This window comes from Gossypium raimondii, chromosome 6 (genome assembly GCF_025698545.1).
Source record: "Gossypium raimondii isolate GPD5lz chromosome 6, ASM2569854v1, whole genome shotgun sequence".
Classification (NCBI taxonomy): domain Eukaryota; kingdom Viridiplantae; phylum Streptophyta; class Magnoliopsida; order Malvales; family Malvaceae; genus Gossypium; species Gossypium raimondii.
In genome coordinates, this window is record NC_068570.1 from 59,236,157 (window position 1) to 59,495,293 (window position 259,137).

Consider the following 259,137-nt stretch of genomic DNA (forward strand, 5'->3'; position numbering starts at 1 on the left):
TTTTAATACGGGCAAGCTGGGTCAAATTTTAGTATTTTCATTCGGATTAAGTTTGGGTAAAATTTTAAGCCCATTTTTAGGCTGAGCTCGAGCCTAAATTTTTTACTTGACCTGGCCTGAACCCAACTCGACCTATAGGCAATTCTATTTTAGAGCATTTAATAGCATTTATTGAAACAAAGGAGGTTGAAGTTATGGAATCAATTCACGAGGAAAAAGAAAACAGTTTAGCATTAAAAGTAATAATCAAATCAAAAATCAAGTCAACAACAACAAACTTTGCCATAAAAAGAATCGAATTGATTATCGATTGATAAAGTCTAAAAATAGTAGAGGTATTTATGGATCAGATTAGATTCGATTTAAGAATAATTTTATTATTGTCTAAGCTCGGCTTAACTCGAAATATGTGCCTAAAACTTTATTCAAACTCGTTCGTATTTATAAATGAATAACTCAAACTCATTTTAAGCTCACTCATATTATTTTTAAATTAAAAACAATATTTTTAATATTTTTAATTTAATATTTAATAATTTTATTTTCTACTTATTAAAATCATATATATAAACGACTTAAATATATCTACATTACAACATTAAATATTACCATACACATATATATATTGTTATATATATTTAGATTTATTTTTGTGTTATAAATGACATAATATTTAAAAACTAAACAATATATTATATTATAAATTTAGGAAACAGATTAGGTCGAGCTTGGACTTTGAATGCTTAAGTTCGAGCTAAATTTATATCTTAAACAGACCTATTTATTTTTTTCAAACCCTTTTTCTGGGCATAATATTGTTGTTCAAACCCTTTTAAATTTTAAACAAACTTTTGGGCTTAAACGAATAACTCAATCCATAAACAAATCTATTTTAATCTACAATCAAATCTAATAAGTACGGAATTGCAATTTCCGAATCATTAGGGATGAAATTAAAATTGCAAATTAATCCAAATTCCAAATTCAATTTTATAAAATGCTTTTGTTACAAAAATATTTTATTTAAAAGGACTTGCGTTGTTATCAAATCTTCAATTGAAACCTAATCATAGACTTGTGTAAGCTTGGCAGCACTGGATAACTGCCCCCGGCCCGGGAACAATTTCAACCACATTAACGAGCTGCTAGTTAGAGTTGTTCTTAGTTGGTCTTGGTGCGTGGGTTTACCCTAGAACAACCACTTTTTCTTTTATCGTACGCCCTCACTTTCTCATCCAATCGAGCCTCGCCACCTACGCAAGTGAGCGCAGCCCATTTTTAGCACTAAAAGTCTAAATCGCCAAATAAAAAGGTCTAATTCTGATTTTAGTCCCTCTATCATGCTGAAAATTTGAGATTAGTCATTACTTTTATAATATGCTCAACATGATCAGATTGATAGCAATGTTAATTTCTATCATTAAATAGATTAGGTGAATTTTGTTTATGTTATTTGTTCATATGATCAATCATGATCAATCAATAATAAATTTATATATTGTCTATTAGGCTTGTAATGATTGATTTCAGTTGTATATGTTCAATTTACATCGAAGTTTTAAAAAACAGATCGGTGGTCGAACTAAATTGACAATAGATTTTCGGTTCAATCAGTTCAAAATTAAAACATTTTAATGGGGTAGATATCAAATTTACGCATGAACTCCGGTTCAACGTGAAATTTGATACATAAACTTTTATTTGGTGTAATCATGCACATGAAACTTAAATTGTGATTCATATGTGCACATTAAACTTCGATTTTATTCAATCGTATATATTTAAATAAATGAATACATACATTTATTTTCATATTGGATTAATAATAATTGTTTGTGTATTCAATATATCAATGTAAAGTGGTGTTAATTTGATAATGTTGTTAGTAATTTGTGAAAAATGAATCAAATTGAAATTTTATTTATAAATCCGCACAAAATAAAAGTTAACGATAGTTTTAATATTTATCTAAATTTTAAAAATTTAAGAAAATTCTTTAAAATTTAAGAAAATTCTTTAATATTTAAAAATATTTAATAAATAATTAGGAAAATTTATTAAAAACATTAATGGATAAAAAATATACAAACATCCATTTTGTAAATTATAAAAATTAAATTAAAAATTAAATCTAATTTAAATATAATTCAACCAATTCTGTACCAGTTCAATGTACCTCTAGTTTATTGATACTAATTGGACCGCCAATTTCTGGTTCAACTAGTTTAATTAGTTGGTCCGATCGATTTCCAACAATTATATATACATCGGTTAATAATTCTATAAAAATAACTAATAATGTTTTGGAGCTTTGAGATCCTAAATTCGAATTCCACCCAAAATTTCTGAACCCTTTTAAATGTGTAAATTAAAGTAGGGAGGTTAGTCTCTAGTTTCAACATAATTAAAGGGGCTAACCTCGTCATTATAGTTCAACTAGTTAAATCAGTTGGTCCAATTGATTTCCAACAATTATATATACATCGGTTGATAATTCTATAAAAATAACTGATAAGGCTTTGGAAATTTGAGATCCTAAATTCGAGTTCCACCCAAAGTTCTCGAATCTTTCTAAGTGTGCAAATTAAAGTAGGGCGGTTAGTCTCTAGTTTCAACATAATTAAAGTGACTAACCTCATAATTATGGTTCAACTAGTTCAATCAGTCGGTCCAATTGATTTCCAACAACAATAAAGCTTTGGAACTTTGGGATCCTAAATTCGAGTTCCACCCAAAGTTCTCAAATCCTTCTAAGTGTGCAAATTAAAGTAGGGAGGTTAGTCACTAGTTTCAACATAATTAAAGGGACTAACCTCACAATTATACCACAAAAAAATTTTAATTAAAATATTCCTCAAATTCTCCGCCCATTTTCATTTTCTTTATAACTCCTATAAATCTCATAACTCATTTAACGTTTCCATTTCTTTGGAATTTATTTATTTTTTCCAAATTTTTTTTCGCGGGTGCAAATCGAAATCCCAAATGGCTGCTACCTTCCATGGAGTTGGAGCTACCGTTGCAGCTTTATCATCATCATCATCATCATCATCACCATCGAATTCTTTCGGTTCCAAGAAACTCCTTTCTTCTCCTTCTAGATCCTTCTCCGGTTCGATTCACTTGAAATTTTTCTCCGATTTTTCTTTTTCTTTTTTTTTTTCAATTCAATTCATTTTTAAATGGAAATTTGATTTGATGCAGTGCGGAAACGAGCGAGCTTCACAATGGTCAGATCTGAAGGAAGTATGAACTTCGATCTTAATTCCAAAGGTCGAAGAGCTCAACAATTGATTGCTAATGCAGTTGCAGTAATGATTTTCTTTTCTTTTTCTTTAATTTATGTTTTGAAATTTAATTATTTTTATGCTAAATTTGATTGTATTTTTGTTTATTTCTTTTAGACTAAAGCTGATAGCTCTCCAGCTTCGTCATCTTCGAAACCAGGGTATGAGTATGATTTTGTTTTTTAATTTAACTTTCGTAGTTTACATTACGCCTTTTAAGAAAGTTAAAAGCTAGTGATTAAGTATACTAATATCTCATGTAAATTTGAAGGATGTAAATCTTAGTACTATATTATTAGCATTGATTGTCAAAATTTTGTTAATCTTTTTTCTTATTTGGAATTTAATGTATTTAGGCTTTCTATGAGGGTTAATATAACCTTTAGTCTGAACTTGGCAATTCTTTTTTGTCCGTTTTGGTCCTTGAACCTGGCAATTAAGTCCATTTTAGTCTCTGAACTTAAACAAATGTAAAAACTTGATGATGTAACATAATCTCAGAGTGTCATGTTATCAAATTTTGATCGAATCCAAGTTTAAGGATCAAAATAGACTTAGTTTCCAAGTTTAGGTACTAAAGTGGACCCAAAAGAATACAGATACCACGGTGGACCTGATTGCCAAGTTTAGGGGCTAAAAGTTATATTAACCCTTTCTAATAAGATTTATCCATTGGTTTCTTCTATTTAAATATTGCTTTTTTTTTCTTCTTTTGTTTAATCTCATAGTCCTGCTTGCATGCTTAACAAAGGTTTCATCCTCATTGTTGTGTAAGGTTCATGCATTTGATATTTTGATGCCATTCATCTCTTTGTAATATAAGATGCGGTCTTTTTTTTTTTTTTTTTTGCAAATAAATTTATTATCTTGTTCTGTTATAGCCAGCTGAGTTTCCATTTGGATGTGTAGTGGAAGGCAGTCACGCGATACTGGAGTGCCTAAGGGATCATTTAGGCACTCCAGCATGGTTGCAATCTATGTTACTCGGACTTTGGTATAAGTGTTGGGTCTAAGTATATATCTGACATGGGTATGGTTAGTCTTTCTTAAGGTTTTCCATGTATTTAGAGGATCTTTGGAGATCATATCCACATAACCAAGTGTTGGACACAGATGCTTCAAGGAAAATGAAGAGTCCGAGCAACATAGGTTGCAATACCCTCCCATTGCACCTCTAAAGGGTGCTCTAGACTTCTAAAATGCCTTTGTTTCAACAAGCATTGTTCTTTTCTGTTGCAATCCTGAAAATTCTAGTGGGATGAGTCGTCTCAGTCCTTATATTGTCATCGACCAGATGCCATGGACCTGTGTGTCAAATGTCGAATAAAAAAGGCGTCATTTGAATGTCAGGTGTATGCATGCATGTATATATATATGTCTATGTTTTTGCACGATGAAATGGACTGATGTTGCATAGTCAAAATTTGCTATTCGTACTTGTTATCATCATCAAGTCTCTATATCATGTCTGCATCACTCATCAGTAACATATTTACCTAGATCTATGTTGTATCACCAGGCATGAGCTTTTACTTTTCGAAGCTCTACGAGAGGGTTTGGAAGAAGAAATGGAAAGGGATCCCCGTGTATGCGTCATGGGTGAAGATGTCGGTCACTATGGAGGCTCATACAAAGTGACCAAAGGATTGGCTACCAAGTTTGGGGACCTCAGGGTTCTCGACACCCCTATTGCAGAGAACTCGTTCACTGGCATGGGGATCGGAGCTGCTATGACTGGTCTAAGACCGGTTGTTGAGGGCATGAACATGGGTTTTCTCCTCCTTGCTTTTAATCAAATCTCCAACAACTGTGGTATGCTTCATTATACATCTGGCGGCCAGTTCACCATACCGATAGTCATTCGCGGTCCTGGTGGTGTTGGACGTCAACTAGGGGCCGAGCACTCTCAACGTCTTGAGTCGTATTTCCAGTCAATCCCTGGAATCCAAATGGTTGCATGTTCAACCCCTTACAATGCCAAGGGCTTAATGAAGGCTGCAATCAGAAGCGAGAACCCCGTTATACTTTTCGAGCACGTTTTGTTGTACAACCTCAAGGAGAGAATTCCAGATGAGGATTACATCTGCAATCTCGAAGAAGCCGAGATGGTAAGACCCGGAGAACATGTTACTATTCTAACCTATTCAAGGATGAGATATCACGTGATGCAGGCAGCGAAAACTTTGGTGAACAAGGGTTATGATCCTGAAGTAATCGACATTAGGTCTTTGAAACCATTCGATCTTTACACCATCGGGAACTCGGTGAAGAAAACACACCGTGTTCTTATCGTGGAGGAATGCATGCGGACCGGTGGTATTGGTGCTAGCTTGATCGCTGCCATCACTGAGAATTTCAACGATTATTTGGATGCTCCTATTATGTGCTTATCTTCACAGGACGTGCCTACACCCTACGCCGGAACATTGGAGGAATGGACCGTTGTTCAGCCGGCCCAGATTGTGGCGGCTGTCGAGCAACTCTGTCAGTAGTAGCTGAAACAGTGATTGCACAGGTGACGTTTCTGTTACCCTTAGACTAGTTCTCATGCAAACTCTGTTGCCGATATATACTTTCCGGTTCATTACCAACATTGTGTCCGTTAAAACTTGATAAATATTTACCGAGTCAAGGCCTGTTGTTTGTTTGATCTGGTTCTTCCTTGACTGAAAAAGCCAAAATAGGATCCTGGTTAAGCAATAGTTTACAGGTAGAATACTGAAAAAAATTAACTCACGGGATAAAATGTGTTTTCCATTTCGTCTATTTTTTTCCCTTTTGGTATGAATATTTGGAAAATTGTGGATGTTAGTATTTGGGTTGAAATATTGTTTTGTCTGATATTCAAATTTGTCTACACTGATCAATCCATTTTTGATATTTGAATATGCTATTCACTATTAAAAAAAAAAAAAAAAACCTACTAAAGTGAATTGATGCAAATATCCCACATTTAAAACATAGGTCAAATTATGCGAACACTACATTCTATTTTCAATTTTGAACTTTCAAAATTTTAGTCCATTCATTATTTTCTTCCTCCATATAATATATTATTGTACGAGTAATTCCAAGTCAACTTATCATATCCATATATTACTCATAAAAGATTTATTTAATAAATTTAACGATTATAGTTTACATTAAAATTAAAATTTCGAAATCCACAAAATACGATGTCTGGAAACATTTAATTTTACACATAATACATAACTATTAATAAAATTTAACCAAATTTCAAATTTTTAAAAAATCACATGATCTTATGTTTTAATTTGCTTGTCATCCATCTATTTTTTATGAGTGATTTTCTATATGCGTTTAAGAAATAAATTCAATTATTTGTTTATATAGCAATAAATAAGCATAAAAATGAGGATAAAAGAGTCTAGAAATTTTCTTTACAATTACAATCTCAATTACTACAAATTACTGTACATGGGTCTAACAATGGGATTTTGAAAGAAAATCAAAGTTTATGCCAAGTAATTGTATATTTGTGGATTGTTCTTGTCTCGTTCCAGGTACTCCCTGTCGATGAGAGACTCGATTCTTTTCTTCAAATCGGCCGGTTTTATCGGAAACTTAAGCTGTTCAACGACCCGAAAACTTATTCTCAATATACGTCAAAATGCAACTTAGAGAGGAAAAAGAAAACGTATTATCCATTTGATCATCAACTGCAATGATCTAATTATCGTACAAGACTAGTATCATTCTCAATCAGTTCGGGTCAAAATTTGACAGGTTTATACACAATGCAAACAGTGAATGTACCCGAGAGGGCCCTCTATTATAGGGACTTGACCAAATTAGTCCCTCAGATCAATTTAATCCTTGTACTATTAAAAAGAATCAAATAAGACCAAATTGAAATAGAGTTAACATTTACTGTTCAACAGAGTTAATATTTTTACAGTTTTCATGGTTTCCGTAAATGAAATCTTTCCTTTGGAAGGAATTGAACTGCATTTGAAAAAATAAATTAAAAATAATTTTCAAGACATTTTTTATATCGTAAATGTTAGCTCCGTTGCAATTTGAACTTATTTGATTTTTTTTAAATAGTATGGGGATTAAATTGATCTATTTAATAATAGAGGGACTAATTTGATCCAGTCCCTATAATATAGGAGGTACCTTAACCCAATGCAAACAATAAGAATACACTTACCTGTTGGAAGAGTTCGGTTATCAAAAGGGTGTGGCTCAACACTTTCCTTGTCTTCATTATCCGAACAATAGCAGCATCGACCTGTGATAAAATTGAGCAGTAAAGCATATTTTTTATTAAGCTTGTTCATGCGAGGTATCTTTCCGTTCGTTTTATTTGTATTAGTGGATACGCGAGACAATGCAAGTGTAAAGCAAATCCGAACCTGATATTGACGGTCTTGAAATACTCTTTCGGTAGTGCTTGTGTTTTCCTCCACTGTCTCTTTCATCTGGATTGCATTTACCTGTGTTCCAAAAGGAAACGTTAGTGTGATCCCTTAGACCTATCAATTCTGACTCGAACATGAAAACCCGATTAGATTAATTCAACCTGATACAACCTCATTTGACCATAAAAAGTTAATAACCTAAACTTGAAATGACCTAAATCTGAAATGACCCAAAATTTTTAAACACAAGTCAACCCGACCTACCAATTGAGAGGTCTACTTGGAAGTCAGTTCAATTAAATAGAAAAGAGATAAGCTTGACAAGAATTTAGTTGATCTAAAAAAGTATTCACTTACCATGGTTTGATTTGTCAAAAAAACATTACTAGCGCATGTACCTTTATACGATAGAGAGGAGCAGAAAATCCTTCATTGAAAACGAAAGAATCATCATCTTCCACCTCCCTCCCTTTCGGCAACTGCAGCACATGAAAGCAAACCGAGATAATGTCACCAACTATACCAGCCCAAACACCAAGTTAAAATGGTAAGTGCAATAATTAAATTGGCATACCTTTTGCAGGACTCGTACTTTACCGCATGCAAGGGATTGCAAGGTCCTTCTCAATTCCTTATCCTCTATGGCAGTAGAGTCCTTAATGTCTTGAAAGCTAAGCTTCTCAGCATCGTTGAACAACATCAGAACTACAGTCTAGAGAGTAAACAGCAACAATAAATTGAGAAAACTGGTAGAAATGTCTGCTTGTACAGAACATTAGAACAGGGAAACAAAAGTCAATGAGAACCAAGGTGCTGACCTGAAATAAGGAAACTGCGAGCTCCTTTTTACCTTTGGTAAAATCGGCTTTCAACACACAATGACCTAACGAGTTTTGCCACATTAACCGCCTCCCACTGTACTTGCTTAAGTAGAACTCCTTAAAGATGTCCTGTTACACCAACTAGAATATGGTGTTAGATAACTTCTCGATAGAAGAACTTACCAGTGTTTATAACAGTGAACATTTCATCCTAAAACCTGCAGCAAACCTGATAGACGTTCAACTCGTGAGGAAGCCGAACAACCATAGGTGGATATGTTGGCCAATACCTGTGCAGCTCAACAGCCAGAGTAGAATTAAATATCTCAACAATAAACTAATCGATTATGCCACTATGACTTAATGGAGATAACGGTGAAATAAGATTTACCCGGTTGTTAAGACGTGGACACTCATCTCGATTCCAGATGGAAGTTTCGTCCTGGCCTGTGATGATTGCTTGAATGATTCATTTATCTCCTTTGATAGTTCAATATCCTGCATAAAAATCACAAGGCAAGATCAATTGCATTAAAGTTGCATTCGTATTAAATCTCATATTACTAAATTTCCTCAAGCCAAAAGTATAAGTAAAATGATTTGACTGTATACACATTCTGGTCATAAGAATCCAGTCACATGGTTGTTAGTCAGATCCTAGGTTGACCAATACAAGAGAAGGTAATCCAAGAAATGAAAGATAAATTTAACTCCCAGAATCCTTTTCTCTTCTCTTCCCCCGTGATTTTATTACATTAATATATTTACCAGCATAATCCATCCTCACCAAGGTTTTCAAAACCAAACCGGTGGTCAAACCAGTCAGACCACTGGTTCCCAGTTCGACCAATTCAATTGTATAAATTATCAAAAAATATTAAAAATAGAGAAAACCAGTTCAACTGGTTCCAGTGGTTGGACTGGCCGGTTCTGAAAACAGTGAACCTCATGGCACAATAATTTTTTTACATAATGATTAGTTCATTGCATACTCTTTGCAAGGATTAATCATAATCGATCCGACTCCTTTATGAGTTATAGCACTCCAGGGGCCAATACCGCCAATGGCTAACATTTTCTTAATGGTTATAATTGGATCACCATGTTTGCAATGGTCAATTGCTCAAGTTCACGAGACATTTTATTAGAAATTCCGGTGGCAATATTTATTGGATACATTTCTTTGACAAAATTTATAAAAGATATAGAGGCAGACCTTGAACATTCCTTCAAGTTTGTTCGTAAACTGGCTGCCACACTCAGTCTTCAGCTGCAGCATCATAATAATATAACAAGTTAATACAATCTTTAAAACGTGTCATTTAATGCAAAAAGAAGAAGATACTGACCTTAGAAATCATGGATTTCTCTGCATCAATAGAAGCACTCTTTCCTAGCAGCAGCCTCTTTGCAAGATCCTTCTTATAGAATGCTTCGAATACGTCCTTGCCCTTAGTTACCAACAAAAACATCGTTCACATCTCTAGCATTAACTTGTACGACAAGAAAATTAAGAAATACACACAAAGAGGACAGTTATCTGAGGCCAAAGGTATATTTAATGGTTTTTATAGTGAAAACATGGACCCTACCTGGATGAACCTGAATAAAACCAAAACTTTATCAAGTGTACCCTCTAATTCCTCTTCAGAAGTACCCTTATTACCAGCACGAAGCTTTTCATCCAGAAACTTGGCGATCAGTTCTGCGGGTTGGTTCTATTAAACATAATGCAGAATTAAACCATCAGTTGAGTCAAGTGTGAAAAATATGGTAATCTAAATTAGGAATATTGCTGAACTGATTAAAACTTAATAAGAAGACTGCAGTTCAAAAGTAAAATAATCTCCAAGTGCTAACCTGACGAATGTTAATTAGATGCTCAAATGCATCCCTAATGTGGTTGCAAAATCCCTCATTCTTCGAAAAGCTTTCTTCCCATATTGAGTCAAGTGAAGCCTTAAATTCTAACAATGAAGGCACCATGTCCTTGTCTTTCTCTTCATCCATGACAATGCCCTGCCCAGTTCTCCGAATATATGAACTCACGGCCTGCCTTAGTGGTTCAAGAGAATTGACCCTTGAAAACAGTGAGTACATCCTCTGAAGGTCCTCAATACGGTGTCCATCCATAAGCATCATAAATCCCTATATCAATCAGAGAAATTATAACTATTAAAAGATACATATCCAAGCTGGCATACAAAGTGCACAAACAGCTGACGATTCATATTCATACCTTATCAAGAATGGCATGTATATGACGTTCAAGGAGTTGCCTTTCCACTGTTGCTATTAGTGGCTTTCTTGTAAGATCACCCAGGTAGAGTAAGCATCTTTCATGTTCTTCATGTAACCTAGTCTGCAAGAATATAATCAAAATCTTAACAAAGATAATTTACACAAAATCTTAAGTGGGATAATCACGTATATTCCAAATAAAAATGGAATAATATGGTAGATTAACATTCTTATAAGAAGGATGAACGTGTATGCTTCAAAATACAAGCACTAGTCACTACTAATTGAGAACATAAAATATTAAAAGCACCTCAACATGCTTCAGGTAATCTGGAACATCATATTGTTGCATGTATTTTGTTCCTTCAGCCGCATAAAACTCAGACGTGCACTCTAGGAATGGCTTCTCAAAGCTTCCTGAGTAAATGCCTAAGGCGGTGAACATCTGCAAAAGATGGTTAATGAGTGTTCTGTCGACAGCTTCTCCTAACCTGCATAATCAAAAACAGACACGGTGGATTCCAGGATGCTAACTATAAACACTAAGATGAGAATTTATCATCGCACATCATTCTTGAACCTAGACGGTGAATATGTGGATGGAAACTCTTGGGGTATAGATGATTAAAATGAGTCAGAAAGAACAAAAATAATAATAGGCAAGTAGGCTAGAATTAAATTGATCTTAATTATCCCGTGTAAAGAAACTTTTTTCTTCAACAGAAACCATGCTATCACAATGACATTAGAACAAGAATGTATGAGTCAATTCAAGTTGACCAATACTCATCATGTTGCAGTTTGCCTTTTTTAACTTTTACCTCTCCACTTGTACTTGCGCACAGGAAATTCAACACGGCGTCAAGTTGGTTGGTCTGAAGGCATCAAAAATAAGTTAACCATAGTATATATTTTTGTATACTTTCATCCAGTAGTATTGTTAGTTATGTACTATCACCAAAGCCAACACGATAGCAACCAACAGTATAGCTTTTTTCCAATTTATTATACCTATTCATCAATTACATGAAGAGAAGCATAGTTTCATCCATAACAATCGCAATACTCAATGATACACAATCCATTACAGCATTCATCTAAAACTATTATGCATATTTTGCATAGGTTATATTTTGAAACCAAAAATCCTAGAATAAAAAGATTTTGTATATTTCAACTTAAAATTCATAAGAATTACCTCTCACTCTCAATCATTCTTAAAAGGCCAGTAACAGTTTTGTGATCAACTTCAGGAGCTAGAGAAAGATGTTTTCGGAAGAGCTGCAAGCCCATGTCCCATAATGAACGTACATTTGGGGTTTGCTTAACATATGTTCTGTCAAGATACAAGGCTATACTACGAATCATCAACATTTGATCACAAAGATCTTGCCAACATTTCTCAACGAGTGATAAGAAAACAACCAGATCTGGGCTTTGCCCTACCAAAGATCTTAGTGCAGCAGATATATGTTCTTCACACTCTTTTTCAATTCGCTGATAAAGGCTTCCTCCCAACTTGTGCAGGCAAAGATTATTGACATCCTAAAGGAAGCACGATCGATTACCAAGACATAATATCGATCAAATTACAAATGGCTTTCATAATCAAAACAGACAGAATCAAGAAATAAGAGAGGTTTACCTGATAAAGCTTCTCCAAGTCACAAGAATCTGGCTGCTTCAAAAATATAGCATTAATGGCTGACTTCAGCTTTGCCCATGTCTCCTCCTCAAAATTTGTAGGCATTGTCGGTTTTGCTACACAGAAACAACAAAAGTCAGAAACCTTTCTGAATACATGTTCTACACATTTTGCATTTTAGTAATGCTCTTCTAGCTTTCTACCATTAGTTCATGCAAACAACATAGTTTTAGAGATATAATATGATTCACAAATACAAAAAAGAAACCAAAAAAACTTAGTTCAACACAAGCGAATAACCTTACTAATAACAGGTTGAATCACCTGCTAACTAAACACTATAGCTGTTTAGAAAGATTAAGTAGCTGCTTGTACTTATGCAAGCACACATCATAGATGCAGAGGAGAATCCAAGGGCAGGCAGTGGCCTTGCCACCCCCCCCCCAAATGTTTTTTCTGCCTTCACCGCTGCATAGATGCTTACAAAAAAGGGTTTAGAAGAGGACATATATGGATTTTCTAAAAACTGACGGCCTCTAGCACAGTATTTGAATTACATTTTCTTTGATAAATTAACAGAAAATGTCAATAAAAAAAGCAAAAGAGTGTAGGTGTAGAGCTTTTAATGTAAAGTTGCATTAGCAGACCTACATCACAAAGGCAAGAAAACGAAGAATGTTCCGTAGCCATTCGTTCTGAAGCCATGTAAATGAACGAGAACCTTAGGACCCTCAATTTGTTTAGCACAAATAGTGTTCCTCTTAAAAACCGATATCAATTTCAAATTACCATAAAATGATTGTAAGTAATGCCCAGATAAAACTGAAAAAGGTAACACTTCTTAGGATCAGCTAACAGATCTCTATATCAACTTTTATTTAAAACTATATAGGAAGTCATGGAAAGTACTTGGTTTCATTTACACGGTTTAAACAGAACAATCCATAAAAAAATATTAAATAATTCAATGCCTATTAAATATTAGTTAGTGTTAGCCCAGTAAAACAGTGAAAAACGAACTATGCAAATAAATTAACCAGTGAAAAGATCCTATAATCAAACAAAGCTCCAAGTTTCTGAATATCATCACCTTTAATCCCTAATTTATCATTCCAAAAACGACCCAACAACCAAAACCACTCAATTTCTAAGATCAAACACTCAAATAAACTAGAACAAGCAATTTAATAAATACCCAGAAAATAAATTTCACGAAGACAAAAAAAAAAAGAAGAGATCGAAACCAAAAAAAGATTACATAAAGAAAGAAAAACCTTTAACGAATTTGATGACGAGCTTTTTGGCGGGTTGAGGCGGGGTTGCTTTTTTACGAGAGAGATTAGCGGTGGCGGGAGAACGAGGAACACCGGACTTAGAATCATCGCCGAGGGACATAGATGAAGGGTCGAAAACGACGTCGTTACCGTCTTGATGGTGGTGATGAAGGCCGTTTTTGTTTGGGTCTATAGAACCAGCCACCGAATGAGACTTTGCTTTCGTCATTGATGATTTGCAGATGATGAAGAAGAAGAAGCAGCAATGGCGTTTTGGGGATTAACGATCAGCGTTGCTTAAGAGAGCGTTTTGTGAAAGGAGATTGAAAGACATGGAAGTGATGATCAAAGAGATCGTCGTAAGAATATTTCCAGCTACTTTTACTTATTTATTTTCCTTTACCTTGATTTCTCTTACAGTGCCATTTAGGAAAAATAATTTTAATTATGCTATTAATCCTTGTAATTTACAAAATTGTATTTAAATCTACAATGGTACACATAGTATAAGACTGGTATTGAATTTAACCAAATAAATTTAATTACTAATATTTAGGTTAGGACTAATGCTTCAAATTTTGAAAAGTATAGGGTCTAAAATTGATCAAATTAAAGTATAAGAACTAAATCCATAATTTTCGTAAGGTATAAGGGTTAATAGCAAATTTAACAAAAAATTGTTTTAAAAACCTAACCTTTTCAATTTAATCAATTCGACCGCAAATCGATTCGTCCGTCAATCTAACAATAATTAAACAAAAGATAAAAATACATAAAAATATTTTAAAATATTATAAAATGGACAGTTTGGTTCAACTCAACAACATTGAAAATAAAAGTAAATCTTTTAGAAAGGTGTTAAACACGTAAAATTTTACCCTAATTTAAAATTCAACTTATTAATTTAGATTCAAACTTGATTTGATTTGATTTTATTATAAAAAACAATAATTTAAACTCGAATTGAATTAAACATGAAAATATCTGAACTGGAACAACATAAACTCAAATGACGAGAGCTCGAAACAATACAAATACCAAAAAAAAAAATATTGCACCCAAAATAACTTCTTATTGTATTGAAATTTATATAAGATTATATTTTAAATAAATAATATGAATACGACTTAAAATATACAATAAATGCGATTTAAAAACAATGGTGGCGGTGAGATTAGATACTGTAGCGATACTGTAATGTGAGACAAAAAAAAAGCTAAAGCGTTGCGCTAGATGTAAACGCCCATCCAAAAGGACTCTTAGTGATTGATGTATAAGTGTACGAGTATGATATGTGGTTAGCTTTTACTATTAGTCCATTTAATATGTCTAAGTTATGTATTTACTATTTAGTCCTTACACTTTAATTTGGTCATTTTTAATTCTTATATTTTTTGAATTTTAAAATTTTAGTTTTTACCAAATAATACTTGGTATATTCATTAAATTTTGTTGAGTGTTTTTGTGTGTGTCCTCTTTACGGAAGTCAATTTTCTATTTATATGGCACAGTTCCATGATTTGATATACTAGGATTAGGTAGGCCCCCATGCAGGTCAACATATATTTTACTATAGAGTCAATACGTGTATACTACTACAGAGTCACTTTGTAGCTCTTCTTCGACCAGATGGGAGACAAATGGTTACAATATTCACCTCTACCCGATTCTTAGGCCGACCCAGTTCTCATACCAACCCACAACCTGAACAGTATGTCCAGCTCGCTGATATATAGTTTGCCACCATGCAATTCGCCTGCATGGGTTCGTAGCATCGTGTAGGCGAACCCCTACTCAGGAAACATATGTTGACCTGCATGGGAGCCTACCTAATCCTAGTACATCAAATCATGGAATCGTGCCATATAATTAGGAAATTGGCTTCCATGAGGAGAACACACACAAAAACATTCAACAAATTTCATTATTTTAAAAAATTTATGCAAAAAGTATATCATTACATGTGTAATGTCATATCAATTAGCTGTCTTCACATCTAGCCACAAAAAAGCCAATTAATGGAATTAATAGTTGTTATTAGTGTCAAAAATTGAAATTTCGAAAAATACTGGGCTAAGAATGATTAATTTGGAAAACATTTACTAAATCCAAAACTTATACATAATATAGTATTGATACCATAATTTAACCAAGCAAATTTATTTTTTATCGTTCAAGTTAGGACCAAATTTTTAAAATTCGAAAAGCACCAACACTAAAAGCAGTGGCGAAACTAGGGGGCTGGCAGGGGCCCCGACCCTACTAAAATGAAAAATTTTCATATGGCCCCTTTAAAATTTCTAAAATTTTAAATTAGTAAAGGTAAAATTGCACTTTGGCGCCCCTGAAAATATAAAAATTTGATCTAATCCTTTAAAAATTATAAAGATATAGTCTATTAAAATGGTGGAATTTTATTTTTTCTATCATAAAAATTATAATTTAATTTCAGCCCCTTAAAAGATTTTCTATTTTCGCCCTTGACTAAAAGCCACCAAATTTAACTTATAACATATTAAGTCCGACTTGATCCAATCTCGATTTTTTTTTTTCATTATCAAGAAAACGTTAAACTTAAAGGATAAGATTTTGAAAAAAAAATCATCTTTTTTATTGAACAAATTTGGGGATGCCAAATTTTATTTTTGGTTTTTACATTTTAATCCTATGGGTTGGGGTAGGCATTTAACTCTTCTATCCGGGCCGGACCCATGGCAATGGCGACCCAATTTTTGCAAACAATTTTCGCTTAATGTTTTAAAAAACCTAAACAAAAGAGATTTGTCATTGGGCTTATAGATTTTGGGTTAAATTCTAAAGTGCAATTTAATTCTTCACATTTTATGTTAGTTTAAATAGGTAAAATTTGGGTAACGGTACCATGAAAGCTCCTTACTAAAAATTAAATTGCTTTTTGTCTCGTTTTTTTTCCAGAAAATGGGTAAATTAGTTTTGGTATGTTATATCAAAGAGTAAACTGGTATTTTTTGTTAAAAATTTTATCCATTTTTATTGGTAAAAATTGATGTGACTAATAGAATAATCAGATAGTCACACATAACGTGCCATGTGTATCTCATTCTAACGTATAATGACCAATTTGTTCTTTGATATAATGTACAAGGACTAATTTACTCTTTTACGAGTAGACAGGTCGAGCTCTAACAAAAGTGTAGACTTGTTTGATAGACACGGGGCTCAGTCCGCCCGTATTAAATCAATATTATTTTTATTTATATTTTAAATTAATATTAAATCACTAAATAAAATGTAATTATTATTTTTACTTAGGGTCTGTTTGATTGAAGGAATTGATTTTCCGGAAAATCATTTCCAACTTTTCCAGCGTTTGATTGGCGGAAAACATTTTCCATTTGGAAAATGAACTCTAAAACAAGGGAAAATGGGTTACATTTTAGGGAAAATGTCTTACCTTTTCAATTTCCGTAAAACATTTTCCGTGCTCTCCTCTCTATCGCCTCCTTCATTCCTTCCTTTATTTCCGGTAGAAAATTACTTCTGTTTATCGATTTTCCAAGAACTTGTTTTTTAATTATTCAATACTTGTTTTTTAACACAATTACAAATAATTTATTTGATATTAATTTTTTCAATTTATAACGATTAATATTGTAGCTTAATAATTGAGTATTATTATAAATAAATCATTGCAATATATGTAAAAATAATTTAAAATATAAAATTTATTAATACATATCAATATATGTAAAAACAATTTTTGAAAAATATTTCGAAATCGCCAAAGCAGTAGAAAATATTTTACATGATTCAATCAAACACCGAAAATATTTTCCAAGAAATCATTTTACGAAAAGTAAAACATTTTCCCAAAATCATTTTACAGAAAATATTTTACTGGCAATCAAACAGACCCTTAATATCATTAACGCCCCAACTACTCTCCATAACATGTATGTAATTAAAATTCGATGTTAGAATCAATTTAAATATTAGTGTCAGAGTTGTGTAACCCGATCTCGTTTGATCCGGCCTTAAAAGTTTGAGGTGCAACTCACTTATTAAAGAAATAAAATAGAAAGGCAAAATAGGGGATCTGTGGGGGCGAAGGACAGAGGGCTATATATAAATTTGAAAACCTTAAGAGTCTTAGAAGCTGACACATAGTTTCTTATTTCTTTTAGGTTTACGTACGTCTTATCCCTTTTTTTTTTTGTAAATTTAGAAAATTAATTAAATTTTAATTTTGGTCCCTCTGTTATGCCTAAATTTAAAATTTAATTGCCACACTTTAATTTCTAATGTAATTCAATCTCTATATTTTTATACTATTATTAATTAGTCTAAATAGTTAATATCATTAAATTTTCGATCAAACTATTACGCGTTTATATATAATTTGAATGCCCTAAGGGTCTTCTTGTGAATAAGTAGCTTTCTATTTCTTTTAGGTTTGCCTTGCTACATTTTATTTGAATAATAAGACAATGATCAAACTTCGCTTTTAGCCTTATATTATCTTGAAACTTGGGATTTAATCTATATATTTTATTTATCGACATAATTTGATCTTTCTACGTTTATAATGTCATTAGTTAGTCTAAATATATAATATTGTTAACTATTTTAATAAAATTGTTGGCGTCAATTTTTTTAGGAACAATATTCCAATAAAAAATTATTTTATCATGAATAGTTCGAATGAATTTTTAAGAGAAAAATCCATATAAACATTTTCGATGTTAAGAGAATTAGAAAGCCTAAAAATTTATTTGTGTTAAAAAATAATAAGAATAAGTTTATTGGTTCAGTGATAAAGCTTTAGTTTGCCTTTAGGTCCAAAGTTTAAAACCCCTTTTGTGCATTCAACTAAAATATTTTATTTTCCTATTTTTACCCCATGAAAGTGCCAATTTTCAAAATAGCCTAGCCGAAACTATTTTTTTAATTTAGTCTTTATTTTAAAATAGTCCTAATTTTACATAAAATTTTAAAACCTATTTCAATTAGGGAAAAATAGTCTTATAAATAGGAACCCTTTTCAAACTCTAAAATTTTTATCTAGCAAAAAAAAAAATCTCAACTTCTTCATTTTCTCCACCGTTACCAAATCAATCTTCAAACAAAAGAATTCAAAGTTTTCAAAATCGTCTCTCTCCTCCCGAGTAGATCCTCAAACTCTTCATTTGATTAAGGTTTTTTGTGTTTTCAAAATCAGATGTGGGATCTAAATTTAAATCATTATGTTTGATTCATTGAAGTATTAAGAAGAAAGTAGTGTGTAACGAACACCACCATGCATGTGAACCCCCATGTGAACCCATGTAGGTGAACCCCCATATGCGACCCCCTCGCATGCGAACGCCCTGCATGCGAGCCTACATGCAAACCTTTATGGATTTAGTATGCAAACCCCATATTTTTAATATGCAATCCCTATATGTACGAACCCTGTATATGCGGACCCTACATGTGCGAACTCTACATATGCGAACCTTATAGGTACGAACCCTACATGTGCGAATCTTGTAGGTGCGAACCCATATGTATGAACCCTGTAGGTGCGAACCCATATTTACGAACCCTATAGGTGTGAACCCTGTATGTGGGAACTTTATAAGTGCGAACCCTTCGTGTGAACCTGTTTTATATGTGTTAGTCGAACTAGGCATGTTAATTCGTATAAAGATATTGTATATGTGAAACTGTTTTTAATTTCCATAAATTAATTGTATATGTGAAATTGATGAGAATGAATGCATGAATACATGCCATTAAATGTTAGTATGAAATATTGAATGTAGGATCAATTGATGATAAATAGCATAATATACTAATCCCCGGGAAATCCGGGATCGTTAGTTATTGATATGTGTTTTGGTGTGTCGAGCGATACTTGAGGGTGGATAGAGTGGATGGGTGGGAACTTAAAATTAAAATTGCATTGCATCATGAACAAAACCGATACATGCATTGATTTACTATATGTTCCTTATGTTATGTTTAATTTGTATTATGCTATAAATTAAATTTTATATTGTTTGAATGATTATATATAATGGTTTAAAATTAGACTTACACTGAGCTGTCATAAGTTCACTTCCCCTTTCTTTACCTCTCAAGTAGCGCAAAGAATTAGGTCTTAGAATGGCATCGTAGGAACCTCGGATTAGCAGCTTATTTTTCTTCATATTTAAAAGTTTCCATTAAAGTTTCTCCGTAATTGTTTTGTTTTTGAGTTATAATTATTAACTATTCTTGCTTTTATATATTAGATTTGGGATTGTTTAGCTTATTTATATTAAGCATGTTACTTAATTATTACTTTGATATTTGCATGCTATTCGGTTTAGAAAACTATTATTTTAAACATTTTCCGCTGCTTTACAGAATACTTAAAGTTTCGATAAACCTTTTTTTGAAAACATTAACCGTTGTCAAAACGCCACAATAATAATATCATAATTAAATTTCCAAGAAAAGCCGACTTAATGAATGAATGTTTTACTAAAAACAAAAGAGCGTTTTCCTTACATATCAACACAGGTAAAAAAAGTGGCTTTACAGGATCACTTTAGCCATCGAATATAACACCTTAGAATCAGCCGAAACTCCTAGGTCGGGTCGGGGGTGTTACAAAGTGATTTTTTTTTTAAATTTTAAAATGTTACATCAATAAATTTAATAGAAGAATTTCAACCATATTAACAATTGAATCTAAAATTTTAAATTATATTCTCTAATTTAATATAAACAAATAATCAACTGAATGCGAAATAAGAGAATCGTAACAGATAATAATAAAAGAGGAATACTATAGAAAGTTTCTACGCAGAATAAAGTTCAATGAACCTAACAGCCGAAAGAAAAATAAAATACTAATAAAATTTGGATGAGAATGACAAGCAATACTACTTTTCATATCCAAACCCACTAACTATACTCTATATCCCATAATTTATTCACTTTTTTATATTTTATACCATATTATATTTTGAGACTAAATCTAAAATAAAATCCCCAAAAATAAAAGTATGGAAAATAATTATACTCTTTTGACTTTGAAGCAGTCTTTTTTTATATAATATTTGTTGTTTTTTAAATAAAATATTTTTTTAGTTTTTTCTTCGATTACATCGGTGTTCGGTTGATTTGTGATATGTACAGGGGCGAAATTAGGGGAGCTGGCAGAGGCTCGACCCCTTTCAAATGTAAAATTTTAAATTAATGAAGGTAAAATTATACTTTGCCCTCCCTAAAAATATAAAAATTTGATTTAATCATTTAAAAATTATAAATGTATAGGCTATTAAAATGGTGAAATTGTATTTTTGCCATCGTAAAATTTATAATTTAATTTTATCCCCCTAAAAAAATTTATTGGTTTCGCCCCAGCATATGTATATATATATTTTAGATTTATCAAAATGTAAAAGACATAAATGCCCTCAAAATAATATTTGTTGCTTTGTAAAATGAATGGGCTTTTGATAGTTCTGCAACTGAGTTGGGACTCGGTTAATAGGTGACACCAACTTAGTCATGCACTTAAAAAATAATATTTATTCATTTTACAGAGTAATATATATTACTAAGAGAGGATTTTATTTTTTTATGTTTTATATAAAATTTAGAAAAACACACACATTTTATGGGAAGAGGCTATTTTGTTGTTTTATTTTATATAAAATTTAGAAAAATGTATATATATGATTAGTGGCAAAATTAGGGGGTTGGCAGGGGCCCCGACCCCTAAATAATTTTTTTTCTTATGGCTCTTTAAAATTTTTTAAATTTAAAATTAGTAAAGGTAAAATTGCACTTTGTTCTCCTGAAAATATAAAAAATTGATTTAGTCCTTTAAAATTATAAAGATATAGTATATTAAAATGGTGAAATTGTATTTTTCTATCATAAAAATTAAAATTTAATTTTGACCCCAAAAAATTTTTCTAATTTCACCTTGTATATGATGAGATTTGAACCTAAAATATTATGATGCTCAATATCTCAACTTTACTACTCTAATTTCCAACCAAAGTTCTATTTATTTTTATATATATATTTTAAATATATTTATTATATAAAATATTTCACCCACGTGGTAAATGTAAAAGGGTATCATTTAAAAGGTAGCTTTCAACCAATAATAATATGTCCAAACCTTTGCTTTAACAAAACTAGGGGTGTGGGAATCCTACTAGGGATATGGGAAAGGTAAGCATTTATGTTATCTAATATATATATATATATTATTTAAGACTTAATATAACATTTGGTATTTGAATTTGTCATTTTTTTAATTTGGTACTTAAACTTATTAAATGTTATATAAATTACCCAAAACTTTAACGATGTTACAAACTTTTCTGTTGTGCCACAAAATATTGTCAGAATTAGTGGAAATTCGTGTTAAAAAATTAGGCATTGAGTTATGCTTAACGAATTAATATTGAGTAAGAAAACAAAAGTTTTAAAAATCTAAAACATAAGGAATTTATTTTTAAATTAGTAAAATAAATAAAAAGAAAAGTGATTGAAAATTTAAAACACAAAAGTGAAATATCATGTCATTGCCACATGTCGATCATACGTTGATGATTTTTACTACATCGTAAAAATATAACATTGTTAGTGTATTTGAGTAATTTGTAAAACGTTTGACAAGTTCAAGTACCAAATCAGACAAAAAAAGAGAGAGTCAAGTTCGAGTACCAAATTGGACCTAGAAAAAGATTAAGTACTAAATTAAGAAAAAGTGTCAAGTTCATGTACCGAATTAGGAAAAAGTGTCAAGTTAAGGCACCAAATTAGACCAAAGAAAAGTTTAGATACCAAATTAAGAAAAACTATTAAGTTCAAGTATCGGTTGTTATATTGAGCATTTATTTAAAGTTTAAATACAAACTATTTAACATGGGTTCAAGTTCAAGCGAGCTTCGGTGTATTTCTTCGTCGATTAAGGATTTGAAAGATTATGAGTAAAAATAGACACTGTATCAAAAAAATTCCGACTCTTCAAACAAAATCTATTTTGCAATAAAAAAATTTCATTCTCCATAATGGGTTTTATAAAATATTAGTTTACAAAATATAAAATTAGCATATTTATATTTATATTTAATATATTATCAGTATATAAATTTATATATTGGTAAGAAATTATATGACGGTACCCATTGAAAATTTTAATTTTCTATATTTTGTTTTAAATAAATTTTAATGAGTTGTCAACATATGAAATAAATGAATTTAAATAAATATTGGTAAAATTCTCTTTGGCCCCTCATTAATTTTATAGCCTAATTATCTCCATCACCTTTGTATTAATTATTCATAAAAGAAAAATAAAATTGAACAAATAAAAAAGGTAAACCGTTATAATATTTAGGTATAATGATAAATTTAGCCCTCAACAGTTACATTTTTATAAATTAGACCATTAGCTTTTAAAAGAGTCAAATTGAATTTCTTTAACTAAACTGTTGATTAAAGCATTAAATTTTTAATGATATTGGCGTGACAACCTATTTGGTAGTCCGTATGTACTTCATGTTGGCATAAAACTATTTATCTTATATGTAATGTTAACAAATAATTCAAAATTTATAAAATATTCAAAAATTAAAAATTAAAAATTAAAAAAGTTGGCATGAGATACACTTGATTATCATGATTAAAAATTTAACATTTTAGTAGTATTTTAGTAGTATTTTTGAAAAGTTGATGGTCAAATTTGACTATTTTTAAAAAGGTTGAGTGCCAAATTTAGTTAAAAATAATAATAAGGACCAAGTTGACAAAAGATGTAAATATTAAAGACTAAATTTGTCATTATACCTAATATTTAAAACAAACTTTGCAATTTACTTTTTTAATGTTTGAAAATATGATGTTTTTCTTTTGTAATATTAAATAATTCCATACCGTTTTAATTATTTTTAATTATATTATAATTTGTTAACATTTAAAACTTTAATTAAAATCCACTGTGAACTCTTGTGTCAAATTTAATTTTAGACCTAAATTAAAGGTTTTTTGGGATTAAAAACCCTAGAACAAAATTTTGAATTAATCATTGTTATAGAATACCTCACAACTAGAAATCCGACCCGACCTTGTGGCCCAGAATTCAACCCCTAATTGGCACCCTCGCAATCTCGCGAGGAGGACATCAATGTGTATCGTGAGGTGAAATATCATTCCCTTGCGAGGAAGACACGCAAACACACCTCCAGGGGAGAATCCAGGGGGTTGGCAGGGGCCCCGACCCCCTTAAAATGAAAAATTTTCTATTGAGGCCCTTTAAAATTTTAAAATTTTAAATTAGTAAAGGTAAAATTGCACTTTGGCCCCCTAAAAATGATAAAATTTTGATTTAATCCTTTAAAAATTATAAAATATAACATATTCAAATGTTGAAATTGCATCTTTACTATCATAAAAATTACAATTTAATTTCGCTCCCCTAAAAAAATTTTCTGGCTTCGCCTCTACACACCTCGTGATAGGGGTGTGCAAAACTCGGGTAAAACCGAAAAAATTCGGTTAACCGGTCGGTTAACCGAATTTTTTCGGTCGGGGGTCGGTTAATTATTTTTTAATTTTTCGGTTAACGGTTAATTCGGTTCAAAACCGGTCGGTTAACCGAATTTTTTCGGTTTAACCGAAAAAATTAATAAATAAAATTATAATATATAAATAGGCCCACTATTCACCTAAACTCAATCCAAACCCAAGTATTCAACCCAACCCAATTACCCAACCCAACCTAATCATAAAAATTACAAATAATTTAATAAATAAAAATAAAATTCTAAAACTAAAACTAAAACTAAAGTCTAAAAGTCTAAAAATAATTTAATTATGTAGTGATTCAATTCGGTTAATTCGAGTAATTCGGTTAATTCGGCTAATCCAGTTAATTCGGGTAATTTGGTTAATTCGGTTAATTTTTAACCAAAAATAAAAAAATTATAATTTTCGGTTAATTCGGTTAACCGACCGAATTAACCGAAAAAATTTCGGTTCGGTTAATTTTTTTTGAAAAAATTTTGGTTCGGTTAACGGTTAAAAATTTTGAAAGGTCGGTTAATTCGGTTAATGTTATTTCGGGTCGGTTAACCGAATGAACACCCCTACCTGGTGACCCGTAATCCGACCTCTAACTTACACCCTTGCGATCTCGCGAGATGGACATTAATGTGTATCACGAGGTGAAATATTAGCCCCTCACGAGGAAGACATGCGAACGCACCTCACCACCCTACGAGGCAAGACACACAAGCACATATAATGATACTTGGGTATGAATCCTATTAGAAAGACACATCTATGATATGCGTCAAACCTAAAGGAGGTATATGAATGCACCTAACTACCTCCCTAACATGTCACATCAACAGAACCATGTCTCATAAACAAATAAAAAACGGCGAGAGACCCACAACAAGCATAAAAAATCTAAATTAAATTATTTTTTAAAAAAAATAATATCAATCAACCTCCAACAAAATGTGGGTATGTAAAATTAGGAGAAGGTACATGCATCCCAAGGATTATGATGAAAAATAACATAATGATTTATGAGAAATTTACACACAAATGAAAACAACTGAAATTATCTGTTCAAAAACAAAGAAAAAACTATACAAACCATAGTCTACGGTGGGATTTAAATCATTCACGTGCATGTGCATTATAAACTTTTTTTTTTCCGATTTTTTAAAATATTAATTACATATATTAAAAAAATACAACGAATTTTTCGTTCGAATATTTCAGTTGAATTTTAATTTTAAAATCATTATTATTAAGAATTTTTTTTATCTAAGGGTCTCTTTAGATGGACAATGTCGTCATTGTTATTTTTACGCTAACTGCAAATAAACGCGTTGCTCATCCAAAGAGGCTCTAAATATCATCTCGATACGAACATAATTATTTTTAGACCATAAAACAGATACGTACTCTTAAAGTTGTTGGAGTAATTGATAGAAGAGAATTGACATGTGTAACATGATTTCGAATTTAGACAAGAGAATCAATCTCCACCCATTATTAAGTCATATCAATAAATGAAGTTTGTTTTATAGTTGTGAAGTCAATGGTTAAAAGGAAAAAAGTTAAAAATATTTAATTTTTTTGTCTCAATTTAGTCTTTTTAGTTAAACACCGGAGTTATACTTCAATGTTCATTTGGTACTCGAGAATTTTTATCCTAATTAAGTATCTAATTTTTTTACTAGAGTATACGGATTAAATATTCATTGGGACACATGATGCCATTTGGTTTGAATATAAATTTGAACAATAAAGTCGAACACAGTGTCAAATTGAGATAAATAAAAAACTTAGGTACCAAATAGTATATTAACCCCAAAAGAAAAGAAAACTCTATCTTTTCGGAAAAAGAAAACCCATTTTTAATTTTTTATTAAAAAGAAGCATATATCTAAATACCATCTTTTAAGAGTAATTGTATGAATCAGTTGAATCAAACATCGAATTTATAAAAAAAACCCCTATTTCGTAAACCTGAAATCAATTGTTTTATATAAATATTTCATTTTTGATACTATACATTATGTATGTACACTCAAACATTTGTTGACCTTCGTTTTAAGTAAAGAACAATTAGACAAAAGGTGAAAATGATGCATCAATGGCATGCTAAAAGTAATAAAAAGAAGAAGAAAAAAGGGCTTTATGTTCTTATTTCATTGCCAACAAATTATTATGGCCTACATCCTCCTTTAACGATGCATATTTTTTTCCTTTTGGATGTGATCTTTTAATAGTAAATTTTGCTTCAAATAGCAAAATGATTGATCCTAAAAAGGAGGATGGAAGTGGGGGTGGGGGGATTTTCAGAAACCTACAATATTTCAAAAGAGTTTAATTTATATTAGGATGATTATTGATGTTTTTTCGACGGTGGAATTTGTTTGGAGATAACAATTGAAATAAGATCGATTGGCCTTGGAGATTAGATGTTCCTACATGATAAACGCGAGCTTTGACATCATTGGAGCTTATGCTTTGGGTACACTAAGGCTCAGTTTGAATGGACGGTGCGTTTATTTTCGATAAGGTTAAAAATAATGGTGACAGTGAGATTAGTTATTGTAGCTGTGAGGTAAAAGATTCCACCGCACCACAACTACCGCCCATCCAAGTGAGGCCTAAGTCAACAAAAAGCAAAGTTGGAATAGGAGAGCAAGATGACTTAAGATGACGAAGCGATAGAGAGTGTTGTATTGTAGGTAGATGGAATGAGAGTTGTACCTATGCATTCATACAATGCATTCATTTTGGGGAGTGCAATTTGACCATTTACTATCTTATAATCCTGTAAAATTTAAAGGGATAAAAGTGTTATTTTTCAAGAAAACACAATTAGTACAATTAGTAATTCATACGGCCTATTTTTCAATTTATTTATCCATTGGTTCATAACTTAACATGCATTGTATGTAAAGTTGTAATGAGTTAGCAAAAGGACAGATTGGACCATATAATATGGGCTAAAATAACATGTAATCAAATTCCTACTCTTTGTCTGTTAATGTCATTGTTATTTAATTATGGAGTCGAACCACTAAAAGTGACATACGGGCACCTGCTAAATATCTCTCAGGGGTGACCCAAAGCTTCATTGGCGATTAAACTATATTAGGATGGTTTTAAAAAATCATTTTTCTTGTAACCGAATAAAAATATATCATTTCATATGTTTTAGAAAATGCTTAATAGATACCATGCACTATCTAACACTAGATCAATTCTCTTTAACAATATTTTAACTTAATTATCCTAATTTTTGTGTCAATTATTAAATAAAATGAACTAGTAATATGGTAAAGCAAAACTTACCGCTTAAGATTTAGTATTCGTGGTTAATATTATAATTTAGAGTTTTAAGGTTTATGGGTTATAATTGAGGTCAAAGTTAGAATATAATTTATGATTTCAAGGATGGGTAAGATTTAGCGTTTGCATATTTGATCTTGTTAATTAGAGTTAAAAAAGCTAATGAGAGTTTTTTGGTGTTCATAGATACATTATACGGTAATTATTCCATACATTATTAGTGGAATAAAAGAACTCTACAAGTGGGTCTGGGATGTTTTCATGTGTCCTTTTTTGTTTTTCATTTTCGATATTACAAGGATATATGGCAACATCGTAAACCCTCTTGTGGAGTTTTTTATTCCACTAGCAGTGTATAGAATAATTATCCTATATTATATTATGGGGAGGGATCCACTTACACCAGTGTAAAACTACTCTAGTTTTACACAATTTAATAAATTTTTGTACGATTAATATTTTAATAATTCAACTGTTATGTTTTATATTTTATTCAAGTTTGGAGTAAATTAAAATTTTCTAACTATTTGTTTTATATTGATCTATCGTAAGTTGGTACGTCAAAATAGGCCCTACATTACACTGGAGGAGCTTATTCTCAAGTAATTTAAATGTATTTCCTTTACTTTTGTTGATTTTTAACTTTTTTTAATAAATGGTTTTGTTAGTTTTATGCCCTTTTGATACCCAAATTGGCCAAATGGCCATGGGGGCCTAACGATATGATTGAGTTGGTGTAAGAAGTTGACAATGGCCCAAACTTGAAGAAATCATCATTTAGAGGGGGGTATCACGGCACTGAAGCATGGAAGTTGTGATACCTTGATAGTGCTGAAGTGAAGAAAATTGAAGTCAACTTCAATGATATCACGATATCAAGAATGGGTATCGCGACACTGAGATCCCCAAGACTCCCAATTTCAGTTCTGTCTTGAGTATTGCGATACTGCTACCCGACGAGGAGAAAATTGACTATAAGGGTAGTTTTTGTCCAACACCAATCAAAATACAACATACATGGGCATTTTGGTCCAAAATTTTTGGTTGTAATAAGATGTTAAAAGCCACTTTTGGCTAAGAACTAATGAGGCTGTTCACTTTTACTTTTCTTTCATCTTTTTAGCTTTCTAGTTGTCTTCTTCTTCATATTTTTAGGATTTAGTTTTTAGTTGTGTTAGTTGGTAGTTAGTTTTTACTATAGTTTTGTCCTAATTGTTGTTTAGCACTCAAACTTTCTTTTTGTTTTCATTTTAATCCATAACATTTAATATAACTCAGCTCTATTTCTTTTTCTTAGTTAAAAAATTTGATCTTTGATAGTATTTGTGACCTCTATTGTTGCCAACATTCTCTCCTCCAAGCAACCATCAAGAAATCATTAAGCTTTCTTAAACCATACTTTTGTGCTTAATCTAATGTATGCTTTGATTGTTTATCTAACTATTGTTTGTATGGGAATGATGTTAGGTAACTAAGTTTATGGTGATTGGTTGATGGAAATGTTGTTTGGTTAGTTTTTGGTATAGGAACTAAATTGTAAAAACTAGACTAAATTGAATAACTTTCAAATTTTAGAATTGACGCCTCTAAGGGAACATATAGATAGGTGAGAACGAGAGGAGATCCTATTGAGCATCAATTTTCTTAGCTCGAGTTAGTTTGGTGAGGTCGAGAGATAAATCAGACTAAATCGTCCAATTTGGTAAAATGGTGACCGAGAGGTAAAATTGAGCCAATTAGAAGTTTAAACCTTTTAGATCCCTAATCCAAAGGTTAATCAACAACATGGAATTCAACCGACCACTTGTGTTTCTTGAATTGTTAATTGTGCAATTTTGCTTATTTTACAATTTGGTCCTCATTAGTGTTAAGTAGTTACTGAGCTTAATTAACCCTAATCATGAATTGTCGTAATATAGAACTTAATGAGTAGTTAGATGGACTTCCTGGTTGCATACTTTTCAATTAGGAATCACTTTGTCCTCAAACTCTATTGGGTTTGATCCTAGGAATACTCGAGTGTTCCATTGTAACACTAAAAATATTACAACTCGACCTGTCACGCTTGCAGTATACTGCTCTATTATTGATTGTTATTATGTTGATTCTCAACCCCAGTGCATGCACGTCCAGGCACAGTTATATATAAAAACTTTCAACCATTAAATATATATTAATATATACAATATTTTAGATCAATATGATAGAGATATCGAATCGATTCAAAATTTTACATGCATGATAAGTACAAATATTATAATAAATTCAACAGTTGGGTTTGAAAGAACTAAATTAATATTTACAAGCATAATCAAGCAATGTCAAAAGCAGTGCTAAGAGCAGTGTCAACTGCTTTAGGCACTGGTGATGAACAAGGTAGAAAAACAATGAGCACACAATATGTTTACGCAGTTTGATTTCCCTATGTCTGTAATGTCTTACCTAGAGAAATAATCTCCTATCTAAGTAACTCGTACACCAAGTAATTACAACCTTTAACACTCACCACATTAGAAACCTCACTTATGCACCTAAGAGCTAGATCACTCTCCTTTAGGAGAAAACTTAGGACAAAAATCAAGTAACACACTTGATTTTGCACACCATGAACTCATAAGAGACGTTCCTCAATGAACAAGAATAAGTGCTTTCGAATTAGTACATCACATATACAAGTCTCCTCAATTTATAAGGAATCAAGACTTGCTAATTTAATAGATCAGTGACAATCAATCTTCCCCAATAAACAACAGGATAATCTGCAAAGAAAGTATCTTCAATGAGTCCAGGATAAGTCTTCAAGTATTCAGGATATGCTTCCGAGTTTACCCGATCAGATCCAATCTCTTCAAAACAGGGAAGTCGATGTCATTGATCCGATCCAAACCAATCTTTAGGATATGTTGCCATAAACAGTTTAGATACCATAGATGGGCTTGCAAACATCCAAATTATTAGCAAAGATCAAAGCCAAATGATTCTGTTACCAAAATTTGCCAACACAAAACATGGCAAGTTTCTGAGTTGAGCAGTGCCGGACACCAATAGACATGCTCAAAAATTACTTCAAGAAGATTGTTAAAATATTAATTGAACAAAAAATTATTAAAGTGTGTAAACTACTCTAATTTTACACCAGTGTAAGTGGATTCCTCGCCTTATATTGTTCATGACACTCAAACGCATAATATGCCTAAAGATGACTTTTTAAATTCAGTCTAATCTAAATTAAACAGATTATAAAATGAATGCCTAAAAATATATATTTTTTAAAGATTATCTTAATGAATGCCTAAGAAATTTATTTAGATTTGCATTGTCACCTCTAGTACTAGAAATAAGCATCACATGTATTAAGGCACTAAAAAGGTTACTAAAGAATGGCGTTGAAAATTGAACACCTTTTGTTTCCAAAAGTCCAAGGAAAAAATGATCCATGATATATACAACCATGATGGGAAAACAATGTCAAGCACTCATTTTTTTTATAGTAAATTCTTATTCTTAATTATTAAAAAATAATCATACAGTTGTGTTTTGAAAATAAAAATATCTTTTAATAGAAAAATAATTATTTAAAGCTAACAAGAAAGTTTTTAGATTCCATGAGTAAGAACAGATGATTGAAAAATGTCCTGTAGAGGTATAGTAAGATACTAAAAAAATGAATATTAAAAAAACGCATGTTAGTTTTTTAAGGTTGCTTGTGGAATAAAAAAAGTACACTGTCAATATACCAAATACTCACCTATTTTTAAAAAAAATATATTTTGATACATTGCCAGTGGAGTTTTTAGACTCCGCAAGTAAAGCTAGAGGGTTGACAAGTGTCTTATAAAGATATAATAATATATTTTTAAATTTTTTTTTAAAGAGACACGTGGTAATTTTTTATCGATGTATCAAATCGATCCTTAAAAATTATTTTAGAAAATGAAATATTTATTTTAATAAATAAAATTATAGTATCATATTTATTTTAATAATTTTTAAAATCATTAATTAATTTATTTATATCGTGTTTTCTACCATATATGAACTTTATAGTACCCTGTTGTAAAATACAAACCCTAATAAATATCACCTTTTCTAAAAAAACCTATTAAAATATTTTATATTTCAAAAATAAATTTGGGTCTAGATTTTTATAAAACTATCCATATCTAACTCTTCTTTTGACTCTTTAAAGAAAATTATTTTAAAATTTTTCCATTCACACTAGAATTTTGAGTCCCTCTCTAGATTCTAGAGGAAAACGGTCCTTTTTTTTAAAAGAAGGAGATGAAACTCTGTACTTCCTATCTCTTTTTTGAGAAAACCTTTTCCTCTAGAATCTAGAGAGAGGAACTGACCAACTAAAACCGATATTTATTAAATTAATTAATAAAAGAGAGATTTAGCATAAATTTCCATTTACCATAAATTAGAAAAAAATATTATAAAATTAATTTTGTAGAATGGTTACTTTAATAGTTAAATTATAATATCCAAGATTCTTAAACTAATTTATTTTGCCCTAACTATTCTATGCCATAATTAATTGATTAATTAATTAATGTCTTTTAGCAAATAAAAGGCTTGCAAGGATGGCAGTTGTTTAACTAATGTTTGAAAAGAACAATGTCCCAAAGAAAATGATAAAATAAATTAATATTTAATAAAACTGTCTCTATCTAAAATAATATTCTTACCTAAACCTTGAGAATTTGAGGATATTAAACTAATATTCCTTGGAATTTAATAAAAAAGGGATTGTTCCATTAAATATGCCCATTGAAACCACTAGTAGATTTTTTTTTTTAAATTACACCGAATATTATTAAACTATTAGTAAGTTTATGTTTTGGTTATTCAACTTTAAAAAGTTATAAAACGATCACTGAACTATTCAAAACAAAATGTTTAAGCCACTGGGCTATTAAGTTTTTTTTTTTAAAAAAGAGTTCGGTTAGCGAGCTCCAAGCGACGATTGGTACGGTAGATCAATACCCATCGATGAGTAAAAGAATATATTTTAAATTCAAGTCAATCTGACGGTCAGTGTCGGAGATCGGAGATCGGAGAAGAAAGTTGTTTGGATTTTGGTTCATAGATTCATAATGTTCAAAGCTATTTCATGAAAAAACTGACGATTGTGAACAGAGAAAGCTATACAACAACCATTTTAACAACCCGGTGACTTGAATAACAACTTTCAAATTTGAATCGAGATAAAAATTGACTCCACTTGATTGTAATTGAATACAGCATGCTTAGATGGTCAAAACAAACTCTTGATGAAAGTGATTTAGCTTCATCCTTTTGGCTACATTATTTCCTTTTCAGAATCCTCACTGACATATTTGTAAAATTTGTTTGAAAGACACATTTGTATTTTGACATTTCAATGTTGGGTGCAATGTGTGTATATATATATATATATATAGTGTTGAATGACTTTCCAAAAAGAAACAACTAGTTTCAACATATTGTTTGTGGACAATCTTTGTAATAAAAGAGGTTTGAAACTACAAGTACTTTACCTAACACCATTAGTATGATCTTTTATGAACTCGAAATTTATCCATATTGATTTAGACAATAATTTTTTAATCGGTTGTGGAACGTCTCATAAAAAAAATTATCACGCTCGTCAAAATTTTAAAATTTTAATTAGGTCCCTCAAAGTTTTTAGAGATTCTAATTAAACTCTTTGGAAGTTTTGAAAATTTTAATTAAACCCTTTAAAATTTTTAGAAATTCTCATTAAACTCTCTCTCTCTCTTTTTTTTGAAGATTTCAGTTAGACCTCCCAAAACTTAATCGCGTGTTTTGTCATAGGGTTTGAACTCGGGATTTGATATCAACAAATATTTAAACAACACAAGTCATTTGTTACTACATTGGTAGCTAGTTGACTACCATTCAATTTTTTAAAAATATTAGTACAAATAAATCTAAATTTCGCATTTCAACATATGTTAAAAATATAAGCTTGAAATATACGATAAATCCCAATATTTTTTTTTGTAAATTTGGAATTTAGTTTCTTTTCTTTTAGATTTTAAAATTCAGGTCCAATTGTTAACACCGTAAAATTATTTTGTTAAATTTAGGTTCAATACAACGCTAGTTTTTAGTTACATTGCTTGCTACCAAGTGATTCTTTTTAAAATTTCAAAATGTCACACCAACCAATTTTACAAAAAAAAAAAACAACAACAACATTATTAACAGTTGGATTTGAAGTTTGAAATCTGAAAAATAAAGAGATTAAATTCTGGAAATAAAAGTATAATAGCTAAATTCCAAATTTGTGTTAAATTTGGGTTTATTACAACGTCATTCGTTAGTTACATTGCTACCAATTGAGTACTTTTTTTATTTCAAAATATCACACCAATCAATTCAACAACAAAAAACTAATTATGTTAACAATTGGATTTGAAGTTTGAAATCCGAAAAGTGAAGAGACTGAATTTCGAAAATAAAAGTATAAGGACTAAATTCCAAATTTTAAAGAATACAAGGATTTATAGCATATTTGAACCAAAATATAATTAATAAAGTTTGCATTGATAGTAGAGAAGGCTAGATATTTGTCACATTTAATATAGAAAAATAAAAATAAAAAAGAAAACCAAAAGACCTATTTGCTTATCACCTATGGCAAGTAGAGTCAACCTTTTGACTACTTTTTTTTTCTTTTAAACTTTGACAAAATTAAAGCTAAGAAGGAAGAGGGGTTCATTCAATGGCTTGCACTTGGTGTGTTTTTTTCTCAAACAACCCAAGCCTATAGTCAGCCAACCTTGACTTATATGCTGAAGTCTTGTATTCCCACCATGTGAACTCTTTGTATAAGCTTTCTTCTTGTTTTCCCATTAGTGAAGTTAAAGGTACTATCTTTTCACTTAAAGGTGGTCCTCCAAAGTATATCATTGAAACCCTTGATTTGTGTGAATTTGCCAATACTCTATGCCTCACACTTTTGAACCTCCCATTTGTCATCACCTGAAAAAAAAAAAAACCCATAAATTATTAATTGAGTAGATTACATCTGGCAAGATTTAAACCCAAAAATTTATATGTACAAGATTTGGGTATTATTTGAAAATCTAAAAAGAGATTAATTGTTAGTAAAATTTGAAACTTGATTCTATTCTAAATTGAGTCCAACCATATCAAGTTCCTTACCATTCTATCCAACAAGTATTGGTATAGTAAAAAAAAGATTAACAATAGTACTTAAATATCACCTACTAAATGGATTATTAATAAGACTCGAACTTTGGTTCTATTTCATATGTTAAACAGGATGAAAGTTCTCTCAATATTTCTTTCTTCGTTTACAAAACTCAAAACAAACAAGACTTTATCTAAAAGGCACCAAAATTTTCACCACTTGGTCCAATTGTGTCAATAAGATTAACACGTCAAACCTTGGTTCTATTCCAAGATAAGTCATAGGATGAAATCTTTCTCGACACTTATTTTCTCCATTCGCATGACTCAAAACTAACACTTCTTTTAAAAGGTACCGAGTTTCACACCGCTCTCGTCCCAACAAGCACCGATTTCGATAAAAAAATTCAAAAAGAATGACATCATCAATATTATGTGTACCTGCAAAGCATCACCAACATTGATGAAAAAGGAAGTTTCATCAGGTGGGACAGAAACCCAAACCCCATCTTTCAGACAAATTTGCAAACCAGATGTGCTGTTGGATCTTAAGACAGAGATTATTTGAGGGTCAGTGTGTTCCCCAAACCCAACCAAATCTCTGCCACTCAATGCCTGTAATTCAGGGCATGGTGGATAATGGTTTAGCCTAAAGCATGAATCACTATTCTCATCCTTTAACAGCTTGCTCAATGTATCCCTTGGTTCAATTTTCAGACCATCTGCTATTAGTTCCAATACTTCAAATGCCATTACCTTCACTGCTTCAATATACTCCTTTACAGCTGACCTGCGTCATCCATCAAAATAGTAAAAAGAATTAGTCATTTTTTAAAAAAGGTAAAATTTCAGGTTTGGTCCCTCTACTATGCTCAAATTAAAAAATTAGTCTTCTAATTTAATAGCCTATTGTTATGATATTACTGGTCATCGAAATAGTTGACAGTGTCAACTCTTTGGACTAATAAAAAAGCTAAATTATATCAAGTATAAAGATAAATCTCAAACTTAAGTATAGTAGAGGACCAAAATCAAAATTTGACCAAAACTTTTGCTTTTTATATTTATTTTATAATATTAGAAGAGAAAAGAAATCTACATTAGCAATTTAATAGTAGGAACTATTTGGACTAAATAATGGTATTATAGAAATAGAAAGACTAGGTTATACAAAGTATAAAGATAAAACTCAAATTTAAGTATGGTCGAGGGACCAGAATCAAAATTTTACCAAAAATTCGCACTTGTAGAAGTATTTTATAATATTAAAAGGGGAAAAATCTATTTTAGCAATTTAATTGAAATTGAAATGGTTAACCGTATGAATTATTTCGATGGATATTATAAAATAGAAAAATTAAATTAAATTAAAATATAATATAATAAAGGGACTAAATTTAAAATTTGACCAAAACTTTTGCTTATAAGGGAAAATTCTAAAAATAGTTAAATGTGTAGACTATTTCAACAAATTAATGACATTATAAGAAAAGCTAAATTATACCAAATATGAAGATAAAAACTCAAATTTAAGAACAGTAGAGGATCGAAATTGAAATTTGACCGAAAACTTTTGCTTCTATAAAAAAATATTTTACCAGAAAATTTCTGGGTTTTCCCGGAAAACAGTGAGGGTTTTAAGAGAAGTGACTTGAGGATTGGTATTGAGAAGAAGATATTCAATCCAACCAACATCACCATTGCTTCCAATCCTTTTGCTACCATAACCAAAAGGATCTGGTGGACCAGCTTTATCTTTTTCGGATTGAGGAAGATTAAAAAACTCCAAAGCTTGAGTTTCCAGTTTAGCTATAAACTCCATTGGAACACTGTGATTCACCACCTTGAAGAACCCATATTCTTCACAAGCTTTCATTATGTGAGTTTTCGATTCGGGGTCTTTCAAGTTTATCGACGGTATAGAGTCGAGAACGGTGGCGGGTTTACGTGTTTCGATCGATGAACAATGGTTCAACGTCGAAAGATTGGATTGAACCACCATGGTGGCGTTTGAAAAGAGAGCACGAGAAATAACACAAGAGAAAGTTGTGGATGGAGTGTGTTTTGGGAGGGCATTTGGAAGGGGTATTTAAATGGGAAAAAGAGATGGTGGTGAGTGGTGACGGTTTTGGTAATGCACAAACAGGGAAAAAGAGGGGGCTAAAGGCGTTACTAACTATAGTGTGTAGCCATTTGGCGTTACGTGGGTTTTTTTTATTTTATATTTTTCAATGTATCTATCGAAACGAGTCCAACAATCAATTTTTCGTACTCTGTAGACCTATTAAAGGGATAGATGCTGGTAACGAGTTTTAAAGCTACTTCATACTCAGGACGAAGATCAAACCCAACCACTGATTAAGGTAAGAGTGACCATTGCTATCTCATCCAACTCCAGTGATTCTTTGTGAAAATTTTTGGTAACTATGAGAATTGAAATTGTGAATTTTGAATATTTTATTGAAATTAAATAAAAAAGTTAAATTTTGTTATTAGTCCCTATACTATGCATTAATTATAGATTTAATCTTTGAACATTTCGAATTGATCAACTTAAGTCTAAATTTTAAAATATAATCATGACCCAAATGGTAGTCTGTTAAATCTGTTCAATTAAAATCTAATTTTGGTCATGTACTATGTGTAAAGTTGTAGATTTAGTCTATGCTCTCTAATTCGATCATATTCTTATATTTTATGCTTTTCAAATTTCATTTTTTATGCAAATGACAACCGTTATTCCATTATCTAGCTTTCTTGTAAGTAATATGTGGAAATAACAAACTATCATGACATTACGAGTGTGATAATATGTTTGTTGCATAAGATCTTGGTAATAGCATAACTTAATGAATTAATAGCTACTATTTGGTTAGAACTGTAATTTCAAATTTTAAAAAGTACAATGACTGAAAGTGACCAAATCAAAGTATAATGATTAAATCCACAACTTAAGTATAATATATATACTATTAGAACAATTTAACCAAAAAGAAAATGTCGTTATAAGGAAAAAGTAACCTTTTAGTCCCTGAATTTGTTAACTTTTTTTCATTTTGGTCCCTAACCTTTTTTTTTTGTCTACATTAGTCCCAAAACTTAGCACCTTTTCTCAACTTGATCTCTAAACATAGATTTCGTTAAATATGATGACGTGACACTCTAATATTGTGCCTTGTCATCACTTGAAACTATTATAAAAATTTTCTTTTATAATTTACTGTATTTTTTTAGATTATATGCTTTTTAATTTTTAGGTGATGACGTAGCACAATCTAAGAATGTCATATCATCACAACTTAATAAAATCAAAGTTTAGGGACCAAATTAAGAAAAGTTATCAAGTTTTAGGACTAATGTAGATAATAAAATTATAGGACCAAATTGAAAAAGTTACCAATTTCAGAGACTAAATATTGTTTTATCCCAAATAGCAATGACAATATATATTTATACAAATGAAAAATATATATTAAACATTGTTAACTGATTATGATTAACTAACAAGTATTGGGAGTACCGGTAAGGCACACTACACTCTCAATGAGAGAATGCAAGTTTGAACCCAGAAGATGGCATTGTTGGAAGAGCAGCCATTAACCCCAAACATATATCGACATCAATTGTATCTATGCCTATGCTTGCAAAAGTCGACATCAATTGTTTATTTCGTCGGTATTAAAACGGGTTACTTTTTCCTAAAACTGCACCCAACAATTGGTGGAATAACGAGAGCATATCAATTACATTATCTCTTGTTACTAGTTATTCATCGATTGGAAGGTCCCTTACTAGTTATCTCCGGTCTCCATCTTTCAACTAAGGTGGCAAGCAAGTCCAACACGATTTTGAAGAGGGCATTCTAGATATTGTTATGAAATCAGTCCTCCGTAAGTGGTTTTCGATACACGGATATGATTTTTCAAATTTAAGATCATGTTGGGATCGAACTGTTCGATTTTTTTCCATTAAAAATAATAAAAGAATAATATTTGTTTACTAGAGTCTACATAGAATTTCATAGCTAATAACAACAAAATTAAGTTACATGAGGTGGTAATTTTTCTTAGTTCATGGCTCGAGGAGCTATGTGTTCATGCTTGAACTAAATGCGACCATTTTACCTACAAGTTGAAGTTGAAATGGAAAAGTAGATAATTTAGAGTTTTTATAGGGCATGGTGTCGACTGTCAAGGCATCCTTGAATTAAATTGGAGAAGGCTTCATCATGGGTTGGGCTATTGAAGGCCTATTTAAAAAATAAGAGGGTTTGGGTAAAAAAATGAGGCTCATTTACGGGCCAGGCTCGAGTAAGTTTTTTTAGCCCAGGCCCAGCTCAAATTTTTTAAAAAAAATTGCTTTTTGCTATTGTTTTATCATTGTTTAGTATCGTTTCGCTATTGTATTATTACTATTTTGTTGTTGTTTGGATATTGTATAACTCTTATTTTATTGTTAATTTTACTACTATTTTAGATGCATTTGCTTGTTAAATTGCACTTATCTTAGCGTTATTTAAGTATAAATAATTTTTAAATTTATTTTTAATTTGTTGGGAAATATTTATTTTAATGTTTTTAGTGTATCTGATGTGTTATATTTTTTAAATTTGTTTTTATATAAAAAATTTAATACAAGTGGATTAGGCTCGAGTTTTAACATTTTTATTTGGGTTGAGTTTGGACAAAATTTTAGGCTCATTTTGGGGTTGGGTCAAACCCGAATCTCGAAAACTGACATAAAATTCTATTGAAGCTCGGCCCAAACCCAACCTGGCCCATGATGACCTCTAAATTGGGGGGACTGGCATGGACAATAAATTCTCGAATCAATGTCATTGTTGATCTTTGATACCTAAGTTAAATACAATGAGAGCTCGACACGAAATATTTACTTTTTAGTGTTCCAAAGATCAAGAAGCATGAAATCTATGAAGAATCAGAACCAATCAGATCTTGACACTCATGGATATCGAAACGTTCATTGAAAAATAGATTTTAAAAAATAATCTCAAAACACACTTATTTTAAGAATTAGTTTTAAAAACAACATAATTTTGTAATAAATAAAACCATAATATGTTCAATAAAGAAATAAAACTATAATAATTCAAAGATTAAAATATGTCATAAGTTCCTGTATTCTTTATAACTTTAGAATTTAGTCCTTATATTTTTACTTTTAGGAATTTAGTCTCTTTACTTTTCATTTTCTAGTTACATTGCTATCAAGTGATATATATTTTTTATTTCAAAATGTTACACCAACAAATTTAATAAAAAATTTAACATTGTTAATAATTGGGCTTGAACTTTGAAATTTGAAAAGTTAAGGGACTAAATTTTGGAAATAAAAGTATAAGGACTAAATTCTAAATTTGTGAAGAGTACGAAAATATGAAATATTTGAACTTATTTCGAAATTATATAAACTGAAATTATTAATTATTATCCCGAACAAAATCAAATCAAACATTATTATTCAATCCATATTTTCCATGCATTTAGCAAATGAAATCAAATCAATAATATTTTAAAATTACTAATTTAGTCGTCCAACTTTATTATTATTATTTTTGGTTTTAATCACTTGATTATGAAGAATCACAATTTAACCAATAATATATTCTTTTAAAAATTCTCACTTAATTATTGAAGGATAACGATGGATGACTTAGTAATTGATGTATCATATTTCATGATCACATGATTTTGATAGATCATCTTATATGCATGTGTTAAATTGATACATGATTTTGAAAGATCATCTCATATGCATGTGTCAAATTGATAATCGAAATATATTCGGACCAAAATCAAAACAAATCTAAACTAGGCCCACACGTTATGGAATTTAAATTAGAATGAAATTTGGATTTGGAATCCCCACATTATATGTATCATGGTGGGACTCGAATATAAACACTTAAGATTCCAGCACCTATTGTCAACATTGTCGATACATTGTTGACCTTAAAAGAAATGCATAATGATAAATTTAGCTTTCAATGTTTGCATCTTTTGTTCATTTGACCCTTATTTTTTTTAAATTTAAATTTGGCCATTAACCTTTTGAAAAGTGTCAAATCATTTTTTAACGAAAATGATGACTAAAACATTAATTTTTTTAATGATATTGGCATAACAGTCCACATGTACTTTATGCTAACATGACACTATTTGTCATATATGCCACGTCGACAAACAATTTAAAAATATAAAATATTGATATATATAAAATATTCATAAAATTTAAAAATATTAGTTTTAAGTACATGCGGATTGCCTTGACTGCTATGTTTAAAAATTTAACATTTTAGTTACTATTTCCATTTAAAAGCAACAATTCGACTTTTTTAAAAGTTGATTATCAAATTTGACTTTTTAAAAACCCAAAACCCAATTCAAATAAATAATAAAAGCCGATTAACAAATATTGTAAACATTAAGTGCTAAATTTATTTTTATGTCAAACTAAAATTTGTGGGATCATTTACATAAACAATGTGAAAATTATTTTCTAATAAAATAAAAAAATAGAAATTAAATAATTAAAAATGAAATTAAATAAACATATATTTGTGGTCAAACAAAGATAAAGACAGGTATTTCTTGGAATATCGTTACTAATTATTGAAAGAGGTGAGGTTAATGATCATTAGCGACGAAATAATAAGACTGACGTTTCTAAGAAATTAAAACTTTGAAAGATATGGTGTAACACCCTTAACCCGTATCCGATGCCGGAACAGTGTTACGGAGCATTCCCGGACTTATAGATCAAACAATCAACATTTCGTTTTCATAACACATTCATTTTAGAAACCAATCAAATTCATTCATATAGTCCCTAATATGAGCCCTCGAGGCTCCAAATAGACATTAAAAGTGGTTTGGGACTAAACCGAGTACTCAAGAAATTTTTTCAAAGTGCAGGGGACACATGCCCATGTGGCCAGGCCGTGTGGGAATTCGAAATGGGGATACATGGCCGTGTCTCAGCCTGTGTCCGTACCAGTGTAACTCACTGACTTGGGTCGTACGGCCAGACCACTTGCCCATGTGCTAGGTCGTGTACCCTTCAAAATGGCCTCACACTCCCGTGTGTCAGACCGTGTGAAAACTGGAGGGTAAACTGACTTGTGCCACATGGCCAAGCCACACGCCCGTGTGCTAGGCCGTGTGAAGCTACTGACTTGATTTTTATTAAAGTATCAGGGGACACACGGTCGTGTCACCTGGCCGTGTGTCACGCACGGCTGAGACACACACCCATGTCTCTTCCCGTGTGGACAAAAATAGGTCATTTTTCAAGCCATATTTCTTACCCAATTTGGTACCAACCTAAACACAACAATTTGCATATAACCATGACATATTTAGACATCCAAAACCAACCAATATCAAGTTTATAACATGTAATACCCACTCATACAACCTGATATCCATAAGCACATCCGTTGATCACTTTAAAACATACCAAATAAACTTCCAAAATCTACCTAAATGGTTAAACACTTAATTGAGACATTGTGCCTAAAACTTAGCATGCATACCACATCTCAATCTCAACCATTTAGTACCCAAAATATCAATTCACAAACAAGGCATTCACATAGCAACTATACGCCACATATCATAAGGCCATTTACACATATTTACATAACAAAACATACACCATTTTCAAGCCAAATCAATTGGCTAAATACACAACAAAACATATAGACTACCATTAGCCAAAATGACTTATACATGCCATTTAACCAAAACATAAAGTCCAAAGTACCAAAATAAGCGTTTGATAGTGTGATGCAATCTCCGACAACTTCCAATCCGAACGAGCTTCCAAATCACTATAAAACACGAAAAATAAAACAGAGTAATCAATTAAGCTTAGTAAGTTCGTATAACTCAAATACAACTTACCATTCATCCACAATTTAGATAAGCAAAATTAAGACGTAAATTAACTCCATTTGGCCCAAAGCCTAACACATAATCCACAATCATGTTAGTCTTGTATTTATGTATCAAATATAAATCACTTCCCGTATTTCACATGAATACCTGTATTGGTTCGTATCGAACTCAAATAATCCTCGTAATAACACTGTGCCCGTTGAACCATTTGGAATACTATCAGATATTCAGGTATCTCGCACACTATGTGCTAACACGTGGTCAAAACCGCCACTATCTCATATCTCATATCGATGCTTACACAAGCTGTCAGTCAAGATATAGCTACACCGTGCTGCTCACACAAGCTGTAAAGTAATCGCAACACATGCTGAAAACTCAGCCATCGGTAGGACGTACAAGACCAGCACCCAAAACACGGAAACCCCTAATGACATGTCATTTGTATCTTATCTATTCCTAAGGTTCAATCGGGATCCTTACGTGGTCGAAACTTCGTCAAATATTTCTATGGAGTCGTATCATCACAATTATAATAAATCATTTAAAACACATTTAATTTAATTCTTATTAACATATGAACTTACCTCGAATTAGTACGGAGTAAATCGACCGATCAATCCACTACTTTATCTTCGCATTGATCTAATTCTGAACGTGGCTTTTCTTGATATAAATAATCAAATTTAGCTAATTAAATTATCAATCCATTCAATTTAATCCAAAATTCATGTTATGGAAAAATTATCATTTTACCCCTATACTTTTGACCTTTTTACAAATTAGTCCTTAGGCTCGTAAAAATGAAATTCACGAAATTTCACCACACCCAAACCTAGCCGAAAATCATATATGCTCATATCAGCCCATACATTTCACAATTTCTCACATTTAACACACAATTTACACATTTCTCAATTTAACCCCTAATTGACAATTTCATTAAAACTCACTTAACAGAAGTTATTTAATTAACAACAAGGATTCATTTTCTTACATTAAACTTCAAGAAAAACTAAAATTATCTGATGGAAAAACCCTATACTTTCAATCATTTTTCAAATTGGTCCCCTAGTTAGCTAGGTTAAGCAACAACAATCCCGAAAACATAAAAATCATTAAAAACGAACACCAAAATCACTTACATGCAAGGGAAACAATGGATGAAACTTTAAGCTCCAAAAATGGTGTTTCTTGCTGAAATTTTTGGTGAAAATGAAAGAGAAGGATGGCCAATTTGTGTTATTTTATTTAATTTAGCTTTTATTACCAAATTACCATTTTACCCTTACCTAACTTTAAAAATTACTCAATTACCAAGCCATGCTCATCCAATATCACCTTTAATGGTCTAATTATCACATAAGGACCACTTTAAAGTTCTATAGCTATTTAACACCTTTAGCTATTAGAACACAACTTTCGCACTTTATGCAATTTAGTCCTTTTTCACAAATTAAGCATACAAACGGTAAAATTTCTTAACGAAATATTTATAATATCATATTATAATGCTATAGATATTAAATTAATATTAAAATAAATTTTTGAATTCAGATTTGTGGTCCTGAAACCAGTATTTCGATTTCACTGAAAACGGGTTGTTACATATGGTTCATTATCTGTCACATTAATAAAGACAATGTGGTGGAATTGGGAATTAAAAAATGGTTTAAGCTTTAAAAAGTATGAAAAATGAAGGAATGTTAAATGGGTCCATTCTTTTCGGATAAGTTTTCGAAGTGTTGTTTGTCGGGCATATGATTGGTCCATTTATAATTGAAGGTATTGTCCACATGTCGGGGTTTGGTCACTTGTAGCCCAAGTGGTATCGTGGTTGTAGGTAAAGGCCTTATAAGGTTCTGGTTGGTGGTTTGAGTCCCTCCTAGCTCAGGTAGCTCTATTATTATTCACACGTCATATACTAATAAATCTTTTGTGTCTTATAGGTACTACCAACCGAGGCACACTAGGCTATGCGAACCAGGCATGAGAATAATACCATTGGTTGTTAAGGGATCAACCGACTGCCCAACGGACAACATTTTGAGTTTAATTCTGAATTTCATCCCCTCTATCTATTTTAAATTACTAGAACTTGATCCTTATACTTTACAAAAACTGAAAAAATAGTCCAATTAGGCAACACAGTTGAACATTGTCATTAAATTGATGACATAGGAATCAATAGTTCAATAATTTAAGCTCAACAATTTAATGCAATGAATTAGCAAAATCAACAATTCAATTTCATGTGTTCACTAGCAATTGGATTAAATTCTTATTTCGTAAAGTAAGAGGATCAAATTATAAAAAGTTAAAGTATATAGACTAACTTCCTAGTTTTCTTATATTAGAAGGATGAAATTCAAAGTTAAACCAAAAATAAAAGGTATAATGATAAATTGATTATGGATCCATTTTATTTTGATTATTATTATCCCTTTACTATTCTTAGCCTTGTACTAGATGACCCTTTTAATTTCTTTTTATAATTAAAATATCATTTATATCTATTTTATGATTCATAAAAACTCGAGATTCATGGTCACTTCTCCTAATAATATCATATCCTAAGTTATAAACCTATTAATTTGATGCACTAATAATAAATTTTCCTTTTGTCATAAAAAAGAAGGAAAAAGACATAAATGCAAGAACTATAAACTTAGGGGTGCAATTGATAAACTAAAAAAAGGCTATATTTTAGTATTTTTAACTTCTAATAGGGTCAAAAATATAATTTTTATTGAATAAAGAAATTAAAAAGGATTAAAAGGCTGAAATTTGAGCTCAATTCAAAATTTAAAACTTAGTTCGAGCTTAATCTAAGTTTCATTTTTAACGTACGAGATCACTTTATATAAAAATTGAATTAATTGAGCTTGATGAATTAAACTCGTTTATTTAATAAAAAATAATTTAAATTTGGCATGAATGGAACATGTTACTCGATCCACATGTGATGATGACACATTGCTAATCCAAATGTTACAGAGCTAGACCTTCTGTCTCGCTAACTACACGGCGTTAGGTGATTTTTTTGCTCCGAATCTGCCTAAGTTAGCCTAACTCTCGCAAAATTGAGAATTTTCGTAAAAGTTCTCTAAGACGCCAAAGATCTAGCGGAATCACACTTGAAGTTAAATTATTAAAATATTTTTTTTATTTATATTAACTATTTTAAATGTATTTAAAATTTTGAATTAATTAAATTTAAAATTTAGAAATTCTCATTAAACATTTTAATCTCTTTCATGTACTAGAAATTACAAGAATATTAAAATGAATAAATAAATTATAAATATAGTTATTTGGTAAGAAATCTTGTATCATAAAGTTACAAAAAGAAAAAGAATAAAAAAGAAAAAGAAAGGGCTAATCTCATGAGAAGGGTAAGGAATATTTTAGGTTTTCCCTTAAGCTTAAGTTGATTCCAAGAATGTATATTAGTTTTTCATTGCTTGGGATTCTCTAAATCAATAAATTGTTTATTTTAAAAATATATATGTTTATGATAAAGTCTTCATCCGATTCTAATCTTGTTCGAGTTAGAGATGGTGTTTAATTAAAACCCTCCTCCAATAAGAATGACTCTAAGATTTGAACTCAGTCCAAATGTCTCGAAAAAAAGTCCACTGCCATTTCTCCAACCATTTATTGATATACACCGTCGATATTTAATTTACTACTAGTGAAAAAAAGTTAATAAAAATTTATTTTATACACTAGCAATGAAATTTAAAAAGACCACAAACAAGGTTAAATGGGTGACACTTACCGCTTCGGTAAAATAATACAAAAATATATATTTTTTAAAAAGACATATATTGTAAGTAAAAGTACTATAGAGGTCCTTGTACCAGGAGTCGAATTGCATTTTGCCTAGTCTATTAAAAAAATAGGCGAATTAGTCCCTATATATTAGATCAAACAGTAAAGTGATCATTCTATTAAAACTTTTATCCATTTTTACGGTTAAAAACTGGTTTCTTTATATCAGCATGAGGTACACGTGGCACGCCACATATCATTGTTTGGTTATTCTGTTAGCCATGCCAATTTGAACCAATCAGTTTACTTTTTGATATAATATATAATGATTAATTTGCCCATCTTTTAAGTAGAGGAGGCAAAATGCGATCTAACACTCAGTACAAGGAACTCCATCAATTTTACCATGGTACACAATACATCTCTCTACGTATGTATGCATATTGTGTTTCCCCTTCATGCAAGCTAGAAATCAAGATAATTTGACCACCTTATATGGCCACTTCATTTTCATAATCCTCTTCAACATTTCATTAAGCTTTGACATTAGAGGGATTTTATTCTATAACTAAGAAAAGAAAAAAAAAAAAACCCATTATTTTCCCTAGTTAAGGTCTGGTATGGTGAACTCGGCTAAGAAGATGAACATGGAAGAAAGCAAGTATAGAACAATAGCTATTGTAGCAACGACACCTCTCATCATCATCGGAGGAATTTGCATTGGGTGGAAATATGTGAGCCGTGCATGGAACAATAAAAAAACCGATCATCGGCGGCAGCAAAAGATACCGAGATCCATTTCCATGGCGGCCATCCATGGCGGAAAGCTAGCTTTGGACAGATTGGTTAATTATGGCAAGCAGCAATCAACAACACAAAGTGGTGATGATGTAGAACAGCTAAAGACTCTTCTTGAAAATGAACAACCCCATTACAAGGAACTTCAGGTTCTTTTTCTTCTTTTTTCTGTTTTTTTTTAATGATACAATTAAAAATATTATATATTTGAGATTGCCATGTGATTTAGAATGGTTGATTTTGATATGAACTTGAAAGCTAACTCGATTTCATCATAAAAATTCAGGGTCAAAGCTAAAATATTGTTTAGAGGGGTAAGAATGAAATAATAAATTGGGGGGCAAACTATAAATTTACAATTATATTAATTTGTAACTGCATGAATTTTAAAAGGACTAAAAAGATAATTTTACTGGGAAATGCCATTGCCTGCCCCCTTGTCTTCACCTTTTGTCCTGTCGAACTTAAGCCCGAAATGACTAGAATCTAGGATCTAGAATGACTTGTAGTCGAAATGAATCAAACAGGTAAAACCCCAAATAGGGATGAAGTTGTAAAATTTTTGCTAGGCCAAATTTGTATAATAAATTTTGAGAAAGCTTAATGCAATTTTATCAATTTTACAATTTTTCTAGGGTTTAATCTATAATATTTTCATTTTCAAAGGGCTAGAATCGAAATTTAAAAATTTACGAGAGCCAAATTTAAAATTTTGTTATTTTAAAAGGGCTAAAGAATTTTTTTTTCTATTTTGCAAGGGCCAAACCCGTTTCTTGCTCCTCTTAATATCTCCCCTAACTCAAATGACCTACACTCAAATGTCAAACCTAAAATGACTTGATCCGAAAAACTTAAAATAAACCAAACAAGTAACCTCAAAAAACCCAAACTTAAATGTCAATCTTAAAATAAATCCAACTCGAAAAATCATATGGATGATAATATCAGGTTATGATTTTTTTTTGACACAATGATATATAGGAGGATAATGCATTTTAATGCACTCGAACCTACGTCTTCCTGCATTAACAACAATACTTATACTAATTGAGTTTAAATGTGATTTTTCTTGTTTGGTTTCAAAAGCAAGTTCTTGGAAGACTAGAGATGAACAGAAGAGAAGATGAAGCAATAAAAATATTGAAAAAAGCAATGAAGAAGAAAAAGGCACAAATGAAGCCCAATTCAAATGAAGCTAATGAGATTGGATTTTTGCTTGCTGAATTGTACATCTACAAGGTTTGTTCCTTATAATTTTTTGGTTCTTTATGAGCCGGGTCAGATGCTACCTTCATTCTAACAAAAATTTAAGCTTAGGCTCGATTTCAGCAAAATTCATTTCACTATTAAAAAATTAATAAAATATTTAAAATATATTTTTATTTATAATTAAATTTATTTTTTTAAAAATATATTTTTTATTATTTAAATTAAATTCGAGTTAAACTAAAACAGAAACTCTTGTCAAAGCCCGGCCCAAATTGGGTTGAGCCTACAAGGCATCAACCTGCTTGACCCATGAACAAGTCTACCTTTAATTTTAATTTATAATTATTGCAAATTTAGATAGTTAGGGATATTCAATTTTTTTTTTTATAAATTCAGATGTTATTTATCTGAATATCTTAATTATTATCCTTATCGGTGTTATTGGAATCGGACAGGATTGATTAGTCAAACCGGTTGGACCGAAAATCGATCGACATATTAGTTTAGACAAAAGGGTTGAATCAGTCTCTAAACGAATAGTTCATAACTAGAAAAGAAAAATCAGAAATCGGGACAAAAAACTGTCGGTTGAACCGAATAGTTAAACCAATTGAATTGAAAATCTATAACTTGACTAGTTTAACCATTAGTTCAGTTTTTAAAACATTAATCGGTAGTAGATTCAGATCCATGAACTAAATCTACTTTATTTTTATCGATAATAGATTCAGATATTCATTATCGAAATTTGGTATATATATTTTTTGGATAATAGATTCGGATTCAAATATTTAAATCTATTTTTTTGCCTTTATCTTAGATCCGTTTCTTTGCAGGGAGATGTTCAAAAGGCTTCGAAGTGCTTAGCAAAAGTAGAGGCTTCTGATGCAAAATTCTCTCTTTATAAGGTAACATTGCAAATCAATTTATTTATTATTTTTTCAGAGGGTGAGTACTGTATGGGCATATTTACATTTTGGTCCCTTTGTTATGCTTAATTTTGGAATTTAGTCTTTATACTTTGATGTGGTATAATTTAATCATCTACTTTTATAATGTTATAACTTATAAGTTAATCTAAATAGTAAATAACGTTACTGTTGCTGTTAAATGTTGATGTGAATTTTTTTCTTTAAAAACATTCCTTTCATCGCAAAAAAAAAGAAAGAAAATCATGTCAACGTGATGAGTTGAAGAGTGTTTTTAAGAAGAAGAAATCAATATCAATATTTAATTGGAATACTTTTATAACGAGGCTTTTGAGATCTTGATGTCCCATGTTCGATTTTCGCATTGTGTAAATCATGTGCGAGTTATTTTCAAATTTATTCAAGTTTAAAATCTCACCTTATGTGGTAAGGGTGTAGATGTGTAGATAGGGGACAGCAGTGGACTTGGCCCCTCAAAAATAGTAAAATTTTCTTTTAGTCCCTAGAAAAATTATAAAATTATAACTCAAAATATGATGAAATTACACTTTTGCCTCTTAAAATAAATTTTTGACTTCGCTCCTAATGCGTGGGTCCTCTTTAGAGCTATTCTAGTTTAGCTCCAGATATATTCCAATTACCGGTCTAAGGGTGTTCTGTCGAGCTTTGTTCTGATTATGGTTAGTTCGAATATGTATTGTAATTGTACTTGTAAACCTCAAAGAAAAAGTTCAGACACAAAATCACAAATTTTAACATAGTAGGCGGACCAAAACCGAAATTTGACCAAAAAAAATTAGTTGCAAAACATATTACTTTTTCAGGCTATTATTTCCATGATGGATCAAAAGGAACAAGAAGCCATTCAACATTGGGAAACCTTTAAAGAAATTCAAAACCAGACAATCCCATCAAGTTTCAATGAAGAAGAATTCACTGAGTTCAAGAATGCAGTCTATCTACTCAAACAAGACATTGATGCTGCTGCAACACAACTCAAAAAGCAATAAATCTACCAAAGCTTCATTGATGTATGTATATGTAGTTTGTTTATTCTTATAGTAAATTGGAGGGGTGTGGGAAAGGAAATCTTATAAAGAAAATAGTGCTTTGTATTCCTTAATTATTTCTTTGAGTGCATATGTCTCTATCATCTCAAACAAATTTTAAGTGTTCGGCGTTGTTTTGATGCTTCGTAACGAGGGGTCGGCTGCTTCGAGAGAAGTTTTTAAAGTGTTTTTCGTCAAGATGTCAATCGGTCTCACAATAATCAAAAGTATTATTCCGATATCAGAGTTTTGTCCTTGGCATTTGCGAAGAACCATGTATGATTCACGTGAGCTCTTGCAGGTCGTATCTCCATCAACTAAGGTACCCCTGTGAACCGTACATGACTCTTCATGGAGGTCGAGGACAAAACACTGACACAGAGATAATACCTTCTACTATTGAGGGACAAATTGACTGCCCGACAAATGACTCTTCGAAGACTTCGTCCAAAGGAGCCAACCCCTTCAACTATTCACACACATGTTCTTTTTACTAATGTTGTAAGAACTCGTGATCAAACTGATCAAACCATTAAATTTTTGTTCAACCTATTTGATTCTAACTTGAAGAATTTATCCCTCTGCTTATTTGATTTGAAAATTAAAATTCAATTAATAATGTATTAAGTGACTTCAAATTTCATTATAGAAATTAAATCGGCATAATGTCAAATTAGCCCTCAACATTTACATCTTTTATCAATTTGACATTTATTATTATTTTAGTTAAATTTGGTTCTCAACCTTTTAAAAGAGTCGAATTTGATATCAACCTTTCAAAAGAGTCAAATTGTTGTGTTTTTTAACAAAATTATTGACTAAAATGTTAAATTTTAATCATTGCAACATTGTGGCAATCCAAATGGACTCCATGCTATTTTTTTAATTTTATGAATTATATATATTTTTATTTTTTATAAATTTTAAATCATTTGTTAACATGACATATAAGACAAATAATGTCATATTAGCATGAGCTATAGATGGACTGTCATGCAAGTTGCCAGGCAAACATCATTAAGAAATTAATGTTTTAATAATTATTTCCATTAGAAAAAAAGTGATTTGACTATTTATGGAAAGTTGATGGCCAATTTTAGCAAAAAAAATGGAACTAAATTGACAAAAGATATAAACATAGAGGGCTAAATTGGCATTATGCCAATTAAATTTATAGAAACAAAATCAGAAAGATTAAATTCCAAAAATTCAAAGAATACAAGGACTTAACTAAAATTAAACCAAAACGTTTTAACACTTTCTAGCGCGAACTCAGTCCCCCGCCAAAAATAAAATTTTCCATTGCTTCCTCACAATTTCCGTTTATTTCTTTATTTTAAATTTTGCCCGTTAAAATTCCTGATTTAAAACTGATAAATTTAGAAAGAAAAAAAAGGACAAAATTAGATCAGAGTTTTTCGATCATGTCGAAATCGCTTCCTTATTCTGTGAAAGATGTTCACTATGATAATGCCAAGTTCCGTCACCGATCTTTCTTTAAGGTATTATGATCTCTCTTTCCCTTCATTTTTTTTTCCTTTTTTCTTTTTGGATTTGTTTCTTAATTTCTCGTTTTCCTTATTGCTTTTCATTTTCCTGAATTGTACTTTTTTATTTTTTCATTTGATGAACTGGAAATTTGTTTCGTTTTAAGTTAGAAATTGCTTTAAGAGGAAGTTAATGGCTAAATTATTAGGTTATTGTTAACGATCTGCATATTGATGTGATTTTCATGTGAACGTGATTATATTTATGGAAGCGATCAGTGTGAAAGAGATGAGATTAAAAAAAAAAAAAGATTAGCAAGGAATTTAGCGCGCTGAAAATGAAGAGACAATGGATAGTAAAAAGAATTTGAATATCTGATACTATCGATCAAATTTTTTATCGAGATATCTGAATCTGATTTGGTTTTGGTTCGAACGGTGTCGGATATTTGAATTTGCTTTTTTTTTTTTTGTATGGATAATGGATTTGGATATTTGAATCCTATATGGATTTACATATTTACGTGTTTAATTTGAATTTATTATCTATTCTTATATGTTGTATTCCAGGTGATCACTCAAACATTGTTTACTAGTGATATGAAGCGTGAATGTGTAAGTTGTAGTACAGGGAAGTTTTTAGGATTATTTATGATATTTGGCTTAGCATGTCTAATGTTGACACATGCAAGTAAAACACCTTCTGTTACTGATGGACTATCAAAAGTTCTTGGGACAAATGAAGAACAAAAGGTAGTTACTGATGTTGGTCTAAGGTTTAAAAAACTTTTGAGAAGAGCTCCAAGGCTTCCTCCTCGGTTATCAGGGAATGAAAAAGTTAGTTCTGGTATATTTACTGGTAAACCGAATGATCATGATGAAGAAAAATGGAAAGCTAGACAACGAAACGTAAAGGAGGCTTTTACCCATGCATGGTCTGGCTATAAAAAGTTTGCGATGGGTTACGATGAGCTTTTGCCACTGAGCATGCAGGGATTTGATGGGCTAGGAGGTCTAGGTGCTACTGTTGTAGATTCTCTTGATACTGCCATGATAATGGGTCTTGAGGAAGTTGTTTCTGAAGCGGGATCATGGATTGAGTCAAATCTTTTAGACAGGATTAGCCAGAAAGGGGATGTTAATTTATTTGAAACCACAATACGGGTCTTAGGTGGTCTGTTGAGTGCTTATCATTTGAGTGGGGGGGATCAAGATATGAACTTAGCAAATACGGGACCAAAACCTACCATTTATCTAGAGATTGCAAAAAATTTGGCTGATCGTCTGCTATCTGCTTTTACTTCTAGTCCAACTCCCATTCCTTACAGTGATGTTTTGCTAAAAAATTCCTCAGCTCATCCAGCCAGTAATCTACTGAGTAGTACATCAGAAGTTTCCACTTTACAGCTTGAGTTCAATTACCTCAGTGCAATTTCTGGTGATCCGAAGTATAAAACAGAAGGGATGAAGGTTTTCGCGCATTTCAAAACTCTTCCAAAGGTGGAAGGACTAGTTCCTATCTATATCAGGTATGTTTCTTTTGCATCAAATATTTCGTAATTCCCAAGTCGTTACTTAAAACAGCAATGTCATTCTTTATGTCTTACTAGATTTGTAGCCTGCCAAGTTTAGGTTGACAGAAATTTTCTTTTGCTAAGATAACTGATTTTTGTCATTTAAACACAGAGGAAAACAATGTGATAACCTGGTTTTTCATTATGTCATTGCTGTTACCTTTTTTGGATGCTCTAAACATGCAGGATTGCTTTGACATCTGGCTGTCACATATTTTTGTTTTTAATTAATGTACTTAACTATGCGAAAACAAATTGCCTTAAGTGATGAAATGAGCTGTGATTAAATGGACAAAGGAAAACAATGAAGACAGCGAATTACTTAGAGACATTGCATACCCATCAACCCCCCCCCCCCCAAACAGTTTTTCAGGCTAAATGTGTTCAATTTATCATTTCACATGTAGAATAATTCTTTCTTAGTTGTGAATGATTTGCGAGAATGTGTAGGAAATGGCTGGCTTGATATTTTCCCGTGTTATGGTTGCCTTATCCCTTTATGACTTCCACAAATGTGAACAACGAAAATCTTTAATGGTTGTTCAAATATAAATCTGACTTATTCTTGTATGTAAAGGTACCATTCTCTTTGGACTAAATGATTCGAGGTTAATTCCATTTATCATACATTCATATCATTTTTATACTTATCATCATTGTGTTCTGTCATCATAATATTTATTTAAAGTTATCTAGGCCTGATATTGTCTTAATTTGGAATGCAGATCATTCTGGTGAGCATTTATTTATTTTCTCTTTGATAATCTTGTTATGAAATGCAGTCCTCATTCTGGTGAATTTATTGGACAAGAAATTAGACTCGGATCTCGAGGTGATAGCTATTATGAGTACCTAATCAAAGTGTGGCTTCAGCTAAGATCTATTCAAGACGGTAATTTCACATATCTGTATGATATGTATGAGGAGGCAATGAGGGGTGTTAGGCACTTGCTTGTTCAAAAAACGATACCAAATGAATTGGTTTTTGTGGGGGAATTGCCTGGTGGATCCAAAGGTTCTTTCAGTCCAAAAATGGATCACCTGGTATGTAGTGCTTTCTCCACCCTTGAGTTTCTAGGAATACCTTGATAATTGGAAATATTTGGCGTCTGTTTTTTTTTTTTAAAAGGTGAAAGATGTCAAATTTAGTCTCATACTGCCATCCTACTGTCTAAAGCATTAGAACATTTTCAAGAATAAGCTTCTGCATTATGTGCTTCTAGGACATATGTCTATAGGCTTGTACAGTTGAGAATGTGAGTACACTTTCTTTTTTTTTTAATTTGAAGAATCGTTATAGTTGTGTTCAGCAAATTAGGACTTTGGTCTCTACATATCCGATATTGTGAAATTCATATTTGATGTTCTTTTTATTTCTTTTCTCTATTCCTCTTATCTGTTCCCAGAACAGCCCAATGTCCTCTAATATTTATTTCTGAGAATTTTTCTTTCAGATACTTTAATGTGCCTTCTAAGTTCTGCTTCAACGAAGTTTCCTTTTGATAACATTTTCATATACCACTCGATAATATTCAGCAGAATCAAATAGAAATTTAATTGCTGTGTGCTGCCTGATACCCTCTTTCAATTTTCTTTTGGGCAATTTAAATGAGCTAGAGGAAACAGAAATATAGGCTGAAAAAACCGATGTTCTTTATCCGAACTTTATTAGGTGGTTATAATCCTTGTGACAAGTTTTTGCTCTTCCTCGAAAATAAATTTGCCAGTTGCTTACTTAAACAAGCTTAACTGGTATCTTAGATGCATAAAAGTGAAGCCCGTTCTTTGGATCTATCCTATGGGATCAACAAGAGGTCGCCTTGGTCCATTCCATAACCTTTATTTACCAGTGAGGTCAAACTTTGATCCTGTTTCCTTGGCACAAAAACGTGTTGGCTTTACCATCAAAACTAGGCTATTAGCTCACTCTGCCAAAGCAGTAGTTTTCTGTATATCAGACTTTATTTCTTTTCAAAAAAAAAAATGCTGAATAATGTCAGGAAGTAGGCTATTGGCCAATACCTTCGAAGGAGTATTCTGTAGAATAACAGTTTGGTTCCATTTAGACCAAACAAGCTGAATAGTGCAAAAGAGTTAGTGATTGGAAGAGTTCCTCCCACCACAGTGTTTCTAATCATTATAGCTCTAGTTATTCACTTAAGTGAATTTATAAGTTATATTTTCGTGTTAATCATTGACTCCAATGAAAGCCTCTCTGTTGTCGGATCCTGAAGAACACCCCTCATTGATGTGAAGTATTTTTACTGCACTTGCCAGGTGTGTTTTTTGCCTGGTACTCTCGCACTTGGTGCCACTAAAGGCATCACAAAGGAGAAAGCCATGAAGGACAACCTTCTTACAATTGAAGACTTCGAAAACTTGAAACTCGCAGAAGATTTAGCCAAGACATGTTTCGAGATGTATTCAGTAACTTCCACTGGTCTGGCTCCTGAAATTGCATACTTTCATACTAAGGTTAGATGATTTTGGTTAACCTGTTTGTGAAAATCAGTATAGGATCAAATTAATTTGCATGTGCACCGAAATGGTTCATATTTGCTTATTCATCTATCTATGGCTGCTCCGGTTTTAACAGGACTTTTATGAAGATGGTCTTGGTGGCGGAAATCAGAGTTCAGAATATGTAAATGACATAATAATTAAGTTCAATGATCGTCACAATTTGTTGCGTCCTGAAACTGTTGAATCCTTGTTTGTACTGTATCGTATCACTCAAGATCCAAAGTATGCTCTTTTAGTTCTTTAGTTTCTAGTCTCTCTTTCCCAGTCCGAGTGCGTGTAAACTCTTTTTTTTTTTTTTACTTAATATCATGCACTGCAGATATCGGGAATGGGGTTGGCAGATCTTTCAGTCATTCGAGAAATACACAAAGGTGGATTCCGGTGGATACACTTCTTTAAACGATGTCACCACACTTCCTCCTCAAAGAAGAGATAAGATGGAGACCTTTTTCCTCGGTGAAACTTTGAAGTATTTGTACTTACTCTTTGGGGATAGCTCTGTTATACCACTCGATAAATTTGTTTTTAACACGGAAGCTCACCCTTTCCCGATTAAAGATGCTATCTATTTAGAGGGAGGCAGTAACATGATGAAGGGAATCATGTAAGAGCTTTAATGTCTCTTGACATGGCCACTGAATACACTGCCCTTTGACATGGTTTAGTATAGTTTTTTCTTGTTCCAAAAGCAGTCCATGCCTACTTGACCAGGTTCCCGGTTTATCTAGGCTGTGGTTTAACTTACATGTTTTGTTGTTGATCTACACTTAGACCGGCATTTACGAGACCCACCTAATCATGACCTGATTTTAACGTTTATATCTTCTGATTGACATTTTTTGGGGTTATATGTGGCTGGGGTTTGCCCACCAATCTATCGAGTGAACTATGATCATAGGTAATTGACTTAGTGTAATTGTAATTTCGAGCCCCAAATCAATTGATTCTTTTATTTGTTCATTATCATTGGCATTGCCTGCATCTTTTCACGACTGTCCTTTTTATTATAAAAAGGGTCCCGTTGAAACAGATTACGACCATCTCAAACGACATGTACATCATCTATTTCTGTATTCTCAGCTTTAACAACTTCTGTAAATGCGTAGACTCCCAACTTTTCCCCTGCAGTTTCATGTGGTCATGGAATAAGGAATGGATAAAGCAAAAGCAGGTAATTGTACTAAAAGTGGTTTTCTGGTATTTTTTCAGGTATTCGAAGTCGATTTATAATTGTTTTTCCCATATGTTCAGGTATATTTTCCAGTGCACATTTCTGGTCGGATTTACCAGCCACTCTGAGCCAGCTCTTGTCTTCAATCAGTCCGAAGCAACTCTAACCGTCTCCCTCTTTTGCACCAAAAAAGGAGTTGACTGTGACCAGGTAAGTCTTTTGACCTCTGTAGGACTTATAGCATATTCACAAAGAATTGTATGAAATTAGAATTCCAGGTCATTTGGTATTCTCAATTGGATTATACTGAAATTCAAGAGAAAAAAGTTGACTTGGCATTAAACTATTGAGATGAGATACAAATGGCATGACATCTTAATTTGATACAATCCCTTCTTATCATATATCACATATATATGTTTAATATAATAAGGTATATTGGTTATATTTGCACCAAGTAGCTCGCTCTGAAATTATTTATTTATTTATTTATTTATTTAATATTTTGAAGTCACATGTCTAGTGAATTTATAAAAATATAAATAATAATATTTTAAAAATTGTAAATTAAATATTTATTAAATTATTACGATTACAATCTGAACTTTAATCCGAAATAGATATGATTCAAACTCGGAACAGTTTTATTTTAAAATGAATAGAACCAGAAGTGACCAAAACTTGAAATATTTGAATTTTAAATTTGAACGATTTGAACTTAAAATCAAGGTTTTTAGAACTGGATTGATGGTCGAACTAGTCAGGTCATCGATTTGTCGGTCCAAATGGTTCAACCGGTCTAGTTGGTCCAATTGGCTCAATTGATGCTTTCGTCTGCTTAGATTAAATAAATCATTAAAAATTCATAAAAAAAATATCCAGGTCAACCGGTTTTTAGCCTAGTCTAGTTGGTCCATACCGGTTCTCGATTCAATTGGTTTAACACTTTTCTTCTTCAGATCAATTCCTTGACCAATTCGATCCAATTCAAATAACCATACCTTAAATGATCTGAACTTAAAACGATCTAACTTTAAAATAATGTAAATCTAAAAATAATTTAAATCCAAAATTAATTCGATAAAATACCTCTAAAATTTTAAAAATTTAAATTAATTCAATACAAAACGGGTTCGTTTCCTTTGATATACTTTTATTTAATTTTTATGAATGTCACGATTGGATGAAACTGTCGATTCTTTGAATTTAAGGATTCGATTCATTAAATAAGTGATAGATAAGCATGAAATGAAAGTTGTCATTTTATATTTGATTGGATAAGTCTTTACTTTTGGGTACACATTTAAAATATTTTGTAAAATTAGGAGACAACAATTATTTACATTAAAATTTAAATCGAATAATTTTTTAAATTATTGATATTATATCATTTAGACCCTTTCGTTATTAAACGGTTAAACAATATCATAAATTTTATATAGCTAAATTTATTTAAAATGAATAGAATGTTGCATATAACTTTTAAATTAAAATTATTGTAAATTATGTCACGTGCGACCTAATGTTTTGCTTAATAAGGAAATTAATGATTTTAGTAACGAAAGGATATCATTGATATAATCTTGATAATTTAGGAATGTAATTAAAACCAATTCAGAATGAAAATAATAGTTTGAAGATGTTTAATGCAATTAACTGTTAGTATATACTAAATATGTAAATGAGTTGCCATTGCAGGTTAACTTGATATTTATTCAACTGGATAATAACTAAAATATTATTATTTTAAAAATTATTTTAATTTGAGGATACTTTTATTATTTGTTTATTTTATATAGGAAATAGATAATTATATATATAATATGATTTGAAGTCAACACTATAAATTTTAACATCTTTAATTTATTTTAATTTTAATTTTTCATTTCGGATAGCAAGTGTGGCATAATTTATTATAATTTAAAATATTATTTTACTGAAAATTATAAAATCCAAAGGGATTAAAAATAGGGTAAATTGCATGTAAGGTCACTAAACTATTAATAAATTTACGTTTTGGTTACTCAACTTTAAAAAGTTACAAAATGGTCTTTAGACTATTCAAAAGTTTTCATTTAAGTTATTGGGTTGTTAAAATTGTTGTTGTGTAGCCTTCTTTGTTGTGTAGCCTCCTCTTCTCTTCTATAATTTAGTTTTTTTTTCATGAAATAGCTTTAGATGTCGCTAATATGTGAAACTAAAATTCAAATAGCTTTTTTCTCAAATACTGATCATCAGATCGATTTGAATTTAAGATATGTTCTTCTACTCATTGATGGGTATTGATCCACTATACCAATCGTTGCTTGGAACTCACTAGCCAGACTTTAAATAAAAAACTTAATAGCCCAATGATTTAAATAAAAACTTTTGAATAGTTAATGACTAAAATGAAAACTTTTGAATAATTCTGTGATCATTTTGTAACATTTTGAAGTTAAGTGACCAAAATGTAAAGTTACAAATAGTTTAGTAACTTTAGGTGTAATTTACCAAAAAATTTGACGGAAAATACTCTTTCGTTTATAAATGGGTCACTGGACAGAAAAAACCAGAGAGGTAGAAGGGCGGGAGGGTTTTGATTTTTCCCTTCGTTTAATCAAAACTTTCCTTTTACCTCTTCCCCCCCTTTCTCTACAAGATGGACCTCCACGTGGAGCCTACGTCCGCCACCGCCGACTCCATCCCGCCTTCTCCGCCGCACGATCCTCTCGATTCCGTTCCCATCGGGTCACCTGAAGACGATATTCTGTCTCCGCCGTCCGATGATGATATTGACCACGATCACGGTCACGAAAATGAAGATGATCACGGCCAGGAGGATCAGGTTCAGAATCATGAGATCTCCTCGGCGGTTGATGTACTTACTGATGATCTCAAAAAGAAGATCATTAAGCAGGCAAGCGTGCCCCCCAAAAAATATTTTTTCTCTTTCTCTCGTGTTGTTTGACATTTTAAGCCCTAGAAATTGTTCTGGTTGATCTTTATTTATGTTTATGTTTGATTTTGTAGGCGGAATATTATTTTAGCGATGAAAATCTGCCTACTGATAATTACATGATGGGACTAATTAAGAAGAACAAAGAAGGTTTTGGTAAGTGATTAGAACTCTGCTTGGTATTTAGTTTTTTTTTTTTTAATGTAGCTTGCTTGTACTTTTTAAGTATTATGTTTTAACTTATCACTTTGATTAGTTTAGTTATGTGGAAACAAGTGGTTACCTATTGAATCATCAGGGAAATGGAATTTTTTGGCCAAAATGATAAAAGGAGTTTAAATCAGATTCAGCAATCGGGTAGAAGATTTAAGAAAACGAATTTGGACTTGGATTGGGAGGATGAATTTGAGAAATAAAAACTACGCATAGGTATATTGAATCCACCGATTAGTTAATATTGGTCATGTTTATTGTTGTGTTTGAAACATGAGAACCTTATCTTTTGAGTTTTTTTCCCTCAAACAATGAAACGGGTAGTTGGTAATAGAATTGCTGTACATGCAACATGGAAGGGGCTGGCTTGCTAGCTGTGTCCGCTTTTCCCTTCCTTCTATTAATCTTAGCATTATTTGAACCAGAAGAGGCCGTGTCTTTTCATTGGCTTATATCTTTCTCTCTTGTTTTCCCTTCCATATTTTTTTGAATTCTAGTATATATTTATATTTATATTTATATATATGCACTTTGAAAATTCATTGAAGAAAGCAAAACTGAGCAGAAGAGTATTTCATTGGGTGGAATAAGTTGCATGGCATGATGGCAACCAGTGAATTAGTTAGATTGGTGTCTATTGCATAGATGGATCTATGACACTCTTTTCCTTATCATGTGATATATGCAAAAGGGAGTGTTGATATTCTTGTTGTCTTTTTCATAAAGATAAGTATAAAGATTTTAAGCTTTCATTGTGTTCTTGTTTTGTTATACTTGTCTAAATTGAGACCTTCTTAATTGATTAATTATTATTAGAAGGTACCCATCACTTTTTCAGATAAAAATATCTATTCTTATTACCTTGATATCTTGTTATTGACTTGCGTATGGCTTTTTGTCTTCCTTGCAGTTCCTATTTCAGTTATTTCTTCATTTAGGAAAACGAAAAGACTCACCAGGAATTATCCATCAATAGTTGCTGCTCTCAAAGAGTCATCTTTACTTGTATGTTTCTAGATGCTCGCTCCTTAGAAATATTGCCCTTTTTTGTACAGATCAACTGATATATGGCCCTAAATTGTATATGTTATAAGGATTTGATACGCTACAATAAAATAATTTAGAATTTTTTGTTTCGTCCTTCCCTCTGGTATGCTATTTCTATTTTCATGGAAAGTTTGAAACCCTCTCAGGTTGTGAGTTCTGATGGGAAGAAGGTAAAGCGTCGGAATCCTCTTCCGTTCATTGAAGTTAGGGATCCAAAGGTATTTCTCTTATGGAACATAATGGCTTCAGTCGCATATTTTACTCTTAATTTTGTGGCATCTAATTTGTGGACCGTAGTTATTCACCGTTTTGGTAGAAAATCTTCCAGAGGATCATTCGGTAGAGAATATTAAGAGGATATTTGGTGAAGTGGGAAGGTATATTTTCATTTTTAAATAAAGAAAATATTCTCATTCTTTCTTCTTTCCGTTGTTTGAGGATTATCCTTGTCTAAATTATTGTTTCTTCCGAATTTTCAGGATAAAGAAAATATCAGTTCGTGATCCTCATGCTGTTGAAGAGACAAAGAAAACTGGTAGGGCCGATATATTGATCAGTAGTAAGGTATGGAACTGGTTTCTAATTTGGCTGATACTATTTTGTTTAGTTAGGAATTTTGTGTCCTTTCTCTGTCATTCTCTTCTCTCTTTTTCGTTTTAATAACCTAACTACTTATATATGATCAATGAACATTTTAAGTTTTTTTATTTTTTGAGTTGCTTCTTATAAATCAGTTGGCATTTTACAATGCATTGTTATCGTGGGTATTGATTAGGTTTTATCTTTAAATTTTATCTATATTAATAATAAAATGTTGACTAGAGTTCGGTATCATGAGTCAAGTGACACTAACTCAGTAATATAGGAAGGCTATTTATGTGCATTAATTTTATAATTCTTTTATTTGAAAATTTACATATTTTTATTAAAATTCTACCCACTTTTGTCAATGACTTTTTTCAAGATAACTACTATTTATATTACTTCTTGAAAAAAAATACCCACATGGTGGGTGTATATATGTATCTAGGGGCATTTAAGACATAAATTTTGATAAATAATTACCCTAAAATAACCATTTACTTTAAAAATCCTACTTTATTTTTTAATTATAATTAAGTTTAAAAAGTATTATGATTTAAAAAACTTGTCTTTTTTATGGCAAGATATGGTTTTATTAGTAAGAGCTATTTACATTTATACGTATATAACCTTGTTTATGGTCTGTTTAATTGGCCGGTTTCTGGATCTAGTTACACGCACTGGTGGAGTATGAGACTATTGAGGCTGCTGAAAAAGCTGTAAGTGTCAAAGAAGTCTTCAGTCTTTGTAACTGATGTCTTGCTTGATTATTCGATTAATTGATTCGGAGCACTTCTCCGGTGGTTTCATAAGGTGGCTACTTTGAACGATGAACACGACTGGAGAAATGGCATGCATGTTAAGCTTCTTGAGCGAAAGGTAATGGTCCATATTTCTTGAACAACTTCTCTACCAAGGAATAAGCTAGTATTGATATTATTTCCATGTTTTAGGGTAAGCATGGACAGCGAAAGCAAGCTTGGAGGGGACCTGCTCATGAAAAAAACATCAATGCTCAGGTATCTGATCAAACTGGAACCGAGGAGAAAAATGCTTCAAGTGAGTATCATGAAGATATACCAGATGATGAGGTATGCATGCTACATGTTCTTTCTTTTTCATGCTCAGTACTATTTTATCTACTTGATTGCAAGAATTAGTCTCGTGTAAAACATGCGCTCATGCGAATTCCGATATACTTGCACTAAACATTTAGAAGTAAATGAAGGTAGATTTCGTTTTTTTCTTCCTCGTTCTTGGATGTGCCATAATCGAATATTTCATACAACTCTTCAAGAAGAGAGTGTAGTAATCAAAGGTGCAACTTTGCTTCTACATTTTAGGATGGGGAGCATTTGTCCAAAGAGAAAAATGGGGTTCGACCTAGAAACAGAGGACGAGGGAGGAGACAGAAAAATCGTGGTACCAATGGACACGGTATTACAAAACCGGCATTATCTTTTTCGTGTTTCCTTCTTTCCCTATTCGATTCTGTTTCGTAATATGCTTACATCATACAGGCCATGGAACTACATCCTCATGCCATGCCGTAGAACCATCGAAGCCACCACCGGGACCTAGAATGCCTGATGGAACACGGGGATTCACAATGGGACGTGGACGGTCTCTCATTTCTAAACCAAGTTAATGATGTGGTATTTTGATTATCATGCATATGGTTTCAAAGGCCAAGTATGAAAAACAAAAACCCAAATGGATTTATCTGTGTTTTATAAATGGTGATGGTGTTATCTTTTCTTTTGAACACAGTATTTAGAACAATGATGAAAATACGAACCTAAAAATTGGTCTGTTGGTATATTTATATGTTTATAACAAAGAATGATTTAGATTTGGTGGTGAAAATATTTTAAGAAAATATAAATTAATAGTGACCGCAGCCGGAATAGAGATGTATCAATTTTATTAAATTCTTGAACTTTGTATCTTAGTTCTGCTAGACCCATTAAGAAAAAATTACCAAAAGCCATTTTTGAGAATTTAATAAAATTGATAAATGTCAGAGATCACTAAAACTAAAAACATAACCAAAACTATAAAAGATATCGATAAAAGGAAATCACCAAACCAAACTACGGATAAAATCACGGTAATATAAGTTGAAATAAAAATTCCCAAATCTAATGATTTCGATCCCAAAATAAATTAAAAAATCGATTAATAAATAATAATTTGTTTTAGATTGCCCAAATTAAAGAAATTCTTTTCGCCAATATCCCATTATATCAAAAGGAAATTGGGTTAATTCAATATTAATTTGGTATTTGAGATTTTCGCTTTAATTTTCAATTTGGTGTCTCAGGTTTTGATTTGATACTTTAGTTTTCTTTGTCCCATTTAAGTCGATTAATTTAGTATTAAATGTTCAATCTGGTGTTTGAAATTTCTTTCAATTAATTACCTATGTTTTTAGGTTAATATACTATTTAGTACTTTATTTTTTGTCCCAAACTGGTACTTAAGTTTATCTTCAAGGTTTAGCTTGGTACATGAGTTCTTCCAAATTGGTATCTAAATTTTTTTTATCTCAATTTGGTATCTAAGTTTAGCTTCGATGTTTAATTTAGTACTTGAGTTTTTTTTTTTGCAAGTTGTTTTTTACTATAGCACACGTGTTGAATATTCATAATGTGGTTTGGTCTAGATAACATATTGAATATTAAAGGCAAACACAGGTATCAAATTGAACACTGAAGCTAAATTCAGGTACCAAATGTTTTATTAACCCTAAACAAATTCTAACATCCAGTTCTTGATAACAACGATCTATATTATTTATTTTCATTTTCAAATAAATATATTTGACCACCGCTTTGTCAGCCGCTTCGGATTATCACCGCCGGCGGTAACAACTCAGAACCCTTGCCGCCGAAAAGAAGCAAAAAAAAATGACCGAAGATGGGAAAAATAGAGGAGGCGTCACCCCCAATTTGAACCCTCAAAGCCAATATCAATACGGCACGTTTCAAGGCGTAGCCAATTACTACCACCCTCATTTCCCTCAACAGCCGCCTCCTCAGCCCTTTGTCGGCTTACCTCACGCCATCCCTCCGCCGGGCTGCGCCGCCAACCCCTATGTCCATGGCTACCAGACCGTTACAGGTATTGGTTGCTTTTTTTTTTTTTCTTATTTATAATCTGTCTTTGAACCCTAACCGTCTGAAATTGAGTTGATTGATTGTTAAAAGTGAATTGGGTTTTTGAATCTCTGTTTGAATTTGATGTTATTTGAAGGTTTTCCAGTTGAAGAACCCGTGCCCTTGAGGCAACCTCGCCTACCTGTTTGTGGACTTGGAATGGGATGGTTATTGTAAGTTATTGGATTGATTTGTTTTTTTCTTGGTGTTTTTTGAATCTGTTAGTGTTTTAACAATAATGTGAAACTAGGTTTTGAGCATAAATTCTTTTGGACATTTAAATTTATCTTTTCCTTGTGCATAATTCGTACGGCATCTGGTAGATGAACAGGTTGATGCAACTATGTCTGTTGATACAAATTTTAGGTTGAGAGTTTAGATATGGGGGGAGAGTCGTCAAGCCGAGCAGTCTTAGAAGTCTGGTGAAAAAAAGGGGAGAAGCTTCTAGTTTCTCCCAGGAGGGTAAATGAGACACTAGTGCTTGCAAGCTACTCAAGTTTGACTCGAAAAAATTCGAATTCGATTTGTTAATTATCAAGCCGAGCTTGAGCTCTAGCAGCTGGAGCTATCAATCGAGTGAAATTTGAGCTTAGTAATATTCGGCTCGAATGGCTCGCGAGCCTTATTGAGTTTTTCATATTTTATATTGTTAAATTACGTTGTTGCCCTTAATATATATTATTAACTCTAAGCTTGATTATTGAGCCGAACCTGAGCTTGAGAATAAAAATTGGTAAACTAGCTTAATCGAGTTCAATCTCGAGCTCGAGCTTAAAAATAGATATTCGATTGAGCTCGAGCCGAGTATCGAGCTCCAAATTTTGAGTTGAGCTTGAGATTGACAGTATTAGAGCTCGGCTCGACTCAATTACACCCCTTTCTCCGAGAAGATGAGTTCTCCGTGGAAGGCCCGAGAACCCCATTTTTGGGACCTCACAAAATCTTCTTGGAGAAACTACAAGCTTCTCCCCTTTTTCACCGTACTTCTGATAACACTCGGCTTTATGGCTCTCTACCCTTCCAGGGTGAACCATCTCCAAACTCTCAACCCAAAACTTGTATCAACAATGTCTTTTTTTTTTCCATTATTAATTGCTTATGTTATTATATCAAGTAATAAACCTGTGTTGTATCCCACATTTGTAAGCTAATAAGCTGTGAATGCCTCAGATATTGATGCCTTCAGGTCTGTGTATAGGTGATTTGGTTCAGAAATGATCGTTCCTAACTTCCTTGTATAGCTACTTTTTCATTAGTTATAGCATATTAAAAAGGCATAGCTCATTCTAATGCATGGAGTTGACAGAGTGGAATTTATTACCTGGTTGAGTTGTGTAAGTCATCAAATGTAAATAACAACATCATGCAAATCAACCTCTACGAAGTTTCGGGTGTCAATGTAATATCTAGGGTAACAATATATCTTAATTTAAGGTGCACTATGTTGCTGCAATATCTTCCATGGAATATAGCTCTTAAGAAAGAAAGAAAGAAGAGGGTAAAAGTATCATGGAGGCTCTTGTACTAGGAGTTGGATTGCATTTTGATCCCTCTATTAAAAAAATGAGCAAATTAGTCCCTAGACGTAAATCAAAGAGTTAATTGGTCCTTTTGTTAAAAATTTAATCCATTTTTATTATTAAAAACTGGTCCCTGTACATCAACATGAGGTACATGTGGCACACCATGTGTCATTGTTTGGTTATTTTGTCAGCTATGTCAGTTTTTAATAGTAGAAATGAATGAAATTTTTAATAGAAATGATTAGTTTGCTCTTTGATCTAATGTACAGGGACTAATTTGTCCATTTTTTAGTAGAGAGGGAAAAATGCAATCTAACACCTAATACAAGGGCCTTTATGGTATTTTTATTGAAAGAAGAGCAATAATTCAGCATTTTCTTTTTTCGTTTGCCTAAATTTGTTCCGTCTTTCTGTGTCTAACATCAAAGGTTTTCTTGCCATAACTATTTTTGGATAGGTTTTTTCTTGGCTTCTTCTTTGGTGGTATTCCCTGGTATGTTGGAACTTTTATTCTACTGTGTGTCCAAGTGGATTATAGAGAAAAAGCAGGATACCTTGCATGTGCTATTGCTGTAAGTTTTTCATTTTCTTTCTTATTTGCATATGGTTTCTTTGAATGCCTTTCATGTCTTGCTCTGTTATCTATCGTTCTGGATATCGATACTAATCCGTCTGCATTTTGCAAAAAAAAAAAAAAAACATTCAGAAACTCGTAAGGAAGTAAATGACCTCTTACTATTCAGTTCGAGTAAACCATCTACGTAATACTTATTACTTTGAAGTTATACATAGTAGTAGTTCTATTGAAGTTATCCTGAAACCAGCAATTGTTATGTTGCTTTAGACTCGGGGCTGAGTGACTAATACAATACCAGTATCAGTATGAGCTAAATTATTAGTAAGTTTACGTTTTGGTCATTCAACTTCAAAAGGTAACATAATGGTTATTAAATTATTCAAAAATTTTCATTTAAATAACGGGCTGTTAAAATCATTGTTGTATGGGCTTCTTTGTTTGTACCACTTGCACCAACCGGCAGCTTTCCTTCCCATTTTCTTCTACAGTTTAGGTTTTTTTTTTAAATAACTTTGAACATCACGAATCTGCAAATCAAAATCCAAACAATTTTATTCTCCGATCTCCAACATTGACTGTCAAGTCGGCTTGGATCTAAGGTATGTTCTTTTACTCGTCGATGGGTACTGATATATCGTACCGATTGTTGAATCTTTATTTGAAACTCACTAGCTGAACTTAAAAAAAAAAAAAAAACTTAACAGCCCAGTGATTTAAATAAAATTTTTTAAATAAGTCAGTAACTTAAATGAAAACTTTTGAAAAGTTCAATAACCATATTGTAACTTTTTGAAGTTGAATTATCAAAACGTAAATTTACTAATAATTTAGTGATTTTAGGTGTAGTTTACCATTAAATTTTAACATTTGGAATTATATACCACGTGCGTATGTATGAAATGTGTCGAACACATATTTCAAAGAAAATGAAGAGGGAGTAACATAGACCAAATGCATGGTTGATATGCTTACTACCCTTTGAAACTGATTACCATTTTGTGCCTGCATCACAAATCTGGATTGCTCATTCTTGCTTTGCACCTCAATATGTTGCTTTAATATTTCTTTAATATTTTCTAAATTCTTTTCCTTTTTGGTGCTGTCCCGTTCTAATTCTACAGTCCGTTATCGCTATGATCGCCATTACCTTTGGTTTGACAAAGGGAGGAACTCATGCCTGGTGAGGTATGGACTATGAAATTAAGAAGTTGGCTGTACATTATTTTTTTCAGAATCACGGAAGCATTGGTGCTTGTAATTTGGTAAAAAAATAATTGTTCAGAACTCTTGTTCTTTACATTAAAGAGAACCCCCCATAATCATTTATTGGGTATATATGTATGTATATACATATAGTTGTATTTTCTTTTGAATTGCTGAAAGTATAATGAATGGCAGTAGTTTCTTCTGCCTAATAACTTGGAAGTCCTGGAATCTATCATTGCTTGAATTAGATTTTTTTTGAATATATATTTCATGTCAGGTTTATGATTCATGAAGAGTAAACCTTTCGAGCTTTATGATTGCCCTTTCCAATAATATTATTTTCTCCTAGGAGTGCAATCCAAGTAAATGATAAATTTACGATTTAACATTTTTTTTCTGCCAATGAGACTTTGGTGAGACATTGGTTGGCAGTGTTAGTAAGATTGAGACCTTGAGACCTTGAATGTTCAGGTTCGAGTTCTGGTGTATGAAAATTATATGTGAACTTCTTGGTTTAATTATTAAGTTTAGAGTTAATTACACTAAACATTTAAACTATGACCTTTATTCTAAATTGCTTTTCGAATTTTAAAATATTTCAATTACATCTTTAAATTTTCAATATTATATCAATAAAGTGTTATTACTAAAATCATTAATTTAACCTATAAATGAAAATTTTGAAGAAAAATGAATATTGTAAAAATAGATATAAATATTTTGGTTTTGAGGTTTTCAAAGCTTTTACAAAAATTATCGTTTTTTTTTTCCTTTTGGTTTCACATGTCAATAATTGAAGGGCTAGTTTGAAGATCTAAGTAGAATGTTTAGAAGTATGGGGATCAAATTAGACTGTGGGTCATAGTTTAGGGAAGTTTGGTGCAATTAACTCTTTAAGTTTGAGTGTAGTGCCTGCATAGAAAATCTGCAGAAATTTATGGCATGGTTATCTGGTACCACAGTTTCAACAGCTTGATCCCTTGAATCATTTCATTTTTACCCAAAATCCAGGTACAACTCATTTTTTATTTTTGGCTAAAACTAAGATAAAAAAGCTGAAACCTACATCATGAAGCTCCTGTCAGTGTGTGTAATCTGTTGATCAGCAGCCGCCATTTTCAATGATTCAGCAATGCTTCTTACTTCTGCAACCATGGCTATGACATCATTAAGCTTGTTCACTGCTGATCCCACACCCTGCATTCCCCCCCAAAACAATTTTTTACCAATTATTTCACTAATTTTTTTATATTATCAGATTAATAATGTCTCACTACAAATCTTAAAAAGAATTGCATACCACGCCAGCTGCCCCTGCTGTAATTGCCATTGGAGCAGTAACTGCACTAAGTCCAGATGAACACATTACTGGTATCTTCACTGCCCTTGATATTGAATATGCTGCTGCTAATGTTGGTGTTGCCTAATTGTTCCAAAACAATAAAATCAATATGACCTCCTACAAATCTTTTTATTATTATCCCGGTTCGAATCAATTAAGGGGTTAGTATTCACACACTTGCACAACATTACGTCCAAAGAAAGCTAGGTCAAATAAAGGTTTACCTATTGCTTTCTCGAAAGCTTGAACTCGAATGAACAGTCTTTAACCACTAGACTAATCATGGGAGTCCATAGTTTACATTTGTTGACAGTGCTTATACTCTAGTTAAGTGTGTGCTCCTATCTGGATTTAGTACAATGTTATCTAACCCGGGCCGGCTAGACCAAAAACCAATCGGTGTATTGGTCTAAACAAAGGGATTAGATCGGTTTTAGAACAAGGGTTGAACCGCAAACCATGAATCGGTTGAACCGGGTTCTTCTATGTTTTTATCTCAATTTTGTTTCCTTCCCCATTTTTATTCATTCTTTTAGAATTTTTCTTTTTAAGATTTTTGGACTGGTTGAACCGATTAGACCAAGAGCTAGTGATCTGACCAGCTCGACCACAAGTCCAGTTCCAAAAACATTAATAAAAAGTAATCCGTTATTTGCTCTGTAAAACAGATTCGGATATCGTCCATTACCATCCTTTCAATAGGATTGCATCCAATATCCACATCGGTCATACTCTCATATATAAATACGAGAATATAATCCTCTAAAGACCCCACGTCAAACACATACCCAAATCCAGATACTTACACCTAAACCAGAGTAACACACTTAAAAAACCATTTACCTTCTCAATCAAGCCAAGGACACCAGATTTTGAGGGAGTGGAACATTTTCCTCCTTCAGTTTGGATAACATCAACACCTTCTTTTTCCAGCATCTCTGCAAGCTTGACCTGTTTGGGGAGGTGGAAAATGTTAAAAGCTCAAAGATCCATTAAAAAATGTCGGTCGTAACAGCTAAAGCTTTTTATGGATGCTTTAGGGTTTAAAACCTGGTCAGGGAGGCTAAGTGTGTGAGGCACTGTAACTGATAGTGTTATAGAAGGAAGATTGCTCCTTGTTTCCTTTGTTAGCTTTAGTATCTGCAGAAACATGATCAAACACAAATTGGAATCTGATATTGCTCCACTAGTCAAAACATTTCCCAGTATGTATTTAATAGGGATATACCTTTATAATTTTTAAAAAAACTAAATTTAAATCTTATCATTTTCTGGAGGGCCAAATTGCAAATCTACCATTATTAATTTATAATTTTATAAAGTTTAAAGGGTAAAAATGCAAATTTCCCCCTCCCACCACCCACATGTGTAAATATGACACTCTGAACACGATGGAATTTGAATTTAAGAAAAACCCTCAACGGATTGGAATTGTCCCTGGTCAAGGTTGCCTCCCAACTATGTGGAGAGCCTGAATGCCTAAGGCTGCTTAAAGAGGCAGTAGGTCCAATAGAGTGCAAGCCTGATGCCTTTTCAGGCAGCCTTAGGCACTCGAGCCCTCCATAGAGTCGAGAAGACAAAACCTTGATCATAAACAATGTCGCGGATGTGTTGAGAGATCGACCGACCCTGAATGAACGACACTTCAAAAATTTTTCTCAAAAGAGGCGGAAATCCTTCAACAAAGACCTCAAAATTCCAAAGCCTATTTCTCACCAACCACCCAAGGCTATGTTCACATAATTTTGCTTACAATTATTCATTTCGATTCGTATTTAAACATAAATATACACTCAAACCCGAGTTCAAGTAACATACAGTAACTCCGAGTTACTAGCATATTTTGATATACCTGCTCTGGGGAGAAAATAACACCAGCCTCATAGAAGGAATCATAATTCCCAATCTCAACCTGCAATTTTCACAAACTTAATTAACATAATTACAAGATTGGACCTTATTATTAGTTCTGGCTTTCAGATCAAACCATCAAAGCTCCAGCTTCAACTGCTGCAGAAAATGCTGCTGGATCAACTGATGAAACACAAACCTGTAATAGCAATAGTTTAGTATTGCTTTAGAAGAGTATTCTTTTGAAGTTTGATTAAAGATTGCATGGGCTTAGAATTGCTATAAAAAAATAATGCGAAAAATAAAAATTTAATTTAAAAATATCCAAACTCGTTAATTTTATGATATATGAAATATTAATTTTTAATCTCAATTTCAAAACGGAACAAATCGACCCCTAAAAAAAAAAACAGACCAACTAAGGACAATTAATCACGACATTAATGTCTTAATTCTAAAAAACCAACAAATTTAACCTCTCATTATTTACACATTTACATGCGGGCTAAACTTGTTAAATCAAAATAAAATTGTCAGAATGTGTAAACTTTAAGTACTAAATTTGTTATTATACCAATTAAAATGATATCTTTATCTCCTCATGTATTTATTATTAGCATGATGTCGTGTTATTATTATTTTAGTAAAAACAAATATTCGCTTAGATTATAATACAAATATAACGAGAATTATTGTTAAAATTATGATATATGAAATATAAATTTTAAATACATTTTAAGCAATTATGAATTATTAGTAACACGTTTATAATTTGACACCCGAATTGACTTTTGAAAAGCCAAAAACTAAAATTTTCAGTCTTTTGATTTGACTAAATAAGTCATTTTGAAAAACTAACTTGACTCGAAAATTTATTTGTTTCGCGTTATTTTTAACTTGAAACATATTTTTCAACCTCGATGTTAAACACACCCTTAGTATCATAAAATAAAATAAAATTGTAAATACATTTGGGTATATATTCATAAAAATCGAGTTAAAATCGAAGCAAGCAAAAAATTCGTCCCGTCCCGTCTCGTTGCCATCCTGACTTCTGATCTAGCCTGTATGAATTGTTTTACTTGTACTTAGAGGTGAAGTTAAGAATTTTGTGTCGGGAGCTGAGATAATTTAAAAAAAAAAATTAGTGTTAAAATGACTTAAAATGAACTGCTAACTTTTTTTAAGGGTCAAAAATGAAAATTTTCCATTTAATTAAGGACTAAAATGAATTAAATTGAATTATGGTATAGTGAACTTTGTTTTGAAGTTTGGGAAATTACAAATATGGATTAAGTATTTCCTTTATATATGCTAGATTTTATCACACACTCGATGTCGGCAAAAGAAAATTTTTAATCATTGAATAAGTATTCAACCGTTGGATTTATAATTTATAATATGAAAAGATAAAAGTGTGATCATAATAATATTAATTATAATTTAAAATAAATAATATTTTTATAATTTCATAATTGAATTGATAACCCGTGCTTAAAATATGTGAGAGAGAGAGAGAAAGAGAGGTTAAGAAAATCATACAGGAAGAGAAGTTAAGCCAATGGCAAGCCTCACTAAATCTGGGTCACAAGCTATGTCCACATGAGTTGCTCCACCCTGAATTAAAAATCACACTTTTCAAATAATAATAAATGAAATAAATTAGTGTTTAAATTTAATTTTTTTTTCTATCTTGATCCATTATTTTTTTTTGTCCAAATTTGGCATTCTCGTCTCTAAATTTGGATTTTATTATCACTTAAAACATTTTTAAAAATAAAAAATTAAATTTTATATAAAATTTTGGCTAAGTAAGAGTCTTGACCCCAAAATGGTAAATACCCATTTAATCTCTTCAAAATTTGTAAAATTATAAGTTAATATAATGATAAAATTGCACTTTAATCCCTTAAAATTTATAGTTCATTGTTGACTCCTTAAAAACAACTTTTAAAACTTTAGGAAAATTTTTAAGGATATATTTGGATAATTTAAATAAAATTTTATATATTTTTTAAAATTTATTATTTTAAAAAATGAAAAATAGTTCATTTTGTCATTCTTATATTTTAAGGGCTAATTAAATTTAATTTCAAAAGATACAAACCTAACATACAAATAAACCAAAAGTTTAAAAGCATTTAATTGAGTCCCACTATTTTTTTCATCCAATCTAGAAAAGATAATTACTTCATCTGGTACCTAAACATTTTAGGTAATCACGTTTTAATCTAGTGTTGCCAATAACAACTGCGACACCCAAAAAATTATTATTTTTTAAAACTAATCAATGATTGGACCATTATTAGGACGGTGCCACCGATGGCAACGGTGACACCAAAATTCACTGTTTAAAATAGGCCATTTTCGTACATAATTGTACAAATGATTTGGTTACTTCTAAAAAAACGGACATAACCACGTCCGCTATCTTAATAGAATTCAAGTTCAGGGATAAAATTTAAAAAATTTGTCAAGTTAAGAGAGTAATGTGATAAAGAATAAAAACTAACCTTATCTGCAGCAGTAACAACAGAAGCCACATTCTCTCTATCAAAATTCTGCAAACCTGAGATAATCTACACACACAAAACGTTAAAAATCAAAACAACAAAGCAGAATCGAAAATCCACAAAGAAAACTGGGTTTGAAAAAAAAAAACCTTGAGAGCTCTTCTTTCATGGAAATCATTCAACACAGCTTGTTTTGAAGATGATAAAAGAGCCTTGGTATTAACTCTTACACAAGCTGTTCTCCTGAGATTTTGATTGGGTTTTGAAGGTAAAAGTTTACCCAAAAATGGGTTTAAGCATTGATTGAAAGAAGTGTTGGAAGATGAAGCTGAAATCGCCATGCAAATTGACGAAGAATTCATGTTTTTTCTTTTTCAAAGCTTTGGGTTTAAAGTTTTTGGAAAGGTGAACCAGAAAGGGATAAGAAATGGTGGCAGAGATATTTTTAGTTCCTAACTCTAGAGAATTCTTGGGTTATACCTAGACCTGTCCATGGCCCGGCCCGGCCTGATTTGATGACCCGCTAGAAATATGGGTTTGGGTAAAAATATGGGTCCGAAATATATGGCCGAAAATTTTTTTCAGGCCCGGCCCGGCCCATGGACAGGTCTAGTTATACCCCCTTGGCCCTCAATTATATAATTATACTCGATTTTATTTTAGGATAAATTATACTAGTAGTTACTTAACTATTACTATTTTGATCACTTAATTACGAAAAATTATAAAATAGTCACCAAACTATATGAATTTTTCTTTTTTAGTCACCAGTAGTTAAGTTACTAGCGTTCAGATAACTTAGCAACGTTTAAAATTGGCATAATAACAACTTTAACTCTCAACATTTATACATTGCGTAATTTGATTTTATTTTTTCTTACAGATTTTAAAAGATGACGGTGCAATATCCCTGACGAGGCAAAAAAAAATGACGGTGGGGGAGTGGGAGAGAATGACGGAAAATGAAAGTCCCGTTACGTCTGTAACAGAAAATAGTTAATGGTGACTGATTTGTTATTTTTTAAAAGTTGAATGACTGAGTTAAAAGTTGAGCGACTGCTCTGTTATTGATATCAAAGTTAAGTGACTATTGGTATACTTTACCCTTAAAAAACGAATATAACTTAAGGTAAACTACATCAGAAGTCACCCTAAAATAAAATTGTTCTTATTTTAGTCACTCTAATTGTTTTTGTCAATTCAGTCACTGTCGTTATAATAATTTCTCAAAATGGTCACTCAGCCGTTGCCTTAAGCTGACTGGACTTGCCACATCAGTATTTTTATATCCTGTTATAAAAATTATAAAATGAAAAATTGTTTTTTTAGTCCTAAAAATTACAAAATTTTTAACTTAGCACCCTCCTGTCAGCAAACAACTGACCGTCCATTTCTAATCGTCATCAACATCACCAACATCACCGGCCGGCGTCCAGGTCATCGTCCGATTGGCGAACTTAGCAAAACTAAGACCGACTGCAATTAATTTGCATGAATCTCGCCGACAAATGACTACAGTTGATGCAATTGTTGAAGTTAAAATTCGATAAAGAAACATAAAAAAACTGACCATTGATCGAGAACTTGGGGTTGATTCTGGTCATCAATTTCCATCGCCGCTGCTTCATTAAGCTTCGCCATAACACCTTCAACAGCAACAACAAAAAGAAACAAAAATATTATTTTTATATAAAAACAAATTTAAAAAATATAATGCATCAAATAATATTAAAAAAGTCTTTATACTTAAATAATATTAAGATATTTACAATTTAACAAACAAATCTCTCTAAAATAGTATCAAAATTAAAAATAAAATAAGAATTATACAATATCCAAATAATAATAGTAGCAAAAAAAAAAATTAGGCAGATTCGGATCGGACCCCTAGCCAAAAAGTTTTATTCAAGGCCTAACCTATTTAGAAAATGGGTTTTTTTTATCCAAGTCAATTTTTTGGACCTATATTTAAATTATTGCCACTTTTAGGTAGACTTTTAGACCTGAGTGAGTGGCCTAACTAGATTTGATTATGGGTCGAGCCACCCGGTTCAGTCCAAAGTCCTGCCTGAAAAGTGAGAGAGTTTGGGCAAAAATATAAGCTCAAAAAATGAGTTCGGACAAAAAAACGAGGCTTGTTTTCTAAATGGGCTGGGTCTCGGGTAAGCTTTTTTTTTTGTCCAGACTCGGCCTGATTTTGCAAAAAGAAAAACTGTTACTTTTCATGCTGTTTTCATTGTTTCTGTTATTGTTTTGTCACTGTTTTGGTGTTGTTTCGCTGTTATATCGCTAGTATTTTGTTGTTATTGTTTGACTATTGTATAACTATTATTTTATTATTAATTTTGCTAATATTTTAGAGATATTTTCTTGCAAAGTTACACTTATCTTAATATTGTTTAAGTATAAATAATTTTTTTAATTTATTGAAAAACATTTATTTTAATGTTCTTAGTGTATTTGATGTATTATATTTTAAATTTTATTTTTATATAAATATAATAATATAAAAAATGTAATACGGGTTTAACATTTTTAATTGGGTCAGACTTGAACAAAATTTTAAACTTATTTTTCAACCCAAGCCTAAAATCGGACCTAAAATTCTATTGAGGGTCAGCCCGATCCATGATTAGGTATATATAAAATTTATAAATAATTTAAGTGGAGTATAAAAAATAAAATAAAATAAAAAACCCAGACCAAACATACCATCAAAATAAAACCACAGAAAGTGGAACCAAATTGAACGGATAACCTTATATTTTTACACTTTACCCCGTTGGCCGTACCGTCTCACAAAAGAAGAAAAAATTCAATTCTTCACTTTGACCCATTTCCCCGTTCCCCACAAAAAGCCACCACTTGACACCCCCACACCGGCGGAGAGGATCGATGGTATCGCGATGGAGCAACCACAAAAATTGGGCGGCAATGAGAATCGGTGTTTCGTTTTGAACATCACCAATTACAATGGAATTTGGCAAGGACAAAACCCTTTCGTCGAAGCTCTCCCTATCTTCATCACTCAACTCGCTGCCATCTTAATCGTCACTCGCTTCTTTTACCACCTTTTCAAACCCTTACATCAACCTCGTATCGTTTCTGATATTCTTGTAAGCTCCCTTGTTTCCATATGTTTCAAAATTCATGCATATATATATTTCTCAAAATTTCAAACCATATTTTGATGTTTTTGCAGGGTGGAATATTGTTAGGTCCATCTGCATTAGGGAAGATAGTGTACTTCTCAGATTTGTTTCCGAAAAGAAATGTTGTTACAGTGGAAACCTTGGCATACATGGCCCTTTTTCTTCACATGTTCTTAGTTGGCTTAGAGCTCGATTTAACTGCCGTTGGTCGGATAAGCAAAAAGGCCAAAATCCTCACTATATCTGGCCTTCTCTTTCCCTTCGTCGTTGGGGTTGCCTTTTTTTATTCATGGCTTGAATCCTTCGATCAATATCGGATTCAAGTTCACAATATTGGATGTGGTTTTCTATGGGCTGCCTCGTTAACCGTCACGAGTTTCCCGGCGATTGGCCGGATTCTATGTGACCTCAAGCTACTCAACTCCGAAATCGGTCGACTGACGATGCCAATCGCCCTCATCAGCGACTTGGGTTCGTGGATTCTTGTCGTTATTTTGATCCCATTTTGTGATAACCCTGCTAATGCACTATATGTCATCCTTGTGACAATAGTCTACGTAGTGGCCTCTTTTTACCTCATTCGTCCATTCCTCGGATGGATGGTTCATTTCACATCCGATGGCAACAACAACTATAGTGATTGCTACTTGTGTTTCGCCCTCGTCGGAGTTGTCTTAAGCGCGTTCACGACCGACATTACCGGCACTCACCCCATCGTCGGATCGTTCGTCTTTGGGCTTATCATGCCCAATGATATCGCGCTCGTCTTGATGGACCGATTTGGTTACTTCATCTCGGGGCTTCTAATGCCCGTTTTTTTCTCCGTCGCCGGGCTCCGAGTCGACATCTTCAAGATAACAAAGTGGAGCCTCGTGTTTGTAGTTGTACCATTGCTTTTCACCGTTAAGATCCTTAGTTTCCTACCGATTTCACTTTTCACCAACATTCACTCTAAAGATAGCTTTGCTCTTGGCTTACTCATGACCACCAAGGGGATATGGGCCATTCTTGTTTGTATCACTGCTTTGGACAAAGGGGTACTTTCTTTTCTCTCTTTTTCTCCTTTTACCCTAATCAAATTCGGGGACTACGTTTTTTGTCAAAAAACTTATAATATGGTCATTGAACTATTTGAAATATTTTATTTAAGTTACTGGATTGTTAAAATTGTTGTTGTATGATATTCTTCATCCGCATCAACTACACCAATTGAAACTTCTCATTCTTTTTCTCTTCTATAGTTCGTTTTTTTTTCTTAAAACAATTTTGAACGTCACGAATCTGCCAACTAAATTCCAAATAGCTTTCTATCAACACTGATCGTCAGATCTACTTAGATCTAAGATATGTTTTTCTACTTGCCGATGAGTATCGATCTATTGTACCAGTCGTTAAATTGTTACTTGAAGATAGCTAGTCGAGCTTTTAAAGAAAAAAAAACTTAACAGTCTAGTGACTTGAATAAAATTTTTTGAATAATTCAGTGATTTAAATGAAAATTTTTGAATAATTTAATGATCATTTTGTAACTTTTTAAAGTTGAGTGGCCAAAATATAAACTACTAACAGTTTAGTGATCTTGGATGTAATTTACCCTATTTTAATTTATAATGTATTAGATAGTCCAAATTGGTAACATTCTAGTTTAATCATAAATTATTAACTATTACTGTTAGAATGTGACTGGCATTACATTGTTGTCAATGTAGGAATATGAGAGTTTAAGTGTGCTAAAATGTATTATCCTTTTATTTATGAGTTATAGGAAATATAGCAAAATTCTCAGGAAGCCCATCATTTTTTTAAAATTTTAATTAAATCCTTCAAAAATTTTGGAAATTCTTGTTGATCCTCTCAAAATTTTTGAAAATTTTAATTAGACCCCTAAAAGAATTGGAAATTCCAGTTAGACCTGCCAAATTTTTTAAAAAAATATTTAGGTCCCTCCAAAACTTAATGCCACATTCCAGATCAAATTATGACAAATTAAAATATATGATTAAATCCCAAATGTGAAGATGGATAAGTTTAAAAATATTCATATAATTTTTTTTTTCTTATTTATTTAGGTTTTGCATGCTGGTGACTATGCTGTGACAGTTATTTCAATTTTGTTAATGAACAGCATTATTGCTCCCACCATTGCTACCCTTTACAAGAGGACCAATCTGTTCATAAAATACAATAGCAGGACCATTCAAGAAGCTAGGAACAAAACCGAACTTCGAATCCTCGTATGCATCCATTCATATTGCAACGTACCAGGGATCTTAAAGCTCCTCGAAATATCGCACGGTTCCCGACACAATCAATTGACAGTGTTCGCGCTCCACCTCGTCGATCTCGCCGACCAGCCATCATCCGTGCTCATAGTGCACGACTCGCACAGCCCCCGGTTTGAAGAAACGAAAGCAAATGGTGCGCACCATGACTACGATAGCTCCGAGACGGACCAAATAGTCACCGCATTCAATGAATTCGAGAAAACGAACGACAACGTAAGTGTCCAATCGTTAACAACGCTGTCGCCTTTCACGGCAATGCATGGGGATATTTGTAGCTTAGCTGAAGACAAGTTCGTGGCACTCTTGATATTGCCGTTTCATAAGCATGCTACGACAGAACAGAGCCTCGAAGAGATTATCTCTTCATTTCCTAACATAAACCAAAATGTGCTTGACAATGCCCCATGTTCGGTCGGAATCTTCATTGACCGTGGGTTCGAAGTGACCAACGGTTCGGATCCTGACTACGGGGTACATGAAATAGCAATGGTGTTCATCGGCGGAGTCGACGATTGTGAAGCTTTATCTTATGCATGGAGGATGGCGAGGAAGCCCGGTGTTCTCTTAACTGTTATACGATTATTAGAAACCGATTCCCGCGATCAAAGGAAATCAAATGAACTCGACGACGATTGCATAAATGATTTCCGAATACAAACATCCAACGATGATTTCATTATATACGAAGAAAAGATTGTAAATGATGGGGAAGAACTTATTGAGGCACTAAAAGAAATGGAGAATAAATTTGAGCTATTCATTGTAGGGAGACGAGACGGGCTAGACTCGCCGATAACATCCGAGTTACTTGACAGGATTGACTATCTGGAGCTCGGTATCATCGGCGACTTGTTGGCGGCATCGGATTCCGATACGAGCTCCATCCTAGTGGTGCAACAATTCGTTAATTTGATCGATAACAAAGTGATTGAAGATTTGATCGGGACACAATGGTTGTCAATGGACCGGACTGCAATGAACTTCGGGAGCCGGCGATTGTTGATGGCGACTAGCAATACGTTATGGATGTACTCGGAACAGAAACTGAAAGAGATGCATCATGTTGATGAAGGTGACGTTGACGACGGCGACGGCGTCAATCCCTAGTATACTAGAAAATTAGGATAGTTTTAGCTATTCAAAACAGTGAGATTATGTCTTTAGTTCTTTGTTTTCCTTCTTCCATTTTTTTTAAAATGTAATTTTTTTTTTGTTTACATTTTACTTAATATAATCAAAAGCATTTTTTTATATGAAATATTATTTTAAAATGTAAAATTTATATATAAAATATTATTTTCCACTTACCTAATTCGAGTCTCACTATATGTAAATTATGCGTATAATTATTATATTTTCTTAAATATCAATAAAATTTCTAAATTATAAATTATAAATTAAACAGATCTTATGGAATTAACCATAAATTAAGGAGATCTTATGCAATTAATCAGTAACCTCAATCAAGAATTTCTAAATGATAAAATGAAACAACATCAGTCCCTCAAAATATTTGTAAATTATTATTAAGCTCTTCAAAAGTTTTAATAAATTTAATTAAATTCCTTCTCTTTTTTTTTTTGGTAAATGCTCATTAAGCTTCCAATTTTATTTAAAGAAAATTAAACTTACCAAAATTTTAAAAATTATAATTAAATCCTTGAAAATTTTAAAATTTTATTTAAACCCCAGAACTTAATATCAAAATTCGTTGCAATATGTACTCTTTTTTTTTTTTTGAAGACGAAGTGGAAAATTTCTTTGGAGAAGTTGAAATTAAATTATATTTTTTTATAAGAAAGCAATTTTACCATTATATTATTTAATATCTTTAAAAAATTTTAATAAAATTAAATAAAATTATCATTTTAAAGGGCAAAATTGCAATTTTACCATATACTGTCTTATAATTTTATATATTTTAGAGGAAAAGAATGCAATTTTCCCTTTTTGTCGGCAAGGCACATGCCAACCCTTGGGGGGGGGGGGGAGAGGAAATTAATAAGAGAGGAAATTAATAAGAGAAGAAACTCATGCATTAACTTTAAATAAAAGGTAGAATATGCTCCAACCTCTGGAATTTTTTATATATTTAGAATATAGTCCTTTTACATTTATTTTTTAATTTTTAGTCCCTTTATTTTATACATTTTAAAATGTAAGTTCAATTGATTTTTTTGAAAGAAAAATTCAATTGTTGATATCACTGAAATTATTCTATTAAATTCATAAATTCAATTTTTTAAAAATAAATTCAATGGTTAATACTATCAAAATTCTTCCATTAAATCCGGGTTTATTACAATATTTTTTGTTTCAACATAATTTTAACGATATCAACAATTGAATCTAAATTTTTAAATCTCAAATAGACTAACTTCTCAACAACAAAAGGAAAAGGATTAAATTACAAAACTACAAAGAGTAAAAGAACTTAAAACATAATTCAACCTAAATAAAACTTCCCCAAATAAAGAGTGAAAAATTACCAAATAAGTTATCTTTCTTCCCTACATTTCCAGTTTCCCACCACCTTTCAAACAAGTTCTAAAACAAGCTTCAACAATGGCAACAAAACCCTAATTTCGTCTCCATGAAATCACTTTTCTCTCAGAACCCATCTGAACCCAAAAGAAAATGTCAAAAAAGAACCCAGAGATAGATACATGTACATACAGAATCTATCAAATTTGACATCCACAACAAAGATAGAAGAAACAGAGAGTAGAAACCAAGAAAATCGCTTCGAAGATGGAAGCAATTTTGAAAAGCAAATCGTCAATGAAAGAAAAGTGATGAATGTGTAGTCTCTTCCACTTGAAAGCTGACCCTAAAACGTGCTTCCACTTCCATGATTCTTTCTTGAGTAGCCTTTTGAATATTGCCCATATCTTTGTTCTTCCCATTATGGTTTTTTTTTTTTCAAAACATTTTGTGGGATTTTTTAAAAAAAATCTTTGGTTGAAGAAGAAGAGGGATTAAGGGGTGGTTTATATATATATATATATATATATATATATATATATGCAGATGGCGTTATAGCTTGATAAATTTTAGACGAACAACTAAACCGCGTTTTGATGAATCAAGAATTTAATAAAAATGTATAATTTCAAATTTATCCCCTAATGTTTACCTTTTTATCATTTTAGCTTTAATTCTACCTTTAAAGTTTAATCAAATTACTTTTGACTGAAATATTGAAATTTTAACGGCTTTGATACTCTAACCTATGTGGCAATCTGTGTATATATTCATAAAAATTTAAGAATAATTATCCACTTCAGCATTAAAGTACATATAGATTGTCATACAAGCTATCACGTCAATGCAGCTAAAATTTTTGCAGTTCGATAATTTTTCCGTCCAAAGAAAATCAATTTAACTAAGTTTTAAAGGTTAAGGCCAAAGTCATCCAAAAAAAGAAGAACTAGAGTCAAAATGATAAAAGAAAATGTAAACATTAAGGACAAAATTAATCGGATTATGTCATACTCACGATAGTGAAAAAAATTATATTTATAATAATCAATTAAAGTATAGATGGAATGGTAAAGGTTTAGTATAACCTTTTAGATATTTTATTTAATTTTATTTTTACTTAAAATTTTATATAAAAATTATAATATTATTCATTGTTGTTTACTAAATTTTAAATTTTATAAAAGTAGAAATTTTAATTGCATATTTTTAACCTAAAATGAATGGACAACATTTTCCCCTTAAACAAAGGGATCACTTTTATTAAAAGTGGAGATTAATTATTTAAATTAGGTTTATGTCAATTAATTTTGATGGTAATTAATGTTAATCAATTAATAAACAAATCAATCACTTGTTTTGTGATTGGGGCACAATTGTAAAAGCTTAGGGACTTATTAAGTATTATCCCATGGGAATAAAGCCTTTTTTTAAAAACCTAAATTTCTAGATTCCCCATTACTTGGTGGGTTTAAATATATATAATTTGCAAAGATTTGGGAATAATCTCTTTTCTTTTGTTTCCTTTTGTTTCCTTTTTTTTTACCATAAATATTCTCCAATTTATTTATTTTATATAAAAAATATTCACATTGGTCTAAAATATATATAAAAAATCTTAGGTATCAAAATATTTATGAAAAAAATAATGTGAACACGATATAAATATATGAATTTTTATTTGAATATAACAAAAAGTTATCGAAATATGTATATGGAGAAATTAATTTTAATAATAAGTTTTTTTAGGGTGCTTCAATACTCATGAATGTCGAGTTCAAGTTCTCTAACGGATGTTACATAGTAACATGTATAGTTTGTTGTTTAATCATTTGTTGATAAAATGACATCACCTTGACACCTACGGATATCGAAGTTATTTTAATTACTTTTTCAAGATTCCCTTAAAGAATCTTGTACGAATGAATTTGACATAATATAGTAAGACTTCCATTCTGTGGGTGTCAAGTTCAGACCTTTTTGCTACAAAAAGAACTCGATATTTATGGATGTCAAGGTCATGCTATTTCTATAGGCCGTTTTAGCATGTGTGGTTTTTTTTTTTTTTGCCATAAATAGTGTTATGAAAATTGTCATTAATTTTTTGTTACTATTCAACATTCATTAAATAACTCGACACACATGGATATCGAGATATCTCTAAAAAAATTACTATTTGGATTAACTTTTCATATACAACTTTTTTCTATATTCAAAATAAAAAATATTAAATATCTGAATGTATTAAGATATATATAATGTGAATTATTAATGATATCGTTTACTCATGATACTAGTGTGTGTATATATATTATTTAAGCCCTTATCGAGTTGGTGTTATTAGTCAACCAAGCATCGACTCGATTAGGAAAAATATAAAATGTCCTTCCGTAATTAAAGTAAATTATATTATTCAAGGGTATTTTAGTCATTTAAAAGTCAATAAAATGCATTTGATTGGATTTGAACATGTGTTATTTACGTCAATAAAACATTAACTTCATCAACGAACCAAAGTTTAATTTCAATATAATATGTACATTTTAATTATATTATGCATATTTTATTATCTACATCAATTGTATATATCGATAATATTGTTGGTTGAGTCGATGTCACAAGTCAACTCGACACTAACTCAAGATTAATGACAACATCACAATAAAAATTGTAATGCATTTAATATTCTTAATATGATGTGTTTACGGGTTTAAATTTCATTTCACTCACAATTTAATCTATTTTTTATTTTAATATCGTATATATTTCATATATTATTATCAATTAGTTTCAAATCATAAATTTCATTATTTATTGTATGTTATTTTTAAAATAATTTCGTGTTCTAAATACATAACTTCCACACAAATATGTGCGTAAGGAAATTTATAATATATATGATATGTCATCATCTAGTCTGTTGTTTATGCATAAAATTATATATTATCAACGGATCAAATATAAAACTTTTGATATCTGTTGAGTATTTTGTGAGCCTATCCTTCATAGAGATCAATTTTCCCATTTATGAGACATTGTCCCTAGATGTGACATATTAGGTAGGCCTTAATACATGTCAACACGTATTTTATTCTAGGGTCAACGTCCCTTCTAAGTATGAGTTCGCATCATGATGATGCGAACTCATAAGAGCGAATTGTACCATTTGACTACTGAAGTAAAGAGGATTAGGTCGACCCTGATCGGGTAACGGGTCGTTAATGACGAACACCATAACAATATCAAAATGGAAAATAGTAAGAAAATTTGTAAGTCCAATGAACCATAAGATAAGTTATAGAAACTAGAGAGTAAAAAGGAAACAACACCAGATTATGAAATTAAAACCCAAATTTGCTTTGGGAAATTCAGACAGATAACCGAAAGAACATGAAATCTTCCGACAAACATTAAGAAACTCCATTGTAGTGTTTTTTTTTTTTTTTTCACTGCACTGTGAAACAAGGGTAGGAACAGTTCCCATAACCTGCCAAAAAAAAAAAAAAAAACCCCTCAAAAATCCAATCTCAAAACAGGTTATATATAGATCAACTTCTTTTGAAAAAGTCTTTGAAGTATTGTCCGTTTGGAATTGACTTACCCTTTAACGGGGTGATATTATTAAATCAAGTGGTATTATTTTCCCTTAAAGATTACTTATACGTTATAAGTTTGGGGTTCAAACCTTATCAAATGGTCACCATTTTTCCGATAGATGTCTTTGTGGTATATATAGTTCATTCTGATGAGGTGTTCTCGTTTTGTGAACACGTGCTTTAAGTGGTCTCTTCAGGCACTCAAGCTATTCATAAAATCAGGAGAGAAAATCCAAACTCGACTTAGGACAATACTAACCTGTTGAGCAGAGGGGAGCAAGCAATGACCTTGGTCCCCCTTTGTCAAATGGTAGAATTGCTATATAAGATCCTCCAATAAGTAAAACAATAAATTTAAGCATTTTAAGCCTTTAGTAAAAAGGAAAATTTCAAAATTTGGCCCCTCCAATATAAGTATTTATAGCTTTGACCCTAAAAATTTTATAATTTTATTTTGACTCCCCTAAACAAAAATTCCTAACTTCACCCCTATCGTTCATTTACTCCAAACTGACAACATGAAGACTTCTCCGAAAAAATCAACCTTCTCTAAAAAAAGTAAGTATATATATTCAAATAAAGCAGCTAAAACAGGGTAATGTAATTTACTTGGATCACTTGAGACAATCAGGCTGGTTTCCCTGAAATTACAGTTCGATTTCTTCCGCCCGGTGATCTGGTAGTAAAGATTCATGGCGTACGATGCATGGTTAATGAGTGTTGCTGGATAATAGCAAACGCCGCCGGAATGAGTGGCGTTGCAATCCACCAGGTTACAGGCAAAGTTTATGTTCAACTGTAGTAGCTCATCACTTGTTCCTGGCTTTGCCACACACCAAGTTTCCTACACTCCCCCATTAGCACACCATCAGATCCCAAGTTTATATGACCCATCCACCTACCGAGTACTCTCATTTTCCCCGCACAAATCGCGTAACATTGCGCTCATGATTTAGTATTGTCCTTTTTGGATATCCAATTATTGATTCTTCTCGAGCCTCGATGTATTGGAGATATCCAAAGAAAATAATACCGGATTGTGAACTCGACATGGTTCAAGAAATGAGAGTACTTTGTGAGGTGGGGACATGATTATAAATTTAGTCTTTAATATTTATATTTTTTTGTTAATTTAGACTTTATTTATTTTTAATTAAATTTAGCCTCAACTTTTTTAAAAAGAATTAAATATGAAAATTAATCTTTCAAAAAGGTTGAATTATTTTTTAATGAAAATATTGACTAAGACATTATATTTTTAAACATGGTAATTTGCATGACAATTCACGTGTATTTCATGCTATTTTTTAAAATTTTATATATTATTTATATTTATATTTTTATGATTTTGTATTTTATATTTTTAAATATTTAATAAATTTTAAATTATTTATTGGTAAAACAAATAGTATCATGTCAACATGAAGTACACGTAGATACTACATAGGTTGCCACGCCTTAAAAAATCAATGTTTTAGTCAGCATTTTTATTAAAAATATTATTTGACTTTTTAAAAGATTAAGGGCCAAATTTAGCCCTAAATTGACAAAATATGTAAATGTTAAGGGCTAAATTTATCATTATGCCTATAACTTTTAGTCCACTTTGGTACTTGTATTTTTTTTTCTCTTTGGTACTTGAACTTAGTAATTAGGTCTATTTTGTTCTTCGAACTTGATAAATGTAAAAGTCTAATAACGTGATACTCTAATATTATGCCGCATCATTATCTAAAAATTAAAATATATATATTTAAAATTTCAAATAACGATGTGACACTTTAATATTGTATCATGTCATCAAATAGGGATAGAATTCAAGTTCATGATCTAAATAAACTAAGTTACCAAATTTAGATACTATATTTATTAAAATGGACCTAATTGTGAGATTTAAAAACTAAAAGTTATATTAACCCTTGAAACTTTCTTTTATAACATTACCGATGGTTCTTCGTCTGCTAGACCTCCACCTGTAAAAGGGTTTACCAACACCATCTTAGATTAAGCAGATTAATTGTAGCAAAGATGGGTAAATTACACTTTTAGTTAGTAAACTATTGGTAAGTTTTTATTTTGGTCATTTAATTAAAAAAGTTACAATTTAGTCACTAAACTATTCAAAAGTTTTCATTTAAGTCATTGGGCTATTAAAATTGATATTATATGGTTTTCGCTGGTCGCATTGCATGCACCAATCGAAAACTCTCTTTTCCTTTCTCAATTCGATTTTGTTTTCATGAAACAACTTTAGATGTTATAAATCCGCAAACCAAAATTCAAACAGCTTTTTTCTCTAATCTCCGACACTGGCCATCAGATTGACTTAATTTTAAGGTATATTTTTCTACTCAAACACGGATACTAATCCACAGTACCAATCGTCGCTTAGAGCTTACTAGCGGAACTCTTTTTCAAAAAACTTAATGGCCCAATGACTTAAATAAAAACTTTCAAAAAGTTCAATAATCAAAATAAAAACTTACCCATAATTTAGTGACTAATGATGTAGTTAACCCTAAAAAGATTATACTCTTGTACCCTTGTTCAAATTTACATTGGACTAGATTTGTCAAATGGGTGGGAGGATTAGTTTTGGATCGGGTTTGCCCTTCAACTCATCTTTGGTTTAAGTCATGCCGAGTTTGAATCATTTTTGGATTCAGGTTAGGTGGGTTCAATTGTTGACCTTTTACGGTTAATTAAATTAGTATGGGTTCAAATTTAAATTAGTCAGATTAGATTTTTGCAATTGAGATAGAACTAACATGTCAATGTTTAGCAAAGGTAAATTGTGATGGGAGACAGGAGGGCCTTGATCCCAAAATTTTTAAAAATTCTCATTAAGCCCCTAATTTAAAAAAAATTAATTAACCTCCTAATTTTTTGAAAACTCTCATTAAACCGCTAATTTTTTTAAAAATTTTAATTAGATCCCTAATTTATCGCCAAGATTCGCCACTAGTCAAATATAAGTGTTAAACACAATACCAAATAGGATAAAAAAAATTACTAAAAATGGCGGCTAATGATAAGTAACATACCACTATGAAAACTGCAGTTACCATAACCTGCAAAAACATAAAACAAAGAACCATAAATTCACTTAGGCATTTAAACAAACAGGTAACAGACACTCTAATTAAGTACTGGGAATCGCACACTTACTTGGATCAATCAACGAAACCAAACCCGAGTTTATAAAATTACAATCAGCAAGGTGCCTGCCATTGGCTTGATAATACAAATTCATAGCAAACGAAGCATGGTGCATTCGAGAATTTGGTTCAAAGCAAGGACCCTTAGGGTTTATAGAGCCACAATCTAATTGACTGCAAATGTATTCAATGTTGGCAGCCAGTGCCGAATTGCTAGCTAATGGATTTGCAATGCACCAAGTTTTCTGCAAATAATCATGGGATTGTGATTAAAAAAAAATGAAGTTTTTAAGTAGGTTAATATAGGGGTGAAAATATCTAATAGGTCCCTTTATTATAAGGACCAGATCAAATTAGTCCCTTTATTATAGAACTGTTCATGAGTCGAGCTATCTATCCCAAATTTTAGAGGGTTTAAGTGAAAATATTAGACCCGAAAAATTGGGTTTGAGCGAAAAAACTAGGCCAGTTTAAAGTACGGGTCGGGCTTGGACTCGAACATTTAAAGCCTAAGCTCGGCCCTACCTGTTTTCTATTTTTATAATATATTATATTATGTTTTATATATTATATAATTTATAACACATAAAAACTAAATCTATGGTAATACATAATACTATAATGTAAATATTAAAAAAATGTTAAAATACCTATATATAAAATTTTAATAAATGAAAAAAATTATATAAAATTATTAAATATTAAATTTAAAATAATATAGATATTTTTTTAAAAAAAATTCAAAAATTAATATGGGTGGGGCTAAATTTGGCTTGGGTTAGCCATTTACAAATATGGACAAGCTTGGATAAAATTTTAGTCCATATTTCGGGTTGGGTTTAGGCAAGCATAAAATGCATTAATACTATGCTTAAGCTCGGTCCGGCTCATGAACACCTATAATCTATTATTAAATAGATAATTTAGTCTTTGTTTTGTTAAAAATAATCAAATAAGGCTTAATTTCAACAGAGTTAATATTTATTGTTTAAAAAGAATGTTATTCTGCTATTCCGTGATTAGAGGTAAGTGCGTTTAGCTTATAGGTGTTATTTATTGTTTAGCTCTCTTTTTGTCCCACACTACAATATTTACTCTAATCACCACCGCTATTTTTATCCTAACCGGAGATAAACGCATCGCCCATCCAAACTAAATCTTGGTTCCGTACTTAAAAAGTTAATCATTAAATCTTTTGACTTTTTAATTTAAAAAATCATAATCCAATCATTAGTATTGTTAGTATTTTTTGTGTCAAAATTTACCAACTTGATAAGTTGATTTGACTATTCTCATATGACTTGGAGCGTAATTGATAGAGAACATACATGCCAAATTAGTAAATTTTGACCGTAAATTCTAATGATATTAATAACTAGATTTGAATTTTAAATAATAAAAAAGCAAGAGGATTTTAACCTTTTTAAATGTAAAAATACAACGATTAAATCTCGCATTTTATTAAAATACAAGAACTAATGACGTTTTAAGTAAAATCTAACTAAAATGTTGAAGTAAATGTATTAGATTGAATTAGTTACCCGTTCATTAGGTATCGTTTGAGAACTTCCTGCATAAATAAAATGTATATGGATCAGATCAAACTGAAGTTTAACTTAAAAAAATTGGGTCACAAGTGAAATAAATAAAATACTATACTAAACTTATGATGTATATGCATGTGTCACGTATCGTGTTAGTCGTATAAATATAAGCACAACATAAATTATTAAATGTGTTAACATTTTAAATATAAATATTGTTATATCATACAGGGTTAACATTTTAAATGTGTTAACCCTAAAAAACCTTACCTCTTGAACATGGTGGTCATACCTTCAAGGACGGAACTAGAATTTTTTGAAAGGTATAATATATAATTTTATCATTATATTAGCTTATAACTCTACGATTTTGGGAGAGATTAAATTACAATTTTATCATTTCTTTTAACTACAAGGTACGAGGTAAGCCTAAAATCGTTAAATTTATCTTATATCTTCTTTCATTCTATATTATTATAGGTATAATTGTTTATTTGGCCTCCAATTTTACAAAAAAAAATTGTAGTCCTCCAATTAAATTTTCACCTTTTTTTAGTTCTTAAACTTACGTTTTTTTGTCAAATCACCCCAAAATAAATGAAAAAACTAACTTTTTCACTTTGCTGATGTGGCATACACGTGAATTACCACGCAGATAACACGTAAGCATTTAATTAATTTTTTAAAAATTTAAAATATATAAAAATTGTTTTTAAAAAATTAAAAATTATTAAAATTACAAAAAAAATATTTTAAATTTTTTAAAAAATTAATTAAAAGTTGACATGTCATCCATGTGTAAGCCACGTTAGCAAAGTTAACAAACGTTAATTTTTCCATCCATTTTGGGATGATTTGACAAAACAAAAGCAAGTTTAAGGGCTAAAAGAAACGAATAATTAAAATAACTTTTTTTATAAAGTTGAAGGGCCAAAAAAGTTCGTTGTTCCATTATTATATGCTTAACATTCTTTATTGGTTTAAGCATCGGAACACAAATTAAGACACCCTTTGTTATATATCAGGTTCGTGTTTTTTGTTTAATTGTGTTCGAAATTATCGAGAATAATAAAAGCATATAAACAAAAATAGAATTACTAAATGTTCAAATATGTCATAAATCCTTATACTCATTGTAAATTTAAAATTTAGTCTATGTACTTTTATTTTTAAGAATTTAGTCCTCTACTTTTCAAATTTCGAATTTAGGTCCAATTGCTAAGATTATTTTATTAAATTCAGGTTTATTACAAAATCATTTTTTTAGTTACATTGCTACCAAGTGATTATTTTTTATTATTTCAGATTTAACAGTGTTAATAATTGGATATAAATTATGAAATCTAAAAATAGAGAGACTAAATTTCTAGAAATAAAAGTACTAAAACTAAATTTTAAATTATAAAGAATACAAGGACCTACGGCATATTTTAACCAATATTAAAAGGTAAAAGGAATCAGCAAAACTTACCTGAGTACAACAAAGAAAACATAACAAAGAGGGAGAAAATGGGAGTGGAACCAATTGGTTTAGCCATTTTGGTGCAAAGTGGAATAATATTTGTAAGAGAAAACAAAGTTTTGATTTTTATAACAGAGCTTTTGAATGTTTATAGTTTTTTTTTTAGTCCCCAAAGTTGGTTTTTAAAGCATTTTCATCCTCTTAAAAGCATTAAATAAATAAATATACAAAATTGTGTAACTATACAAAATCATTTGCCAACAAATTGAATGGGTTAGGTGATATGTTCAATGTTCATGTTTATGTGCCCACTTAAAATGCATGCATTTCTTTTTTGTCTTAAAAAAATCGAGTTTCGAGGCGGGGTGAGTCGATTTTTTAATTAAAAGTTTCGATGTCAAGTCGGGTTGAGATTAAAAAAATTTATTTGACCCCATTTTGCAAAAATACCCCTCTTTTTTAATTTTATAATGGATCCATTTTTAAAAAAAATTAATCTTATAACTATGTTTTATGTTTTTTTAAATTATAATTTCATTATTTTATAAGAGTTTCTACCATATATTTAAATTTTATAAATATTATTTTGTATATTTTGTTGTAATTTCGTAATTTTATAATATATATTTGGTTTAATTTCGAAAAAAAATTAATATTTTGTAAAACATTATCTAAAATTTTTAGGTAGGATGGGTGGGATCAAGAAAGTTATTTTTGGGTTGGGTCAAAGTCGAGGATGAATTTTAAAAAATCAAATCAAATCGAGTTTAGAGCGGGATTAGGGCAAACAAAAAACTACCCCTCCTCGTTGTCATATGTAATCGAATTTGTCACAAGCAATGTGATAATATGTTCATTATAAATTTTGCCATTAACATTTATATTTGTTGTCAATTTGGTCATATTTATTTATTTTAGTTAAATTTGATCATTAACTTTTCAAAAAGTGTCAAATCGCTTTCTTTAACGAAAATGTTGACTAAAATATTAATTCTTTCAACGATGTTCGGGTTACAACCTGTGTGGTAGTCCACATGCACTTCATGATGATATTATGTCATATCAACAAATAATTTAAAATTTTTAAAAATATTAAAAAATTAAAAAATTCGTAAAAATTAAAAAAAAACATGAAATACATATGGATTGCCATGCAGATAATCATGTTTTGAAAATTTAACGTTTTAGTTAGTATTTCTATTAAAAAATTATCATTTGGACTGTCTTTTAAAGATTGATAGTTAAATTCGACTATTTTTTAAAGGTTTAGAGATAAATTTAGATAAAAGAATAATAATGGTCAAATTGAAAAAAATGTAAGCATGAATGGCTAAATTTGCCATTATGCCAAAGAGAAAGAAAAGGTTATCTGTTGTAAGTAGATATTGATTGGGCTGCCTAATACTCACAGGTGGCATAATCTCATTGGTGTAATAAACAACACTTAACCTTGAGATCAACATATATTGGATTAATGGTCTCTAAAGATGCCACGTGGGCATTTTAAATAAAATTTCTAAAATGATAACCAACCAATAAGATTTCACCTATCGATATTTGTAAGATAAAAAGTACCCTTTTCACAAAAATCTATATAAACACCACAATCAAACATTCAAATATATATATATATATATATATATAACTACAACAGCAACCATGGCACTTTCTTCCCTGTCCTTCGCCGGAAAAGCCATGAAGTTCTCTCCGTCCACTCTCGGGATCAATGCCAGTGGTTGTGTTTCCATGAGAAAAACCACTAAGCCAGTTGCCTCTTGCAGCTCGTGGTACGAATTGGACAGGGTTTTGTACTTAGATTCACTCTAGACCTGATCATGGGTCAGGTTAAGCTAGGCCAATATTAAATTTTAAGTCTGTTTTTTAAGTTTGGGCTTGGTTCCAAATAAAAAATTATTAAATTCGAGCTCGATTCGGCCTGTACGTATTAAAAATTTTATATTTTCTTATAAAAAATAAATTTAAAAAATTATAATATATCAAACGACTAAAAATATTAAAATAAATGTTTCTCAATAAATTAAAAATACATTAAAAAAGTTTTATATTTAAATAATATTAGAATAGTTACAACTAATCAAGCAAATGTCTTTAAAATAGTAGAAAAATTAACAATAAAACAAAATTTATACAATATCTAAGCAATAATAATAAAATAGTAGCAATATGTTAGAAAATGACAACAAAACAACAACAGAAAAAAAATTAAACAGATTTAAGCCAGGTCTGAGCCAAAAAAATCTTATTTGATGCCAACTCATTTAGAAAACAAGCCTTATTTTTTTTTCTAAATTTATTTTTTGAGCTTATATCATTTTTCGAATAGATCTTGGAGCATAAGCCGATGAGTTGACCCATGGTTAGAGCTAGTCCACTCTCTAGGAAACCAAAGTTTTACTTCGACTGAGCGTTCCTGGAGTTTACGGTTGGGACACAATTGGACTATCCGCTGACCCAGAGACCTTTGCTAGAAACCGTGAGCTGGAAATCATCCATTGTCAATGGGAGATGTTATGAGCTTTGGGGTGCATATTCCCCGAGCTCCTATCACGAAACGGAAGCCGTGTGGTTCAAAATCGGTTCCCAAATCTTCAGCGAAGGTGGCTTTGAGTATTTGGGCAACCCAAGCTTGATCCATGCTCCAAGCATCTTAGCCATTGGGGCTTGCCAAGTTATCTGAATGGGTGCTGTCGAGGGTTACCGCATTGTTGGTGGACCGCTCGATGAAGTAACTGACCCGTTGTACCCTGGTAATAATTTTGACCCGTTAGTTCTTGCAAATGACTTGGAGGCATTCGCTGAACTTAAGGTGAAAGAGATTAAGAACGGGAGATTGGCTATGTTTTCGATGTTCAGGTTCTTCGTTTAAGCAATCATGACCGGAAGGAACCGAGGGACTGTTAGGGAACTTGGCTGACCCTGCAGACAACAATGCTTGGGCCTATGCCACCAACTTTGTTCCCGGAAAGCGAGGTTAAAGAAAATAAAGAGGTGGTTTTATACCTTCTTATGTTTTCTTTGTTGGTTAGTGACGTAAAATATGATGCAAATCAATGGACATTTTAAAAAAACAACATAGATATTTTAATTTGAATAATTAAAAAAATAATTATGCTTATTATTTAGATTAATTAGGTTGAACTTATGAAAATTAAAATACTAATTTGAAAGATCAATTACTTTTAAGTCTTACAATCAAAACTATAACAATCTCTTCTATCATTTGATTAGTTTGATCGATCTATTCAGTTAAAATCGAATTAATTGATCAAGCTTATATTTTAACTAACTACCTAACCAAATAGACTTAATAAGCTAATATTGATTGATTAAATTAACTTTCAATTTTTTCCTTCCAATTGGTTTGATTAAATAAATATTAAAATTTATAAAAAACTAAAAAATTAGTTTAACAAGCTTTACTTCCAAGTATAATAAATAAAACACAAATAGGAGATAGTTTGAGTTTTGATTAAAATTTTATATATCATAAATATATTATTTAAAATTTTAAATTGTTTGATATAATTATGAAAATTAATAATTGATAACCGATAAACATAATCTATTTTAACCACCTACAAAACCAAATTAATCATCCTAATCAACTTGACTAAAATTATCAATCAAATTGAACGAAACGATTTTTGCTATATACGAATTAAATCCCAAATTTAAACATAAAAATCACAACAAAAATTTGACCAAAATAAAATGATAAAAAGAATAATTAACTGAAAATTTTAATTAAAGGGTTAGATTCCCTAATATATCTTCTCAACCATCTATAATGTATATGGTATTAGAGGATTAACACAAAATGTTACACTGATTATATTATATATTACCTAAAGGCTTTTTTTTCTTATCAACAACATGAACGGTGTGAATTGATATCACAATGAAAAAAAAATCATCTGTTAGCAGTAAAAATATATATATGGATGAACTCACTTGTTATCGGGATTTATGGATATTCGGCTTTGCTCGAACAAAAAGAAAGAGTTTGGGACTGAACCTTACGTGCGACTTGTGGCTGCCCTTGCTCTGGCAACGGATTTCGCGTACAGCTCCTCGTATTGTGATGCTGAAGAACTCCAGCTGAAATCTATGTTCATGTTCTTTTGGACAAGTTGTTGCCAAGTCTCGCTGTCGTTATTGTAGAGATTAAATGCACGATCCAATGCACCATTTAGTCCCTGTCGGGTTTGTGCCGAAGTATGAGAGAGAAAAATTAGTGATATCGGAAAGTGAAACAAACTTGGAATTGTGGTTAATTACATTTCAACAATTCTGTAACTAAAATTACCTGTTCATCAGGAGTTGCAAATGTAAAACCGTTTCGATATTGGTAAGGTATTGTGTCGTCATCAACATCGAAAACGCTGCAGAAGAAAATTATAAAAGAATAAGCTCACAACTTTTTAGACAAGTACCATACATGTTAAGGAAAAGCAGTTCACCTGTCATTTAGACCACCAGTTTTTCTGACAATTGGAACGGAACCATATCTCATTGCTATCATCTGGTATGAGAACAAAAAAATGGGAAACTTAAAACAGAGGCTCTGATGTTTTATATGAATTTCCATTTAATGGTTCGGTTTAGTTTCTCATTCAAACAAAGATTACTAAAGCTGAAGGTTGGATCATACCTGTGTAAGGCCACAAGGCTCGAAAATAGATGGAATTATGAACATGTCAGATGCTGCATAAATGTAACGAGAAAGAGACTCGTCATATTTTAATATTAACCGGATGTGTTCATGATCTTGAAATTGGTTTGCGATACCTTCGAACTCCCTCTGCAAAAGAATCAAATATAAAATACATAAAGGATCTCACCCTACTAACGGTTTCAAACACAGAAATACAGCACGGTAAAAGAAATGAACTTAAAACGAAAGAACTACTTCGGAGGTCAACCATTGTTGTTCAATGCATAAAATGAAGCCTAAATGGAGGTTTTACTGCTCTTAGTGCTTTCTCTTATGCAGTATTCATATGATTAACAGGTTTTGTTCCAGTTTCGTTATAACGGTAACGGAGTTGCATGAATTGTTTGCTGGTTTTTCTTTTCAAGGACTCATTTAGCTTCTAAAAAATATTTAAAAGAGGGAAAGTATTTTCCTTCCCTGTTGGTCAATGATAACAAAAGTACAACCTATATTGCTCGGACTCTTCATTTTTCATGAAGTACCCATGTCTGACACACGGATATGGAGATATGACCTCTGAGGATCACACCCGAGTCCCAAATAACAAAGAGTACAACCAACAAATGCAATAAGAAACTCTTCTTCGAAAACTGTTTAAAGGAAACTTAATAGAGCAGAAGGATAAGATGGCAGCCTTAACCTTCAGAAGGGTAAAAAAAAAAAACGAAACTAATTTGTTCGATTTGAAATCGAGAACCTTATTTACTTTCCAGTCATTACATTTACATAGAACAGCAGTAGAGATTTACCTGAATGTGGGGAACTGGACTTGAACCAAGAAGCACAAACTGACCACCCATCTCCAACGTTCGATAAATGGCATGTCTAATTAGATGCACACCCTTTTGTGGCACCAATCTTGTTATGCAGCCCACCTATTCAATAATAAATAAAAGACCATAGTTAGAATTCACACGGTACATTGTCTAATAAAGACGAGTTGGTTGAGGGGGAAAAAAAGAACTTGTGATGCCATGTTATCAAAACCAAAGGTGACAACCGGTTCATAGTGTACACTCAAAAGCTTGCGTAGAGAAGATATAAAAAACATATCAGAATGTTAATAAAACTCAATAAACTCCTAATAGGCAGTCGGATTACAGTGTTCTTATTGGATGAGGATATAAAGGCCATTTCATGCTACAGTTTCATTCTCAAAATTGATTAATCTATTTTTCAGTTGTTCTCGAAATTAATTAAATTCTTAAAAAGTTGTCAGCGGAAAGCCTGACCATATAATCTTATTCGAGTTACTGCAAAAATATGGTATTCCACAAATCAACTTAACATAACTGTACAAGGTTCTAATTAGGATATCATTGAAATCTTACAAAAAAGGACCTTAGAAATAAAATTACCAGAGGCTGAGAATCATCGGCAGAAGAAAGTCTTAGATGCCTTCTCATGGCAGCTTTATTTTCTGCTTTTCCTTGCAGATCGTTAGCAGTATACTGCACTTTGAGAAAAATATCGGTGGCAGGATCCCAAGCATCAGTATCGATCCCATTTAAGATCCCCATGAACTTTTTTGAGTGAAAATTAAGTGTAGAATGGAGGCCTTTTCCTCCCTTTAAAAAAACAGAAAGAAAAAGAGCATAATTTTTAGTTAAACCTCGCAACTAAGAAAACAAACCAAGTTGTTGAAAGAAGGGTAAACTACACCCAAGATCATTAAACTATTCAAAAGTTTTCATTTAAATCATTGAACTATCCGAAAGTTTTTATTTAATTCAACGTGCTGTTAAGTTTTTTTTTTAAAGTCAGGCTAGCAAGCTCCAAACAGTGATTCAATGATCGGTATGGTGGATCAATATCCATTGACGAATAGCAAAACATACCTTAGATTCAATTCAATATGATGATTAATTTTGGAGATCAAAGAAGAAAGCTATTTGGGTCTTAGTTCACAGATTCGTGACGTTCCAGGTTGTTTCATAAAAAAATTTGAACTATATAAAAGAGAAGGCGAAAGAGAGCTACCGATTGGTGCAGGTGGTGCAAATAAAGAAGGCCATACAGCAGCGATTTTATAAGCCAGTGACTTCAATGAAAACTTTCAAATAATTTAGTAACCAATTTGTAACTTTTTGAAGTTTAATAGCCAAAACATAAAGTTACTAATAGTTAAATAACCTTGAATGTCGTTTACCCTTGAAAGAAAGCTACAAAAATATCCATACCTCAGCAGTTCGGACCTCTTGTGCATAAGTTGGTGATACTGTTGTTACTATGTTAGAGAACACAATTGCACCCTGAAAAGAAGGGAAATTAGAAAAAGAATAGAAAGAAACTTTACATTAAAAAAAAAAAAATTGCAGCACCTTAATAGGATTGACCCTATCATGTGCCGAGTTATCCTGCATTCTATCAGGTCTGTGTAGCTGCTGGACATCCAAACCGCATGATGCCAATTCTGAAGCAGGTGCAGCCCCTTGGTACTCGAAATTGTGGCAAGTAAAACATATTCGAGCTGAATTCAAACCTTTTGGAAAATACAAGTCCCAGTAAAGTGGTGCCTGAGATAGAAAGAAAAAAGCTTCAGTGATATGGAAAAATGAATCAGGTGACAAAAGAAACAAGAGTTTAAATGTCATACAACAAAAGCTGTCTGCCAATCATGGCAATGAATTATGTCGGGTTTCTTTCCAACTTGAAGAAGCAACTCGAGTGCTGCACGACTGAAAAATGAAAAACGTTTGAAATCATCTTGCTCTCCGTAATATTGTCCTCTCCAAAAGAACTTGCTGGGATGATGTGGCTCGATAAAATAAACAGGAAGACCTGTGAATTAAATTCCACGTTCAGAACGCAAAGATAATAACATGCAAGCGGAAGGGAAAGGAAAAAAATTCTCACCTTCAACAGTACCAGTCCAAACTTTATTTTGAAATAGTTTGCCATCGAAATACGAGTATACTGTCGCATCTAAGACCTGTTCAAAAATTTAAATCATCATAAACACAGATACTTAGTGCTTCTCAAATCTCCAATATGCTAACATACCCTTAAGTCACGAATACGATCATATTGCATACAATCATATTTTGGAAGAACAATCTCCACAAGGTGCCCTTTCTTCTGCAATGCTTTACCAAGACCAGTCACAACATCTCCCAAGCCACCAACCTGATAAAAAATAATTGAATTAAATATACATACACACACATATATATAAAAACAAAAAAGAAAAGAACAATTAATCCTCCAAACAAACATGTAAAAATACACAAGAAGAATAATACTAGAAAATTTAAGAACAAAAATAACAAACCAATTATTGCATATCCATTTTTCAATATAAGAATTTTGGTGATTACTGTGAAAAATAGATTTTAATATTCACTAATCAAAGAGGTGGATTGGAAAAAAAATGGAAAAGATAATGCAGAGATAAAATAAAATCACCATTGAGACATTCCTGATTACATAAAACAGCAAGCTATCCAGCCATGCAGGTCCAAACACGACCACAAAAATATATTCCCAAGCACCAAAGTATCAAGATTCCTTACAGCGGAAGGTACATGGACATTGATGGTTAACACTATCAGCTACTTTCAAGCAAATTGAAGCCATATATTGTGTTTATGCAAAATTCCAGCATACTTCCCAATAAGCTTGTTCGCTTGGTAATAAGGGCAAAAGGTGGAAGCTACAAAATTACTGTGTTTGAAATCCTTGTGGTTGAACTTCTCAGCTTGCTATGGCACATTAAATTGAAACTTTAAGCTTGTTTAATCTAGGTAAACAATAGGCCAAGGAGATCAAATAGAACTGCTAAAGAGGACTGATCTGTAGTAAGGAAAGTGGTAAACTCGTTTCATATGAAATAAGCAGATTAACCTGTAAATGAAAGATGTCAGCTTCTTTGAATTTTAAAAGGTCTCACTTGTTTTCAGTCTTTCCACAAGAACCCAAGCCATAAAGAACAGCTTTAAATTAACCTAGACATTAATTTAGTGCTTTCTACTTGCGCTCCAAAAGGAAAGAACAATAGTACTCTTTGTGAGCTTTATAAAGTGCAATCTTTAGTGAAGATAGTGCAATTCTGTCCGTTATGATTAAATAAGAAACCACTAGAATAATAACTAGGAATGCACACCAATCACTACAGCAGCAAGTATAACCATAGGAAAAAGCACTGGTGAACATGGAAAAAACACACAGGACAGGATAAGAACATTAGCCAGCAAACCTAGCAAGGCAAAGATTACAGAGAACATGAAATGAAAAATGTTAAGATGTTCCTCTAACTTATATGTTCTTATACTAAAAGTGAAAAAATGCAAGGCATCAGAACCGCAAAAATATCAAATGGTTGCACAACACCTTGAAAAAAATTAACAATCTAATAAACTACATGTGTGGTTTTCCTTTTCTACAATCAAAGAAGAAGAACACAATTTTCAAAGGGAATATGACATCAGGGATAGAGAAGGGTTAAGTGCACCAACTTGAAAAAAAGACTAAAAAGGATAGACCCCTTATCATGTTCATTCATTAAAAATTAGCCAAGAGAGCAGCAAATATAAGGGGCTAACACATACCTTAGCAACTGGTGCCATCTCAGCAGCAATATGAATGACATGCAACCCTGGACTAAAGATCAACAAAATGGAAAAGTTTAAAAGGGGAAAACAGGCAGTAATGTAGTAAAATTGACTGGTTAAATAAGCACCTAGCTTGTGATGATATCAGCTGGAGAAATGTAGATATAACTTCATCCTCTGTCTTTTCTTTGCAAATCACATATGCATCACAAATGCGTCGATCCCTCTTCCACACCATTTCTCTCAACGGCACTGCCTCACTGTTTAATATTTTATTCTCAAGCACCCAACCATCAATAGTAAGCAATAAACAGCTCCAAAATTCCCAAGGCATATCATCAACTGGTTCGTCCAATGCCCTTTTCTTGCTTTCCTCTTTCAAACTATTAAGGGTGTCCCGAAATTCCTTTATAGATTCTTGATATAATTGAACATACGAATATATCTCTTCATCAGACTTTTGAAGACGCTCCTCTAGTAGTTTTATCTTTTGCTGCATAAGTTCATTATATTGTTGGGTTTTCTCAGATGAGGCTTTAAAGATAGTAGCCGCTTCAAGAGATTCTTCCAATTTATCAACCTTCTTCCGAAGATCCTGGTTTTGCTGTAACACTAAAATGGCTTGGTCGGCCTGTTTAGTTGCCTTATCCAGCAAGAGTTGTAAATTTTCTACCTTTGCCCATAGGTCCTTGCATTCAGTCTTTAGAGTAGAAATATTTGAAGACTCTTGCTGAGAAACTGACAGTTTAGATTCCAGCTCCTTCACGGAGGACTCTAGAAAAGAGCTTTCATTTTCCAGTGTTACTATGCGTTTATCAGTGTTCTTCAAATTGCTAAGCATTGACTTAAGCGCTTGGATATCATATTTTAGGGCTAGATTTTCTGTCCTCAATGAATCAACTTCCTTGCTAAGAGAATGAATGTGACCATCACGTGCTAAAAGTGCCCCTTCGTTGGAAATTTTGCTTCGATTCTCATACAATTCAAGCTCACTTTTTCCAGAACCACCCCTATTAATCAATTCATTTTGCAAATTCTCTAACTGATCTTCTAATAGTTCTGCATGCACCTTTTCTTGAGAAGCAAATTTAATCTGTGCATCAGCTTCAGCCAATCTTTTTTCCAAATTGTTAATTTCACCTTTCAATGTCTCCTTCTCACTGAGAATCTTATGAAGATCTTCTAGTGCATGAACCCGAGCTTGATTGAGAAGAAGGATATCTACATATTTAGAAACATTAGTATACAAACATTTGATATACCTCTCTTAACAGAAACTAGCATTCCAATAAGATTACTATATAAAAATATCTACAAGAATTCTCTAATAGCAATGTATCCTACTTCTCTCCGCATTTTTTATCATGCCTATCAGGTCGTCTGGTTGAACACTTGAGAGCAGCTCTGCACCAACTCCGTTTATGGCCTGCAAAAAGCAAAGAAGGATTATCAGTATTTAAAATTTAAGCCTTCAGTAGAAGTGCATGAGCATGTTTATCTAATAGTTCAATAAATAATTGTTTCTCCCAAGCCTTGATATGCCCATAAATCTAGCCTAAAAGAAAATTATTATTTTTATCAAAACAACATGATAATCAAACAAAGAATTCAAACCACTTCTTGAACAGTAAGATTAAACGATGCATCTTAAAAGCCAAAAGAAACATCCATAATGCCAATTTTCTATTCAAAAAGCTTACAAAAATACTAATTAACAAACTTCAACAAAGATATAATTATTCCATATTGTATATCAGACACACAAAAAGTAAGCAGTGTAAACGTATTTCTACTCTTCCCACTTCACCACCATCCGGTAAATGTTCACAAAGATATACAAATCAAATTGAAATATCTATATGGCATATAGGGAAGAAAGGGGGAAAACCAGAACTTGGTAAATGAATGTACCGAAGCTTTTGCTACAGCAGACTGTGCAGGGCTGTCCGTTATCTGCTCATCGGCATGCTTTACATCTCTGTTAGTTTCAATGGCAGAGGCAAATTGAGTACCCAAATTCTTTTCATCAGTATGCTCTGCATCTCCCCTAGCGTCAACATCGTCTTCAAAAGTTTTTTCACGATTAACACTAGGCTCCATATCTCCATTATTTGGGACAGAATGTTCAGGATCAAATTCATCATCGCTATTTGGCTGCAACTTTGCACTTGGTCGAATCCGTTCAAAAGGAGGCTTCTTCCCTTGTCTTCTATTATATGAACTGCACATATATCAATAGAAGCATCAAAACAACTGGATCATATATCAGTAGGAACACAAAATATAAAAATTCTTCTTTCAAGTTATTGATAATATATTTATATGATGTAAAATCGACATTGAGTTATTCATGAAATATCAAATTATAACAGTCAATTATTACAAGCTCATTTACTAACATTATTACAAAAAAACGTTTCTTTCTTTCCTTCTTTCTTTCTTGCCATCTAAATAAATAGAAAAGAGTAACCATTTGACATTCTCATAAATATTAAGCACTGATCCGCCATTAATATGCATTGCAAAATCAAAATTCTAGCTAAGAATGTCTAGGTTTGACTGAATTAAGGCCAAAAAAGCTTCTTCTAAGACAAACAATATCGCGACATTCACATAAATGTTAAAAGAGTACTAATCCGCAATTAATATGCATTGCGAAATCAAATTCTAACAAAGAAATATCTAGATTTAACTAAATTAAAGCCAAAAAGAAAAAGCGTCTCCTCAATAAAAAATAAAAATAAAACCGACCATTTTCGAAAGCTGTGAAGAAAAAAAAAGAGCACCTGAGATTCCGTCGCTGTATTTTACAACAAACAGGAAGTAAACGACGACGAGAAGGCAAAAACAATGATACGTTCTTCTTCCAACAATCAACATCATTTCCATAATTACCTTCACTCAAACCGTTAAATCCATAGCTGAAAAAACAAATCGAACACCTCGCAGCCATTGTTTTTTCATCAAAATTTTTTTTTTTGGCTCGTTTGAAACGCAAGAAAAACCGCCAGAAAACGCGAGAAAATAATAAGAAAAAGAAATGCTTTCGAAGGAATTCAAAAAGAACTTCTAAAGCGTGGATTCAAAAAAAGAGGGTAAAATATAGTAAAAGAATCACCGTTTACTTTGGATCAACGTCAAGTTAGATTTCTCGAACTGTAAGCTTAGCATAATTCAAAATTATAAAAAAAAAATTGAAAAAAAGAAGAAATGAATAAATATTTATATATTACGAGTGGACCGTGGAGTCTTCTCGTTGCAATCTGAGATTTAATGATAAAAATAAATTAAATGAACTAAGATTTTATGTTTTCCTTTTTTTTTTTTGTGTGTGTGTTTTAGACACTAATCCGAATCCGACGGACGATGATATCGACAATATGTTTTACGATTTTTTATGTGATGAACGGTGATGGGGGATGTATTAGGACGGGAAATTTTGGTGTGAGCGAATTGAAATTAATTATTGGGTAAATTACAGAACAAGTCACTCATCTATAAAAAGTTACAAAATGATCATCTAACTATTTAATTTTGTCTTTTTTGGTCACCAGTTGATAGTAGACCTGTTCATGGACCGGACTACTCGCCCGAAATTTGAGAGGGTTTGGGTAAAAACATTAGGCTCAAAAAATGGGCTTAGGCAAAAAAATTAAGCTCGTTTAAAATATGGGGCGAGCTCGAACTTGAACATTCAAGGCCCGAGTCCGACCCGTTTTTAAGTTTATAATACTTTATATTATGTAATTTAGAACACATTAAAAAATAAATCTATACTAATATATAATATTACTCTAATGCAAACATTAAACTAATGTAAAGATGATCATATAAAAATGTGTAAAAATATCAAATATTAAAATAATACAATATAAATATATATTTTTTGGATTTAAAAACTAATAATATGGGTGTGCTTAAAATGGGCTTGGGTTAATCTTTTGCAAATATGAGCGGGTTTGGGTAAAATTTTAAACTCGTATTTCGAGTCGAGTTTAGACAAGCATATAGTAGGTTAATATCATGCTTAGGCCTGATCTGGCTCGGCCCATGAACACCTTTACCAGTTGGCTAACATAAAAATAAAAACACCCTATTAAAGTTTCATTTTGTCTCCCCTAAGAGCGATCCTTCCTTATTTGTAAGACATGGTTCTCTTGATGTGACATCCTAGGAAGGTAACTAGATGCCATGCATATAACTCAGGACGACATGCCCCCCTTTAAGTTTGACACATATCCTATACATGTCTTTCTGACAGGGCTCACATCTAAGTATTATTAGAAGTGGCCACCTAACCCACCTCGCGAGGTGTGCTTTCAAGTCCTCCTATAACATGTAAGTAGTCGCGTATCGCATCTCATAAGGCCAAGAGCATGCCTCGCACAAGTTGCAAAGGATCCCCTGTCGATAACACCTTGCAAGATTGCGGAGCATTCCATATTAATTTCGCGAGATAGTAAGGGTGTCTGTTAAAAGTCAAGTTCTAGGTTGCAAGGTCGGATTGCGATTGGACTATGAGGAGTTCTATAATACACCCAAAAAATCTAAGATTATTAAGTAATAAAAAAGATAAAATTAAATAATTCAAGGACCATTATGTAATTTTTAAAATAATTAAAAAATTAAAATATATATATATATATAACAAGTGACTATTAATGTAATTTACGCTACATTGAGTGGCATATAAGAAGCTTAAGAACTTTTAGGAGAAAATGACGGGATTTAAATAATTACTTAAAAATTAATTTCATATTGGGTTTTGAGGAAACCAAGGAATAAATGTTTAAAAATAAATTTGACCAAAGATTGAAGTGTCGAGACTTTCACTTCCCTTAGTCTTGATTGTTTTGACGTAGACACGTGGATAAGTTCAAGTTTTTTTTTTATTCGTTTTAAATTTTTTTAATTAATTTTAATTTTTTAATTATTTCGTGTTTAAATTATTTTTTAGATCGAGTTTTTTTAAGGTTTGGATTTTAGTCACTTGAATTTAAGTTTGACTTTTGAAGTCAGGTTATTATGCGTCCGTATTAATTTTAGATTATTTGTGTGAATCATTTGGATTTTAGATTGTTTTAGTTTAGATCACATAAAATACAAACCAATTTAGGCTTAAGACGATTCGAGTTGAATATAATTTATATTTAAGTCAATTCAATTCATATTGAATGGATTTAAATCATTGACTTTTATAGTCAAACCAAGTTGGATCAAAGTCAAGTTTTTAATTTGAATATTTTATATTTTAATAATTAAATATGAATTAATGTAAAATAAATATTAAATATGTTATGAATATCGTGATTAATATAAAGTTTTAATTTACTTTAAATTCTAATAGTTATTAGAATTAGATCTCTACTTCTTTTATACTTCTTATGCCTATAAATAGAGACTCGATGAAGCATTGAAATCATTTCTCTTGATCAATAAAACACATTCTCTATTACTTTAATATTTTCTTTATTCTTTATATTCTCTATCTCTCTTTGTTTTATAACACGTTATTAGCACGATGATTTTCTATTTTTTCAAAATCTTTCAAAGTCGTCCCCAAATCCAATTCCTCTTTCATCTTAAGTTTTCATCCTTACAACTTTATTTTTAGGATGTTGAAAGATTCAATCTCATAATGGATCATGGTGATGACAATGATGTTAAAGATCTTAAGCTATATTTTACTATATTTTATTTATTATATCATGTTTATTATAATTGGAGACTAATCATGACAAGATTAATAGATAAATTTTGATTTGAAATCTCACGCATGTTTGTGATGGTGATTATGAAATAAATAATTTATTGGGATGTTTATAAGTTCGTCCTACTAGATTTGTTGCATTCTCCGAGTGAATGTAAACATAAAGAAAATAAAAGATATACTCATGGACCACTAAAAGTGGGAACATAGTAATAAATAAGAGAACAATGAGAGTTCTATAAAATAACTTTTCAAATAGTAAAGATAACTTATGTTACGAATGTGATATAAAAGATTATTAGCCACATATGTAGCATATGCCCAAATATTTTGTTTCATTAATATTCTTTAAGGAAGAATATGAGAATGTAGTAATAAATTTTATCATTATAGATAGAAAATATTTATCTTATTTGGTACTAAAACAAACAAATATTATTCCAATATTTGATAGTACAAAATTAGTTGAAAGTTCCGAAGAGTTAATATATTAATATCTAAAAACAAAAAATTGCTATTCTGAAGCTTAACATTGCATATAATTATTTAGAAATTATATTTATTAACTTAGTAGCATTATAGAATTCATATTGATTTAGACATTTTAAGTAAGTATCACAATATTGCTTATATGTGAATACAAAATAAAAAACGATAAAATTATTAATTGTCAAAATTTATATTTACATTATTAGTACAATTGAAAAACATGATTAAGTAAACCAGAAGTTTACTAATACAAATACATTTACTACTTGGCGTGACCAATTAGATTATTCTGGATCATATGATGCGAAAATTAATTAAGAATTCATATTGATGGCTGTCGATTCCACCAATATAAACCTACACCTAATTTGCAATTTAAGCAATATAGGGAATAGGGTCGATCCCTCAGAGACTGGGTTTACTGCAAATTATTTCTCTCTTTACCAGATTTATGTCGGGGTAGTTGTCCTGCCCAAGAAATTTGGGGGGAGGATAAAATCGAAAACCTGGAACCTGAAATAGACAGGGAAAAAATGCGTGAAAAAGTAAAGGCTGAAAATAAAATAATAAAAACAGTTGAATAAATCTGAAGAAAATTTAATTAAACTAAACTCAGCTTTAGGCACGGGTTTTTCCTCCTCTTTGAACCAATCCTTGAAATTAGATGAACTATTCTTTTCCAATAAGCTAGTTATAGCTACCAAGAACGTATCGGACACCAACTTTTCCTTGTGTAAATTAGTTATGGAACGTCCTATAACTAACCCTTACTGATCGAACAACCAACGAAACGTTCGTGATTTAGAACTCTGGTAGCTTTGCGTTCTAGAAGAGCCTAGCTCGAACCAATGCCCTCAACCGCATGAGACATTTAAATTCGGTTACTACTTCCCTTGACGGAACCAAACAACAATCCTCACTTGGCACTCCAATGTGTTCACAAAAAACCAATTAGACAATCGATCCTTTCGAAATTCTAACTGTATGTCTAACCACACTAACTCAAACGACGTCTTTTTTGACTTAGTGTTGATTTGACTTTGTGAGTTGACAAAATCATACTCTTAATATAGAGAAATAATAAGTACTGGAATTTAGGAGTTAAATTGCTCGGGTTCGTAACTCACAGGTCCTGACGAGGCTAACTCTGACCTAAAGCTGAAAATAGATTTAGTTAACTAAGGTTTGGGGCATATTGGAGTTGGATAAATTAAATAAGGTAAAAATGGGTAAAAAGAATGGGTGACGTGATTAAGTATGGGGGCTGGAATTTTGGTAGTGTACTACTGGAAATGAAAAGGAAGTTTGAAAAAGAAATTGTAAATGGTTTAAGTTGGTGACAAACTAGAAATTAATAAATTGAAAGAAAAAGAAACCAAAAACAACAAATAGCTTCGTGAGAATGAATGAGGAATTGCATTCCAAAGATGAAAACTTGATTAATAACTTGATGAATAAATGAACAATGTAGCCCCCTATTTATACTAGTGGCTTTGCTAAATTAAGAGCCACTAGCCATAGAAAATCAAGGAAATAAAATATTCCATGATAAAAAAAATCCCTACATAATCTCCCACTAAGTCAACAAAAATTTCAGCTAATTATATCTTGAAAAAATTCTGCTTTAGCCCTCCTCCTTTTCTTATTTCTTCTATCTAGCTCAATTGTTTCATTTTTCTTCTATTTAGCCCCAAATTGCACCCCTGCACAAAATTCAACATAAATATGGAAAAATCAGTGGTGCATTCTGGTAAATTAATCAATTTAATTACATAAAATATGTAATTTTAATATTTAATCAAATCCCCCTACTTATTTAATGCTAGTCCTCGAGCATTATGCATGTATCTGCAAAAGGAAACATTTTCTCCATAATAGGACTTGACCCCATGGTTTGCACAATTCAATAATTTAGTCTTCACATATAATCATCCCAAATAACTTAGCCTAAGAAATAAGAAAAACTTACCACTCATTTTATTATTTTTGTACTTAGGACATTTTCAAAACTTTTTACGCGAGACATGATGACAACCCAAGCACCATGTTCCGGTTACTCGATTCAGACGTCTTTAAGCGGGTTATTTCGCCCTACTCATGATAACTTGTTAGCGGAGTGAGTGCAATGAAATTTGGACAGCCACACGAACCTTTTTACGCAAGATGTGATGACAACCCAAGCACCACATTCCGGTTACTCGGACCGTTGTACAACCCCAATTTTCACTATTAACATTCGTATTAGAGGAGTATTATTTATTATTTGTTCTTTTCTTTTCTTTTTTCTCTTTTTTTTTTGAGAATGAATAAGCTATTGAAAAGTTTATACATAAATATCTAAATAGCTAAATATGTCAAACCATAAGTGGACCATCCTAATTTATCAAGGAAATTATTTACCTTCCACGTGAAACGTACAAAAAGACAATAACGTATAAGCAAATTTGAACCAATTTATGTTTCCCTCCCCCTACTTATTTTATATTGTCCCAGTGAAATTTAAGGAATAAAAAGCAAAGATAAGTAGGAAAAAGAGAGAAAAAAGAAACTCCCCATGTATTTTAACGTCGTGGAGGGTGTTCTCGTAGGTGTGTGAGAACGTCCGTCACTAAAGTGCGTAAAGATTAGAGTCCTTCCTCGATTCGGGTTAACCAAAATTCGACAGAAGTTGGAGGCTCCGTTTCGTGCTAGTGTCTTCGTCGGAATACTTGATGCGACCGGTCCATTCTCGTACCTGGAGGAACAAAATAAAAAGAAGAATGGGTACCGGTAAGTAACCCCATATAATCCAAACAGTACTTATCTAAAGAGTCCGTTTTGTATGCCAAATTCAAAGAACTAAAATTAATAGTTGATGGATTCAAATTGGAGGCTAAACGTTTGATGTAAGTACCCAAAATTAGTGGCCGATTCGATCTCAAAACATGGTGAAACTGAATAGCAAACCAATGGCCTAAATTCACCTTCCTACCCAAATGCATGCACCATAGAAAGAATAATTCAGTCTTAGTTAAAGAGGCGGATGCATCATTTCGTCCGGAAAAATTAAAAGCAAGGAATCTATGTTTGTATCTAAGTGTAGGACTATGAATTCCTATGTTTTTACAATGCTTCGGGTCGTAGGATATCTGTCGCATTTCAGTTAACAATGCTAAAGCTTCATTAGCATCAAAGTCAGGTGGTCTGTCGAGATATGATTCATAATAGTCGTCAGTTGCTAAATAGTCGTCACTAACGAATCCCAAAGCAACATTAAACACAGAAATAGACAGATTATAATGCACACCTAGTAAGTGAAAATTGACAGCACGAGGCGTGTCTACAGTGTTAACAGAGCGGTTGAAGTAAAATGTGGAATAAAATTCAAAAACCAACTCATAATATGCAGGTTCATCAATGGCAGCAAAATCAGTCCACCCAATAGCATTAAAATATTGATTAACAAATTCTTCAATTTCTAAAGAATATAGTGAGAATGAGTCTACGTGCTTACATATCAGAAGAGGGCGATGTTGGATTTGTTCGAATTGTGCTTGATGTGTCGGGTTCGTGAATGTTAGATTCCTGTGAAATCTGTTCTCCGGGGGCATGAATCTTCTTCCTTGTCGAAACTGACCGCGCTCACGTGGGTGAAAGTCAGTATCGTGGTGGTCCGTTTCATCTTCGTAATTTTCGTCATCGTCTGCCGTCGAAATTGATGAACCGGCCAACGGTGGCTGTTGGTAACCTCAGGTTCGTCTTTGCGTCGAATATAGTTCAGCATCATCGTTCGGGTCGCGGAGTTCTTCTCGAAGGCCCCGGTTGTGTTGGTTGCTGCGCATGAAAGCTTGGTCGAGGAGAAGGTCGATCTTGGTTGTCGGATGAGTTCGGTGGTTCAACCAGGCTATTTGGAGGATGTTTATCCGAAATAGGTGGCTCATGGAGCGGGTAGACGATGACAATCAGGGTTGGGTTGCGATTCTTCCTAGGACGGCGCGGTTACGATGACGGAAAGGGAAGAGACTTGTCGGAGTCGATGGTGACGAAAGGTGGGGCGGTGAACCAATTTTGTCGTCGGTTTATTGTGGATGGCAGTTCTTACACTGCGTGATCACGGGTGCGGACCATGGTGGGGCGGTTAGTTTGAAAAAAAGAGGTGGTGAGTGATGGTTTTGAAGATGGTAAAGGAAGGAACTTAGTAAAGAAAAAAAATAGTAGGATTCAAAAAAGGGGTTTTAGTTTATGGCCAGTCAAATGGGGGGTAATTGGGGTATTTGATTGGTGAAAGTGTTTTATTTGTTTGAGGAGAGTGGTAGTGGAGTTTTAATTTTCTAGGTGAAAAAGTATGATTTGATGGGTGAAAGGTTTTTTTCTTTTGAAAAGAGGTAGACGGTTAGGAAAAGAGGGAAGGGTTAAAATGGGGGTATGGGGTTGTAGTTTTCTAGGTGAAAAGATGGATGTGATAGGTGAAAGTTTAATATTTGACGGGTGAAAGGTTATGTTTAAAATGGGGGTATGGGGTTGACAGTTGGGGGTGGGTTTTATTTTTGATTTTTGATTTTTGATTTTTTTTATTTTTTTATTGGGAATGGTGGTTTGAGTGTTTTTTTCTTTATTTTTTTGGGGTTGGGTTTTTTTTTTTGGTTTGAATTTGGGTAGGTATGATAAGTTTGGGTTTTGGTTAATGGGTTAGTTTTGGTATTGGATTGGTTTAAATGGTGGTTAGGTGAAGTGGGTCTTGGCTGAAATAAAGAGAATTTTGTGGGCTAATATGGGGAATTTAATTTTGTCTTGAAATGTTTCTCTGTAAAAATAAAATTAAAATATTAAAATTAAAATGTGTATTTTTTTATTTCTTGAATTTATTAGCTAAGCTATAAACTCAAGAAATAAATTATTTAAAAATCAAGATTACAAGATTTAGTAAAATAGTCGTAATAAATGCACCAAGTAAGTTCCCAGGAAAGAGAGGTGAGTCACAATGGACATTCTTAAGTATCAAATCTTTCCTTCGACAGAACTGACCCTCGACATGCATTTTCATTTTCCGTTTTACCAAAAATTTTATTTACATAAAGGAAAAAATTTGGGTTGCCTCCCAACAACGCTTTGTTTAACGTCGTTAGCTCGACGACCTGTTATTCAAGTTCTGGGTTCCTCGAGAACAATCTCCTCAACTGTGTGCATTTGAAAATTCTCGTAAAAGGGTTTCAGTCGTTGACATTCACCTTAAAGCACTTCCGGGTTTCTTCGCTTTGAATTTCCACTGCACCATTCGACAAATAAATTAGTTATAATGAATAGACCTATCCATTTGGATCGAAGCTTACCAGTGAAAATTTTTAAAGTAGAGTTGTTGTAACACCTCGACCCTTGTCCGTCGTTGGATTAGAGTTACGAGGCATTACCGATCAAAATTCAACTCAAAATTTTTTTTAACTCAACCACAAAATTTTATTCCATATATATATATATATATTATCACATAACCAATTTTAAATCAAAAATGCATCTTTAATCAAGTTTCATATACTAACCATGTTTCAACAATTCATCCACATCATTATCATTTACCTAATCAAAATTTAATATCATAAATCAAACATTTATCCAAACATTTATTTCATTTCAATATACTAACTATACTACATATTACAAACATAGGTAATCTACCCTGTTTGGACAGCTCTTATACATCAAAAATTGAGCAGCATATATATATAAAATTGGACAGCATTTTTTTTTCACCAAAAATTAGGCAGCATACATATACCAATTTGGACAGCACTTATACACAAAATTTAACAGCATGTGTATACAAAATTGGACAGCATTGATTCACCAAAAATTAGGCAGCATACATATACCAATTTGGACAGCACTTATACACAAAATTTAACAGCATGTATATACAAAATTGAACAGCATTGATTCACCAAAAATTAGGCAGCATACATACACCAATTTGGACAGCACTTATACACAAAATTAACAGCATGTGTATACAAAATTGGACAGCATTTTTACATCAAAAATTTGGACAGCATATATATGACAATTTGAGCAGCATAAATACATCAATTGGGCAGCATTTAAGCATAAAAATTACATGAACATATACCACATTTTAAACCATTAAAGCATATGCATTAATACCAAATTCAAACCAAAAGAGATAAGCCATTTTCGCATGGCTTTTAAAATACATATGCACATTGGTTCCAAAATCAATATTTTAACTATGCTATACATGCCATATATTTGAGAACGATTTAGCAAAATACCAAAAGAAAATATCGATAGTGTGACGAGCTTAGCTGACGATTCCCGAACACGTAGCGAACACCGAAATCTATACATCAAAACAATTATCCAACACATTGTAAGCTAATTTAGCTTTGTAAGTTATAAGCAAAATAAACTCTACTATTTAAACCGATATCTCAAATAATATTCAACCAATTCATACTACTAAATCATCTTACCTTTAGCTTACCATATCATAAGATAATTATTTACTTATTACTATGATTTAACTAAAATCAATATAATTATACATCCATAAACATTTCTTCAAATTTAAACACAAGACCAAATACATTATGCATTTCCTCATCATGTAATATAAAGAATCATATTATATATATATATGATTCCAAATATAATCACCACATAGGTTTAATACCTATAAATTTAACCTTAAATAAAACCATAATGGCTATTACTCAAAAATTCCAAGTGTTTACTCATTTTACTAATTATGATTTCTCAATAAGACAAATACTCAATGCTAATAGTTATTCGAAAATATTTACGAAAATATTTAATAAGTTCGCACACTTAGTGCTCAATAATCAAACTTGAACACTTAGTGCTTTACCATTAAACTCGCACACTTGGTGCTTTACAATTAAACTCGCACACTTAGTGTCGAAAGTCAACAATTCAATACATCTTATTTCAATAATTTTATCACTAAATGTATATATATACCATTCAATTCAGCATAATTACATAGATACTAAGCTGATTTTTAAAACGATACAATTATATATATGCTTAATAACTTACCTCAGATGTCGTCGACTAATTGATCGGCTACTCAACTACTTTCGATTTCCCCCGATCTAAATCCGATTTCTTGGTTTCTTGATCTAAACATATTCAAATAAACTCATTTTAACATATTTTCATTCAATTTAGTCTAGTAACACATAGATGGGCAAATTACATTTTTAACCCTAATCTTTCACATTTTCACAATTTAGTCCTTATTAAACAAAACACAAAATACACAAAATTTGGCCACACTCCCTAAGGGCCGAATCTTCCTAGTACCCATATAAGTCCATACATTTCATTTATTTCACATTTGAGTCCTTCAAATATTTATTTTTATAATTTAGCCCTAATTACTCAAAATCACCAAAAACTTCAATACAAAACATATTAACCTTTAACATATCTTTCATTTTTCATCAACAACTATCAAAAAGCTCAAGCACTCATCAATGGCAAAACACATAATCATCATCAATTCACAAAATTTAAGCATGGGTTTTAAAGAACACAAAGCAACGATCTCAAAAACGTAAAAATTATCAAAAAACGAACAAAAGACTAACCTTAATCTAGCTCAACAATGGCCGAACCCTAGCCAAGCTTTTATCTTTTATTCTTTCTCTAGTTTCGAAAGTGGGAAAAGATGATATGATAATGGCTTTGTTATTATCATTATTATTATTATAACATATATTATAATATTATCATTTTTAACTTTTATTTTTAATGTATAAAAAAAACATATATTAAAACAACATGCCGTCCACTACCTTATAATTTTGGCTAAATTTCAACATAAGACCTCCAAATTATAAAGACAACAACAATTAAGCACTTTCTTATTTAACCATCAATTTTTCATTTTACGCGATTAAGCCCCCCTTTTTTTTATTAAATTGACACTCAAACAACAAAATTAATTCACGAAACTTTCACACATGTAAATTCACACAAAATAAACACAGAATAAAATATTAAAATATTTTTCAGACTCATATGTGTGGTCCCGAAACCACTGTTCCAATTTAGGCCAAAATTGGGTTGTTACAGTTGTATAGAAGAACTTTTTGTCCTATTGAAAACTGTTTCCTAGTGATTAGCTTGTCATGAAACACATTCATCTTTTCTTTGTAAACTTGAGCATTTTCATATGCATCGTTTCTAATTTCCTCGAGTTCCTGGATGTCTAACTTTCAAGACTTCCCTGCAGACTTCATCTCCATATTACACTGCTTAACTGTCCAAAATACTTTGTGCTCTAATTCGACCGGGATATAGCACGATTTACCAAAAACGAGTCGATAAGGTGACATGCTTATTGGTCCCTTGTAAGCTGTCCTATAAGCCCAAAGTGCGTCATTTAGTCTCAAGCTCTAATCCTTTTTGTTAGGTCTAACAGTCTTCTCCAAGATGGACTTGATTTCTCGATTCGACACTTCAGCTTGCCCATTTGTTTGTGGATAGTAAGCAATGGCAATTCGTTGAGTCACTCCATATTTCTCCATAAGTGCACTTATGAGCTTATTGCAAAAATGAGTTCCTCTGTCGCTGATTAATGCTCGTGGAGTGCCATACCTGGAAAATATAGAACTTTTAAGAAAGTCAACCATAGTCTTAGCATTATCATTGCGAGTGGCTTTCACCTCTATCCACTTAGAAACGTAATCAACAACTAATAGTATATAAAAATTACCGAAAGAATAAACGAAATGACCCATAAAATCGATGCCCCACACATCGAAAATTTTACAAATATGAATAGGAGTAAAGGGCATCTCATTTCGACGACTAAGATTGCCAACTTTTTGGCATCTTTTACAGGTTTTGCAGAATAAAAAGACATCACGAAAGATGTTTGGCCAAAATAGTCCACACTCAAGAATTTTATATGCAGTGCGTTTAGGTCCAAAGTGTCATCCACATGCATAAGAATGACAAAAAGTTAAGATAGACTGTACCTCTGTTTCTGCTACACACCATCGAATTACCTGATCGGAGCAATGCTTCCAGAGGTAAAGATTGTCCCAAATGTAATACCGAACATCTTTTTTTATCTTATCTTTTTTAGACCTTGGTAATTCCGAAGGAACAGTTCCTGTAATTATATAATTTACTAAGTCTGCGTACCAAAGATGAAGCGCATTTGCTGAAAATAAGTTTTCGTCTGAGAAGTTATCTTTTAATGGTGTATCATCTACTGGAATCGGTAATCGACTCAGATGGTCAGCTACCAATTTTTCACATCCCTTTTTATCCCGAATTTTAAAATCGAATTCTTGTAGAAGCAGAATCCATCTAATCAGTAGAGGTTTTTCCTCCTTCTTCCCTATTAAATATTTCAAAGCTGCATGATCAAAAAGGATAATCAATTTAGTTCCCAACAGGAATATCTAAATTTGTCTAAAGCAAACACAACAGCTAATAATTCTTTCTCAATAGTTGTGTAATTACTTTGGGCAGCATCCAAAGTCTTCGAAGCATAATAGATAACATAAGGCTTTTTGCCTATTCTTTGGCCAAGTACAGCTCCCACACTTCGATCACTTGCGTCACATATGATTTTGAATGGGAAGTTCCAATTTGGTGGTTGCACTATGGGAGCGGAGACCAATTTCTACTTCAGCGCGTCAAATGCGTCTTTACAAGTTTGGTCAAATTCAAATTCTTTATCTTTTTGTAACAGACTGTAAAGCGGTTGCGCGATTTTCGAGAAGTTTTCCATGAATCGTCTGTAAAATCCTGCATGGCCAAAAAACGAACGAACTTCCCTCACAGATATGGGGTAAGGTAATGAGTTAATAATATATGTTTTTGCTTTATCGACCTCAATACCTTCTGAGGAAACTATATGACCCAAAATTAATCCTTTGTTAACCATGAAGTGGCATTTTTCATAATTTAAAACAAGATTAAATTCTAGACATCTTTGTAATATCTTAGCAAGATTATCAAAACATTTGTTAAAAGAGTTACCGTACACCGTGAAGTCATCTATGAAGACTTCACTTATTCTCTCGACATAATCGGAGAATATGCTCACCATGCATATCTGGAAAGTGGCCAGAGCATTACAGAGTCCAAACGGCATTCGTCTATACACAAACATTCCAAAGGGGCACGTGAAAGTTGTTTTGTCTTGATCCTCAAGAGCCACTGGAATTTGGAAAAATCCTAAGTACCCATCGAGACAACAATAATGGGTCTTACCAGCTAATCGCTCGAGTATTTGATCAATGAAAAGAAGTGGAAAATGGTCTTTCCGAGTAGCTGCATTCAACTTTCTGTAATCGATGCAAACCCTCTATCCATTCTGGACTCGGGTAGAGACCAGCTCTCCTGACGAGTTTTTTACCATTGTTACGCCAATTTTCTTGGGTACGACATGAACCGGGCTAACCCAATCACTTTTAGAGATCAGGTATATCATTCCAGCATCTAACAGTTTCTGGATTTCCTTCTTTACTACCTCCATCATGGATGGATTAAGGCACTTCTGAGCAACTCTCTTTGGTTTCGTGTTATCTTCAATGGAAATTCTATGCATACAAGTGGATGAACTTAGCCTTTTTATGTCGGTTATTGTCCAACCAATAGCTTCCTTATAATCTCTCAGAACTCGAACTAGACTTTCCTCATCGTCTTTGATTAGTTTGTTTGACACTATCACCGATAAAGTATCTTTCTCTCCCAAGAAGACGTACTTAAGGTGGTTTGGTAATGCTTTAAGCTCCAAGGTTGGTGGCTGTAAAACCGAAGGTAATATTTTAGTTTGAGAAGGTAATAATTCAAATTGGTTACCTCAATTTGTCAACGATGTTTGCGTCTCCAAGTGTTTGACAATTTCTCTCAACGAATCTTTTATAATTGCTAATTCCTCGAGATTATTTAAAACACTCATGTCAATGCTTCTGTAAAGGATAGTTTCTAACTCATCAAATTCATGATATTCAAAATAAGATTGAGTTAAACAATCCATAATATCAATGCTAGAAATATTTGATAGTGAGTTAGGATGACTCATAGCTTCGTAGACATTGAATTTCACGATTTCGCCATCAAACTCCATTGTCAGTATTCTGCTCTGAACGTCAATTTTTGCACTTGCGGTACTTAGGAACGACCTTCTAAGCAAAATGTCAGACGAATTAGTTGAGTTGTCGTATTCCATATTAATAATGTAGAAATTTGCAGGGAAAACTAATTCGTTAACTTTAACAAGGACGTCTTCAAACAACCCTTCGGGATAGACGACTGACCTATCCGCCAACTGGATTATTACTCCTGTCTCTTTTAAAGGACCCGCGTTAATCAACTTATAAATAGGATAAGGCATAACATTAATGGAAGCCCTTAAATCACACATGGCTTTCTTAATGCCTACATTACTTATCTCACAGGAAATAGCAAACATACATTGGTCATTGTATTTGGGCAGAAATTTTTTTTGCAATACTGCAGAGACATTTTCTCCTACATTTACTCTTTCGTTACCTATTAACCTCCTCTTGCTAGTACACAATTCCTTGAAAATTTTCGCATAGCGAGGGATTTGTTTAATAGCGTCGAGTAAAGGGATATTTACCTCCACCTTCCTGAATGTTTTGAGGATTTCTTTTTCCTCATTCTCTTTCTTTTCCATTGTGAGCCTCCCTGGAAAAAGAGGTGGCATCACAACTGGTTTTTGAATTTCTGATTTCGGTCTGGCTTTTGGATCAAAGATCTAATTTTCTCGTTTCTTGTCTTGCTCATGACTTTTGTCTGGAACTGTTTCCAAAATTTTTCCGCTACGAAGAGTTATTGCACTTGCATTCTGTCGAGGATTCGGCTCTGTCTGGGAAGGTAATTTACCTTAAGACTCCAAACGATTAACTACCATCAAGAGTTTACTAACTTGATTAGTTAACTCTTGAATTGATGTCTTTGTCCTCTGTTGATATTTTGCAACATCGATGGTAAGTCTTTCCATAACAGCTTCTAGAGATGTGTTCGGTTTGGGTTGTTGTTGTGGCGATGGAGGAGGTCTTGGTTGGTATGATGGATTATACCGGTGATTAGCTCCATAATTCAAGTTGGGATGATCCTTCCATCTGGGATTGTAGGTGTTGGAGAAAGGATCATAGCGTCTTTCTGGAGGTCCTGGAAAACCTTTGATAGCATCAACATCTGCTATTGAATTGTCGTTAAGGATTGGGCATAAATCCGTTGGATGTTCAGACGTAGTACATATTCCACACAGTTGGGTCAGATTCTTCTTTTCTGTAAGCATGGATTGAACAATATTAGTAAGCTTATCCAATTTATCTTCTAAAGATGAAACGTTTACCCCATTAACCCGCTTTGTGGGTTCTGAATTTGGCCGATACTATTGATAATTTACTGCCATTGTGGATATCAATTCTCTTGCCCTTTGAGGAGTCATATTTACAAGTGCCCCTCCACTAGATCATATTCATTTTCATAGGAAGCAAACCCTAGTAAAAATACTGAAGAAGTGATTGCTCGGTCAAACCGTGTTGAGGACAACTTGCACATAGTTTTTTATACCGCTCCCAATAGTCATACAACGATTCACTCTCTATTTGGTGAATTCCCACTATGTCTCTCTTAAGTTCAACTGCTCGCGATGCTAGGAAAAATCTGTCAAGAAATACACGAGATAAGTTATCCCATGTTGTAATAGAACCGGAGGGTAAGTAAAATAATCATTCTCTTGCTGTATGAACTAAAGAAAATGAAAATGCCCGAAGTTTAATTTCATATTCGGTTATTCCCTGAGGTTTCATGCTTGATTAGACCATGTGGAATTCTCTCAAGTGAGTGTGTGGATTTTAGTTCTTCAAGCCTCAAAAAGTGGGTAAAAGGTGAATTAGGCCTGATTCAACTCTAACGGGGTTTCTCCGGTTGGATAGTTGATGCATAACGGTGTTTGCTTGTTGGGAGCAGTGGCTAGTTGACAAATGGTTCGGTTTGCCATCCTTTCTAGTTCATCGAGGTTGTCTTAGGCTTATTTTGTTTCGGGAAGTGGTTTGGTCTCAGGATCAACCACCTCGACTTATTTCCCACGTCGAATTGCTTCTACACAAATTGCTTGTCTCAACTTTTCGACGTCGGATTCTAGGATCCCTTGTCCTAGCTCAACTTTTGCTTTACTTGCACATTTAAGAGCTTCTATCTCTTTTCGTCGTGCTTGTCCCGATTTCTCGATCTCTGGGTCGTATTCGAGATCTCTGGATGAAGATCTAGTCATGAAGACGATTTAAACAATTGTAAGTGTTGTCAGTCCCCAGCAACGGTGCCAAAACTGATGGCTGTCGATTCCACCAATATAAACTTATGCCTAATTTGCAATTTAAGCGGTATAGGGATTAGGGTCGATCCCTCAGAGACTGGGTTTATTGCAAATTGTTTCTCTCTTGACTAGATTTATGTCGGGGCAGTTTTCGTGCCCAAGAAATTTAGGGAGAGGATAAAATCGAAACCCTGAAACCTGAAATAAACAGGGAAAAAATGCGTGAAAAGTAAAGGCTGAAAATAAAATAATAAAAACAGTTAAATAAATCTGAAGAAAAATTAATTAAACTAAACTTAGCTTTAGGCACGAGTTTTTCCTCGTATTTGAACCGATCCTTGAAATTAGATGAACTCTTTTTTTCCAATAAGCTAGTTATTGCTACCAAGGACGTCTCGGACACCAACTCTTCCTTGTGTAAATTAGTTATGGAACGTCCTATAACTAACCCTTACTGATCGAACAACCAACGAAACGTTCGTGATTTAGAACTCCGGCAGCTTTGCTTTCTAGAAGAGCCTAGCTCGAACCAATACCCTCAACCGCATGGGACATTTAAATTCGGTTACTACTTCCCTTGACGAAACCAAACAACAATCCCCACTTGGCACTCTAATGTGTTCACGAAAAACCGATTAAACAATCGATCCTTTCGGAATTCTAACTGTAAGTCTAACCACACTAACTCAAACGATGTCTTTTTTGACTTAGTGTTGATTTGACTTTGTGAGTTGAAAAAATCATACTCTTAATCTAGAGAAATAATAAGTACTAGAATTTAGGAGTTAAATTACTCGGGTTCGTAACTCACGGGTCTTGACGAGGCTAACTCCGACCTAAAGCTGAAAATGGATTTAGTTAACTAAGGTTTAGGGCATATTGGAGTTGGATAAATTAAATAAGGTAAAAATGGGTAAAAATAATGGGTGGCGTGATTAAGTATGGGGGCCAAAATTTTGGTAGTGTATTAGAGTGGGATGGTTTAGCTACTGGAAATGAAAAGGAAGTTTGAAAAGAAATTGTAAATGGTTTAAGTTGGTGACAAACTAGAAATTAATAAATTGAAAGAAAAAGAAACCATAAACAACAAATAGCTTCGTGAGAATGAATAAGGAATTGTATTCCAAAGATGAAAACTTGATTAATGACTTGATGAATGACTTGATGAATAAATGAACAATGTAGCCCCCTATTTATACTAGTGGCTTTGCTAAATTAAGAGTCACTAGCCATAAAAAATTAAGGAAATAAAATATTCCATGATATAAAAATCCTTACATAATCTCCCACTAAGTCAACGAAAATTTCAGCTAATTATGTCTTGGAAAAATTTTGCTTTGGCCCTCCTTATTTGCTTATTTCTTCAATCTAGCTCAATTGTTATTTTTTTTCTTCTATTTAGCCCCAAATTGCACCCCTGCATAAAATTCAACATAAACATGGAAAAATCAGTGGTGCGCTCTCGTAAATTAACCAATTTAATTGAATAAAATATGTAATTTTAGCATTTAATCACATATGGACATTCATTAAAAAAACTAGAAAATTCTTTAATTTAAAAGAATTCTCATATGTTGCTTGTTTTCAATGAAAATTGATTATTGGAAACTCACTAGCTAAAGTTGATATCTAATGTCTTGCATTTCTAAAACGATTATGGACCCATTCATCCACCATGTAGATGGTTTTGATATTATATGATTTTGGTAAATGCATTTACAAAATAATCACATATGTATTATTAATTTGCAATCTATCGTTTGCAAGATTGCTTGTTTAAATAATTAATTTTAGATCATGCAATTAAAACAATTCATTTTGCTAATCTTGATGAATTTATATCTCAATCTTTTATTGGTTGAGTTTGAAAAACTTTTTAAAAGTTTGCGTATAATGGTTTAGAAAATTATTGATTAAACACCTCTAATTAATGTCTAAACCATTACTTATGAGAATTAAACTTCCTATTTCAACATGAGATTATGTTGATTTACGTGTTGTACGCATCAAGCTAATAAGTTATAAATACTCCCCATTACAATTGGTTTTTGATCAAGAGCTAAACATTTCTCATCTTTAAATTTTTGTATGTGCGTATATGTTCAAATTGTTCCACCACAATGCATAAAGATGAGTGAATCCTCAAAGAAAGTTGGGAATATATATTAATTACAAGTTTCTTTATATTATTAAATGTTTTGAATGTATTCGAGATTCAATTATGACATGATTTGTGATTATAATTTTGATTCGATAGTTTTCTCGACATTAGGGGGAGAGAAATAATATCTTGTAATGAGTTAGGGGGAGAGTAATTTGAACCAGAAATTCAATAAGGATAACTCATTACAAGTTAACTGTTAGATGTATTTACAAACTTAATGAGAAAAACCAAGTGCTATATACTATCTAATATTTTAATTTGAATCAAAGTCCTAGTACAACAATCAGTTAGAATAAATCATAGATTGATCGGGTCCAAAGATTAAAATTCTTCTAGATGGTCATATAGTGGAGACGGGTGCTCCAAAAGAGACCCAAGACATAACTAATAAGTAAAACTTCAAAAGAGATTCAAGTACCTGAAACTGAATTTTAAAATAATGAAAATAATTGATCTCGATAAGTTACTTCAATTCGAGAAAATGTGAAACCGAATAATAAATGTGGTCGACAATGATTTTGTATGCAATATTATTATTGAAGTAATGAAATAAAAGGAAGATATTGAATTAATCAATTAAGAAATATAGATATGGAATAAATTGATCAAAATAGAAAGACACAACTCAAGTACAATTAAATTCGTGGAGTTTTTGGACTAGTAGTCCAAATATCTAAAGGTATAAAGTCAACGAGGGTGCAATTGAAATAGTTTTGCAAAAGCGGAATAAAAATATGAAGTTTTTCGCTTAGTCTTAACATTGATTATGAAAAGATATAATATTCTTTTGTGGTGGATGCAATAACTTTTAGATGTATTATTAAATTGATAATTCATAAAAGATTTAACTTACGTCTAATGGTTATTATTACAACCTTTTATGAATCACTATATAGTAAAGTTTTATATTAAAATCCTTGAAGAATTTAGGATGCTAGAAGCATATTAAAATTCTAGAAATTGTTCATTTATATGAATTGAAATAATTTGAACATATGTGGTAAATTTAACTTAATAAATAGTAGTTGAAGGAAAATTATAAAATGATCCAAAATACCTATTTGTGCTTTTATAAAAGAATCATGATTAAAGTTTATTATGATTATTGTTAAATCTCTGAAGAGATCAAAATATATTTCTTCAAATTTTCCTTACTCGTGACTTTTAAAAGAATGGTAATATAAATACTTAGCAAATATATTCAAATAGTCATTTGAAAAACTAGTACAAGCTTGAATACGTAGAATATGAAAAAATATGTTATGTTTTCATGAGGGGGAGTTAATATGCGTTGCACTCTTTTTCCCTTAATCGAGGTTTTGTCCCATTAGGTTTTATTGGTAAGGTTTTTAATGAAGCAGCATATTATGCATATTATAGATTGTGTACTCTTTTTCCTTCATTAGGTTTTTATCACACAAGATTTTTCCTAATAAGGTTTTAATAAGGCATATTATCTATTAATAGACATCCAAGAGTTTTAATAAGGCATATTATCTATTAAAAGACATCTAAGAGAGAGTATTATGAATATCTTATTAAGTGGATGTCCATCATGATTAAGATAAAATTTTAATATACTTCAAATTCTAATAGTTAATAGAACTAGATCTCGCTTCTTTTATATTTTTATGTCTATAAATAGAGACTACGATGAAGCATTGTAATCATCCCTTTGATCAATAAAATACATTCTCTATTGCTTTTATATTTTCTTTGTCCTTTATTTTCTCCATCTCTATTTATTTTATAACAAAATATAATTTATAAACAATAATTTTTGGTTTAAGCTTGAATTATACCATTTTCCTCGCTTTGGACTTTCGGGTTTTTTTCTCATTTTAATAATTAAACTATTATTTTAATCAATTATTAACCCTAATTCCTAATTTCTCACTTGCTTTATTTTTCTTGTTTCTAAGTTTCAGAAAAAAAAAAAGAACAATTGCATTAGTATTGGATTTCAAATTATGTCACATAGAATCTACATTTTCTTCAATGAATGACTCGAAAATAATACAAAAAGAAAACACAATATATGCAAAATTTTGCAATGTTACAGCAGAAATGTAAAAAAGGAAAAAGAAAGATTTAGTCCCTATACGCCTGTTCCGATCATCGGTGACCCGAGCAGCAGAGCAGGAGCCAAGACTTCTAGTTTTGGCTCGACAGATGAAAAAAAACGACATATTTTACTCGCAATCATCGGAAACATCTAGTTCAAAAGGAAGATTCTAAAGATACCTTCCAAGTTCCTTTTTCTTTATTTTTGCTCCAAGTATACGTTTTCTTTTTCGTATGTCCCGTGTGAAAGCTGGTTCTAATTCATGAATCGTGTTTTCTCAGGCCTGTAATGGTGGAATCGTTATTGACAGGTTAAGAACATGGTGAATTCTGATAATATCTAGTTCATAAGAAGCTACTACGGTATGGCAAATAAATGGAGCTGATGCATCATTTAGAATTCGGAAATTTAGTTAATGTTTCATCGGGATTAGGAGCTTACCGTTGAATGAGGAATCTGAAGAAGAATAAGTGAGGTGCAGTACAAACAGACGGAAATGGCTACTCCGGCTATAACATTATATAGTAGTCGTCGGTTTTCTTTTGTGGGAATGAAAGCGGACTTGAGCGTATTTGTTAATTCGAAAAGTCGATGAGATACCTGTAGAAGGGCGAAGACGGCAAGCAAATGAACAAAACGAACAGTTGGAAAGGTACGGAATATCAGAGGAAATTTTCTTACCAACACATAAATGGCAGTTGTAAGCATGAAGTTGAGCAGTGGATATTCCGGGATAAATGAAAGTAGCCATTTTGGTTGTCCATTAGGTATGTCTGATCTGCACGTATGAAATGCAATTATGAGAATCTTATAGACCCGTAAACTTGTTACTCTTTCACCGCTTCAGTGCTATTTCGTAGATATCAATTTTGAGGGACAAATTAAAAAGAGAGAACTTTGATCTGTCAACAAACCTTAACCAGATATGAAATTGAGAAATGTATGTCTCCAGAGTTATCTTGCCAAGCCACCTGAGAAGCACAAAAACGTAGCATAATTAGGTTAAGAGCAACATAACAACGGACGCTCCTCAAAACACAAATAAATAATCGACAATGTTGTAACGAGGCACAGATTGAATGAAATTAGTAATAGTCTGGAAACATACGCGAAGAGAGTCAAAGAGTAATTCCTAAGCTGCTGGGTGGAATTCCGCAAGCAAATGTAGACACTAGAACCATAAGAAAGCCGAGAAGAAGAGAGTCAGATCCCGGAATTCATCTAAAGTAATATAAACTTCCTCAAGTAATCCGAGTAAATTACGAAAAGAAATCCATAATACGCACGTGATGGGAATCCAAGATGTGTAGGGATGAAATTTGTTGTACGTAACTTTGTCCAGCTTATAGATATATTCGTACCACAGATACCCGACCTGAAGAATTTAAGAAAATACACAAACAAAGCTTACATAAGAAAACCGATAGGCATAATCTAAACTATAGTGATCAAAAGATCAGGAAACTTACGAATAGAGAAACCGAAATAACGCTTGCTTTGATTGAGAATTTTCTCTTGGGTTCACATTCCTCCAACTTTTCCATCCATTTCTCGATCTACGATTTAAAACAGTATAAAGAGACTGTACTTGTGCACAAAGAAAACATGACTTTCATGTAACCAAAAGATTATAAAAGCTTACATTGGGATGATAGTAAGCATATATCATTCCGATTATCCATATATAGCGGTCAAGACCGGATCTAAATTGCCATTCATGCAACCGAGGCAGATCAGGTTTTGCAGGATCCGTGTACCCTGCCATTTGAAGGGAGAAAAAGAAATGATATAACCAAACAGCTATAACATATCGAAGCCAAGAACAATGAACGAACTTTGAAATAAAATTGAAAACTAATTCAATGGGGCTCATTTGCATGTTCACACATGAGGTTCATATCGGAAAGCACAACATTCCGATTGAAATGCAATAAAAAATGTATATTATTTAGAAGCATATCAAAAGGACATGAACTATCTAAACTGTAAACTACTCAGCTAAGTCAATAAATCAAATGAAAAGTAGAAGAAAGAAGTAGGTAGGTCGCTGACCTAAAAGGAAAGCCAATGGACTCCAGAATATTTCAAAAACTCCGGGAATTTCCCAAATAAAGATAACTACGAGAAAGCATGCAAGAAATTTCACAGCCATCACCGATGGCTTCTCATTATACTTGTTGAAAATCCCAAGAGCTCCATACACCATCAGGGTGAAAAGCGTGTGCATCGGGCAGATGTAGTAAAGCATATAATCATTGTTGAGAACAATGCAGCAAAATGCCACGAAAAAGTTTAGTCGCCACATCATCTGCATCAAATCAAAGTTATACAGGGATCTTTGGTTCACCGATATATAAACTACACGGCTGGAGTGCTGATATGGCATTATAACCCAAAGAGAGAATATTACCTGGGTAAAACGTGCTAAACTAAAATCCTTTCTAATATAATAGTATGAGAAGTTTCCAAATCCAGTCATCCAAACATATGCGGCAATAAAGACACGTATTGCATTATATATCTCCGTTGCAGCAAAATAATGGTACATTAGAAATAGGACCTGTAAAAGCAAAAAAGACACGTAAGTGCAGCTGGCAGAACTCTGAAAAATTATTTGGTTCAGAAGAAAAGGTCAGCGGATATCATGGATTCCCGTGGACTTGCAAACACAAGCAATCTCATAATGTGATAGAGATAGAAAAAGTCTCGTGTGAGCATCAGTGCAGATCTAAAGATCGTCTAGCAATAAACACTTACCTGCATCCATCCTTTCCACTCTTCAGTCTGATGCCTACTGAGGTATTGCATGGTCTTTCCAGAGAATGCCGATTTATCATTATGTTTCGTCAAGGAAGTCATTGCTGAAACTATGATGAGAATAGCGTAGAGGAAGAGGAAAAGGTCGCGGTTGTATTTCTGTCCAAGGAAACACACATAAGAAATAATTTAAAATAGATAAATAATTCTCTATAGTGTTCTTCAATGAGTTAAAACAAAGCACTAAACCTCAATATATCATCAGTTGCTAATATATATAGCCCCTTTAACCAATAATAAAGGAAAATCTTAGCCATCAAACATTTCCAACCATAAGAGAAGAAAATAATTTCAGCCTTTCAGGCAATTTAAGGAATTTATGTATATTAAACTATTAGTGAAAGGACATGGTGTTCACAAACTGCTTATTACAGATCAGTATCCTCCCAAATTTGAGGACCAAAGGAAGGATGCAAGTACAAAGGGAAAAAAATAAAAGGCTGTTTACACAAATAACATTCACCTAGAAGGGAAAATAAGAAAAACAATGAGTTCAAAGGGTTCCGGACCGCAAAAATTACTTGAAGAGCTTTTACAGAACTAGAGAACCCAGATTAAATCTTCTTTTTGTCATAGTGAAGGGGAAAGGAAATCGGACTGACAAGAAAGCAAGATGAAACCATGACCAGAAAGCACTAAAAAAAATATGAAACATATAAAAATGAAAACCAAGACCCTATCAGGTATGAAGATGCAACAATATAATTGAGAAGCATTTCAAAAAATTGAAAAAAAAGAAAAAGAAGAGGAAATCATGAAAACAAATTATAATCAATATCACAAACAAGAAGTATTAAAACACCTTGGCAGATTCTCCTAGTAAATTTGTGCGGTCACATATATAGAAGTACACTAGGATAGCACCAAATTCAGCCCTGCATTAAATACATTGTTAAACATAAGATGAAAAAGAAAGCTGACAAAAAAAGTGTATTTCTGCAAATGACCAACATTGCTCTCAAAATTGCTCGATTTTCCAACAGAAAAGAGTCTTCCATAGTCAAAAACCTGGAAAATCAAAAGAAGCAAATGGTAAGATGGGTGTAAAGAGTAAAATCATGGAGAACTCCATAACAACACCGAAACTCAAAGAAAGTAACCTAATCAAGTTTGTTTTGATGGTTGAACTATGGACTTTAGCAGATGTTGATCTAGTGAGACCTCCTTCAAGCAAAAGAGCCCGGTCATCTTCTTTAATTTTCTCATCTCCTGATTCAACCAGATTATTGTCTGCATGGCTGCAAATTGAAACTCGGACATTAGGATCAGCAAATATTGAAGTCAATAAATCCAATGAATATAAACCCCTATCAAATTTGTACAGCCATTTTAACTCCTAAGAGAGGCATTTTCTTACACTTTAGAATGAGATGCAGATCTCTTGTATTCTAGGAACTCTGAATATATCCATGCAACGAAAACAGGAAGAATTCCTAAAAGAAAAGACACCTGCAACATAATAGAAAAGGTTTCATCAAGTATTTCATGCAAAGCTAGTGCCTGCGAGAGAGTGAAATAAGTGAAAAAGGGCAAAGAAAGATAAAACAATACTTACATAAGAACAGGCAACATAGTTAAATTTAGTATAGGGGAGTGAAATATACACATACAAGCATGGTCGAAAACAATTAAGAGAAGAAAAATGAAACATCAATTGCAGTAGATGAATGAAAATGTGATTCCCGCATTATAACAATTACAAATAAGTTATTTTCATCAAATATCAAGTAAATTTGCATCCCAAACAATTCACATAGACTCAATACATTATGAAGACTAGTATTATCATAATTAACCAATAGTCAATTAGATCAGTCTCTAGACTGTCACTAAGCTACAAGTCAAATATCTTCACACATTCAAACCAAGCACACAGTTGCGTGATACAATAATCATAAAAATTCTTAAGTTCTTCTAAGAAAAAATGCTCTAATTTAAAAAAGCGAAAATGAAGTCTAACATTAGAAGTACTACCATCATTTTAATTAGCATGATAATTAAAAAATATATTCTACAAATATTTACTAGAATTGATAATCCTTCAAATAATATAGTAAAAAGAAGTACAAAATCACAATAACCAAATAAAAGAATCCAAAATTAGTACTTAGAAATCACAAAGTCAATTCTAGCATTAAAAAAAAACTACAAAAAAAAGAAAGAAAGCTCAAAAATCACATTGTTCAACTCAAAAACCTAAATCTAAACTTAACCAGCAACACTGAATCAATAAAAATTCAAATTAGTACATAGAAATCTCAAAGTCAATGCTAGCAAAAACGACAAAAAAAAAGGCTCAAAAATCACATTGTTCATCTCAAAAAAAAAATCTAAACTTAACCAGCAACACAGAATCAATAAAAATTCAAATTGGTACATAGAAATCTCAAAGTCAATGCTAACAAAAACGACAAAAGAAGGCTCAAAAATCACATTGTTCGACTCAAAAAAACTAAATCTAAACTTAAACCAGCTAAACTGAATCAATAAAAATTCAAAAATAGTACATAGAAATCACAGACTCAATACTAGCAAAAACTAAAAAAAAAAAGAAGAAGCTCAAAAACCACATTGTTCATCTCAAAAACTAAATCTAAACTAAACCTGCAACCCTGAATCAATAAAAATTCAAATCAATTCAAAAACCGTACCTGTCCAGGCGTAATTGGCCCAGAAACAACCATTTCTTCCCTAGATCAAACAATAACCTCCTCAAAACTGTAAAAAAAAAATAAATCCATCAAAATCCTAAAATTAACAGCAAAAACGACGACGACGACGAAGGAAACGGTTACCGAGTTAAACAGAAGAACAATGGCGTGGAATAGAGAGCTACGACGTGATCATAAATACGATCACCTTAAAACCAATAATTTGAAATTCTTTTTTTTGGTGTGTTTAATAATGAAACCAAAAAGAGAGAGAAAGGGATGAATGAGCAGCAGCTTGGTTGAAGAGTAAAGAAAAGGTTTCAGATGCGGCGTCGTTTTCACTCCTCTGAAATAAAACGGTTGGTGGTGATCGTGGTGGTAGTTGGTTTTTTTTTTTTTTTTTTTTTCTGGCTAGTATTTTGCTTTCAGCTTCGGGGCGTTGTAAATGTGAAGTTGGAGACAGTGAGATATGAAAGGAAAAATGAGAAAATTAGAAATTTTTTATTTCAAGAAAAAATAAATAAATAAGAAAGGGATAATATATTTTTCCCCCCTAACTTGGTTTTTTTTTTCACTTTAGTACCTAAATTTGACAACAAGGTCTATTTTGATCCACTTACTAATCACGTATGAACTCAAATTTGAAATGTCTAAGTACCATTGACCAAAAAGCCTATTCGACTTTGTCATGTCATAATTTTTTTTAGAGTTTACAAATACAAATACACTGTAATAGTAAAATAATTATAAATTTATGTTCGAGCAATTACATGATAGAATTAAATCAAATATAAAGTACACTTGAACTAAGAATCAAAATAACCCAGGATTAAAACCGGCCCACCAGACTAAAAATGCTCACATGACATCAACATGTAACGGGATTAAAAACTTACAGATGACAATTGCGTATGTTAAAACTTGATACTAAGCAATAATGCCTTATATATTTTTATTTTTATATATATTTAAAAATATATTATTTTATTAACTTGTCACATCATATTTTTATTTTGTTTGATTATAGTTTATATTTAATATTAACTTTGGTGTTTAAGTGTGAAAATTATAAAGTACATAGAATCGAACCGATTTATTGGTTTTTATATTGTTGGTTAAAGTGGAGGCTTTCAATCTTTATTATCTAAATTCGAGTCTTATCATTTACAATTGTGGTGTACGAGTCTTTAGTCTCTGCATGTATATGACAAGGATTTCATTGAATTCCGATTCTTCATCTATTATACTTTATACTGATTTGATTTCATACTATAATTGCTGCTTTGGGTATGCATTTATATTTGTAAGAGTAAAATTTTTTAAAAAAAAAGTAAATTACGCTAGTAGTCACTGAATTATTGATAAGTTTCATTTTGTCACCAAATTATGAAAATTTATAAAATGATCACCCAATTATTTGATTTTTTTCTTTTTGATCACTATTCGTTTAAATGACTAGCAGAGAGATGATTTAATGGCTTTTAAAATTGGCATAATAACAAATTTAACCCTCAACATTTATACATTGTGTCAATTTAGTATTGATTCTAAAAATTTAACTATCAAGATTTACATATTGTGTAATTTGGTTTTGTTTTTCTTTACGACCCTTTACTTAAAAACTAAAAAATTTAACAAATTTATCAACTAAATTTGATAAATATATATAAAATGGAAACACCCAAATATCTAATATAATAGTTTTATCTTTTCTCATTATTTTAAAATTAACCTTCGATATCACAAAGAAAAACAAAACTTCAATAAAAGACCAAATTTTATAATGGGTAAATGTTGAGGGTTAAAGTTACTATCATGTCTATTTTAAAAGCTGTCAAGTTATATTTTCGTTATTAATTTAATGGCTAGGGATAAATGAATAAAAAGTCGAAGAGTTTGATGACCATTTTGTAGCTTTTTATAATTAAATGACCAAAAATAGTTTGATGACTACCAATATAATATTTTTTTTTAACAATCTCATTATAAGTTCTGATTATATCTGTTCTTTTTGACACAATGCCTAAATCTACCCATAGTCCCACCCCAACCCATAAATAGGAGAATAATACGTTTTAGTGCACTCGAACTTACGTACTCTTGTATTGACAATAATACTCATACTAATCAAGTTAAGACTCAATCGACAACTACCAATATAATTTACTTAAAAATATCTTATTGTAAATAATATTAAAAGAGTCTAACCACTATTTTTGTTTTTATAATTTACATTTTTTAAGTATTGGAACTATGCAAAAGTACAAACTAAGGAACCTTACCTAATTATTAATGTTATTATTTTGGGTTGGTTTAAACTAAATGATAAAAAAATAAGTTCTTTTTTCTATTCTAAACAACTTTATATTGTTTTATTATTGGTTTAGGCAAATTAAGATAGGTATGATTATTATAACTTATAATTGACAACCTAACAAAAAAAATTATGATTGAATACAAAAAAACAGTCTCTAAATGAAGGTTTTCATAATTGGATCAGAGGTTGAATCAGTCGGATTATTAATTTTTTATCGGATTAATTTAATAAATTATTTTGAATAAATTATTTTGAAAAATAGAGAAAATTGGTTTAACAGGCTAGAGTGCCGATTCAACCAGTTCAATCAGTTAGTGGGTTAGCTTTTTCAACCCCTTATTCCAAACTAGTACCTCGGTCGATTCTCAATCAGGTCCGGTTCTGAAAACAGTGCTTGCAATATGTATTTTGAAGGGAGACTAACTCCTTCAAGAGAAGTTTTCAAAGTTTCATCCGTCGAAAACCAACAAACCCTTCAACAAATCAGTATTGTCCTTAACTAGAGCTTTGTCTCCCAACTCTAATGAGAACGTAAGTGACTAAGGTTGTCTAAAAAGTCAATGGGTTCAAGCTTTTTTTCATAATCAAAAGACAAAATCTCCATCAAAGACAATATCAACCCGAGAGATTCAAAATTTTCCCTAATTTAAATACCATTAATTAACAGAAAACGTGTATTTGCATACAATTTTATTTAACTTAAATTTTTAATACATCTAATGTTTATAAATAATATAACAGAAATTATAAGATCGGGTCAAGTGGATAATAATTATATTCTTTGAATTTCTATGTTGTCTTTTTTCAATCAACTGACAATTGCACATGCTATTCTATTTATTGAAATGTTTTTCTTTTTAAAAGGGATAATTAATTTTGATCCAATTAAGTCCTGTTTTCTGTTTTGGTCATTCAACTTTAAAAATTTTCAATTTTAGGCGTTAACATTTGAATTTGTTCCTGTTTTGATTATCCGCTGGTAAATTGATAGCGAAAAACCTTTTTATAACTGGTGTAGTAACACATTTAATCCTCAATACTTACATATTCTATCAATTTATCTAAACCCTCTCGTTTTTTAGGAAAACTTTCAAATTTAAATAGATGACTCGACTCATAGCCTACCATGTCCATTATGCTGTAGAGCACAAATTCAAAGTATAAAATTTGTGTTGTCTCGCAGCAATTATGCTTTTCAAAATAAAAAATATAGCTGAAAAAAATACTATTCAATTTGAAAAAAAAAATTGAATTTCAAGTTAAAAAGTAATTCGTGTTCGAGTCGAGTTGAATTGAATTTTACTATTCGAATAATTTGAATAATAGATTGGTGTAAATACTCCTTTGATCCTTGTCAATTTTAAAAATAAGTAAATTGGTCTCTCTTTCAACAAAAATTACAAAAACAATCAAAATATTTATAAAAATTCTAAAATTTATATATTTTTTAAAATTTATAAAAAATTTAAAAAATTTCTGAAGAATATATAAAGTAAGTTAAAAATTTTAAAATTTTCTAAAACAATAATTTTGGGACATAAACAAGTTAATTAATTATTCAAATTTATCATACTAAAATATCTTCTATTTTTTTCTTTAAAAATGTTTTAAAATATATTATATGGTTTCAAATTTATGTGTTCTAATATGAAATTAATTATACTGTCACAAATATTTAATTTGACATGTTTAATTTTTTAATTTAACTTGAACAATTTCACTGGATTCGACTTGATTCAATTAAAAAAAATTCAAATCAAGTTAAGATGATAAAATATGACTGGTCAATTCATTTAACTTGTAATTTTTTCACTCGATTCAATCAAATGCACACCTTTACAAGACTCGATTCAAATCGAGTGGCCCAACCCATGAACAGGTCTAGCTAAAGCACATTATCCTCCATTTATGGGTTGGGGAGGGACTACGGGTAGTTCTAGGCATTGTGTCAAAAAGAGCAGATATGATTAGAACTTATAATGAAATTGTTCAATTTTTTTAAAAATAATTTTATATTAAAGTAATTAATATCGTATTAGTGAATATACCGTTTCCTTATTGATATTGATACGTACTAGTATCAGTATGTTCCGATATGCTATTTCGTACTTATTTTTATATATTATTAATTTAATTTTATATGTATTAACATTTTTAAGTATTAGCAATATAGATATTTTTGAAATATATAAAATAATTCTTATTTAAATTAGATTTTAGATTAAATTAATATTATTTTATTATTTTACTTTTCTCGATTATGAGATTTTGATATTTTTATATTTCATGCCCTACATCTTGCATGTCGAATTTGACATAAATTATAGATATAATATTAAATTTAGTCCTTAATGTTTATATTTTTTCAATTTAAACTTTTTTAGTTAAAATTGACATTCAACCTTTTAAAAATAGTCAAATTTGACCATCATTTAAAAAAGAATTGAATGGTTATTTTTAACGGAAATATTGACTAAATGTTAAGGGACAAATTTGACATTATGCCTAAATTAAAAAAAAATTATTTTTTACATAATGCTTAGAACTACCCATAACCCCTCCCTAATCCATAAATAGGAGGATAATAAGTTTTAGCACACTTGAACACACGTCCTTCTACATTGGCAACAATGCCAATGTCAATCAAGATAAGGCTCAATTGGTAATTTAAAAAAAGGTCTAACTATTCATTTTATGTAAAAAATTAAAGCATTAAATATCTATATAATATTTTAGATCGATAAGATAGATATAATTTAATGATGTATCTCTCACATTTATATATATACTTTTCCATGCCTTCAAAGCAGAACATGAACAAAGGCTCGTATAAACACCGATGCTCACGTTTGAATACAAAAACATGAACCCACCATTTTTCTCTACTTGTTGGTATTCCTATTGCACCTTCAAAAATCATAGTTGTATACTAATGATGACTATCCTTAAGGTCGGCGAGGCATATCCTTCCGCAGTTGCCGGAATCGAGCCTGTCGAATTTCTGGGAGATTTGCATTATGTCTTTTTCCGATACCTTTCCCAGTTCCTTGAGTTTGTATATCACGAACTCGGATTTGCTGCATATGTAAACCGACATCAAACTTAATCATATATCACAAACACCTAAACGAACATAAAGATGGGTGAAGCTAAAAGGTTACTTTAGAGGGGTCATAGATAAATCATAAAGGTTTTTGGGGAGTTTTCAAACATAACATGAAAAGGGTAATAAAAGGCGTTTATAGTTATCAATATTCGATCGTAATAACGAAAAGCAGATGTCGGAACCGTCTTGTGCAGGGGCAAAGGGAGGGTGACTGGCAGGGGCCTGACCCCTACTAAAATGGGAAATTACTTTTTTAGGATAAAAATATAACTTAATATTGTGCTCATGGAGATGCATACCTTACGTAACCGTTGTTGTCTATATCGGCGGCGAGAAATTGCGAGACAGTCATGTCTTGACCAAGCACCCATTTAGCCATCCTCCTATGCCTCTTATCAACTCTAGCCTCAGCCAGATACAAAAAAGCACGAGCAACGGCAACGGTCGATACAAGCAACCAAATTGCAGCGAAAAGCCGACCAGGCATCGTTTTAAATGCCCGATCACCGTACCCGACTGTCGTAACCGACATAACCGAAAGATAAAAGGAATCCAACCATTCAAGATGTTCAACAAAATGCATAACACCAACACCAATACCAATACAAAGTACCACAACACCTAATGCTAAACCAACTTTCAATCTAATCCTCATCCTCCCTTTCTTAACATCAATGATATAACTAGTTGCTAAATCTCTTTTGTCACCATCATGTTGAACCGTTTTCAACAAATAATTCTCTTGTAAATCGAGTACATAACTAACCATACCGCTAAGTAAAATATCGATAAATCCGAAACCGACCAACACAAATAAGATCGAAAACAACTTAGTAGCGTTACTATTAGGGGTAATATCACCGAACCCAATGGTGCACATCGTGACGATACAAAAATACAATGCATCGACAACAGGATTCGTTTTTGGACCGACGAAATGATGACGATTAAACCAATATATGGCAACACCCAATGATAAATACAATATTAAAAGTATACAAGCTTGTCTTACAATTGATTCGGATCCGAATTTAGGTTTAGGGATTGATGGATTGATTGCATCCATTAAAACCGCCATTGCTGGTGCCGTTTTGCATCGGTGGAGATTGATTTTTCGCCATGTGAGATTTGGGTCTGATCGTGTTGCTGGTGAATTTTGTTGATTTTGAAGTAAAAGCGATTCTTGAAGGTTTAAAATGGTATCTGAAGATGATGATGGTGGTAGCGGCGGCTTTGGTGAATTTAGTGATTCGACTATTGATGGGAGAAAAACTGGGGGTGGCCTTAATTTTTTCCTAGGGCTTAAATATGATAGTAATTGATCATTTTCCATTTTGAAAAAGAAAATTGGGGGAAAATTTTTAAAAGAAAATGCAGATTCAATGAAGAACAATAGAAGAAATGGGAATTTTGAGAAATGGAAAATAAAAATAAAAATTTGAATGAAAAAAAAAAAAAGTGAAATTATTAGCACCAGAGGATATCGTAGATGGGTGTCTTGTTTTGGAACAGTTTTAATTTAGTCCATTCATGCGAATGCCATGAAGATGGAGTACGTAAAGAGATGTATGGAAAAAGGATAAAAGAATTTTAAGTCCTTGTACTTTTCATATATTTTCAGTTTAGTCTTTATACTTTTATTTACGCCAATTTAATCCCTTGCCTTACTGTTATAAATAATAAAAGTATAGAAATTATTTATATTTTATAATTAAATTTAAATAAAAATAATTTTTTATTTTTTATTATTATATATTTTATAATCAAATTAAATCGCTTATATTTTATTATTAATAAATTAAATCACTTACTGTTCTCGCACCTGCGGCTGTTCCAGCTTGTCGCCCTTGGGGCTACCGATGCTGGACCCGCTGTCGTAGAAGAGAAAACGAAATCCGATATGGTGATCAAGGAGGTTTCTAGCAATGCCCAGATTGCGGTAATTAAAGCAGTTAAGGCTATAATAAGTTTGGCTTTGAAAGAAGCGAAAGAGTTTTTTGAAGGCTTACCGAAAAAGCCTCGAAAAGAGGAAACAAATGATGCCAAGAAACAACTTGAAGAAGCTAGAGCTAAAGTTTCATTGCTTAGAACCTTGAAGAAACAACCCAAGGAGAGGAGATTAGCTCTCCAGCCTTGGAGTTCCATCATCAGCAAATAACAGGTGGGAGAGAGCAATACCTCTTCTGCTTAGCTTAATGCCATGAATGAGGCCTTCATCTTTTTCTTTGATCAAGGTTGAGGAAAGGACATTATGGCAGAGAATGAAAATATAAGGAGATAAAGGATCTCCTTGTCGAATTCCTCCGTTCATCGAAGATATGCACGAAAGGTTTCGGTGTATCCACCATTGAGGAAATCCCATAACAGACAGACCAGTTTATCACAAAGTCCCAATGCAAAGAAGATAGCAGGCTTACACCATCAGGTCCAAGAGAAGAAGCTGTGTTGGTGATATCGTCATTAGTAATTGGAGAACAGAGATAATTTAGATTTTCTTGAGATAGCTTATATGCCATTGTTGTTACTAATTGGCCAAATTCTATTGTTAACTCTTCTCCTTTTTACTAATGCTTGAAAGTATCTTGTGTTTCATTCTCCTGCAACAAACCAATCCACCCTAGACTTGTGGAACCAGTGAATTTGCTCCAGATTAAAAGCTTCTTCTAATCTGTCTCACTTGATCTCTTTTCGTCCCCACCTACATTATAGTGTGCAAAAGAGTTACCGACAAATGAACCTTGAGGATACAATAAAACCCAATAACTATCTACGTTTTGCACTAGCGGAAACAGTCTATCGAGCACTGAGTGGAGCATAGCATAGACATTAATTTCTATAAAGACTTTCTACAGCAATTCTTTATAGAACAATCTATAAATATAAAATATAGTGAAAGAATAGAAAGAAACTTTGTTTCTCTCTCTCTATATATATATTGGTGCCATGTAAATGAAATTTCACACTTATTTATAAGAGATCTCACGTCTTTTTATAGGAACATTATTACTCAAATGGATAGACATATATGTCTTGAATAACATGACTGTTTGCTAATAATCAAGTGAAAGAATTTCTAGTTACTTATAACTTTTCATTTGCAACTATTGAGACACTATATATATATTGAAAATGTTCCAACACTTTATTTTATCTTCTGTAGCTGCCTATAGTTCACTCAGACCATGGTGCGCTTTTCTAAGATCAAAGATTTTAAAAAAAATCAATGGCGTAGTATTTTGAAAAAAAACAATATTCACTTAGTAGCTATATAATAATAATGATATTGTTTTTGTAATTGACCGGAATTGAATAAAAATATTTAATGGTGCTAACAGTTAGACTTAAACACTTAAGACTCGAGCTTAGCTCGGCCTGTGATCTAAATTTGTAATAAATTTTATTATGTTATATATAGTTTATAATGATTAAATTTATAATAATATATAATATTATAATGTAAATATAAAAAGTGTTAAGTTGTTTATATATAAATTTTTAATAAATAAAAAAATATTAAATTTTAAATTTTAAATTTCAAAAAAGAGATTAGAGAATGTGGTTATGAACCAGAGTGTCGAGAGTTTGAATTAGGACCTTTTTCCACTTAAGGTAGGAAAAGCACGATGAAGATAGTGTGCCCAAAGCTATAAAATTTGAGCATTGATATTTTGGTGAGTGGTCTTTTATTTATTAATTTTTATAAGCTCGGCTTAGAATAGAATAATCATTTACAAATATAAGTAGGTTTGGACAAAATCTTAAATATATTCTTTAAGTTGGGTCGGACTCGGATAAGTATGAAATATGTTATTTAAACTTGACCCAAATCTAACTTTGGCGCATGATCTAAACAATGTATTTCCTTAGTAAAGGAACAATGGAGAGTCATGTACTAAGAGTCGGATTACATTTTACCCTCTTTACTCAACAAATGGGCAAATTAGTCTTTGTACATTAAATCAAAGAGCAAAGTAATCCTATTGTTAAAAATTCTATTAATTTTTACTGTTAAAATTAGTCACTATAAGTTAGCATAAGGTTACACGTGGAAGTGTAACTACTAAGTTATTTTGTCAATTACGTCAGTTTTTAACAGTAAAAATAGATAAAAATTTTAACATAGAGGATCAATTTAATATTTTATCTAATATAAAAAGACTGATTTACCAATTTTTAAATAAAAAGACTAATTGAACCTCTCCAGGGTAGATTTACTGTTTATTCTCTAACAAAACCCTAAAATTCACCGGTCCGGCACAACACATATAAAAGTCGAATTTCCAAAGGCAAAAATTAGAACCAATCCCATAAGCCTTTCAATTCAAACAAAGAAAACCAAAAATGGCTGCTCTCTGTTACTCTCTACCCTCTTTAACCCTAAAACCTTCCCCTTTAAACCCCAAACCCTACCCCAATATCCCCTTCCTCAGCCACCCAAAACCCAATCTCCGCCTTCCAAAGAAACCCACCACCACCATCACCCGCATGTCACTTAACCCTACTCCAGCCACAGATCGGTTAATCTCCGTCGCAGCTTACAGTCTCCCCTTCTTCAACTCCCTTCAATACGGTCGCTACCTATTCATCCAATACCCTCAATTGGGTATTCTATTTGACCCCATTTTACCCTTCTTATCCCTCTACAAATCCGTACCTTACGCCAGCTTCGTCGCTTTCTTTGCTTTGTACCTTGGTGTGGTTCGTAACCCGAGTTTCAGTCATTACGTTAGGTTCAATTCGATGCAGGCTGTGACATTGGATGTGTTGCTGGTGGTGCCTTTGTTGCTAACGAGAATATTTAATCCGGGTCGGGTCGGGTTGGGGTTTAAGGTCATGGTTTGGGGACATACGGGGGTTTTTGTTTTTAGTTGTTTGTGTTTTGTTTATGGGGTGGTTTCTAGTATTTTGGGTCGGACTCCATATTTACCTTTCGTTGCTGATGCTGCTGGTAGGCAAATTTAAGCAGCCTTTGTATAATTTAGTAATAATATTGTTCTTCTATTTCTTTAATTGTTTTGTATTTTAATCTGCAATTCCCAGAAACTGTTGTTATAACTTCATAATTATTAAGTTTGATTTAGATGGTGGGTAGCTTTGATTTTTCTTGTATGAAATGAATTATATTTAGCTTAATCAATGGATGATAGAATATTTTTGTATATTGTTTTTGTTCATAGATTGTATGGGGCAGCTTGATTTGATTGTTAAAAACAAGCTGTTGGTATCTAAATCTAATTCAACAGTTTGCATTATCAGCTTTGACTTTTTTTTCAGATTACTTTAAAGCACTCATTGTAGTTTGTTTTTGGGTACTTCATGAATGGTAATGGACCGGTTTCTCAAAAAGAAAATGCTCGAGAGACATAAGCATGTCCCGAGTAGAGATGTTATGCCTGCGACTGATCCTTGGACGGATGGGCAAGAAAGCGATGAACTCCAGATATGGTTATAGGGTCCAAGGCAAACGATCTGTGCTTTCGAGTTTATCCGAGGTCATAAGAAACCGAGCCTTCTTCTCCGGGACTGGATGGACAGAAATTAACAGAGTCCTCTTTCGGTTTGGAGCCAAGGGATGGTTTGGTTGCTTCATTCGATGAATACAATAATGGACCTAACCTTGAACCAGGCTAATTCCATGCCGGTTCCATGCCTGAGAGATTGGACAGATGGGTTGATTTGTGCTTTCGGGTTCATAAGAAACTGATAAACTCCAGATATGGTTGGTTATAGGGTCCTAGGCAAACAATTTGTGCTTTTCGAGTTTATTCGAGGTCATAAGAAACCGAGCCTTCTTCTTCAGGACTGGATGGACAGAAACTAACAGAGTCCTCTTTCTATTTGGAGCCAAGGGATCATGTTCATGTGATTAATTCTTTCAATGAATACAGCAATGGACGTAGCCTTCAACCAGACCAGTTCCTTGCTACCGAAAGGTTTGATAGTTGAAAAATGTGCGAGTCAATGGAAGATGGTTTGACTGGGAGTGACTGGCAGGGCCCGAATGGTGGTGCCATTTGGTTGCTGGTCGCCTCACCGTTGTCTTGGCTCAATGATGCCCAGTGGTTACATGATGAAGCATCTTCTATATGAGGTAATAGTCCTCGGCATTCCGTAGGTAAAATTTATTGCATCAGTTAAGAAGCCGAGGCCAGCCCTCGTAAACATCACCATCGCCAGCAGCACCCAGATCCACCACAACTCCAGCGAAGGTGGTAACCTCTCATTAGCGGAGAAGAGAAAACCCACATTGAGCCCAAAGAGGCCCCCATTATGAGAGGGAGGCGGGACAACACACTGGAATGTTAAAAGAAGAGAAGAACTAGAGCTGAAGTAAGTTGAGCAGCCGACTTAGCGGTAGAAGCAGAAAAGTTTTTGGGACTCTAGTTTACATATTTTTTTAAGGGTTAAAATGTAAATTTATCATTTTATCAGTTTATAATTTTATAATTTTTAAAAGATTAGATTAAAAATTTATCATTTTTGGGTGAGTTAAAATGCAATTTAACCATGTATTAACTTAAAATGGAAAATTGCATGTTTGCTCCTTTAAATTCTATAAAAAATTAAGTTAATACATGGTTAAATTGCATTTTAGCTCACATGTGATCTACCCAGGGACAGCATCGTCTTGATCCCCTTAAAATAGAAAATTTTATGTTTACTCCTTTAAATTCTATAAGGGGACCAAGACGACGTTGTCACTGGGTAGATCACATGTGTTCTCAACTATTTTACAGTCAATTAAGTAAATAATTAATTGGGTGGCAATAATAATAAGAGTTAATTGTACTAAACATCAAAGTACGACCCTCGTTCTAAATTTGTTCCTAACTTCAAAACATTCCAATACATCTTAAAACTATCAATGTTATATCAATCAAGTCTTTTTATTTTTAAAATCGTTAATTTAACCATTAAATGACACATAAAATCTTATCGACATAATTTTAATTGAAAATTTTAAAGAATAGTAAAATTTTTCGCTTAACTTTTGAAATTGAAAACTAAAAGTAAAATAAGAACCCTTAAAACCAAGATTTTTACATATTTTTTCTTTGAGTTTTTTATTTTAAATTATGTCATATAAGATTCGATATTTTACTTAATTTTAGTAACAAAAAAATTATTTATATAACATCGATAATTTAAGAATGCAATAAAATATTTTAAGATTTAAGGACCAATTTAGAATGAAAGTCATAGTTTGAGGATGTTGTTATAATTAACTCTAATAATAAAATTACATATATTAATACCAGTTCCAATCTTCCCTCATCCCGTTATTTCTCGTCGCAGTCACACAGTTCATAAAGAGCATTTGTCAAAAGAAAATCCCGATATTTTCCCGAGAAATCTTGCCAAACAAAGAAAAAAAAGGAAAAATGGTTAGCTTTCTTTCTCTCATTCAGTTATGCAGTCTTTCAATTTCGCATCATACGAACTTTCAATAATTCTTTTGTTTATTTCCAATTTTTGTGTATTAAAGATCCGCTTTGGCTATGTTCAGTTATATCTAGGTCAGATCTGAATTTATTTACCTCGCATTTGAATTTAATTTCCTTCATATGCAAAATTGTTAATTTTTTCCGAAGAGTTAGACTCAGATCCAAGCTTTTTTAAATTTTGAAGGATTAAAAATTTTAAATTGGAATTAAATTGGATTTAGAATTTTAGGGTTTAACTTGAACTGGAGTGCTAGAAAAGTATTTTAAATCGAAACTAAATTTGAAGGGTTTTTTTCTATTTTAAGATTTGGATTAGCTTGGTTAGTTGAATCTTTATTTTATGAAAAATTCTTTGGTTTTCTTGTTTGTAGGATTTGAATTTATTTTCCTTCACATGTATATTATTTTTTCTAAGTGTTAGACTCAGATCCAAGCTTTTTAGTTTTGAAGGATTAAATTTTAAAATTGAAATTAAATTAGATTTAGAATTTTAGGATTTAACTTGAACTGGAGTGCTAGAAAAGCATTTTAAATTGAAGCTATATTTGAAGGATTTTTTTTTTATCCTTTTAAGATTTGAATTAGCTTGGTTAGTTGAATCTTTATTTATATGGAAGTTTCATTGATTTTCTTGTTTGTAGGAGTTATGCCCTACAATTAAGAACATCCTTCTTTTGGATTCCGAAGGGAAACGTATAGCTGTTAAGTATTACTCAGATGACTGGCCAACGAATGCTGCTAAGGAAGCTTTTGAGAAAGCTGTGTTTACCAAAACCCAGAAGACTAATGCTCGAACTGAAGGTAGATCAGTTTTTGCACCATTTTTTCCTTCGTTAATGCTTCCTTACATTTGATTTGATTTGATTTTTGTATGTATAGATCCTATAGATATGTTAGGAAGGTTGATCAATGGTGCTCACAATTTATTGAAATTGAGAATTAAAAAAAAAAAGAGAGGCTCTTTTCTTGTGCATAAAGGGTTTACCTTGGATATATTGTTTTGGACATTGTTTGCCTTTTACCATTTTCTTGTGTTACTCGGATTCGGCTGTGAGTGTCGGATACAGATATGTATCCCTCATGGGTATGGTTAGTCTTTTCTAAGTTTTTCTATGTATTGGGAGATCCTTGGATGTCATATCCTCATATCCGTGTGTCAGGCACGAGTGTCATACAAGAGTACTTAAGCAACATAGCCATTCTCTTGGGTCAATTAGAACCATTTCACTCTGGCTCTTCATTTTTCTTGAATAATCCATGTTCGAATCACCCATATTCGAGACATAATCAGATACGAGTATATAGGTGCAATCCTCCAAATATACGAATTATTGTTGTTTATAAAATTGACATATTTGCATCTCACATTTACTCCCAAATCCGTGTAACATGGAACAAGAAACATTATGGGTTGGCTCATATTGCTATTTTAACATGGTGCATTTTTTACAGCTGAGATAACAATGTTTGACAACTATATTGTTGTATACAAGTTCGTTCAAGACCTTCACTTTTTTGTTACCGGAGGTGAAAATGAAAACGAGATCATCTTGGCCACAGTGCTCCAGGGATTTTTTGATGCTGTTGGACTCCTCCTTAGGTTTTTTCATCATACTTCGTACTATAACTGTCTTCTGATACGTTTGTGTTCAATATCATTATCCTAACTTTAGTATATTCCCCTTGTTCCAGAGGCACTGAGGACAAAAAGGAAGCATTGGAGAACTTGGATCTTATTTTGTTGTGCCTCGATGAGATTGTTGATGGCGGGTATGAATTATCATTCATTGTACTATCGTAGTTTAAGTAATGTTGTTTCATGAATCTCCAAGTAGATAAATTTTCTTTGCTTGTTCGATTATTTAAAGCGTCTCTGGTAAAATTCTTCGCCGGAAATGTCTCTTAATTCTTCTCCTCAAAATACTCTAGGTTAAACATCTGGCTGGTTCTGTTCTAATCACACATTTTATCCTCTAATGATGTATGCCAGGATACAGGCCGAAAAAGAAAGGAAGTGATTAGTTTTTACAGTTTTCATTCACGTATGTTTGGATTTATTGGATAGGGAATGAAAAAGGATAGAAATTAGGATATAGAACCAAGGGGAGTCACTAGAAGCAACTATCCCCATAGGATGCTTCTCCAATCATTGTGTTTTAACTTTCTTTTTTTTCCCTTTTTTTAATCTATGGACAGTATCATTCTTGAAACTGATGCAAATGTCATTGCCGGAAAAGTTGATAGTCATAGTATGGATGCCGGAGCTCCTTTGTCCGAGCAGGTAAACTTACTTCTTTTTCATTCTTCTGATTATCCCTTAGCCAAATCCATTGCCACCATATTAACATATTTGGTGCTCCAACAGACAATAACTCAAGCATTGGCTACCGCTCGTGAACATCTTACGAGATCTCTCCTCAAGTAAAATGTGTTTACATTGAACCAAACGAGATAAGCTTGACGGTACTATCTTTCCGTAATGATACTGTATTTGATATGTTTTAGGATAATTTTTGTGCCTTGTTTTGAATGCGATAGAACTGAATATATACTTGCGGCGGATGTTGTTTACATTGATGTTATTGCAATGCTGTGCTTTCTTGATACTATTTGTCCTACCATCTCATTGCATCCAATAAAAAGCATTCGATTTTGAATCCGGGATAGAAATGATCGTAATTGCATTCAACGGTGTTATGATTGTTATGATTACGAGTACAAAATTTATCTTCTTTTAGCCATCAATAGCTAGCAAATGGTACATATTATAGTACTTGAACAGTTGTATATGTGTTATTGGATGAGAACATAATCGGCATCATCAAGGAATCCATCTCCGCTAGTTGGTGTCAAGTTATTCCGATAAGTACTTTTACGAACCTGGGCATGAGCTTCCGCTTCGTGTTGGAACATTTTAACCAGCTCTTGTAACTCTAGCTTCCTAACTTGCACTAGCTCTTCATTTATAGGCTCTCTTAACCCGAGATAAAGCATGCCGATAACAATTAGCACAATTCCAATGACAACGAGGATGGCTGTAAACAAACCAAACGCATATGGTGTACCCTCTGCCCCGGGGATCCCATCAACATTGATTCCAAACAGCCCAGTAATAATGGTAAGAACAAGGCCACAACCACCAAAAACACCTAAATTATGAGTTACCCTAAGGCTTCGGTCCTGCAATAATGTAATCGTAATAGGCAAATGAAGTCACCGGATCACTCAGAACGAGGTAAAAGAATGAGATGGGCTTTGAAATCGATGAAATTATACAAACCTGTAACCATGCACGAACAGTGCTTTGCATAACATCTTGAATCGTAAACAAACGGCCACGAACTGCTTCTTGCTCTTCAATCATCTCTCTTGTGTTCTTTCGTATTCCTTCCAGCAACATTCTAGCCGCATTTCCCCGCAAATGTTGCAGAAGCTCGAAAACAATCTCTTCTCTTGCGTGGAGCGACCATTTCACTCTGATAACCTAAAACGGAAACACAAAATTCATGAACATGCATCGCGTAAACTACATGAGACTTCTATGCTCGTGTTTACTGTATGGTTTCTGAGTTGCAGAAAAGGACACAGATTTACGAGGGTTGCATTTTCAAGCAGATATAATACAAACAATATAGTAGCAAGTTAATTACGCTTGACATCCCCAAACTATGACCCTCTTATTCTAAATTGGTCCCCAAAGTTCAAAATCTTCTAATTGCATCCTTAAACTATCGATATTACATTGATCAGGTCCTTTCCAAAACCGTTAATTTAACTATTAAATGACATGTAAAATCTCATGTGACATAATTTAAAATAAAAATTTAAGAAAAAATGTTGCCATATAACTTTTAAAATTAAAAACAAAATAAAACGAAATGAAAAAGGGAGTGAACGATAGTTTCTATAAAAGTTTGAAAACCTCAAACCAAAATTCTTATTCTCTTTAAATCTTTCATTTTAAATTATGTCACGTAAGATATGACGTCTCATTTAACGGTTAAATTAACGATTTTAGTAACAGAAGGACTTTATAGATGTAACATAAATAATGTAATTAGAATGTTTTGAAGCTTGAATACCAATTTAAAATGAGGGTCATAATTTAGGGATGTTTGGTGCAATTAACTATATAGTAGCACTATATAGTTTACGAGAGCAAGGGAGATGAAAACTCAGATAATATTTAGAAAGTGCAACATCCATATCAGAACAAGTTCGAGCAACTAAGCTTTATCCTGAGAGTAGTTGTGAGCTCTCGTATTAGTGCTCCATATTGCTCAAACTCCTCATTTTTCTTGAAGTACCCGTGTCCAATACATAATTAGACATAGGTACGAAGATATGACTCTTCATTTACACAGCCATATCAAATGCATACTCTAATGCGAACACAACCAATTAGAAATATCTCTAATAGCTATGCAATTTGAGGTAAAAGTACCATAAAGGTCTCAAATTGCATTTTACCCCCTCTACTTAAAAAATGAGCAAATTAATCATTTCTATTAACAATTTCTTTCATTTGTAATGTTAAAAACTGATGTGGCTGATGAAACGACTAGATAATCATACAAAGACTAATTTTTAACAGTAGAAATGGATGAAATTTTAACATAATGACCAATTTGCTCTTTAACCTAACGTATAATGACTAATTTGCATTTTTTTTAGTGGGGGGGGCAAAATGCATTCCAACTCTTAGTACAAAGGCTCCATGGTACTCTTACCTACAATTTGGAATATTAAGAAGTTATCAAAGTTCACCACATATAATTGTTTTCCAATTACAATGGCGGATTTTGATCGAGTGAAGGAACGTAATGTACCTGCTTTGACAATCTTCGGATTTCTTGGTTCATAATAATGGCGAAAAGATTCATGTCCTCGTGGTTTCTCCTACACAATAAAACTATTTCTCACTCACATTTCCTATGCGTGGAAATATCAAAAACTCCATGCTAAAGAGAAAATTTTATATGATCTTTTTAAGTAAAGAACCTGTTCATAAACTTCAATTCGATCTCATCTGCTGCCCCGAAAATGGATTTACGAAACAACCTTACAAATTGAAATTGTTAAAGAGAAACTATGAATTAGTTTAAGAACCACAAAATGATGCATATATATATATATACACCAAATATAATAAACTACTTTCATACAGAAATGGGTAAAAGTACCATGAAGGCCCTTAAACTAAGAGCCAGATTGTATTTTTCCCTTTCTACTAAAAAAATAGACATATTAATCCCTGTACGTTAGCTCAAAGAGCAAATTGATCTTTTCTATCAAGAATTTCGCCTAATTGTACTGTTAAAAACTGGCATGGCTGACAGAATAATCAGACAATAACACATCGCACGCCATGTGTACCTCATGTTAACGTACAAGAACAGCTTTTAATAGTAAAAATTGATGGAATTTTTAGCAAAAGGACTAATTTGCTCTTTGGTCTAACATTCAGGGATCAATTTGCCCATTTCTTAAATAGAGGGGGCAAAATGCAATCCGACTTCTAATACAAGGGTCTCCATGATACTTTTACCTATAGAATTGCAACCATTACAGTTTTCTTCCAATGACGTTCAAGTTGATGAAACTGCAGTTTTTCTCCATGTAAAATGTTCGATTTACTGAAATTTTCAATGGATATAATAATATGTATTGATAAACATTGCTTCAAACATCAATGCACATATATGACTATGATATACAAATACAAAAAAGGTATGGCTTCAATGGAGAAAAACATTAGGAATGGTCATCTGATACTTTGCAATGCTAAGAACTCGACACTGAGGTGAAAAACAGACATCGATATGTGCCTGATCCATGTTTTCGAACAAACAATATGTAGGTTAAACTTCACTCAAAATAAAATAAAAAAGAGTAAATTGCACCAAACATCTCCAAACTATGACCCTCATACTAAATTGATCTTCAAACTTTAAAACGTTCTAATTACATCCTCAAACTATCAATGTTATATCAATCAAATCCTTACATTATTGAAACCATTAATTTAACAATTAAATGACACGTAAGATCTTATATCACATAAAATCTTAAATCTCATTTAACGGTTAAATTAACGATTTAGTAACGGAAGGGCCTTATTGATATAATATCGATAGTTTGAGGATGTAACTAGAATGCTGTGAAGTTTAGGCCTTATTGATATAATATCGATAGTTTGAGGATGTAACTAGAATGCTTTGAAGTATAATGACCAATTTAGAATGAAGGTCATAGTTTGGGGATCTCTGACACAATTAATTCAATAAAAAAAAGTGACAGACAAGTGCTTGATATGTCTGCCTTGGATAACTGATGAGATCACAAACACAAAAAGGAGGAAAGACTTGATAGCAGAGTTAACATGAATATTAATAAGTTAAACTACCTGTCATCCCACCGTGTAAGGCGGCAAGCTAGATGTGCTATGACTTCATGAACTGTTCTAGGCACGTTGTGACCTCCAGCAGCAAGAAGCTCCTGGAAAAAATGGTATGAAACGATAATCACATGGAACTGTTAGCTTGTATGGGATAATATATGAAAGCAACTTTGTGACAGGGGTTGTAAAAAATGAACAACCTGAACTTCCGTTATTCCGAGAACATTTACACCAGATACGGTCCCTTTTACGTGAAGAACAGTTAAGAGGAAGTTTTGCGCTTGCCAAGAACGGAGCACGATAGGGATGTCATCTTCCTCGACAAGTGGATCTCCAACTGATTGTCCCAATAGCTCAAATAACAGCCCTCCTGCCACTCTAACCGGGACCTTTTATAAATGATAAAATTCGCAATCAATTATCTAACAAAACCAAATACCACTAAGGAGGTTTCATATGATATCCTGTATATGAATTATTACATTTGAATAGATATCAAGTGGGATACTGGTAAGAAACAGCCGGTATACTACACTGGTGGTCACCTAATTATTGGAAAGCTACTTTTTTTGTCACCCAATTATGAAATGTTACAAGTGGTCACCCAACTAATTGATTTTGTCTTTTTTGGTCACCAGCCGTTAAATGGCCAAGGGAAAGATGATGTGAGCTTTTAAATTTGGCATAATGGTAACTCTGACCCTCAACATTTATACATGTTGTCAATTTAGTTTTGATTCTAAAAAATTTAACCCCCAATATTTGAACATTATGTGATTTGGTCTTTTTTGTAGTTTTGCTTTTCTTTGTGATCTTTTCACTAAAAAACTAAAAAAACGTCTTTTCTCATTCTTTTAAAATTAATCCTCAATGTCACAAAGAATGGAAATACCTAAAATCCATGATAATAAATTTCATCTTTTCTCATTTTTTAAAATTAGTGTCACAAAGAAAAACAAAACTATAAAAAAGACCAAATCATACAATGTGTAAATGTTGAGGGTTAAAATTTTAAAATTTTTAGAATTAAGACTAAATGGATAAAATGTATAAATGTTGAGTGTTAAAGTTGCTATTAAACCAATTTTAAAAGCTACCAAACTTTTTTTCCATTAGTAATGTAACGGCTGGTGGCCAAAAAAGAAAAAAAAAAACAAATAGTTGGATGATAATTTTGCAACTTCTTATAATTGGGTGACCAAAAAAAAAATTTAGTAATAGTTGAGTAACTACCAGTGTAGTTTACCCTAAAAGAGATTAGCAAAGATGCAGGCTACTATTCATTCTCTTCATACTTTTCTCGAAATGCGTATAATACTATATCACCATTTAGTTGACATTAGACAGAATCAAACAGCACATAACTCAAGTTGATATTCTATCACCACTTAGGGCGGGTTTGGATGGGCGATTGGGTGCGGTGCGGTGCGTTTAACTTACTTTTTGTCTCACGCTATAGTATCGCTACAGTATCTAATCTCACCGCCACCGCTGTTCTTACACTAACCGTAGGTAAACGCGCCGCCCATCCAAACTCACCCTTAGTTGAGACTCAAGAGAATCGAATAGTACATAAATTGATTTAACTCGAAACTCGTTAAAGTGATATTTAACTGATGCAAAATAAACTTTACCTACAGAATGTCGGGGACTATTACCTCGTATAGAAGGTGCTTCATCCGCTCACTTATCAGTTTGCTTTCATCTCTCAAAGCTAAGCTAACAGCAGGATGTAACCATTGAGCATTGTTGAGCCAAGACACAATGGTGGGGTTACCAGCAGCTAAATGGCACCACCATATGGGCCCTGCCGGTCGTTCCCAATACGGAGCTGCTAAATCTGCAACGGTTAAATCATCTTCAGTATCTATCCATTCAAACTGTTGTGAATCCCAGCTTCCATTGACTTGCACATTTTTGACAAGGTCCGAAATTCTTTCCCACCCGATAGGTGCCCAATAGCTTCCATCAAATTTTTCGGTAGTACGAAACCGGCTTGGTTGAAGGCTATGTCCATTATTGTATTCATCTAAAGAAACAGCCACACGATCCCTTGACTCTAAACTGAAAGAGGATTCCATTACTTTCTGTTCACCAAGTCCTCGAGAAGATGCCTCGGTTAGTTTATTGGCAGGCACTTGCACCCTATAACCATATCTTGTGTTCATTGGTTTCTTATGGCCTCGAATAAACTCAAAAGCACAAATCAATCCATCTGTCCAAAGATCAGTCCCGGGCAAAACATCTCTACTCGGAACATGTTTATGTTTCTCAGGCATTTTTGTTTTATTCTTTTGAGAAACTGATCGATCCTCGTTATCACTCATGATCCTTTTCTATATACAAAACATTCCCAAACAAAGAAGCAACATCAGCTAACACATTCATACCCTTAATAATAAGCACGGTAAAGGTATCATGGAGGCCGTTGTACTAGGAGTCAAATAGCATTTTTTATTCAAAAAATGGGCAAATTAGTCCTTATACATTAGACCAAATAGCAAACTGATCTTTTTTGTTAATAATTTCAACCATTTCTACTGTTAAAAACTGGCTTGGCTGTCAGAATAACCAAAACACCTGTACCTCAATTTAACATTCAATGACCAGTTTTTAATAGTAAAATGGATGGAACTTTTTTATTTAACATATAGATACTAATTTGCCCATTTTTTGAGTAGAGAGGGGCAAAATGCAATCTAATTCCTAGTACAACAGCCACCATGGTATTTTTACCTAATAAGCACTCGTCGAATTGACACTAACCCGAAACATACTAACCTGTAAGCTATCTCCTTTAACACCATCAAATACCCAAAAAACAAACTACAATGAGTGCTTTAAGTAACCTGAAAAATTCAAAGCTGATAATACAAACTGTTGAATTAGATACCAACGGCTTGTTTTTAACAATCAAATCAAGCTGCCCCATACAATCTGTGAACAAAAACAATACACAAAAGTATTCTATCATCCATCGATTAAGCTAAATATAATTCATTTTAACAATCACAAAAAAAAAAGCAAAAAAAAAAATCAAAGCTACCCATCATTTAAATCAACCATATCTCACTTGATATATATATGGCTTATATAAATTTTCCTAAATTATCATGAACTTTTAGTAACAATTTCATGCTCAACTTTTCACATTAATTTAGGTCATTTTTTTAATCAACCATTCAAAAGTCCAATCTTCGAAAAGAAATTCTGGGTATTGCAGATTAAATTACTAAATAATAAATAATTAAAAGCAAATAAAAAGAATATTACCTCAAGATCAGAAGCTGCTTCAGCTTTAATTTTAAAAGAAAAAGAAAAAAAATTATGAGGAAAATGCTGGGAAAGAAAGAGTTGATTGTGAGAGGTAATTATTAACTGAGTGACAAGTGAAATGGAAAAAGCTTGAATTTTGAAGATAAAAAGGAATATGGTAAAGAAAGAATATTAATTATTATAAATTAAATATCTATACGAAAATAAATAATTGAGTTGGGCTAAATTCTCAATTGGAAAATAAAAGCCCACTCAACTGCAATTTTTGTAAACTAAATGGATATTTAACCCAAATATAAGTCGATCAGCATGTGCATTGTTACCAATACAGGAAAATGTGGATTCAAGTGCGCTGAAGCGTATTATCTTCCTATTTATGTGTTGGGGATAAATCTGTTCATGGGTCGAGTTACCCGCTCAAGCTCGAAAGCTTGCTCGAAATTTGGAAGGGTTTGCGAAAAAGAATTAGGCCCATTTAAAATATGGGTTGAGCTCTGGCTTGAATATTCAAGGCTCGAGCCCGGCCTGGTCCGTTTTAAGTTTATAATATTTTATATTATGTTATATTTATATATTATGTAATTTAGAACACAATAAAAAAAATAAACATATACTAAACATATAATACTACTTTAATGTAAACATTTAAATAATGTTAAGACGGCTATATAAAAAATTTCAATAAATTAAAAATGTATAAAATTATTAAATATTAAAATAAAATAAAAAAATTTTAAAAATAATATGGGCGGGTCGATTTGAGTTAGTCTTTTACAAATATAGGCGATTTTGGGTTAAGTTTCAGGTCCATATTTCGAGTTGGGCCGGGCTTAGACAAGCATAAAATATGTTAAATCATGCTTAAACCCGACTTGAACTCGGCCCGAGCCGGCCCATAAGCACTTCTAGTTGAGGAATGGATATAGATAGTTTTAGACATTCTATCAAAAATGACATATATAATGGAATTATTGAAAAAAATTCCAAATATACAAATAGTACGGGTTGGTAGTAGCTATTATTATTTTATCAGTACAACATTAACGGAAGGGTAAGGGGATGATGAATTTTGAACCCGTATTATCTAGAGTAGGAAAAAATAATAATATTTAGTGGAATATGATTTGTTTAAAGGGCATGTTTATCCTAATTTGATATGTATGTTATATTGAAGTTTTCGCGTTTTTGGTAATTTCGCTACTTATTTGGTGCCACTAAATCAGGGGACACCAAGTTCGATCAATCGCTTCATAACAATATAGATGACAATTGTTATTATTGATATAGATCAGATCAACTTGGATTTTAAAATTTTTGAGTCACTTAAATTTAGATCAATTTCGAGATCAAGTAATTTTAAGGTTTAAAATTTTCGGCATCATTTTAGTTAGGTCAATTTTAAGTTTAGGTTATTTTAAGCATAAATTAATTTTAAAACTTAGTCATTTTAAGCTCAAATCGTTTCGAATTCGGATAAATCATTTGAATATGCATGTTTGAATAAATTCAAATTTAGACACTTCCAAATCCAAATTATTTACTTTTAAAATCACATTTCACTAAAAAGATTTTTTTTTAATATTCATGATTAAGACTTGTTTTGGGAAGATTGTTTATGCTTAGATATCTTCTCCATTTTCTTCATTTTACAATTAAAATGTTCTATTTTATATAGTGTCCAATTTAACTTTTATTTGCAATTTTTGTCAATTTTTTCATTTAAAAAAAAGATTAATTCGACCATCGAACTTTAAAGAAAAAATCTAGTTAATTTTTAACGAAAATATAAACTAAAATGTTAAAATATTAAACATGTTAACCACGTAACACTTCATGTGTACTTTCACTAAATTTTTATGAATTTTTGTAAGTTTTATTTTTTTATAATTTTAATTTATTTGTTGACATAACACATAAGACACGGTATCATATTAACAAAAATGTATATTGATTGCCACACAAATTGCCTCGCCAACAATGTTCAAAAATTAATATTTTAATCAACATTCAAAAATTAAAGACTAAATTTAACTAAAAAAATAAGAATCAAATTAACAAAAAAAAAAACATAAACTTTAAGGACTAAATTTATCATTATATCTTTTTACCATCAATAAAATAGTTATCTTAACCTCTCATTTTCTCCGGATCCATTTAATTCAAACCCAAAACTAATCCGAAACATTCCAAATGTCCATAACTCAAAATCATCCTATCCGAAAAACCGTAGCTCGAAACTCAAAACAACCCAAACTCGAAATAATTTGAACCAAAAACAATTCAAACCCAAAATTAACCCAAACCTAAACATACCCAATCTTGAAGTTGACTCAAAGCAAAAAAAAAATCCAAATTTTTTTAAAAACAAAAAAACCAACTAGATTGACCTGCCCAATTAACTATGGAACCATTTTTAACAAAATTCCACAAGTTCGCTTTACAATTGCTTGGCATCAGCCTAAATAATCCAAAATCGACTTTTATGATGACAGATTGGGTCAAGTTCATATTCAAGTAACCCGGATTGAGCTTTCGTGTTCGAAGTAGAATTCACAGGTCTAATCTCTCGTGTCTAAAACCAGTGATTACTCATTATGATACAACCTTGCAAACAATACTTGCTTAGCTTAACAGAAAAAAAAACCCGGGACACGAAAAGCCGAAACAAATTAAACCAAATCAACCCAGATTGATATGGTTAGAGCTTAAAAAAAGGCAACCCTGTAATACCTTTAAGCAAGAACCTTATAACAAAATGTAGTGATTGAAAAAGCATTTCATAAATGGTCATAAAATTGAAACTTAAGGTAGTACTAAGATTCGCTTTATATAGCTAAAAGTCTTTGTAAAAAACAGCAATAGCTCGAAACTAGAATCCGAAAGGAGGCAACAAAGACAAGCCATAGGAAGCATACAGAGAGTCCCGATTGTGCCACGCATGCCGTCCGGTAGAGAAGAACTCTACAGAAAGTCATACTGTGTAGCGATTCTTGGCACCTCTGTCGAGCTTCTTTGCATCATCCTGAAAAGGGCAAATAGGAAGTGTTTGTTTATAAAGCAAGAAACTCAAGACATAAACCTGAAAGATCACTGCAAATTAAAAGAAGCCATTACATGAAATATGAAGCCGATAGTGTCGTTGTAATCAAGTAACTCTTTCCACTGTTTCCCAATGCTCACCTGCATCCAAACCAAGAAAAACCCGTGAGAACGGTTAAGGAAATTGCGGTAAAAGTACCATGGAGGCCCCTGTACTAGGAGTTCGAAAGTATTTTGCCCCATTTACTCAAAACATAGGCAAATTAGTCCCTATACTTTAGATTAAAGAGTAAATTAGTCTTTATGTTAAAATTTTCATCCATTTGTACTGTTAAAAACTAGCGTTGCTGACAAATTAACTAGACAGAGACACGTGACATGCCACATGTACCTCGTACTGAGATACAAATACTGGTTTTTAACAGCAAAAATGGATGAACTTTTTAACAGAATGACCAGTTTTCTCTTTGATCTAATATATAAAGATAGATTTGCCCATTTTCTACCAGTTTTCTCTTTGATCTAATATATAAAGATAGATTTGCCCATTTTCTGAGTAGAGGGGGAAAAATTCAATCCAACTCTTAGTACAGAAGCCTCTATGATACTTTTACTGTCATTTTTCGTAATGAAGTAACTCTTAAGTCACCTGCGCAGTTTCATTGGCAGCATTCTTGGTCCACAATGCTATTTTTTCCAGCTTGCCTCTCACACTAACAACTGCTCCACAGATTTCATCACCGTACTCAAACTGTTCCCCTATCAAAGCCAGCAACTAGTACAGAAAAAAATATACAACAGATGAGGCCTCGTTTTTCACTTAAGCATCGAATTTTCAGGAAAAAAGTACACCATTATATCATCTGAAACAATACCGTGTACAACCAAGACGTATCTGATTTCCCCTTTGGGAAACTTACAGTCCACTTGCCTCCGTTAGCACAGACAGGGTCTTCCCACTTGGGCTCGATTTTATGTTTGAAACAATGGAAGTCCGCTCCATGAGGCAATTTGCTTGGATGATGTATGTTATTGTAAAGACTGTAATCAGAAAAGTTCAAAAGTTAAATCCATAGCTAACATTCACTTGAGAAACAAATAGAAACTAACAAAATAAATGACACATGAAATCCGCAATAAATGGCAGCGATATATATGAAGATGGTCCAAATAGCTGTTTTCTGATGATCACGTAACTTATTCGACAGGAGGCACCAAGCAACAATCCCAAATTTTAATAAACAAAGATTAAATTACCTTATGTCAGATAAAACCACTTTCCACAAGGTTGATTACAATGAAATTTAAAGAACAGACCAATTTAATATCATCCATTAAGATCCAAGATCCTTACAGTAAACATTCTTTGATGATAACAGTTAAAGCAATCCCATTTACACTCATCATATATATAAACAAACAGGTGCAAGCTCACACACACACGTATATATGAAAATTTTTCCACAATAACAGTTAAAGCGATCCCATTTACACTCATCATATATATAAACAAACATGCGTGCACACACACACACACATGTGAAAAATAATCCACAATAACAGTTAATGCAATCCCGTAATTCCCATTTACACTCGTCACATATATTAACACACGTATATATATGTATGTGTACATATATATATGAACACTCTTCCACAATAACAGTCAAAGCAAATCCCATTTACACTCACCATATATATATGTATATTGGTATATGTATATATAATCACAAGATTATAAACAGCAATAGTTAACTTCACTGTAATGAGTAGACTAAATTACAAAATATATATATATATATTGGAGTACCAAACAGAAAAATAACTATAGATTATTCAAGGATTTGGTACTACAAATTCATTATGAAGCCCTATTTTGAATAAACCCTATACATTCATTAAATGATCAATAGCAGAAGTAAAACAAAAGCCCTAAATCAAATTCCCAAATTTCAAGAAACCCAAACATCTCCAAAACCCCAAAAAGTAACCCAAAAAACTAATCCAACATCTAACATATCATCAAAAACCCAAAATAAACCATAAAATTCACACCCTTATAATAAAAAAATAAAAAAAAAAGAACAGAAAAATAATAACCTCCAGAATTGTTCGATAGTGGAGAAAGTGTAAATAGGGCGCATAGAACTACCCCAAGTAGCTTGTTTTGATTTAGCAGAAGGGTTATCAAACCAAAAGGTCCATGAATGCTCCAACGGGTGAGGCTGTTCGACGACACCTTTCTTTAACGAAGACGACGTCGTATCATCTTCTTCACCTGCGATCTCCCCTTCTTCAAGTTCACCGTCTTCTTCATCTTTAGTGTTAGGGTTAGGGTTCTTGTTTTCTTCTTCGTTGATGTTCATTGATTTGAGATTTTCTTCAAGCCCCATTTTTTTTTCTCTCGATTTTCTTTCACTTTCCTCTGTTTCTTTGATTTTTATTTGTTCTTTAAATTGCCCAAAGGTTATAAGAAGCCCCATGGATCCTTATAGATTGACCCACAAACCGACTTTATTTCATTGGTCAATAAATAAAGGGGTATTATGAAATTTGGCCCCTAAAGTTGGCAAAAATTATGAATTTTTGTTCTTGAACTTGGTAACTAGATCTATTTTGGCCCCTGAACTTCGAATCTGTTAAGTTTTAATGATGCAATCAATGTTATTGGAGCAAGACAGAATTGGACGGATCAAGGACTGACTGATAAATAATCCTAATAAAAATCGACAACTGAACTAGGTTAATATTTTTTATATTTTTATATTTCTATGAATTTTTAATTATTTATTTAATTATTGTTGGTCTGGTAGTCGAATCAGGCGAAGTGGTTGAATCTGGAATCGGTTGTCAGACCTATTCAACCACTGGTCTGATTATTAAAACATTGAATGTGACACTCTGATATTGTACGACGTCATCATCTAAGAATTTATATAATTTTTAAATTTTTCAAGTGATGACGTGGCATAATTTCAGAGTGCCACATAATCAAACTTTTATATTTTTCAATTTAAGGGACCAAAATGAACCCAGTTGTTAAAATTCAAGTGTCAAAGTAAACAAAAAAATAAATACAAGTACCAAAGTAAACCTAGTTGTCAAGTTTAGGGGTAAAAATTTATATTATCCCCTAAATAAATATATGTATATTGAAATATAAGTTATAAAACAGGAAATAAATTGGTTATTTTGCATATTTGTTTTATGGTCAATGTTTAGAGTTTGTGATTATCTTTATTAACAATGTTGTCTCTAATGTTTGAATATGTGTTCTCTCATTTATTTATAAATATCCTTATTCAATGGTCGAGTTATCTCGTATGAATAAAGTCGAGCTAGGGGCCCCAAAATGAGAAATTATCCCTTTAGTCCTTCTAAAATTTGAAACGTTTTAAGTTAATTCAGTAGTAAAATTGTATTTTGACTCATTCTAAAATTTAAAAATCAATTGCGGCCTCTCTAAGAACGAAAATTTTATAGTTCATTCCCTGAAAAATTGTAAGATTTTATGTTAATACAAAGACGAAATTACATTTTAACTCTCTAAAAAATTATACTTCAAATTCTAACCCTTAAGAAAAATCATTACTTCAATTTCATATGAGAGATGTTTTTAAATTCAAGCAATTAATTTATAAAAAAAGTTTCAACTATTCGTTCAAATTTAAAAGTTTTATCCAATATATATAAGTGTTTGTTAAAAATAAATAAATAAAATAGGCTTGAGCAAACTATTAGACCTCTTATTTAATCTAATTAGGCTAAATGATCAGATTGCAGCAAATACTCGGTTACTCACACGAGGACCAGATATTTCAAAATGGTCAAATATATACTAAACCTTTTTGAAAATATTCAAGTAAGGGTTTTTTAAATATCGTATATTAATTTTTAAATTATGGTTATTTTTTCAAGTCATATCTGTCTCAACTGTTAATAGATCGTCATTCACCTAATGTCATACTACAAATAAGAGAGAAATGTGTGAAAACCGCTTTATTTGAGTATGTTCAAACATGTTTAGCCATTATTTGATTATTTTGAAAAGTTTAGTTCTTACGTGAGTAACCTTTAAAAGGTTTAATCTAAATTTAAGCATTTAGCCAAAATTTTTAGGTCTAGCACTAAATCAACTCAATTATATATATTATATGAATTTTTAAATAGAATTGACGTAATTTTTTACCCATGAACCTGATAATCAGGTCCACTTTGATATCTAATTTTTTTATTGTTCACATTAGTCCCAAAACCTAACAGCTTTTCTTAGTTTAATCCTCGAACATGGATTTCATTAAAGCGTGATAACGTGACACTTAGACATTATGCCACCTCATCACCCTTTTTTAAAAAGATATACATATGGTATAAAAATTAAGAATTATATATATTTAAAAATTTTGAATAATGACATGGCACACATATTAACAAAAATCAAGTTTAGGGGTTAAATTAAAAGAAATTAAAAAATTGAGACTAAAATGAACTAAAAAATTTTGTTGACCCTTTTAATATAATTAACTACATTTACATATTATAAATAGAAAACCTTCTCTTATATTAAAATCCAGGCCAAATATTCAAAAATTATAACCCAATAGCCCAAACCCAAATGATAATTCTTAAAAACTTAAACCCATTCCTTCTTTTACTACAACTAAAATAATAAAACATAGGTCCTTGTACTCTTTACAAATTTAAAATTTAGTCTCTTTACTTTTATTTTTATGAATTTAGTCCATCTACTTTTAATATTTCAAAATTCAAGTCCAATCGTTAACACTTTTAATTTTTATTAAATTAATCAGTGTGACATTTTAAAATTAAAAAAACCTCAGTAGCAATATAACTAAAAAGTAACATTGTAATAAACTTGAATTTAATAAAATAATTTTAACAATAATAGTTGAACCTGGATTTTGAAATTTTAAAAATAAAAGGACTAAATTTCAATTTTATCAAAAAGTACAAAAAATTGTACCATATTTTAACCTAAAACAAGTTTGCTTCATATCCCCCTTTAATGCTTGCAATTCTGTTAAGAAACACCAAAAGATATGAACCCTTCTAATCAATGATGTTCCTTCTTCAATGGGGCAAGTGCAATGATAGTGGGTAGGGATGAAAAATAGTTGTTAGAGTTTCTATCTTGATTTGATAATTTTTGTTATTAAATCGGATTTTGGAACTGGTCTAATTTTTAAATTGATTAAGTGAGTCGGGTTGAGTTTAGAAAAAAGTTGTCCTATCCTATTTCGGGATAATTATCAATATACTATTATATATATAGGGTGCATTTGGATAGAACCTAATAATTGAATGAGAGTGTAATTGTAATTTTAAAAATATATAATTCCTTAAATGTGTGTGGCTAACTGAATGTAATAATATTATAATTACGTATGTCATGTTTGGTAGTATAAGTTATAATTAAACGATTCGTAATTTATATTTTTAAAAATATTAAATACTATAAAAATTATTAGCATGATAAAAAATTCTAAACAAGTAACCAAAATTAAAATCAAATCAAATTATCATATGTATTATGTTAGTTCAAAAAGTAATCGATAATACGGTTACTAATAAAATAACAAGAAAAATAAACGTCATATGCAATTTTATTTAATTGTTCCATATTTGTTGGGTTATTAATTTCCTCTTTCGTATTTAACATGAGCTCATTTTCATTGAATGTTGATCCTTGATCGAGTTCATTATCATCATCCGAATCTGTATCATTAATATTATCAAGATCTCTTTCTTTCATGTATTCTTCGAAGTATTGACATTCCTGAATCCACCTATGAATGAAGTTGCAAAGAATGCAACACGTTAGTATGGTCCAACCTTTTTTTTTTTTATACTACACTAAAGTGATGTTATTAATATGAGAATTTTTTAGAACAAATGTATTCTCAATCACATTTCGAAATTTTGGACGTTTCAAATTAAAGAGTTCATAACTCGATGCTTGTGTGAAGCTCCATCTCTCAAATGACATCATATTCATATCCCATAATATAGTGCATGAAAACTTTTTTTGCGTAGTTTGGTTATTATATTTTTCTTAGCAACGATATTATATTTATAAACTTAAAAAATATATATATATATTAGTAATACAACTAAAATTGTATTTAACTAATGTAATATTTTTTATACAATGTAACAATAATTTGACAATAAATCACAATTAAAAAAATATAATTCAAAATTAAAATTGTGGCATATCGAATTAGATCGAGTCAAAGACGAGTATAACTTTGATTTTTCAAGTAAGGTTTGAGATGAATAAATTAATATTTAATTTCGGATTGAGCTAGAATTAGGTTATATGTTGGGAGCATTGAGTTGAGTTCGGCAAAAAACCATCTTGCCCCGTTGCCATCTCTAGTAGTGGGGAAAGCTCCAACTGGCAACCCTCAATTGTAGCAAGCCAAGCTCAAATTAATTCGACTTGATTGAACATGAAATATTTGAATATGACTTGGTTTCGATCTAGATAAAACAATATGCCCATGTTTTGAATTGGGATCTGGCCACAACCTAAGTTGAAATAATAAGTAATAACATCATATTTAGACTCACCTTACCCATGAACAAGTCTAATAAAAAAACAAACTAGAGTGAAACTCTATATGTTATCCATAAAAAAGATACGTTTCTAACCATTATATTAGTTTCATGTCGAATGACAAATACGTCTATCCAATGTGGTAAACTACATCTAAAGTCATTAAACTATTAGTAAATTTATGTTTCGATCACTTAACTTCAAAAAGTTACAAAATGGTCATTGAACTATCCTAAAGTTTTCATTTAAGTCATTAGGCTATTAAAATCATTGCTATATGGCCTTCTTTGTTCATACCGCCTACACCAACCGAAAGTTCTCCTTCTCTTTCTGTTTTACAATTTAATTTCTTTTATGTCTGACACTGACCGTCAAATCGACTTGGATCTAAGATATGTTCTTCTACTCATCAATGGGTACCAATCCACTGTATTGATCGTCAAATCGTCGATTGGAGCTCACAAGTTGGACTTAAAAAAAAAAACTTAACAACCCAATGTCTTAAATAAAATCTTTCAAATAGTCCAATAACTTTAATGAAAACTTTCAAATATTTCAACGGCCATCTTGTAACTTTTTGAAATTAAATGACCAAAACGTAAACTTACTAATAATTTATTAACATTGGGTGAAATTTACCCATTTAATATTTTCAATTAACATAACTCGTTTACACTAACGAGACCTAAAAAAAAGGGCAAATTGCAAAGCCTTCACGTAAAAGTATATGATAAAAGCTTCCTAGAGTGTACTCCAATTACATTGAGTAGCCCAAGCAACAAGACATTATTTGCAACACGTTTCTCTTTCTCTTTGTTTTCTTTTTCCTATAGAAATTTGTCTTTACCTTAATTTAGGTATACATAACTATATAAATCATTTGGGTATTTGTTTTTTTTTCCATTTTAAGTAATCATAATTTCCGGACACGTTTGAACTCGAATTTTTTAAGATAATTGAACTAAGACTCGATTCATAAAATATATAAACTTTTAAATAGTAAGATAAAGAATAAGGTAAATTACATTAGTAGTCATCTAACTATTTTTTTTTCTTTTTCAGTCACTAAATTATGAAAAATTATAAAATGGTCATTTAACTATCCAAATTTGTCTTTTCTAGTCACACAACTATCTTGGATTTTTGGATGTTTTTATTTTTACGTAAGCCAGCTGGTGACAAAAAAAAATTAAATGGTTTGATGACCATTTTGTAACTTTTCATAGTTGGGTGACCAAAAAAGAAAAAAAAACATAGTTGAGTGACTATTTTGTAACTTTTCATCGTTAGTTGATCAAAAAAGAAAAAAATCATAGTTGGGTGACATCTACTAAAAAAATATAAGTGAGGTGTCATGTGTACCTCATGATGACATGCAAATATCAGCTTTTAATAGTAGAAATAAATGAAAATTTAACAAAAAAAACCCAATTTGCTCTTTGGTCTAACATATAATGATTAATTTGTCCATTTTTTGAGTAAAAAGGGACAAAATGCAATCCGACTCCAAGTATAGGGGCCTCTATGGTACTTTTACCTTCTTTTCTCATTTTGACTCTCAACCTTCAAATTTTAATCAATTTTTTAGGGAGAAAAAACTAACCGAATTGTTAAAATTTTAACAACAATGATATGATAACCACGTGACAGTTTATGTGTACTTCATAAAAAAATATCAACATAAGCAATGAAACACATGTAAACCATTACATGAGCTGTTAGAGTGAAGCCAGAAAATTACTTTAAATGGGCTAAAGATAAATAATAATTTTTTGGGGTCAAAATACAATTTCACCATTATACTAACATATAATTTCATAAAATTTGTAATTATAAAATTATAAAATAAAACAACTTAATCATTTTTATTAAATAAAATAAAATAAATAATTATAAAATATAAATATAAAACTAATAAAATGTAAAATTTATTCTAAAAATATAAAAAGTAAAAGGTGACAGGGTACCGCCCTTAGTTGGACACCCTTTTATAATTAAAATAATATTTTTTTATTGTATTTTATTAAAATATTATTTTTTATAGATAATATCATTTGACATATTGACGATATTGTATTTCATTATTCAAAATAATTCATTATTGTAAATAATTTGCTTTCTATATTTATTTTTAACGCACTTAAACCTATGTTGTTCTGTATTTATAATGCGTTTCAGTACATTCAAATCTATATCTTTCTGCATTAATAATGTGCTTCAGCGTATTCGAACCCACGTCCTCCTACATTAACAACAATATACATATCAATCGAGTTAAGATTTAATCGACATTATATGTGTTTTTATTAAAATGATAAAAATAGTAAATGAAAGGATAAAAACATAATTTAAAATGAACGTAGGGTTGTAAAGTGATCCACGTCATTGATTGGAAAATCTCACAATATATTATTTGGCATTTTCCTTCCCGACAACTCATCTATTCATTGTCTGCCACGTTTGCAAGTTTGCAATGATTTATTATAAAAGCCCATGCACTGCACGTGGCTTCGTTGTCAATCCTCTCTAAAATTCTTTTTTTTTTAAATATGTGAAAATCAAATAAAATATTATTCAATTATAATTATTTTATATAAATAATATATAATTAATTAAAATATTTATTATTCTTATTATTTATTCGCTTTTGATTTTGTTTTTTGCATGTCTAGTCAAATACTTAAAAGATAAATTGAAAATAAATTATTTTATAGACCATTTTCATCACATCATTCATGATCTTGTCCAATTAAAGAGGACACATCATCTTTGATTCGGAAATTTAATCCAAATGTACATATGATATGGAAAAGAAGATACTATAAATAATGTGATGAAAATGATCCATAAAATAATTTTTCTAAATTGAAGAAAATGAATAAATATATATGTATATATATATATAAACAATATATAAGAATGGATAATGCATATTTGCATCCAAAATTCTGATTAATATTTAAAATTATAAATAAAATAAAATACCTTTGATTGAAGTTCTTTTATGTTCAACCAAACAGAAAATAATATCTAATTATTTTTTTCAATTTAAAGGATAGTTATTTTTTTGGTAGAAAATAATAGTATAAAGCGAAACATCAACTAGTTAAATTTTAATTGCATCGATTGAACTAGATTAGCTAATAGTAAAATTTTCACCAAATCCAAGATTATCGTATACTTGCAAACTTGAAACTAAAAGAAATATAACATCTAACCATATGATCGAAATACTTATAGTTACTTTATCTTCTTCTATTTTTCTTAATTTGTATAATTTTTATTTTTTAAAATTTCTTATAGTTATATCCATTTCCTTAAAATATTCATATTCTAAAATACTTATATTGATCAAAATTAAAAGTTCTATATAAATTATAGAAAAATCTCAAAATTGCACGTGAACATTGAAATACATGAACTTTGATTTAGTATAATTATATATTATATTATTTTTTGAACATTAATCTCATTATAGGTTCTTATTATTTAATACAATGTCTAGAACTACCTATAAACCCTCCCAAAATAGGAGGATAATACGCTTCAGCGCACTCGAACCCATGTCCTCCTGCTGGTAACAATGTCGATGGCAATCGAGCTAAGACTCAATCGATACATATTTAAAAATAATAATGATTTAATTTTGAGACAAATCTCAAAACTATGCATAGCAAACTTCGGTTTAATATGAAATTCTATACATAAATTTTGGTTTAAATTTATAAACACAATATTGATATAGCATAATTTATGCTTATATATTGCATACACAAATAATTACATTTATCCAATATAAAAATAAATCAATATATATTTTAAATGTGTATGATTGAATCAAAATTAAAATTTCATATATATATATATATATATATTATCGAGATCAAAATTCATGTATAATTTTAAGATTTATCCTTATAAATTTAGAATATAGTTTTAAGTCTAATTTACTAAAATTAAATACATTCATATTAAGAATATTCCACTGAATTATAAGTGAAAAATATAATCAAATTCTTAAAAAAAATCAAACTAAGAAATTAAATTACATGAAAACTAGAAATTAAAGCAAAAAGAAAAAAATCATAAGCAAATAGAAAGATATAGTAATAATAATTGAAACTCATCAATAATTTTTATATATAACATATAAAATCAAATTCTTTTTTCCCAATCCATTTCTGAATTTTGAAATGATGAAAAAAAAAGAATTGAAAAAAAATTAAACATATATATAATTTTTTTATACTTCCAAAAATCCAGTCAACCTGAGAATCGAATTCCGAACTTGACTCAAATTCCTTCCTTTAAGCGTTCTTCCATTACCTGTACAAACCGAAAACGCCGTTTTCGCAGCGATTCTCCGTTCTAATATCACATGCGGCGGCACAATTTCCCGATCTTCATCTAAATCACCACCGTAATCGAAAACGATAGTACTACGTTGATGAAGCGGGATGTTAACGGGAACAGAACGGACGGTTTTGGATAAGAATCGCCGGCGATCTATTAATTCATCGGAGGGAAGAGGAGCTCCGCCGTTAAGCGTGGCGTCGGGGAATATAACATCTGATTCTTGGAATTCTTCTTCGGCTGCCATTGAAGAAAAAAGGGGGAAAAGGAATCAGATTTTCAGAGATTATTTTGAAAAACAAAAATTTGAAGGGAAAATGAGAAGCGAAAATGGCACTGGTTTCAGTTTATTATTATAATGTTGGTGATTGAGACGAAGATGACGTCATCCAAACAATCACAAAGCGTTAGAGTACAGTCCCCGCTTTCCTTTATAATAATCACATTATCAGATTTTCTAATAATATTATTATTAAAAATATATATATTTTAAATTTGTTTTTAGTAAAAATATCTTTCCAGTCCCTCTCAATTTCAAAATTGAGTAAATTGGTCCATTTCAAAAAAATTGTAGCAATTTAAACCTTGTCAATCACGGTGTTAATAGAGGTGCTCATGGGACGGGCCGAGCCTAGAAAAAATTTTGTCCCACATCCTAGGCCTGGCCCGACCCAACCCGAAATATGGGCCTAAAATTTATCCAGACCCGGCCCGAGAAAAAATTCCTAAGCCCGGTCCTGGCCCGACCAGGCCCTTTTTTTTAAAAACACCAAAAATTTATTTTAAAAAATAAAAAAATAAAAAAGTATTTTAAAAGTATTTTAAAATTTAAAATTTAAAAATAAATATTTATTATAAAGCCCGGCCCGACCCAGCCCATGAGCACCTCTAGGTGTTAATGTCTTCCATCAATTGTACATAATTTTGATTGGTATAGTAACAAATTTAGCCTTTATATTTACATATTTTTGTCATTTTGGCCTTAATTCTAAAAAAAAAAACAATTTTACCATAATCATTTACATATTTACACAAATGTTGCGAAAAAAATTTGTTAAATTGGGACCAAGTTGACAGAATGTGTAAACTTTGAGGGTTAAATTTATTGTTGTACCAATCAAAATCATGTACAATTAGTGGAAAACATTAACGTCGCAATTACTTGTCCGGTTTCTCACTTTTGAAATTGGCAGGGATTAAATTGCTTTGATTTTTTCGAGAGGGACTGATCTGCTCAATTTTGAAATTGAAAGGGATTGGAGATGTCTTTTTACCTTTGTTTTTTTAATTTATTGATAACATGTTTTAGGTTAAACTACACCCAATGTCACTAAACTATTAGTCTGTTTACGTTTTGGTCACTCAACTTCAAAAAGTTACAAAATGGTTATTGAACTATTCGAAAGTTTTCATTTAATTCACTGGGTTGTTAAAATCGTTATTGTTTGGCCTTCTTCATTTGCATCACCTACACCAATCGAAAGCTCTTTTTCCCCTACTCTTTTATAATTTGTTTTTTGTTTTTTTTTTGCATGAAACAACTTTAAATATCATGAATTTTCAATCCAAAAAACTTTCTTCTTTGATATCTGACACTGACCATCATGTCGACTTAGATCTAAGGTAAGCTCTTTTACTTATCAATGGGTATTGATTTACCATTTTGATCATCGAATCATCACTTGGAGCTCGCTAGCTGAACTTAAAAGAAAAAAACTTAACAACCTAGTGACTTAAACAAAAACTTTCAAATATTTTAGTGATCATTTTGTAACTTTTTTAAGTTGAGTAAAACGTAAACTTTTTAATAATTTAGTGACCTTGAATGTAGTTTATCCTTATTTTAAAGATGAATTGTGAACTAGCTATGATGAGGGAGTTTGGTATACCATGGGGCGTGCTCTTTGTCACTATTATTTGAGGGCTATGGAATGCTTGTAACGCGATAGTTTTTCAGGATAAAACTCTGTCGACTTTACATTTTGGAGTATGCAAAGAAGTTTGCCAAAGACATTGATCAAGACATGAAATAAGCTTTTCCAATTATTGCTAGAGGACCTCATTGGCTCCAACGGAATCGACCACTGATGGGGATGTGCTTGCTTAGCAGTAATGGTGCTATAACAACCTGTACTTGGGTTGCGTTAGTAGGAGGACTGATATCGGATGAGTTTGGTAATTAGTTACGAGGTTTCACTATGAAGATTGGTCTATTAGATCGTGTACAAGCTGAGTTATGGGGCATTCACGAAGGCTTGTGGTTTGCAAAGTTGATGGAAATCCAATGGTGGATAGTCGAGGTCGAGGTCAATGCCTTGGTTGAGGTCATATGACATGGCAGAAAATAAATATATTAAGTTAACTTATGAACCAAAACAATCTAAACATCATCGAATTGCATCAATTTTCAAATTCTCAATTTTTTTAAAGGCTCAATCTTAGTTTGATGTAAAGCTATCCATGGGTCGTTCGGGATCGAATCATGACCTGATTCCAAACAAAAACTCAAGTATAGGCTTACCAGCCCATTTCATTATTTAAAATTTAATAGAATATTAAAAATATATTCTATATTAATATTAATACTTTATAATTAATTTAAAATTTTTAAAAAATATATTATTAAAGTTTAATTCAGGCTAGGTTAAATCAGCTCGAAACATAAAAATTCTTATTCAAGCTTAACTCAAATTTATCGAACTAAACGGACTGCTCGATTTATAGATAAAAAATATTTTTTTCAATTTTAAAAAAATTAGTACAATCATTACTGTTGCTGGTAGTTTCTTTCAAAATTTATCAAATTAATATGTTTATTTTCTGCCACGTCATATGAGAACTAGACCTGTCCATGGGCCGGGCGGCCCGGCCTGGCCCGATGGCCCGCTCGAAATATGGGAGGGTTCGGGTAAAAATATAGGCTCGAAATATGGGCTTGGGCAAAAAAATGAGGCCCGTTTAAAAACGGGTCGGGCCTCGGACACCACTTTTTTGGCCCGAGCCCGGCCCGGCCCGGCCCGTCCCGACCCAAATATAATAAATATATATTTTTTATTTTTATTTTTTAATTTTAAAATACTTTTAAAATAAAATTTTTTATTTTTTTATTTTTAAAATAAAATTTTAATGTTTATTTTAAAAATGGGCTGGGCCGGGCTCCGGCTTATGATATTTTTCACGGGCCGGGCTTAAGTAAAATTTCAGGCCCATATTTCGGGCCGGGCTGGGCCCGAGTCTAGGAGGCGAGCCGAAAATTTTTCTGGGCCCTGCCCATGGACAGGTCTAATGAGAACAACCTTAATCAAAATTCTAAATTGACTAATTTTATCAGAAAATATTTATGATTTTAATGATTGGATTGTGATTTTCAAATTAAAAAAAAAAGTATGAGGATTGAATTTTTAACTTTTAAAGTACAATGACTAAATCTCAAAAATGGTCAAAGAACATAAAAGTAGCTTGGCTAAACTAAGCCTAAACATGTACGGCTAAAAATGAGTAATCAATTGAAATTCAATTCGAATTGCGAGGAATTTTCTACTCTCAAATTTGACGAAACTGAGTGCTTAAAATTGTCTAAAAAGATAGTGTGTTAAATAGAGTGGTAGCGTCTGGTCACGACAAACCATGCTTGATAAGGTTTGAGCACATGCCTTGCAACATATAGGGCAAATGTTCACATTTTCTTAGTAGGTAGTCCTGTGCCGGGCACAGTTCATCTCGACGAGATGCTCCCATTCTGTTTAACACTTTCATTGACCCCCCTAATTTTGTATATTTATCTCTTTAGTCCTTAAATTTTGATGAATTTTTAGTTAATAAATAAGAAAATTAGAGGTTTATTTTAATCCAAATAAATAATAAAAAGATTAACACTAAATTATCTCATTTACACTCTACCCACCAATGATTAGGGGTGACGTGAAACGACGTAAGTGTAAAGCTACACATCCACACAACTCAGTGCATCCCACGGCTCATGCGCCGCATAAGCCACGGTGAGAGCGTAGGCCACACTCGGCTGTGGTGTGGTCCACTATATCTATTGCCTCACTATGAGTTTGAGTAGTTTAAGCCAATTATTTATTGACAAGTGTTAGATGACGTAAATTGTCGATTTCGTGCAAGTAATTATATAAAGGGTTTTGTTTTAATTTTTAATTACTTTTTGTTATAAAAATGCAAATAATTGGTGCATGTGAAGGGTTCCTTTCTATTCTTAATGCTAATCACAATCTCTATTAATTGAAACTTAATTAAAATATACTTATTATATAATTATAATATCGATTAAGTCTTAGTTCAACTGTAATCAGCATTGTTACCAATGCAGGTAGATATAGGTTCGAGTGTGTTGAAGCTAGAGGTGCTCATGAGCTAGGTTGGGTCGGGTTCGAGCCGGATCTAAGTATGATGTTAACATACTTTATGCTTGCCCAAGCCTGGGCTGACCCGAAATCTGGGCCTAAATTTTGCCTAAACACATTCATATTTGCAAAAGGCTAACCTATTATTATTTAATTTTTTTAAAAATATTTATATTATATTATATTCATAATTAATCATTTTATACATTTTTTTTATAAAATTATCTTAACATTATTTAAATGTTTACATTAAAGTAGTATTAGATATTTAGTATAGGTTTTATTTTTTTAATGTGTTCTAAATTACATAATATATATAATAATATAATATAAAGTATTATAAACTTAAAACGGGTCGAGCCTTGAATGTTCAAGCATGAGCCCAACCCATATTTTAAACGGGCCTAATATTTTTGCCCAAACCCTCCCAAAATTAGGCGGGTCTGGGTGGGTAGCTCGACCCATGAACAAATTTAACTGAAGCTCATTATTCTCCTATTTAAGGGTTAAGGAGGGACTATGGGTAGTTTTAGACATTATATTAAAAAGAGCAGATATGATAAGAACCTATAATATAATAATATTTTAATAGTTAAAATATGTTATAGGTCCCTACTTTTTTATAAATTTAAAATTGATCATTATACTTTTATTTTCAGAAATTTAGTTCTTTTACTTTTCAAATTTCAAAATTTAGATCCAATGTTAATATTATTTAATTTTTAGTGTAACATTTTAAAATTTAAAAAATAGTAGTTAAATCCATCATCTCCAATTTTATTATTAGTCCCGTACTATAAGTAGTTTCTGAGTTGGTCTTTTCCTTCAATTTGATCATTTCTACCCTCTATATTTTTTCAAAATTTTAAATTTTGTTTTGAATTAATGGTAGCTATTAAATTCGTTAGTAAAAATAAGTTATCATTTTTGTGAGTATTATGTCAAATACCAAGCTAACATAATTTACTACTAAAAGTGAAGCCAAAATTTTTTTAGGGTTCGAAATTAAATTGTATATTTGAAGGGGAGCCAAAATTTACCAATAGTTTAGTAATGAATGGTGTAATCTACTCTAAATTTTAAAGGACCAAAAATTAAATTTTCCATTTTAGTAGGGTCAAGGCTTTACCAGTCTCCTAGTTGTGGCCCCTGTTTTACAACCTGACATAGTTTACAACTCGACATCAATTACAATTTGACACAATACATTTTGATAAGCTTAGACAAATCTGATAGTTTATGTATCACTTTTGAAGAAAAAATCAAAGCGAAAATTGAGGTATACTTTAAGAACTAATTTACTAATAAAACTTTTTTTATATACCAATATTAAAATTCCCAATTTTCACTTGCAAAATTAAAATAGCGTTAATATATGTTTACCTAGACCTATTCATGGGTCGGGCTACCCACCCAGGCTCGAAGGTTCGCTCGAAAATTAAGAGGGTTTGGGTAAAAATATTAGGCCCAAAAAAATAGATTTTGGCAAAAAAAGGCTCGTTTAAAATATGGGTTGGGCTCAAGTTTAAACATTCAAGGCCTAAGTTTGGCCCGACCCGTTTTTAAGTTTATAATACTTTATATTATGTAATTTATAAAACATTAAAAAAATAAATCTATACTAAATATATAATACTACACTAATGTAAACATTAAAATAATGTTAAAAATGACTGTATAAACAATTTCAATAAATAAAAAATTTATTAAATATTAAACTAAAATAATGTAATATAAATATATATTTTTAAAATTAAAAATAATAGGGTGGCCGACCTAAAATGAGTTTGGATTAGTCTTTTGCAAATATGGATGAGTATGGGCAAAATTTTAGACCCATATTTCGAGCCGAGCTTGAACAAACATAAAATATATTAATATCATATTTAGGCTCGACCCGACACATGAGTACCTCTATGTTTATCCTTTTTAACATTTTTTTTATATTTACAATCTAATAGGAAAACTTCAAAACTTATTTTTCTTCAAGAAGAAGTCATTAGGTAATATATTGATTTTATAATAATTTTAGGTTGCTTGCTAATGAAGGTAAGCCAGACGGAAATTATTCCTTCCTTAGAGCTGTAGTTAAACACATAAAATGAATATTTGACAATGTATTGGAAAGAAAGTTAATTATTTTATTATAAATTAATAATGAAAATTACATTATATATACTCAGTGGAATTAATTGAGATTAAATATATTTGAAATTAATATTGATTGAGTCTTAGCTCGATTGTCAGTAATATTATTATCAATGCAGGAGGACGTGGGTTTGAGTATTCTTGGCTAAATGGATAAATTGCTTTGTATTAATTTCACTAATGTTTTTTTTTGTGAATTACAAGAGGAATGCAAAGCCCTGATAACAACGTAACTAGCGTGACTCGAACCTTGGTCACACCTAGGGCGGTGAACATCCTAACCACCAACACACGAGGTTCAATTGCACTAAAATTCGAGAGTGAGGCTATTATAGAGAATGAATTCAATAAAGAGTGCATTTCATAATTTATGACAATTATTATTATAGGTGGAAACCTACTATAAATAGTAAAAATTAAAACATAAAAATCGATTTTACAAATAAACTTGACTGTTATATTAATTTGTTATAGAGAAGATTGAATGCACTTTTTAAATAAAATGGGTTTTTAATCTTTTTTCAACTAAACTGAGATTCAATTAATTCATGATACTAATTTAGTCCATAACTTAAAATATAATGTATGTATATATATGTGTACATTATTAGTCACCCAACTGTTGTTTTTTTTTTGGTCACTCAATTATCTTAGATTTTTGGGTGTTTCTATTTTTATGTTAGCCAGCTGGTGACCAAAAAAGACAAAATCGAATAATTGGGTGACCATTTTGTAACTGTTTATAGTTTGATGACAAAAAAAGAAAAAAGAAAAAAATCATACTTGAGTGACTTATACCGTAATTTAGCCAATATATATGGTGTGATATGGGTTGGAAATTAAAGGGTCAACCCCAATTCAATAAATGCTACCAAAATTATTATTCAATAATGTTCCCATTGCATTTAGAATTAGTAAAGCGGCGCCGGTGAAGGTCAACGACGAGGCAGTCAATACACAGCCCAATGTGCCCCATGACTTGGTTTATGACCATCTCTCCAACATTAAATTTGTCTACCCTCCACCCACTAACATATATATATATATATATATATTAATTGATACCCCCATCGAGTTCGAGAAATACATTAATCAGTATTTTTTTATACAATTGTCCGTAATTTCTTCCCAACCTTTTAATAGCAGGATAAATGCGTTTTAGCGCGCTCAAACTCATGTCGTCCTGCATAGGCAACAATGTCAATGCCAACTGAACTTCAATCGGTCATTAATAGGTACTTATGGATTTATATATATAAATTGTTAGAGTTGTGTGACCTGAATCTCGTTTGATCCGGCTTGAAAAGTTCGAGGTGCAACTCATTTGCTAAAGAAATAAAATAGAGAGGCAAAATTGAGGATCTGTGGTGAGCTACGGCCTCGGGCCGGACCTTGTCGCACAAGTCGAATTCATATAAGACTATACTTTTTCTATTATACGGGTTGTTTAATCCTTAAAAACTGCGTATAATTGTAAACCTCTTGTATCGTTGTTTTTCAATATTGGTGAATTTCTCCTCCTCTGCCTGTGGTTTTTCCCGATAAGAGTTTTTCACATAAAATTTGTATGTTCTTATTTTTCTTTATTATTGTTTTGCGATCATTTCTACTACCATTATTCACGTATAGTATAACATAAATATCTTATAAAAAGATTTATTTTTCCTTTCATAAACCCACCAAATTCTCAATCAATTGCATGGGTAATTAAAAGTATGCACATTGAGAAGATAGTCAAAGTAAACCCAATATATATATATATATATATATATGAATAAGACCAGAAAGAAGTGTATATAGGTATGTGATTTGTGTTCCCATTTTTCTTTTCTTCACCAAGTTGATGGGTATAGCCTTTTTGAGAATTGACTTTGTAATCTTACTTTACCTTAGCCTATAAAGGCTACACTTTGACTTTATATATATATATATATATATATATATATATTTGATGTACTAAAATATTATCTCAATAAATTTTTAAGTATAAATATTTTTTTTTAAAAATTTGATGAATCAGATTTTATCTAAAGGAATGAATTGATAATTAAAATTTTTTGCTAAGAGATGAGTGAAAGATAGAAAATAGACAAAATTAATTTGTAGAGTTGAGGGATGAAGTTAGAAAATTTCAAGAGGGGTATGAGATAGACCTGTCCATGGGCCGGGCCAGGCCGAGCCGGTCTCAGAAAAAAATTTTCAGCCCGCCTTCTAGGCCCGAGCCAGGCCCAGCCTGAAATATGGGCCTGAAATTTTGCCCAGGCCCGGCCCGAGAAAAATATTATAAGCCCGAGCCCGGCCCGGCCCGGCCTATTTTTTAATAAACATTAAAAAAATATTTTAAAAATAAAAAATAAAAAATATTTTAAAAATAAAAATAAAATTAAAAAATAAAAAAATATATATTTATTATATTCGGGCAGTAGGGTGCCCGGCCAAAAAGTGGTGTTTGAACGCCCGCCCCTTTTTTAAACAGGCCTCGTTTTTTGCCCAAGCCCATATTTTGGGCCTATATTTTTACCGAACCTCCCATATTTGGGCGGGCCGTCGGTAGGCCGCCTACCCATGGACAGTCTAGTATGAGATAATGAATAATAATATTTTAAAAATAAAAACTAATTAAAGAAAACTGATCTAATAAATAAAAATAAGCTAGAAAGTAAATTTAAAATTTATTTGAATTGCATTCTTCGGTCCTTGATCTCATTAAAATCATTAATTATTTCGTTTGCATTAAAAAATTTTGCAGTTTCTTTCTTAATGTAGACAACTAAAGAATTTCTCAAAAAACCATCTTCTATCTTGCTACGAAGTCGAGTCTTCAAAATCATCATAGCAGAAAAAGCACGTTTTATGGACGCAGTTGAGACTAGAAGAGTCAATACAAGACTAATCAATCTATCAACGAGTGGGTACATGATTAACTTTCCACTCTCAATTAAGATTCTACAAAGTTTAGGAAGTGTTGATATTTTTCTCAAATTAGGATGCTTACGTACATCAAATTTATAATGCTTCAACTCTTATGGAAGATTTTGTTTCTCTTGTTAAGAAAAATCTTTTGGATAGAACTTGTTTACATGAATGCAAATTTTATCAATATCAAATAACTTGAAAAACTCTTTGGGATCTAAAATTGTAGTAAGAGTGAGAAGCTCGACAACATGTTCGTTGAATCTGCTCTTTAATTCTTGCAATTGAGCATCTATTGTAGCAAAAAATATATCCACTCGATAATGATGTTTCACTATAACATCTTCCTTCTTGTTACGACTACCACCCACAATGTATTGAACATTCATATATGGAAAAACCAACTCTCAAGTTTCACAAAAAGATATCACATTTTTCAACAATTCATCTCATCCACCGTCTCTCAACTTCTGAGTTAAATCTTTTATTGTCGAAACTAAACTCATGGCATTTAATATATCTTAAGAACGATGTTGCAAAGCTTGACAAAGATTATTAGTAATCCCTAAAACTTCCTTCATCATGTGCAAAATAAAAATAAACTCAAAAGACCTCAATTTATTATATGCGCTATGAGCATCTCCTCGTTGTGAATAGTTAGGAGCAATAATTTTTAGATTTTCAAAAACTTTGCTAGTAGCATTATACATCGTTTGTAAGCTAGTGATTGAATTTAAATGAGAACTCCATCGAGTCTCACCAGGACTTTGTAAAGTGACAATCTAATTCATACATGTTCCAATTGTTAACTCATTGATGGATACTAAATGAGTTATTTTAGCTGCTTGGGCTTTTTGTAATTCATCATGCCGTTTGGAAGAAGCAGAAGTAATATTAACAATACCAGACAAGTCTTTAAAAAATTGATGCATTTCACATTTGCACAATAATAAAAAATTAAATTAAATTGCTCAAAACGGAAAAAATATAGGGACCAATTATATAATTTAACCTAAAATTTTCGTTTGAAATGATGATTTAACGTGTCACGTCAACTTACTATTACACCGTTAACAGCAATTAATGCTTAATGACTAAAATATTACAACACGATAACGTAAGTGACTAAAATATAACATTTCAAACGTAAATAACTAAAATATAACCCGAGGGAAACAGAAATGATTATTTTGATAGTTTACCCCAAATTAATTAACATAAGAATGTGAACAAAAATTTGGTCAATGAAACGACTTGATTGGTGTTAAAGGTAAGCTGCACCATTGAATGATGATGTGGATATTGTTTTTCATTAGATATTTATTTGGATAAGGTGTAATGTCGACGGAAATTATTATGATATGTGTAAAAAAATTATGTAAAATTATATTTATAAAATATTGTCAACCCAGCATTGGCAGACCTCTCTACAAATTTGGTATTGTTCTTGATGGGGTGATTTTTCTCCCAACTTTGACATGTTTGAAGAGGTGTTGGAGATCGATTCGTATAAACCGCGGCATAGTAAAAGTGGAGAGGAATAGATACAAATATTTTACGCGGAAAATCCTCAAAGAGGGAAAACCACAGGCAAATGAGACGTCAACTTTTCACTAAATGAGTAAATAAACGAGAGTACAATATGGAGAAAATAAACCTAAATGTACTAAACGTACAAACCCAAACCTCAAAAATGAAGTCTTAACTCGGGCACAAAATTCTCTCCATAGTTACCACGAAACTCTCACCAGAATTCATATACGACTACATTTTGTCGCCCTCAAAGAAAAGCCCTTACTGAATGGTGTGTTAATTCTGGCCACTCAAAATAGGGATACAATGACCCCTTTAAATAGGTTAAGATTAGAGTTCAACTGGGAGAAGCAGTCCTGTTTAAAGTCTAAAACGTGTCTGCCAAATATGAGAACACGTCGTGACGTGGCATATCGCCTCGTCACAATGCCGTCCCTGCTTTGTTGTTTCAACGTTGTTGCGTCATCCCGACGTCCTGATGCCCTACATCATGACGTTGGGCCTATTTGGGGCCTTTTTCGATTGCTCGTCAAAATATCTTTCTAAGTGCCTGCAAAATATCTAATAAATGCGAGGCACACCCTACAAGAGGCGATAAGCCTGTATAACAAGAATACCACATTAGATGCTTGATAATGTGCATGGTTGGACTCAAACCCATGTCATATAAAACATATTAGTCACTTTTGGATGATAATGCTACTACTTAGCCTAGCAAGGACAAATTCAGACTTGTTGAGGCGTATTTCAGCTTCGAGCGAACAACATTTCATATTCTTCTCTCAAAATAATTGGAAATACCTCAAAAAAAAAGTAACTTTAGTTAAAATGACAAAATCGAGTCCATTACTATCCTGATATCCTAAGTTCAAATTTTACCTTTTGTCAATTTCTTACCAATTTAAATTATTTTTTTGGTAAATTTTATACGAAAATTTAAAAAGATAAATTTAAATAAAAAGATCTTTTAATTATTTTTAATTGAAGTAATGTTGAATTAACTCGTAATATCTCAATAGTTTAACTTTTTTATTATAATTAATGTAAGTGAATTGACCATTGATAAAGTGTACGGATGTTGATGATGTAACTATTATGTGCTTTAATTAGCTAATTGCAATAATTATTATTAATTAGCGTTTAAATATGGTTAGTTTTCTATAATGTAGTCCTCCCAATTTTTGATACATTATATTTAATTTTGGTCCCTCTAATTTTTAAAAAAATTCATTTTAGTCATTCATTTAATTTTTCGTCTATTTTAGCCCTTTAATTTGCATTTTGTCATCACCCAAAATGGATGAAGAAATTAATATTTGTTGACTTTCTTGATGTGGCATACACGTAGATTTTTAATACTTTTTATTATAAATTTTATACTTTTAAATAGTTTCAATGATTTTTAATTTTTAGAAATAATTTTTTAAATTTTTAAAATTTTAAAAAGTAATTAAATACTAGCGTGTCAGCTACGTGGCAATCCACCTGTATGTTAATTTTTTCATCCATTTTGGGGCGATTTGACAAAAATTACAAGTTTAAGGGTTAAAAAAGATACAAAAAAATTAAATGAATGGCTAAAATGATTTTTTTTATAAAGTTAGAAGGCCAAATAAATCATTATGCCTAGAAATAATGAATAAAGTTAATTACTATGAAGAATAATAACACTAGGAGAGAGTAATTAACTCATTAATTAAGAATAACCCTTTCATAAAATTACTATAATTTTATGTGTTAATTGCATTAAACACCCCCAAATTATGATTTTCATTCTAAATTGATCTTCAAACTTTAAAACATTCTAATTACATCTTCAAACTATCGATGTTATATCAATAAGGTCCTTCCATTACTCAAATCGTTAATTTAACCATTAATTAAGACGATTGATCTTATGTGACATAATTTAAAAGGAAAAATATAAAGAGAAATGAACATTGTAAAATGAGTGTTATAAAAATATCAGTTTTGAGGTTTTTGAAGCTTTTAACGAAACTATCATTCACTTTTTTTTCGATTTTACTTTGTTTTTAGTTTTTAATTTTAAAATTTATGCAACAACATTTTATTTTTCTTTAAAATTTTCATTCTAAATTATGTCACGTATGGTTTCACATGTTGAAATGACTCGAAGTACAAATGAACGAACTTTTAAACAAAAAATGACCAATTTGATCTTTGATCTAACATAAATAGACTAATTTGCTCGTTTTAAAAATAAACGGGACAAAATAAAATCTAACTTCTAGTATATACATCCGTCATGGCACTTTTACCAACTAAAAATTTACATCTGAAAAATATTTAAAAACATATATAAATTTGAAAAGATACATCAAAACATATCGATACCAATATATACCAATACCAAATAGAAACGAGACACCCACTAATACGATACTATCTACCTTTATCCGAATTCTCATCCCAAATCTCAGCATGTCGTAATCTATATATCTATATATATATATGGACCGACAAGGTGAGATAGACTCTCACATTAACTCCGCGTGTAATGAATGCGTTTAACCTACTTTCTTCAACTGTAAAAGCAAAATCATTTGCATGGCGATCATTGTATAATCTTCTCATCATATCTCCTTCTCCATTTCTCTATATATACCTCACAACACGCCATTCTTCCCCACACATTTCCACCATTCTTTCTGTTCTCCCCTTCTTTCAAGCTTCAATTTCATAGTAACAATGGTGAAACTGTGTGTGCTATTTGGGGTGGCTGTACTTCTAAGCTTGAGCTTCGGGTTCATCAATGGCGCACCTCAAGTTCCTTGTTACTTCATCTTCGGTGATTCATTAGTTGATAATGGGAACAATAATCGATTATCGTCATTAGCGAAAGCTAATTACATGCCTTATGGAATCGATTTCCCTAATGGACCAACTGGAAGGTTCTCTAATGGCAAAACCACAGTCGATGTCATTGGTGAGCTTTCCATCCGTTCGACGAAACTACTCATTGAAAACTCTGCCTTGAGTTTTATCATTGGTTTTTAATGTTTATTTCTATGTTACTGCCCGGATTTCATGTATTTTGAAATCTGGTTGATTGGTTGGTTGGTCGATTTTGATCTCAATTTAATTGAATAATTTAATTAATTAATTATTTTTAAATTTCGAAACCGAACTTATGACTTATTTTATATTAATATTAGATTATTTAAATATATTTATATTTTATAGTGTTAACAAAAAAATTGACTGAATCGACTTAACCAAAGTTTGGTTTGGTCAGTTTTCTCAACTAAAGTCGACTGGGTTCGTTTTCTCATATTAAATTTGATTTAAAAAATCGATTGATTAAACTGATTGCTCTTCATTAATTATATTTGATTTGATTTTAATGTTTTTTTTTTTATGTATAGCTGAACTTTTGGGCTTTGAGAATTACATTCCTCCTTACTCCGCCGCTAGAGGTAGACAAATCCTCGGAGGAGTTAACTATGCATCAGCCGCGGCCGGAATCAGAGAAGAGACTGGACAACAGCTGGTAATTTTTGTATACACTTGTTCATAGAGACTGCTACGCGGCGGGGCTAGGGTGGTTTTTTGCCACCCCAACCCTGATCCGATATGGCTCCAAGCTAATCTGATCTGACTTGATCTGAAATTAAATATTAATTTACTCGTCCTGAATTTAACCCGAAAAAAATATTAATTTATTCGATATGCCACACTTTTCTATTTTTAAATATTAATATAAAATTTATTTATCACCTAGTCTAATATTTTAAATTATAATTAATATTATTATGATGATATTTCTGTTTTTTCATACATTTTATATCATCTTTAAATAAAAGAATTAAAAATTACAAATCGAAAGATTGGACACTTGTTCAGTAATATTAAAATGCAAGTTTGTTATCGCTCCATTTATATTCATTATTGAATAAATTTTAAAGAACATATTTTTAACGTGAAATATTTTCTTTCAAGTGACAAAATCTAGTATATTTTAAACTAACATTATATATAAGAAAAGGTATTTGGATAATTATCCTGTGGTGGGACATGGTGTGTTTTCCTTAAACCCGATCTGATCTGATCTGATCAATTGAAGAATTAAACCCACCATGAAACACTTTTTTTTTTTAAATCCAACTCTATTGGATTGAGTTGAGTTAGACTCTGTAGAGTCTCGGTTTTTACCATCCCTATTTGTCCATTCCGAACTCAAACCCAAATCCGGCTCAACTTAGTTGAGACTTCTAATAGTCAACAACCAGAAGACCTAAAACTCGAAACTTAAATGACTCAAATCTAAAACAACCTGAATTAACCTAATTGAAGAATTAGACCAGTTCTAAAACTCGATTTTAAAAAAAAAAATCCAACGCTCCGTACATGTCCATTTCAAACCCAAATTTGACTCAACTCAAATTATTCCATTAATAGTCAATAATTTGAACTCACCTTAACCTAGACTCGAAGCAATCAAAACACAAAAAGATAACGACCCAAAATAACTCAAACCCGAACTTGACCCAAACTGAAATAACTCCAACAAAATTTTAAAACCCGAATTCATCCAACCCAACCCATGCTAATCAAATTTTAAAAACTGCAGGGAGCTCGGATCAGTTTCAGTGGGCAAGTTAGAAACTATAGGCAAACAGTTTCACAAGTGGTGAACTTGCTTGGGAGTGAAGCCAATGCAGCAAATTACTTGAGCAAATGTATTTACTCCATTGGACTTGGTAGCAACGATTACCTTAACAACTATTTCATGCCTCTTTTTTACTCTACCAGCAGGCGATATAACCCTGAACAATATGCTAATGTTCTTATTCAACAATATACTCAGCAACTTCAGGTTCGTATTCTTTTCCGATTCGTTTTTACATATTCGAACCGCGTTCGTTATAGAATTACTATCTACTTTAGTCAGAGGCGAAGTCAAAAATTTTTTTTGGGGCGGGATTATGTTATATGTTTTTATAAGAGTTAAAACACATACAATTTCACCGTTGTACTGGCTTATATTTTTACTACTTTTAGAAGAATTAAATCAAAATCTTATTATTTTTGGATGGTCAAGCTATAATTTAATTAAGGATTAACTTGTAAATTTATAGATTTTGAGGGTCTAAAGTAAAAAATTCCATTGTATCGGACTATATTTTCACCGAGACCTGTACATATCTATAATGGGTCCCTAGTATTTTCGAACTGCACCCTATGACACAATATGCCTTGGTAGACCCAACTTGATCTTTGACTAGTCGATATGAGATCATTTTTCGACATTAACGTTTCTCTTTTCTTTTTTTTTTTTCCAATTTCTAGGCTTTGTACAACTACGGGGCAAGGAAGTTCGTGTTGATTGGGGTAGGTCAGATCGGGTGCAGCCCGAATGCATTGGCTCAAAACAGCCGAGATGGTCGAACTTGTGTTGAAAGAATCAATGCTGCAAATAGGATCTTCAACAGCAAGCTTAAAGGACTCGTTGATCAATTCAACAATGCCAATTCTGATGCAAAGTTCATCTACATTGATGTTTATGGAATTTTTCAAGACGTCACGAGCAATCCTTCAGCTTACGGTAAATGCTAACTCGAAAATGAAAATGTTAACTCGATCTTTATAATAGGGATAGCAATGGAGCAGGACGAGTGTTAATGTCAAACCCACTACCATTCCATAAGAAAAATTTGGAAAATACTATTAAGTCCTTCAAAATGTTTGAAAATTTTAACTAAACTCTCTAAAATTTTTGAAAATTTTCATTAAATTTTCTCAAAAATTTTATAAATTTCAATTAGATCCTTTTTTAAAAAAAAATTCTTAATGAAAACTAAAATTTTTGAAAACTTTTAATTAGATCTCTCGAAGTTTTTGAGAATTTTAATTAGGCCTCCAAAATTTAATGTCACATTGCACCACTACCGCCCAGTCTTGGTTTGATTTTTGCTAGTTATTTTTAATATTTTCAATCTTTTAAAGACATCTGTAATACATTTTTACCCTTTAATAGTTATACTTATATAAAAGTAAAATAGTATTTTTATATAGTGGAGTGGGATAGAGTGGGGTAAGTAATTACCAAACCGCTCCATGCTCACTGTAAAAAAAAATAAAAAATCATCTTGTCCCATATTCATTTTTTGTAAAAATCCATCCATGGGAGAATCTAGGAATTTTTTTTATTGGAGAGGCCAAGATAGAAATATAACTTGTTGGGGGTAAACTTAAGATTTTTTATGCTAAAAGGATTAAATTGCATTACTAAATAATAAGAGGGTCTAAAATTGAAATTTGCCCATTATCTAGTGAGTCAAGACCCTACCTGCCCCTTTGGATTTGCCCTTGAATCCATTCGGTAATTTGGGTTTTGCCATTCTAATTTATCGACACTATCGTTTCCGACATGACGGAATGGTGCTATTTGTCTATATGTTTCAGGTTTTAGGGTAACAAATGCTGGATGTTGTGGTGTTGGGAGGAACAACGGGCAAATCACTTGCTTGCCTTCACAAAGGCCATGTAGGAATAGGAATGAGTACTTGTTTTGGGATGCTTTCCATCCAACTGAGGCTGCAAATGTGATCATCGGAAGGAGATCGTACAATGCTCAGTCGCCGTCCGATGCTTATCCAATCGATATCCGCCGTCTCGCTCAGCTTTGACGACGGGGATCAACAAATTTACCATGAATAATAGATATTATTCATATGATTTCACACTATCTTTATGTTGTTTTATGTTTGGTTTCAATCATTAGTGTCGTCATGCGAGTCTACAAAATTATTGCTCCGAAGGGAGATGTTGTCAGTACTGGGTTTCGAATCTCGAACTTACTCATTATCGTTTATTAAATATGGTTATATAAATCAACTCATTAAATTCAAGTCGGTTTTGAATGTATGTTTATCGAAAGTAATTAATGTAAAATTTTGGTCGAGAAGGAATCCAATATCGAAATTGAAATTATGAAACTCTAAATTACAATAATCCTATATGGTATTCCAATTCTTTCAACATAATTTTTCATTTTCTTAAAATATTTTGTTCATCATTAGTTGTCAGAATTGGATTGAATCGATCAGTCGAATCAACGCATAAAATTGAAAAAAAATGAATCAACGCAAAATCGATTGAGTCAATAGAAAACAAGTTGAACCAAATAAAAACGACAAAACATTTAAATCGAATTTAATTTAGTTTAAATCCCTAATTTTGTTATTATTATTTATAAAACATATATTTATGTTACTCTTTTTATTGTTTATTTATATTTATTAATTTGTTTTTTTATTTCTTATTTATAAATCTTTTATTTGTATTCATCAAATCAAGGAACAAGCACACGTTAATGATATGAGACGCGTTGAAACATAGCATAATGGGGCCTCGGTGGTGCGAGCTCCTAGTCGGCTTTAGGCACTCCTTCAATTCTTTTGCCGTGTTATCACAGTCAATTTTATGGAGGATCGCAAACTCATACAATTTTCCCGAGAAAATCATAGTTCTCAATAGACCTGTCTATGGGCCGGGTCGGGCCGAGTTTAGGTTAGGCCCGAAAATTTTTTTTGGCCCAACTCGAAATATGAGCCTAAAATTTTGCTCAGGCCCGGCCCGAGAAAAATATCATAAGCCTGAGCCCGGCCCGGCCCATTTTTAAAATAAACATTAAAAATTTATTTTAAAAATAAAAAAAATTTTATTTTAAAAGTATTTTAAAATTAAAAATAAAAATAAAAATATATTTTTTTAAACGGGCCTCATTTTTTTTGCCTAAGCCCATATTTCGGGCCTATATTTTTACCCGAACCCTCCTATATTTCGGGCGGGCCATCGGGCCGGGCCAGGCCGCCCGGCCCATGGACAGGTCTAGTTCTCATCGATAATAAAAATGAATTTTAATAGTTATGTAAAGACAATGGTAAAAATGGAAGAAAAACGAATCATAAAAATACATGATCTTTAATTTGATACAATTATATACTATTTAATTTTTTTGAACATGAATTTTAGGTTCTCATCATATATATGCCATTGGCGTTCTAGGCGGGCTCTGGCAGATGCCCGGCCCCCTCCTAAAATGGAAAATTGTTTATTTAAGTTCTATAAAAATTTTAAAATTTTAAATTAGGAGGTAAAATTGTACTTTGGCCCCCCTAAAAATGATAAAATTTTGATTTAATCTTTTAAAATTATAAAGATATAGACTATTAAAAACTAAAATTTAATTTCGATCTCCCTAAAAGAATCCTCTACGCATCAGTACATTCGAATCCACGATCTCTTGTACGAGCGACAATTCCGACGTGAATTCTTTTACATGTAACTATTTTCATTTTTATTTTATTTTATCAATTATCATTTTTTTTTAAAAAGCATTATATCGTCGCCAATGCTGGAATGGAATCCCAAAACACCAACGAAATCGAACAAATCTCCGACGACATTCCGTCACACAATTCCGTCACCGTCGGCGAATCAGATCCTTCCGCGTCAGCCTTATCATCTACACTCCGTCACCGTTTATTCTCCCGGCAAGGAACCACTTCCAAAGAACCCGCCGTAGATTCCCTCGTAAAAGAAATCCATTCGAAAACATACAAATTCAGCCGCGATCCGAAACCAAGCGATGCCTCTTCTTCTTCTTCTTCCGAGGTAATCGAGTCAACGCACCTCGAATCAACCATCACCGCCGCTCGAGCTCATAACTCACCCGAACTCACCGACCCAATACGCATTACCTGGAATTTACTATTTTTCACATCTCGTTTAGTCATAAACCCAACCTATTTCCTCTTGAAACTGATTATAAGATCCATTACATTTCCCATATCAATATTGAGTCACTGCATCATCTTAATAATCGACCCTTCTAGACCATTGAAACAAATCAAAGCTTATTTGATTTCAAAATTGATCAAATTATGGTTCGATTCACCTTGTGGGCGGCTCATTTTCAAAACCTGGCGGGGAATTTTGTGGGTTGCTTATTTAGGGTTTGTTCTATGTGGGTTATTGTTTACTTCACTTGTGATTAGTTGGATTTTAATGGGGTATTTAGTGGAGAAACCATTGGAGATTAAAGAAACTTTGAATTTTGATTATACAAACGGTAGTCCGGTTGCTTATGTTCCTATTATATCTTGTGCTGCTGTTGGTTGTGGGGTGAGATGTATGGGGAAGAATTTAGGGTCTGGAATTATACCTCCCTTTCATGATTTGCAGGTTACCGTTTCTTTGACATTGCCGGAATCGGATTACAATAGGAATTTGGGGATGTTTCAGGTAGGAAATTGAAATTTCCGTTTATGTTCATGTTGTTTATTTGTGTTTAGTCAAATTATGCTATTAGTCCCTTTACTTTTACAAAACTTGTAGGTTTAGTCACTATACTTCAATTTGGTTCTTTTTAATTGGTAAAAAGACCTTTCCAGCCGCTCTCAATTTCAAATTTGAGCAAATTGGCCCCTCTAAAAAAATTAGAACAATTTAATCCCTATCAATGTTGAAAGTGAGCAACTATTAACAATTAATCACGACATAAATGTCTTCTGTCGATTGTGCATATTTTTTATTGATATAATAACAAATTTAGCCTTCGATGTTTACATGTTTTTCTATTTTGACCTTAATTCTAAACAATTCAACCTCAACATTGACACAAATGTTGCGGGATAAAATTGTTAAATTAGGATCAAATTGACAGAAAATGTAGACTTTGAGGGCTAAATTTATTATAATACCAATAAAAAACATGTACAATTCAAAATTGACAGGGATTAAATAACTCTAATTTTTTTAGAAGGACCGGTTTGCTCAATTTCAAAATTGAGAGGGACTGGAGAAGTCTTTTTAGTTTCTTTACTTTTTAAATTTTAAAATTTCATTACTCACTAAAAAATAACTGTTAAATTCATTAAGTTAAAGTTATGTTATTTCCAAAATTTCACTTGTTAATGGCAACCTGTTTACCAAGTTTAATTAGAGTCTATTTAGGTAATTGTAGTTTAAGTTACTCGGACTCAAGTATGAGTTTCGAATATTGATATATTTAGAGAGTTATTGGAAGATCGTATGACCATACCCATGTTAAAATATGCATTGAAAATGAATGTTCAATGCGAGTACTTTAAAAATTATAGAGGTGTAAATGAGATTGGTGTTTATAAATGATTCAATTTCGGACTCATGAAAAACTTAAATTCGATTTGATAACAATCAAGTCGAGTTTGACCTCAAGCAACTCAAACTATTGGTTGAGCGCTCATTAGCCTAATCTAGTTTTTCATTTTAATAAATTGTTGTACAATGAATTACGTTTTTTCTTTTATTATATAGAAAGAGCTTAAGTACGAACAAGTTAAGAGTTTGAATACGATCAAACTTAATCAAGCTCGAGTTGGAGTAGCTCGATAATGTCTCGAACCCTAAATTTCGAGTCGAGATCGAGCTCATCTTAGCTCGAGTGCCAATATTGATGAATGCTTATGCAACCATTTTTTTAAAGGTAAGGACAGATTTCATCTCTATTAAGGGCGAAACACTTGACAGTTCTAGCCATCCATGCATGATGAGATTTAAAAGCTTACCTATTCGCCTTCTTTTAACATTATTCAAGGCCGTACCACTTGTCACCGGCTTTATCTCTGAAGTCCAAACATTGAATGTGAAACTCAAAGATTTGAACCAAGGCACTGAGCCCACCGCTTGCTTAAAGGTAGTGCTCGAACAACGACCGGCACATGGTCCGGGCGCTGGTATCCCCGACCTATACGGTGCATCCCTTGTCCTCGAATCCAAACTTCCTTTCATCAAAAGAATTATATGGTATTGGAGAAAAACCTTATTCATTTGGGTTAGCATCATGTCGTTTGTTTCGGAGTTATTGTTTATGTCGGTCTGTTGTAGATGTGTTCTCGTTCCGGCAACAAGGAAAACAACCGGTTCTACCGGCAACTGATCTACGTAGAATCGATGAAAAGCTTGGATTTGAAGCCATCTGGGGTTTCATGGTGATAAATCATTTGCATACAAATTCACTTCAATTTTGATAGGGCATGTTAGCTTCTTCTTTTTCAACAATTTTTTTAATCCATGATGTATATATAATATTTGGCTAGTGACATGTAATCATCTGAGGTCATTTTGAATACATTAAAAAATCTAAACAAAATAATACTCGTATGTGACACTTGTATATTTTTCCTCGTTTTTTTCTCTCCGCCTTTAGCTACATTAAAACTCGAACGTCCACTATATTTTTCTGATAGCTGCAAATAAACACATCCACAAGCCGATCAGACTAATTGGATTAGAAATTAGTTAGGGTACGGAGTTAATTAGGCCAGAAACTGTATGAACCGATGAAACTGTTAAAACACCAATTGATTCGATGAATTAGTAGTTTGATCGTTGAACCGATTGCATAAAATCATGTGATCTTGTTCTTATCAAGTTTTGTTCTTATCTAAATCTTATTAAGGATGTAAAGTTGATTTCATTTCTTCACATGATAATTAAGTTATATTTTTTACTTTTCTAGTTCACATTATTTTGATGCAATAAAAGACTTAGTAAAATATGATGGTTAGACAATACAATCAATTACGGTATGTATTATTTGGATAATTTACTTTTCTTAAAATACTCATATTTAATATATATTTTAATAGTCAGTTGAATCTTATCTCGATTGACATGGACATTGTTGCCAATACAGAAGGACATGGGTTTAAGTACGCTGACACGTATTATCCTCATATTTATGAGTTGGAGTGGGGCTATGAGTAGTTTTAAGTATTGTATCAAAAAGAGCGAATATAATCAGAATCTGTAACGAGATTGTTAAAAAATATATAAACTAGTGAACCAAATGTTTACAAACACAAATAGATTAAAAATATGGTTTAAATTAAACAATTTACATTTGTACAATAGATCTTGTAAATTATTTTAAGCACAATTAGGTCAACTTTTGAAGATAGAAACATTTTTTGTGATGTCCCGTTTGTCATTCAACCTCATCATGTTATAAACCCAAGCACCCGACACTGCTCCGATGATCGGCGACGTAACGTATATCCATATTCCTTCGTAATGGTTCGACACAATTGCAGGTCCCAAGCTCCTTGCTGGGTTCATCGATGCTCCGGTGATCGGCCTATCCAGTAAGATATCGTAATATCATTAGTATGATGAGTGATGGATCTTAGAATTAAATTTTGGGAGACTTAACTAAATTTTTTTTAAAAATTAGGAGCTTTTAAAAAAAATGGGATCTAATTAAAATTTTAAAAATTTTGTGAAATTAATGAAAATTTCCCAAAAATTAAAAGAGATTAATTTATTTTCAAAAAAAATTAAAAGGCAAAATTTTCAACAAATTTAAAGGGAGAAATGAAATTTTCCAAAAAAAATTTGGGTTGTGAAATTGCACTTTGGCCCTCAAAATGAAAAATTTTCAATTCAATCATCTTATAATAAAGAAATTATAAATTAATATATTGTAAAATTGCACTTTAGCCCCTTAAAAATGAAAAAATTATTTGTAGCCCCTTAAAAAATGATGAAATTATAAATTAATACATAATGAACCTATATTTTGATCTATAAAAAGATTATAACAAAATCTAGGTCCTGCTAATTTTTTTTTTCCAGATTCCCCCCTAAAAACTCGAGACCCTTGCTAAAAATACTTTATGTAGAATGCTTAAGGAAAAAGCTCATACCCAGCAATCAATACATTAAGCAAAACGGTAGAGCCAATGGCGAGTCCAGCAAGTTCTCCAATCTACATATAAAAACAAATGGTAAATGAAATAAATTACACCATTTCGGATTTTAAAAAGTTTAGTCATTTTGAGTTTAGTTTCGTTTCAAATTCGGGTTGTTTTGTATTTAAAGCAACTAAGTCTAGTTTATCTAAATTTAGGGTTTTTGAGTTCGGGTCAATTTAAAGTTCGGGTTGTTTCGAGTTTAGAATAATTAGGTCCAATTTATCCAGGTTTAGGGTTTTTGAGTTTGGGTCTTAAATTGTTGGCTTCTTATGATAAAATCAACTCGGGACAAGTTTTCTGTATACATATAGGAATTGACCGGTTTCGATAAAAGAAATGGTATGGTGATAATGGGTTTAGCCTAAAAACTAATATTTTTTAAATCGAATCGATAGTCAAACAGATCAAGTCACCAGGTCGATTAAAAATCATTAAAAAATAAATTAAAAATTAAAAACTTAGTCCTATTGACCGGTCGGATCTGGTTCAAACATCCTTGCTAAAAATGGATCACTCTACCGATTTGGTTTCGAATCTTAGCATTTTTATAATAAATAAAAGAAACCATAAGGTATAAGAAAAAAAAGTATATACAAACTTACAGCTCTATTATCAGTACCAACACCGGAGACAACAAACATAAGGTAAAAAGTGATAATAAACTCTATCACAAACGCCTGCAAATCCGACCCTTGCGGTGTTGTTCCGCTGAATACATCATCCGGCCCGTTAAACAAAAGCCGAAGTGTCCCAGCTGCCATCGTCGATCCAACAACTTGAGCCGATATATAAAACGGCACCTAATATAACAAAAAACCAAATATCAAATATCAACCATTGGATATGTATGTATGTACAATGGCGAATCTAACGGGGGCATACGGAGGCTTGAATGCTTGATCCCCAAAAATGAAAAAAAAAAAAATTTAATTCATTTTTCTTATAAATAAAGAATATATAAATTAATATATAGTAAAAATACATTTTAGCCCCTTAAAAATGAAAAAAATTATGTCTAGTCCCTTAAAAAATGATGAAATTATAAATCAGTACATAATAAATTTATATTTTGATCCATGAAAAAATTATAATTAAATTTCTGCCCCTATGCATGAATGATTGATTGCAGCACATGCCTGTTTGAGAGGGAAGGTTTTGCAAGTAGCAAAAGCAATGGTGACTGCTGGGTTAAAATGAGCACCCGAGATATGTCTCAGTGAGTAGACCAACACCATTACAGCTAATCCCCATACTATGGCTATCCCTGGATTTGTAAGCACTTTGTCATTGTTTGTATTCACTACCACCGCTGCACAACCTGCAAATATTAGGAAATATGTGCCTAATACCTCACCCATTACCTGCAAAATTATAAAAAAAAAAAAAAAAAATCTTCATTCATTCATACATACATACTGTTGAGGGGCATTGATTTTTTCGGGAGAAGCCTTCCATCATATAGTCAATCGATCCCTCAATAATCGAAAGTATTCTGTCAACAGTCAACATGTAGTGAATGGCTGCCTTGAGAACCTAGTTCACAGAGCCGGGATCACCTCAGCTATACATAGACGCACAGCCACCCACCCCACCGAGGGCAAAACGTGGGCTCACATCCCCTTAACGGGTGGCCATGTGCCCACGTACAGTCAAGGTACTCCCAGCTTTGTAAACCAGGTCCTCAAGATGCTTTGAAGACTTCTCTCGAAAGGTATAACCCCTCCAATATATACATATATACATACATACATACATCACCTTTTGCATGAAAGGTATGGAGAAGACCATTTCAGAATCTTTGTTTTTGGCTGATGGGGGATGATTGTTACTATCGGGTTCATCATAAACATTGAGAACCACATGATTTTCATCGCCACTACAAATTTCGTTCATGGTTGCTAACTTCTGTTGGATAATAAAAACAAAGAAAATTGGAGACACAAAATGCTTTTGTTCTTCGACAACAATTTAAAGGGCAACCTAAAAAGTTATTAAAAAGAAGGCTATATATATATATATATATATATATATATATATATATATATAAGATTTTGTAGATTAACAGTACCATTGACCATTCAACTTTGTTGTTGTAGTTACATATGAGATTATCTGATTATTATCTAAATCCGAATTTATTTTAAAAAATTCAAATTCAGTTAAATTATTATCGAGTCAAACTTAAATAATTTTATCTATCAAGTGATTCATATTTGAGTATTCCATTGCTTGATTTTAGGATTTATAAAACAACTCGAGGGGTGGCATGCAAGAGTCCTTAGCTCTTAAAATGGTATAATTTTATTTCAACTCTTCGAAAAATTTTATGCCGAACTAATTAGATTCTGACCTTATTTGAACTGTAATACGGGGAATAGAATTTTTTTCTTAATTTTCGAGATCAAATTAGAAGCGAATTTTTACGAATTCAAATATTATGATTCATCAAACATGGACTGTTCCAAGGCGGCTTCAATTAAAATACATGTGAAACAAAAAAGCATGTGATCATCTCATCTAATTATTACAAGGAAAAAAACATGTTTTTTTATTATTATTAATCTTAATCTTATCTAATTTTATTAAGATTTGAAAAGTAAAATTTCCTTTTTTGTGTTTCTTCACATGATAATGAAGTTATTTTTGCCTTTATTTTCTGTTTGCTTTTCTGGTTCTCATAATTTAGATGTAATAATATAAGAGATTGAGAATCCCGCGTGTTGGCCTGATGGCCAGGATGTTTACCGCTCCAAATATGGTTTAGGTTCGTGTCGTGTTAGTCATGTTGTTGTTAGAGTTTTACCCTCCTCTTGTAATTCATCATGTAATTCACCGAAAAGTAATAATAATATAAGAGATTGGTCCATTATGATGGTTAGACTTGTAAAAGTTGAGTTTGGTTTTATAAGGAATTGAAGTTTTACAAATATTTTTATTATTTGGTTAAATTTTGCTATTACTCATTCTATTAGGTTTAAGTTGTGGATGAATTACTATTGAGATTTGACTGTGACTTGCTCCAAAAATGTTGGTAGCATCCCGGGTAATGTTTATTAAGTTGTTGATTTAATGGAGTGACATTTTGTACTGGCTCAACTCCCGCTAACTCAGCAAACAACTCAACTGGTTCAACGTTATCAAACGAGCAATGCAGTGTGATCATAGCCTCCACATCGTCATCCTCTACAAGTTGCATCTCCTTATATTTACACGGATTTGACGAAACTGAAAATTTGTAGAATAGTTTGGACATCCTCCTTTGAGGCTCCAACAACGCCAAGCGATTTTCGCACCAATCTATTGTTTGATTTCATCAAGTTTTACACCCATGTTAAACCACGTTCTCAAATAAACAACCAACTTTTGTATGGTAAATTATCCCATCAAAATGGACGTATACGAGAGTTAGTTATTCATCTTGTACACTAAATATGTAAAATAAATTAAAAATAAAAAAAATATTTTAATTGTTAATAAAACAATTCATACCATTTTAAAACAATAAAAAACCTTGAAATTATCAATATAATTTGCATGTAAAACTAGAAATCATTATCAATATATAGCCACTTAATTATACATAATAGTAAAATAAAATGAAATTACATAAAAAAATAATTACAAACTAACATTATCAACTCAAACTTGATTTTTCATAAATGAAAAGCAAATACTCTTAATCTTCAATCTTGATTTCGAATAGCTTTAGAAACCGAAGTTTGAGACTTTTGTCATTGTTTCAAACTCAAGATTTATCTCATTTAACTTTAACGATTCAAGTTTTCCCCCTCTCGTTTTATTTCAAAACCGATAAATAATAACAGATTTGTTTTTCTTGTTGGGGAGCGGGTTTAAAATAAAAATTTGGTGCGACCACCCTATCAAGTGGCATCACGGTTGCGATTTGACTCACCGGCTCACAACCTAACATGCCAACTTTTTTTTTTTTTTGAATTAGTGTCACCAATATTTTAGGTGGCATTATGTACAATAAATTCCAATTGTTTCAAACTTTCTATTTTTGAAATGAGTATATTTAGGGGTGTTCAAATTTCGGTTAAAACCGAATTAACTAGTCGAACTGATCTAATTCGATTAATCGGTCGGTGGCCGAACTTAGTTCGGTCGGAGGTCGGTTGATGATTTTTCGAAATTTCGGTTATCGATTAATTCGATTCAAAATCGGATAATTAATCGAACTTACTAATTAATATTATGTGTTAATTATGTGTTAATTTCAAGACTTAGGTAGTGTTTTTAATTATCTAGTATTCAAGACATAATATTTTGGTTAATTTGATTAATTCGGTTAACTTTCAAAACAAAAACATATATTTCAGTTAATTTCAATGTATTTTTTTATATGTTTTATACTTATTTTAATCAAAACAAAAAAAAAACATATAAATTTCGGTCAATTCGATTAACTGATCGAATTAACCGAAATATTTCGGTTCGATTAATTTTTTTTGAAAAAATTTCGATTCTATTAACAATTAAAAGATTATACAATTCAGTCAATTCGATTAATGCCAATTCGATTCGGCTGACCATTTGAACACCCCTAAACATATTTACGGAATCCCCATTAATAGAATTAAATCTTATTCCATAGTATTTATATAAGATTCTTCTTTCTTATTCTTAAGTAAATCCCCGAGAGAACTTAGTTGATCCAAAAATTCAATTATTCTTCCGGCTTTTCAACACATAATATTTCAAGCAGTACGAGTGAAATCTACCAATACGAGTTGATACCGATACCGACTAAAATTTATATCGAAATGGAACCTAAATTTTCTTGTTTCGGTTTTCGAGACATTTAGACTGATACGGAATTGACTCCCATGCTATAAAACCCTAAGAAAAGGTGCTCCTTACTCTAGCCATAGCACCGTTATTTTCTTTCTTGAACTCCAATATGCACCATATGGAAAGTGTGAGATATGATTCGGGGTGGAGTCCTGCTGTCAAGCTTGAGCTCGACTTAAAATTTGGAATTCGATATTTAACTTAAGCTCGATTGAACATTTTTTTAAAGCTTAAACTCGGTTTGAAATATAATTGAATTATTCGAGTCTGAGCTTGATTAAGTTTATTTATCAATTTTTGTACTCAAACTCGGTATATATTAAGAGTAATATCGAATTTAATAATATAAAAATATAAAAAAAAAACTTGATAAGATTCGTAAACTGTTCGAGTCAAGTATTACCAAATTTGAATTCTACAACATCAATGGCTACATAGATCTAAAGAAACATCACAAGCCAAAAAGACTTGAAATCAGGCTCTAAAGCAAAGTTGTAAGAGAATTCTATTAAGTGTAGAACAGCTTTTAAACCCCCCAAAATTCATCAAATTTCCACTAAAATCCCCCAAATTTTAAATCAATTCAAAAGCATCCACATAAAATCACCAAATCAAACAGTACAAAAATTTCAAAAAACATATCATAAATCAGATCAAATTCATTCACAAATAAACTAGAATCGAATATCAATTACAAAGAAAAACCTGTTGAGGCAATCGCCAAGCTTCAGCTTTTTTAAAGCACATATCATCAAGAGCTTCACTACGACACCATCGACACTTTGGGTTTTGTAAACACTGAGATCTCGACACCATTTCGCCACAATTAGGGATCTGGTTCATCTTCTTGTTCCTTTGAGAAGCTAACACAATACGGCGCCGTAAAGAGATTGATGGGTCTTTGCCATTGATGATGATGGTGTCGATTGATGATGATAATGAGGGTTGGGTTAGAGTTGATAATAGAAGGAAAATAATTGGGAAAAAGAGGGGAATTTTAGAGCTTGGTTTGGTTTCCATGGCCGAGATTCAAGGCAAATTTGGGTGCTTTGAAAACAAAAAAAGATGTCTTTTTGAGGGACTTTTTTTTTTTTAATTATTTGTCTGAATCTTGGAAGTTTGATCCTTTGGGTGTTTAGAATTTGGTGGATTTCTATTAGAGGTCCCTATATTATAGGAAGCTGATCAAATTAGTTTCTTTACTAATAAGTGATTTAATTTATAGCCCCTTTGGATGGGCGTTTACTTCTAGGGGTGAAGGTAGAAAATTTTTTTAGGGGAGAAGAAATTAAATTTTAATTTTTATGATAGTAAAAATGTAATTTTATTATTAGAATAGCCTATATTTTTATAATTTTTAAAGGATTAAATTAAATTTTTATCATTTTTAGAGGGCTAAAGTGTAATTTTAATTTTATTAATATAATTTTTTTTAAAATTTAAAGGGCCTAAATGAAAAATTTTCTATTTTAAGGGGGTCGGGGCCCCTGCCACCCCCTAGTTACACTCCTACCTTCAATTTATTGTATTTAGCTTCTTTTTTTGTCTCACACTATAGTATCGCATCTCACCGCCACACCTATTTTTACACTAACCGCAGGCAACCGCACCACCCATCTAATCTAAAGGGGCCCTTAGTCATTTTACTGTTAAAAAAATGGTAAACTATATTAGTATTCACTCAGCTATTTTTTTTTCTTTTTTTGGTCACACAATTATGAAAAGTTGTAAAACGGTCATTCAACTATGATTTTTTTCTTTTTCGTCACTCAATTATGAAAAGTTACAAAATAGTCACCCAAATTCAACTTTGTCTTTTTTATCACCAATTGACTTACGAGAAGGAAATACCAAAAGTCCAAGATAGTTGGGTGACCAAAAAAGATAAAATTGAATAGTTGAGTGATTATTTTGTAACATTTCATACTTTGGTGACCAAAAAAGAAAAAAATCATAATTGAGTGACTACTAATATAGTTTACCCTAAAAGAATCAAATAATGTCAAATCATAATATAATTAACATTAACCAATTAAAAGATATCATTTACAGTTTAATAAAATTAATATTTTAAAGTTTTATGATTCGTAAATAAAATATTTTATTTGTAATTGAACTGCAATTGAAAATATAATTTTCAAGACATTTTTATCCGTAAATGTTAACATTGTTACAACTTAAACTTATTTGAATTTTTAAGAATATAGGGATGAAATTTATCCATTTATTACTAAAAGACAGATTTGATATAAAAAGTTAAATTACATATAAAATCACTAAACTATTAATAAATTTATATTTTAATTATTTAATTTTAAAAAATTACAAAATGGTCCTTTTTAACTTGGAGTGGAGAATTGGGAAAGAGAAGGGAATTTTGAGGTGAATTTTTTTATTTGTCTGAATCTTGCAAGTTTGATCCTTTGGGTGTTAAGAATTTTGGGTAAATTGCATTCAAGGTTATTAAAACTACTTATAAATCTACGTTTTGGTCATTCAACTTTTAAAAGGTACAAATGGTCACTGAATTATTTGAAAGTTTTCATTTAAGTTATCAGGTTGTTAAATTGCATTCTTTGTTTGCATCGCCTACACCAATCAAAAGTTGTGTTCTCATTCTCTTTTATGGTTTAGTTTTTTTTTTTTATGAAACAACTTTGAACGTTACAAACCTATGAACCAAAATTTAAACAGTTTTCTTCTTCGACCTCCGACACTAACTGGCAAATCAACTTCGATCTAAGGTATGTTCTTTTACTTGTTGATGGGTATTTAATCTTTCTGCGTACAATTGTTAATTTAATCTATATTCTCCAATTGGATCACTCTAAGTCCTTATACTTTTCAAACTATGAAATTTCAATATTCACACATCAGAATTTGGAAATAGCAGAACTTAACTTAATGAATTTAACAATTATTGTTTGGTGATGACTGATTTTAAAATTTGAAAAGCATAGGGACTAAATCCACATATTTTGTAAAACACAGGTATTAATAACAAAGTTTAACCTAAAATATTCATATATTTGTGTAAATTGTCATTTAGATGCTGCCTGCAAACGTAACATCGAAAAGAAAGAACTTCAAGTTTTGAAGGCAGCTTTCAATGAATTTAATGAATTAATTTATAATATTTCTCTTATAAATAAGCTTAATCTTTTCTTCTTCTTTCGCTTCAATTACTGTTTTTCACTGTAAATAATTTATTCTTCCTACCCTTCATTTGCTAAATTAATTTTTAATTTAATTCAATCACTTCAAATGGAAGGCTCCAATCAAAATTCGGGCTTTGATTCTAGGATTTCTTCTCTTTCCCTAACCGATGATACAGTTAATCGGAGCTCCAACTCGGTAAGTCTTTGAAATTGTTTCGATTTTTATTGAATTAATCGTATAATCATTGAATTTAGAAAGTTAGGGTTCTTAATTTTGATTTTGAGTTTTCCTGCTCCCTTTTGATCTTTTGAATTATGGGTTTATATTAATTGTTAATTTCATACTCGTCAATTAAAAAAATGCATTTCCCCCTTAAAATTCAAAGTTTTGGGGATTTTTATGATTTGAGTTTTTTACAAATATTTGCTTGTTTCCCATTCATGTTGATGTTAGGGTTTTGAGAGTGAAGTAGAAAGTTGGGGTTTTAAATTTTGGTTTTGTTTTCCTGCGCCCTTTTGATCTTTTGAATTATGGGTCTGTTTTTATTGTTAATTTCATGTTCATTATCAATAAAAAATGCTTTTTTTCCCCTTGAAAATTCAAAGTTTTGGGGATTTTTCTGATTAGGGTATTCTAATGTTAATATTAGGGTTTTGATAATCAAGGAGTTAATGTTTATGGAGAATATGATAATGGGTTATCAATGCCAACCAACACTATGGAGGACTTGAATGATGAAAAAGAAAAAGAACCAAGGACCAGCCATCAAAAAATGGGAAAATACTTCTTCTACGACTCTCCCCTTGTTGAGGATACCGGAGTATGGATACCGGTCTCGGTTCCTCCAATGCTCGAAAGCGATCACGAACAATGGGCCAAAGGTTTTCATTCCAATGGAGGTTATTTCCCTGAAGGTGACATGGGGTGGGGTGAGTTTTTGAGTGAAGAGAAGGAGTTGACTATGTGGGATGTGATTGTCGAGATGATACTTGCCGCCCGTGGGAAAGTCAACGCTTTAGCTTCTGGTGATATTCAACGATGTGGAGTTTCGTGGTTATCGAGTCATTTGCTTGAGCAAGCTTGGCAAGAGATGGCTCAGACGCTAAACGAAGTGAATTTAGGTAACGTGAAGGAAATTCTCGATGCAGAACCGCCAAAGTGGTTGGCTGACAGTGCGGCTTCCTCTTGTATGCTGTGTGGTGTGAGGTTTCACCCGATCATGTGTTCAAGACACCATTGTAGGTTTTGTGGAGGAATATTTTGTGGTGAGTGTTCTAAAGGAAGGAGTTTAATGCCCCAAAAGTTTCGTGTAACAGACCCGCAACGTGTCTGCGATGTATGCTGTGTGCGGCTTGAATCAGTCCAGCCATACTTGATGGACCAGGTTAGTAATGCTGCTCAGCTGCCAGCACACGATTTGACCGACTTGAGTACTTTGAGATCTTGGGTTAATTTTCCCTGGGGACAGTCCATGGAACATGAAATTTATAAGGCAACAAATACGATTCGGGGTTACATTACTAAGGTAAGAATCGAGCTTTGAGGTTTACATTTCATTGATTAATCGTTAACTAGTAAACCTTTATTGTTCATTTTCGTACTTGGAATTCTCATTGAAGTTATACATAGCTTTTCTGAATTCTTACCGTTTTCTCTTTCACCGGACAGGTTGGTACATTGAAACCTGAGAAATCCATTCCCGATTCCATTCTCCGAGATGCAAAAGGCCTTGCCATAATCTCTGTTATGAAAGTCGGTGTCATGGTTACATACAATATCGGCACAGGACTTGTGATTGCTCGTAGAGAGGACGACTCCTGGTCTCCACCCTCTGCCATTTCCTCATTCGGTTTGGGATGGGGAGCTCAGGTAGTTTTCTATCATATCTTAAACCGATTGAATATATTATGGAACAAAATCAACTGGGATATGTGTATAGTGGATGCAACGAGCCTATCTCCTGAAGTTAAATCGTTTTTCACTATCTTTCCTAACTATTAAGGGTTACATCTGCAGGCTGGGGGAGAATTGACCGATTTTATTATAATCTTGAGAACAAATGATGCTGTTAAGACTTTTAGCGGCAATGCACATCTTTCTATTGGAGCTGGTGTAAGTGCTGCCGTTGGTATTGTTGGACGGACTGTAGAAGCAGATGTACGAGCCGGCGATGGTGGTTATGCTGCTTGTTATACATACAGCTGTAGTAAAGGTATCGTCTCATCCTCTCCTTTTAAACATAATCGAAATTGGTTTGGTTGCATATTTGTCTTAGTGATCTTTTAGGACCTGTCATGGTATCATGTCAAATATCAACATAAATAATGTTGTCTATCAGCTATATGACGAAAAAAGTACCATGGAGACCCATGTACTAGGAATCGGATTGCATTTTGCCCTCCCTAAAAAAATAGTCAAATTAATCCTTGTATGTTAGATCAAAGAGTAAACTGGTCCTTCTATTGAAAATTTCATCTATTCCTACGGTTAAAAACTGATCTTTTATATTAGCATGATGTACATGTGGTACATCATATGTCTCATCATATGTCATTATTTAGTTAATCCATCTTACACGCCAGTTTTTAACTGCATAAATGGATAAATTTTAAACAGAAAGGACAAATTTGCTCTTTGATTTAACTTACAAGGACTAATATGCCCATTTTTTGAGTTGAAGGAGCAAAATTCAAACTTACTCTTAGTACAAGGACTTTCATAATACTGTTATCAACCGTTGACTTGAACTCTTTTAATCTCGCACGGTTGTCTAAAGTTCAAGATCAATGATTGCATCGTTAAGTATAGTCAGTTAAATATGTAGGTGCTTTTGTTGGATGTTCACTCAAAGGGACTGTTGTTACAACACGGGGACGAGAGAATGCCCGATTTTACGGCAGCCAGTCAATAACTGCAACCGATATACTTCTCGGGTCCATGCCTCGGCCACCTGCCGCCGCCATTCTTTACCGTGCGCTTTCTGATCTATATAACACACTAAGTTAAGTGCCAGAAGTCGGAAATCAAACTAATCGCTTTGGTATTCGATATAAAGAAGAGACAATGGAGCATGAACCTTGGTATCATATGTACATTCTCTGCAAATGACCTATCATTCTTTGCCTGTTTAAAAGTTTATATTGATGGATTGTTGTATGGGGGTTCTTGGTCTTTCGAAAGGGAAGGACCCGGACCCGGACCCGGACCCAGACCCGAACCTAGATGGGGAAATGTTGAATGAAAATGGAAATGATTGGTAGATAAGAAACCAGAAAAACTCGACTTGTTAATATGATGTATATGATGAAGAATATTCAGATATTGTATAGATTTAGACGCATTTGTGCTGTTAATGTTACGTAACCATGTTCGGGAATTCATTACTTCTCTTACTTAAGATTTTATTTCACCATAAAAAGTCAACAACAGAAAAGTCAAAAATTTGAATTCAAAATTATTCGAACTAGAAATGATTCAAACAAATAATTCGAAATCTGTTGAATTTAAAATGATTTGAATTAAAATGCTCGATTGATAAATAAGTTCACAATAAGTTGAACTCAAAATGATTGAAATACACCCTTTTGCAATAAAAGTATTCATAGAAGCCTTTGTATTAGGTGTTAGATTGCATTATATACTCTTTACTCAAAATATTGGCAATTTAGTCCATGTACATTAGATCAAAGAGTAAATTGATCATTCTGATAAAAATTCCATTCATTCCTACAACTAAAAATCTACAATTAAAAATTATTTCATGTAAGTCAGCATAAGGTATACATGGCATTTGGTTATTCTATCTATTGAGTAATCCTTTGTGTCTCATTAAAGGAAACATTCGAGGATTTGTACATATTATCACTGTTCATGATTTGACTCCAATATTCATTGACTTGGCCCTACTATTCATAGGATTGACATTCTGAGCAGGTCTCGGGTATGCTGGGCATGTGTACCGTTCTGGGTCGCCTACTAGACCTCGCGGCCCCTTACACATGAACTCATTGGATATATGCGGACTAAGACCGCGAACTGATACCACGAGCTCCACTGGCTGTATATCACACACATCCATCTAGTGGGGCATGTCCAGGTCACGGGTAGGCAACCCGGATCTTATCTGGGTTTCAGGTTAGTGATCATCGGTGTATAATACCATCGATCATGCCAACTTTTAGAATAAATTTTAACAGAAAAATTATATTTACTCTTTAATCTAATATAAAAAAAATATATAAAATACAATCTCTACCTAATCTTTTTACCCTTTTGCTAAACTAAAAGGGTAGCTTTAATTATTTGGTTCGGCTCCATAGCAATGATGAACAATCCAACATTATAATTGCATTACCACTACACAAATTTGACTGATAAAATTTTAGAATATTTTGAAAAGGCGACACGTGATTCATTAATTAAGTCCAAATATACGTGTACGAAATTTACCATGATTTAATCCCTAAATTTCCGATTGTACATGTTCTGGCCTTCCTAAACCTTTGAAAACCTCTTAATGACTCTGGCTGAGTTTACCCTCTAAAATGTTAAATTATTGAAACAATGCAGTGGATCATAGATAGGGGTGTAACGTAATGACACTTAAAATTTTGAGAAATTGTCATTAACCCTTTTTAAAAATTCTAATTTTTTTATTCTCTTTAAATTTTCAAAAATTTTGTATTTTAAAAACTGTTAAATAAACCCTACAAATTTTTGTAAATATTTGGTAAATCTTTGAAATATTACAATACAACAACGTGCAATTATTTTAAGCGTTTAAATTATTCAAAAATTTTATTTAAGTCACTATTGTTCGAACATCATTAGTTATCGTTGTTCGATTGGTTTGAAAGTTTATGTTCAAATATACATCAAACACAAATAATTTCTTCTAAAAATGAAAAATTAGGATAGCATAAAGAAATCCAGTACATTTTAAATCACTTTCAATCACAAAACCACAATCACACCAAACAGTCAATGTGGATGTCAATGCCATTACTAGAATTTTTTTTTTTTGTTACAAAGAGAAAATGAATATATATATATATATATATATATATATATATATGAAATTGATGAATTGACTGCACTTGAAGGGGCAAATACACAGCTATGAGCTATTTATAAATTGATCTTTGATTTCTGTTTAGCTTGAATGGAGAGATGGGTGAGGCGGATGCGGTTTCGGACTCGAAATAACTCAGTAATGTCGTTGACCGGAACACGAAATCTGAGATTTCGACATGGAGACGTTACCGGGTTTTTGAATTTCCGAGTGTAAGCTCAAGATCATCATCGGCTACGCATTCTTCGTGGATCATTTCTCCTTCCCAAGGTTTAACTAACCCAGTGAAGTTGCTACCAAAGGCAAATTCGGCAGCAATGACATCGGACATCGGAACATCCGATGTTTGATCAACACCAGCTGGGAATGCTGGTGAACATGTTCCACTTTGGCCTGGAGTCCACATTCGTGAACCTCCGGCTGATAAAGCCTCGTCTTTAAACCCGAAAGGGTTTCGTGAGACGAGGCTAAATGTAGGGGATGTTGGTCCACTAGAAAGCCATTCTGGATCAGGAAAAACTTGATGGTTGGGACTTGGTGGAGTTGATGAAGGAAGGTAACAATGTCGTTGCCCGGTTCGTGCCGAGCCACCGGTTGTTTCGTCCCAATCGTTTCTTGTTCGAGGAGTTCGGGAAGTCGGGGAGCTTAATGGTGGGGTGACCGGAGCACTTATTGACCCACCAGCAAAGTAGAGATGGTGAGCAAGCTTGGATGAAGCTGAAGACGAGCCGGATGAAAGGTTTTTAAGCCATGGGATTAAGGAATTGGCATCGGCATTGCCGTTGCCATTGGCTCGGTAATGTGACGAAGCCGGACTCGGAAAGGATGATGAACCGGGACTCGGATTATACGATGCACAAGGACTCGGGTGATACGAAGAGCATGGACTAGCCGATGCCGAACCTCCCAAAATGTCCATCCGATCCACTGGTTTGCATCCCTACAAAATGGAGGACAAAAAAGTAAGCATGAGCGAAGGATCAAATATGTATATGCGTCCAACATACGTGTGTTCAATTTTTTAAGTTTTCTATTATATTCTTGTTAAGATACACATCCAACATAGACTTACCAACTTTTCTCCGAACTCAAGAACCCAAACTCGACTTATTTTCTATTATATTCTCATACCCATGCTAAGATATGCATTTGACATAGACTTACCAATTTTCCCCGAACCCAAACACCCAAACTTGACCCAACTTGATTTGGCAATAAAAAATAAAAAATCTGAACTCGTCAATCATGAACCTAAAATGGCTCAAATCTAAAAAACTTAAACTACAAATCACTCGAAGAAGTAACTTGATATTACTAGAATTTAAAATAATCCAAACCCAAAAAACTTAAATAACTCAAACATAACTATTGAACTCGAAATGATCTGATCTCGAAATGGTCCAAACCGAGGATGAAGCCCTTAATTGTTTTTTAGGGCCCTTACATAAAATATAAAATATCAGGTGCTAAAGGCTAAAGCTAAAAAATATTATGTTAAAAAGGCTTAAATTGAATTACTAATTTTTAGAGGGGTCAAAATTGAAAATTTTCATTTAATCAAAGGTTGAAAAGGCCTAAATTGAATGTTTTAAATTTTGAGAGAAACTTAAAAAAAAAAAATTATCCATTTAGCCAAGAAAGTCAAGAAAGCCATCATTCAAAAAATACCTCAACCACTTGAATTTTAAACAACAAAGACAAAAGAAAAGAACAAAGGCATTGATGAATTATGAAAACATTAAAATGTCTAAATCAAACTTTTTTATAAGTAAAATCTAACTGCCAGTCCTCATTTTGCCCAACATTGCATGAGACATTTTCTGTTTTCATGGGGTCACATATGATGGACCAAAATGCATGATTAGGGGGGGCAACATAGTCATTGCAACCCGACAAAAACTTCCACTAAAAAGGGAAAAAAAGGTTTTATTCATATTTTGGTCCCTAAACTATATCTATCAAAACTTTTTTTTCTCATTTTTGATACCTGAACTGTCATTTTTATCACATTTTAAAATAAAAGTACCATGAAAGCCTTTTTATTAAAAGCAGAATTACATTTTACTTTCTCTACTAAAAAAGGACAAATTAATTCATATACGTTAGACCAAATAGCAAACTAGTCTTTTTGTTAAAAATTACATATATTTCTACTATTAAAAACTGGTCTATGTACGTCACACTTGGCACAAATGGATGAAATTTTTAATAGGAATGATCAATTTGCTATTTAATCTAACGTGTAGAGACTAATTTACTCATTTTTTGAGTAAAGGAGACAAAATGCAATCTGACTTCTAAATGCATGACCTCCACTATGCTTTTACCTTATTTTTTTGATAAACTTCAACTAAAATGACAATACATAATACTGAAGTGAGACAAAAAAAATTTAAGTACCAAAATGAAAAAGTGGTATAGTTTAAGACCAAATAGTGAAATAAGCCAAAAGCATAATAATGTCAAAGACAATGGCGTTTACATAAGCATATAATGTAGCATGCTTTGTTTATTTTTACCGTAAGCTTTAATCAAAACCCCATCCCCACACGCATTACAGCTAAAGCTATTTAAAATCTCATCAAAAAAGTGGAATCCAAGGATTCGATATCAGCCTTTTTTCTTCATTAAAATTTATTCAAAAGCAATGCAAAGCCAATAATCCCGGAAAATTTTTTAAAAATAAAATAAATAAAGTTGGATTGAAATTACTAAAGTGACCTTAGAGTTTTGTCCAATTTTATAATTAATCCCTTAAGTTAATAAAGCTTGTCAATATGACATGCGTATACAAGATGTCACATCAAACATAAAGATAACTTGTATAAAAATTGAAAAATCTTATAAAATAATTAACAATTGAAGAAAATTCTTAACTTAGATTAAATTTAGGGTTAATATAATTTTTAGTCCCTAAACTTGGTAGATAAGTCCACTTTGGTACTTAAATTTTTTATTTAATTTGGTACCTAAACTTGATAATTAGGTTCATTTTGATCTCTAAACTTGAAAATTATAAAAATTCGATATTGTGGCACTTTTGAGATTATGCCACATCATCAAGTCTTGACAAAATCCAAGTTCAGGGATTGAAAAAGAAGATAAAAGATAGTTATCAAAGTGAATGTAATTACCAAAGTTCAAGGACTAAAAGTTATATTAACCCTTAAATTTTAATTAGCAAAGTGGCCTTAGTTCTTCCAATTAAACTTGTAACTTCTTACATTAAAGCGAAGTGCAAATTTTCAAGCCAGGAGAGGAAGGTATTATCGTCCTATCATAAAAAAGTTTTCGTCGTCCTTTTGCTTCACCGAAGCCGGGGAAACATATATACACAAATTCGTGCTTCTGTGAAACATGATTAAATATTTTAATCGACTTTTAACAGTTGATAAATTGTTCAAATATGCTATGTAAGTATTTATACACTATAAAATTAAATATAAGGACTAAATTTCAAATTTGTGAAAGTATAGGGACTTATAACATATTTAAACCTTGACAAAAATAATTTGTTCGCTCATAAATCATAAATATATATTTGGATCGGTTTTTACCTTTTTGTAAGTAGTGCCGTCTTCTTCGACGGTCCAACCGGCTTCATCACAGAGAGCTTTCAACACCTCGTTGTTATCACAGTGTTTCGGGAGCTTGTAGTTACCGTACATCCGCAGACCGGCGAAGATCTTCGCCGCGATCGCTCGTCTCCGCCGTTCTCTCCGCTTGTTGTTTTCCCTCTCCTTCCACGTCGGCATTCTCGTCCCTGACGTCATTTCTTTGAAAATAAACAGCGATGACGGCGTTAAACTCTTTTCTTTTTCTTTTTAGTTCATCGAATTTGTGATTACTATTGTGTTTAAGATTGATATTAATTTTCTCGGGAAACAAACGGAAAAAGAGTAACAAAAAAAAAAAAAGTGGTGGTAAAAATGATGGGAGGTTGGAGGAAGGATGTGTGGCTTGTGAGCTAAAATATTAGTAGGAGAGGTGTTTTTAAATTTGGACATGAATTATTGTTAAAATTACGAGCAAGCCATTATTAAAAGAGTTAATTTGACTCTATGTCCCTAAATTATGATGCTCATTTCAAATTGGTCCCTAAACTTCAAAACATTCTAATTACATCCTAAACTATCAAGATTATATCAATAAATTCTTCCATCACTAAAATCGTTAATTTAACTATTAAATTATATATCAAATCTAATGTGATATAATTAGGACATTTTAAAGTATGAGGACCAAATTAGAATGAGTATGATAGTTGGGGATGTCTAATGCAATTAAGTCCTATTAAAATGGGATCACGAGGATAGCACGTGTTTATGCTTTTTAGGAAAGGTATCACAATAATGTGAAGAAGGAAACAATACCGTTATAAAGGTAGAAACGGTTTGGCCTTCCAAGAAATCGTTTCGTAAGCTCTAACCATTTTTGTTTTGATTCTTGTACATACATACATACATACATACACATATACATTTATTTGAAAATTTATAGATTTTTTTTATTTTCATAATTTAAAAATATTTATATATTTTAACTTTGTAAATTTTTTTTATATTTGTTATACTTCCTCTATATGTCTCTCCACGTGTCATCAATAGGCAAGTTACTAGTTAATGTGTCCACATCGACCGAACATCCAATGAGGTGAACCTAACGAACTCAGATCATGGCAAAATGACGAACCTCCATAAGACTACTTTCGCTAGGTGTACATGGGATGCATGTGGAGATTCAGGCTTATTGATTACCTAACTGTCCTAATAACTCATATCCTAGGATGTTACTTCACTGTCACTGTAGAGAAACAAATGATAATTCCATTGTCAGTGAAATCAAGGCACATGGACATCTTTGTCCCTGTATGTATATATATACTCACCATAATATTTGAGATAGGTCGAGAGACAAAATGACCATCCTTCCATTGATTACCCGTGACTCTTTGCCTCAGCTTGGGGTGAGTTGCCACCAAATTAACCTTATCATTCTCCTTATTAATTCAATTGGTTAACAATAACTTTCTTTAAAAATATATATACATTTTTCAAGTAATGTATGTACATGTTTGTAATCTTAAATTGTCACGTGCTCACAATCTATACCAAAAAAAAAAGTAAATAAATATACTAAAAAAAGTTCACAAGGTGTAAGTTCAAGGCTAAATGGATATTTAAGCCTATATACATATGTGTGTGTGCGCGCGCGCAATAGATCTGATAATCGGTCGGACCACTCGATCCAGCCCCAATGCCCACCGAAAAAGTGGGGGTGTATGGACAAAAATATAAGCTCGAAAAGCAGGCTTCAGCAAAAAAAATGAGGCCCATTTTTTAAGCAGGCCGAGCCTCGAGTGAGCTTTTTTGGCTCAAGCCCGGCCCGAATTTGTAAAAAAAAATTGTTGTTTCCACTATTTTGGTGCCATTTCGCTATCATATTGTTACTATTTTGTTGTTATTATTTGAGTATTGTATAATTATTGTTTTATTGTTAATTTTGCTACTACTTTAGAGACATTTGATTGCTAAGTTGCATATATCTTAGTGTTATTTAAGCATAAATATTAAATATTTTTTAAATTTATTTTCAATTTATTGAGAAACATTACTTTTAATATTTTTAGTGTATTTGATTTATTATATTTTTAAATTTATTTTTATATAAAAAAATAATACAAGCCATACCAAGCTCGGGTTTTAACATCTTTATTCAAACCGGGCTTGAGCAAAATTTTTGGCCCATTTCTTCGAGTGAGGCCTGTCTCGGTCCATTATCACCTCTAGTGTACAAGGGCAAATCTAGAAAAACTTTTAGGAGGAGCCGTAATTGAATTATAAAATTTTGAGAGGTTCAAATATAATTTTATTATATATTAGTTTATGATTTCATCATTTTAAAAATAATTAAATATTTTTTTTATTTTAAAAGATCAAAATATAATTTTATCATATATAAATTTATAATTTAATAATTTATAAGGAGACATGCGTGCCCCCACTACAATCACCCTTGTATATATGACCAATCAAGTTGTAGCTCGATTTAAAAAAAAAAGAAAGAAATTTTGGGCTTGACCTATCGTACCCAAATGATCATTATTTAAAAATAATTAAAATTAAAAAAATTATTCTATATTAATAGTTTTGAAATAATTTAAATTAAATTATTTAATTCGAATTCAGCTTGAGACTGAAAAATCATTGTCTAAGTCTAACCAAAACGGGCAGTCCATCCAATATATTAACAGGTCCAATTAAGGGTTAGTATTCGATCGAGTCGAGTTTAATCGAATCAAAAAAATTTGAGTTAGCTAAGTTGACAAATCCTATTTTAGCAACCGAACTTAATTTGAAATATTTTTTCGAATTGAGTCGAATTAAGTAAAAAAATTTTGAGTCGAGTCGAGTTAAGATAACGAATCATATTATTATACTCAATGTTGCATTTACATGGACTGATTATTTAACTAGTAAACGAAATATAAGATTATTTAATTACATAAGTAAGGCTAATGGGTAAACATTTATCAAAATGATGTAATTTTGCCTTTTAACTTTTAACTTTAGAAAAAGGTAAATATTAATCAAAACGACGTAATTTTGTCTTTTCCTATTCGGATTTTCGGATAACTTGAATTACGTAATTCATATTTGAGTTAAACTAAAAGTTTGATTTTTTTATTCGAGTTGATCCGAATAACTCAAACTACTTAATTCAAAATCTGAATTTTTATCGTTTTTTAATCGAATTAAATTTTGTTCACCCTAAATCTAATATATATAATATAGATGGTTTTTTTCATAAATGAGTTAAGAATTCATCTTATATATTTTAAAATTATTTACTACTTTTATTTTTAAAACGTATTATTTATAAAATCTAAGGTAAAGTAAAAAAATTTTGAGGATCGAAATTAAATTGTATATTTTGTGATAGTAAAATGCAATTTCACCATTTTAATAGGTTACGTCCTTATAATTTTTAAAGGATTAAATAAATTGTTTATCATTTTAGAGGGTCAAAGTACAATTTTACCATTACTAAATTAATAATTTTATAAATTATAAAGGGTATTAATGAAAAAAATCATTTTAGGGCGGGCCCGAGCCAGCCCTAATTATGATTTTCTTTTATAATTTAAATACATATTCTAATTGACATAATTTTGGTCATAATATTATTAATGCCATTCCTTAATTCAAAGTACTAATTAATTAATTGAGGAAGAACTTTTTTATGTCATTTAAAAGGCAAAATTATGATAATTATAATTATCATGATAATAAATTTTTTTGTTGTTCTTTTTTACTCTAATCAGTCTATTATTGAAGTTTTTAATGGTGCTAATGATTTGAATTAAAACCCAATATTAATAATAGCAAAATGACTAAATTATGTTAAATTAAAATGTAAAAGCTAAATCCTCAAGTTAATTATAGTATAGGGACTAAAACCAAAATTTAACATTTATATTTATACTATTAATTAACTCTCTCTCAAAGAGTGGTGGGGTCACGTGATGCCCGATATGCCAGCCGGCAGCCACCCACGAGACATTTATTTAAATCCACTTTTTGTTTGGGTAAATTCCACTATTAGTCACTAAGTTATGGATAAGTTTTCGTTTTAGTCACTTAATTTTCTTTTTTTTCATCATCCGACTATTAAGTGCCACTTTTTAGTTGGTTGGTATAATAATATTTGTAATACTCAATTTGATACTTTCAGTCAATTTGGTTCAAATCGAATTAACTGGTTTTTTTTTTGTTTAATCAATTAGATTGAGCCAGTTCTGATTATGAATACGATTTTGTTGGTGGTTAAAATAAATTATAAATTTTCATCATTGAGCCAATTGATTTAATCGACTTTTATAATGTATTTTTAATATATATTTATAATATATAATAAACATATCTAATTAGGGGTATTCAATTGGTCCATTCGGTTAATAATTAAACTGAAATTTCATTAATCAAATTAATTAAAATTTAAAATCCTTAATTGTTAATTGAACCGAGATTTATTATGAAAAATTAATCGAACTTAAAATTTAGATGTATTTGATCGACTTTTCATTTTAAGCGAACAAAATTAACCCTTTAATATTTTCTCAATACATAACTATATATGTCCACCAAAAATATCAAAATATCAAAATATAAAGCATAATAAATACATGAATAATAATCAAATGTCAAATTAACATATATTAAAAGCCTAAAAATATTATAAAAATATAGGAACTAAATTTAATTCCAAGCGTATAAAAAGTACCGAAACTTTTTTTTGAACATTAATTTTATTATAGGTTGTTATCATATCTGCTCTTTGTTGATACAATGCTTAGAACTACCCATAGTCCCTCCGCAACTCTTAAATAGGAGGATAACATCATTATATGTTATTATCATATCTGCTTTTTGTTAATACAATGCTTAGAACTACCCATAGCCCCTCCTCAACTCTTAAATAGGAAGATAATGCGCTTCAGCGCACATGAACCCACATTCTCCTACACTGGCAACAATGTCGATGCCAATCGAGTTAAAACTAAATCGACAAAAGTACAAAAACTTTAAAATTATTATATCTAATCCAAAATTTGGCCAATTTATTCAATATACCCCAAAAGCAAGGTTTATATGGGCTTTTTTTACTTATTTATAAAGGCCCAATTTTTATTTAAGTCCATTTTCAATCCCCCAAATAATTTTAAAATAAACTCTTGAAACAAAAAAGGTCAATCCTATTGAATAATTCGGCTTTTTTTGTGGCAAATACACGAATGCCGTAGTCCCCAAATTTTAGCATCCAATCACGACGGAAACATGGCCCAACGGTCAACTACATCAAGGGTACTTTTGTCATTGCAAGTACAAATTACACAATCACGATTTAATTTATGTACTCTAATTTGATAAATTTTAGTCTATAAGTAAAAAACTCTACAAGCGACAATATACTTTTTTTTTTATTTCACAAATAACCTTAAAATTTTATTATGTGTCTTTTTTTTATATTTATTTTTTTTATATTATACTATATCCTTATAGGACACTTGTAAACCCCTTAACCCCACTTGTAGAGTTTAAAAACTCCACTGGTAGTGTATATCTACACTGTCGGTGTCTGAAATACTCACCATATATACAAGAGAGCTTTTGAAATTCCAATTATGTGTTATGGTGGTTAAATCCATGTAATCAAATTAAAGGTGCGCAAAAGTCGAGTCAAATCGGTTAAGCAGGTTGAACTGGTATTTAGTTGTGGTTTTAGGTCTGGTAAAATAATCTAATTGATTCAGTTTCGATTTTCAAAAACCCAAATTCGAGTTAACCGACTTTAAAATATCTATTACTAGTTTGCATACTTATGTGATGCAGGGGCGATTGTATGTATGATTTTAATATATTTTAAAATATTTAAATCTAACTAATATTCAAATATATTCCCCGAGCCCAAACCCAAGATAAGTTCAATACATCTAAATATATTATCTAAACCTAAACCCAACTAAAAGCTAAATCCATTACCAAAAAAAAAAACAGAGTAATGTCGGTTAACCGATCAAACCATCTGACAAAAGTCAATTCGATTTATTTGGTTTTATTCATAAAGTCTATCATATTCAGTTTCTAGAAAAATGAAGTCAGTTAAGTTGATTTTTTTTATTTTTTAAACTGAACCGACCAAACCGATTAATTGTTCACCCCTAAGTCAAATTTTGCTATCAATCCCGTATAGAGCGGCTTATGGGCTAAACTTAAGTGTAATGTTGTTATACTTTATGTCAGGCTTAAATTTTTGCCTAAGCATACTTATTTGTAAATTATTAATTTAAGCTTGTTTTTAGCTTGCGGATTTTTTTAAAATATTTTGTTTACATCTTGTTTTATTATAACTAGTTCTCATGCACATGACTTTACGTGTTTATTTTTAAATTTATTAAAAAATATATTTTTATAAATTTAAATATATATTTACTAATTAAATTTTGATAATTAGTCTAATTTACAATAAAATCCATTATTTTAAAAATAATTGACAAAATAAAATAATGTTTTAAAAGTAACAAAATTTAAAAACTGTGAAACAACTGATAATAAAATATTAAATAATTAGATAAAATGATTTGTCATCTGAATATGAGTCAAAATTTCATCTACAAAAACCATTAATTTGATATTTCATTGCCTTTGATATAACATTTGAACACAACGGTAAACAACATTCACAATTATTTAAATAATTTAAAAATTAAATAATAGTAAAACAATCGGATATCAAATAATAATAATTCCAGTAATTCTTCGTATGTTATTTTGAATGAAAATGTCTTATTAATGGATATATTTATAGTGGTAATTTAATTTATATAAAACCGAAACACTAATTAAATGATAATTAATTTAAAATAATAAATTTAATTTAATATGAATCCAATGTCTAATTAAGTGATAATAATTATTACATTGATAATGAAACCATTAACATATAGAATGTACTCGGGCAGTGAATGTTGAAGTTTGATTTCGACTCACTAAACTAATTTTTCGAGCCACGCACTTTTTTCTAAACCTTCTCATATTTCTAGTAGACCTTCAGGCTTGAACCAATAGTGTAACACCCCTTAACCGTATCCAACACCGGAATAGGGTACGAGGCATTACCAAAACACATACACTTGTAAACGTATTTAACCGAGTTATAAAATTTCATCAAAATTAAAACTTTCAAAATAATTAACATGTTTCTATAACTTTTCACAATATATGCTCAAAATATTATAATCATAATAATTAGGGCCTGCGAGACCCGATACATACTCATGCAATTTAATGCTTCATTTCCATTTCATTCAATTCGCAATTTCTCATGCTCATAATTTAAATCATATCACTAGAAATTTCCATTTAATTCACGTACAATTCAATGACATCAAATTCAAAACTAATACGTATTTACCATTTAACTCAATGTTTATTGATTATACCATTCAATAACACATTTATGAAATTCTCAATTTAGCAATGAAAATATCACTTTAGTTTGAATAACAACATCGTCCTGATACAAATACACTGCCACTTATCCATTTACTTTAATTCTTTCGGGCCCATTTGTCACTTACCATCCTTAATCAAATTAGGGAACGGTCACGGAAAATTGAGTACTTCACTTTCACTTTGCCATAGTATAACTATGGTCTTACGTATGATCACTTATCACTTGTCCCTGATCAGATAAGTGTAGCCACCTATCACTTTGTTTCTTGATCAGATAAGTGTAGCCACTTATCACTTTGTTTCTTGATCAGATAAGTGTAGCCACTTATCACTTTGTTTCTTGATCAGATAAGTGTAGCCACTTATCACTTTGTCACTTGATCAGAAGTACTCAAATCCGGCGTTCCGCTCAATTTGATCATTTATTCATATATCAGGCTTACCAACATGTGTTAATTCATAAACCATTCATGGTATTATTTCATGCCAAATCATATACTGAATATACCATACACATACTATGAAACTTTATTTTCACACATGAGCTTAAACCATGACCAATAATGCACAAAAATAAGCATCATTCATATTTCATCGTTTATGAGTTATAATCAAACATATGACCATTTATACACGAATCATTCATATATTTCCCAATTTTCCTCCTCCTCCTCTCCATTCCACATCCTTAATGTGTATAACACACTTAAACAACATTAACCATAATTTCAATATTCACTAACATGTATATTCAAAGCTGTTTATCCGAGTCAGAGTCACTAAATTATTTTTATCCGGAGCTGCAGAGCTCCAAATTAAGATCCGATAATTTTCCTGAAACTAGACTCACATATCTTCATACCATAAAATTTTCATAATTTTGGTTCAGCCAAATAGTACAGTTTATTCTTTAAAGTTTCCCTGTTTCGCTGTCTGACAGTTCCGACCACTCTTCACTAAAATTAATTATCTCATTGTACAGAATTCGGATGATGTTTTAGCTTGTTTCTTCTAAAATAGACTCGTTAAGAATTCTAACCATATAAACTATAACTCATAATCATTTTTTACAATTTTAATGATTTTCCAAAGTCAGAACAGGGAACCTGAATTCATTCTGACCTTGTCTCACAAAATCTATTATATCTCATGATTTACAATTCCATTGCTTACATCATTTCTTTTATAAGAAACTAGACTCAATAAGCTTTAGTTTCATATTTTATTCATCCTCTAATTCAATCTCTACAATTTTGGTGATTTTTCAAAGTTACACTACTGCTGCTGTCCAAAACTGCTTTAGTGCAAAATGTTGATTTCCATTTTGCCCCAAATTTCACAGTTTATACAATTCGGTCCTTTCTCAATTAACCCATCAATTAATCTAATTTTCTCAATTAGTACTTTACTAGACATTATAAGTTGTTACACAACTATTGAAATTCAGAATTTCCACATATAACTCTATCTTCAAACTCTTTTACTATTAGGTCCCAAACATTCACTTTCTATTCAATTCTTTCAATAAAATCAGCATATGAACAATTTAAAGCTCTAATTTCATGCTAAATCATCATATACTTCCAGCACATATTCATATCAACTTTCAACTTCTTTCATAAAATCAAAACTAATTAATTTAACAAGTGGGCCTAGTTGTAAAAGTCATAAAAATACAAAATTTCAAGAAATAGTCAAGAATTGAACTTACTTGTAATAAAATATGAAGAACCAGCTTGAAGAAGCCCTTCCATGGTGTTTTAGCTGATGAGAATTCAGAAAATGAAGAGAAATCTAGATAATTCCACTTGGGTCCTAACTTTATTAAGCAAATTTTGCAATTTTCCAATTTTGCCCTTAATTCTCCTTACTTTCTTGCTGATTTCATGCCTCTGCCGTCCAGCCCAAATAGACCTTGGGTCTATTTGTCTTTAAACCCTCTTCCTTTTATCATTTAAGCTATTTAATCATTTCCCAAAATTTTGCATTTGTTACAATTTAGTCCTTTTGTTCAATTAATTATCGAACTTTAAAATTTCTTAACGAAACTTTAATACTAACTTTTAACACTCCATAAATATTTATAAAAATATTTATGGCTCAGTTTAAAATCCCGAGGTCTTGATACCTCATTTCGATTCTAATTATTTTAATATTTATTTCTAGTGCACTATTCACTATTTCAAAACTTTTCCTAACTTCATATTTAACTTATACTTACTAAATTAATAATATTTTCTACCCATTTGTCGAATTTAGTGATCTCGAATCACCGTTCCGACACCTCTGAAAATTCAAGCCATTACATTTTTTTTTCGTCGGTTTGTGGTCCCGAAACCCTTTGTTCGACTAAGCCTAAATCGGGCTATTACAACTCTCCCCCTTTAGGGATTTTCGTCCCGAAAATCTTACCAGATGGTAGGTTAATGATTTACTTCCACAGTATATTTCAAATTCACACATGATTTTGGATTTTCATATCTTTTGAGATAATCACATAGATTCATAAGAAAATCGGGATAGCGATATTTCAAACATCTGAAGCTACACAAAGTATCGAAAATTACAATCCATATAGAATGATATCCATTTTGATAATCTGAGTAGTTTTCGAACTATCAAATATTTCTCTCTTTTATATTGTCCTCATTTTCTAATTCATTCACTTTTCCGACCACATTATTATTCTCCGTACACGAACTTACGTAACACTACACTGTAAGCTTATTCAACCAAAATCTCACAAATTTCATTGTAACATTTTACTAATATGGGGTGAGTGTAGTAAAGCCTCAAATTTATCTTACACATAAATCGCATAACACATACCATCACAAATAGCCAATTCATTACTAAGTTCACATTCTCAAAGCATTTAATAAACATTTGCTTTTAATCACTTTTGTTCTCAACACAAAATTCTAACTCAAATCACTAATTCACAATCAAAATTTCTATATAGCATCATAATCCAAATATCATAACTCATATGCTTGTATAATTATAACATTCATCAATAAAAAAAATGTTTTATTCTTTGATCCATACCTTTATGAGTTTCAACTCATAATCTATACATTTTCACTCAAACATTTTAGTATTTATTTCTATACTATTAGAATTAACTCAGGTTGAAAAACATATCTGTCTCATCAAGATAATTTTAGTCATAGAACAATCTTGATAAGGGGTGATGGTGAAGTCATAAATCTTTCAACTTGCTCTCATAGATACATATATATATATGATTTTGTATTCATCATCAATGTAATACCATCATAACCACGTAATTCATTCCAAGCAAATTAACACATCTATTTATTACAAATGTTTTCATCACTCACAATTTCACACAACAATTTACTTACTCAAGCTCAATGTTAATATCTAATTAAATTCCAATACTTGGCTTCTATTTTACTTACCGACATTTGCCAAATTAGAGAACGTCTTACGAATTGAGTACTTCGTTTTCTCGATGCCATAGTCCAACTATGGTCTTACACGTAATCACAAATCACATACCGATGCCATAGCCCACTATGGTCTTACGAAATCACATATCACTTACGATGCCATAGCCCACTATGGTCTTACACGAATCACATATCACTTACCGATGCCATAGCCCACTATGGTCTTACGGAATCACATAATCACATGTTCACATGTTGCCATGGTCAAACCATGGTCTTTTCAAATCAATTCATCACATATCAACGAGCGAAAGTACTCATTCCTGCGTTCTACTCAATTTGACTTCCAATTCAATTTTTCATACTATTATAATATTCATGGTTTAGACATAAAACAAAATATCTTATTATCTTTAATTTAACAATTAAACATAAGATTCTATCATATGAACATACTAATTCCACTTATTCAAGCGGATGTACATACACACGTTCCATTTATTTAAGTAAATTTGCTTATCATATTCACTTAATCAAATATGTTGAGCACATAGCATTATATAATCACCAACATACTTGGATGAGCTTATCACAACATAAACTTTTTTTTTAACTTATAGTCATCTCTTTTCATACATGAACACATCCATATCATAAATTTTTATACTTACCTTTCCAAATTCCAACATAACGTGAGCATATTTCATTTATCTCAATATCATTTTTAGCATTATCGAAAATAGCTCGATTGAAAATCATCTCACAAAACTATATCTATATTTATTCATTTAATATTCAATAAAAGGAACAATATTGCTTTTAAAATTTTAATCATTTCAATTCTTGTTTCATTCTTTATGAACTGCAAGCTTTAGTCAATTTATTCATCTTATCAATTCACATTTTGGTTTTCATTACCACTTCAATTTTTCAAATTATTCTTTTGCCCAAATTCTTAAATTCGCTTCCAATTAACTCTATCTAATTTTATATAGTCAACATTATTTTATCAACTATAAATCAGAATCACATTAACTCTATCTCAAATCTTATATAGTCCAACATTCATCATTCAATTCTTTCATAAAATCAAATAAAATTTAAAGGCTATTTATAAAAAAATCAGAATATCAAAATATCTTAATAAATAATATTAAAAGCCTTAAGTTTAAATAAAATCAAAAGAGAATTGAATTACTTGTAATTATAAGAAATTTGAAGCCTCCATGTTTTGCTATATTAAAAATGAGAAATCTTATCCACTGGCTAACTTAGCATTGATTTCCATTCCTATTCTACTTTTTATTTCAAATTTGCATTAAACTGTCTTGTTTACTTTCCTTTAAATTTAAATTTAATCATTTCCCAAAATATTTTAAAATTTAGCTGTTAAAATCGCTTAAATTTTTAAATTTAATTATTTTCACTATAATATTAAAAATTTTGCTATTAATTACTAGTCTTATACTATTATTTACATTTTAATTTATTTATCACTCACTCAAAATTCAACTATTATTTTCTAATTATATTTACCTTGTCGATAGCAATCGCTCAACTCAAATTACCTATTTTTTCGTGTGGTCAATTTCCAATAATGCATTAAATGTTCTGTTTTTACAAAATCGAGAATATTTCTTTCAATCAAATTTATTAAATCTTTGATAACATATTAAAATGATTTTTAATAATATACTAAATCTTTATTATTATAAATTTATAATCTATTACATCATTCACATTTACTTACATGGGTAAACTAATATACAAAATTACAATTATAATACATTTTATTTAAATTATTACTTTTTATTTACACAAATTCATACTATATAATTAAAACATTTAATTTTTAAAACAAATTCTAATCTAAATACATTCATAAATTTTATTAATCCAATTTATTACTATTTAATTTATATAATAAATTTTTTTTATAATTAAGTTACTATTAAATTTTATTAATTATTATAGTAAAGTGAAAAAATTCATATATTTAGTTAAAATTTTAGTAATGACAAACAAACTATTCTTCCAAATACTTTTTATATTGTTCACATAACATTCAACATATTTTCACAATCAATTTTAAATTTATCATTTCATTACTACATTCAATATTAATTATAATTCATTGTAATTATATACATTGAATGCAGTCTCATATATTCCAGTAAATCCCCAGTACATCGCTGTACGATTATCCCCAGTCATATTCGTAACTGTTTAATAAAATTTTTATTATAATAATATTTTACTTAAAAAATTTTTATTAATAAAATATATCTTAGTCTTTTATAATTTTTAAATACTATTATCTACTAAAATTTTTTATATTTAAACAATTTCTCAATCAACTTTTAATTTGTAAATAAATGCAAACAATCTCGCAAAGCGGTGAACAACTAGAAAAAACTAAACATAATGATCAAATTAATATAAATTCAAATAAATTAAATATACTTATTTATTAAATAAAATGACTTATTATTTAATATATCATTAATTAACTAAACTTATATATAAAATAAAATTTCTTAATTTTACTCAATTTTATATTGAAATTTTTTAAAAGAATTCTTTTATTTGGCTTTCCTAAATGAAATTTTTTCATAGTATAACTAGTCTTACGATGATCACTTATCACTTGTCCCGATCGATAGTAGCCACCTATCACTTTGTTTTTGATCGATAGTGTCACTTATCACTTTGTTTTTGATCGATAAGTAGCCACTTATCACTTTGTTTCTTGATCGATAAGTGTAGCCACTTATCACTTTGTCACTTGATCGATACAAACGTCGCAATTTGATCATTTATTCATATATCGCTTACCAACATGTGTTAATTCATAAACCATTCATGGTATTATTTCATGCCAAATCATATCTGAATACATACTTATGAAACTTATTTTCACATGAGCTTAAACCATGACCAATAATGCAAAATAAGCATCATTCATATTTCATCGTTTGAGTTATAATCAAACATATGACCATTTATACGAATCATTCATATATTTCCCAATTTTCTCCTCCTCTCCATTCCACATCCTTAATGTATAACACTAAACAACATTAACCATAATTTCAATATTCACTAACATGTATATTCAAAGCTGTTTATCCGAGTCAGTCACTAAATTATTTTATCCGGCTGCAGAGCTCCAAATTAAGATCCGATAATTTTCCTGAAACTAGACTCACATATCTTCATACCATAAAATTTTCATAATTTGGTTCAGCCAAATAGTACAGTTTATTCTTTAAAGTTTCCTGTTTCGCTGTCTGACAGTTCCGACCCTCTTCACTAAAATTAATTATCTCATTGTACAATTCGGATGATGTTTTAGCTTGTTTCTTCTAAATAGACTCGTTAAGAATTCTAACCATATAAACTATAACTCATAATCATTTTTTACAATTTTAATGATTTTCCAAAGTCAGAAAGGACGAATTCATTCTGACCTTGTCTCACAAAATCTATTATATCTCATGATTTACAATTCCATTGCTTACATCATTTCTTTTATAAAACTAGACTCAATAAGCTTTAGTTTCATATTTTATTCATCCTCTAATTCAATCTCTACAATTTTGGTGATTTCAAAGTTACACTACTGCTGCAAAACTGCTTTAGTGCAAAATGTTGATTTCATTTGCCCCAAATTTCAGTTTATACAATTGTCCTTTCAATTAACCCATCAATTAATCTAATTTTCTCAATTAGTACTTTACTAGACATTATAAGTTGTTACACAACTATTGAAATTCAAATTTCCACATATAACTCTATCTTCAAACTCTTTTTATTAGGTCCCAAACATTCACTTTCTATTCAATTCTTTCAATAAAATCAGCATATGAACAATTTAAAGCTCTAATTTCATGCTAAATCATCATATACTTCCAGCACATATTCATATCAACTTTCAACTTCTTTCATAAAATCAAAACTAATTAATTTAACAAGGGCTAGTTGTAAAAGTCATAAATAAAATTTCAAGAAATAGTCAAATTGAACTTACTTGTAATAAATATGAAGAACCAGCTTAGAAGCCCTTCCATGGTGTTTTAGCTGATGAGAATTCAGAAAATGAAGAATCTAGATAATTCCACTTGGGTCCTAACTTTATTAAGCAAATTTTGCAATTTCAATTTTGCCTTAATTCTCCTTACTTTCTTGCTGATTTCATGCCTCTGTGCAGCCCAATCTGGTCTTTTTTTACCTTTCTTTATTTAAGCTATTTAAATTCCAAAATTTTGCATTGTTACAATTTAGTCCTTTGTTCAATTAATTATCGACTTTAAAATTTCTTAAAACTTTAATACTATTTAACACTCATAAATATTTATAAATATTATGGCTCAGTTAATCCCGGTCTTGATACCTCATTTGATTCTAATTATTTTAATATTTATTTCTAGTGCACTATTCACTATTTCAAAACTTTTCCTAACTTCATATTTAACTATACTTACTAAATTAATAATATTTTCTACCCATTTGTCGAATTTAGTGATCTCGAATCACCTCACACCAAAATTACATTACATTTTTTTTTCGGTTGTGGTCCAAACTTTTTAAGCAATCGGCTATTACAACTCCCTTAGTTTTCCAAATCTTACATGTAGTAAGATTTATAATTTTCAATTTGATTTGGTTTATCTTTATATAAAATCATAAAAAATGTAGCAATTAATCATACAAAAGTATGAAAATTAATCAATAGAATGATACCATTTTGTAAGTAGTTTCGTTATGAAATTCTCAATTTAGCAATGAAAATATCACTTTAGTTTGAATAACAACATCGTCCGATACAAATACACCGCCACTTATCCATTTACTTTAATTCTTTCGGGCCCATTTGTCACTTACCATCCTTAATCAAATTAGGAACGGTCACGGAAAATTGAGTACTTCACTTTCACTTTGCCATAGTATAACTATGGTCTTACGATGATCACTTATCACTTGTCCCCGATCGATAAGTGTAGCCACCTATCACTTTGTTTCTTGATCAGATAAGTGTAGCCACTTATCACTTTGTTTCTTGATCAGATAAGTGTAGCCACTTATCACTTTGTTTCTTGATCAGATAAGTGTAGCCACTTATCACTTTGTCACTTGATCAGAAGTACTCAAATCCGGCGTTCCGCTCAATTTGATCATTTATTCATATATCAGGCTTACCAACATGTGTTAATTCATAAACCATTCATGGTATTATTTCATGCCAAATCATATACTGAATATACCATACACACATACTATGAAACTTTATTTTCACACATGAGCTTAAACCATGACCAATAATGCACAAAAATAAGCATCATTCATATTTCATCGTTTATGAGTTATAATCAAACATATGACCATTTATACACGAATCATTCATATATTTCCCAATTTTCCTCCTCCTCCTCTCCATTCCACATCCTTAATGTGTATAACACACTTAAACAACATTAACCATAATTTCAATATTCACTAACATGTATATTCAAAGCTGTTTATCCGAGTCAGAGTCACTAAATTATTTTTATCCGGAGCTGCAGAGCTCCAAATTAAGATCCGATAATTTTCCCTGAAACTAGACTCACATATCTTCATACCATAAAATTTTCATAATTTTTGGTTCAGCCAAATAGTACAGTTTATTCTTTAAAGTTTCCCCTGTTTCGCTGTCTGACAGTTCCGACCACTCTTCACTAAAAATTAATTATCTCATTGTACAGAATTCGGATGATGTTTTAGCTTGTTTCTTCTAAAAATAGACTCGTTAAGAATTCTAACCATATAAACTATAACTCATAATCATTTTTTTACAATTTTTAATGATTTTCCAAAGTCAGAACAGGGGAACCCGAATTCATTCTGACCTTGTCTCACAAAATCTATTATATCTCATGATTTACAATTCCATTGCTTACATCATTTCTTTTATAAGAAACTAGACTCAATAAGCTTTAGTTTCATATTTTATTCATCCTCTAATTCAATCTCTACAATTTTTGGTGATTTTTCAAAGTTACACTACTGCTGCTGTCCAAAACTGCTTTAGTGCAAAATGTTGATTTCCATTTTGCCCCAAATTTCACAGTTTATACAATTCGGTCCTTTCTCAATTAACCCATCAATTAATCTAATTTTCTCAATTAGTACTTTACTAGACATTATAAGTTGTTACACAACTATTGAAATTCAGAATTTCCACATATAACTCTATCTTCAAACTCTTTTACTATTAGGTCCCAAACATTCACTTTCTATTCAATTCTTTCAATAAAATCAGCATATGAACAATTTAAAGCTCTAATTTCATGCTAAATCATCATATACTTCCAGCACATATTCATATCAACTTTCAACTTCTTTCATAAAATCAAAACTAATTAATTTAACAAGTGGGCCTAGTTGTAAAAGTCATAAAAATACAAAATTTCAAGAAATAGTCAAGAATTGAACTTACTTGTAATAAAATATGAAGAACCAGCTTGAAGAAGCCCTTCCATGGTGTTTTAGCTGATGAGAATTCAGAAAATGAAGAGAAATCTAGATAATTCCACTTGGGTCCTAACTTTATTAAGCAAATTTTGCAATTTTCCAATTTTGCCCTTAATTCTCCTTACTTTCTTGCTGATTTCATGCCTCTGTTGTCCAGCCCAAATAGACCTTGGGTCTATTTGTCTTTTAAGCCCTCTTCCTTTTATCATTTAAGCTATTTAATCATTTCCCAAAATTTTGCATTTGTTACAATTTAGTCCTTTTTGTTCAATTAATTATCGGAACTTTAAAATTTCTTAACGAAACTTTAATACTAACTTTTTAACACTCCATAAATATTTATAAAAATATTTATGGCTCAGTTTAAAATCCCCGAGGTCTTGATACCTCATTTCGATTCTAATTATTTTAATATTTATTTCTAGTGCACTATTCACTATTTCAAAACTTTTCCTAACTTCATATTTAACTTATACTTACTAAATTAATAATATTTTCTACCCATTTGTCGAATTTAGTGATCTCGAATCACCGTTCCGACACCTCTGAAAATTCAAGCCATTACATTTTTTTTTTCGTCGGATTTGTGGTCCCGAAACCACTGTTCCGACTAAGCCTAAAATCGGGCTATTACAAATAGCTCAATCCATGAATAGGTCTAGTCTCGTACTATACGTAGGATATAGATTTAACCTGTGTTTTCTAATTTGATCATTTTCAGTTCTATACTTTTCGAATTTTAAAATTTCAAACCTAACTCAAAATAGTAGCAATTAAATCCATTAACTAAAATAATATGGTATTTTGGTAAGTATTAAGTGAAAAATAGCAAGTTGATACGACATTATACGTGTAAGAATATGTTTGTCGCATAAGATTTTAGAATTAACGTAATTTTATTGAACGAACTCAATGCCTACTATTTAAGTCATAATTGAAATTTCAAAATTAAAAAAAAAAGTACAAAGGTTAAAAATTATCAAATTAAAGTACAGGGACTAACGAGGACTAATACCAAATTTCTGACCTAATTCTTAACACCTATAACATGTTAGGGGTTGCAATTAGATAGGTCCAAAATTCGAGTTTCACTTAAGGTATGATGATGTACATTTTAAGATTATAATGTGTCATTACTAGATTTTTTTTTTTTAGATTTTACATAAAATCTTTTAAATTTTTAGATGATTACGTAGTAGTAACAAAGAGTACAATATCAAAATGTCACGTTGTTATGCCTTAATAAAATCAAGGATCAAATTAAGAAAATTACCAAAATTTAAAACTAGTATGAATTAAAAATCAATGGGTTAAATTTAAAATTTACCAAATTCGACTAAATATTACTTTACCCTTAAATAAAATAAAAATATTTGAATATTATAAAATTAGTCACAAATTTGGATGAAAATTGCACTTTGAATTTTTTAATGTAGACTGCAAGTTACTAAATTATTAATAACTTTATATTTTAGTTACCGAATTTTAAAAATTTGTAAGATGGTCAATGAACTATTCAAAAATTTTCATTTAAGTTACTGGATTGTTAAAATCGCTGTTGTACGACATTCTCTGTTCGTACCGCCTACAGCAATCGAAAACTCTCATTCCTTTTTTTTTCCTACAGTTTAGCTTTTTTTTTTATGAAATAACTTTGAACATCACAAATTTGCAAACCAAAATGCAAACAACTTTCTCTCAAATCTTCGACAATAATTATCATATCAACTTGGATCTAAGATATGTTCTTCTACTCATCGATGGGTATTGATCCATTGTACCAATTGTCAAATCATAGCTTGGAACTCACTAGCCGGACTTTCTTATATATATTTTTTAAAAAGAAGACTTAACAACTCAATAACTTAAATAAAAACTTTCGAATAATTCAGTGACCATTTTGTAACTTTTTAAAGTTGAGTTACTAAAACGTAAATTTATCAATAGTTTAGTGATCTCGTATACAATTTACCCTTTTTTTAATATAATTAAAATGTACTTCTGAATTTGAATTTTTTTATCAAATATTAGAAATTTTAATTAAAATGTCGGTGATTGAATCGTGTTATCCTATCTCTTACCTCTAATATTGTATGGAAAAAATTAAGTAAAATGTTATTAAGAAAACAAAACACAAAGCATCAAAGTCAAAGAAAAACATGTTCATATGGGACTTAGAGGAAAGAAAATGCCAAAATTTTCAATTAATGGAATCTTCATTTAATTATTGTTGTTATTATTAGGTCAAAATATGATATTGGTCCTTCTATTATGCTCGAGTTTGTAGTTTAGTCCATAAATTTTAATTTGATGATATTCCATGCTTATAATTAATCCAAATAGTTAGCAACGTTAACTATTTTGATTAAAATGTTTACACGGTATTAATTTATTACGTGAAATATTTTTTAAATGAATTTATTTCAACATTTTTATCGAATAATTAACATTATTAATTATTTGGACTAATTAATGACATTATTGAGAAATAAAACAAAATTGTATGAATTAAGTTATAAAGACTAAATTTCAAAATTGACCATATTTATGTTTTTTAATCTCAAAACCCTAATCTAAAAATAGAATGTTAAATTATACTATTAGTCCCTATACATTGCAAAAGCTGTGCATTTAGTTATTGTATTTAATTTGATCAATTCTAGTCCATGTACTTTTGAATTTATCAAATTTAATCCCTATACTTTTAGAACTTTAAATAAAAGGTCAAAAGCGGTGCAAAACACATGATAATATGTTTGCCACATCGAATTTTGAAAATAACATAACTTAATGAAATTAATGTTATGGTTTGGTGATGATTGACATTTTAAAATTTAAAAAGTATAAAACTAACAAAATAAAAATGAAGTACAGTGATTAAATTCAGAATACTTGTAAAATAAGGGGGCTAATAGCAATTTTTAACCAAAAAAAAACATATTCTTTTCTAGAAATTTTCTCACCTAAGCACCCATGTCATCACCCCAACATTGAGACAAACAAATAAATATATTTTATTGGTCCTTGTCTTAAACCCTAAATTCCATCCCTCCCTTTGAACAAATTACTCTTCAAGTCAATCTTATCTCATCATATACATATTAATATGCACACACATACATATGTATGTATATATATGAAAGTATAAAGGTGTATTATTTTTGTATATTTTGTAAAACCCAATATTAAATTTCATTGTATTTATTGTATAACCACAATCATTGGGTATTTTAATTTTTAAGCAAAATTAATTTTTATTGTTATTGATGCAGAAATACGTGAGTTCGAGTACGTTAAACGCGTTATCCTCCTATTTATTAATTGAGGAGGAACTATGGGTAATTCTAGGCATGTGTCAAAAAAGAGCGTACATGATTAGAACCTATAATGAGTTTTTGAAAAAAAAGTTTTTAAGCAAAATTTTGTGGAAAAATAAGAATATATATATCGATTTTCACAAAAAAATAATATTAAATTTATTTTTATACAAAAAATTAAACAATTGGATTGAGTAGAGTAGTAAAATATTCATAAATAAATATTCTCTAGGTAATACTATCGGAATTGGATCAATGGTCGAACTGATAAAGTTACTGATTTTAAGTTCGTTTGATTCAAATCAAATAAATTATTAAAAATTTTATAAAATCCAATTCAGTCGGCTTTTAAATTGGTTCAAACGATCCATACCAATTCGCGGATCAACTGATTTTTTTTTTTGTGTTGTTTCAAATCAGTGTACTACCCCGAGTTTAATATTTAGACATCTCATTTTTAATTGTTTTATTTAAGCATTTAGTAAAAAAATCATTATATTAATATTTATTACTTTATTAAAAAAAGCAGGTTTTAAGTATTTTCCGTTTTAAAACTGATTTTTAACTAATTTTATTAATCGAATTAGTAATGAATCGATTTGTTTATGTGTGATATTAACTCAATCGATTATATTATATATATAAAAGTAAAAGACGAAAATATTATTATATTAATTTTCATTACTTTATTTTAGAAAACGAGTTTTAAATATTTTTATTAAAAATAACTTATAGATAATTTTATTAACCGAATTATCGGGTTAACTTGTGACACAGCAACTCAATGGTGTGTGTATATATATAATATTAAAAGTAAACGGTAGAATCGTAGAAAATCTCTATAATCTTTTATACTCTACGCGGTTCCAAGAAACCCCGAAAAATTCTCGAAGCAAAAAAGAAGAAAAAAAAGCTAAAAATTTCCAAATAAATTATTTAATTTTGCGGTTTCGGATTCTGGGTAATCATCATAATCATCATCACCACCATCTTCTTTGTGATTTCATATTATTTTTTCTTATATTTTCTCGCTGTCTCTGCTTTTCTCAGGTAATAATATGAACTCAGTTAATGTGAATTAATTTTTCATTTTTTTTGGTTTTAATTCAAGTTTTTTTCGCCCCATTTTCTATGTTTATTTACACTTTTTTGTTTTTAAGTGCTGGTTATGGGGTTGATATTTTTCAAACTGATAATAGAATCCTTTATTTTCTTTAGTTTTAATTTTTTGGCTTTTGGTTTTGAATTTAATACAGGGAGGTTTTATATAGCCATTGGAGAGGATCTTTTGTCTTTTTGAAGTTAATTTTTCTCATTTTGAAGCTGGAAAAAAGTTGAATTATATAGTTTGAGATTGGAAGAGAAAAGGGTATTTTTCTGTTTTTCATTTCATTGAAATTTGAAGGAGAAGTTAGGGATTTGGATTGGAGTTTTTAGGGTTTTCTAGCTGTGGGTTTTTTGTCTTTTATTGAGGATTAATTTGGGGTTTTTGAGACTTTTGGGGCCTATGTGTTGCTTTTTCATCCATTGATGTCCTTTGACTGAAATTTGAAGAATTGGGAATTTTCTCCATGAATTAGGGTTTTGGTTGTATATGATATAAGGATCTTCAATGGTCTCTGTTCTTTCAATTGTGATCGATGTTTCAAGTGAATAATTGCAGTTGATTGGTTTGTGATTGCCAGAAAACCGAGTTTAGGGTGTTTGAGATATACATATAGGAGTGAAGATTTCAGTCTTCAACTGTTGGTGAGTTCAGTTTACGAGTGATTTACTGCATTTGGTTGGTACGTGGTTGCTGGAAAACTGAGTTTAGGGCGTTTGAGATATACATATAGGAGTGAGGATTTTAGTCTCGAAACATCGGTCAGTTCAGTTTTCAAGTGAATTATTGCAGTTGGTTGGTAAGTGATTGCTGGAAAACCGAGTTTAGGGCATTTGAGATTAACGCATAGGAGTTAAGATTTTAGTCTTGAAACGTCGGTGAGTTCGGTTTACGAGTGAGTTTTTTGCAGTTGGTTGGTATGTGATTGCTGGAAAACCAAGTTTATGGTGTTTGAGATTTATGTATGGGAGTGAAGATTTTAGTCTTGAACAGTTGGTGAGCTTGGTTTACAAGTGAGTTTTTTTCAGTTGGTTTTTATGTGATTGTTGGGAACTGGCTTTTGGGGTGTTTGAGATTACGTATAGGAGAAATTTTCGTTATGGATGATGCTCAGAGCAGTTCAAGTTCACTCCCTCCATTCCTTACAAAGACGTACGAAATGGTCGATGATCATTCTACAGATTCTATTGTTTCTTGGAGTGCAAGTAACAGAAGTTTCATTGTATGGAATCCGTTGGAATTCGCGAGGGATTTACTTCCAAGATTCTTCAAACACAACAACTTTTCTAGCTTTATAAGACAGCTTAATACATATGTAAGCTACTCGGTTTTTTAATTGGTGTCTTCATAGTTGCTTATAGTTGCTTTGAATTGAATGAATTTTTTGTATTTTGTCAGGGTTTCCGGAAAAGCGATCCCGAACAATGGGAATTTGCGAACGAGGATTTCATAAGAGGTCAACCTCATCTTTTGAAGAACATACATAGACGGAAACCGGTTCATAGTCATTCAATGCAGAATCTATTAGGTCAAGGAGCTTCTCCGTTAACGGAATCAGAGAGACAGAGTTTTCGGGATGAGGTCGAGAGGCTTAAAAGCGAAAAAATGTCACTCGTTCTAGAGTTAAAGAGACACGAAGAGGAACGACAAGGATTCGAGATGCAAATGCAGATTTTGAGGGAGCGTTTACAAACTATGGAGCGGCGGCAACAAAGTATGGTGTCTAATGTAGCTCGAGCCTTGAAGAGACCGGGATTTCCTATAGATCCAACTCCACAATTCGAGGTTCATGTTAGAAAAAGAAGGTTACCGAGAATTGCTTACTTATACGATGAATCCAGGATCGAAGATAATCCAAATCCAGATACCACATCAATGTCCAACATGGATCCATTCGAGCAATTAGAATCATCCATGGTGTTTTGGGAGAACGCCATACACGATTTTGGTCGAGCCAACGTGTTTGATGAATCAACGAGTTGTCCTGAAAGTCCATCTATATCTTCCATACAACTCAACATTGAAACTCAACCTAAATCCCCTCAGATCGACATGAATTCCGAGCCATCCACCGTAGTTACCCCAGAGCCCGTTACATCAATGGAACAACCTGCTCCTTCACCAGCTGGGGTTAATGATGGATTCTGGGAACAATTTTTGACCGAAAATCCAGGTTCAACAGATATTCGAGAAGTTCTGCCCGAAAGAAAAGATCCCGATACAAGAAAAGACGAAGACAAACCCGAGGGTCATAGCAGATTTTGGTGGAACAACATGAAGAATGTAAATAACCTTACAGAACAAATGGGGCATCTTACTTCTGCAGAGAGAACTTGATATTGGTTTCGATGTCTTGATATTTCAGGTTCGGGTACGATGATCGGATACGGGTATGGGTTCTTTCACGTATTTGAGTACTTAAAAGAAAAATGAAAAATTGAAACGACCCGAATTTCAGATGTATCATATTTAGGTTTCTAGGCATGTCATGGTCACAGTTTTAGGTACTATAGAAGCTTATAGTGATTCATATGGCTTTATTTTTCATATATATATATATATTAACTGCTTCAATATAGTTCAGTTTCACATATTTTTGAGAAAATAAGACATTAACTTTTGCTTTCACTATATTTTTATTGATAAATGATGATTTTTAGTGAAGATTCTTTTCATGATTCTTTGATTTGGTTTTCATTTTTTTTCATATTTTGTTTTATTTTGACAAAATGAAATTGGTTTTTCTTTTATTTCTGAAGTTTTAAAAAATTCATAAATATTTCTGTTTTTATTTGTTATTCTAGTAAATCAAAATCATCAATAATTCCTATGTAGCATTTTCTTTTGAAAAATATTTTTTATATGAAAAATTAAGTTAATTTCATTATTTTAAATATAAAATATTCATTTTACATCATAAAAATTTAAATTAATTGTAAAGTTAAACAAAAATAAAATTTGGTTTGATTTAAATAATCACTTCGTTTTAACTTGTATTTCAAAAATCGTCCAAATTAGAATGCAATATATATGTAAATAAAATACACTTGAGTTATTAGTCTAGTCGAATTTAATAATTTAGATTTTTTCGAAAAATAATATGAATATACGAATATATCAAAATCGAAATAAAATAAATGTTAATGAATCTATCAATAAATACGATTATAACATGAGAAAATAATACGATCGTGTGCAGAATCATTTCACATACAAAATGCCTAACACCATTGATGAATACAAGAATGGACGTGAAACCTAAGGCTACAAATCTGAAAAACTCGAACATTTATTCGAGGAAAAATATTTTTTCGGATCAAATCGAGCTTGTAAATGGCTAGAAGAATAGCTAATTACATATGTAATATGAATTTAATAACTGTTCGAAGCTGTCCGGGAATTTTTCGGGTCTTACCTAGGAGATTTGGAAGAGAGACATCTTCCACAAGAGACGAGCTTCAATAACAGAGCCGGTCTTCGTGTTCTGATCTTCAAGCGCTGTAAAGACAAACAAAAGTTAAAATCATTTCACAAACTTAAGAAGACTGGAACAATCAATAATCCGATACCTTCCGACGTGTTGCTTTAGATGTTTTCCAGCAAAGTAAGCTTCTTGACCTTGGTTCGAGTCTCCTGAAATATGAAAATGTGAAGTTCTATGGATTACGAAAGAGTTGCATAGGTTCCCGGGTTGACGGGCGTCAAAAATACGAAATTATAGTAGAATGTTAGTGACAACAGACTAATTATCAAGCCGAGTTTGAGTACAAAACTTGGTAAACGAGCTTGATCAAGCTTGAGCTTAAAAACAGATGTTTGGTCAAGAATGAGCTGGGTATTGAACTCTGAATTTCGAGTCAAGTTCGAGCTTGGCAGTATTCGGACTCCGCCCGGCTCAATTATACCCTTACGAACTATGAAAGAGTTGCATAGGTTCCCGGATGGACAGACGTCAAAAATACGAAATTATAGTAGAATGTGAGTGACAACGGATATATACATACAGGTTCTCTTGTTCGAGCTTTTCGGCAATGGAAACTGCTTTGTGATTTGACCATCTGTTCTCTTGTGTACATCCATCTCCATGATGAATTACGTGTGCAATGGACACCTTACTTCTAACAATGCTCTGACTCGGGGTTAGTTCCCCGGGTTTTCGTCTCCCTGAGGAGGATGCCAACATCAGCTCCTGATAAGCTGCATGTTCGTTGTCCTTGGCTTCTCCTGGGGAAACTGGAATTTCGACAATTTCGCTCCTTCCTGCTTCCGGTGATTTCCGATGCATGCCGGAATCTCTCTCTCTCATAACTCTTTTGCTAGTATCATGAAAACCTGCCTCATGTATCCTATTTCGAGAATTGGACTCCAGATCCATGATCATATGAGATGGACCATCCCGGGAAGATGGTAAAACGAGAAGTCCATGAAAACCAGCTGTGGCATCTTTGTTCATTTCACATCTAATTTCGATTGTCAAGGGAGAACCAAGAATGGACTCAAATGCTTGTAAAATATGCCCCCTAAATTTCTCGGCTTTAGATTTGGTTTTATGTGAACTGAACATCAACTGTATGGTTGGGGCTGAAAAAGAAACAGAAAAATGGAGTAGACAGGTGAAGGAGACATTGATAATTACTAAACATAGAGAAAGCATTATATTGTCATTGTTCGTATCAAGTAAAATAACCATACCAAAATGATACCGATAACAAGAGATTTTTGAAAATCGAGGGAGAAAGGAATAACTTTTTGAGTCTAAATAACATGCAAAACGTGGATGCGGATCATGGAGCTACCATCTAGACGAGAAAGAGCTCTAGAAATCAAATTTTCCGATATCTTATTCCGCATTGGCTGTGAACTTCATATATGCTCGTCTAAATGCATGTTATGGCCATATAATGAAATCATGCAAAAACAATCATAATGAGCACTAGGACATACCTGCACCGAAACTAACCGAGATTAGCTTTCCTTCTTGATACAAGAACTCTTTTAGACTACTAACTTGAATGTTATCAAGCACCTCCAACCAAATTTTCTCAATTCTCGTATGATCTTTGACTAATTTCTGATGTCGCTTCCCAGTACTAGTCTTGAAATCCCCTGGACTTCTTGCATAGAGATTTTCTGACCTAACATTTGTTGACAAGTCTCTAGTATTATTACGCAGCAGAACAAGCTCAAGGCCTTTCTCAGGTATATCTGTTCCATCTGTAACACTTAGAGGCAATGGACTATGATGAGAACTAGTGTCACCGGAAGAAATCGGCAATATATATTGCTGATCAGGAGCAAGCTGAAGCAAAGCAGCCGTTAGCCATGTTAGTTTGTCGTTTGACATCCTCAGTTGTTTTTCTGCCTTGGATAACGTTTTCAAAGCTTGCCGTAGTTTCTCCATATCTTCTTTTGACACTGGATTGCATAAATATGGTCTATCAGTTTTGGAAAAAAAGATAAATATTTAAACACGAAGAGCCAATGAATATTGTTCTGTTCATTGTTTGTTTTTTAAGACTTACATGGCTGTCGTCGGAAGAACTTCCTTCGATGCCTTTCTTTAGTGAAATCATAACTGCTAGCAAGAATATCGGTTATCACAGTAGCAAGCTGTGACATTAAAGCTAAAGGCTCCACACCAGTTTCGATTATCACCCTCAAGCTCTTCACGGTATTTACCGTGTCTGCTGATAATGCTAGATCAAGAAGATCCACGAGCTTTTCGTCAGAGATAAGCCCAACCTGTAAATCATATCCGTAAAGTTTAGAGTAATTATAGATATGTCAGCTAATCATCATAAATATTTCTATCACTTTCATTCTTTTCCCAACTTGGGGACAAAGGTCTCGCTCGTCATTTGAGCTTATATGTATGTGTATATACATATTACTAGGATTCAAGTATGAAAATCCTATATTTACAGCATATAAGGCAAGGAACAAATATAGCACGTATTTAGAGCAATACTTGAAAACCGAAAATATTAAGCAGTGCAAACATACCAGTTCCTGAACCAACAGAACCGAGATTTTTTGCCCGAGCAAACTCAGCTGCTCGAGAGTCATCTCTGCATCCCTCAGTGATCCATCGGATCGAGATGCGATCAGTTTAAGTGCATCTTTCTCGATTCTGATGTTCTCTCTAGATGCAATCCACTGCAAGGTATAAATTATATCCGCATCCTTCAGTTTCGGGAAAAAGAATTTCTGACATCTGGACATAATTATATGAGGCAGAATATCAAGACTCGAACTGACAAGAATAAAGACCACATGTCTGGGTGCTCGATCGATGACCTTCAATATGGCACTCCAACAATCCGGGGATAAAGTATCACAGTCATCAAATATGAAAACTCGGTACTGCGAAGGCAGCTGAGAGTTGTTCATATTATCAAGAAGATCCATGATACTCTCGAAGTCAAAGTTACTGACAGGACCAACTTCCTTTATATTGCAACTCTTTCCCATGTCATGTGAAATACAAGAATCGCAAAACCCGCAAGGTTTGGGCTGCTCAAGTGACTGACAATTCAAAGCTCGAGCAAATATCCGACTACAAGAAGTTTTTCCGGTTCCATGAGGTCCATAAAAGACATATAACAATCCAACTTTCCTTTTCATAACAGCATTAGAAAGAGCTTGCGATACCAAATTTTGTCCGACGAGGTCTCTAAAAGTTCTCGGCATGTACTTTTGTGTGATATTTTGGTGCCTACATTGGCCATTCCTGACTAACTTAAGTTGGTCACTAGATCGAGCTTCGGAAGCAAGGTCTGAATCAATGTTTCCCTTCAATAAATTATCGGCAAATATACCTAACTCCCCTGAATAGTCATGTACCCAACAAGCATTGTCCGTGCTGTCCTGTGATCCAGATGCCTCGATTAGAAGCGGCAGTGCCTCAGCGTTGAACTTCGCAGATGAGCTCGATTGATCGGATTCCACAGGTATTTCAGAAGAATTTCTTCCATGGAAACCTGCCCCACGTTTCCGTAATCTAGAGTCCGATAAACCACACGAAAAACTCCTTCCTGCCATGTCAAGGAAAGTTTTACCTCTTTGATGAATTCTTGACCAATTAAATGGAACCCCACATCCATTTCGAGGGGCCTTTGTTATGTTTTGCGGATCATATTCATTTGCTTCCTCTTCTGTACCATACTTTGTGCGCATCGAACCCCGAGCAAACAAATTAGAAGCCACAGACAACTCATTCCGACCTCCAACCTCTTGAGAAGGAGCAGCCCGAGATCTTCTTGCCCCTCGAAACCTGCGCCTTTTCACCTTGTCTAATCCACTCGAATGACCACGGACACTGACCTCAGGTTTCTCACTGGTTTTCTCATGCCTTCCATGAAAGTCACCTTTGGAAGACAATACATCATCACTATCCACAGGAAGGTCATTCAACTGCTCGGATAAAGTCTTCACTCGAATCCCTTGTGTTTGCTTCCCTTTTCGGTTTTTACTCCTATCATTCAAACCAGAACCACCCGAGATCGCATCAGGAGACAAACAATTACCATCTTGCTCCAGTACAGGCTCATTATTCTCCCCCAAAACATCAGTCCTATGATCTCTCCTACTCCTTTGATTATCTCTATCTCCACTCTTACTACTATGATCACTACCACTACCTTCACCCGGCACAACTTTAGAAGTCGCGAAATTAGGCAAAGCTGGTGAACTTACCGAAAACCTCCTTCCACTTCTCGGCCTCTCAACACCAACAGACCTTCTCCCCTCTCGATAAAAACCATCCTTGTCAACCTTTTTCGAAAGCAAATCAGCAACCAAAGGTGAATGCCAATAAGGAGGACTTGCAGAAGGATCCCTAAGGGACCGGGATCGTTGAAGGATCATAAGATCCCTCACGAGCGATCGGTCGGACATTATAGGGCTATGCTTATGACGCATATGATTCTTCAAGTGTATACAGTTAGTCAAATGAATATGATTCTTTAGATGGTCACTAATATTATCACCATTAGCATCCTTTAATACCCTAACAGCCCTAGTCATGATGAATCACAGCATTTATGTAAATTCGATTTTCGGAATCTCGATATCATATCAAAACATATAACATCTCCATTAATGTAAACAAACCCCAAATCTCTAAATTTAATAATAAAAAATATGTAAAAAAAAAAAGGCAACAAAATTTCCCACATTCCCTCATTAATTACTTAGTAAAACCATACCTGAAGTTCTCACAGACATTTCATCAAACACAAAGCATTCCCCATTTGAGATGATGAGCTCTTTTAAGCTAAATCATCATATAAATGTAAACCCAGAACTTAAATGCATGAGATTTAAAGTATGAACAAAACCCAGAACTTGAAACATGCAAAAAAAAAAAAAATACAACGTTTCAAGCTTTAAATCCTTCAAAGATTATAGCTTTTGAATGCAAAAGAGAAGAAGCTCATCATTAAAAGTACACACCATAGATCTCTGTTCTCTGTGTGTTTGTTTGGTTGCCACCTCACTTCACATGTATTTTCAATACTATGGTTTAACTTTTCAAAGGAAAATGATAGTCCCATTAAAGAAAAGATTTAAAAAAACAAAAACAGAGACAAAACAAAGTTCTGATTTTTTATTTTAAAAATTTGCTTAAACCAAATAGAAAGAGATGAAGAGAGTGTACAATGAAGAATTTTTAAAGAAATGTTTCTTAAAGTTTTTTTTTTTACATATGATATAATTTAAAGGTATAATGCTAAAATTAATCCTTAATATTTACATTTTATCAATTTGGTCCTTTTTCATTTTTAAGACTATTAAACTTTCAAAATCAGTCAAATTATTATTTTTTAAGAAATGTTTATTAAAACACGATTTTAAATTTAATTTGAACTCAATATAATTATTGAATAACAAAAATTGCAATAAATCCTATACTTTTTAAAATTAGAATTTAATCGCTATATTTTTATTTTTAAAATTTTAATTTTCTAATTTTTAGATTTCAAAATTCATGCCTAACAGTTAATGCTGTTAATTTTTTCTTAAATTTAGGTTCATTAAAATGTCATTTTTAGTGACATTAGTACTAAATAATTTTTTTTCTTCTTATTTTAAAATACCACACTAACAAGTTTAACAAAAAATTATTAACATTTTTAACAGATAGACCTAAATTTAAAATCTAAAAATAGAGAGATTAAATTTTAAAATAAAAGTATGAAGGCTAAATCTTAAATATTTGAAAAGTATAAGGACTTATAACTAATTTTAACCTTTAAGAAAATAAAAGGGTAGGTATAATTTGTACCAGACAGAAACTCAGGAACATATATATGTTTTAAGACAAGACATTAATTGTACCCAATAAAAGTGGTATGTCCATTTTTTGTTTGAGCATGCAAATAAATTTGTATTTTTATATTACAAATATTTAAGTTTGAGTACGTGGATTGACCCATAGCTTGATTGATATGGGTATTATTGTTAATATAGAAGAACGTGGTTCGAGTGTGCTGAAGCATATTATCCTCTTATTTATGGGTTAGAGAGATATTATAGTTAATTTTAAACATTATACTTATAAAAATAGATATAATCATGTAATGAATTTTTCAGAAAAATAAAAGTAAATAAAGTTTTGATTTGATCCCCTTTTCCCATTAGAAGATTTTGATAATGAAATATGTTTGTAAATGGGAGACCAAAAGTAACTAATATGTTGAATTTTTCTATGTTATTGTTGTATGAATTGACTTTTTTTTCTTAAAAGAAAAACAAATATTTAGTTTCACCAAAATAATAAATCTAAAAGTAAATCAGAATACGGGTGGATTTGAACGAAAGTACAAGACCCGAGAAATGGGTTTGAATAAAAAAAGAGGCCCTTTAATATATAGGTTGGGTTTAGATTATGATATTTATGGCTCGAGCTTGGATTTTTTTATACTTTTGTAATTTATTTATGTGTAGTTTATTCTATGTAATATTGAAAAAATATGTTAACTTGCATATATTTTAAATTTTAATAAAATATATTGATTTCTAAAATATTAAATTGAAAATAATATGTATTTTTTTTTAAATATGGATTTACAAATATGGGCGGTTTTTTGGCAAAATTTTAGCTTTATATTTCACCTCCATATTCATCCATTGTTTTGCAGATTCTTTATTCTCTAACTCGAGCTCCTCTCCATGGTTGTTTAAACTAGTTGGGATATTAGTTCAGAGAGAGACATTAAACCCGTTGACCTCCTAATCAGCACAGGCCAATTGAACCAAAGTAAAAAATCGGTTCAACTGACGATTGAACCTTTTTTAAAAATATTTTTTATTTTATAAATTTTTAATAATTTATTTAATCGAAAAGTACTAACTACCCAAGTCGATTGAACCGGTTGGATCGACAAACCAGTAACCTAATTTATTCAGTCACCAGTCCAATTCTGAAAATATTACTTCGCTCAACCCAAAACTAAGGGCAAAGGTTGCTTTAGACCTCGAAATTCATAAAATTCTAAGTTAATATACGATAAAATTATAGTTTGGCTCCCTCAAAACCTTAAAATTTCAATTTAATCTTTTTAATAACCCGAAAATTACAAATCAGTACAATTGTTAAAAAAAATAAAATTATATTCTAACTCCTCTAACAATGTACAATTTTCTAGCTTCGTTCTTGTCGAAAACCAGAATCAAACACTATTCTTTACAATAATAAATTAATAAATAAAAGTTGTATTCATTTATGACAAAAACCTCAAGAAGGTGAAACAAACAAAGGAGCATTAAAGAGGAAAAAAATAAGTGGGTTATATAATTAGGGAAGAATTTAATATGGTTAGTTTGTGATAGTGGTGTTCATGCCGCCCGGCTCGATGGTCCGCCCGAAATACGGGAGGGTTCGGGTAAAAATATAAGCTCGAAATATGGGTTTGGATAAAAAACGAGGCCCGTTAGAAAACGGGCCGGGCTTGGGGCCAAGCTTGAATATAATAAATATATTTTTTTAATTTTTTAATTTTAAAATACTTTTTTATTTTTTTATTTTTAAAATAATTTTTTGGTGTTTATTAAAAATGGGTCGGGCCGGGCTGGGCTCGGGCTTAGGAATTTTTTCTCAGGTCAGGCATGGACAAAATTTCAGACCCATATTTCGGGCCGAGCCGGGCCCGGGCCTAGGATGCGGGTCTAATTTTTTTAGGCCCGGCCTGGCCCATGAACACCTCTAGTTTGTGATTTTCTTCTTTTTGTCTTAAATGTTTACTATATATGTATATGGTAATTAATTATTGGAATATCCAAGTTCGAATATTAGAGACAACATTATTGAGAGGAATAGTCACGATCCCTGAACATAAACTGTAAAACGAACATGAATAATATAAAAAATATATATTTCTTATAAAGTACAATTAAAAATTTAAAAATACATTTTATGACCATAATTTAAATGGTTATTATTATGCTCCATTATTTAGATAGAAATAATGAATGCTATTATTTTCATCTCTTTATTTTGAGTTTTTTTTTTTTTAAGTTAATCTTATTATAGGTTATTATTATATCTGCTTTTTTTTTATACAATGTCTAGAACTATCCATAGCCTCTCCCTAACCCTTAAATAGGAGGATAATGCGGTTCAGCGCATTTGAATCCACGTCCTCCTGCAATGGCAACAATGTCGATGCAAGGTAAGACTCAATTGGTAAACTTATATTGTGGGATTGAAAATTTATACATGGTAATCGTGTATGGTGGGATTCGAACTTAGATACTAAAAAACCTCGTGACTCAATTTTTTGCAAACAATGAGGAATGGAAAAAAGAGGAAAATTTTTATATAGTCCCTTCTAATTTTCAGGAAATCACAAATTAATATAATGATAAAGTTGCACTTTCACTCTCCAAAAAAAATTATTCATTTCTGAGCCCTCTAAAACAATTTTCTAATTACGCCCCGTCAACAATATTAAAATCTCAACAATATTCGGGGGACTTGTATATGGAAGGTGATCAAAGTTACATATTGGATTTGAACTAAATAAGAGATAGGTATAATGACTTATTTGGTCCTTTAACTTTATAAAAAAATCATTTTGGTCCTCTATTTATTTTTGTTCGGTTTTTTTAGTTCTTAAACTTACTTTTTTGTCAAATCCTTAAAATAAATGGAAAAATTAACGCTTTTTTTTAACTTTGTTAATGTTGCATACACGTGGATTGTCATGTGGATGACAGATAAACATTTAATTAATTTTTAAAAATTAAATAAATTCAAAAAAATGTTTTTAAAAATTAAAAATCATTAAAAATATAAAAAATGTTTTTTTTGTTTTTTTTTTAATTTAGCAATTATTTAACTACTGACGTCTCACCTCATGAGAAGCATTTCACACGTTTTAACTATTTAAAGAAGGCTTCATTCAAGTGAGTGTTTTAGACTAGTTTTAGTGGGTAAAAACTGGGGTTGGACTACTTGAAAATGGTAAAATTCTTTCTAAGATCCTTTGAAAAATTATGAAATTATAAATTAATATAAAAATAAAATTACCTTTTGACCCTTTTAAAATTTTATAATTTAATTCAACCCTAACTTTTTTTTCCAACCTTCATCTTTGGGGAGCTTATCTTCCTCTTCTAAACTCTTTAGGGGTTTTGTTGTATTGTTCAAATACCTATAAAAAAATATGAATGTTAATAAAGCAGTTGTTACATGTCACAAGTACGGGTGTTCAAATGGTCGGTTCGGTTATTAACCTAATTGCATTAGCATTAACCGAATTAATCGAACTGTATAATCCTTTAACTGTTAATCGAACCGAATTTTTTCCAAAAAAATTAACTGAACCAAAATTTATATCTTTTTGTCACCTGGTTAAAACAAGTATAAAACATATAAAAAAGAACATTGAAATTAACCAAAGTATATGTTTTTATCTTGAAAGTTAATCAAATTAATTGAATTAACCGAAATTTTATATCTTGAAACACTACATAAGTTTTGAAATTAACCCATAATATTGATTATTAAGTTTGGTTAATTACTCGATTTTGAACCGAATTAATCGATAACCAAAATTTCAAAAAACCATTAATCAACTTCCAATCAATTAACCGAATCAGATCAATTTAATCAATTAATTCGAGTTTAATTGAAGTTTGAACATCCCTAATCACAAACAAAGCCAATCCAATTCCATGTGGATTTTTGAAATAAGTCAACAAAATACAGGTGGACCACTTAAAAAAAAATTGTTGCCTAATTAATGCACCATATGGATAGAATATTGTGTAGCATGTTGTGCTATGGGTTTCAAGCTCATAAAGAAAAAGGTTTTGGCCTATATGGCATAAAATATAGTACCACTAGTTAAATTATTTCATTATTCATGTGCATTAATGGATATAAATATAATTTTTTTATATATTCATATTAATTCAAGTAAATTTAAAAAAATAGAGATGAAGTCAAAATTTTCTTTTGGGTTATGTTATATATTTTACGAATTTCATCATTATATTCACTTATATTTTTATAGTTTTTAGAATAATTAAATCAAAATTTTATTATTTTTAGGGATTAAACTGTAATTTTATCATGTATTAATTTATAAATTTATAGATTTTGGGGGTGCAAAATAGAAAATTTCTAATTTTAGGGCGGGCCAAGCCCTACCTACCCTCTCCCTTCACCCCTATAAAAAAATGTTACTTATATATGACTATTTTCTATTTAAATATGATATAGGGGCAAAGCCATAAATTTTTTTTGGATGAGATTAAGTTATATATTTTCATGATAGCTAAAATGTAATCTTTATAGTTTTCACTCGGGTTAAATCAAAATTCTAGTATTTGGGGAACTTGTAATTTTACCATATATTAACTTAAGATTTTATGAATTTTGGGGTCTAAAGTAATAATTTCCCATTTTAAGGGAGTCGGATATTCAAATGTACTGAAACACTTAGGAAAAGGAGAATATCGATATTGATCGTATACTTATATCTCGTACCTTCGAGCCAAGTGATGAAGCCAGGGGAGACAAGTAGGGCCTTTTGTCCCATTGGTTAAATGAGAAAATTCCCATTTAACCCACCCAAAATATAAATCGTTCAAATTGAATCTTTTAATCGTTGAATAAATGGAAAATTTTCATTTTTGGCCCTTCAAAATAAATCAATAATACAATTTAATTTTTTTAACACAAAATTTTACAATTTTATCTCGAACCCAAATAAAAATCTATTATTTGTCCTTGAGCTAATTTATTGGGACCAAACCCAAAAATTTTTAATCTAGGTTAGATGAGTTGGAAACTCATAACCATAATGCATGTGACAACATTAAACGCCGCCGTTTTTTAACTGCTTTCCTTTTTCGGTGATAATTATGGCTATGAGATGAGAGGCTGTCCCTAAAAACTACCTTTTATTTAATTGTGTTGTGTAGAGGGGTGACCTTAAGGATTGGCCAACCGCCACCACCTTTTTATTTATTTTTTTAAAAAGTTAAATTACACTCGAAGTCACTAAACTATTTGAAAGATTTCATTTAAGTCATTGGGTTGTTAAAATCGTTGATATATAGCCTTCTGTATTCGCATAATTTGCACAAATCGAAAGCTCGCCTTCTCCTTCCCTTCTATAGTTCGATTTTTTTTCATGAAACTGCTTTGAATGTCACAAATCTGCAAATCAAAATCCAAACAGTTTTCTTCTTCAATCTCTAATACTTATTGTTAGATCGACTTAGATCTACTATCGTTCTTCTACTAGTCAATAGGTACTAATTCACCGTACTGATTATTAAATTTTCAATTGGAGCTCGCTAGCCGAACTTAAAAAAAAAAAACCTTAACAACCGAGTGACTTTAAAAAAACTTTCGACTAGTTCAATGACCATTTTGTAACTTTTTAAAGTTAAGTGACCAAAATATAAACTTACTAATAGTTTAGTAACATTGAGTGCAGTTTATCACTTTTTTAACTTAAAGCCCATGGTTGTTGGAACCAAAATAGACTAGTTAGCTGGATTGAGAATTCGACTAATACATCAATTTGGACAAAGAATTAAATCAAAATTTTGACCAAATTGCTTAAAATCGATTAAGTCAGTGGCTGAACTGATTTTCACTATTTTTTAATAATATTTTTATATTTTTATGAATTTTTAATAATTAATTTAATTAAACCAAATTGGCTAATTAAACCGATAGAACTACAATTGATGGTCTAACCAATTCAACCACTAGATCAATTTTAAAAACCTAAAAATTTTAGTAAACGAGATAAACCAACATTTAGTCTCTAAATTCGACAAAATTTTCAATTTGATTCTTAAATTTTTTTCAAATAATTTAATCATTTTTATAACATCGTTACAAATTAATGACACGATATTTTGAAATTATAAAATAATATATTGGTCTAAACCTTCATTATTAAAATAAATAACTAAAGAAAAGTCATGAACTACTTCCAATGCAAATGATTATCGCACCTTTATATACTATCGAAGGAGCTATGCCCCTCAACCAAAAGTAATTACGGCTAAAATATATTATTTAATTTTTTTAATTAAATCGATTTGATGGATCAATTTAAATCACGATAGCCAGTATCGTATCGATATCGATTATTATAAAATGATACGAAATTTTAATATTTTAAAGCATCATCTTATAGGGATCGAATTAGACTTTACATCATCGCTTAAATATTAAATTTAGTGGGTTGATCTAATCTGCAGAATATATATAGAGAAGACTCACTGATGACATCATTCAATCCACCATATTCGATAATTTCTCGTATAATCCCTCTAAAACGAATCCAACAATGTCTTGGACCGACACACGTCACCCTATCACTACACTATAAAGAAATGAACTCAAATGGCCTTATAAATAACCCCTTTATCATTGAGGTAAAGGTAATGATCGAACGAGCCGCTCTATGCATCCCCTTAAAATGTGAATACCCAACATTTGTGTTGTAATAGTTAAACAACTATTTAGGGTTCGAACTAAGTAACTGTTCTCATACTGAGACTTGAACTTTTTTTTCAATTTAGTCCTTAAACTTGACAATTATTTCTACATTGAGACTTAAATTTTAGGGTTTTCAAAAATTTATCAAAATATTAAAAAAAATCAAACCCGATATAAAAATAATTACTTAAAAAATCCCAAAGACGAAAATATTAAACCCATTAGATAATAAAGTTAAAATGATTCCCACAAATTTCTTTTTACTTGCAACAAGGAATAATAAAATATGCTTAGTTAATGGTGCCCAAATCTTTGACTGGCATTTTTTCCCCACATTATCATGATTAATATTTTGTATTATCCTATGAAAGCTGACCTTTGTTGAAATTTTAGATTCCTCAGCATTTTCAATATTAATGACAGCTTTTAAAAAAGTAAAGGCATAATAACTTATTTGACACTCCAATTTTATATAAAATTATTTTAGCCATTTATTTATTTTTCAGTCTTTTAGTTTTTAAACTTGCATTTTGTGAAATCACACCAAAATGAATGAAAAGTTAACATTTTTAACTTTACTGACGTTACATACACGTGGATGACACGTCATCATTTAATTAATTTTTAAATTTAAAATTCAAAACAAATTAATAGAAAACTATTTTTTAAAATTAATAATCATTAAATTATTAAAATATTATAAATGTATATTTAATATTTTTTAAAATTCAAAAAATTAGAATTAATGTTTATGTGTCATCTACGTGGCAATCCATATATATGCCATGCCAGTAACCATCCCTTTTGGGGTGATTTGATAAAAACTACAAATTGTTGTTGAAATGAATTTGTTTTAAAATTGGAGGGCCAAAAAAGTTATTATACCAGAAATTAAATTAAGAAGATGAAGTGGAGGAGGGCATCATTTTTATTCATTGGAAACAGTTCCTTGTTGTCTAGTTCTCAGTAGACACTATTCTAGTGATTAGTGTTGTTCATCACATGCTAATGGACACTACTTTGCGGCTAATTTGTTTTGTTATTTAGATTTGAATTCAAAAATTCGATTTAATTATCGGGTTTTAGTTTGATTAACATCGATATTTTTGCTATTGTAGGAGGACGTGAGTTTGAGTATGCTGACGCGTATTATCTTCCTATTTAAGGGTCGAGGAGGGGCTATAGGTAGTTTTAGGTACTGTATAAAAAAAACAGATATGATAAAAACCTATAATGAGATTAATGTTAAAAAAATCAATTTAATTAAATTGGATGTAAATTGGATTTAATCGGATTTGAATAGAAAAATGTTAATTATTTGAATTCGTGTAATTTGTAATTGTTTATGTTTGAACGGTAAAAGTATCATGAAAGTTCTTGTACTAGGGGTTGAATTACATTTTGCTCGTTTTATTCAAAAAATAGGCAAGTTAATCATTGCGCGTAAGATCAAATAACAAATTGGTCATATTGTTGAAAATTTCATCTATTTCTACTATAAAAATTGGTCATTGTACATCAGCATGAGGTTATACGTGACACGTCATGTGTAACTATCCAGTTTTCTATCAGCAATGCTTGTTTTTAACTGTAGAAAGAAATGAAGAATTTAACTGATAGGATCAGTTTGCTCTTTGATCTATTGTATAAGGATTAATTTGTTCTTTTTTAGTAAATAAGGCAAAATGTAATCTAACTTCTAGTATAAAAGCCTTCATAATATTTTCACCAAAATTAAACTTATTAAACTCGAAATAATTTAAATATTTTGAAATATTAAATAAACTTTTATTTCAATAAATTTAACTCTTTTATTTTCCAGATTTCAAAATGTAAGTTCAACTATTAACATTGTTAAAAATATTCTATTAATTTTAGGTCCATTATAACATTATTTTTCTTTCATTATGAGACTACCAAATTGAGTTTTTATTTATTTATTTCAAAATTTTACACCCGTGAAATTAGTGAAAATTTTATAGTGGTGTTAACGATTGATCTTGAATTTTGAAATTCAAAAATAGAGAGGTTAAGTTCCTAGAATAAAAATAATGGACTAAATTTTAAATGTACGAAGAGAACAATGACTTGAATAATATTTTAACATTTTCTTTCCTCTCAATTTTCAACTTTACCAAGCAATAAAAGAAGAGAAATGTTTTTCCACCCACTTTTCATTTTTTTTACCAAACATATAAATGAAAAGAAAAAAAGGGTTAATATATTATTTGGGGCTTGAATTTTTTATTCAAGTTGGTCCCTGAATTTGATAATTATTCCTATGTTAGGGTCTAAAATGTGACATAAATTACAAAGTATAGGGAGTAACATGGACTAAGAAAAGTTTAGCCAAGTGTGGGAACAATTGTCTAATTCATGTCCCAATATAGAAATAATTGTCAAATTCAAGAGCTAACTTGAACCAAACACAAAATTCAACCCAGTGTGGAAATAATTGTCAAGTTCAATAATCATCTTAGACAAAATAAATAAAATTTATTTTCGATACTCTCGTATTTATTTTATGATCCATGTTTAAAGTTCGTAATTACTACATCAAACAATGTGTCTAGAAAATAGAACCCAAATTTTCTTTGGCCCAAAATTTTTTGGAAATTGGTAACTTTTGGGCCTATAAATTGGGAAAGCTAAGCAAAGAGAGACTGAAAACAGGCTTAGGCTTTTAAACTAAGGCCTTGTTGGAAGCTAAAAATATGCTTTCAAGGCCTCAAATATAACTTAGCATGTTGGGCTTAATGTAAAAATGTTGGGTTTTGGCATGAAATATATGTTTAATGGAAAATCTCGTCGTGATTTGCTTGATGGTTAAGAGATGTTTATTTATAGAGTTTATTTGGATTTGAGTTTTCAGAAGGAAGTGATAAACCTTTATTTGAGCAGTTCACTTGAATGTAGTGTGAGCGTGTGTTTGTGGATATGTCTGTATTTGTGAGAGTATTGACCATTTAATTGTACAATACTCAAAAATATTTGATGCACTTGTATAAGTTTTATATATCGTCGGTGAAAAATAATATGATATTTTGTCATTAGATAAAACAAAAAAAAGGCTTAAATTAAAAAATAGTGTCTAAATTGTACTGTTTTTCTCAAGTTGGTACTCAATTATTATTTTTGGTCATAAGTGGTATCTAAACTATAATTTATTATTCAGATTACCTAAAAAGTTGACACCGTTAAAGAAAATCTATTAGCCAATCATTTTGAGACATGTGGCACTTCTTAAATTAAATTAAATTAAAATTTTCAAATATTTTATTTTCCATTTTCTCATTCTCGCATCATGATTCTTTCTTCTTTTCAAAAGTACCTTTTCTTAAACTATTATATAAATTTGATCTCTAAATATCTAAAGAAGTAAGAAAAATAAACATGAGTTTTGGAATCCTATAAATACTAATAATCTAAACCATAAACCCGAGTTTTTAAACCCTAAACGACTAAACCTAAGAATTATTAGTAATTATTTATAAAATTATAACTAATATTTTATTATATTAAATAAGATTATCATTATTTATTTATAAGTCTTCCGTTGTCTTTTATTTAATTTAATGATCTTTGTATTATTTTATTATTTATCAACAGTTCATTCATCCATTGACAATGCATTAAATATTATGCTTTAGATACGACTATTTCTTGCCTCCTCTCTCTCTATACACATTTTTGCGTCAATTTTCAAAAAAATAAAATAAATTTTGAGGTTTAATTAGAATTTTTACAAAAAAAATAGGGCATAATTATTTTTTCTTTTAATTTGAAAAACACTTCGTTATATTTTTCAAAGCTTTTATAGGGTCGGATAAATATATGGACTAAATCGATTCATTTAATATTTAAAGGAGTAATTTAATCTAGTCTTTATAGTAGAAGAATCTAACTCATACTTTCACCTTTTAAAAAAAACTTCAATAGATTTCTAGATCAATCACTCAAAATTTAACAAGATAAAAGATCTAGAAAATTTATAAACACAAATAAATAATAAATTTAATATATATTTAACTTTTATTTATTTATTTATTTATTAGGCTCAATTTAATTTATTTGGGCAATGTTTTTATTTTTGGGTTTTATTTTGTGTTGAGTTTTACTCATTTGGATCAAATTTTATGGGTTCAGTTAATAAAGTAAAAAATTCGATTCAACTAGTTTTTTAATCGGTTCAATGGCAGTACCAAGCAGTTTGCTCAGAACTTGAGTCAATATTTGACTTTAAAATAGTAACAAAATTAATTAGAAAACAATAATTATACAATATTCAAATGATAATACTAAATAGTAGTAATATAATAGCAAAATGATAATAAAACAACAACAAAAAAGAAGGTTTAGGCTGATTTGGGCCAAAAATTCTTACTCGAGGCCTGACACATTTAGAAAATGAACCTTATTTTTGTGCAAACCCATTTTTTAAGCCTATATTGTTGCCCAAATTCTCTCACTTATTGGGAGAGACTTCGAATCTGGGTGAGTGACTCAATCCATGATCAAGTCTATTTGACCCCGACGTCTCTCCAATCTCTCACTGGTCTCGAGTCCGATCTTGGCTCTTCCATCGTTGATGCTCTCTTCAATACCATGGCGATTCAAATATCACCTTTCGAGTTCCACAGCTTGATTGACCTCTCTGGAAAGCTTGTTTCTCGTTCGGGTCAGATGTAGAGAACATTCATCGGACTGTCTCCCCCTCCTTCTCCTCATGCAATAACATCACTAGGGATGGTTAGGATTATATGGTATTTATATTTTTGGGCTATAAATTTGCTCTTCATATTGTATCATTGGGCTTTTGGCCCATTTGTATCTAACTACTTTTACAAATGGTATCTTATTTGAAAACAAAAAGTCAAAGGGTAAATTACGAAAATAGTCATATTTGTTTGCCTCATGTTATATTTTTAGTCACTTATGTTTGAAATGTTACGTTTTAGTCACTTACGTTATCGTGTTGTAATATTTTAGTCACTAAGCCGTTAATTACCGTTAACAATGTAACAGTAACCTAACGTGACATGTTAAATTATCATTTTAAACGAAAATTTTAGGTTAAATTATACAAGTTGTCCCTATATTTTTTCATTTTGAGCAATTTAATTTTTCTTTTATTTTTTAATTTTTTTCTTTTTTTCCATTCTCTTCTACTTATTCCTCTATTTTCCACCTTTTTCCATTTCTTTTAACATAAATTTTCTATGTTTTCCATTTGTTAAAATTAGTCCTTATACTTTTATTTTTTGAACAATTTATTTTTTCTTTTTATTTATTTATTTATTTGCTAAAAGCCAAATATAAGACTAGTTTTAACAAATAGAAAACATAGAAAACTATATTAAAAGAAATGGAGAAAGGAGGAAAACAAAGGAAGAAGAAGAAGAAAAAAAAACATAAAAGAAAATAATTAAATTGCTCAAAACGAAAAAATATAGACCAATTATATAATTTAACCTAAAATTTTTATTTAAAATGATTGTTTAACGTGCCACGTCAGCTTACCGTAACACTGTTAACGATAATTAACGGTTCAGTGACTAAAATGTTATAACACGATAATACAAGGGACTAAAACATAATATTTTAAACATAAGTGACTAAAATATAACTTGATCTAAACAAAACTGACTATTTTCGTAGTTTACCCAAAGTCAAATTAGTAAGGAACAATATACTATGAGATCCAAATTCAAATATTCAATTAACTAATTATACACCAAAGTACACGTGCTAAATTCCTATTGGACAAGATATCGTGGCACGGCAAACCTTCTAAAATAGTGCCGCGACAAAATAAAAATCAAGCATAAATCGAAAAATATTTATTTTGTGCTATAAAAATAACAACACATTGTATCTTTCATTTTACAACCCAGTAAGGGGATATTTTTCTCTTCTCTTTGAAAAATCCGAAAAGTAATTTTCCAAAGGGAAACTTTTGCTCGTAATATTCTCAGATCTGCTCTCAAATCCTCTCAGTATGTATCGATTTCTTTCCATTTTATGTTTTTCATTATCGTTTTATTTTGAATTTTTGTTTATTGAGAAATTTCATTTCCTTGGCAATAGAAAGAAAAAGAATTGATGTATTATGTTTTTCGTTTCTAGATCTGGATTTGCATATGTGTATATATTTAGAATGTTAGTTTTCGAATTTTGATTTACCAGATTTACTTTACGGTATTGTAGATCTGCTTGATCTGTGCACAGATTCGCGTTTATTTCGGTTTTTCCTTTTTATCTCAGCTAATTTGAACCGATTACATGTGTTTAATATAATTTGGAATCAATTTTTTTAGATCGGACTGATTTGTAATTTGACTGGTAATTTCGTTTGGATGCTGAATCTAATTTTTAGATCGGATTGATTTATAGGTCTGCTACTACTTATTTATTTATTTTTTAAATGTAATGAGAACTTAATCAGTTCCTATTTTATTTCATGTTTCAAAGCATCATCGATTAATCTACAATTTGTATTTCTTGCATGTTCCTCCTTGTCCCTGTTATGCAGATATGGCCATATATAAGAACGATAACATTGTTCAAATTGTAGGATTAGGATAGATAATGTAGAGAATTTTTTAAAAATTATGCAAGGATCCGTTAAATTGGAATGAACTTAATTCTTGTTTTTTACAATCAATGGTATTTGTATTTGATATGTGGCCTCATTTATTATGTATTTTTTTCCTTAATTTTGTAAGTTCATTAACTGAAACAATTGCTGAATTTTGTGGTGTAATTCAGTTTTGAATAGCCAATATGGGAGGCGGGTTCAGAGTACTTCATTTGGTTAGACCATTTCTTTCGTTTCTGCCTGAAGTTCAGAGTGCTGATAGGAAAATCCCTTTTAGAGAGAAGGTCATCTATACTGTGATCTCCCTCTTTATTTTCCTGGTTTGCAGTCAGCTTCCCCTTTATGGAATACATTCTACGACAGGCGCTGATCCGTTTTATTGGATGCGTGTTATCCTTGCATCCAACCGTGGAACCGTTATGGAACTTGGGATTACCCCCATTGTTACTTCCGGTTTGGTGATGCAACTCTTGGCTGGTTCAAAGATCATCGAGGTTGACAACAGTGTTCGCGAGGATCGTGCACTCTTGTGAGTGTTTTAACATGACTATTTTCTCCATTATAACTTGAAGCACTATATGTCCTCCATAATCTTTGGTTCTTTTATGTTTGCTTTGCAGAAATGGGGCTCAAAAGCTGTTGGGGATCCTAATTGCTGTTGGTGAGGCAGTGGCGTACGTTCTGTCTGGTATGTACGGAAGTGTTGGTCAGCTCGGTGTTGGAAATGCCATTCTTATTATTATTCAACTTTGCTTTGCTGGAATTATTGTGATCTGCCTCGATGAACTTCTCCAAAAGGGGTATGGTTTGGGCTCTGGGATCTCCCTTTTCATAGCCACCAATATCTGGTATGTTATTTTATCGTTCCTTTTTCATGTCAACTGCAATCTATTTCATTAAGTGGCTATCCTAAATACTATTTCCATTGTGCAGTGAAAACATAATCTGGAAAGCCTTTAGCCCTACAACAATCAACAGCGGTCGTGGGGCTGAATTCGAAGGTGCTGTCATTGCCATGTTCCATCTTTTAATAACCAGGACAGACAAAGTTCGAGCGCTTCGTGAAGCTTTCTACCGACAGAATCTTCCAAACGTTACGAATTTACTCGCTACGGTTTTGATCTTCCTTATTGTTATCTACTTCCAAGGTTTCCGTGTTGTTTTGCCTGTAAGATCGAAGAATGCTCGAGGACAGCAAGGGTCGTATCCCATTAAGCTATTCTACACCTCCAACATGCCCATCATCCTTCAATCTGCACTCGTTTCAAATCTTTATTTCATCTCCCAGGTACCCTTTTTATATATTTACACTACATGAATAGCAAATATTAAAAAGGCTTCGTTCTAAACATTGTTTATTTTTACGTAGTTGCTGTACCGGAAGTACAGTGGTAACTTCTTTGTGAACCTGTTGGGCAAGTGGAAAGAATCCGAATATTCAGGTGGTCAGTTTATTCCCGTTGGTGGTCTAGCTTACTATGTTACTGCCCCTGCAAGGTTAGAATCAGTTCCATTTGTCTTTGGTTGTGAAACTTTCTTTTTTGGGTTATTTTCTCTTCAAATATGTTGATGCCTGGTTTTGTCTGATTATTACTACAGCTTGGCAGATATGGCAGCAAATCCCTTCCATGCTCTGTTTTATCTAGTGTTCATGCTTTCTGCCTGTGCCTTGTTTTCGAAAACTTGGATTGAAGTTTCCGGTTCTTCAGCCAGGGATGTTGCTAAGCAGCTCAAGGTAAACCTTTTATGATGAACCTTGTTTACTCATCTACCGGTTCTGTTAGTTGTCCCATTTCCAGTCGATGATTCCTTTAATCGTGTTTGTTCCATCCATGAAGTGGAAATCTTGTGAATCCCTTAAGTAGGGGTGTGGGATCAGTCGGATCGGTGCAAAAAAGTCAAAAACAGACTTGACCAACTTCCCTTTTTCCAGAAACCAATTGTGTTTGGGTTTAAATGTATATATCATATTTAATAGTTATTTTAAGTCAGTTAAAGCGGTTTAGATATTTAAACCCGAGCCGAGTGAACCAATTTTTGGAACCAACTTTTAATTGAAAAAACTGATTTGATTGAGTTTGGTCGTTTTCCACTGATTTTTGCACTGCCCTACCCTGGAGTTCACCAATTTGTCAATGTGTATTTGCTGTTGCCCATTTTAAACCGTTTTGAAATTCATACCCAAACCGAGTACACCAAGTTAACCAATTTTCAATTGAAACTGTCCAAACTGAATAAAAAAAAACCGAAATTTGGTTCAGTTTGGTCGTTTTCCACTGATTTTTGCACAGCCTTACCCTCAGGCTTCACCAATTTGTCAATGCATATTTGTTTTTGCCGTTTTAAAGGTCTTAGTTTCGTGTTCCGTTTGCAGGAACAACAAATGGTGATGCCAGGACATAGAGATTCAAATCTACAAAAAGAACTAAACCGTTACATACCGACCGCAGCTGCATTTGGCGGAATGTGCATCGGTGCATTAACTGTCTTAGCCGATTTCATGGGAGCAATCGGTTCAGGTACCGGAATATTGCTAGCCGTAACAATCATATATCAGTATTTCGAAACTTTCGAGAAGGAGAGAGCTAGTGAACTCGGCTTTTTCGGTCTCTAAGTTTTGATAAAAGTCGGGTTTAGTGAAAAAAACAAAATGGTAGAGGGGGTGGAGAGCCATGGACAAATTTTGATTTGATTAAAAATTCAGATACTTGATAGGTAGGTTCCACCTTTTGTTAAACATGCTTTGGATAGAAGATAATGAGGTCTTTAATTGTAATCTCTGATGTTGTTTTAAGCTTTTTTAGCCCTTTAATTTACTTCCTTCAAAAAAAACACTGAACTTGTAGATTTGTCCTTTTCAGAATACAAACTCCATCGAAGCCTAACTTTTTTTCCTTGCAAAAAGGATTGGTTTTTTAGGTTATTCTATATTGGGTTAATTATATTTTGGGCCTTCATGTTGGGTTTTTAGTTTCTGCACTTGATAATATCTTGATTTTTTATTTTAATATTAAAATATAAGTTTTGGGGGTTTTTTTTTTTACAAAACAACCTTTGTTTTATGATTTTTATATTATTTGATAAAGTTTGTGTTATCGTGTTTGGAAAAAAAAGTTAGTTTTCTAATTAAGTAAAAATATTAATGACTCATATATATTTTCTTCTGAAATTTTATGTATATATAAATATTTGTAAAATATACATAAATAATGTTTTGTTGGGTTGGTTTGGGTTAAGTTTTTCTTGATTTTCAAATTATTCATGTAATTCGATTCGGTTTAGATGTCCATTTTTAATATTATTTTGTCTTATTTTAATGAAGTAAACTTTGTTTTATATTGGATATTATTTAATGAAGTTTGAAATATATATTTTTCATGTAAATACATAAAAAGAAAAGATAGTTTGTGTAAGTAAATGAAAATAATTAACAACTCTTATTTTTGAAATTCATTTTATATATGATTTTAAAGCTGTTTTCACTATCTTAATATAAAATGTTTATTTTACATTATAAATTGATTAAATTTAAATATATATTAAATAAAAATAAAACTCATTCTGTTCGGCACCTTAATAATTGATTTTTGATTTCTTGATTTTTCTAAATCAACCCTACATTATTCGGTTTGAAATTTGAAATTAAAACATAGAAAACAGGATAAAAGTAGTATTAAGGAAGTTTTATATTTGGGTGTAGATTGTATTTCGCCCTTCTTAAAAGAATGGATGAATTAGTTCTTATACATTTTGTTTGAAACGTGCAAATTAGTAAATGGCATAAAATATAATTAAAATATCAGTTTTCTTTTTTAAAAAATCATAATTCTAAAAATTTTAAAATAAATCTTAAAATTAAATATAAATTATTGAAAATGACGTTGAAACATTTTTTAAAATTATAAATAAAAATTTCTAAGAATTTAAAATTTATATGTAAAAAATCTTTAAAATTTACAAAGTCTTAACAAAATTTATCAAACTTTTACAAGGCTTTCTTTATTATTTTGCAAAATCCCTTAAAAAAAGGATTTACCATGCTTGATTGAAGCTATAAATACTTGATTGAAGCAAAAAAAAAAAATCATTGACTAAAAATTTTGATTATTGACTTTCGAATTTCTCATGCTTTCATTATTGTTCAGTTTCATCTTCATTATCCACGCTTCCAATTAAAACGTATATAAAAATTTGTTCAATGCTTACCTTTTTCTATTTTACAAAATGTTCATTTTCGCATCTCCTGTACTTTTGTATATCTTAATGATGTATAATAACTATTATAAAATTTTGATTACTCGTTTTGCATCCCTTAACTATTAGAAACTTTTTCATTCAAAGATCTTATTGTTTAATACATTAAGAAGCTTTAATATTAAGTTATCGGGTTCAATAATTTTTGGTTTTGATTTTTAATATAAATTTCTAAATTCTAAATAAGGTCTTCATTGGTTTCAAATTTTAAAAACAATGTTTTAAATTTATGAGAATAAATAAAAGATAAAAAAAAGAAAACAATGTTTTAAATTTATGGGAATAAATAAAAGATTAAAAGGTAAAATTTTAATTTAAAATAAATCCCTAAAGTTATCAACACGATATTTTAATCATTTTAATATTTTTAGAATTATTGTTAAGAAATTTTAAAAAATCAAAACGATATTTTAACAATAGTTCAAAGACCAAATTAATACTTAACCATTTAAACTAACGTTTTAGATCATCATTTAACGGATAAAATTTAACAAAGGAATACACGTTCTAAAATATACAAGAGTTAATTTACTCATTTTTCTGTAGAATAAAAGAAACACGGACTGAAATATAATCCACCCTAAATACAACGACCTCCCTAATATTTTTACCTAGAAAACAACTTCTTCTATGAATAATAATTCAAATGAGTAATTCATATATGAAGAAAATAGACTTGGATTTTAGTAATGCAATAAAATAGGTCTGAACAAATTTAAAAGATAAGTCGAGCTTGTATTTTAATATTTAAAACTTGAGCTCGACCAGGAACGATTTGTTCTAAAGTTTTATGATATATTAAATTTTTATTTATTTTATATATTATGTAATTTATATAATATAAAAATAGATATATTATATTATAATGTAAATATTAAAAACATTTTAAGTTATTTATATTTAGAAATTTAATAAAAATAATTATTAAATATTAAATAATAATAATAATAATATTTAATAAATAATAATATAAGGTACCTAAATAAGTTTAGATTAGTTATTTACAAATATAGACTAGCTTAAGTAAAAATCAAAATTTATATTTCGGGTTGAGTCGGACTTTCACAACTATATAAAATATTAATATCATACATAAGCCCGACCTAAACTCGACCATGAATCTTGATACATATTTTAAATATTTATATAGTATTTATATTATATTTTATATTAATGTTGTATTTTAAATTATTTTTCAGTATCACATTTATATCTTGTAGTCATATTGTATCTAATATCATTAAGTTTTTAGTTTAGATCTACTATTAGATTCTACTATTAGAGCTTGTGCTCAAGAATGCTTTCCGATCAAGATAGTCAATCCCGTATCTATAAACATACCGTTTTATCTCAGTATTGGTACGTACCAGTACCAATATATTCCAGTGTACCGATTTGAGTTTATCGATGTTTTTAAATATTTTTCATGTATATGTAGTCTAAATTTTAGTTTATTAATAAAATATATATTATTTTGGTCAAAATTAAATTATATATTATATATACATGCAAATATATCTCAATTACATCCTTATAAATATATTTATTTGTAAATATAAGTTTTATAAATCTTAATTAGGTTCAATAATTTAATTTAATAATTATTAATTTTAAATGTAGTTGTAGAAAAAAAATATGGTTAACATAAAAAATTTACAAGTTGGTTTAAAATATCAAAATTTTGTAAAGTTGGTATTGACTAAAATACACCGGAATGGTCGAAATTCATCGAAACATAGACTAGATGATACGGGTTTAAGACCGGAATGGTGCGTACCGATTGTAGCACCCCCTAACCCCAAACTGTCGCCGGAACAGGGTTACGAGGCATTACAGGACATATCAAGATAGTTACAATAATTCTTATATAAATAACAAACATATTAAGATAAAATCATAAAATCATATAAAATTTTATCTAATTGACTTCTTTCATTTTTTTTTAAAAAATTTCGACAGCACTTCTGCTTATTTTTACATAAAACCCCCTGCAATTAAAAACCATATCATTTTCAAATATAATCAAATCAACCGATTCATGTCACATTTTCATTTTCTATTTTAAATACCTTCTAATCAACTCAATCAACAATGTACTAATTAAATAAAAATAGATAAACTTCTTTCATTATAATTCATAAACTTATAATACTAACAGGTCTAACCATTTATATTAAAACATAATAACATTTATACACATCCTATGTACATGCCACATTACCAAAAGAAAATATACATCACCAAAGTTATGCTGAAGTCGGGTTTGATCTGGATGCTGAACCGGAACCTTTGATTTCTATCAACCTACGTACGGAAACAACCGTACGCTAGTATTTCATACTCAGTGGTATTACCATAATTCAAATTATAATATTAATAAACACGTAATACATAAAATCATATATACAAATTTAAATTTAAATTCCATATTTCAACACTAGCGATTCATCAATCGATATCATACATTCACAATTTGAAATTGGACATATCATGAACCTTAGGTTCATTTCTCAATCTCATATCACGTTTCGATTCACAATTCAACTTTTTCATTTCATTTCAATAGCTCGTTTGATCAACTCGTTCAGTTTATCATTTCATCATTTACCCTATTAACAAAACTCGGACTTTGGCGGATACACGGATCCAACCAAACACACCAGAATGGCACCCAGTGCCTCATCGGATAGTTCGAAGCAATAGTTGACACCCAGTGTCTCATCGGCAAAGCCGAAGAAAGTTGATACCCAGTACCTCATCGGATCTATCCGAAGAAATATAATGACACCCAGTGTCTCATCGACTCGAGGTCGAAGTATCCCTGAACTCTTCCAATCCTATGGCATGCCAACTATATCCGACTCAGCCCGACTAGTTAATAGGGTATTTAAATCACATATAACCTCAATTCAATCACAATTTCTCACATTTTCAATTCAATCATTTTTCCACCTTTCAATCAATAATTAATCCACAATTCACACATTTTCACAACTCATATATTTCCATTCAATTTAATATCAGTCACAATTCGATTCAAATTCATTTCCCGCTTTCAATCAACAAACAATTCAAATATTAATTTATATCAACTATTCAATTTAATTCCACTCATTTTAATAATAATAATAATAATAATAATAATAATAATAATAATAATAATAATAATAATAATAACAACAACAACAATACTTACCTCACATTTCATTTACCAAACACATAAATTAACATTTAACATTTAGTAATAAATAACTTGAATTATAGTAATACAAACCGTAAATCTCCCGTTTTAGTCCTCGATAGCTTTCTCCTTTCCTTTTGATGCCGATGCCTCGAGTTCTTCGTTAGCTACGAAAATAATAATAAATTACACTATTAATTACAGCACTAATTAATAATAATAATTGAATTTTTATCCAATTTATA

General features: G+C 31.4%; 28 protein-coding genes, 1 long non-coding RNA gene and 1 pseudogene across 34 annotated transcripts; 15 read left to right on the forward strand and 15 right to left on the reverse strand.

The window, feature by feature from the left end:
- The first annotated feature begins 2,906 nt into the window (after positions 1–2,906).
- Positions 2,907–6,136, forward strand: LOC105773939 (pyruvate dehydrogenase E1 component subunit beta-3, chloroplastic). Its single transcript, XM_012596158.2, has 4 exons — positions 2,907–3,112; positions 3,205–3,311; positions 3,405–3,448; positions 4,807–6,136. The coding sequence occupies exons 1-4, from the start codon at positions 2,986–2,988 to the stop codon at positions 5,777–5,779; spliced, it is 1,251 nt and encodes a 416-aa protein (XP_012451612.1). The 5' UTR covers positions 2,907–2,985; the 3' UTR covers positions 5,780–6,136.
- A 524-nt stretch (positions 6,137–6,660) lies between these two features.
- LOC105773487 (cullin-4) lies at positions 6,661–14,028 on the reverse strand. The gene is made up of 17 exons (XM_012595444.2): positions 13,654–14,028; positions 12,380–12,495; positions 11,933–12,279; positions 11,045–11,225; positions 10,733–10,855; positions 10,354–10,641; positions 10,086–10,211; positions 9,843–9,944; positions 9,710–9,763; positions 8,885–8,991; positions 8,723–8,783; positions 8,491–8,622; positions 8,247–8,384; positions 8,071–8,151; positions 7,667–7,747; positions 7,462–7,542; positions 6,661–6,877 (listed from the first exon to the last, which is right to left on the reverse strand). The coding sequence occupies exons 1-17, from the start codon at positions 13,880–13,882 to the stop codon at positions 6,764–6,766; spliced, it is 2,361 nt and encodes a 786-aa protein (XP_012450898.1). The 5' UTR covers positions 13,883–14,028; the 3' UTR covers positions 6,661–6,763.
- Positions 14,029–34,040: 20,012 nt separating this feature from the next.
- Positions 34,041–36,746, reverse strand: LOC105774835 (gibberellin 2-beta-dioxygenase). Its single transcript, XM_012597405.2, has 3 exons — positions 36,267–36,746; positions 35,110–35,458; positions 34,041–34,497 (listed from the first exon to the last, which is right to left on the reverse strand). The coding sequence occupies exons 1-3, from the start codon at positions 36,668–36,670 to the stop codon at positions 34,231–34,233; spliced, it is 1,020 nt and encodes a 339-aa protein (XP_012452859.1). The 5' UTR covers positions 36,671–36,746; the 3' UTR covers positions 34,041–34,230.
- A 10,104-nt stretch (positions 36,747–46,850) lies between these two features.
- Positions 46,851–50,909, forward strand: LOC105772372 (uncharacterized). Of its 2 annotated transcripts, XR_008197063.1 has the most exons (5): positions 46,851–47,308; positions 48,246–48,398; positions 49,205–49,276; positions 50,122–50,573; positions 50,648–50,909. XR_008197063.1 is itself a non-coding variant. In XM_012593650.2 (4 exons), the coding sequence occupies exons 1-4, from the start codon at positions 46,982–46,984 to the stop codon at positions 50,305–50,307; spliced, it is 738 nt and encodes a 245-aa protein (XP_012449104.1). In that variant the 5' UTR covers positions 46,851–46,981; the 3' UTR covers positions 50,308–50,909. The 2 variants fall into 2 exon arrangements, 1 of the variants encoding a protein (XP_012449104.1); XM_012593650.2 differs by having other exon boundaries at positions 50,122–50,909.
- An 843-nt stretch (positions 50,910–51,752) lies between these two features.
- On the forward strand, positions 51,753–57,487 carry LOC105772769 (mannosyl-oligosaccharide 1,2-alpha-mannosidase MNS3). The gene is made up of 7 exons (XM_012594209.2): positions 51,753–51,848; positions 52,404–53,362; positions 54,190–54,451; positions 55,685–55,882; positions 56,004–56,152; positions 56,250–57,101; positions 57,182–57,487. The coding sequence occupies exons 1-6, from the start codon at positions 51,771–51,773 to the stop codon at positions 56,536–56,538; spliced, it is 1,935 nt and encodes a 644-aa protein (XP_012449663.1). The 5' UTR covers positions 51,753–51,770; the 3' UTR covers positions 56,539–57,101; positions 57,182–57,487.
- A 2,162-nt stretch (positions 57,488–59,649) lies between these two features.
- Positions 59,650–63,747, forward strand: LOC105772770 (la-related protein 6A). The gene is made up of 11 exons (XM_012594210.2): positions 59,650–60,000; positions 60,114–60,195; positions 61,163–61,257; positions 61,446–61,517; positions 61,597–61,676; positions 61,779–61,863; positions 62,553–62,600; positions 62,695–62,760; positions 62,835–62,972; positions 63,225–63,318; positions 63,402–63,747. The coding sequence occupies exons 1-11, from the start codon at positions 59,743–59,745 to the stop codon at positions 63,527–63,529; spliced, it is 1,146 nt and encodes a 381-aa protein (XP_012449664.1). The 5' UTR covers positions 59,650–59,742; the 3' UTR covers positions 63,530–63,747.
- Positions 63,748–64,678: 931 nt separating this feature from the next.
- LOC105772772 (60S ribosomal protein L18a-like protein) lies at positions 64,679–68,564 on the forward strand. Its single transcript, XM_012594213.2, has 4 exons — positions 64,679–65,004; positions 65,137–65,212; positions 67,020–67,134; positions 68,261–68,564. Exons 1-4 carry the CDS (start codon positions 64,791–64,793, stop codon positions 68,321–68,323), a joined length of 468 nt encoding a protein of 155 aa, XP_012449667.1. The 5' UTR covers positions 64,679–64,790; the 3' UTR covers positions 68,324–68,564.
- Positions 68,565–69,307: 743 nt separating this feature from the next.
- On the reverse strand, positions 69,308–74,504 carry LOC105772771 (uncharacterized protein ycf23). Its single transcript, XM_012594211.2, has 9 exons — positions 74,201–74,504; positions 74,052–74,117; positions 73,081–73,155; positions 71,675–71,737; positions 71,540–71,599; positions 70,738–70,827; positions 70,531–70,638; positions 69,646–69,768; positions 69,308–69,542 (listed from the first exon to the last, which is right to left on the reverse strand). Exons 1-9 carry the CDS (start codon positions 74,411–74,413, stop codon positions 69,408–69,410), a joined length of 933 nt encoding a protein of 310 aa, XP_012449665.1. The 5' UTR covers positions 74,414–74,504; the 3' UTR covers positions 69,308–69,407.
- Positions 74,505–76,957: 2,453 nt separating this feature from the next.
- Positions 76,958–80,595, forward strand: LOC105771630 (cation/H(+) antiporter 15). The gene is made up of 3 exons (XM_012593054.2): positions 76,958–77,167; positions 77,254–78,240; positions 79,273–80,595. Exons 1-3 carry the CDS (start codon positions 76,958–76,960, stop codon positions 80,593–80,595), a joined length of 2,520 nt encoding a protein of 839 aa, XP_012448508.1.
- Positions 80,596–81,866: 1,271 nt separating this feature from the next.
- On the reverse strand, positions 81,867–82,410 carry LOC105772329 (uncharacterized). Its single transcript, XM_012593618.2, has one exon. The coding sequence runs from the start codon at positions 82,392–82,394 to the stop codon at positions 82,173–82,175; it is 222 nt and encodes a 73-aa protein (XP_012449072.1). The 5' UTR covers positions 82,395–82,410; the 3' UTR covers positions 81,867–82,172.
- A 2,852-nt stretch (positions 82,411–85,262) lies between these two features.
- Positions 85,263–89,063, reverse strand: LOC105771610 (glucan endo-1,3-beta-glucosidase). Its single transcript, XM_012593042.2, has 5 exons — positions 88,734–89,063; positions 88,610–88,636; positions 87,510–87,538; positions 86,175–86,409; positions 85,263–85,456 (listed from the first exon to the last, which is right to left on the reverse strand). The coding sequence occupies exons 1-5, from the start codon at positions 88,837–88,839 to the stop codon at positions 85,416–85,418; spliced, it is 438 nt and encodes a 145-aa protein (XP_012448496.2). The 5' UTR covers positions 88,840–89,063; the 3' UTR covers positions 85,263–85,415.
- Positions 89,064–93,388: 4,325 nt separating this feature from the next.
- Positions 93,389–95,045, forward strand: LOC105772167 (chlorophyll a-b binding protein 21, chloroplastic-like; annotated as a pseudogene).
- Positions 95,046–95,462: 417 nt separating this feature from the next.
- On the reverse strand, positions 95,463–104,283 carry LOC105773785 (probable starch synthase 4, chloroplastic/amyloplastic). 2 transcript variants are annotated; one of them, XM_052632574.1, is made up of 16 exons: positions 103,801–104,283; positions 102,926–103,235; positions 102,359–102,440; positions 101,143–102,235; positions 101,012–101,063; positions 99,468–99,590; positions 99,321–99,396; positions 99,061–99,245; positions 98,786–98,980; positions 98,645–98,716; positions 97,823–97,915; positions 97,214–97,339; positions 96,402–96,551; positions 96,211–96,272; positions 96,057–96,132; positions 95,463–95,946 (listed from the first exon to the last, which is right to left on the reverse strand). In XM_052632574.1, the coding sequence occupies exons 1-16, from the start codon at positions 103,965–103,967 to the stop codon at positions 95,767–95,769; spliced, it is 3,042 nt and encodes a 1,013-aa protein (XP_052488534.1). In that variant the 5' UTR covers positions 103,968–104,283; the 3' UTR covers positions 95,463–95,766. The 2 variants fall into 2 exon arrangements, with proteins under 2 accessions (XP_052488534.1, XP_012451361.1); XM_012595907.2 differs by having other exon boundaries at positions 97,823–98,032; positions 103,801–104,282.
- A 7,940-nt stretch (positions 104,284–112,223) lies between these two features.
- On the reverse strand, positions 112,224–114,338 carry LOC128041823 (uncharacterized). Its single transcript, XR_008196697.1, has 3 exons — positions 114,264–114,338; positions 113,477–113,544; positions 112,224–112,458 (listed from the first exon to the last, which is right to left on the reverse strand). It is a non-coding gene; the product is annotated as an uncharacterized LOC128041823 (long non-coding RNA).
- A 10,300-nt stretch (positions 114,339–124,638) lies between these two features.
- LOC105773829 (protein REDUCED WALL ACETYLATION 3) lies at positions 124,639–130,659 on the reverse strand. 2 transcript variants are annotated; one of them, XM_052632803.1, is made up of 17 exons: positions 130,385–130,656; positions 130,241–130,307; positions 128,947–129,038; positions 128,690–128,827; positions 128,541–128,597; positions 128,392–128,464; positions 127,530–127,688; positions 127,183–127,332; positions 126,825–127,080; positions 126,415–126,530; positions 126,242–126,328; positions 126,059–126,147; positions 125,881–125,943; positions 125,687–125,743; positions 125,454–125,550; positions 125,214–125,372; positions 124,639–125,055 (listed from the first exon to the last, which is right to left on the reverse strand). In XM_052632803.1, exons 2-17 carry the CDS (start codon positions 130,271–130,273, stop codon positions 125,050–125,052), a joined length of 1,632 nt encoding a protein of 543 aa, XP_052488763.1. In that variant the 5' UTR covers positions 130,274–130,307; positions 130,385–130,656; the 3' UTR covers positions 124,639–125,049. The 2 variants fall into 2 exon arrangements, with proteins under 2 accessions (XP_052488763.1, XP_012451439.2); XM_012595985.2 differs by having other exon boundaries at positions 126,825–127,332; positions 130,385–130,659.
- Positions 130,660–135,408: 4,749 nt separating this feature from the next.
- Positions 135,409–136,996, reverse strand: LOC105772266 (two-pore potassium channel 3). Its single transcript, XM_012593572.2, has 2 exons — positions 135,963–136,996; positions 135,409–135,634 (listed from the first exon to the last, which is right to left on the reverse strand). Exons 1-2 carry the CDS (start codon positions 136,994–136,996, stop codon positions 135,487–135,489), a joined length of 1,182 nt encoding a protein of 393 aa, XP_012449026.1. The 3' UTR covers positions 135,409–135,486.
- A 156-nt stretch (positions 136,997–137,152) lies between these two features.
- On the forward strand, positions 137,153–137,821 carry LOC128041785 (50S ribosomal protein L12, chloroplastic-like). Its single transcript, XM_052632111.1, has 2 exons — positions 137,153–137,215; positions 137,501–137,821. Exons 1-2 carry the CDS (start codon positions 137,153–137,155, stop codon positions 137,819–137,821), a joined length of 384 nt encoding a protein of 127 aa, XP_052488071.1.
- Positions 137,822–139,921: 2,100 nt separating this feature from the next.
- On the forward strand, positions 139,922–140,743 carry LOC105774241 (protein TIC 20-II, chloroplastic). The gene has a single exon (XM_012596652.2). It carries the CDS (start codon positions 140,005–140,007, stop codon positions 140,623–140,625), a length of 621 nt encoding a protein of 206 aa, XP_012452106.1. The 5' UTR covers positions 139,922–140,004; the 3' UTR covers positions 140,626–140,743.
- A 2,140-nt stretch (positions 140,744–142,883) lies between these two features.
- Positions 142,884–145,712, forward strand: LOC105772784 (coatomer subunit zeta-1). The gene is made up of 6 exons (XM_012594233.2): positions 142,884–143,048; positions 143,750–143,909; positions 144,561–144,708; positions 144,801–144,878; positions 145,305–145,389; positions 145,474–145,712. Exons 1-6 carry the CDS (start codon positions 143,046–143,048, stop codon positions 145,531–145,533), a joined length of 534 nt encoding a protein of 177 aa, XP_012449687.1. The 5' UTR covers positions 142,884–143,045; the 3' UTR covers positions 145,534–145,712.
- A 60-nt stretch (positions 145,713–145,772) lies between these two features.
- Positions 145,773–152,937, reverse strand: LOC105772782 (uncharacterized). 2 transcript variants are annotated; one of them, XM_012594228.2, is made up of 9 exons: positions 152,782–152,937; positions 152,290–152,445; positions 151,167–151,844; positions 149,709–149,897; positions 149,515–149,606; positions 148,110–148,169; positions 147,938–148,007; positions 146,389–146,592; positions 145,773–146,288 (listed from the first exon to the last, which is right to left on the reverse strand). In XM_012594228.2, the coding sequence occupies exons 3-9, from the start codon at positions 151,833–151,835 to the stop codon at positions 145,902–145,904; spliced, it is 1,671 nt and encodes a 556-aa protein (XP_012449682.1). In that variant the 5' UTR covers positions 151,836–151,844; positions 152,290–152,445; positions 152,782–152,937; the 3' UTR covers positions 145,773–145,901. The 2 variants fall into 2 exon arrangements, with proteins under 2 accessions (XP_012449682.1, XP_012449684.1); XM_012594230.2 differs by having other exon boundaries at positions 152,290–152,372; positions 152,782–152,908.
- Positions 152,938–155,545: 2,608 nt separating this feature from the next.
- On the reverse strand, positions 155,546–158,280 carry LOC105772783 (eukaryotic translation initiation factor 4E-2). Its single transcript, XM_012594232.2, has 5 exons — positions 157,924–158,280; positions 156,699–156,864; positions 156,473–156,598; positions 155,899–155,964; positions 155,546–155,806 (listed from the first exon to the last, which is right to left on the reverse strand). Exons 1-5 carry the CDS (start codon positions 158,214–158,216, stop codon positions 155,756–155,758), a joined length of 702 nt encoding a protein of 233 aa, XP_012449686.1. The 5' UTR covers positions 158,217–158,280; the 3' UTR covers positions 155,546–155,755.
- Positions 158,281–166,513: 8,233 nt separating this feature from the next.
- Positions 166,514–167,167, reverse strand: LOC105772213 (uncharacterized). Its single transcript, XM_012593538.2, has one exon. The coding sequence runs from the start codon at positions 167,001–167,003 to the stop codon at positions 166,647–166,649; it is 357 nt and encodes a 118-aa protein (XP_012448992.1). The 5' UTR covers positions 167,004–167,167; the 3' UTR covers positions 166,514–166,646.
- Positions 167,168–180,350: 13,183 nt separating this feature from the next.
- Positions 180,351–184,589, forward strand: LOC105774302 (GDSL esterase/lipase At1g29670). The gene is made up of 5 exons (XM_012596753.2): positions 180,351–180,664; positions 181,104–181,228; positions 182,309–182,554; positions 183,028–183,283; positions 184,144–184,589. Exons 1-5 carry the CDS (start codon positions 180,427–180,429, stop codon positions 184,365–184,367), a joined length of 1,089 nt encoding a protein of 362 aa, XP_012452207.1. The 5' UTR covers positions 180,351–180,426; the 3' UTR covers positions 184,368–184,589.
- Positions 184,590–186,069: 1,480 nt separating this feature from the next.
- On the forward strand, positions 186,070–188,889 carry LOC105774697 (seipin-2). Of its 2 annotated transcripts, XM_012597257.2 has the most exons (3): positions 186,070–186,357; positions 186,928–186,987; positions 188,210–188,889. In XM_012597257.2, exons 1-3 carry the CDS (start codon positions 186,103–186,105, stop codon positions 188,660–188,662), a joined length of 768 nt encoding a protein of 255 aa, XP_012452711.2. In that variant the 5' UTR covers positions 186,070–186,102; the 3' UTR covers positions 188,663–188,889. The 2 variants fall into 2 exon arrangements, with proteins under 2 accessions (XP_012452711.2, XP_012452709.2); XM_012597255.2 differs by having other exon boundaries at positions 186,070–186,987.
- Positions 188,890–189,582: 693 nt separating this feature from the next.
- Positions 189,583–192,371, reverse strand: LOC105772327 (aquaporin NIP1-2). The gene is made up of 5 exons (XM_052632949.1): positions 192,237–192,371; positions 191,615–191,839; positions 191,081–191,278; positions 190,431–190,492; positions 189,583–189,862 (listed from the first exon to the last, which is right to left on the reverse strand). The coding sequence occupies exons 1-5, from the start codon at positions 192,369–192,371 to the stop codon at positions 189,670–189,672; spliced, it is 813 nt and encodes a 270-aa protein (XP_052488909.1). The 3' UTR covers positions 189,583–189,669.
- Positions 192,372–198,342: 5,971 nt separating this feature from the next.
- Positions 198,343–201,829, forward strand: LOC105772788 (uncharacterized). Its single transcript, XM_012594240.2, has 5 exons — positions 198,343–198,644; positions 199,099–199,974; positions 200,118–200,318; positions 200,466–200,661; positions 201,274–201,829. The coding sequence occupies exons 1-5, from the start codon at positions 198,555–198,557 to the stop codon at positions 201,453–201,455; spliced, it is 1,545 nt and encodes a 514-aa protein (XP_012449694.1). The 5' UTR covers positions 198,343–198,554; the 3' UTR covers positions 201,456–201,829.
- A 1,516-nt stretch (positions 201,830–203,345) lies between these two features.
- LOC105772789 (BES1/BZR1 homolog protein 4) lies at positions 203,346–207,468 on the reverse strand. Its single transcript, XM_012594241.2, has 2 exons — positions 207,078–207,468; positions 203,346–204,460 (listed from the first exon to the last, which is right to left on the reverse strand). Exons 1-2 carry the CDS (start codon positions 207,291–207,293, stop codon positions 203,708–203,710), a joined length of 969 nt encoding a protein of 322 aa, XP_012449695.1. The 5' UTR covers positions 207,294–207,468; the 3' UTR covers positions 203,346–203,707.
- A 21,147-nt stretch (positions 207,469–228,615) lies between these two features.
- On the forward strand, positions 228,616–231,514 carry LOC105772790 (heat stress transcription factor A-4a). The gene is made up of 3 exons (XM_012594243.2): positions 228,616–228,831; positions 229,038–230,201; positions 230,285–231,514. The coding sequence occupies exons 2-3, from the start codon at positions 229,986–229,988 to the stop codon at positions 231,221–231,223; spliced, it is 1,155 nt and encodes a 384-aa protein (XP_012449697.1). The 5' UTR covers positions 228,616–228,831; positions 229,038–229,985; the 3' UTR covers positions 231,224–231,514.
- A 506-nt stretch (positions 231,515–232,020) lies between these two features.
- LOC105773872 (protein STICHEL-like 3) lies at positions 232,021–237,524 on the reverse strand. Its single transcript, XM_012596049.2, has 6 exons — positions 234,890–237,524; positions 234,409–234,628; positions 233,831–234,301; positions 232,891–233,467; positions 232,456–232,519; positions 232,021–232,384 (listed from the first exon to the last, which is right to left on the reverse strand). The coding sequence occupies exons 1-6, from the start codon at positions 236,909–236,911 to the stop codon at positions 232,298–232,300; spliced, it is 3,441 nt and encodes a 1,146-aa protein (XP_012451503.1). The 5' UTR covers positions 236,912–237,524; the 3' UTR covers positions 232,021–232,297.
- A 13,164-nt stretch (positions 237,525–250,688) lies between these two features.
- LOC105773188 (uncharacterized) lies at positions 250,689–254,361 on the forward strand. Its single transcript, XM_012594892.2, has 7 exons — positions 250,689–250,855; positions 251,628–251,986; positions 252,078–252,305; positions 252,391–252,745; positions 252,827–252,954; positions 253,057–253,192; positions 253,832–254,361. Exons 2-7 carry the CDS (start codon positions 251,643–251,645, stop codon positions 254,069–254,071), a joined length of 1,431 nt encoding a protein of 476 aa, XP_012450346.1. The 5' UTR covers positions 250,689–250,855; positions 251,628–251,642; the 3' UTR covers positions 254,072–254,361.
- The last annotated feature ends 4,776 nt before the right edge of the window (positions 254,362–259,137 follow it).

Bases quoted from the DNA above. Each gene is read 5' to 3' on its own strand.
- LOC105773939 (XM_012596158.2), top strand. From the start codon at position 2,986: ATGGCTGCTACCTTCCATGGAGTTGGAGCTACCGTTGCAGCTTTATCA. The intron at 3,312-3,404 runs GTAATGATTTTC...TATTTCTTTTAG, and splicing joins TGATTGCTAATGCAGTTGCA to ACTAAAGCTGATAGCTCTCC. The intron at 3,449-4,806 runs GTATGAGTATGA...TTGTATCACCAG, and splicing joins TCGTCATCTTCGAAACCAGG to GCATGAGCTTTTACTTTTCG.
- LOC105773487 (XM_012595444.2), bottom strand. From the start codon at position 13,882: ATGACGAAAGCAAAGTCTCATTCGGTGGCTGGTTCTATAGACCCAAAC. The intron at 10,212-10,353 runs GTTAGCACTTGG...TATGTTTAATAG, and splicing joins ATCTAATTAACATTCGTCAG to AACCAACCCGCAGAACTGAT. The intron at 8,623-8,722 runs GTTTGCTGCAGG...TTGGTGTAACAG, and splicing joins ACGAGTTGAACGTCTATCAG to GACATCTTTAAGGAGTTCTA.
- LOC105774835 (XM_012597405.2), bottom strand. From the start codon at position 36,670: ATGGTGGTTCAATCCAATCTTTCGACGTTGAACCATTGTTCATCGATC. The intron at 35,459-36,266 runs GTAAAATATTTT...TGGATGACGCAG, and splicing joins GAAAACCCAGAAATTTTCTG to GTCAGCTGTAAAGGAGTATA. The intron at 34,498-35,109 runs GTACACATAATA...TTTTTTTTTCAG, and splicing joins ATGTTGGTGATGCTTTGCAG to GTGATGACAAATGGGAGGTT.
- LOC105772372 (XM_012593650.2), top strand. From the start codon at position 46,982: ATGGTGAACTCGGCTAAGAAGATGAACATGGAAGAAAGCAAGTATAGA. The intron at 47,309-48,245 runs GTTCTTTTTCTT...TGGTTTCAAAAG, and splicing joins CCCATTACAAGGAACTTCAG to CAAGTTCTTGGAAGACTAGA. The intron at 49,277-50,121 runs GTAACATTGCAA...TTACTTTTTCAG, and splicing joins CAAAATTCTCTCTTTATAAG to GCTATTATTTCCATGATGGA.
- LOC105772769 (XM_012594209.2), top strand. From the start codon at position 51,771: ATGTCGAAATCGCTTCCTTATTCTGTGAAAGATGTTCACTATGATAAT. The intron at 53,363-54,189 runs GTATGTTTCTTT...TATGAAATGCAG, and splicing joins CTAGTTCCTATCTATATCAG to TCCTCATTCTGGTGAATTTA. The intron at 54,452-55,684 runs GTATGTAGTGCT...TGCACTTGCCAG, and splicing joins GTCCAAAAATGGATCACCTG to GTGTGTTTTTTGCCTGGTAC.
- LOC105772770 (XM_012594210.2), top strand. From the start codon at position 59,743: ATGGACCTCCACGTGGAGCCTACGTCCGCCACCGCCGACTCCATCCCG. The intron at 60,196-61,162 runs GTAAGTGATTAG...TCTTCCTTGCAG, and splicing joins GAAGAACAAAGAAGGTTTTG to TTCCTATTTCAGTTATTTCT. The intron at 62,601-62,694 runs GTAAGTGTCAAA...TGGTTTCATAAG, and splicing joins TTGAGGCTGCTGAAAAAGCT to GTGGCTACTTTGAACGATGA.
- LOC105772772 (XM_012594213.2), top strand. From the start codon at position 64,791: ATGACCGAAGATGGGAAAAATAGAGGAGGCGTCACCCCCAATTTGAAC. The intron at 65,213-67,019 runs GTAAGTTATTGG...ATTTTTGGATAG, and splicing joins CTTGGAATGGGATGGTTATT to GTTTTTTCTTGGCTTCTTCT. The intron at 67,135-68,260 runs GTAAGTTTTTCA...CTAATTCTACAG, and splicing joins ACCTTGCATGTGCTATTGCT to TCCGTTATCGCTATGATCGC.
- LOC105772771 (XM_012594211.2), bottom strand. From the start codon at position 74,413: ATGAATTCTTCGTCAATTTGCATGGCGATTTCAGCTTCATCTTCCAAC. The intron at 71,738-73,080 runs GTATGATTTTCT...TTGCTATTACAG, and splicing joins TTGGCTTAACTTCTCTTCCT to GTTTGTGTTTCATCAGTTGA. The intron at 71,600-71,674 runs GTTTGATCTGAA...TGAAAATTGCAG, and splicing joins TTGAAGCTGGAGCTTTGATG to GTTGAGATTGGGAATTATGA.
- LOC105771630 (XM_012593054.2), top strand. From the start codon at position 76,958: ATGGAGCAACCACAAAAATTGGGCGGCAATGAGAATCGGTGTTTCGTT. The intron at 77,168-77,253 runs GTAAGCTCCCTT...ATGTTTTTGCAG, and splicing joins GTATCGTTTCTGATATTCTT to GGTGGAATATTGTTAGGTCC. The intron at 78,241-79,272 runs GTACTTTCTTTT...TTATTTATTTAG, and splicing joins TCACTGCTTTGGACAAAGGG to GTTTTGCATGCTGGTGACTA.
- LOC105772329 (XM_012593618.2), bottom strand. From the start codon at position 82,394: ATGGGAAGAACAAAGATATGGGCAATATTCAAAAGGCTACTCAAGAAA.
- LOC105771610 (XM_012593042.2), bottom strand. From the start codon at position 88,839: ATGCACCATGCTTCGTTTGCTATGAATTTGTATTATCAAGCCAATGGC. The intron at 87,539-88,609 runs GTATGTTACTTA...ACCCTTTTACAG, and splicing joins TAACTGCAGTTTTCATAGTG to GTGGAGGTCTAGCAGACGAA. The intron at 85,457-86,174 runs GTAAATTACATT...TTTTTTTGGCAG, and splicing joins GATTGTCTCAAGTGATCCAA to GTTATGGGAACTGTTCCTAC.
- LOC105773785 (XM_012595907.2), bottom strand. From the start codon at position 103,967: ATGGCTGCGAGGTGTTCGATTTGTTTTTTCAGCTATGGATTTAACGGT. The intron at 102,236-102,358 runs GTAGGATACATT...CTAAATATGTAG, and splicing joins GATAAAAAATGCGGAGAGAA to ATATCCTTCTTCTCAATCAA. The intron at 98,981-99,060 runs GTATGACATTTA...TTTCTATCTCAG, and splicing joins ATTGGCAGACAGCTTTTGTT to GCACCACTTTACTGGGACTT.
- LOC105773829 (XM_012595985.2), bottom strand. From the start codon at position 130,273: ATGGTTGTTTCTGGGCCAATTACGCCTGGACAG. The intron at 128,828-128,946 runs GTAAGAAAATGC...TTCAATTTGCAG, and splicing joins TCTGCATCTCATTCTAAAGT to CCATGCAGACAATAATCTGG. The intron at 128,465-128,540 runs GTTGGTCATTTG...TATTTAATGCAG, and splicing joins CGAGCAATTTTGAGAGCAAT to GGCTGAATTTGGTGCTATCC.
- LOC105772266 (XM_012593572.2), bottom strand. From the start codon at position 136,996: ATGGAAAATGATCAATTACTATCATATTTAAGCCCTAGGAAAAAATTA. The intron at 135,635-135,962 runs GTATGCATCTCC...TTACATATGCAG, and splicing joins GACAACAACGGTTACGTAAG to CAAATCCGAGTTCGTGATAT.
- LOC128041785 (XM_052632111.1), top strand. From the start codon at position 137,153: ATGGGTGTCTTGTTTTGGAACAGTTTTAATTTAGTCCATTCATGCGAA. The intron at 137,216-137,500 runs GTACGTAAAGAG...CGGCTGTTCCAG, and splicing joins GCGAATGCCATGAAGATGGA to CTTGTCGCCCTTGGGGCTAC.
- LOC105774241 (XM_012596652.2), top strand. From the start codon at position 140,005: ATGGCTGCTCTCTGTTACTCTCTACCCTCTTTAACCCTAAAACCTTCC.
- LOC105772784 (XM_012594233.2), top strand. The intron at 144,709-144,800 runs GTTTTTTCATCA...CCCTTGTTCCAG, and splicing joins GCTGTTGGACTCCTCCTTAG to AGGCACTGAGGACAAAAAGG. The intron at 144,879-145,304 runs GTATGAATTATC...ATCTATGGACAG, and splicing joins GATGAGATTGTTGATGGCGG to TATCATTCTTGAAACTGATG.
- LOC105772782 (XM_012594228.2), bottom strand. From the start codon at position 151,835: ATGAGTGATAACGAGGATCGATCAGTTTCTCAAAAGAATAAAACAAAA. The intron at 149,898-151,166 runs GTAATAGTCCCC...CATTTATAAAAG, and splicing joins TGAAGCACCTTCTATACGAG to GTCCCGGTTAGAGTGGCAGG. The intron at 149,607-149,708 runs GTTGTTCATTTT...CATTTTTTCCAG, and splicing joins TCGGAATAACGGAAGTTCAG to GAGCTTCTTGCTGCTGGAGG.
- LOC105772783 (XM_012594232.2), bottom strand. From the start codon at position 158,216: ATGGGGCTTGAAGAAAATCTCAAATCAATGAACATCAACGAAGAAGAA. The intron at 156,865-157,923 runs GTTATTATTTTT...TTCTGATTACAG, and splicing joins ACTATCGAACAATTCTGGAG to TCTTTACAATAACATACATC. The intron at 155,807-155,898 runs GTAATGGCTTCT...TGCCCTTTTCAG, and splicing joins CTATCGGCTTCATATTTCAT to GATGATGCAAAGAAGCTCGA.
- LOC105772213 (XM_012593538.2), bottom strand. From the start codon at position 167,003: ATGGCAGCCGAAGAAGAATTCCAAGAATCAGATGTTATATTCCCCGAC.
- LOC105774302 (XM_012596753.2), top strand. From the start codon at position 180,427: ATGGTGAAACTGTGTGTGCTATTTGGGGTGGCTGTACTTCTAAGCTTG. The intron at 182,555-183,027 runs GTTCGTATTCTT...TCCAATTTCTAG, and splicing joins AATATACTCAGCAACTTCAG to GCTTTGTACAACTACGGGGC. The intron at 183,284-184,143 runs GTAAATGCTAAC...TATATGTTTCAG, and splicing joins GAGCAATCCTTCAGCTTACG to GTTTTAGGGTAACAAATGCT.
- LOC105774697 (XM_012597255.2), top strand. From the start codon at position 186,103: ATGGAATCCCAAAACACCAACGAAATCGAACAAATCTCCGACGACATT. The intron at 186,988-188,209 runs GTAGGAAATTGA...ATTTTTTTAAAG, and splicing joins GGAATTTGGGGATGTTTCAG to GTAAGGACAGATTTCATCTC.
- LOC105772327 (XM_052632949.1), bottom strand. From the start codon at position 192,371: ATGAACGAAATTTGTAGTGGCGATGAAAATCATGTGGTTCTCAATGTT. The intron at 191,279-191,614 runs GCATGTGCTGCA...TTGTTATATTAG, and splicing joins AAACCTTCCCTCTCAAACAG to GTGCCGTTTTATATATCGGC. The intron at 190,493-191,080 runs GTAAGTTTGTAT...TTTTATATGTAG, and splicing joins TTGGTACTGATAATAGAGCT to ATTGGAGAACTTGCTGGACT.
- LOC105772788 (XM_012594240.2), top strand. From the start codon at position 198,555: ATGGAAGGCTCCAATCAAAATTCGGGCTTTGATTCTAGGATTTCTTCT. The intron at 199,975-200,117 runs GTAAGAATCGAG...TTCACCGGACAG, and splicing joins TTCGGGGTTACATTACTAAG to GTTGGTACATTGAAACCTGA. The intron at 200,662-201,273 runs GTATCGTCTCAT...TTAAATATGTAG, and splicing joins TACATACAGCTGTAGTAAAG to GTGCTTTTGTTGGATGTTCA.
- LOC105772789 (XM_012594241.2), bottom strand. From the start codon at position 207,293: ATGACGTCAGGGACGAGAATGCCGACGTGGAAGGAGAGGGAAAACAAC. The intron at 204,461-207,077 runs GTAAAAACCGAT...TCCATTTTGTAG, and splicing joins ACGGCACTACTTACAAAAAG to GGATGCAAACCAGTGGATCG.
- LOC105772790 (XM_012594243.2), top strand. From the start codon at position 229,986: ATGGATGATGCTCAGAGCAGTTCAAGTTCACTCCCTCCATTCCTTACA. The intron at 230,202-230,284 runs GTAAGCTACTCG...GTATTTTGTCAG, and splicing joins TAAGACAGCTTAATACATAT to GGTTTCCGGAAAAGCGATCC.
- LOC105773872 (XM_012596049.2), bottom strand. From the start codon at position 236,911: ATGACTAGGGCTGTTAGGGTATTAAAGGATGCTAATGGTGATAATATT. The intron at 234,629-234,889 runs GTATGTTTGCAC...TATGATTTACAG, and splicing joins TTCTGTTGGTTCAGGAACTG to GTTGGGCTTATCTCTGACGA. The intron at 232,520-232,890 runs GTATGTATATAT...TTCATATTTCAG, and splicing joins AAGCTCGAACAAGAGAACCT to GAGACTCGAACCAAGGTCAA.
- LOC105773188 (XM_012594892.2), top strand. From the start codon at position 251,643: ATGGGAGGCGGGTTCAGAGTACTTCATTTGGTTAGACCATTTCTTTCG. The intron at 252,746-252,826 runs GTACCCTTTTTA...ATTTTTACGTAG, and splicing joins ATCTTTATTTCATCTCCCAG to TTGCTGTACCGGAAGTACAG. The intron at 253,193-253,831 runs GTAAACCTTTTA...TTCCGTTTGCAG, and splicing joins ATGTTGCTAAGCAGCTCAAG to GAACAACAAATGGTGATGCC.